The 256,138-nt window shown below is 41.5% G+C and overlaps 5 protein-coding genes and 2 long non-coding RNA genes across 15 annotated transcripts; 2 read left to right on the top strand and 5 right to left on the bottom strand.

Annotated features, from left to right (window-relative positions):
- The first annotated feature begins 30,883 nt into the window (after positions 1–30,883).
- Positions 30,884–31,861, top strand: LOC147207344 (uncharacterized). Its single transcript, XR_015100379.1, has 5 exons — positions 30,884–30,995; positions 31,077–31,260; positions 31,396–31,457; positions 31,611–31,670; positions 31,780–31,861. It is a non-coding gene; the product is annotated as an uncharacterized LOC147207344 (long non-coding RNA).
- Positions 31,862–38,484: 6,623 nt separating this feature from the next.
- Positions 38,485–39,813, top strand: LOC147207343 (uncharacterized). Its single transcript, XR_015100376.1, has 2 exons — positions 38,485–38,533; positions 39,023–39,813. It is a non-coding gene; the product is annotated as an uncharacterized LOC147207343 (long non-coding RNA).
- Positions 39,814–52,739: 12,926 nt separating this feature from the next.
- Positions 52,740–101,775, bottom strand: uacab (uveal autoantigen with coiled-coil domains and ankyrin repeats b). The gene is made up of 19 exons (XM_086106445.1): positions 101,569–101,775; positions 79,777–79,907; positions 75,613–75,701; positions 73,676–73,740; positions 67,909–67,966; positions 67,610–67,680; positions 65,354–65,460; positions 64,748–64,929; positions 64,005–64,042; positions 63,637–63,693; positions 63,166–63,273; positions 62,676–62,708; positions 60,869–60,958; positions 60,690–60,720; positions 60,531–60,580; positions 57,614–60,307; positions 57,291–57,443; positions 55,154–55,219; positions 52,740–54,866 (listed from the first exon to the last, which is right to left on the bottom strand). The coding sequence occupies exons 1-19, from the start codon at positions 101,614–101,616 to the stop codon at positions 54,795–54,797; spliced, it is 4,143 nt and encodes a 1,380-aa protein (XP_085962571.1). The 5' UTR covers positions 101,617–101,775; the 3' UTR covers positions 52,740–54,794.
- An 8,117-nt stretch (positions 101,776–109,892) lies between these two features.
- Positions 109,893–110,945, bottom strand: rxfp3.3a1 (relaxin family peptide receptor 3.3a1). The gene has a single exon (XM_086106778.1). The coding sequence runs from the start codon at positions 110,943–110,945 to the stop codon at positions 109,956–109,958; it is 990 nt and encodes a 329-aa protein (XP_085962904.1). The 3' UTR covers positions 109,893–109,955.
- A 2,810-nt stretch (positions 110,946–113,755) lies between these two features.
- Positions 113,756–179,945, bottom strand: LOC147207340 (E3 SUMO-protein ligase PIAS1-like). 3 transcript variants are annotated; one of them, XR_015100398.1, is made up of 14 exons: positions 179,886–179,915; positions 149,428–149,923; positions 132,065–132,149; positions 131,825–131,963; positions 131,576–131,710; positions 129,921–130,026; positions 128,979–129,052; positions 128,552–128,712; positions 127,923–128,059; positions 126,081–126,318; positions 125,310–125,449; positions 124,832–124,872; positions 122,157–122,625; positions 113,756–121,739 (listed from the first exon to the last, which is right to left on the bottom strand). XR_015100398.1 is itself a non-coding variant. In XM_086106439.1 (13 exons), exons 1-13 carry the CDS (start codon positions 179,907–179,909, stop codon positions 122,317–122,319), a joined length of 2,085 nt encoding a protein of 694 aa, XP_085962565.1. In that variant the 5' UTR covers positions 179,910–179,945; the 3' UTR covers positions 113,756–122,316. The 3 variants fall into 3 exon arrangements, 1 of the variants encoding a protein (XP_085962565.1); XR_015100399.1 differs by having other exon boundaries at positions 113,756–116,412; XM_086106439.1 differs by having other exon boundaries at positions 113,756–122,625; positions 179,886–179,945.
- A 3,670-nt stretch (positions 179,946–183,615) lies between these two features.
- LOC147207339 (SKI family transcriptional corepressor 1 homolog-B-like) lies at positions 183,616–189,523 on the bottom strand. Of its 4 annotated transcripts, XM_086107816.1 has the most exons (8): positions 189,470–189,515; positions 187,572–189,342; positions 187,149–187,227; positions 186,982–187,038; positions 186,789–186,851; positions 185,734–185,808; positions 185,514–185,588; positions 183,616–184,136 (listed from the first exon to the last, which is right to left on the bottom strand). In XM_086107816.1, exons 2-8 carry the CDS (start codon positions 189,300–189,302, stop codon positions 184,039–184,041), a joined length of 2,178 nt encoding a protein of 725 aa, XP_085963942.1. In that variant the 5' UTR covers positions 189,303–189,342; positions 189,470–189,515; the 3' UTR covers positions 183,616–184,038. The 4 variants fall into 4 exon arrangements, with proteins under 4 accessions (XP_085963942.1, XP_085963943.1, XP_085963944.1 ...); XM_086107817.1 differs by having other exon boundaries at positions 183,616–184,133; positions 187,572–189,523; XM_086107818.1 differs by lacking the exon at positions 185,514–185,588 and having other exon boundaries at positions 187,572–189,523.
- An 11,478-nt stretch (positions 189,524–201,001) lies between these two features.
- map2k5 (mitogen-activated protein kinase kinase 5) lies at positions 201,002–255,551 on the bottom strand. Of its 4 annotated transcripts, XR_015100397.1 has the most exons (23): positions 255,130–255,551; positions 254,983–255,031; positions 254,636–254,703; positions 249,057–249,126; positions 247,607–247,647; positions 245,020–245,087; positions 244,878–244,926; positions 244,052–244,116; positions 237,704–237,743; positions 236,579–236,647; positions 235,681–235,762; positions 233,958–234,019; positions 231,689–231,737; positions 231,507–231,580; positions 230,847–230,897; positions 230,673–230,744; positions 229,790–229,819; positions 225,362–225,388; positions 225,041–225,073; positions 217,938–217,999; positions 216,064–216,109; positions 204,270–204,384; positions 202,599–202,689 (listed from the first exon to the last, which is right to left on the bottom strand). XR_015100397.1 is itself a non-coding variant. In XM_086106428.1 (22 exons), the coding sequence occupies exons 1-22, from the start codon at positions 255,259–255,261 to the stop codon at positions 202,582–202,584; spliced, it is 1,347 nt and encodes a 448-aa protein (XP_085962554.1). In that variant the 5' UTR covers positions 255,262–255,551; the 3' UTR covers positions 201,002–202,581. The 4 variants fall into 4 exon arrangements, 3 of the variants coding, with proteins under 3 accessions (XP_085962554.1, XP_085962556.1, XP_085962555.1); XM_086106428.1 differs by lacking the exon at positions 204,270–204,384 and having other exon boundaries at positions 201,002–202,689; XM_086106429.1 differs by lacking the exons at positions 202,599–202,689; positions 204,270–204,384 and adding an exon at positions 215,191–215,321.
- Between the last annotated feature and the right edge of the window lie 587 nt (positions 255,552–256,138).

Below are 256,138 nucleotides of genomic sequence, written 5' to 3'. Positions count from 1 at the left end.
TACTGGATTGAGGGTTTTTCAGCCACAAGGAATCTATACTAACACATGACCACTTCCACATTTTGTTGTGTAAATATGTCGTGTGTGCTTATAAAATATTTCTTATCAAAATGTTCTCTCATAAGAACAACTGGAAAGAAAAAAGATCAGATGAAAGAAACGTGTAAAATAGGTTATCACCACACAACTGGGTAGCTTTGACCTTTAATATGCTCCAACCAAAAATGTGAAGGTAGGATGGAAACAGTTTGGTTGTGTATCTGTGCGGTTTTGGAAATGTGCACGGTGTGCAAGATGAGACATCAAAATGCTTTGTGTGACTGACAGCACACTTCTTGTTTTATGCTTCCCACACAGCCATGGCTAAGCCTCGATATGTACACGCAACTGTTTGAGGAACAAATACTATTTTGAAAAAATAAAATAAAACTGACACCACCCAAAGTAACATGTAATGTTCGAATCCAGTGGTTGTCAAACCTTTTACAGCAAGTTCCACCTCAAAGAAGACTTAGCTCTCCATATACCACCATAATTACCAATTTAGAAAAAACAAATGGCATAAAAAATAAAAAACAAACAAACATAGGTTTGATTCCTAAAATTATTATTGTAAGCCACTGGAACTTTAAAATGCATTGCACATATAATTAAAATGAAATTGGACTTGAGTACAATACAAATACGAATGGTTCTTTCACATTAAATCCGCAACATGAACTGTACTTAAAAAGGTCCTTAACTTAAAAATAAAAAAAGTACATAAAAAGTAAAATTTTTACTGTCAAAGTTTCAACAGGCTGTATGCAAGATAACAGGTTTCATGCTAATTCGATTGTATTTCTTGTTGTAGGTGTACATTTGATAGGTTTATTTCAGTGGTTCTTTCGCATACCACTAGATGGCGCCTGTGTGCTGCTAGTGGAAAGTGTACTACACTTGGAGAATCATGGAACACATCCCGCAATCCTTGGCACTACACGACAAAATATTAAATCTTATAGAGCGTCGAAAGAAGAAAAGATAAATGAATCTTCAGCCCCTTTTCCCATTGAGGTGCGAACAATTGAGACTCTTGGCGAAGGTAGAAAATGCCCAGTCATGTCAGAGTTGTCACGGTTTGTTCAAATTCACAAATGTTTCCAAAAATCTCACCTAACATTCAACAGACGTTCAGCAACAATTTTTGTGACTTGTCGCAGGGAAATTTCGAGCATGTTCAAAGGTCCCATGTGCGTCTGACTCGTTTGATTGAAAAGTCACGATGTGTTGGGTGATGGAGTTTCACACCAGACCTTGAAGTGGCGATTTTGCTTATTACAAAGTGGGTACCAAGTGTGCCACATAACACGCTTTTGATTTTACTGCAGCTTCATCTGCTGGATTGGGTAGAAGCGTGCCTGACTTGACTTCAATGCAAGCTGACCACAGCAACAAACGTTGAGCACCGTTTTAAATCTGCATGAAAAATGAATTTTATTTGAAACAAATATGTTATTTTGTGTCCCTGTACCACCATTTTGTGCAGAAATAATTAAAAAAACAGTTACAATAACCTTTTTTTTCCTTAAATGTAGTCTTTTTTTTTTTTTTACTCAGACAAAACAAAACTACTCTCACCCTGCCTGTTTGTGTGGTCATAAACAAAGCTGTCAGCAATGCAGACACTTTTATTATTATGTCATCAAAACGGATTACTTGCTGGCACGAGCTTGGAAATCACATTGCCTGAAATAGTAAGTATGAGTTTGAGATCTCAGTGGAGACATTTTTTTTCCACGTCGATTTCACTGTTTGGCTTACGTGTGAGTAAGACAGTTGATTTCAATGTAAATATGGCCCCTTAATGTTCAAAAAGACTGTCTGTCTTCACAATCTTGACATTTGCTTTCTGTGGATTTCCTTCACTTATGCTTTATTTGTGCAGATGGAGCCTACTGGTGTCAGTGTGAAGCGAGTGAGCAAATTGAGCATTAAATCTAAACATGTGACACCAGAAGACAAAATTGCAGTGCAGACGAGACCACCCATAAACATTTTGGCTTCCTTCTGACTCGAAGCGAACTGAATTAGATGCTGTCGCAAACGCTTAACCACAGCGCTCCGAGAAGCCACACGAGAAACAGATGCATCGCGTGGCGTTTTGACTCGATCAAAAACGTGTTGAATGAAGTTTTGGTACACGTCAGACAAACATTGTTCAAGTGAAAGGGCAACTGTGTGCATTTCAGCACGGAGTGCAGCGTACTGTAGGCCCGATTGCATGTGTGACGCACTGAATAGATTGTGGGTGGAACATAATGACTGGCGTTTACCACCGAGAGACAGTTGGGTGCTTGCACCTCTTCAACTGCCACACTGAGCCTGTTTCTTTATGAATAAGTGAGGAAAGTGATCTGGGGCACACATAGACGAATAACCATCCGCGCTCACACTCACACCAGGGACAATTTAGAGCGTTCAATCGGCCTGCCATGCATGTTTTTGGAATGTGGGAGGAAACCAGAGTACCCGTAGAAAACCCACGCAGGCTCTGGGAGAACCTGCAAACTCCACACAGGGAAGCCGGAGCTGGAATTGAACCCAGTACCTCTGCACTGTGAGGTTGACGCGCTAACCACTGGACCACCAGGCCGCCCCGCTCTCATTATTTGAACATTAAAAAGTCTCTTACCAATGTATCATTCGTCATTAAACATAACCAATAACAAAACACTTTTGACCTTGAATGATAGGAAAGTTTGATTCCATTTTGCAAGCTCAAAGGAAAATGATGCTGAAGAAAATTGTCTCAACCAACCATTCATTCATTCATTCATTTTCCAATCCGCTTATCCTCATGAGTGTTGCGGGGATCAACCAACCAGTGAACTTCAAATTATTACGTCAGGGAGGCGAATCTCTCTCTCTCTCGATACAGTATAGTGCATGTAAGCCTCAGCTTTCAACTGCTGTTTAAATCATTGGAGGGCCTGTGTGTTAGCTGTTACAGAGAAAGAAAGGTTTCTGGGCCTGTTGACTCACAGTATGTTTGCCACCACTTAAGTCTCATCGTATACAGGACACAAAGACAACGAAATCTGTTTTGAGAGCGATTAAAGGAAAGGAGGAGATGAAATATTCTTCAAAATGGCAACTTTCCGGCATTTGTCTTCATTTTTCAAAAACGAGCCTCTTGGTTATGCTGTGTATGATGGAGGACTTCAAACGCTTGAAGTTGGCTCAGTATTGATGACTCAATCAGCAAGGGTCAGGAGGTTTAGGAGGAGAGGGATGCCCGAGCAGAACTTAATCTCATTCGTCCTTTAAGTGAAGGATTTGGGATGAATAAGGAGGTGCAGAAAAGCTATTACCGACCACCTTCCAGAGTTTGTCATCCACCAAGGGCGGATGGGGCCTGGAGCATTGCCAACTGCACCCACTAACACGGACATTTACAGCTGAGACGCACGTTGATGCATGGCATTAGAGCGCCTTGGCTTCCCCTACGCCCACTTTGAGCTGTAAAACACAAACAAATCAAAGCAATGTGAGGTGCAGCTTTAACGTGTGCCCTCTCTCTCTTGGAGAGCTTATTGAAGTGTGGCATGTTTTTTTTTCTATTGGAGGGGCAGGGGGGCAAACGTATGTACTGACTCTACAGTAAAACAACAGATTCAAAATCATGTGGGTGGCCTGTAATAAGTCCAATATTGCAAAATGGCAGCAAATAATTCCAGCAAAACTGCTTTCTAAACTCAAATAAAAGGAAGACAGAAAAGGTAAAGACAGCAAATTTGATCTCGAAGAGTTCAACTATCTGGAGCATCCAAAAGCAACAAGCAGTTGCTTATGGGTTTGAGTTTTGAAGACCTATTTACTTTCCGAATCTGTCATTTACAGGATCTTTTTTTCCCCAAACAGTGGACAAAGCATCTTGAACTCCATCCAGACTATGTAATCTAGTGGGGATGATATTGCTGAACCAACCTGGTCACTGTTTACCGGCCATTAGCATCAACTCTCAGCAGTCTTCTGTTGAGAATTGATCGCAGTAAGACAATGGTCACTTGTCATGCCTTTGTTCTCATCATTCAAATTTTGAAGCTGTTGTGTGAGAATGTCAGCGAAAGCCTGTGTTGAGGGTCTGAACAAGTAACAGTTTTTGCACGCACACACACACACACACAAAAAATGGAGTTCATACTTTGTATGATTAAAACGTTAACAGATGGTGTCCAGGGCAAACAAAAAGGATGATGTATGGCTGCCTAAAGCATAATGTTACAGAGGAAATATGGATCACAGATTGTTTTTCATCCATCTTCAACACCGCTTATCCTGAACGGGGTCACGGGGAGTTACTGGGGCCTATCCCAGCTGACTTTGGGCGGAAGGCTGTCTACATCCTGAACTGGTCACCAGTCAGTCACAGGGCACATAGAGAGACAAACTACCATTCACACCGTCACTGAGTGGGAAGCGATCCCACGCTGCCCACACACAGGTCAGGCGAACGTACCACCACCCCGTCAGCGACCAGATTGTTTTTTTACACATTCAAATATTGAAGCTGGCATGTAACCATGATAGCTGGCCAAACGTTAATTAAAAAAACATGGCTTCAACTGTCTCTGAACTCTGGAAACATTGAAAAAATACTCTCCACATGTACATCTTCTAATCTGTCACAGATGTGCCTTTCCGCGGTCCATAATTAATCCCCAAAAGAACTACAATTAGGAATAAAGATATGTTTCATTCACCAAAGGATAGACAATAGTTGAAGGCTGGCATCAGTAAGAGAAGACAATCATGTTGGTAAATCAGAATTGTTTAATGTGTGTTTGAGTTTGTTTCAGTTGAACTGAATCGGAGACATTATTTGTGGTGGCACGGTGGACACGTGATTCACACGTGTGTCTCAAAGCTGAAAAGTTTTCGGTTTGACTTTGGCCTTTGTCCACATATGCGGCGCCTGTACTGTTCGCTTGTGTGGGTCGTCCAGCTTTCTCCCACTTCAGGTTCACTAAAGATTCTTAATTGTCCGCAAGTATGAATGTGAATGGTTGTTTGTCTTTTTTTTTGTTTGGCTGGTGACCAATCCAGGGAGTACGCCATTGATCACCAGCCCAGTCATTCCACATGCTCTGCATGTGCGCATCCAAATAAATGCTGCACGATTTGTACTGTTCATTTATTGCCGACTTACACAATGAAGAAGCAAACGTCTCCCTTTCACAGCGTCAAATTTGCACACATCTGTGTGCATCCCCTCAAGTCATAAGAAAAAATTTTGGCCTCCTACCATGAAACATCACACAACACACAGAACTCCTCCAGCAGCTTCTTATACAGAGCGCTTTATCAGATACGAGTGCAACATGCTACAATAATTAACACTGTTGTCAAAGCCATATCTTTAATTAGAACACACTTCCATGGAGAATAAATCCCGAGTTTGCCCCTTAGCGATTAAGATTGAGGCAGACAAACTCTGACAATGGGGCCAAATACATGGCTGATGATAATGTCGGTTGCTCAAAAACCCCGTGCTTTGTATTGCAGTGGCAGAATAGTTTTGCCAGCGTCTTTATTTCATACTACTGAGCACCGTTTAACAGAATCCATGATGACAAGTGATTGGGATTAAAAGGCATCAAAAGAGGGTACTAAAGGACATTGTGACATATTTTTCTTCAAAATTATTATATGATGTTGTGTTACTTGTGCACTAATCAAATTCTCATTAGTTGTTCAATAACTTTTTTTTAAATGCTTGAGTTCAATGGTTAATATGGACTGTGAATAACCCTTCCATCCATTTTCAACACTGTTTATCCTGAAGAGGGAGTTCAGGGGAGTGTTTGCAGCCTCTCCCAGCTGACTTCGGGTGAAAGGTGCGCTACACCCTGAACTGGTCAGCAGTCAGTCGCAGGGCACATTTCGAGACGAACACCAATCACACCTACACCGTCACTGAGTGGGAACCGATCCCACGCTGCCTGCACACAAATCAGGCAAGTGTACCACGACACCATCAGCGACCCAGACTGTGAATAATTATAACACAATCCACTTTTACTGGTTGACCTCCAGTTCCGGGACACAAATAGAAGAGTAAATGGTTGTGTTGGGGGTTTTGTTTAGCATTCAGCCATTCACCAAAGTAAAAATGAGCAATGCAATGTTGCGATGAGATAAACTAACAGTTAGCTGAGGTTGTTTTATGCATTCTTCTACTATGACTCTGTCTTCTTTGTATTGCCCGCCGGTCTGGATGCTGTACAGCACCACGCTGTCTCTCACAGGTCAGTCTTGTTATTACCTGTTGTAATACCAAGACTGACCCCATCTGGGTCAAGGGTTGTTCCTGGTCATGTACGGGGTCACATTTCTCAAAAAAAATTGCTTAAATGTTAAAAAAAAAAAATGTGCCTGTACCCCTTGACAATGCAATAGTGTACCACGTACAGAGACAACCAATACACTTGGACACAAAGAACGTGGTAGCCAGTACACACTGATCACACTGTAATCAAGGAACTAGTCCTTTGAAATATCCTTTTAATCATCTCTAATGTATGCAGATTTGTGATGTGCAACAGCAGGCCTACTTCCCATTAATGGTGCAATAAGGGAAAATGAATAAATAGTTACTTGACTCAATAGATGAAGAATTTACAAGTTAAAAAGCACACATACATTATTGACCTCAATAAAGCACGTAGAGTATAAGCATCTTCTTACTGAGCAGCGCTCTGCATTCCTGGCAGCAAGTATATTCTTTTAAAATATTGTAAGAAATTATCATAAAATAACAATTTTCTCTGAATAGTATAGTGTAAAAACACCAAGCATTGTGTTTGATCGGTCCTAGTATTTTTTTTTTCATAAATATACTCAATAATGAGTGAGATTTTACAGACTAGCCAAAGTGAGTCAATTTATCAGTTGAAATGCGGTTGCCCCAAGTAACACTTGTTGCTAGTGGACAACAACCGTTGCACATTCGGCCTGTACATTCTGTTCCATACCTACCTGAGGCAAAAATCTAAATCTATTATTCTGCTGTTTTCTTAATACCTGCTCTGTAACTGTTCAAACAATCAAGTTTTAGATCTTAAACACATAAATGCTAGTCTCCAGTCATTTCGCGACCTTGTAATTATAATATGGCTTTAAAAAAAATGCTTTGTTGCAATACAAGCTATTCAGTTTTGGGTATACAGTAATCTATTTAGATGTTGCACTCATGATTACAAGCTATCCTGGAGGTATACAGGAGTCAGATCTGTGGGATGGAGGAATGGAATAATTCTGGCAGGTGGGGGTGGGCGAGGGAATAGCAACTCTGGGAGCATAGAAAGCATAAACACAGGAAATTATTCATAGCCTCAAAGCTGTGTTCTTCACAGGCTTGGCACTAACACGGAACGAACGTGAACGGAAACACACACATACACACGCGCGCACACGCGCGAGCTCATACTCTTGCTGGTCTTTGTGCACGAAGCTTGAGAGCGACGTCTCGGGAGTGCAGCTCAGTCTTACGCTCTGCTCAATATTGCATGAGCCTGCGCTAAAGTTGAACCCGGCCTTTTGTTTTAGTTAAGCAGCAGAATAAATAGAGCATCGCTGCGGCATCATAGGAACAATTAAATAAACAGAAGAAAGAAGCTTTCACAGATATTGTTGAGCTCGTCACGCTTTGCAGCGTCTGACGAGCAATACAATTACTTCCAATCCGTTTATGAACTGTAAACAAAAAGCCTGCGAAAGGATAGAGACAATATATTATTTTCCGTTAATGAGTGTCAGGAGCTCTGCGTATGCTTGACTGTGATGAGATTGAGTGAGTGTTTTCTTTTGATTCCAAATGGAGCATGAGGGATATTTCAAATAAGAACTGATGTAAAACATCGGATTTGGAGGAGGATTTATTCTGTTCTGCATCACGACCAGTGGCTCTGCCTCCCGTTCTTAAAACACAGCTCATCTGCGCCAAAGACCAGATAGAGCTTATCGGAAAATCATAGCTAATCATCCACACATTGATCCAAGAGCGCCATTTGGGCATGTTTCTCTGAAGAGTTACAGATGCTACATGAGTCGAAAGGAATGGCTTCCAATGAACTTGGGTTACTACGAACCTCAAAAATCTTTTTCTTACAGGTAACAATTGGGCATTCTTATTTGTCATATGTTGAGAGAAGTAAACCACTGCTTAACTGCGCCACACTGTGAGAGAACAGAAAGGGGATCTCGGAGTGGCACTGAAGCCCTGTGGTATTGCTTGAAGTAACTGTCGGCAAGCAACGTCGAAGACAACTTTGGCTTTGTGGTTGCTTTGGCGGAACGTACTTTTGATGCTAGGTTTACATTACGGGGGCCACGGCAGCCCTGTTTGCCCAAAACAGCGTCAATGTACCATCAAGAAACAAATGGTTGTGAAACAGAAAGTCTGTATCCAGTATGTTTGTCGCACAATCCTGTAAGATTAGATTTACCGCAGTCGATAATGTCCATGGTTTGATGGACACTTTGGGCACCCGACTGAGAAACGGGTAGGAAATGCTTCCAATACACTTCATTGGTTGTTTGGAAAAACAGCACCGGGGACTACTTTACTGCGTGTGAACATCATTCATACGGGTCTGTAATAAAAATAAAAATAACAAATAAAAAAGGCCAAAAGGCATCATGGAAATCCTCTAACAGAGAAAATCCTTCAGAAATTGCGGCATCACAGAGGTCATTGTGAATCCAGCAAGAGAGATGGAATGACATGTATGCATTATGCCAGTCACCTAAGAAGTAGGCAGCAGTTGGAAAAAAAAAAATCACAAATTGATCCACAAAATGGTGTGTTCAGTGACACAATCGTCCAAAAGCATCCTTGATGAAATCGATGCTGATTACGAGTGACAGCATTCCACCACAGTTAGACGTCTATTAGCTGAGACATATATCATCTCCATCAATTAATTGTATTTGCACCAAAGCAGATGCAACAAGTGCATAATTATGACTGTAATTAAGCTGCAAAAAAAAAAAAAAATACAATCCCTGCCACATGAGCACCTTTGAAACCATGACTGCTTGCTTCATTAGCATCTGCTGTAAGCTTATTAATCATCGAACAGGCAATTAGCAAGCTGTTAACATTGGCAGCTGGTACGCAAATATATTCCTGGCTTAATATCCTCCTCGGATAATAAAGGAAACATTATGAAAATGAGATTTGCCACCATGTGAGTGATCTATGCCATTAATTGCGCTTCACTGTCGAAAGTGTTCGCATGGGCCAATGGCAGTGTGACGGGCTGGCACGGAGTTTATATGCCAGGCTGCCGGGGGGCTGAAAGTAGTAGGCAGCCTGCATGACAATTTATGGGGTGTTCAAATGCTCCCCCCCCTGCTTCCCTTCTGTCACATCTTGAGGGTAGCGGAGGTGAACTACGGGGGGGCTTGTCACGTGTGAGCAATACACGCTGACCATATTTACGAAAGACAAAAATAGCCGCACAATGAGATGTCCTTTTCAATACGCACATCGCCGTGCGCTACGGCGACACTATTGGAAAAACAAGCCGGGTTTGTTTTGGCAGTCTACAGCACAATCATCTGCAGAACATCGCTAATGACACTTGGGCTGGACATCCATCAAAGCAATGGCCAGAGCCAACGCTTAGCTTCCCTTTTGGTGTTAATCTATGCAGCGCAGGCGCGCAGAAGCCATTACATCTCTGAATACATGATGAGGCTCACAGCTAATTCTCCTCTCCACACCAAAGGGGATCTTGGAGCGCGAGAGTCACCGTAATTGAAGCCAGGAGGCAGATTGTGATCTATTGACATGCATTTGAGGCTTTTAATCGGACAGTTGTCCCCTCATTTGACAGACAGCTGTGTGGGCGGCCATACCCTCCTGCCATGGATGCATACACACAGACATGTTAGGATTCGTGTCGCTCCACACACTACCTTGTTACTGTTAACCACGACTCACCGAGACACAGACAGTTAGACGTTCTCAAATTCAATACTAATGCAAACGAATGTGCATTCAACTGGCTGAATTGGTGTGACCCCAGCCGATATTTGGCTATTCCAGAAACACGTTTCATTCTTCTCCTTTTCAACTTGGTCCACTTGGCATGCAAGTCTTTGTTCATTTACATCTATTGCATTTAACGAGGAACTTAATTTGGTCTTTTTTTTTTCTTCCACAGAGCATGCGGACCCTTTGCGTCTCACTTTCTATGCTAAACTTGCATGTTTGAATCTGTGTGCTAAAAGCAAATGGGGCTTAATTGGTGTATCATAATATATACAGTAGTAGGAGTCAAAACAGCAGCAGAAATGCCAAGCTGAAATACAATCCTCCTAGCAAAACGTAAACAAACAAACAAAAAAAAACAACAACTTTGAAATCACAATTTGCGACAAAATGAGTCGACAGAACAGCCACCATCCATCCAAATGTAGTCACGTCCCATCGCTTCAAAATGACAGGCAGGAAAACAAATGCGTGGCCAGAGGAATCAATCCAGGAACATCATTGTCACTCGATTCCTATAGGAGACCACCATTTGCAAGTGCAGTATTGAGTTTTCAGTCTGCAAAATCCTCCGTCACAGCACGGCTGAATATCATTCAGTGGGAGAAGTAGCGTCTACTATCGGTCTGAACCAATCCGGATGAAAACATCCCTGTGACTCAAAAAAAAAAAAAAAAAACAGGCTCTTTTGTAACAACTACATTCAACCACTCCTTTTAAAATCCACTACTGTGCAATCAATGTGGCGTTTGAGTAATGCCAGACCCATTAGAGCCAACCAAATTGCAGCGGAAGGCAGGGGAAGTGTATCATCCATTGTGGGAAATGACTGCTTAATATAGCAGCTGGGGCTTGAAAAAGTGCTTAGTGGAGCGCAATCCACTGAAATCAATAGCAACCGGGAGGCTATATTGTTTCAAACGAGGAAAAAAATTGTGGCTACTATTTTTAAAAACGCTCAACATCGATGTCTAGGCTGCCAAGACGTTGATTCATGAGTGAGGTTTAAATAATGCAGAGATGAAGAAACCGATGGCGAGATGTGTGAGAGGAAACAATGGTACGCTGTGGACAAACAACATCTAAATTTGGATTTCACCCCCCAAGCATGGAGTGATGACATTTCATGTCTATACTGGTCAAAAGATCTTGTTGTCATGACATCATGATGATCTCTTAATTCCTTTATTTAAACAGGAAAAGGATAAAACGCTACTTCCATCATTAGGTCATAAATATAATTTATTTTACACGAGTGAGTAACACTTACGGTAACTAACCATAGAGCTCGTCAATATCCAGTCGAGCTACATATTTCACTTGATTACGTGTACAAAATCGACATGATAAACAATTTCATCCCCTGCATGCGCCTCTCAAACTGTGGGCTGATTTGGATCCCTATTGGCAGATTTCTTTCACATCAAGAAGTTGATACGAAACACTTTTACCCTTTGTAACACTTCCTCCGATAGCCACGGGATGTTTTCCATTTTAGACATGGCGCAAACACAATCGAATGATTAAATGGCTCTCCTCAAGCTGTCAGCTGACACAGTTCGATAGCATGCCGTGTCGCCAGGCGAGGTCCTACTGGTGCTTCAACATCATTTCCAGTCCGCGGCAGAAAATGATTTCACCCACATGGCGCTGCCCTTACGAGAATGACTTTTTCCATTTCATTCTTATTCCACGAATGCAATATTAATCACTGTGTTTGTACTGGTGGTTTATTCCCCTTTAAAATGCAAGAGATGCAACACACGACAAGGACAAAATCAGCATGTCTGTGCTTCCTGCTCTGACAGTGTGTGATGTATTCAAGATGAAGTGCATCCAGACTGTCGGAAAATATATTGTCTAGTCATAAAGCAAGAGATAGAAGAAGCTACCGGTACTCTAACTTTTCTGGTAAGCCAATTGTGGCTGCAAACTCATTTTTATTGTGGCGACTGAATTCAGAGACACTTTGTACAGACAACATGAGCCGTTGCTGCACTAGTTGTGTCTGGCAACAATATGAGCATCAGGTCGCTTCCAAATTGGCGAGGGACTAATTTGAGAGTGTGCATGAGTAACAGCCCCAGATTTAACACACCAGCTCCCCATTCACACCTGAGACCCTGTAACAATAGTGATTCACATAACTCCATGGAGGGGAAAACATTTTCACTTGGGAATGTACTCAATTTTGTTAACACACAGTTATGAATGTCAAAATTGCTGGTGAGTTATTTTGTTCATTTACAGTTATACAAGCTCTACACTGACTGCAAAGTTTTTTTGCCTCATGAAAGGATAAAATGAAATATTTACACATATGTGAGGGCCATACTCACTTTTGTGAGCAACTCTATAGGCGGGTTCTGAAGCATTCCAGCTGCCAGCCACACATCGCGCATTCAGTCGGCCGACTTTGTGTGTCGCGACCGAAGGGGAAGAGCTCTCTCTGAACTCCAGCTTCCAGTCCAACTCTCCTCATCAGTATGGATGCGCCCTCTCATCCCCAACAACAACAGAGGCAGCGGGATGAAAAAGAGAAGGGGAATACCTTCATAAAACAGAACTGGGATGAAGCCACATTCTCACCATTGTGGACCTGATATTTGTTGAGCGCACATAGCAGACTCTTCAAAGGCGGGGAACATTCCCGCAGGCTTCCTCAGATCTTAGACTGGGCTGGCCTCACTGCACCCGCCATGCACACACACGCGCACACACACACGCACACACACAGCCTTGGAGCAATATTTTGAACTCATCACATCTGCTGTTTGTGGCGGGTTAGTTCTCACGAGAATGTGGTCACAGTCAGGTTTTCTGATCTCTTCGTCACATACTTTGTCCGGGTTTTTTTTTTTTTACAGTTTTTTCCCCTGTAAAATAACTTTTGTGGAACTACATGGCTTTGAAATTAAAACAAAGCATTGTATTCTTGTGTCATCCTTCTGGAGTGTTTTATCATGGAGCGCAACGGTGAGGGCTTACCGAGCTAGAATTTGCATCTCGAAAACTATCACGATGCAGAAAAAAAAGTCATGTTTGGTCAGCCGTAAAGAGTGCATCGTCATAGAGAGCAAGCCATTTACAACCGACCGGTCAATAATTTGTAAAATGAACAGACCGCATGGGGAATGACCAACGGTATTGATTTGAGGGAAAAACATCAAATCAAATATCACACGGACAATTACAACCGGTGTGGAAGGCAGTATCCAAGTGCTCATTTCACAGATCTGTCATCACCCTGGCCAACTTTACACCGTCCGCCCGTAGAGATCTGCTTGCAGTTCCTTATAAACGTATTTTGCGCACGGTGACCTCCTGCATGGACTCCAAAATCACTTTCTACATCAGCCACGTCACCGATTTTAAAGAAAATGAGAGGCGCCACTTCAATATGTCGGCTGTGTTCACACCTACTGCGATTGGCTGGCAACCGATTCAGGGTGTCCCCCGCCTACTGCCCGAAGACAGCTGGGATAGGCTCCAGCATCCCCCGCGACCCTAGTGAGGATTAAGCGGTTCGGAAAATGGATGGATGGATGTTCACACCTACAATGGCACGAACCAACTATTTCTAACTGCGTCAAGCTGTGCGCATGTGCAAAAATACCAGCCCAAGAAAAGTACAGGCGAACATCTGGAGACCGTTTGACAAATGTTTGCCACCTAGATCGAATATTTGCCACCTTTGCAACACTCACGATCGATCGATAAAAGATAAAGATAACTAAAAATACTATATGGTCATTAATGTAATAAAAAGCACATACAAATGCTAACAAATGAACTCAGCCATATCGTGAATAAGACAGGGGAATACAATTAACTCAAAGAAGTCCTAACTGGCTTCAAAGTGTGTCACGGGCAGCAGTGGATGTCCCAAATGAAGCCCCAATTTGGTGTGTGGATTGCTTCCAAGAAAATCATGTGACCGATGACACACGAGGGTTTGGTTTGTGCGGATGATGTCGTTAGTTCATTCAACGCACCGATAAAGATGATTCTGATTCTGAAGCAATACCCCAGTGGTTCAGGAGGCTTCATTTTGCCCATGACTAGCGATTTGTGGTTGAAAAAAAACAAGCACGGTATTGAACTAGGGACGTATGCTAAAAGTAACTCTAGTTGAGCGATTAGCTTCCATTTCTCCAGCACTTAAAGATCCAACTGCGTGACATGCCAACCGGGTGTGCGCTTGGTGGCTCCACCCGTCCGCCAGGCTTAGGGACTGGAAAAATACAACGCAATTGGCCACAGAACACAGGAGCATGACAGCAAAATCGTAATTATTTTTTTAACAATTGTCATCCTTGACCATCTTCTGAGCAGATCTAGGCGCAAATACAGTATTTAACACTTAACACTCCACAATATAATTGGTCAAGATAAGATCAAGAGGCTTCCGATAATCAGGCCTTTGCTCATTTCTTTTTTTTGAGATCCTAATCATCCCAATTATCTTTGTGTATGCGTGGACTGGGCTTCGGAATTACAAGAGCTGTTACAGAGACAGATGTGCACTTGACCTTATTAGACAAGAATTGGACCCGAGGGTGGGTGACAAACTCACTGGAAAGAGATGACAATGACATGTGCTCGTGCATGGAGATGATACTGACAATACACAGTGTTTGTCCTGTGGCTTAGTTTCCCCTCACCTTCAACTTTTCCAGGGGCAACTAAATTTGTATTAAGGCCCAACACAATTAAGACCAGTCTGCTACATGTCACAAGCAGGTTAACTCCTTGTAGTCCTGATAAATAGTTAAGCCTGTTGAGAGAGTGTGAGGTACCGGTAATCACTCACGATTGATACACACAGTCGGCCTCACCAGTGGGAGGTAGGCACACAAGCCTTTTGTTTAATAAAAAGAAAAATCATTTATCAATATTTTTTTCCCACACATTTGCCAAATACAGGAAGATGAAGTGATACGACCTTAAAATAAAATCCCTGAATCCCCTGATCCCCAAAATGTAATTTCCGATTTTAAAAGGGGTTTTCCCCTTTAAATCGAAGAAAAAAAGAAAAAACACTTGACAATGTTAATAATCGAGGATGAAATGTTTCTGTCTTAAAACTGGGCACATTTTATGTTCGCCTAATTTCTTTTCACAAAATCTGCCTTGAAAATGGATTTAGAATGTTGATGAGGACGTGAAAACACGACAGGATCAAAGCTTGAGGTCTCCCCAAGTTCCAGTTTAAATTTGACAAGTGTAAAATGTTGGGCACCATTCAAATCTCCAGAAACTCAGCTTTTAAAAGATGTATAACATGTTCACACATGTACTCAGCTGGCGACGTGCATCAGCGATTTGTTTTGACAGATGACGGAGGGCCCTTCGGCGGGCCCTCCTAACTTTAAGGCTTTAAAGAGTGGGGAGCTGTAAAGGGATTTACTTCCCGTTGTAGGTGTTGGTGTTTGAAAAGAGGTTTGTTGGGCCATTTCCAGTGTGCGTCCATGAGTGGCGAGTTGCCATTTAATGTGGAGTTTTCATTGATTGATTACATTAATTCCTACTGCTACTACCGACGGACGTGCGCTCACCTGTTTTCGAAAGCCGAGCCATGACTGGTTATGACCTGAGCAACTGTGACATTTTCAGTCGACAGAAACGCGAAACGAGCACACCCCGAGGTGGCTAAAAACGGGTGCATTTTGCTGCGTCACTCATCTTCCACAAACAAAAGAGACTGGAAGGGCTGCCTGGAGCGTATTAAAGAACATTTTGGGGTTGACATCCCCTTTAACCAAAGTACTTAACCACTATACTGAAAATAGGTGTGTTGAATTGACTCCATTTTAATTTGTCAAATGGTTGTGCAAAATAAAATGATCAGGATCCAGGTAAATTACTTAAAAGAAATGTATCTTAAGTCTGAGATGTGAGAATCAAAGGAAGGAATCAAACTTGTATCTCAAGGCACCACTGTAATAAATTTCATAAAAATAATCAAATTGCCTAACTCTCCATGTTAGTCGCGTGACGCAGAAGAAGCGTGTTTGTTCTCAACGCCGCAGGGGAAAATGTTAACCTTAAAAAAAATTTAACAAAAGGTTTGGTCTTAAAAGTGGCATGAAGCACTAAAGCGAATGAAGAATGATTTTATTCTTCCATTTCTTAGTGGTTTTCGTAACAAGCTGAGGAGCCAGCTCAGACAATGTGGCGACTCGGGGGAGGAAGTGTGTGCGTGCGTGCGTGTGCGCCTGCGTGCGTGTAAGTGGTCAAAGCCATGGATGTTAGCGGGATTGTTTTGCCAACAGCGTGTCGACAGTACACCGACATTGTGAATAGCTTTCAATCCTGTCTGCAGGCATAACAAAAAAAACTTCTGAGACATCCATGCCGGTGTTGAGGTAATGTGAGCGAAGCAGAAAAAAGGGGCTCTTGATAACCTCTCCCCTCCGCTGTTTATCCCACAATCCCCCGCTGTGACCAGGCAGCATATCCTCGGGGAGAGCACAGTGGCAACGGCGAAGCAGGTAATTCAAGCCAAGCAGTATCCCCCGTAGAACCGACCCCGATTCAAAGCCCACACTCCCACCTGGTTCCATCCTCTCAGGAAGACACGCTTGCTTATTAAAGTACACCGGCGGCGCGCCATGAAGCAGGAAATGCTGTGCCGGGCTAGACAGGAGATGACGGAGAATTTGCGTGTAGCCGAGGAATGGCTATTATTTACAAGTGCATTTTCTGTGGAGAAGCCACCCTTAATATGCCGCTTAATAATTGACTTCCACGAGCATGTCCGGAGATCCCCTGAGAGGCATTTGCGGTTTATTCGCAAGATGTCTCTGCTGCTTTGGACTGCAAATGAGACTTTCAGAAAGCCACCTCACAGTGCGGCCGGCCACATCTTGCAACGAGCATGCGTTGGATTTCTTTGCCCTCCTCTCACCCGATGTCTTCCTCCTTCTGCCTGCCAGTAACAACCTTCAACTAACCCTTAAAATGCGTGAATAATTGAAATCCCATTTTCGTATCAAGGGAGGAGCCAAGCCAGGCAATTATCTTTTATCTGTGTACTTTGCTGTCAGAGCAAATCATAAGAAAGTCCTCTCCCGAGGTAGAGATGAGGCGCATGTGGTGTGGAAAAGCCACGGGCGAGCGAGGAAGGCTCAAAGTGGGAAGAGAGACAACAACACGGGCGGTTTGGTTGTCTATGATGATTTCCAGAAGATTCTAATGAATAGAATGAATAATTCAGCCCTGGCGAGAAAGTTAGTTACAGTATGTGCTAGTTTCGAGGAAGATGGTGTGGGTGTTGTTTGCCAGTGTACTGGCAGATCACCCCAAATGGAGCGACACCTATTAGGTCCACGTTGTGCATTTGTCACGGTGTTGTACGAGCTTGAAAAGATGGCATGTAGCAGACACAGGTACATCTCCGGGAGGGAAAGTGTAAAAAGTGCAAGGTGGGAAAATGTGAGAAAGAAATTCCCTGCGGTCCTCATTAAAATTCAGCAGTGCGGCAGCACCCTGCTTCTCTGCACTCCTTTCCCTTCCCTCTCTCCTTTTCACAGTCTGCCTCTTCCGTAAACCATCACCGTCTTCGATCGCTGGACTGGTCATGATCATAAAGGTTGTCGCTCCCTTGATTGACGAGTCAAGAAGAGTTGATGCTATACGAGTAACCAGATGAAAATGATGAGAAGGAATGCATTTGGAGGTGAGGGGTGAGCATTTTTGAAAGAAAAAAAAATAGAGGAAGGAACTTCATGACGGCTTCAATGTAAGTGTGCAATTGTAATTAATCTAATGAAGAATATGTAAAATTGGTCCAATCTGAAGTGAGGCCTGGAGTTTCTTTACGTTATTAGAAAGAGAAGTAGCATCTTTTAACTGTGAACAAATGTTTGCCTTGCATCTACCTGCTGCGCCGCAAATCTTCTCGTGAGACGCACGGTAATAAGCAGAATGAGGTGATGTTAAAAATAAAGAACTGTCTGGATTAAAAGACTTGATTAAACTCAATCAACTTTTATTTGATTTGATCAAACACAGCCATGTGATGATCTCCGAAAAACACTGTCCATTTAATTGGCTTCTGTCGAGCCAAAACGCCAGCGTCGGAGCAGGGTGGAGAGAGAAGGCCGATGGGTGGGGCCAGGAACTTAAAGCTGGACAATATGTCACCTTATATATACACACCACAGAGCTACGTCACAGCTAGCCAGTGTTTAAAGTTGGGGGACAGTAATAATAATAATAGATTTTATTTATAAGCGCCTTTCAAGAAACCCAAGGACACTTTACAATAACAAAAAACACAAAACAATGTTAAAAACAGAATTGCGGTGTTGCGTTAACATCACTCGGTAATAAAATAGCCTGCCGGGTCACATTGTGAAAGGAACATGTGCAAGATGGTCAAGAAAATATCACGAGGTACTACAAGCAAGGTCAATAATCTGCCAAGAACTTGGGAGCATGGCAGTCCTTAAATACTTGAACAGGCTTGATTAAAATAAGGAACAGGTGTGCCTGCTGGAGGGAAACGCCCTTCACTCCAACTGGAGCCGAAACAAAAAAAAAAACCACACACACAGAACATGTCATAGCCAATAATGAAAATTCCATTTCATTTTGACATTGTGTTATATTTTGTGAACTTTTTTTGTAAAGCGCTTTGTTACAGCCGTAATATGTAACTGACTATTTATTTGCGGACCACTTAAAATGTTATAGTGGGTCGAATCTGGCTCTCGGGCCTTCATTTTGACACTTGTGCATAAGATGATAAGCTAGGAGGAATTCTCCACTTTGGCGGAGGTGGCGCGTTGGCGTGCAAATATACAAGCAGGGTAAAAAGAACAAACAACAAGACGACTCCCCTCTGGTTGTTTCTCAGCCTTTGAATTACACGCAGATGCTAATTGACCAACAGCTCGGTGCCGAGACACACAGCAGCTGGAGACAGAACCAGGCTGTTTAGGCATAATCATCACGGAAGCCGGGCCTAATCTTGCGAGCAAGACAGAAAATATACAGTCGAATAAGATGCAATGGTTTACCCTTACAAGCAAGTTGTCTTCTCAAACACACTGAATACATTTCATCACGTAAGCACAATTAGACAATCACACGAAAAAGTATAAATATCATTAAAACATATTCCCGGCTAATTAATTTGCTCATGCGGGGGAAGGAGTTGGAAAAGAAAGAAGCAGGGAACGTTGCATTCAATTTTCTCTTTTGTTAATTTGCACACTCCCCACTGGGAGAGGTAAAATAACCCCCAGTCAGACTTTTCTTTTATGCCGTTAATAATAATAGAGTTGCTTTTTCAGGCAAGGCAAACGCAGTGCGATTTGCATAGCTGAGTGTGGAATGGAAAGGGGCCAATGCTGTATGTCCTTAAAGCTGCAGGGAGCTCCTGTGCAGTTTTGTTTTGCTGTTACTTCTTTTTTCTATGAATATGATAATAAGTTGTCAGAAGGATGTTCACCCCCCCCCCCCCCAGCTCGCCTTTGACAACACGCACATTCTCCAGAGGGGGTGAGATGCCCGAGCATCTCCCCTGATAGATCTGTTCCTTCCCTGCACATCTTCAAGGTGACGCTCCGCTTCAGTCCTCTTTGCCCTAAAGCGCACCCCAGTGTCACAGCCTTCAACACAAGCACCCACCGCTCAGATATCAAGACACCGTCGGATTCCTAAATAGGCTTTCAAACAGCAGACAGCAACAAGAAGAAAGGAAACAACTTGACAAGCTCTGGGCTTTTTGTGTGTGTGTGTGCGCGTGTGCGTGCAAGTACGCATGTGCAATTCGTGAACTGGAGTTGTCTTTGTCAGGGTGGGCAGATGTTGAGCACAACAAGTTGTAATTTCACGAGCAATGTGTTTGGCTTAAAAGGAAAAAAAGAAAACAATAACACGTGAGGTTTGTTTTAAAGTTTGATGTCTGATTCTATCCACCCATTTTGGAAACGACTTTTCCTCGTTTGGGTCTCCGGTGAGCTGGTGCCGATTGCAGTTGACAATGGACGAGAGGCGAGGTACACCGTGGACTCATCGCAAGCCAAGGCACAGGCAAAACAAGTATTCACGCCGATCAACAATTGAGAGACAACAATCTTAAAACCGCAAGCCTAACCACCATTCCACTGAGCTGTGTTTGACTGAAAAAAAAAATTACGTTGGTCGGCGTTAATCTTCAACTCCGCTGCTCTGTCGATGGCAGCAATGCACATTACAAAAATGATGTCCAACAGCAGTCGGCACCAAATATTCTTGAATCGGTGAGGCCATCATCACTGAAGACACTTAAGGCCACAGAATGCCAAAAAGACAATTATGTCCATTTGGGAGTACACCCACTCACTGCTGCATCATAAGAGAAAAAGTCCCTTTCCTCAGGGAGACTTGCCTCCCTTTAGGTTTCATAGACATTTAACGCATCACATAGAAGTGACCAGGACATCTCAGCCTCCTGTCGTGCATCAAATCCAATAAAGGTGAGGCAGTCAGCTGGGAATTACCCCCCCCCCCCCCTCCCACCGCCTCATTCGCTATTCTCACCTGCAGCTAGTCAGAGCAAGTTCGTGTCTCAGCTGGATGTGTCCATAATTCATACGGCAAAGCTGTGCAAAGGCCCATGCATTATTCAGCACAATGGCCTCCTCCTGCAAACAGGCAAGTACAGCTCTATTAGGGCAGCGCTAAGGCTAACGGCAAACAATTAAAAGTGCATTGATTGCTTCATCAAGAGACAAAATAAACTGAACGCGCAAGGGGGTATGAAGTAGTCTGTCTTCACTGCATTGCAAATACAATCGAAAAGTTTAGAACTTTGTCTTTGCTTCATTAATTTGTCATAGGCTATACTGTGTATGATATCCTATACGAGCGCAGAAACCACACTGGCGAATGACAAGCAAAAAAAAATAATAATAATAAAATAAAAAAAAGAAGAGCAGAGCAGCCCACCAATTAAAGAGAGAGAGCGAGGTCTGGCCATGAAAGAAAAATCTGAGTGGGAATCAACATTACAGTGTACAGGAGCCGAGCTTTGCAATCAACAGCGAAATTCTGAGCATAATTAACCCCATCCTAAAAGGGTATATAATTGCTTCAAGATACCACCACAAGGTAATAGCAAAGCACTACTTTTCTATGAGACAGTGCGATGGCCTCTTTAAATAAAGCTCCTTCCCTGACACGGACATACTGTATTTACTTCCTTGGCACTAAGATGTCAGAAGATGGTGCCAAAGCTATACGTTTTTACAAGATAGGACTTTGTCGAGTCAAGTCAACTTTATTGTCCCATGTGCTACATGCAGCACGGATGAAATAGTCACCAACACAAAAACGGTAATGGCCAGGGGCAGAGCTAAATGGTGGCCAATGCTGGCTGTGGTTACTTAGCGGCTAGCTAGCGAATCAGTGCATGAGACAGACGTTGAGATAGTACACGGAAGCGGAGTAAAAGGAATTAGTTCTTAAATTGAGATCAACAATTTTTTTTTTTTTATTACTTAGACTATGAATGCATGTATGTGTGCATTCATGAAACCCTGACTGTGGATGGTGTGCTAAACTACAACTTGTCAGTCTTGTGCGCGATGCAGCCAAGGCAGAGTTGTGAGATTACAGGCGTGCGAATGGCCGTCCCCACTATCGAGTCGTCGTGTCACCTTGGCCTGCCCACTGACTGATTTTGGTCTCTACCCTGTGTACTTTGTCATTTGAGTTTTTCAGCATATAAAAAGGAGGATGGGTTACCTCGCATGAAAAGAAAAAAAGAAAAACGTCAATAGCTGAATTCTCACATCAACGAATCGTAATCCCGCAAGGGGCCGCAGTATAATAGAAAATGCACAAATGTGATTGAGCAGCAACCAGGCCAACGCCTACTTAGCTGCTATAGGATCCAGCTAAGCCATGACCCCAATGAGAAGTGGCATAAAAAGTAAGTGCATCCTTATTGTTGTGCCGGGGGAAGCTGACAGAATGTTCCAGCTGACAAGGCTTCTCCACCCACCTGGCAAAGCACTAATATGGGAGCAGTTGTTCCTTTGTTTCTCACAGGCGGACAGCCTCCAGGTGGCCACTCAGCCTTGTCTACTGATGTCATGTCACCTGAAAACACAACATCACCGCGCGTTAGAGCGTCTTCGCAAACACGCCGCTGCTTTTACTACGGCAGCTTGTGTGGCCGATACGCACGCGCGCACGCATGAGCACACACGGCCACGCCACAAATTGGAAGAGAAGCGGCAAAGACACTTGTTCTTAAAAGACATTGATTTATATTCCAAAGCACTGCTGTAAAAAGGATTTTATTACTAATAAATGAACGGATAATTTAAAAGTAAATAGTGAATCATTCATGCAAATGGAATTTTAAATGAGGGGGAGCCATCTACAGAGACCTTGTCTGTTTTTCCACAGCCTTCTATTAAAATTGATGCCACCACTGATTTATGTTATTAATAATGTGCTGCTGAGGAAAGGGAGCAAAAGTGATGAAACAGCTTTGCTCATATCTTCTCTACTCGAGTCCCTCCTTCCCATCGCTCGTCCTGTGGGTCCCTTGTCACCTTCTATCGCTGCTTTACACGTCTGCGGCGTCTCACGGTGACTTTATAATTGGCCCCGTGCTCATTGTTATTCAAAACCCCGGAGAAACAATTATTGGCAGACCTCGCGACCTTTACCCGCTCCGTAATGGTTGTAACTAAGGACTCTAAGTGAGGCGGCTGAGAGCAAAAGGTCCAAGTTGTCTTTATGCTGATTCGTAATTCCGTCGAGGTTTGCACATGCAGACCCAAAACGGTATTACTTGAATGCCACATTTTTCTCTTTTCTTTACATTGGCTCGGTATTCATCGTTAAAAGATCTCCGACATATTTCAGAGCTGTTCTCCTGCTAAATACGTCGCTGTTTTGATAAAGTATGAGACTATTAAAACCTAGCATCGGGCAGAAGAAACAGACTTTAGAAAAGGTCATTAGCTTCTTTTTTTTTTAAACATATATATATTTTTAAAAAAAGCTCTTTATGGACATTATTTAAATGCAGCAGTTCACTGGTCATTGATGAGAGGAATATTATTTGAACAAGTTATCTGTGGTCACAGACAACCAACATTGACTTGACCAGACTTGTTTTCGAATTTTCTCCTACATTGCGATAAGCACAAATAAAACACAATGTGACAGCAACATTTTTTTAAAATTCATGGCCAAGTTCGTAATATAGGTTTGGCAAATTGAGCTTTCAAGCACTGTTGTGAGCTTCTACACCTCAACCTACCTGCCGGTGCCTCAGGTCAGGTACGTTTACAAGAGGTAGCAAAGAACTAAGCGCAACCTCACAGAGGATCAAGCTTTTTTTCACTGATGGTCCTTCCTTTTGGAACAACCTTCCGTTCAACCAGGAGTGTTAAACTTGTTCTAGTTCAGGGGCTACATGTTGCCTAATTGAATGTCAAGCGGGCCCGCCCAATAATATCATATCATAATTACATATAAATAAGTACAAGTTTTCCCCCTTTGTTTTCATGCAAAGGACTACAAGTACATTGGTGAAATATAATGAAATGAAATATCCTTTGACAAAAACATGTCATGAACAACTTCAGAAGTCATTTTAGAAAATCCCACACGAAATATTTGTAAGTCACAAGTAATAGAAGAAAACACATTACTTGAAGCATGAAAAGAATCATTTCTATTCCATAAATTGGGCAAACATTCATTTCAAATTGATGTCACGTCCCCGCGTCATTAACTCCACAAATATGATCAAATGCAATAGAAATTGCGGAACATGATTTGACTGCGTTTCAACTGGCTGGTCAAATCTGCCGATCGATCCAAAATCCTCTCCGCCAAAGTATTCCTCATCAGACTGATCTTGGCAGAGGCTTTCTCGATTCTTGGCACACAAGAGTTCTGCGGCTTTCTGGATGAATGTTGTCACGCCGGCGCCGTCGAAATATATTGATGCTACTTCATTAGCAATCCGGTTGCTGGCTTTCCCTGCTGTGTCTCTAACCTCCAGGCTCCGGGTGAAAACAGACTGCTATTTCTTTAGACCCACCACCAATTCCTGTATCCACACTCTTTTCAGGTGTCCTGACAAGCAATCAAATTTTAGGGCATGTTGAGTTTCATAATGACGCTGCACATTATATTCTTTCCAGCACTTGTCGGATTACACCTCAAGCACACGGGCTTCCCTTTCACCTCTGTGAATAAGCAGGAAGCGGTTTCTCTTTTTTCTTGGAGAAAACTGCATCCGGCCTCCACTTTTGTTTCTTTTATGACAGAACCAATTTGGCAATAAGCGTCGACTCCACGGTACTTGGGAGAAGGCGCGCTGCTCTCTCTCCCCATCGTCTTAAAACAAATTTTTATTCTTTGACTTTCGACTCTGCATGAGACTCGTTGTTTTGGTCTTTTATTGGGTTTCTGTTTTTATGTTCATAATGGATTACTTTAACAGTCCTTGTTTTGATGTATCACAGTTTGTCTGCAGCTGTGGGTGCTTTAAAATGCTTCATTAATAAAGTCGGGTTGAGTTGGTTTTATACTTGAATCCCAGTGCAAAAGTAAATCCATCTTCCATGTTGAAGCTGAACTCATTTTCGACTCAACTATTTCATTTTGACTGTATAAATTCAACAGCGCAATGATTTTATGAGCCGACACTGAACCAAACTGGATGCTGACGTGTAGTCATGAAAAAGCAACTCTGTGTGAGCTTATAGAGAGAAGCTGAAGGTGATAAAAAGACTTACGGCAGTACAATTTCCAGCAGGAAGAATAAAAATGATCACGTATGTTAAACTCAAGTCCCAGGGGCCGGAAACGGCCCACCAAATCCTTTGAAGTGGACCGCGAAAGCAAACGTGTGTCAAATTCCATAAATCCTTGCTAAAATCTGGACCAAATTGTCATGTGTAGCAGATAACGTTTCGATTTTGCAAAATTTTTTGTTACTCTTGACAGTAACTTGAACAACACTTGGGGAAAAAAAAACAGCATCCATGACCTTTGATGGCAAAGCTAGTAATCCAGTGGTTGGTTGTGTCTATTGAATAATATGATGAGGTGACTAAACAATCTGGTTTCTTAGTCATAACCGCCAGTGACTACATTGTGGCCCGGCACAAAAATGAGTTCGACAGCCTTGCCGTACACACAGTACAGCGCAAAAGTCTGAGGCCACCATCTGTTTATTCACAAGCTCCCTTGTTCACGGAAAAAAAAAAAAAGATGATTCAAGGGGGTGATCTGATGGACATCCATTTTTTTTTGGCATTGTATGACTCAAAGTGTGAGACACCTTTAGTCAGAGCCTCAACAAAGCTACAGAACTTTCACATACACAGAGTGATGTCTACATTCGCCCTGTCCGGACAACAGGCTTGTGCTCCCAACAAATAGAAAGCATACTGTGCAGAGACCCTGTCAACAATGAGTTCCAACTGGAATCCTAGTTTATCTACACCAATGAATGCTGACAAATGTCACCATGCTGTCCTTGGTCACAACAAATAAACTCTGTCTTAGGCGGATGTCAACTGTGTAGCAACTGACAACACCCTCAACGCCGTTTGACATGCAGACACAAAGCATCAGGACGTCCTTATGAATATCCCAACACAGCCACATGGTGATGACTCACTGAGGCAACGACTTGGATGACAGCAAAAGTAGCAGAAAGCAGATCACTTGCCCCTTTTCTGGTTGGCTGACGTAAAGTAAGTGCCCGCACATCTCTAAAATGGGTTGTGGGGACACACGGAATGACAGCAGAATTATGTGATATTATCTGGCACGACATGGCGGAGGCGGGTGCAAAAATGGAGGCTTCCTCCATCAAAACCTAAGACCAGTGGATGACAGTCAGGTCCGTAAATATTGCTGCGCAGCAAAACAAAAGGATTTGAAAGGAGATGACCAAAATGTGCTTTTGACTTTCATTTGAAAGCATTTACATCCAAATCATATGAACGGTATAGAATTACAATAGTTTGTGTGCATACCTCCTACTTTTTAAGATACCAAAATTACAAATAGTATAAACCAGGGGTGGGCAATTATTTTTTGCATAGGGCCACATGACAACCAGAAAATATTATGGAGGGCCGGATCAAAAGGGTGAACTAAATTCGACAATATTAATTGGATTTCTTTATTTAAAAAGCAGTATTTTGCATTTTTTGGCACGTTTTTCAGACTTTAAGAGTACATTATTCCGTCGTATCGAACGGGATTTGCTTGACTTGGCGCTACTGCGGGCTTCCGTATCGTCTCCCCCTTCCTCCCTATGCTCTGCAACTTCAAGTAACTGTCCAAATGAAATGAATGCAGTTGTTGACATCGAACCTTAATTGTGTACCAACCTTCGGCGGGCCGGATTAAAAAGACCAACGGGCCGGATTTGGCCCGTGGGCCGTAGTTTGCCCACCTCTGGTATAAACAAACAATCAGAAAGCAAAGTTTCACATTTTAATACTTCTGGGATGCATAAACTTCTCCAGACGCTTGATTTCATCCCTTGTAACACTGCCAGGCAACTAGTGTAGCCGTCTCCCGTTCCCGCTTGGTCTTAGGTCATTTTTTTTTCCCTTCAAGCAAAAGGCGTGGTCACTCAGATTCAGGTCAGGTGACTGACTTGACAATTGAATTTCTTTTTCCTTAAAAAAAAAAAAAAAAAAAACACTGTTTGCTTTCGCTTTGTGCTTCGGATAATTGCCCATCTGCATTGAGAGTTCCAAAAGTGAGCTCATTGCCCAAAACACTTCAGAACTCCTCCGACTTCCTTTGTCAGCAGTCACATCGTCAATGTATACAAGGCAAAATGTTGCAGTGGCAGCTGTGGCATGGCTCCCTGTACATGGAACAGCCAAGCAGCCAAATGGCAAAGTCACCACTTTTGGTCCCTTAAAAAGTACAAAGACCATAAAAGTACAGAAATTTACGGAAGAGGAAAGATTACCCTCAGCAGCAGTTCACATCTTTACAGTGATACAGCAATGAAGTGTTGCTTTGTTTAAGACTATCAATGTATCATACAAAATAAAATGACAGTAAAACAAAGGGAGCACACTGAGCATAATGAAGCCTGCACATATCAACATATACTTGATGATACCTGGCGTTAGAGGAGCACAAAATATAAAAGCCTGGAAACAGTATCCAACTTAATGACTTTCACACTGCAAGTATGTCATGCATCTGCTACTCTTCATAGATCCCACATGAGCCAATGATGCTGTCCGAGGACCTTCCAAGGCATCAGCAACGTTCACGAGTCCTTCTGCGGTGCACCATAAAAAGTTATGGACAAACTCTAAAAACCTTTCCGCCCTTGAATATTTAGGGATGCCTGTGATTTTCTGGCGTGACATTTTCTGTCGAGAGTGCCACAACAACATCATTTCTCTTCCAGAGGGGCCATTGTTAGGGTTCAGTTGTGACTCCAAGCGCACGACAACAGATCGTGATGGCATTAGCCAAAACTTGGCGTAATTACAAGCTTTGCCAACTCAGGAGAATTCAAACTGAAACTTACTTCACATTCAAGGGGGAGCACAAAGAATCCTCGGAGAGGGGGAAACGTCCACAGAGGAAGCGAAAACTTCACGTGGTGTCTACACGTGCTTGCTGCAGGTTGTTATGACACAAACTTGCACTGAGTACTGGTTTGGGGGCCAACTTATACCAGCCCAAACTAGCTGATGAGCTACAGGTGGGTGATGAGCTGGCGAGCCTCAGGTGTGCGGGTACAGAGCACCCTGGTTGAGGAGGCTGCCTGGCTGGCCCCGCCCTTAACAGCTCTGCTCCATGACAGTTCGAATTAGCTTGAGCACAGTGACAAGAACTTAAGACATGAGAAATAACAAAATAAAAATGATTCAACATGAGTTTCTTTTTTTTTTTAATTCCCTGTTTCTTTTGAAAATATGCATGCACAAACAGGCATGAGCCCCTACGAGACTCATTAGGATGTGTATTAGGTGCATGTTGACTTGAGGAGATATAAACACCGCAGCTTTATTTGTTGTTTAAAGTGCTCTTTCAAGAGTTTCAGCATACTTTTTGTAAACTTTTGCATGACACTCCACTCTTTGTTCATTTCTGCAAAAATATTAACTACAAAAAAAACCACACAAGTGTAGTGAAAACCAAAATTCAAATGCTGAACCTCAAAATGAAAATAGGTACTGTACCTGTATATCCATCCATTTTCCGAACCGCTTGATCCTCACTAGGGTCGCGGGGGGTGCTGGAGCCTATCCCAGCCGTCTTCGGGCAGTAGGCGGGGGACACCCTGAATCAGTTGCCAGCCAATCGCAGGGCACACAGAGACGAACAACCATTCACGCCCACACTCACACCTAGGGACAATTTTAGAGCGTCCAATCAGCCTGCCATGCATGTTTTTGGAATGTGGGAGGAAACCGGAGCACCCGGAGAAAACCCACGCAGGCCCGGGGAGAACATGCAAACTCCACACAGGGAGGCCGGAGCTGGAATTGAACCCGGTACCTCTGCACTGTGAAGCCGACGTGCTAACCACTGGTCTACCGGGCTGCCCTATATATATATATATATATATACAGTATATATATATATATATATATATATATGTTACGATAGAACAAATCTGAATAAAATATGTAATCAATTGCATTTTTAATATGGTAAAGAGACTTTATGAACACCCTATATATATCCATCCATCCATTTTCCGAACCGCTTGATCCTCACTAGGGTCGCGGGGGGTGCTGGAGCATATCCCAGCTGTCTTCGGGCAGTAGGCGGGGGACACCCTGAATCGGTTGCCAGCCAATCGCAGGGCACACAGAGACAAACAACCATCCACACTCACAATCACACCTAGGGACAATTTCAGAGAGTTCAATCAGCCTGCCACGCATGTTTTTGGAACGTGGGAGGAAACCGGAGGACCCGGAGAAAACCCACGCAGGCCTGGAGAGAACATGCAAACTCCACCCAGGAAGGCCAGAGCTGGAATTGAACCCGGTACCTCTGCACCGTGAGGTTGACACGCTAACCACTGGACTACTGGGCCACCCGTGTATTCATTATAAAGTCATTAAATATTACATTAAAAATACATTCATAATATGTCACTAATTTCATCGATGTGATATTACTGTACACCCAATTTTGCACCCGTAAAATTGGATCGATAAACACTGTGTAGATACTTTCCAGCACAGGTACCAAAGGCAAGGCTCAGGGGCGAGATCTGGCCTGCCACATCATTTTATGTGGCCCACGAAAGCAAATCAAACATGGCAACATCGATGATGCTTGCAAAAATATGTACCAAAATTTAAAATTCTCATATGTAATAAATAAGAGACTCTGTAAGCATTTTGTTGTGTTTTTGTTTTTCTTGTTGAATGGCTTTCCCTTGTCTTTTTGTCACAAGATTCATTTGCAATTTCCCTTGGCGTTTGCAAGAACGTTTTGTTACCCTCATTCTTATCCTGGTAATTTTGTTACCAGCGTTTTATGTTGTACTTTATGATAAAGTACAACTTAAAATAATAAAGTCTTTATCGGTTGTGTGACCTTATATTGTAACTAAAGCATTTTTATGTTATAATTTATTTTGGTATACGTTTGTGGGATCCGCTCCTATTCCGGATTAGTCAAACACCAATCGGCTGGAAGTAGACGTCTCATACACAGCGAAATTATTTGGCGGGCCTCCTGCAGATATGAGCGGCAATTCAGCTGAATCTGCCACCGAAATTGGTGTCAGTGAAGTTCTTAATCGCGTCTGGAACGCTCTTGACTTTGCAAGACGAGAATTGTCGGTGCAGATGGACGACAGTAATCTATTGCGAGCCACAATAAGCACTTTTCGGAGACGAAGAAGAGCACGCCCGACGGCAGGTAGGCTAACTTTGACAAATCTTATTGGCTCTATAAATGTTGCTATTGCATGAGTTTCAATCAATGTTATGAATAATACGAAAAAAATTAAATAGTTTTGGCCATATGCCTTTTATTTGGTACTGTTTAACTGAGTGTATATAAGTATATAATAATGAGAGGGGAATCGAAGATTATTTGCCCGAACGTCTTTGGCTATTTTGAGATTAGAATACCTGTACCCAATTTGCTGAAGGTACGATTGACAGTTGCATATTCTGTTCCTGTATACAGAAACGCAAACACGTGTTCATGGGATACACGGAGTCTGGAGAGTAAGGCTATTCCTGTTGCCGAATTCCGATCATCTTGCACTCCCGCCTCATTCGGAATGCTGCAAACTGACCAGAATTGGTTTGGGTAATGCACAAATGACATCTTTTCACAGTGAGATTGTATTTTTACCCCCCACCCCCATTTGTTACTGTTATTGCTTCATTGGATGTGTAGTCCTGAACTGGTTGCCAGCCATATCACTAATGTTCAAAAGTTCGGGGTCACTCAGAAAATCCTTATGCTTTAAAGAAAAGCAATGCTTGTTTGTATTGTTAAAAAAAAAACACTAGCAATGTCAAGATTGGTATTTCCAATTAACTTAATGTTATTGTCATGGATAAAACGGTGGGTAAGGGTATAAGTGACCTCAAACGTAGGAACAGTACACACCCTTGTGCTTTTATTGTAAAAAATTATGCTCATATGTTTGATTTTTCTTTTTTTCTGGGGGATGGGTATTTATTTTCCAGGGATCCCAAATCATGATCTGCAAGGGACAAACTCCCCCGAGTGTTATGCACAACTTTCATGGAGTCTCGCAGAGTTTAATAATTACATCTGTCAAAGCTTCCCATCAGTTAGCCTAAATGTTATTGGATTTCATCTCGCAAGAGCTGATAAGTCGAGGCGTCTGACTAGAATTCAGGCAAACACTTTAAAGGACCTCAAAACAGCAGTTGGCAGAAGCAGAATATATATTCTTCCCCAGACCAATATTACACTGCCGTTAGAGGTTAGTCTTTGTATTGATCAAACATTCCTTTTGGATATTAGCACTCTGACTGATTAATAAGAGTTTGTCTTGTCAACATAGATCACTGAATTTGAAAATACTCACGCTGTACCAGAGACATCCCAGCCAACTGAACAAGAGAGCATTCCCCAGTATTTTCCTCCTCCACCATCCACAACATTGATGGCTTCACCTACTGCTACCTCAACAGCCACCAGACCTGAGGCCTCACGCAGTACCCAATCTCGACCCCCTGCACCATCAGGTATCGTATCTCTGCCCTCACCTGCAGTCGCTCAGGTCATGCCCTCTGCTCCTGGAGTACCAGTTCACTTGTCATTTGTCACATCTAACAACAATTCTGATGCAAGTTCTCAGTCTTTGCCCTTCAATGCCATAGATTTGTCCTCATGGATGAACAATGATGGAAGCTCAGCAAGCACAGGCTTGGACTCTTGTCAAGTAAGTATTTGTCCACAATATTGTAGTTTATATTTAATAATTCAGACTGGAGGCAATTGTGAGCTAAATGGTTACAATTGGAGATTAAAAGGCACCCTCTCGGTGTTCACGTCAAAAAAGACAGCTGGATGTAAGTCTAACTCTTTCCAACAGGAGCCAAGTTTAGAGTCAAGTTTGGATTCTGCACAGTGGCTCAATGCAGGGACCCCAGAGGTATATCCCCACATGGAGATTATAAATAATCTGTCATATGTTCTGAAAATATGACTGCAGACATGTTCATGTTTTCACATTATAACATGCACCATTTGTATTTTTGAAGGTATTTTACAGAGTGACACGCTTGGAATCAATGAACAGGTATTTTGTAGGTTTAGAAACATGTACCATATGTGACACGGAATTCTATTCAATTTCTGTTCTGTCCTCAACACTTGTGCTGTGCCCTGTATATTGACAGATAGTTCAACAGCCCTTTCTTATTAACACTCTGGAGAAAGTTTTGTACTTTATGAAGGTTTGAATATAAGAAGCTTTTTCTCCAGCAAAACTCTGTGGAAAATACAGAAAGCAAATAAATGATTTGTCACTTTTACTCTACGGACACCAATGTGAATGAATAAGAAATTAAGGAGATCCACATGCATGAATTAAATCACAATACATCTGTAGATAAATCAAAATGCAGTACATCTATGATGCAAATGGTTTGAGAGTCTGGAGTTCCAGTATGTAATTATGATTTGGGTAATCTGATTTTTAGGACTCGTGTGGATGACTTTTTTATTGATGATTCTGAAGAAGAGAGGTCAGATGATGACCTCATGGCAGTTGCTTATGAAAATGACAGTCCTCCATCAGTAAGTTAGAGCTCTTTTAAACATAACATAGGCCAACATGTTTTTTTTTTCAGGAGTTGTTTATGACACTGCATTTTAAATATTCATAAGTGGAAAGAATTTGTTGCCTCTCTCTGCCATTGTTTTGCCATTCAATTCTAATATACTGTTCTTTTAATGTACATTAGGAAGAAGTGGATCTTGCCACTATGTTGAGAAATTTTCACGAGGATCACATTTCTGGCAATCTGGTATCCACCATCTGTATCAGAAGGAGTAAGCTTCTGGAGAGTGCCATTAAAGCAATCTCCAGAGTGACTTTCTGTTGGATGCAGTCACCACACAGAGTTTGTAGGAGAAGATGCAGATGATATGGGGGGACCACAGCGGGAGTTTTTCAGGTATGAATGCCGGTTTTAATTTTCCATTTTCAACACATGGGTGCTGGAGCTTATCCCTGCTGTCTTCAGGCGGAATGCGCACAGCACCCTAAACTGGTTGCCAGCCAGTTGACTGCTCCAAATTGTAAGCAGGTGCGAATGGTTGTTCGTCTCAGTGTAGCTTGCGATTGGTTGACGACCAGTTCAGGGTGTACATCGCCTACCGCACAAAGACAGCTGGGATGAGCTCCAGCACGCCTGCAAAGCAATTCATAAGATGAATGAATGGCTGAAAGAAACCCTTTTCTTTTGATTTTTATCCTAGACTCCTGATGATAGAGGTACACACCTCCCTCGGAATTTTTGAAGGAAAGGCTGGCCAGGTCTTTCTTACTTATGACCAAACGGCTCTAGACCAGCAAAAATATTTGAAAGGTGGCAACCTTATCGCTTGGTCAATTGCTCATGGTGGTCCATGTATTAAGGCCCTGGATCCAACACTGGAGCAGTTTGACTGGCATGTGCTGCCTGACCCAGATGTGCAAAGCAAAGTCAAAAGGGTACATCACGATTGTCATTTAAAGATGTATTTGTTAAGAGTCAAACTGCTACCAGTTGCTCTTTATTTCTATGAAAAGAAAGTTCAGTCTGAGACTCGGCTGCATTGTTCCCACTCCTGTCTCTCAGATTCAACAGTGCAAGACAAATGAGGACCTGATAGCACTCCAACGTGACTTGGGGGACTGGATTTCTGAGTGTGGCATCCCAGGAATATTTAGTGCCAAAGTTGAAGACATGCCAAAAATCTATGCGTATGTTGTCAAGCATTACATCTATCTCAGGTAAAAACATGCAAAGGAAAGAAACATTTCAACTTTTAACTGATACGAAATAGTGTCACCGAGGTGATGTAAATATGTAGATTTCAATCAGACCCTGCCTTGACTAACTTATATTTTGAAATGTTAGTTTTGAATCGACAACAAATTGTGATGGACAAATGAATCTTCATGAAGTACTTATTTTTTTGACTCCTCTATATGGCACTCACGATCTAAATGTAGCCCCAGATTGGTTTGTGTGCGCCTATTAGGTAGTTCCGCCTACCAAATAGGCGCACACAAACCAATCGGGGACTACATAAAGATGCAGTGGAAATATATTAAATTTACACTGCACTAGTGTTTATCTTCAAATCAAGAGTACCATCTAGAAGAGTAAAAAATTATCACGAATGCTTACTTTTTCCAACATTTCCGGTTTTGCAGAATCGGCAATACTAGTGTTTCTAATTCTGAGGACAAAAATAATGTTGCTCTTACAAATGACAGAGGTCCCAGCTGAATATCAGTTGGAAATGTGTTTCTCATTGCTGAAACAAGAGACAGATGAAATTAAATCATGAAAAGGTGTGCGTATAGGGGTTTTCCCCTTTCTGACCTGGTCATGACTGCTAAAAATGGAAAGCTATTGTAAAAACATAATTATGACTACATACCCTACGGTCATATGAATTTGGGCCCAATTATGCATCTTATGAAAAACTCCAAATGTATATCAGGGATTCAAGACTGTTACAGACTAATATACTCTGCATATGTTCTCACTGTTGCATTATAGAACAGCCAAGATGATACACCAGTTCACAGAGGGAATGAATGCATACGGAAAGTTGTGGGACCTAGTCAAGAAAAACTGGATCGCTTTCTTGCCCCTGTTCACCAACATGCAGGAACCTCTGTCAAAGGCAGCCTTCAAAGCCATCCTCACTTATAACTACAGTGACAGAGGAACCAATAATCGTCAGACAGAGGAGGATACCATCTACAGCTGGGAAATGGTTTTGAATATGATTGAGGGTAACTTAATCAAGCCTTTGTTGCAGAAATTATTAAATACCTTGCACAAACAAAATGGCACACTTAAAATTTTCACTACTTTGACGGACTGATCAAAGTGCTATAGTCGGATGTTTTACCATTTGAAGACAATGTAATTGACACAAGAAAGGGTTGTTAGAAACTTTAATGAAATGCAAATCATTTTCCTTACATTATGTTCATATACCCTAAATTTGTTACACGAGAAGATGGTGAAATACTGTCCAGATGTTATGTTTGATTTACTTTTTTTGTGTCCAATGGCAGACAAAATGGTTGAAATCAGATTTGAAGACCTTCTCGTCTTCATCACTGGGGCGGATGAAGTTCCTGTCCTGGGTTTCCGCGACAACATCTGCATCGATTTTTATGACCAGGCTGAGGGGATGCGACGTTTGCCCTACGCGTCTACCTGCATGTTGTGTTTGTACCTGCCGAGAGGAGTTACAGAGGAGAACGACCTGCAGCAGATGCTCTCCCAGGCAATAGGCGACTCCTTGGGCTTTGGAAAGGTGTAGAGGTGCGTTTATCTCCCTTCAATAACATTTCGAATCGTTCTTGCACACACCAGGTATTTTTCCCTCAAGTCTGTTGTTTCATTGATTGCATTTTGAATATATTGCAGGTGCTCTGGGCTCAGGTTAAGTTGCTGTGATATAGTCACTGGTTGTTCAAGACCCTCACTGTTTGCTTGAAACTGGTTGAACTGTATGCCGTGTCTTGCCAAGCCAGCTTCGAGATTTTCTTGGCTGTAAGGGTCATCTCCAAAGACATTGTTGAGGGCTGTTGTTTCCTGCTCACTGTTGGCTAACATGCCGTCCATCCAAATTTGTGTTGGAATGCGGTTGTTTGCTGTTCTCATTCTGTGGTTGTTCCAACCACATTTGAATAAGCACAGTCGTTTTTCAATTTCTGGCTTGTATACAATCTGTAGTGCCATTTTGTGAATGATATCTTCAGGGTTCAGTATTTGTTCATCTTCAAACGAATAGAACAGCGTGTAAAAGTAGTGCACAACCTGATGAAAAACATCTCTCCAAAGGCGTTCGATACGTTGATTGTGCACAGACTGGCCTGTAATGTGCCTTGCGTGCTCTTGCCCTTGCAGTAGGTTCATTAAAAGAGCAACCAGAGTGTTTTCACCACCATGGTCGGATCTTACTCTGGAGGGTAACCCATACAGGCAGGTGGCTTGGACAAAATATTTCAACACTGTCAAAGCTGTGTTGTCTGTGCTGCAGTTGAGGTACGTTATTAGCCTGGAATTACCATCAATGCCAGCATGTGTCACAAACCCCCACCTGTAAAACAAACATAAAAAGAATAATGGATTAAATACAAGAAAACAATCAAGTTTCATATCTTGTTTGAAATATCATCTCAGTAGAGATGATATTGCTGTGCGCTTAAGACTACATGGAGGCAATTTGGAGTTTGTGTAACTTGGATATACAAATGATAAAATTCAATTCAATCTGTGCTGTCCATACAATATGGCTTTCTAATGCTCCCACGAGTACAAATATAAGATGATCCCTTATTACCGAATGAGACGCATATGCCCATCTATGTGCCATAAACTATTGGGAAATGGCACATAGTATGTTCTTCTAGCCACAGTCTGGCTCCATCTCTGAGCTGCAGCAGCTGGGTCAATACGGTTGAGGATTTCTCGAACTCTTTTTCTTTGTACTACAATACCATCAGGACGCAGGTATGCCCTCATCATCTGCAACAGGTTCATAAAACAACACAATAAAGAAAGTACACTTTCACACTGAATATAATGATATATACATGAAGGGACAAGAGTATGTAGCAGAACACTTACTTCCGAGCCTGATCTGGGAAATTGGCTGTGCAATCTTCTGACATGCTCCTCCAGGTCAACATCATGAATGGGAGTAAATCTATTTCTGGCTGAAATCTGAAAAGACTTCATTTTTTTATGCAGGTATGAAGAGGAACAACCCAACATCCCCGCGATGGCTCTCACTGTAAAGCCCTGAGTGAGGAGCAGTTCAATTTGATCCCTTGTAATGTCAAGTGCTGGTCTCCCTCGTCTACCTAAAGTATGGAAATAAAAGGTTAAGGAATTCAAGCAAATGAATCACTATGTGTTTTTATATACTGTATACAGTACAGGCATATAGACACAGATGTACATAAAAGTATATGCAGCTTCAAAACCACGAGCAGCTATTTTCTCTAACCATTTTACTCAAGAAAAAAATAATTCAAAATTATAATTGAATAACTAAAAGATCACTAGTTATTGCTTAAAAGTTTATAGCCATCGTGTTACTTAATAGTCTACTGATCTGCAGGAAAACTACTGGTATAAAACAACGTTTGACAGGGTGATAGAAGGTAAGTCACAGCAGGTCGTCAGTAAAACCCGTGTGTAGTTCGAAGAAAAATACATACAAAAAATCAATGACAAAAAATCGTAGCCATTTTACCTGTGTGCAAACGATGTGCCACATGGGAACAAACACGTCCACCATTAGGAGTGGGTCCCGCAATGATGACAGATCGGAGATCTGTTAGACTTTGAATCAAATTTTCAATAGTATCAGCGCTAAACTGGTCACTAACTCTTCTTAAATTAGCAATTGAAATGTTTATCGCGCGTGCTTCACTTTCACCGGCAGACCCTTGACGACAGGCACTCTCTATTGCCCTGCACCTTCGCCGAATACGTCTCAGGACGCTGTCCGCCATGGTTGTTCTAAAAAACTAAGTGGACACAGAATTTCCTAAATCATGAGCCCTGACTGGTGGGATGATACTATTTTGAAACGGACAGCCAATAGGATACCGTTACATGTTTTCGTAATCATCCTTATTTGCATGTAATGCAAGTACAGTGTAATGTCACTAGCACTACAAGTGGGCACATTTATGGCCTTACATGTTCACTAGTAAGCGTCAAAATGATCTTACTAGTGAACTAGTGGGCGTTTCGTGGCTTACATGTTCACTAGTAAGCGTCAAAATGATCTTACTAGTGAACTAGTGGGCGTTTTGTGGCTTACATGTCAACTAGTAAGCCTCAAAATGATCTTACTAGTGACCTAGTGGGCGTTTCGTGGCTTACATGTTCACTAGTAAGCGTCAAAATGATCTTACTAGTGAACTAGTGGGCACATTTATGGCCTTACATGTTCACTAGTAAGCGTCAAAATGATCTTACTAGTGAACTAGTGGGCGTTTTGTGGCTTACATGTCAACTAGTAAGCCTCAAAATGATCTTACTAGTGAACTAGTGGGCGTTTTGGAGCTTACATGTCAACTAGTAAGCCTCAAAATGATCTTACTAGTGAACTAGTGGGCGTTTTGTGGCTTACATGTCAACTAGTAAGCCTCAAAATGATCTTACTAGTGAACTCGTGGGCGTTTTGGGGCATACATGTCAACTAGTAAGCTTCAAAATGATCTTATTAGTGAACTAGTGGGCGTTTCGTGGCTTACATGTTCACTAGTAAGCGTCAAAATGATCTTACTAGTGAACTAGTGGGCACATTTATGGCCTTACATGTTCACTAGTAAGCTTCAAAATGATCTTACTAGTGAACTAGTGGGCGTTTCGTGGCTTACATGTGCCCACTAGTTCACTAGTAAGATCATTTTGACGCTTACTAGTGAACTAGTGGGCACATTTATGGCCTTACATGTTCACTAGTAAGCGTCAAAATGATCTTACTAGTGAACTAGTGGGCGTTTTGTGGCTTACATGTTCACTAGTAAGCGTCAAAATGATCTTACTAGTGAACTAGTGGGCAATATGGAAAAAATACTCAAAGGGCTTGCCTGGCAAGCCCTTTGAGTATTTATTCATCCGTGATTGTATTGTAGACCAATGAGAGCACGTCCGACAGACACGTGGACTTCGGGCAGCCAATCATGATGCATTTCGAGCCAAGCCCCAATAAAAACGGAGGAGAAAACTTTCAGACGGACTGAAAGCTTTTCGGGTAAATATTACTCTTGTTGTTACACAAAATGTTGTTTTACGATTATTTTAGGCGGTAAAGTTATGGTGTAAATGTCAAATATGTGGTCAATTTATCAAGATGAAGCCTGCTTAAAAATTTGCTCCAACGATTTCGGAGATGTGTCTGACTTGACAGCAATGGTGGCAGTTCAACGCTGACAGTCGCAGTCGGGTGCAGATTTATTTCGGCAGGACTTTCTCAAATCTGCCGTTTGCTCTGACAATTCTCTGTCTGACAGTCACATTTTGCCTTATTACTCACAAGCTAATTGACATTTAAAAAAGAGTTAAAGTTAATGTTTGGAACATGATTTTGCTCTTATTGTTCGCTGCCTTAGTTCGTTTGAATTATTCGCTGCCTGCATTACATGAAGTACATTTTTTAATATTCACAAGACTGTAACTGTGCATTATAAATAATGTAACATTTGCACTATGTTTTACTGGATCTACAACTAAACTAAACTAGGTCCTCGTTTCTGGGAGAGTCCACAGCACCTCCTGCATCACAACCATTCTGCCGGCACACCTTCAGCAGCACGATGTTTCTAACGGGAGCTGGAGGGTGATCAGCTTCATTGAAGAACAGGAGGAGGAGAGGCACAACGTTTGTCATCTGTGATATGTTTTTAGACTTTTCTCCTCATTAAAAAAAAAAACTGTGTATGTTTTGTTAATTTCTTGATATAGTTCTTGTATTTAAATATTTTAACAATCAAATATTTTTCAACTGTGTTTTGGATATGAATTGTATGAAATAAATCAGTGAAGCCCCAATCAAATTCTACTCCATCTAATCTGCTCGATCACACTGCTGTCAAAATGCTGTAAATAATGCCTTCATTCATGATTGTAGAAACCCCAGAACGGTAAACATGTGATTATTTTATTTTAAAATATAAGAAGCCTATGTTTTTCAATTGTGCTCATTTTCGTTGTATTGCACGACAAATATAATAGATGAGCCGGTTTGGGGACATCATCAACCAAGCTGCTGCTCCAATTGCAATGCGATATATTGTCCTGCTCTCCTAAATTCGCATCTACACCACAAATTATAGCATCCTAACTGATTTAGCAACAACTGAAAATTCACATCATTATTTAGGGAGAATATGTTGCAGAACTGTTGCATAATATGGTGCCGTATTAATTTTATTTAGTATAGCATACATATATAAAAGTGGAAAGATACTGTAGAGCTGTACCATTACTCTTTATCTCCGTGTACATAATAAATAAACATCACCTACAGATACATTGACTGGTAAAAATTGCTTGATTCCTTCTGTATACTGTAGATATTACGCAAATGGCGGTAAATAATTGTGAAAGCTCAGAATCAGGTTTTAAAGGGTTAATTTTTTGCTGGGTGGTGCTCTTATTATGGAGCCAATAGGAGGTGTTCACTTCTGGCACTGTCCTGCCTCCTGATTAGCATTTAGCGTAACTAGTGTGACCAGTGAGCCATTAGTGTTTCACATGTTGTACAAGTGAACATTTTGCCATCACTAGTTAACTAGTTAAATCAAACGACCATTTAACTAGTTGACTAGTGAGTAGGGTGACATCCAGTAGTTCCACTAGTGCGACATTTTGACTTCACTAGTCGAACTAGTGAAGACAAATTGTCGCACTAGTGGAACTAGTGGATATTTGGGGCATCACTGGTGAGCAAGTAACATTTTTGGACTCACTAGTTGGTTATCAAGGCTTTAACGGTCTTAAACTAGTGCACTATCAATGTTTTATCCTCCACTAGTTAACTAGTGGATATTTCAGCTCCCACTAGTTAACTAGTGCAGGAAATCATAGGCCACTAGTTAACATGTTAGAACAATCCACGTTTCACTAGTTAACACTTTTTAAACCTTACTAGTAAACTAGTAAGACTTTGAACCTCACTAGTTTGGTCTAGTGGGCCACTAGGGCATAAAAAAGCTGACTAGCTGGGAAGTTCCCTCTGCTTGTGTGCTTCCAGGTGTCACTAGTTAGAATTCTGTCAGCACTAGTTGGACAAAAGTGGCACTAGTTGCCAAAAATGAGTGGCTAGTGAGGATTTCTGTGCAACTAGTTCGACATTAGGTGTCACTAGTGTGGCCGAGTGTCGAACTAGTGCTGAAAGAGATCGAACTAGTGTAACACACTTATGTTTGATATCAGGGATTTGGAATAAATGCTCAAATGGCTTGCCATAGCCACACCTTCCACTTCCTATTATGATCAAGCCACTGTGAGGGCGCATGAGAGGCCATTACACTGTCATCTAGTGTGTAATTCATGTAAGAGCACATCGTTCTGTAGCGTGAGAGGGCCACTCGTATTGAGAGTTGAAATTCCTGTTCATGAAGAGCTGTCATAGAGCTTTTTTTTTTAATGAATTTGTGATTTGCAGTCTATATATTGAGGGTGAAAGACGTAAGTGGTTCATGAATATTTAGTAGGAAAGTGGATGAAAAGACAAAAACCGTATGTTGACAATACTTCAAACTTCACACTGCAAATATGCTATTTTTAATTATTATTATTTTTTTGCATTCCTTTCTTATTTCCCTTCAAGTACTGTAGCAATAGCAGACTGTAAAGGGTTTACCAGCAGGTGGTGCAACGGGCAATAATAATAACCCGCTCCACTAAGCGTGTGGTTTCCGCTGACAAATGTGCTTGCAGCCTGCAACGACCCGCTGTTTTGGAATTCTGGCCCATTTTGATATTAAACTTGTGAGATTAACATCAAATGCCCAAGATGGCCGCTTGTGCGCCAGTGTGTTCGGCGACGCTCCTGCCATTTCGGGTTTTTTTACTTTTCGCAATGCTTGTTACCTCCCTAACAGCGTCTCGGTTGGTTTATGATCGCCGATCGTTGTTATTGATTCAACAACACGTCGGAGATTCGGCCGCGTTTTGGCAAGACGGTGGTGAAAAGACGCTACCTCCGTTCTTGGCTAACCTGCCGGCTAATCTCTTCCGCGTTCGCTCGCCCCCTTCACAGAAGTGCCGCCGCCGCCGCGGCAAACGTAGCGGTCAGCTCGTGAAGCTAAAACAGGATCTGAGACACACTTCGATCGCTCCGGCGTGGTGTGCCCTCGACCCCGTCGCCTCGTGCTTGCTAACAGTCGTTGGCTCTCCCATCGCGCCACGGCATTTCTACCCTCCACGCCTTTCTCCGGGAGGAATCCAGCGAAAGCTTTTGAGGGAATTCCCCCGGGCTCGGCGATCGGAAGAGGCAATCCCTCCCGTTGCTACTCCCACAAGGATCGCGTTGTTAAACGCCCGGTCGCTGACGAACAAGACCCATATTCTGAGGGAGTATTTCCTTTCCAATGACTTGGATTTCCTGTGTCTGACGGGGACTTGGGCAGGTACTGGTGAGTACAACGCTTTGCTTGAATTGTTGCCACCTGACTGTGGTTTCCTCGATACCCCGAGGACATCAGGCCGTGGTGGAGGAACGGTGAGCATCTTTAAGAACAATTTCAAATGTAAACGGTGCACATTCACCACATCGGCCACCAGCTTTGAAGCAACCTTCTTTGAAGTCGGTCGTGTTTTCCCCATGCTCTGTGCTGTCATTTACCGTCCTCCTAAATACAACAAAGACTTTTTAAGCGACTTTTCAACCTTTCTTGCGGAAATCAGGCTGAGATATGATCATATCCTCCTAATGGGGGATTTTAATATCCATGTGTGCTGTCCGGAAAAAACGCTAGCAAAGGACTTCTTAAGACTTATCGACTCTTTTAATTTCGTGCAGTATGTGAGCAGCCCGACACATGAACAAGGTCATATTTCAGACCTTGTCCTTGCTTATGGTCTACCGGTGTCAAATCTGGAAGTCCTTGAAAATGGGATTTCTGATCACATGGCAGTTTTATTTGACGTAGTCTTATCGCATGCTGCTGTGAAATCTGCCACTCCTAGTTTTAAACGCCAAATTTTTAACCCTCGCACTGCTAGTCGTTTCTCTGATGCCTTTAATAACCTTTGCGTACCCTCGTCTAACACAGAGGAACTCACCTCTTGGTTCAACTCATCATGCCGTGCCATCCTGGATTTGGTGGCTCCTTCAAAAACTGTGCTCCCAAAACCTAAACCCGAGCCATGGTTTAACGACATTACCCGCGCAGCTAGACAGGGGTGTCGCAAAGCCGAACGCAAGTGGAAAAATGACAAATTGCATGTCTATTATCAAATTTGGAAAGACTGCTGGCGTAACTACCAGCTCACAGTAAAAGAGGCCAAAAGAGAATATCTGTCGGACCTTATTCAAGCTAACCGTCACAACCCACGCGCACTATTTAAAACGATAGATTCTGTACTCAAACCCCCTCTGCCTACTTGCTCGGATTCTTCACCCGAGATGTTCCATGTTCAGCTGTGCTAAATTCTTTTGAAACTGTGTCCTTGGCGCTTTTGGAGGATGTAGTTCGCCAGACGAAGCCATCTGGCTCCCCTTGCGACTCTCTTCCCCCGCACTTCTTTCAGGAGGTTCTCCCGAGTGTTGGCGCATCAGTCTTGGATGTCATCAACAGCAGCCTCTCTTCTGGTGTAGTTCCACAACAGTTTAAACATGCTGTGGTCCAACCCTTGATCAAGAAACCTGGTCTTGATCCAGATGTGCTGTCAAGTTTCAGGCCCATTTCCAAACTGCCTTTCATTTCCAAAATTCTGGAAAAAGTGGTGCACATGCAGTTGAAATTTTTCTTGGATGAACATAACATCTTGGAGGTCTTCCAGTCAGGTTTCAAGACAATGCATAGCACGGAGTCAGCCCTGTTACGCGTTTCTAATGACATCCTCCTGGCAAATGACTCTGGAGACCACGTGTGTCTAGTTTTATTGGACTTAACTGCAGCATTTGATACCGTGGATCACAGTATTCTGCTGACTCGTTTGTGCTCTTGAGTGGTTTAGGTCCTATTTAGCTGACAGAACCTTCTGTGTCAGCCTTGGCTGCTCTGAGTCACGCACTGCTCCCCTGTCATGTGGTGTTCCACAGGGCTCAATTCTGGGGCCTCTGCTGTTCTCGCTGTATCTGCTCCCATTGGGTTCCATCTTAAGGAAACATGGTATTCCCTTCCACTGCTATGCAGATGACTGCTAGATCTATGTCCCACTGAGCAAGAAAGACGCCTTCTCATTAAGGCCACTCCTATCCTGTCTGGAAGAAATCAAAACCTGGATGGCATAAAATTTCTTGAGATTCAATGAAAAGAAGACAGAGGTGATATTGTTTGGTCCCAGTGGCCCTTGTACATCCCATCCTGTAGACCTGGGCCCCCTGTCTCCTTATCTTAAGTCAACAGTCTCAAACTTGGGCCTTAAACTGGACAGTGATTTCAAACTCGATCGGCAAATTGGTGCCGTTGTTAAATCCAGCTTCTTTCACCTTAGACAGCTGGCCAAAATAAAACCTCTCCTCTCACATGAACACTTTGAGACAGTAATTCATGCCTTTGTCACATCCCGGCTTGATTACTGCAATGCCCTTTACTTTGGAGTCCGCCAGTCCTCCATTAAGCGCCTTCAGCTGGTCCAGAATGCCGCTGCTCGCCTCTTGACTGGTACTCGTAAGAGGGAGCACATAACTCCTACTCTGGCATCCCTTCACTGGCTCCCCATTCATTTTAGAGTTATTTTCAAGATCCTCTTATTTGTTTTCAAATCTCTGAATAATCTCGCGCCACCGTACCTCTCTGAGCTCATCCGCCCCTACACACCTGCCCGGCGCCTCAGGTCTGTGGACCAGACTTTATTAGAAGTACAAAGAACTAAACTGAGGCTCAGAGGGGATCGAGCCTTTTCTGTTGCTGGTCCCTCTCTCTGGAATGACCTCCCACTGAACATTCGGCAAGCCTCCTCGCTGCCCATCTTCAAAACCCTCCTCAAAACTCACTTGTATTCTTTGGCATTCGACTCAGCATGACTTAGATTTGTTCTTGGTTTTTCTGTTTGGTGATTTCGACCGCCTTTATTACCGATTTGTCTTACTGTTTATTGTGCATGTTAAATTGCTCCATGTACAGCACTTTGTATGCAGCGATGGCTGTTTGAAAGTGCTCTATAAATACTGTTGACTTGACTTGACTTGAGTTTTGCTACAGTATGAGAGTGTGATTATCCTTGGTGGCGTCGTGTGGCACAATTTCCCCGCTTTTGACTGTCAGTTGTGACGACTGAACATAAATCGTTCACTGCTTTTAAAACAATGAAACGCTCAGTCTTTAAACATGAATGACAAAGGCATGATGTGGCGAGTCGGGAAATAGCGTCTCGTTTTTTTTTTTTTTCAACATGCTAAATGAGTACGTAATTATCAATCAAACACTCTGCATTAAAGTAATAACATGTATGTTGTGGCTTTGTACGATCCAATATTGAGCCCCACCCTAAAGGGTTGCTCAAGCCCCATAATATTAGTTTTAAACTATAGTCTGTGTTCCTTAAATGGTCCCCAACATTTTTTGTGTCACGGACGGTTGAGACAAGTACAGGCTGTTCTTGGACCGGCAATCTTTTTTTTTTTTTTTCATTGCTTTTAAATTGCCAGTTTTCAAGCACTGCTACTGACAACAAAGATAATTGTAGACTAATTCAACATTTTATGAACTTTCATCCATTTCAAACAGTGTTATTCTACTCCACAACAAATGTAGAATAGAATAAAATAACAGTGGACTACTGACAAATGGGGCTAATTAGGAATAATAAATACTGTACGCATTTATTTTTGTGCATGCAAACACTTTTTTTTCTTCTTTCTGCCTCCCGATTTTGCTGCTGTAGACTGTAAATTTCCCCAGTGTGGGACAAATAAAGGATATCTTAAATCTTATTATGTAAACATAATAACACTGAAGTTATGATCCCACATATGGCATTAGCATCATTGCTACTTGTAAATGGCACACGATTGATTGCTGCTTTCATCCGGTAGCTGCCGGCTCATTATTAGCGACTAAACTGCTAATGTTTACATGGGCAGGCTGTGCAAACTCTGCTCACTTTTTTTCATGCTTTCCACTTGATCACTTGGGTGCTACTTGTTCAAATGGTTCAAAAGGTTTCTTGTATCGCCTTGTGTTTGACGACATACCATGCACAACAGGTTCCATTCGTCCACGTCGCACCGGAGATGGCGCCAGGGGAGGAACTTCTCTTGTCAAAATAGCTTCAACTTCGAGAGTCAAGGCTGTCCATCGGCTGCGCATTATGATTTTGGTCAGTTTATTACGACAGTATTACTTTCTGCTTCCTGCTTCTTCTTTCTTTTATTGGCGCTTTCTGTTCATTTCAACTTTCCAACCAAGGATAAAAGGAAGACTCCATCGCACACATTCCGCATGTCACGTCTGATGGAGTAAATTTGCTCAAAGCTCGCAAGTCTGTCACAAAGTTCCATATCTAATTACTGAAGTTTTTGTGAACCTAACTTCCCAATAAAACAATATGGCGAACACAAGTCACAGAACAACAAACACAAAATAAAAGGCGTTCCTGAGGAATCGAGCTCTGACTCTCCTATTTTCAGCACAAAGATACAGAAAAGATCAAACAGTGCAGAGTTTATTAGGACCCGAGTATCTCTGCTAACAACCACGCCATAAATAATGTAAAGCTTTTATCTGTCTGCAGCCTCACCAACATAGCAAAACAAGTTGGCTGGGATTTGTTTGTCTCTGAAACACAATGTTTTACATGCAACGTGAGAAACAAAAAAATTTGTTAAAGTATGAGGAAAATTTATATTGAAAGCAAAAAAAAGAGAATCCCTCTGTGCTCTTTAAGCTATGAACAGTTTTGAACGTGACGTACTTGTCATTCTGTCAGGACTTCATTAACTACTGATGCTTCAAGAACGCAGCGGATGATTAATCAGCTGAGGTTGCTCAGTGATCACAGCATTTGCAGATTTCTAACGCTGCACTCTAAACATGAAAAGCCAAGCGTTTGAGAGATATAGACTGGGGGTTGGGGGGAGGGGGGGGACTTGACGACAGAGGTGAAAAGAGAGCACTAATCTAATTAAGATCTTGAACACTCAATTAGCCTTGAGCAGGAGAAACAAATGGCAAATACATTATTTAATTACAAGAACCGGTTTAACAGCTGGAAGAGGGAGCAGTGTGTGTGTGTGTGTGGGGGGGTTTGAAAGAGTAACAGTGAGGGATCGGAGGGGCAGGAGTTCAGTGATGAATGTGCCCGCACTGAGCCTTGACTGTGTTTATGAGCGTGAAAGTGCACGAGTGCAATGGAGCAGCAGCCTGGTTTATCCATCCGCAAGGCCCCCACATGGTCGGGCCTGCATAATATTATGCAAGTAACTGGAATCAAATAATTTGTCTCTCATGAGAGCCATGTTCAGAATGAGGTCACAACTTTTTTCTTCTTTTTTTTTTTCCTGAGAAGCAAAAGAAGTGGTTTAGGATGTCTCACCAAAAGGCAGCCTGACTGAGGATTTCTCTGAAAGTTGGCAGGGTTGAGAGACAAAAAACGATTGTTCTCAAGACTTCAACTTACTTGAGAGGTTCTCATTTTTTCAACGAAAATGATAATGCAGACTAATGATGAGTGGTAGAGACGTGCATTCAATATAAGGTATGAATTTGCCCAAAGGTAGAAATTTGGACCCAATCATAGTAATTGATTATTGTCTTTGTATCTTCTTTCTGTGCGCACTGCTTCGTATGACAGAATGGCCTCAAGTGTATGCCCACATCACCTTGCTGTTATCCCCTCTTCTTATTGGAGAACGCTTGTTGCACAATATTTTGATGCCACCACACTCATGAGCGGCGCCTGGTGCTCCTCCAGGAATTGGACCAGGCAAATTTTTTCAGTATGCCTCTTTTTCTTTACCCCCTTGGAGACTGGGGATTTTATGGGATGAAATGTGTTTTTTTAAATTTTATTTATTATTACAAAATGATGCATTGCTGAGATGGACTGCAAGCTAACTAACTCTAACCTAAGGTATGTTCGGAAATGTCCGTGCACTACTTTGAGAGTGCGATCTGCTCTCTTAAATTTCTGAAAGGAGCCAGCACTGGCACACCATTTCCCCATTCAAAGCGCCTGGTGGTTCACGACTTTTTTGGTGCATTCAGTATCGACCAAATGACAAATTTGAGGAACACTCAGGTTTCTCAACGGGCACAATGAACTACGAACACACCGCTAATGCGCAAGTAACTGAGAAAGACTCAACCCGTGCCTCCCTGCTCTCACAAAAAGACACGGGGAATAGCTACAACACAAGCACGGTAACAAGCTTTGTATTTGGAACAGGAAGACCACTTGCTTGTGAACTTAAATGACTTTTTTAAAACGAATATAAATATATAAATGAATAAATTGCTTGGGCTGAAGGGAGGCCACACAGATTTCTGACCGGGCTATAGGCCCGCCTAGCCTTAGTGTAACGACGAGTGTGCACTGTTGTTCAACTAGTGCACTAAATTATCTTACATGTGAAGACAAAGACCATACTAGAATGGGTACATGGACCATGAGTTGGCTAACTTCTTTAAAGTGGGGCATAAACAACTCTTACTTTCAGTTCTCTTCCACCTAAAAACTCTTCACAATCTAGATTTTATGATTGTAATTTCAATTGTCTGCATTAAACCAACTAATTGATTGATCCATGTGATCAATTTCCACGTGAATAAGTGCAACACAGCACTATGAAGCTCCAGTCCATTCATGATTGCCGAACTCGTCCAAATCAAGACGAAATAGATGAGCACATGCTGCCCTCTGTTGGAAAAATAGTTGACACAGCTGATCAAGCCCAATAATAGTCATGGTTATACCACACACACACACACACGCGCGCGCACACACACATTATTATTATTAATTTTTTTTTCCCTCTCCCTACCCAGCGTTTTCCTTTCTGAATTCTTATTATAATTTCCCCATTGCGGGACAAATACAGGATATCTTATCTTATTGTTATTGTTATTATCATTAGTAGTAGTAGTCATAGTAGTATTTATTGTTGTCAGACAACACAACATACACATTGTTGGAGTGATTTATACTATGATACTGTATTGTCAACCAAATGGTGGTGCATTGACCTTGTTGTGAAAAGGTTTTGTTGAAGATCTTTTTTTTTTTCGATATGCTAGTCAACCATATAGAGATCATGTGGATACAACTGAGAGACTGTGCATATTTTATCAACACGTTGAACAAACATGCTATGTACGCTGCTCTACCCCCATGTAATTCCTCCCACATGTAATATGGCCAGCAGCGATGCTTAAACACACACACACATACATACACACACACACACGCACACAACCCTCTGAGGCATTTGCGTGTCTAATAATGTATGCAACAGCATAAAGATAGTTTTACAACGGACATTAACATGGAGAATTACTGCACACGGCTGCTATAATTAGCATCGGCAAAGTTAGTACAAATGCCTTTCAAGAGTTTTTATTGCAATGCATCCATTTTCAATAATAGATCCTGCTCAGGGTCAGGGGTGAGCCGGAATTAATCCCAGTTTACTTTTGGGCAAGAGGCAGGGTACACCCTGCAAGAAATGTCCCCACAGGCAGGCCATGGTTTTTTTTTTGGTGTTTTCTTTTGTGCTTGATGGCCAGTATTTTTCTTTAAAAGCTATTCACGGCTTTCCTGAAAGGAATGTGTGGTGTGCGGGCCTACATGTGACAATTATGTCAATGTTGGCAGTGTCACAAAATTGCAATCAATTGTCATCAAATGGGATGTAGACATCTCTACCTCTCCCCACAGCAACCTCTGAAAATATCAGGATGATCGCCCAAATATTTGGGATTTTACGGTGAAATGTTTTCCTCATGAAGCCATGTAAGTTTATGTCGTGAGTGCCTCTATGGAGAGGAATGGAACACAGATGTTTTACAGATGTGTGCATCTGAGATCCCAGTTTTGTGTCGAATGTATGTAATTAGTGGTTGGGACAACATAGCTTGTTTACACGTTACTGCTCTTAAGTGCCAGTGCCTCATGTTCATCATTGAAGTTCCAATCAGCCAACAAGACATGCAACAGAAACAACAGGGTTCCCACTCTTCCACTTGCTTTTTATTTATGGACCTTTTAAGGACTTTTGAGGGCTAATTTAGCCATTTTTATGGATTTTTTTCCTCCATTCAGCAGGGGATTCACAGTGGATTTAATGCCCGCTCAGCAATATGCGGGCTGAACAGAAAGCCACATATCACTGAGCTGGTGTTCAAATCATTGCTGACAAAGGAAGGGCACATCTTTATTTTTAGGGGCAATTAGCTAACCCTTTATTTGACATACTGTATGCTAAATTTTCATTTTCCTACCTGTTTTACAGGTAAGAAAATGAAAAAAACTTGAATTCATTCTCAAATAAAGTACACTAAGAAGAAATTCAATACAGAAAATAGAAAGGACTTTTATTGATTTTAGAAGCTTTCCCTGAAAATTAAGGACAATTCAGAACATAGTTTTACAACTTTTTATGGATTTTTATGAACTTTAAGGACCTTTGGTGGCATTATGACTTTAAAAAAATGGTTTGAGGGGTTAATTTTTATTCCCTTCTCGATTTCTCATGATCTAAAATAGATTGGTTGCATGAGTGCATGAGTTGAGTGCAATCATTTTGCTATTAATCATTTGGTGCATCCTGAGGGGTTTTATTGTTCTTTTTCTTCACCACCACCATCAGCACAAGCAAAGGCCTGAGAAAAGAGGGCTCTCCACCTCGCCCCCCTTGCTGCACCCGCTCCCACTGCAAATCCCAGGTCAAAGCAAGAGCAGCCCATAACAGCACCAGCGTGTTGGAAATGACAATAAATGACGGGAGATGAAGAGACAAAAGAAAAGGTGAGGAAGTGGAGGGAAAAAAAGGAACCAGATGAGCTCAGATGTCGAAGAGATGAAGGGAAGCCAAGGGAGCTGATTGTGGAAATGGGAACCATTTTGAAGACATTCACTTCAAATCAGCTCCATGTGTCCTCCTGAGCCTTATTATCCCATAAACGAACTTTATTGAAGCAACAAAGAACTTTTGGAACTGTGCAAAAACAATAAAGGGGCCTTGCTTGTCTCGGCCCCAATCCAGGATTGGTCTACAGTACTTCCTCTGGGGACTGATGAAAATAAGGGGATGAGTTTTGCCCCCACTCGTGCTGCCTGAGTAATCAACTATTAATGATGAAAAAAAAAGAACAACTTGCAATTACACAAGAAAAACAAATGAGGCACAGCAGTTTTCACTGAGCTGACCATCCAAATTCACTGGGATGGAGGGATGGTCTGCAAGGGCCAAATGTTTACTCAATTTTGCATCGTGATTCAACGTCAAAATTGTGCCTAAGCATACTTTTCCCATAAACCCCCCGATTCGGTTTTTGAAGCAATTTGTTGACTTTCTTGTTATGTTGGCTTTCGTGCTACTTCTTTTCACTAGTTTCACTCACTGTCCACTGGCCGCCACACGTGTCACATGACTAAGAATGGCCAAATGTTGTCATGAATCACACACAAATTTAGTTGTATGTGAAACTAACATTACCACTGGATGGAAAATGTAAATCTAAGTCCATGGGAAAATAAGAGCGGGTACTGTCGGTTTGCCTTCCCTTTGATTCAGGCTTTTCCTCATAGTGGTTCCCTGTACTTAAGTATACATGACAAGGTGGGAGTGAAAATGACTACTGAAGATTGTCAATGTGTTCTCGAGAGCCCAAAAAAGAGTGCTAACAATAGCGCAGCACATTTCTTCCATGGAGTCGCTCTAAAGAGGACAGACAAGCAGCCATAACTATTCGAGACCGCCATATGAGATGACACATGTACGTGACAGTTCTGACAGATGATAATTTTAAGGTGGGTGTGTCCTGTAATGTGTCACTAACCCCCTGCCTGCTTCCTCAGCCATTTTACCTCACAATACATGTGGTGAATTTGGGTCTTTGTGGCAGGCTTAGGAGGTACCAATTATAACCACAAAAAACAAATACAGAGACACATCACCTTACGCGCGTTATGATTCTACGGAGCTCCTCAAGGGACATGGAAGAACCCCCCCCCCCCCCCCCCAAAAAAAGAAAACTTGTGTTCCCTCACAAAGTTTTGCATTCCCTCGCAAAGATTACGAGATAACGCAAATTTTTTTTTTTTTACAAAACCTGGCTTAGTGTGTATGCATGATGGGAATTTGTTGAAATGGCTTTGACCTCCGTTGAGGAAGGAACGCGTAAGCATTCTGTAGGGGAGCACTTTGATGAAAATAAACCTTGAGATGAGATGAGAGCATGCAGGAGACAAATCAATAAAAACGCAGGCTGAAAGAGAAAAAGTAAGCGCTGCGCGCCAAAGGGCTATTGACTCTCATTCCTGGGCTGATTATATTTAAAGTGAAACCACATGAAACTATCTTCCTTGTGTGTGTCTGTGCCAGCATGTATCTGAAAGTATGGTAAAAGTAATTGAGACTTGAATTGAATCACTGGCCTTTCTCCACATCAAACTATTCATCCATGTATCCATTTTCAACACCGCTTATCCTGAACAGGGTCATGAAGAGTTGCTGGAGCCGGTTCCAGCTGACTTCCGACGGAAGGCAAACAACACCCTGAACTGGTCGCCAGTCAGTCGCAGGGCACATATAGAGACAAAAAATCATTGGCATCAACATCCACACCGTCACTGGGTGGGAACCGATCCCACGCTGCCCACTCACAAGTCAGGCGGGTGTACCACGACTCCATCAGCGACTACATCAAACTATTGTTAGCAGCAATATACATTGTATATATATATATATATATACAGTATATATATATATAAACAGCTTGAATGATGCATTCGCTCACGTTTAATTAAACAAACTGAGTTTTATCATGGCGGTTAAATCCCAACTGTGTCACAATCAGTTTTTTTGCTAAATGAATAGTGTAGCAAGCAAAATGGTACAAAAACAACTGATAAAAATACTGTAATAACTTGAGCTGCGACCAGCACTCAAGGGCCCTCGCAATCCTTGCCCTCGTAAGGATCAGCGGTTGGGATTAATGGATGGATGAAAATATTTGAACTCAACTGTATTGATAAGAGCGCTTTGAAACAACCCCCGCTGTATACAAAGTGCTGTCCATGGAGCACAAAAGAACTACAAAGGTAAAATAGACAAAACAAAGATATAGTTTCTATGTTAGGCACTTTATTGATTTTGTCTTATTGACTCACAAACACAAATATTTGTATGAACAGATTTAACAGTCTTGATGATTGAGGGACAAGTCCATCCTAAAAACCAGAAGAAATTAGACCAAAGTAAAAAACAAAACAAAAAAAACCTGAGAGTTTAAGGGTGTTAAGCTCACAGGAAAAGACAGGAGTGCTTCAAAGAACACATTTTTCGGAGGTTAACTACCAGCAATCGCATCTTTTAATGTATTTTGTTCGATGATTAGAATGTCATCCTATACAGTAAATATTGCTCAACATTTGTGTTGTGCCTTTCTACTTCCAGACCCGCTGAACGTTGCAACTGTCACACTTTCGTACAGTCATCAAAGTAGTACAAAGTATTGGAAAAGTCAGTGAAAAGGCACGAGAGACTGGCTCAACAATCAAAACACACAACACCCAGAGGGGGCACATGCAGCCGCTTCGGGGCGAGGAAGGCGCTGCAGCTGTTGTCCTGGGGAGCTGCAAGAGTTTTCATTTGTCATTTTATTGATACATTTTCGAGATTTCTCCAATCAGCAGCTTCCGAGGACAACAAGTGCCTCCTCCCACACACTGGCGTTAACATTCTATGAACTTGGCCTGCCAAGTCTGACCACTAGAAGACACTCAGGTTTCAACGAGGAGATGACCAGCCACCGCAATAACTACACAGCAAGAGAGCTCCTTTCTCTCACACGCTCACCTCCATGACTCAAATTCAACATTACCCACAACAACGCACCACTCTGATTGCTAAATGAGCCCAGTAGTTTATCTGAACGAATGCTAAGTCATTTTCAGGTTTGGAGTGACATCGTTGTGTGTTATTACGCATAAAAAGACCAGTTTCACTTGTTCTGTCTGTTCCAAGTTTTGTATTTGGCACATGCAAGACCACTGAAAATTGAAACTCGCCACACGTTTAAATTCAAAACCACAATTGTTTGTATACAACACTGTCACTGAGGCTTCTCTTTAAGCACGGATGGTCAGAGAGATAATACAATTTGATTATATCTGCATTTGCTGTAATCCTTCAAATGTCAGCTGAGATCACAAAGCAAACATCCTGCCTGAGGGCTGATTGTTCAGTAGGAATGTAGAAGTGATCGCCGTTTGAGAACAGTAATCATCTATCAAATTATGTCACTTTTAGCTCATTTTTATGGTCACCAGCTTAAACTAGCCCCGACCTACACACATAATGACAATCAAGCCTAATTTAAACTTTTTTTTCCCCTTTCTTCTGGGACAAAAAGTGGGCAAAGCTCCAATTGACCGATATCCAAACAATGGTCGAGACAGCAATGGTCAGGGCCAACAATCATAAACCTTAAAACGTGTTCAATATTTACAATCGCACTGATTCCAAGATTGTGACATTAGCAAGCAACTTGAATCTTACACAGTTGCCCAACACAAATATATAAGCGACTGTTTGTATTGGGTGTTTTTATAACATGTCATCCACCAAAACAAAGATGACTGAGAAGAGACTGCACACAACTATCTGATAAGTTAGCCTTGCTTCTTCTATTTCATCTTCTACTGTTCTTACACTTTGTCATTTCTGGCAGTCTAGATGCACTGTGGCACCATGCTGTATCTACAGGTCAGCCTTGGTACTACAACAGCATCAGGATTTAGCGCCGAAAACTTGCGATTGTCAGTCACGATGTTGTTGTGTGATGTGCTGGTCATCTTCAGTACACCATACATTATATAAGCAGTATATATTTTTATATATATCGCAGTCACATTTTTTAAAAATCCTTCAAGATGCTAACAATAAGTATGCGCATCGCTCTTAGCAGTCAGTAGAAGTATCTCCGATTAATATTTAGGTTTACTTGGGAGCTAATGTGCAGCAATGTTTCTGATGACAGAGGATTTAATAACAGTCCATTTGAAGAGCGATCATCTGGATGACATAATGCAGTGTGAAGCATGGCAGTGTTGTGGAAGTGTGAGAATGGTAAATTTGAGTCTGCAGGTAGCAGCATCACATGATGCTGAAGAAAGCTTTAACACACAAATTCTTGTCTCATGCGGATGATCTGTAGCAAGGCAGCTTGGACGTCCTCATCCATGTGGCCCTACAAATAAAGAAATAAAACACTTTGAGAAGGATTATGGACAGCTACTAACGTAGTCTTGTAAATTGCATAGTTATATAAGAATTTGAACCACTTGCTAAATGCACCACATTTGTACAAGACTGTTTAGCTTGACGCATACTGGCACTATCAAAAAGTTGCACTCTGTCAAAACACAAAGCTAAATTTATACCAAAACCATACATCTATTCCATATTATTACATATTGTTTTGGTTTGCCATCCTCAAATGTTTAATAAAGTACAGTTTACGTCAAGACAACCAACCTGCGCTGCACTGAGGAGGTGTGTTCGATAAATGGAAACTACTTCTCTGTGTTGCCTCTCAGCATCCTAAATGAACAGACAGAGAGAAAACGCAAGATTATTGCTTCACCATAGACAGGCAGTCACATCACCCAGTTTAAACTTTAGCCAAAACATGTTGCCTAATGCAGTGTTTTTCAAACCCTGTGCCGTGACACACCAGTGTGCCGCGAGACATTGTCAGGTGTGCCACGGGAAAATTTGTATGCTTGTGCGGTCTATCGCCCAGAAAGTAATCGTGCATTACCCTCCCATACCGCTAGGGAGCAGAACAGCTAGCCAATTGCCTTGTGTTTAGACGAGAGACAAACGAATTTGTGACGCATGAATGCAGGACGATGGTGAAACAATAAATATGAAAGATGATAAAATACTTTTTTCTTTGTGTTCATTTAATTCCAATTCAAGCTGTTATAACGTCATTCTTCAATGTTAAAAACGGTTATGGTAACAATATAACCCGTTAATTGGAATGTAAGCGGTGTTTTTTTTTTTTTTTCCCACATTTTCAGCAAGTGGTGTGCCGCGAGATTTTTTCAATGAAAGAAGTGTGCCTTGGCTCAAAAAAGTTTGAAAAACACTGGCCTAATGTATTAGATAATAAGTCGACAATGATGCACACAAGTTACTGTTGTCTTCCATTACTCGTCTCTCAAGGTAAAAGATGACCTTATTCAAATACCGTATTTTCCACACAAAAGGCGCACTGGATTATAAAGCGGACCTTCAATGAATGGCCTTTTCATATATTGGACGCACCGGTTTATAAGACGTAATCTACAATGCATCCACTAGATGGAGCTACGCTCAAGGAAATGCAAGCAGAAGGATCAGATGTCAGTAAAATGTAGGAGACTGGACTGTCTCAGAAGTGTTTGTTATTTATTCCTTTGTTGTGTATTCACAAATGAGGAAATCACAAAATAAATCCTGTAGGGGGGCTACAGAATTAATTTTGTTATTTCCTCACTTGATTTTCTGTTTTGATGCATTATTTTCAATTTTCGTAGTTACATTGAAGTAATCGTTAATTTACGTTTTTCAGAGGCGGTCATGAACGCCTTTCGAGTCGAACGGAAGAAGAGAAGGCACGGAGACGGACAAAGACGTACCTGTATTTGTTGAGACTGTGAAAACCATTAATAAAGTGTGCCTTTTTAAAAAAAACAATGCCACAGCTCTCCTTTTTCCGGAGCTGCAACAAAAACCTATTTAATAAAGCAGCGACACAGTTCACTGAACCAACAGCAAGTTATAACATTGACTCGTTAACGTTGAACTCTCTTGCCGCTATTCTATTTCCGTGTTCTATTGCATGTCTCCAGCAAGGAGCCATTTTGGGGTCAGCATACCGTATTGGCCCGAATATAAGACGGCCCTGATTATAAGACGACCCACTTTTTTTTTCAAGACTCAAGTTTTAAAAAAGACGTTTGGAACACCAAATTAATTTTTATACAGAAAATAATTACAGTACATCTGAAACAAATGATTATAACAATATATTTAGAAATATATAGAAAAAGCATGTGATTTTGCCTCATTCAAATCTAAAGTGCAATCACATTCGTAAATGAATGGCTTCTGGTTTTTGAAATGTAAATTACATCATAACTTCTCCTCAGCTGTCGGTTAACCTGGCCGATCTTCGACCCACTTTTCTCCAGATTGTCGCTACGTTTCTCCATTTTCTGTTATCTCTTCTATTATTTTCTTCTCTTTTCTTTCTTATCGCTATTTGTTTATTTTTCTTCTTCGTGCTACCGCTATTTTTATTCTTCGTGACAGGGGTTCACTTTAGCCTGGGGAGTCAAGTTCAGCATTCACTTTAATATCTGGCGCCATCTAGCGTCGTGAATGGGTATAATGTCTAGACCCCGAATATAAGACGACCCCCCCGTTTTCAGTCTTATTTCAATGCAAAAAAAACCGTCTTATATTCGGGCCAATACGGTTTTACCGTAATGACCAAACACAAGGCACACCGAATTTTAAGGCACGCTGTGAGCTTTTAAGAAAATGGAAGACTTTTAGGTGCGCCTTTTAGTGCGGAAAATACGGTATGTGTGTGTCTTGTGTGCGACATGAATCCACTCACAGCCAGCTGCTGCTGTAGGTTCTTGATCTGGGCTTGGAGGGTGTCGATGTGCAGCATCTGCCTTTTGTTCGGGGAGTTGCTGGTGTACGCCAGCTGGGACAAACCATTCAGTGCTTGCTTCAGCCGCTCCACGTCCGTTAGCAACTCCGTGATCTGACCCAAGCAGAAGCATGAGGAAAATGTATTGACCGCATGACCTCACAGCACACAACAACAAAAAAAAAGGACAACGCGTATGCGAGTCAGTGCAATGATTGTTTTAAAATGACGGCGTGCAAATGAGGAAGTCGAGGAAGGCTCCGTGATCACTGATTACTGATTACCTTCTTGTCTTTGGCTTCAGTCAGCTGAGATGATGTCTGAATCCTTCTCTGAAGATCACCAATGGTGCTGAGTGACTCATCATAGCGTTCTTTCAGCTCCCGAATTTCTCGTTCAATGGCCTGTCCCTTCTCATGAACAGCTTCCATCTCCCTCCTGGCCTTGCTCTCCCCCTCCCTCGCCTGAGTCGCCTCACGGTGTACCGCTTTGCATTCCTCTGTTAAACTCAACAGCTTGTTGGTCAAGTTGGTGGCTTCCTCCTCCAGATGCTGCTTCTCCTTCTTCATTTGGGCCATATGACCTTCCTTGAAGCGAAGCTCTTCGAGAGCTTGAGTGGCTTGAAGAAGTTCAGATTGGAGGGCCGAAACGTCCTCGGCCCTTTGGCCGCTATTCTCCTGCTCTTCTCTGAGCCCCATTCGAAGCTCAGCGACTTCCGTCTCAAGGGCTTCACTGGCCTTGGTGTGCTTCTGCAACAGAGTTGCCTGTTCTCTGTGGAGTTCCTGAACTTCCTTCTGCAGAGCACAAACCTTCTGGGCCTCCACCTGCTCAGTCTCTCGTGCTTTCTTGCAATCCGCCTGGGCTTGCTGCATGGCATCGTGAAGGGCCTTGAGCTCCGTGTCATAGGTTGCAATGCGCGTCAGCTCTGATTTTAGACGGTCCTGGAGATTCTGGATTTGAGTGTTGCACAGGGCATTCTGGTCTTCAAGCTCAGCTTTCCGAAGATTGGCCTCCTTGTACTTCTGCTCCACATCGGTTAACTTGAGAGCCATTGCCTCATATCGGCCCTTGAACTCTTCCTCATATCCCTTGCGCTTCTCACCGGTGACAAGAGCAGTGTCAAGTCTTTGTTGAACAGAATTGATCTCAACTTTCAGTTTCTCTTTCTCCAGTTTGTTATTCTCTCTTTCAGACTTCTCCCTGTTATACGTATCTTCCATTTCCAACAGTTTAACCTTCAACTCCTTGACTTGGGTATTGTAGGAGTTTTCTTTTTCCTCAACGGCTGTCAGTGGGACAAATTTGGACTGAATAGCCTCCATGATGGTATCGAGTTCTTTCTTTTGAGCTTGCAGTTCTTGTGTCAGCTTCACATTTTCCTCCTGGGCCAACGCATGCATCGCCGACAGTTGGTTTGCTCTATTCTCTGCCTGCACCACGGTGGCGCCCATCTTTTCTGTCATACATTTGTGATCCTTCACGCTCATATAGTCATTTTTCATCTCTAACAGAACCTTTTCCAACTTTTCACGTAACTCGGCGTTTCCTTCCTTCACGTTCTTTAATTCCTCTCGAACTTCCTTCTCCGTGGACTCCAAATTCAAATTCTCAGACTTGACACTCTCTAACGTGGAGGTTAAGTCTATCTTCAGTTGCTCATGCTCTTGTCTCGGCACATAGTCTCCCTCCAGGTTCAGTTTCAAAGTCTGACTCTGTGCTGTCAGCTGGGCACACCACTTTTCTCTGTCGTCACACTTACTCTGTAAAAGTTCAAATGTCTTCATCACGTCAGCATTCTGAGTTTTCAAGGCTTTCATTTCACTCTGCTGTTTCTCTGCGGCACCTTGCAGATTGTTAATATTCTCCTGAAGCGTCACTTTCTCTGTGTTAAGCAGTTGGACTTGTGCCTCTGCTTTGCCACAACGTTCGCTGGCTTCCACGAGTTTGTCCTCCAGATCCTCCACAGCCGATAGCATTCTCATTCGAGCTTCCTCATGTTCCTGGATTGGGATGAAGTCGACCTCAAGCCTGCTATTCAGCTCCTCCAGCTTCTCTTGCAGTATCTCCCGCTCTTCCTCATTCTCCTCCATCTCATGAATAAGTGCCTGGCTTTTTGCAGTGACATCATGTAGTTTTTTCTTCAACGAGATGTTTTGCTCTTCCAGGGCAGCAATCTTTTGTTGTTCCTCAGTGGGCACGGTCCCTGTTCCTGCTCCTCCCTGAGTCGGATTATCTAGCTTCCGATGGAGTTCCGCCACCTCTTCCAGGACACGATCGTAGTCGTCTCGGAGCTCAGTAAGCTGACGTTCCTTTTCATCTACTGCATTCGTCAGTAAGTTTTTCATGTTGTCAAATTTCTCGGCCGGTACCATGCTGCCCTGCTTAGATTGAGCTCCCTTCAGCTGTGTCTCCATTGCGAGGACAGTTTCCGAAAGTTCATCTCTCTCTGCAGTCACAGCTCCGAGCTTTTGATTTAACCGTTCAGCTTCAGTTGCCAGCTGGCTCTCACTGTTCTTGTACTCCTCCAATGCCTTCTCACTCTGTTTAAGACGATTGCGAACCCGACCCACTTCAGCTGAAGCCCCCTCATACTTGGCTTTGATATCCTGAAGCTGAGCACGAAGCTCTTCCGTGGCCTGGCCTCCCAAATGTTCCTTCACCGCAACCACATGGGCCTGCAGCTGTTTAACTTTGCATTCCGACTCAAGCATCCTCTTCTGCACGTCCCCCAAGGCATCCTCGAGTTCTTGAACTTGCTGGTCAGCCTGTTTCTGGATGAGATCTCTGTTCTGAACCAGTTCTTGGCACTCTCGATTTTTTCTGCTCAGAGCTGAGTGAAGCCGCACCCTCTCCTCCTCGGTTACTTGTTGTTTTCTTCTGAGCATCTCAAGCTCATGCCGAAGAATTTCAAGATCACCAGAGAGACCCTTCTCTAATGGTCTGGACAGTGAGCGAGACATTGCTGGATTCTGGAGTTTCTGACGGGAAAAGTGAGAATCACAGGACTGAGAGTAAGACAAAGTAACAAGGCACTTGCTGGTTTTAGGGCATGTTACGGAAATAACATATCAATTGCAAGTAACAGATTTAGATTTGTTTTCAGGCCGATTCATTTTTCAAAATGATCCTCTGACAATAAATTCTCATCACTACATGCTAATGGTGACCACATTGGCAGTTGTTTAAATCAGCTTAGCTTACCTGATCCGAATCCAGGCTATAAGCTTGCTTGACTAAAATGTTCTCTTTTCCTGTGAAACAGTGAAAATGTAATTAATACAACACAAAGCAAATGAAAATCAATTTGGTGATAATTTTTCGATTGTAATAATAGCTTATTTTCATGAAAGATCATTCAACCTTTGATCACTGACTGTCCGGAGTAGTCCCCCTGCAAATACAAAGAACAACACATTTTGAATATGTGACCAATATGTAAGAAAAAAGATGACACAACAATAGAACATCTATCTGAGATAAATACACTTCAACAATTTCCGACAAGGAGGGATCAAAATGATCTGTATACATCCACAGACCATCGTGCTTTTGAGCTGGACCTTGACAGTCTCCAAGCCTCGTGACCCTTCTCGTTCGTTGGCACTAAGTAACACCTTTAATTGCTCCTTCTGATACAATGAAAAGAACAAAAAAAAGAACAAACAAGTTTAACAAGCAACCATATTCAGATTACCACTGATTTTTGCATGGGTACATGCAAATTAAGTCATCAGCATCATTTAAAAATACTGAATCAGAAACTCGAATAACCCAAATAGTACTGGCTGCAGTTTTATCAGAAGTGCACAGGTCATAATTAAAGGAAGAGCAAAACACGGCACTTGATAGGAAGAATATTCGTATTCTTTCCCTTCCGGCTTGGACCATGAAACTGTCATGCTAGGCGTATGTTTTATGCCTGGTGGTTGATTTGCGGCACGGTGGACGACTGGTTAGCACGTCGGGCAATTTGTTAGCACGTCGGCCTCACAGTGCAGAGGTGGAGGGTTCGATTCTGGCTTCCTGTGTGGAGTTTGCATGTTTATGTCAGTGGCTGTGTGGGTTTTCTCCAGGGACTCCGGTTTCCTCCCACATTCCAAAAACATGCATGACAGGTTGATTGAGTACTCCAGATTGTCCCTAGATGTGATTGTGAGAGTGAATGGTTGTTCGTTTCTGTGTGCCCTGTGATTGGCTGGCAACCAGTTTAGGGTGTACCCTGCCTACTGCCCGAAGACAGCTGGGATAGGCTCTAGCACGCTCGCGACGCTTGTGAAGATAAAAGCGGATCGGAAAATGGATGGATGGTTGATTTGATTGGCCTGTGATGGATGAAATAGGCAGGATGTTTGTACTACTCCAATTCTTCATCTTTGTTTCGGCGCCCGTCCATTTCAAATACTTCTTTTAGGCTCTTAATCAAATGGACGCACGGAGGGGCATCAAAATTAGATCTACATCAATCTTTATTATGTACTGTAAGTACTGTAGCTGCTTTTATGGGTACCAATAAAATGTTCTGCATTGACTTTAAGGGGACACTGGCCAAATAACAACTTGATTGGTAGTAATTATTTTAGATTGGAAAAGCACAAAAAATGTGAAAAATACACCTCCATATTGATTTATTGCATTTTTAGAGCAAAATGTTTTATTGCATGAATTCATCCACATTGGGTACCCATCACTCACTATTTGTTGATTTATTCAACTTGGCAATTCCAGTCCAAAAGATGAAAGTCAAGCCAGCTATTACAGCAATTGGTCATTCTATGAATTACGTTAACATGCCTCAAATGCACTGCAGGGCCCACTTCAAAGTAAAAGCCTTACAAAGCGTCGATGTCCATGTCATTATTGGTGAAGCTATTATTTTTTACGTTGCCCCATATCATGTTGGCAAACAGTTTCCGTAATGCATAGAATGAAAATCGCTGTGGCTGCTGGCTTGTCTTCAATTTGTTTCATGCCTGGAAACAGGTCAAGTGGCATCGCATTTTTTTATCATCGGAAGGAAGATATCTCTCTGAAGGCCTATTTGATTGTGTTGGGTGGTTGTGCGTGTGTCACACATGTGACATCTCTATCTGGGTTATCCTGTCACATGTTTGATTAATATAGGAGCGCACGTGACATTTATTACTAAACGTGCATGCATATTCAACATTTTCAAGTTCATTACAAAAATATCAACTCCTGCAGTGAGGAATAATCATGAAAAAAGTACCCCATCCTTTTAGGAATCTTATCTTTTTTAAATGTCATTCTGGCATGACATGTTTCACCATGTTGAACATGTTGAACAGAATCTTTATTCCAAAATGGTTATTTTTGTTCACACTGTACCTCTTTGTGAGCGTCGTCTACTGTCTTCTTTTCCTGTAAATAAAAAACAAAAATGCCAGAGCCAATGAAAGATGATTGCTCTCTCAAAATGTCTAAAACTGATAGCTAGTATGCGAACTTAGAATTTAGATATAAGATAAAAGATATGATGAGTCCCCAGTTCCCACGCACTTAATGATTGTCATGAAAAGAAAAGGTGATGCAAAACAGTGGTAAACATGCCCCTGTCCCAGCTCTTTGGAACGTGTTGCAGGCATCAAATTCAAAACAAATCCAATTAAGTTTGCCAGTTTGAACTTTTAAATATCTTGTCTTCGTAGTGTATTCACTTGGAGGTTAAAAAGGATTTCGAATCATTGTATTCCATTTTTATGTTTTACTCAACATCCCAACTTCACTTGAACTGAGATTTGTACATTCATTCATTCACATAGTTTGGTTTTTACCAGTCCTACAAGCCCAACATGTACATGTTCTGACAAGCATTTACCTGTGTGAGCTGTTGTTGCAACAGGATGACTTTATCTAACAGGGCCCTCTGTTCCAATTGGTACTTCCTGAGACTTTCCTGCAAGGACTCGTTCTGCCTCTCTAGGTCCTGAAACACAAAGCCAGAAATAAAAAGCACTCACTACAACTTCAACCAAATACATTTTTTTTGGTCCTATGTGTTGTGTTGTGTTATTTTTGTTAATTTGACCTCAAAATGGCACCGCGAGAGTGGCTGCCTTTCCAGCAGCTCCTATATTTTGTTGTTGTACTTCTTCCTTTCATAACTTTGCTGCTTTGGGAATTTCTCCATTGCGAGACTAATAAAGGTTTTCTTATCTTATCTTAAATATCGGTCATTCAGAAAGGAAAGTCGAATTACTCATATTATCGACAAGACTAACATGAGATATATTCATTTGCTGCCCGATCTGGTAATGTAACAACATGAATGAGAAAAGACTGTATTTACATGTATCATATGATCCCTTCTGTTAACCTCCTTGGTGTCCGAGCGCTCCACCGACTGCTGAGGAAAGGACATTTTAAAAAATGTAAATTTCTGAAATGATTTGAAATGTGACACGATTGCAAAAGTGCAAAAACACATCAAAAACAAATGTTCCTGTTTTTAATGCAGAACTAGAGGCTCCTAAAATGAAGGGGGCTTAATATAGTAAAACGGTTTCACGCAGAATAATTTTGTGAGAAAACGTGTGCGAATATTGGGTGTGACCATAAAATGCATACAGCCTGAAAAATCTGAAAAAAAGCCTTGAACTATCAGTAGCATAAAACAATTGTGAGAGTAATGAGTTCGATTTTTGAAGACTACATTACCTGTCTCCTCCACTGTTCTATTTTTGTTGCCTCTTTTTCTGTAAGGATTAAAACACATTTCAGAATTATTTTTTGCAAAGCCGAGAAGAAAAATAAACTAACGGCTAAACATGAAAAAATATCAGTTTGAACACAATATCTCATCATTATTAAACAATGGTATAGCTGTGTCCAAGAAAGACACAAAAGATGGAAATCTTACTCACCATAACAAATTTTATGCTGCATTAATAGAAATGATTTCAACATTCATTCATAAACTTCTACCTTTTTACAGTTTATTTTCATACACAAGCATAATCCTGTTTTGGTTTGCTTGTCTATTTCTGTTCATTTAGCAATGGCTAAAGTTAAGGCCGTGTAACAAAAAATTGTTTAAATCAGAAAATTGATTTTGATTTAAAAGATGTGAGTGCACAGAATCAAACCGAATCGTTGCATTTTCAAATATATTTAGAAACGTAATGAATAATCTTTTATTGGAGAGATGCACATCCCTAATGTATTTGCACAGTACATAGAGAATAATAAAATTTTACGGATTTCTAGTCACAATGGAAAGTTTTTAAATGATGTACAGTATGTCGTTCTCTTTTTTTTTTAATTTTTCTTTTATCACAGTAAAAAAACAACCAAACCGAACATGGGTGTATTAACTTCTTATATTCATTATAAGTCTTGTTGGAATCCAATGCTCTGCTTCTACAAACTGCATACATTCAAGAAATCTGACCTATTCCCACCTTTGCTGGCTTTCTCGAGGTAGCCTTTGACCAAATTAACAAGCTCTGGATTCTTGCTGAGACGAGCATAGTGGAACGCATCATGACCCAAGCTGTCCACGTCCTTCACATCAGCACCGCGCTTTAACAACACCTCCACTGCATCTTTGCAGCTGTACTCGCAACCGAGAATGAGTGCTGTTCTAAAGGTGATGGGGGGGAGGAAAAAAAAAGAGCTTCAGCAATAACATTTTAGTGAGAAGTATGACATGTTACCCGCCCCCTCCCAACCAAACTCCAAAATGATATCTGCCTTGTTGTACTCCAGACTATCAGCAGTATCAGTAACCTGAATACTTGTCTTGATACATTTTTGCCTGAAACCACGAATCAAGACATTTTGCCTGGTGTCATTATTCTTGACAAGCATTATTTCACATGTCAGTATGAGCTCAGGCTTTCACAAAATGTCTATTCATCAGAATCAGAATCATCTTTATTGGCCAAGTATGTAGAACACACAAGGAATTTGTCTCCGGTATAACATGCTGCATTAGTATCATCGTAAACAAGGACATGACAAATAGGTATGGAAGGACATTTCATGCAGGCAACTCGGACTCCTACTTTTTTTGTTTGTCCCGCACAGAGATATCAGCCCCTCGCTCAACAAGTAGCTGGCAGATGCGTGGATGACACATTTGGGTTGCAAGCACCAGAGGAGTCCTGCCATCCTAAAGAATACAGACATGACACACATTCACACACATCCAACAAGTGTTACATAAATGCAGAGCGACAAAACAGGCTTTCACTTCAAAACACAAAAGCCCATCAATTTGAGTACCGGTATGCTTTTTCAAGAGTACATTTTTTCCAGTGCTTTGTGCTGGTGTCCGTGATAAACACGCAACGTGCATTTGAAGACAATGATTTGTTTGTTCTTATTGTTATGTTGTTATTTATATTTTATATGTTTGGTACAATTCCTATTTTTGAATAAGTTAGCTTTTCTTTGTATATTTGAGATGTTTTTTGTTTTTACAAATGCTCAAGTTGTATGTGTTTTGTGCTGGTTCTTGGGGTTATTCAGTGGTCTAGGTTAGGCAATATATGGCATTTTGTCAAAATGCATTCCTTTTATAAAAATATGTTCTTGAAGAAGATAAACATGAAATAATAAATATATTATATAATAAAAAAGATAATCATGGCATTTTTCTAACCCTTCATCTTAGTAGCCCTTGAAACAGAGGACTCATGGGGAGGGGTAAAACCAGGGAAGGGCTACGGTGCCGTGAAAAAGAATTTGCCCCCTTCCTGATTTCTGTGTTTAGATATTTATCACACAAAGATTTCAGTTCATAAACCCAATTTTTATATCATAAAGGGACACCCCAGGGAAACAGAAAATGAAATTTAATCTATTTAGACACAAAGAAAAACCCAAACCTACCTGTCCTTATGTGAAAAAATAATTGCTCCCTGAACCTAATAATGGGTTGTGCCGCCCTTGGCAGCAATAACTAAAATCAAGCATTTGTGATAATTGCTGGTGAGTCATTCACAACGCTGTGGAGGGTTTTTGGCCGACTCTTCTTCGTATTGGAGGGTTTTCAAGCATGAACTGCCCACTTAAGGTCACACCACGGCATCTCACTTGCATTCAATCCGGACTTTGACTTGGCCACTTCAAAACCTTAATTTGGGGGGGCGGAGGGTTGCCACCCAGAAGTGGACTGGCTGGTGTGTTTCGAATCGTTGTCCTGCTGCATGATCCAAGAGAGCTTGAGTTTAATGGTGTAACCTGATTGTCGGACGTTCTCCTGGTAGACAGCAGAATTAATTGGCCCATCAATCACAGCATGTTGTCCCTGTCCTGAGGTAGCAAAGCAGCCACAGACCATCACACTGCCACTGCCGCCCTTCAAATGTTGGCATAATGTTCTTTTTATCAAATGCTGTGCCATTTTTATCCCAGACGTAACGGGCTGCACATCTTCCAAAATGTTTTGACACATCAGTCCACAGAATGTTTTTCCAAAAGTCCTGAGGCTCGTTCAGATGTCTTGAGGCAAATGTGCTCTTTTTGGACAGCAGTGGTTTTCTCCTGGAAACGCTCATGGATGCCATATTTGGCGAGTGTCTTTCTTATGTTAGAGTCGTGAACGCTGGCCTGAACTAAGGCCAGCAAGTTCTGGAGTTCTTTGGGTGGTGTTCTAGGTTCTTTTGCAACCTCCTGGATGAGTCGTCATCGCACTCTTGGAGTAATTTTAGCTGGTCGGTCACTCCGGTTGCCACTGTTCCCAGTTTTATCCTTTTGTGGATAATGGCTGTGACAGTGGTTTGCTGAAACCTCAGAGTCTTGGAAATGGCTTTGTAACATTTTCCAGGCTTATAGATTTCAATAACTTTTTCTAATTTCTTTTCTAATTTAAAATTCTTCGGATCGTGGTATGATGGGTTTGTTTCTTGAGAGCTTGTAGGCTACTTCACTTTGTCTGACAGATTCAATATATGTGATTACCTGATTCAACAAATGTGGGGCTATACCTGTGAAAGTGAACTCATCTTTCCCACATTCTGTCGTCAGTCACAGTTTGTTTGTGATTTAAAAAGGGGGTGGGCAATTACTTTCTCACTTAGGGAGTTGGATTTTTTTTTTGTGCCTTAAATTAAATTCACATTTAGAAACTGAATTTTGTATTTCCTTGGTTAGTGTCTGTGTGATATTAAAATTGGTTTGATGAACTGAAACCTTTGTATGTGATAACGCAGAACACAGAAATCAGGAAGGGGGCAAATCCTATTTCACAGCACTGTATGGGGAAGAATTGTGATTGAGCCCACAGTGTATAGTGTCAAATGAAGTGGAATTCTTACAAAATCACTGGCATTAACAGAAGCGCCACTGTCGCACAGAAGTTTCACACTGGATGAGCAGCCTGCCATGACTGTGGAGAAAACAAAAGTCATCCAGTCAGTCAACTATATTAACTACTAAGAAACACACATTCTTGAGTAATAGCTAAAATGCTCAACAAAAATAATATCTTTATGCTTATCATTGTTAAGTTAGTCCTTTAATGAGATGTGTTTTGTTCTGAACAATTAGCATTGTCTGCTAGAAGTGAGTTAATGCAGTTTGCAGGGTATAAACAGACAATGACACAGAACCTTACCAGCATCATGTAGAGCTGTTCTTCCTTGAAGGTCCACATTTCCAACTGGACAGTTATGCTAAAAAAGGAGAACACAAGCTTACTAGAGCTAATAAAACACTACAACAACAATTCATCTCAACTTCATCTTGCACTTAAAAACAGTGGTGAACTGGCATTAATGACCATCTTGTACAACAGGGGTGTCAAACTCATTTTTTTGTCACGGGCCACTTTGGAGTTATGGCTTCGCAGGGCCAATGTAAAATATCAACATGATTTCTTGCCCATGATAATTTGACATTTCGGTTCAGATTTCAGCAACGATCATGAAAGTTGACACACATGATTTGCTCCCATGAGCCACATAAAATGACGTGGCGGGCCGGATGTGGCCCCCGGGCCTTGACTGAAGTCTGGGTCCTCACAGATTAACGACTGTCATCACAACAGCATTGGTCTCGACAGAACAGGCAAGTAACCTTGTGACTGTGAGCTACATATGATTAATGCAAACCCCTCCGTGAACCGTCACCTTACCGTGGTGGAGGGGTTTGTGTGTCCCAATGATCCTAGGGGTTAAGTTGTCTGGGGCTTCATGCCCCTGGCAGGGTAACCCATGGCAAACAGGTCCTAGGTGAGGGACCAGACAAAGCACGGCGCCAAAGACCCCTAATGATAAGAAAAATATATGGACCTGAGTTTCCATTGCCTGGACGCGGATCACCCGAGTCCCCTTCTGGAGCTAGGCCTGGAGGTGGGGCTCGTTGGCGAGCACCTGGTGGCCGGGCCTACACCCATGGCGCCCGGCCAGGCTCAGCCCGAAAAGGCAGGTCCCCCTTCCCATGGACTCACCTCCTATGGGAGGGGCCAAAGAGGTCGGGTGCAATGCGAGCTGGGCGGATGCCAAAGGCAAGGAACTTGGTGGTCCGATCCTCGGCTACAAAAGCTAGGTCTAGGGATGTGGACGTCACCTCTCTTGCAAGGAAGGAACCCGAGCTGGTGTGTGAAGCAGAGAAGTTCCGACTGGATATAGTCAGACTTGCCTCCACACACAGCCTGGGCTCTGGTACCAGCTCCCTCGAGATGGGATGGACTCTCTTCCACTCTGGAGGGGCTCAAAGTTGAGCTGCTTCTCCTCCACATCGAGAGGAGCCAGATGAGGTGGCTCGGGCATCTGATTAGCATGCCTCCTAGATGCCACCCTGGTGAGGTGTTCCGGGCATGTCCCACCGTCGGAAGGCCCCGGGGATGACCCAGGACGCTGGAGAGACTATGTCTCCCAGCTGGCCTGGGAACACCTTAGGATCCCCGGGAAGAGCTGGGGAGAGGGACATCTGGGCTTCCCTGCTAAAGCTGTTGCCCCCAAGACCCGACTCCGAAAAGATGGATGGATGGATGGGTTACCAATAAAGCTACAGTGGTCGAATAAAACAGACAAAACAAGAGCAAAATTACAGAGTGCGCCTCCCGAATAAAGTGAACATGACTAAAACCATGTCTTTCTACATTTATGTCTGCCGTCCCACTTTTGACACACAATCCCACAGCTCAATCTCAAATCAAATCAGGGTCATGTGACTTTTGACTTTCAAAATATATTCTCACATTCCAGTAAATATAATTGAAATATTACATGAACTCTAACCTATTTAGCAGGGCTCGACAACGCGCCCAATATGCTCACAAATGCTCCCATTTTTTTTCAATGTATGCCAGTTAAAATTTCATCCAGTCACATAGCACGAATGTGTGTTTAAATGCTCCTACCAGAACAAAAAGTGAAGGCGCTTCAACTCTGTGCCCTGTCAGTCTGCACACATAAGCGTCAGGTTAAATACTTCCTGGCTTCCTGTAGAAATTAAATAAATATCGAAGTCTGGATGAGTACCAGAGTACTTTGCCATCTTAACTGCCGTCTAATTGAAACAGCTCTATTTTGTTTATCAAGAACAGCTTTCGATTCAACTTGCTCCCAATCACTGAGGTGTTTACGGCCTGCTGCGCATTTTGGCAACGGGGATTGCAGGCTTATCTATTTTCAGTGGTACATGTGGAATTGTAAATGCTGTTAGGTACTATTACTGTTGTAAAACACATTATGCATATGGTTTGCTGGGTTTCCAAATATCAAGTGACCGCTCGTTTAAAACGCGGAAACGGATGTATTTGTTGCAGGCGGATCACTTGGATCAGTCTTTTCATAAAACAGGCAGATGCTTGTGATTGAATATTTGTATTATCGTTTATAATACACTCAACCTTTGTGGTTCAAAAGGATAGGGTCATAATGGGAACATGGCATTAAACATCGACACCTATTGCGTTCGGCGAGGTGGGGTGCATTCAAATCGAAAAATTTCAAACTCAAAGAGAAAAAGTCCCTCTAATGCAAAAGTTGGTGTAGAGTCCTGTTTCCTATCATTATATGTGAAACATAAATTGCATAAGCAATGAAATCTGTCACAGACTGGTACAACAAGTTTGACATACACTTTAGAAAGGAATGGCTCAAAATACCTGCAATTATGTTATTAAAATTAATTAATCCATTGATCGATCCATTTTCTATACATCTTATCCTCACTAGGGGTGCAGGTGTGCTGGAGCCTACCCCAGCCAACTGTGGTAGAGAGATGGGGTACACCCTACACTGGTCGTCAGCCAATCGAAGGGTACGTAAAGACAAGCAACCATTGACACTCACAGTCACACCTTGGGACAATTAAGAGTCTTCAATTAAACTGCCTTTGGTGTTTTTGTGGGAGGAAAGAAGAATATGCAGAGAAAACCCACATAGGCGCAGAGAGAACATGCAAACTCTGCACTCAAAGCCTGAGCACAGATTGGAATCTACAACCTCAGACCTGTAAGGCAGATGTGCAAAGCAATCATCCACCATGCGGTCGTTATTAATAATAATTAATTAATTGTAGTCATCTATGTGAAGACGCTGATCATGTTAGTGTTTTGACCATAATGATCAACAACGACTTAATGGGGTAGGAAACAAATATATTCATCCATCCATTCATTATCTGATCCGCTTATCCTCAAGAGGGCCGTGGGCGTGCTGGAGTCTACCTCAGCTGTCTTGGGGCAGTAGGTGGGGTACACCCTGAACTGGGTACCTGCCTTTGTTGGAAAACAGCACATATTTCAAAGTGACAGTGCAGAAATCACACAAATAATGATTCAGTTACCGGTTTGGTCGGTAACGTTTCAGAAAATAGTCAAGAAAAAAATGCCCATTACTGTCTTCCAATGTATAAGGTGATGTTAGCCAACATTTTATTTGGGTTGTTTTCAGAGAGGTGTACAAATATCTGAGCTTAAATTTACTGTTGAGAGGCTTTAAATTCCAAGCATTTGGACAACTGTAAATTAAACACGGTCCCTAAATGATGAATCAATTTTAAAAATAAGTCACTCAGTGACGGTGTGGATGTGGGTGTGAATGGTTATTTATCTCTATATGTGCCCTGCGATGACCAGTTCAGGGTGTAGTGTGCCTTACGCCCAAAGTCAGCTGGGACAGACTCCAGCAACTAACTCTCCATGACCCTGTTCAGGATAAGCGGTGTTGAAAATGGATGGATTGATGAATTCTAAAAACAATTATTGATTAATCATTGCACCCCTAAAATTCACAGGAAATTACAATGTCGACGAGCTCACACACTCACAGGACTTATTCTGTTGTATGAATGGCAATGGATGGACATACAGGTTTACTGTCCCATCTGCATTATAATGGAAGTGCATTTAATTGTTCTTTCTTTCACAATATGTTGCTGGCAAAATAATATCAAGATAATAAGCTCGTCATGCCATTAGCACTCTTCACTGTCTCTTGACCAAATGTACCATGCAAAAAAAATCAACATTCACAAACATGCAAGCGCTCACAAACTGCTGACATTGTAAATAGAAAGTGTATTCCAATTTTGTAGCTGTTACAGAAAACTTGCCAAAAGCATCTATTTTTGCTGGTTGGCAGTGAAATGTGAGGCACCTTGCATGTCAAGTTAGGTCAAGTGGGGCTATGATACTATGCATGCGCATTTCAGCCAGCAAATTTAGTCACCACAAGACATACTATTCCACTGTCGTGAAGAGGACCTGCTTATGACAGCCGTCAGGTCAGAAGGAGGCCTAATGTTGCTGGGTAGTTTGCTCGTGACCACAGACACCCTCCTATCCCATACGCACTATAAAAATCTTCTTCGCACTGGCAACAAGGGCCAAAATTGAGCATCATGATCAAATGACCATGGGGGAGGTGGGAATGGGTTTAGCAGGGGGAGATGATGTTCGAGCATCTCGGGGGGATATCCTACATGACAATGATGAAGTTAGACTGTGGTAGTTGAGACTGAGCACGCTGGCATCGTGCTGGTATGTCTGGGGCAATGACGGCACCCAGAATGGGCGGCAGAGCTGTAAGGCTTGTCAACACTTTCGAAATCAACAGGCATGACCTCTGTCAAATCACTGCCACGTGGGAAAGGGAGGTTTAGGAGGGGGCAGGGGGACATTTCTATGAGGGAACAATACTGCAGCTCTTTGTAAACACAAAGTAAATGCATTCAGCAAGCACTGGCCACACGTGACAGTTATTTTTTCAAGAATTATTCAAAGGAGTTGAAAGGCCTCACTGTCAATTATAAACTTTATAATAGGCACAAAATGATGTTAGCAGCCACATCAAATATGGCGCGTCCTACGATATATTTGCACAAAGTGATCAATCCAGTGCAAAAGTTGTATCACAAACTAAAAGGCATTATTTGGACACTTTTTTGAAAGGTATTCATTTATTATTGTGAGTTAACAATGCTATATATTTGCACTGCATTGCACACAATGATGTACATGTACTGTATGTAATTACCGGTATTTGCAATACCTTTAGGGCTCATATAGTGCCATTCAAAATATTCGAGGGGAAGTCAACCCCCAATTTTCTTTTCAATAATATGTTATATGCGCCTTCACTAGTCACAACACGGCATTATGATTAATATTGTATTCGTGAAATATGCTTCACCATCTCCGGGGCAGCTATGTTGCCAGTTTCTGTGGGCTGAAAATGACATCACAGTTGCTCAGGGCTCAGGTAACGACCAATCATGGCTCAACTGTTTTCTGATGCCAAACCATGATTGTTTGCAACTGTGATGTCATTTTCAGACGACAGAAAATGGCAAATTGGCCGCCCCCTGTGATGAACAAAAACGGCTGGACTTTTACTGCTTAACTCAGATTCCAGAGAAGCGCGATACTAATTACAATGCCTTGTATAGACTCGAGTCGCTGATGGTGTAGTGGTACACTCTTGTGAGTGGGCAGCATGGGATGGGTTCCCCTCTCAGTGACGGTGTGGATGTGGGTGTGAGTGGCAGTTTGTCTCTATATGAGGACTGTAACTGACTGGCAGTTCAGGGTGTAGTGTGCCTTCCAAAGTCAGCTGGGATAGGCTACACCCCCCCCCCCCCCCACCCCGTGACCCTGTTTAGGCTACGTGTTGATAATGGATGGATGGATGGCTGGATGGACTAGTCGGGCTGCATAAAACATCATATTTTCGAAGAATATTATTCTTAGAAATACATTTTTGGGTTGACTTCCTCTTTAAGACTCTTGTGTTGGATTGTATTGGATCGTGCATCTGTACCCAGTTAAGTGTCCAGGGAGTATACATCAAAAGGGAAAGGAATGGACTGACAAAAAACATTTGGCAACCCATCATACAAATGATAAAAAAATAACACCAACTTGACCATACCTGAAGGAGTTTTTGCACACACAGCGAATGGCCATTTCTTGAAGCGAGATGAAGAGCATTTTTACCTAAAGTGTTAAATCACAAATAGGAAAGAACCACCATTAGGAATTGTTTAGATATAGAAATACCCTTATTATAAAAATATTTTCACTCCGGGGCAGCAGACAACGCTTTGATTTGCAGTTATATTATGTTTAAAGGCAAACTAAGATTGAAAATAAGAGCAAACGATACCCTCATTAGTTCGAGGTTGCATGATGTGCAATATGGAGGAACCTGTGTGAGGGTATATTAACATATGTTTATTATATCGTTGACTGTCATAGCAGGTAACTATGGACAAGGTTGAGAGTGGAAAATAATTTTAGTATGCACTGGAGTCATAAAGGCCTATAAGGAGGCAGCACAAAATCAAGAGGCAAATAATATTTCCTCTGGAAAGCTGACATACTCAGCCAAAGATGCACAGACCCTTCCGGGTACACCCAGGTATAATTGCCCTCGTCAATTACAGTATACAGTAATACCTCGTTTTTCGTGGATAATTGGGTTCCGAACCCTCCGGCCCCGCCAACCCTCTCCTCCGCGAAAGGCGAAAAATCACGACGTAGGATTTGCCCCATCCCCCTCTCGGTGTTTTCGTGTATGTACTGTTTGCATACAGTTAAATGTAAACTGCGATTTCACGGCTGTTCCGCAGTATGTTAGCACGCTCTGTTGGTGGAGGTGTGTGACTACAGGCAGGTGACAACAGACCAGTTATGTCGTTGTCCGTCTGATGATTGATCTTATTGCAAGAAGGAAACATCACAGGTACCAGCATGTTTAAAATATGTATTTGTACTTTACATATTTGAGACCAAGATTACAAGCGTACACGTACTTACTTAAATCTTTGACAATAAAATTAAACAGTAATGCCTTCTTGCGTTGGTGGCGTAGAAGGCAACTCTCACTTGACTGGTAGGCTGGAAGCACTGGCAGTGTCGGTGAGATTTGTAATTTGGAGAAAATCATAGTGATGGGTAGCAGTATGATGTTCATCTTGTCTTATGATTTGATGAAATTGGTTTACGGTTTCTTTTTTTTTTTAATCAGACAGCGGTCTTTGTTTAGTGAAGAAGGGGAAAAAAACTCTTACCAAGTTGACAGTTTTGGCTGTTATCGCCTGAGCTGTCAGTGTAAAGGCTGCGAACTACCCCCTCCCTCCTACTGCCGCCAACGTCAAAGCAATGTGTCCCTATTGATGGTGCTATCTCTGACAAGCGGACTAACACATTCTCAAACGGCTAGGATGCCTGAATCCAGAGGGCGGCAAGAGGTTGGAGCAGAGTTTCACTAATTTAAAAAAAAGTTAGCGCTTGAACAAAAAAAAAGTTATCGAACGCAACTCTAAGATACAGTATGCGAGACGGTCAACAGACTGGCAATGAGCCACTTGTGCTTTCATTGGTTGATGTCGTGCCGGGAACCAATCATGCGCCTTGTTTGAGTGAGCATGTAAAAAATCCTCTGCGTCACGTCAGCTCTTTCTTCGGCATGTAGGGAAACTTCTCTCCCCGCATCAACATGAAACAAGTCTTTCCGTAAAATGGGTGCCGATTTGGTGGTTTGTTTTAACTCATTCAGTACCAGCCAATTCTGGACCAAGTCTGAAAAGACGTTTAAAAACGTCTTTGGGAGTGAATGAGTTAAATTGATTTTTTTGTTAATGTTGGGGAAAGAAAATAAAACAACAACACTTAGCCCGCAAAAATTGTGGCGCGAAGTAACAAGGTACCACTGTATATAGTATAATCAGATAGACCTTTGAACTTAATAGTGCAATACTGCACATCTCAAAGTTGCAGTCAAGTAAGATTCTTTAGCTGTTCATCAGGGTCGAAACACTGTACAGAAGTATGGTAGTATACTGGCGCCACTCAGCAGGGACTCACCAGTGGCATCAGTCGCAGTGACATCAGCACCGTGCGAAAGGATGAGATTGAGACAGTCCAAGTGTCCTCGTGTTGCAGCCAGATGAAACCTTGATACAAGATACAGAAAGATAGGATCCGCAATGAAGCCGTGGCAACAAGGAAAACATGTCAGATAGTCTTCCTTGTTCAGCTGTCACTTTCAATATGTGTACAAAGTGTATAGTCTCCTGCACTTTCTCAGGCCTTTGAACCCTTTTTTTGTGGTATGAAATTGCTTTGGAGGAAAACAGTGATCAGCATGCTAAAAATATAGTGCAATCAAATACACAACTGTCTTAAATGTCTTTCATCACCACTTTGCACAGTAAAGATTTGTGACTCTCAGCAAAGCATTATGTACTGTGTAAACTGACCTCAGTCCATAACACATCAAGTCACATGAATCTGTTTATACACTAACCCCAAGGATTCTGCCAAGGCGACAGCATGGCTGTCGCCTCAACACCCATATGAGTATTAAAAGCAGTGATAATGGCCCAGAGACGTTGATTTTTCCCCACCTCACTAAGTAAACACCTCAAAAGCAGAAACTAGTTTGGGGGAGCTATAAGTCATTTGACTCCACACAAAGAATGTTAAGACACCACAGTGTTGCCAAGAATGTTAATAACTGAACATAAAGATATCCATAAAAGCTGAAAAGAGATACATGCAGCTGCCCAACATATCTGCTTCATAAAAGGGCTAAACATAATTCTGGGCTTCAAGACCGCACATTCAGTGATGTCATGTTGTCATCCCACGGGTTATTTGGGCAGCTTCAAGGTAGGCAGTGCACAGGTGGCTATTTTTAGCTTGACAGAGACCAGTTAACCAGAGTTAAATACTGTGCCTGAACCTCTTGAGGATGAGGTGGCACCTTCAATAACAGAGTCGTACACCACATCACAGACTCGAAAATGTGTGTATTAAATTAGATTAGGTAACTCTCATAAATTAGATTTGGTAACTCCCATATTACTTTCACATGACCCTCGCAAAGCTGACATTTTTTCCCCTCTCAGAGACCAAAGCAAGACTAATAAGAGAAACAGATAAACAACCTGACTGAGATTTGTTGTTTGTGTGGGAATGTATTTTGAGTGGTGAAAAATAGCTGTTGGAGCCTCTTCTTCTTTGTGACATGCCAACACACCCATGTAGTTAAGAGACCTCTATACACTTAAAATACATCACTTTCAAAAACATTTGTTCCCAATAAACAGTAAGAATGTGAATGCAACACAATACCGTTTACTTGAGACCTACACTGTCCAAAATAATCCGTCATGTTTATTACATGTTGAGTCCACGGGTTGGCCCAGACGATTTACTCCAGTAATGTACTGGATATTTCCACTGGAACAACTTTAGTAACTTGAACTGGAAAAATCAGTGGCTTAGCTGTAAAATACAATGTTAAATATATATATTTTTTTAAAAAGACTTCTTTATTCTACGACAACCGAGTAAGCTATGTTGTCGAAGTGCCGTGCCTCGAATTGAAATATGCTCAATTCAGGAGCGGCCTCACTGTGACATCCAATAGGAGATGTGCTGGCGGAGTGGCTTCTGAGTGCTATAAGCAACAAATGAATAAAAGCATGAATGCTAATTCCTAGTCGGCCGTGAAGCAAGTAGTTACACAGGGTGGTGTCGGGCCATATGTGGGCAGGCAACTGAATCCAAATTTTTACTGTTCATTTAATGAAAGTCTGTTGACATTTTCTGCTGTCTGTTGGTTCAGTGGATTGTCTATCAAGGACAAGAAGATCCTGAAAAGCATTGTCCACGTTTGCTCTAAAAGCACTGGGGTCAAGCAGTCAAGAGATCTGTGTTCCCTCTGGGAGAACCAGGTGAAAAATAAGGTAAAGCGCATCCTCAGCCAACATGACCATGTGCTGTCCGCACAGTTATTATGCACCTCTAAAGAGAACTAAAAGATGCTCCCAATTTTTTATTCCTTTTGCTGTCAGGCTATTGAATTATTTTCAATTATATTTTGTAAAAAAATGTTCTTATCATTGCTTATTGACCATCAAGACCTTTTTGACTTTGTATTTTTTTTTTTTTAATACAGGTATGTGTCATGTCAGATAACATTTTGCATGTTGTTGTGTGATTGACTGTGTTCCGGTGGACTGCAAAGGATTTGCCCTTTTAGGGATCAGTTAAGTGTCTGAATCTGAATCAGAATGCGCGCAGCATGCGCGCGGGGCCAGATTTAGTAGGGAATGCTCACATTTTGGGGTTGCTCCACCCACAGTTCAAGTCTGGCATGAGAGTGCAAAAATAATAGATTTGAGTGGACGGGAGAATGCGCTCAGCCAGGAAAGGCGTGAATCTTTTCTGTTTTAGCAACACAACAGAATACAGTATGGCCGCAAGTCTTCAATTCAATCTTGACCTTGATGACTACACAGACATTTATTGTTGTCAAAATAAGAAATAACTATTAATCCTGAATAACAAAGGGGATCACAGTGACGTATGTATGAAGTTGAACCAGTGAACATCTGAAGTGCTACCAAAGTGATTTTAGCAGCTGACTCATTGTGAGCGTTCGATCACATCTGTTCTTTTGAAGCAGGTGTGGCGAATCAGGCAACTAAAGCCACGGCAGGCATTAGCTGTGTTTACTCAGCTGGACGCCTAAATTAATTACTTCAACAAAATGCTAATCCATCTTGCAGACAGCCCTATTATTAACTAGTACAGATTGACAAACTAATACAACAAATGTAATTAATGGTTTAGCAGTTTGTAATTGGCTTCCCCCACAGAGAAGTCTTTAATAACCACCGGTCACCATTTTACATTCTTTCCCGGCTTTGGCAGTAGCCAGAATGCCATAGACATGTGTTGGTCTGTGGGTGGCACACTGAACTAAGTGTAGACCTGCTGAGTAGCAGTTGTGGTTAATTTTGTTTTGGGCAGACCAAGCAAAGGGGTGATCTATTTTCTTAATTAATTGCACGACTGTCTGTGTCCTATTTGTTGTGTTGTGTTATTTTTTATATTTTGACTTCAAAATGGCGCCGCGAGAGTGGCTGCCTTTCCAGCAGCCCCTATATTTTGTTGTTCTACTTCTTCCTTTCATAACTTTGCTGCTGTGAATTGGGAATTTCTCCATTGCGAGACTAATAAAGGTTTTCGTATTAAATTTGAATCCAGAACTCAGGTTACTGCATTTAGTTCTGATGAATTCTAGTACATTATTACGACAAATTTGAGAACAGAATGCTGGATGTTTTGTTGTTTTGTGCAACAGTGCTGAAAAAACAACTTACACAGATGACTGGAAACGTTTGAAGGAGGAGAGATTCGACAGCGATAAGCTATTAAAATCTTTTTCACACTGACCCTGGAAGAGACCAGAGATCGCAATATATTGGGGATTAAACTGAATCCATTTCATGAAACAGGGAGTTCAGTGTTTCTAGCTTTCTTTGCAGAAAACTGGGAGGCTCCCTGACAAAAAATGCAACCATGTAAAATATGGGCTTAAACAATGTCAACTGATTCCAATAATAGATTCCTTCTGAGGCAAAACATCTGTCAGACTTGATGTTGTGAACGCCACAACTTTTCTAAGCTGAATTTTTGGGCTGTCATTTCCTGTGAGAACTATCCAAACAGCCTCATGGCCAGTGTGGTCAAGCCTCGAGAGGCCACAAAAATTCTCAAGACCGACTCCTACACTGACCTCCAGAGGCAGATGGCCATTTAAAGGGGCATGTTGGGGAGATGTATAGATTATATTTTATATATATCAAGCGCTGTACTAGTGTTCAACTGTGATAGAAACATTTTAGGCAGCTAGAAGAAGGTTTAAAGATGAAATGTGAAACCTTATCCATAGCTGTGAGGATTTTATTGCAATTTTTAGAGGGTTAGATAGGGAGATGAAGCCTTGTGATCATAAAGAAAGGTGTCAAACTATTTCTGAGTAAGCAGTTAAGAGCTGAGCTCACCATTGTTGAAAATCCTATCTTTGTAAGAGAAGGAACAAGAAAAAGTTACTCTTAGTGTGTTGGTATTGAACTTGAAGTGTTTTGTCAAGGGTCTATTTTCGTTTGTCAACAGACTGTGACTGGGCGTGAGCTTGTCTGAGTATGGAAATGTGGGTGTCTGTTTACTTACGCAGAGCGTCCCTCCACATCAAGCTTGGTTGGGATGATACCCTTCTTGCTCAGAACAGCAGCCGCCTTGTCCACTTCCCCTCGCTCGACTGCCTTCATCAACCGATCATCGTACTTGTTCCAGTCTGTGTTCTGAGAATAACAACACAATACCATCAGTGATCTAGTATTGGACAGAAATTGATGGCAGAGTAGTTTAACAGTGCAAATATATTTAGCGATTAAGAGCTACAGTTCCTTTGTTTTACGACATTGTTATTATGTAAGGGAACAGGGCTACATGAAGCACCAACACATACAAAGCCAGTTTACATCTGAAAATACTGGCATACTCTCTGTACATTCGCTGAATTACAGGAACGGAGAATGTTTGCTGGATTTGGCCACCAACAAACCACCAAAAGTAAACATACTATGAATCATTCAGTCTAGTTTAATCACAGCGTTATTTTTGAACAGGGACGAAATGAAACCGAGAACAGCATTTACGACTTGTTTTTAGAAAGGAATACCTACAAAGTGCATGGAGGTGCATTTCAGCCAGCGGCTCATCTTGGGTGAGTGGAACTGGTCCTTGCACCGTGCTACCGAAAAGGTTGCCAGCGTTCCGGTTTTGAAAAACAAAAATGGAGCAGAAAAAAAAGTATAAAATTCTCCAATATGCACTCAACCAGTGAGTGCAAAAAAAAAAAAGATCAAAACAGCAGCAGAGGTCCTCTTATGAAAAGGCTCATCCTCTGGAGTGGTCTTCGTTTGAGGAATATTCAAGCATTCCTGCGCTTCTTACAGGCTCTACCTGTAAATTCACCACTGCACAGCAGTCGATTCTTCAAGGGAGGATAAGGAAGAGTGGAAAAGGAGGAAAGAAACAGAGGTGGAGAAGCAGTAGGGCCAGCCCCTGCCAGCCTTGGGACCTGCCCTGGCCGGCAACTGCAACTCCTCCTCAGGGGGGAAAGTCAGCTCAGCTTGGCTACTTCTCAACTCCACCGAATGTCTTCCGCAACACTCGTCAAAATCTTCCACGAGTTGCCTTACTCTGTTTTCTTTCGGACAGTCTTCCTCCCTCTCTCTGGACTGCTTTCAGTCTGCCTGCAGACACTGGAAGCGGGTTGCTTATTAAGAGAGCCTCTCTCTTTCCCAGCTTCTTTTCACCGTCAGTGGTCTCATACGCCTTAACCCCCAACAAATGGCAAGGTCAGTCAAGCTTAATGGGGTAAATATGTGGGCTCCCTGGTTTAAAATATCACTCCCTCCCTGGTAAATAGCAGCGGTGCAGACAGCCTGCAGACTGGCTACCTCTTTTTTTGACTTGCAAACCTCTCTATAGTGACTGATTGGAAGACAGGAGCCAAGAATACATTGTGAGCATTACTGCACCATGAGTAATGGCTATAGAGTCTCCACTCCCAGCACGAAAGAAGGCCATCCAAAAGACACCGCTTATATGACCACCCCCCACTGTGCCCCTTACTTGTTTCCATCTGAATATATTAATGTCAGAGGGGGATTGTGGTTTGCACATTTGAAAGGGTCCTGGCATTGACACTCATAGCACATTAGTTGGGCAAATGTTGCTGTTGACCCGTCCATCTCGAGAGAGAGAGGTGCTTTCACAAAGCCCCGTGATCCGAGTTCCACGGTAGCAAGGTTAAAAGTCAGCCTTTTTACAACCAGCTGTCTGAGACTGCAGCCCAGTCGCATAATAATACCGCCACAGACGAAGAGTTCAAAGTTCACTTGATTAAGTGAAAAGTCACATGTAAAAATAAGAGTGAAAGGGATGAGGAGGGTATTTAACTGACACAATTTTCAGATCAGAGTGGGCTCGTGTTCCTGGCCTCTGCTCAGGCGTGGTGTCAACAGAGCAGCTCTGAGATCCACAAACATGCGCAATCCTCCTCCACGTGACATGTCATATGAAGGAAGGATTGGGTGTCAATTTACGAAAGCTGCTCACCCTAGCATGGAGACAAAGGTGCCAAAATGGCACCTAGCCACAACGGCATACAGTAGAACACTTTACGTAAATATCTCACATGGCTTGATTGTGTGCTTATTTGTTTGTCAGTCTGTTTATGTACTAGTCAAGAATAGGGCTGTTAGCAAGCAAAAAACAACTGAGTGAACTACTTTTGAGGAGAGCTGGTGCAACAGAGAAATACACACTTTTTCAGAGATCTTCTTCCATATCATATCCATTCATCACGGACACACGAACTAGTGATGTCAGAGCAGTTTGTCACGACCACATCCTATTTTGTAGTGGAAAGTCAACCACCGCAATAGAGGATGAGCAGAGCCAAGTGGAGTCATGGCAAGCGGAGAAGGTCCAGTGAAGTGGACAAGGGGGTTATGAGGCATTATCGGAAAACATAAGAGGTTGTAGTATGGACCAAAAATAAGATGTAACATATAAAAATTGAATTTGTTGAACATTACAAAATGCCAATGCACTTTTACTGGTGCATTAAAAAACAATATACAGTACACTACGGTACCTTGACCATCAAGAAGAATTTGTTGTATGAATGATCTTGTAAAATCACTCTATTCAGACCTTTAGGGGGAGCTCCCAAATAATTAAAAAAATGCAAACCTTTTTTGGGAGGGGACGAGTAATACTGTTGCACATGTTTACTACGTTGAAAAGACAGCTTTAAACTTGTCTTGTTTGCATGCATCTAAAGGTAGCATGCCATCATATCAAGTTATTTAAACGCAGTGACCTTGGCAACATCACCTGACACGTCCAAGGTGTTTAACTATTCACACATTCCTTTTGCCTGGAATTATTACAGCGTGTGGCTGCTATCAACCCCTCAGCACATGCTGTAACTCTTCACAACACCTCGGTTTCCTGCCTCTCGCCCAGCTGGACTTACGGGTCTCTAATGTCCTGATGGATGAAATCACTGGCAGCAAATAGAAAGTCAGTCATCTAATAACAGCCTACTGTCAGGACAGAAGCATAAAGCTGGAGGCTAATATGTCAACTGAAACTGCCAAACTACTGATGTTAAAGATGTGGTTTCACAAGGTTATGACGATGGTGGTGAAAACGTAGACGTCCACTGCATCTATCTATTTATGATCTATGACATACATTATTAAATGTCAAAGTTAGATGGGGAAGAGCTTGGCAGCTTCTTGAACGTGTTAGTAGTTTTAGTAATCATGCCTTTTCAAACTGATATAGGTTATATTTTATCAATCAATATCAACTATATCACATTTGTTTTGGTAGTAAGATTTGGGAATTTATCAAAACAGTTAAGAGTCAAAAATGGGTCAGTAAACAAGATTTGGCGATGCACAGTGCAAGCAACAGTTTTATTTTTTTGTTTGTTGATTCCATGAAAAAGACCAAAAATCTATCTTTCACTGAAGAAAATGCAATGTTAAAAGTCAATTTGAACTCCACTCTATATAGTAGTGCTACGGTATATAGGTCAAATGAAGGAAATAATGCAAAATGTGGGCACTAACATCCACCTCACAGTTCAGAGGGAGTGGGTTCAAATCCGGGCTCCGGCCTTCCTGTATGGTGTTTAGATCCTTTCCCCATGCCTGCATGGGTTTTCTGCGGGTACATTCCAAAATCATTCATGGTAGGTTAATTAAATACTCCAAATTGTCCATCGGTATGAATGCGAGTGTGAATGGTTGTTTGTGTATACATGCCCTGCAATAGGGTGGTGGGTGACCAGTTCAGGGTACATGTGTGTACCCTGCCTCTCACTATGGGACAGGCTCCAGAAACCCGCAAGCCTAATGAGGACATAGGCTCCAGAAAAATGGATGCATGGATAAGTAAACTCTTATCTGTAACCAGCAAGAGGCTGTTGTTTCACTCAGATTGATTTTGCAGTCAAAACAAATATTCGCTGACTGATCAATGATGTTATTGATCGTTTCCGTGAAATAATACTTTATAAGTGTAGTGTTTCTCCACATAGACATTTACCTGGAGCGGGCCTCCACCAAAAAAACTTTGGTCGCCACAAAAACAAGCCACTCTGCTGCTTGTGTGGTTCTTGTGTGAGTCTGATACTATTACTGTACTGCCTTCCTTTGTGATACAATACTGTTAATTCAGCGACTCAAATGACTGAAGTATGAAACATATCCGTGTGTAAAATTTGGGTGGTTTCAGCTCAAACAGTATTGATCCCTTTCACCACTCAACAGGCACAATGGCCTCTTGTGACTTTTGACGACAGACTCGGTCCTGTTTTTGTTGTCGTTGTGTGTGTTTTGGCTTGGAAACACCACTCCGTGTGAGGCAGAGCCTGCGTATATTCGTCAGTGTCTTCTGAGTTTTGGATTATGCTGCTAAAAGATGTCTACGAGGAGCAAAGAGACCATGGCTACAGCGAGCCCCGCCACCACTTACTGCATATTACTTAGAACATAACTCCGTTAACTGAATTGTCCACAATTCTACATTTTAAAGCTGTGCAAATTATCTTTGTGAAAAAAAGAATAATTTAACATCAGACGGCCACCCCACATTGAGCCTTGGGGTCAGCTTGAGGCTTCTTCCGAAGCAGGATTTTTTGCTTGCCTCAATCGCCTAGTACAGGGGTGGCCAGCCCGCGGCTCTTTGGCTGGTTCAATGCGCCTCTCGGGCTTTCACACAACAAGCGTCGAAAACGCCTCGGCAGTGGCGATGCCGTGCAAAAAAACGCGCTAACTACACAGAACATACGACGTCAGCCTATCATCGCACCGTTACTTGATTGACATAGATGGAAACCAATCAGATGACTGCATCACCGCTCACGCGCAAACAACGGCGCTAAGCGCTAAGCTAGTCAGCAAATTACCTCTTATTTTAAGGCAGGGGTGCCCAATACGTCGATCAGAATCGACCGGGATCCAGCGAACTGGTCCCAAGTTGACCGCAAGGGTGGGAGGAGGAAATGGATGGGGGGGTGTTTGTTTGTATCTTTAGCTTTCATTCATTTTCGGCCTGTTCCCACTGTTGCTCATCGTAGTGTGTGTGCATATGTGCACGAGTGCGCGCGTGTGTGTGTGTATGCTTGCACGTGCGCGATCGGGTCGTTCGTGAGAAGTTGGTCGCTACAAATGTCGATCTTTGGCCAAAAAAGTGTGTGTGTGTGTGTGTGTGTGTGTGCACACGCGAGGAAGGGTATTATGTGGCTCTTTGCAGTAACACAGTAAAAAAATTGGCTCTTCGTCTCCGACTGGTTGGCCACCCCTGGCCTAGTACTTGCTCATGTGGGATTCAGTTAGTCGTATAATAAATGAGGGGTGCTATTACTCGTGATATTAAAGTGGTGTTTATATTACTATTGCAACAATTCAGAACACTATTGGGACTAATTTGAAAAAAATGTATTTCTTCAATAAAATAATGGGCATTAGAGGCCAGTATGCAGATGACAATAAGGTTTCAAATTACTCGAAGCCAGTGTTTCTCAAATAGTGGGGCGCGCCCCCTAGGTGGGCGTGAGGCTCCATCAGGGGCGGGGGGCACGTTTGACCTCGGGGAACATGCTTTTTTATTTTTTTACTGTCCTAAAATAACTTGCAGTTGCACCTCCACTACGTTAGAGGGCAGTGGTTCTCTCATTGGCAGAGTTTGCGCAGGGAGCATTCTCAGGGAGGAAATATGACGGAGGCGTATGTAGAGCTTGGCTTCAATGTGCCTGCGGTGGCAGACAACGGAAGATCAAGGTGCTTACTTTGTCTAAAAATGTTGGTAGCGGACAGCATGAAGCCAAATAAATTAAGGCGTCACTTAAAGACATTACACCCCAATCACGCTGATAAGCTGCTTGAGTTTTTTTTCAGCGAAAAAGTGCCGAATATTGCCAACAATCATGCCGCTTTGTGACTGCTACTTCAGTAAACCAATACTGTAATACAGGTCCTGGCTACACATTGAGCCGGAGCCGAGAGTTGCTGTGTCCTGCTTCAAACCTCGCTTCGAAAAGCTGTGCATTGCAAAATGTGCTCATTGTAGCATTAATCCAGACATCATCTTTGATTTATAAAAAAAAAAGCACAGATTATTTTATATATTTTTGTTTTGCTGGTTAAAGTTTTTTTTAAATATTGTGCTCCTGAGATAATGTTGGTGATTAGTTTGAATGCATTATTGTTTGTTTGTTTGTTTGTTTATTGAACATAAAACATATATACAGTAATAATTTGACAGAAAATAAGGTAGATTAAAAAAAGTAAAAAGAAAGAAATCAATCTTCATTCAACACAGTTATGTTCAAGGGAGTAGGAAGAAGTAAAAAACTTATCTAGTCCTACCCCGTTATGTGATTGTATCTAATAAATCATTTTTATATCAATCAGAAAAGTAAGAAGAAAGAAGTCTCCATTAAGGCTCATACTTTACCCTTAACCGTGATATTTTTACAACTTTTGGTTTGTATCGGGATTATATACTTCCACACCCTGACACTCTTGTGTCAATTTTCTCTTAAATTCATAATGGATATTTATATACCTTTCTCTATTTATCAACTTAGTTCTGATTTATCATTATATTTAATGTTTTGAATTTATCATTTTAACTCTGATTGATGTAGGTTGTTTGTACTATTTTTTTGAATTTGTTTTTTAACTCAGCAAGCGATTTACTCATTTTCAGGTCCGTTTCGAGATTATTCCACAGATTAACACCTTTGATAGATACACTTCTTTGCTTGATGTTTGTTCTTGTTTTGAGTTTTTTGAATAAGTTGGTACCTCTTAAATCATAGCTGCTTTCTCGAATTTCGAAAAACTTCTGAATGTTTTGGCAGAGCAGGTTATTGTGTGCTTTGTACATTAATTGGGCGATTTTAAAGTCAACCAGGTCATAAAATTTCATCGTATTTAATTTGATAAATAGTGGATTTGTGGGTTCCGTATATTTTGATCTATTAATAATTCGAATTGCTTTTTTTTGTAGGTTGAGAATAGGGAGTGTGTTTGTTTTGCAGGCATTTCCCCATATTTCCACACAGTAGGTCATATATGGTAATAATAATGAAGTGTACAATGTGTACAAAGATCTCTTATTTAGCACTTCCTTGGTTTTGTAGAGGATCCCTACGGTTTTGGCTATTTTTCTTTTTACGTTATCGATATGTGGCTTCCAACATAGTTTTGAGTCTATTACTAATCCGAGAAACTTGGTTTCATACGCTCTTTCTATCTCAATTGAGTTTACCATAATTTTAGCTTGGTGTTTGATTGGTCTTGTGCCAAAAACAATTAACTTCGATTTTTTCAGGTTAAGTGACAATTTATTTCTGTCGAACCAGTTTTTTAATTTGTTTAATTCGTTTTCTACGGTTGTCAGGAGCTGTTTCAGATTTATTCCAGAACAGTAGAAAGTTGTATCATCAGCAAATAGGACACATTTAAATTGTTTTGAGACCTTGCAGATATCATTTATATATAAGATGAATAGTTTTGGACCAAGCACTGACCCCTGAGGAACTCCGTGAGTGATTTTTAGTTGATTAGTTTTTTTATTGTTGAGTTGCACGTACTGATATCTGTTTTCTAAATAACTTTTTATCCATTTATAAGCTACACCTCTAATGCCATATCGTTCTAGTTTTTTCAATAATATACTGTGATCTATTGTGTCAAAAGCTTTTTTTAGATCTAGGAAAACCCCAACAGTAAATTCTTTGTTGTCTATATTAGTGGCTATTGCTTCCACAAACTCCATAACTGCCATTGAGGTGGTCCGCTTTTCCCTGAAGCCATATTGATTCTCACTTAACAGCGCATGCTTTTGTATAAAGCTATCAAGTCTGCGAGAAAATAGTTTTTCTAATATTTTTGAAAATTGTGGTAGTAGTGATATTGGTCTATAATTTGTAAACCGATGTCTTTCTCCACTTTTATAGATTGGAATAACTTTAGCAATTTTCATTTTTGATGGAAAGATACCAGCTTTGAATGACAGGTTGCATATGTGCGTGAAAGGTCGCACTACATATTCTATAATCTGCTTTATTATTGTCATGTCAATATTAAAGCAATCAGTTGACTTTTTATTTTTAAAAGTTTTTATAATATTTGATACTTCTTCTTGTTTTACAGCAGTAAGGAACATCGTGGAGGAGTTTTTTTCTACATATCTATCTATTTCAAACAAGTTTGTTGGATCAGGAATTTGTTTTGCTAGGTTACTGCCGATGTTGACAAAATACTCATTAAATTCAGTTGCTATTTCTGCAGTTTTTTCCAAAATAGTATTTTTGCCTTTGATAAAATACTCTGGATAATCCATTTTTTTAGGACTATTTCTGATTACTTGGTTAAGTATCTTCCATATTTCTTGTGTGTTACTTTTATTCTGCTCTAATAGTGCATGATAATGATCTCTTTTACTGGTTCTTATAATATTTACTAGTTTATTTTTATAGGTCTTATATTTTTTTTCTGCTTCTTCAGTTCTCAATTTTAAAAACAATTTATATAAATTGTTTTTCTTTTTACATGCGTTTTCTATGCCTTTCGTTATCCATGGCTTACTTGGGTCTTTATACTTTTTGGAGACTTTAGTTAATGGAAAATGTTTATCATATAAGGAGATTATGGTAGACTGAAATACTTCAAACGCTGTATTTGGGTCTTCGTTTGAATAGACCTCGGTCCAGTTTTGTTTTTCTAGGTCTTGCTTAAAGGCGTCGGTGGAGCGTTGGGTTCTTAGTCTTATTTCTGTTATGCGAGTTGTTGACTTGGCTTTTCTATCAAAATAATTATGAAAAACTGCAAAAACAGGTAGGTGGTCACTTATGTCATTAATGAGAAGTCCACTTTCCATTTTATGGTCAATCTTATTTATAAATATGTTATCTATTAATGTGGCCGTGTCAACTGTTATTCTGCTAGGTTTCAGGATTACTGGGAAAAAGCTGTTGCTGTACATAGTATTTATGAAGTCGGTTGTTTTTTTGTGTCCATTTGGGTTTAATAAGTCAATGTTAAAGTCACCACATATTATTCGTGTTTTCTTATCGTTGTTGTAACTGAGCATATCTGTTAGTTTTTTATTGAATGTGTCAATACATGATCCTGGTGTCCTATAGATGCAACTTATGATGATATTTGATGCCTTTTTATTATGTATTTCAATGGTTAGACATTCCATTAGGTTTTCTATTGTGTTTGTCAATCTCTCGATTTTACTGCATTTAAGTGCTTTGTCTACATATATTGCAACCCCCCCTCCTTTTTTGTTTTCCCTATTAGTTGCAAACATTTCATAACCTTCTATTTCCATTTCAGTTGTTTTATCTTCATCAAGCCAAGTTTCTGATATGGCAATTATTTTGAATTTATTGAATTTAGTCAGGTATTCTTTGATTTTTGTGAAGTTTTTATAGAGACTTCTACTGTTTAAGTGTATTACTGAAAGTGCATTTTCCAATTTTATATTAGTGTTGAATTGTTCATCCAGGTAATAGTCAGAGTTTGTTACCCTTTGTTTGTTCTGGAAGAAGTTGTTGTCTGGGTCCAAATTGTTCTCGGGATCGAATGGCTTATAGTCAATATCTTCAAAGGGTTGGAAGTCCATGAAGATATTGACTATAAGCCATTCGATCCCGAGATTATTAGTTATTGAGTTTGTCATTTTATTTTTCAGTATCGTATGGTTTGACATGGTCAGTCAAAAAATATTTATTGTTAAATTAAGGATTCAATGTTATTTTTGAATTTCAGATGCACTTTAAATCTTTTCTGTTCGTTACTAAAGCTATTCTTTGGTCCATATATCTTTCTTTTTGATTCTCTTATACGTTAATAAGGATACAGTGTTATGCAAAGGTGTACTTATAACAATTTTATAGACAAATGATACTATTTATAGCCGTGCGGGGGGGGGCACGAGATGTTTTCCTCTTCCTTGGGGGGGCAGGACAGAAAATAATTGAGAACCACTGCTCTAAGCACATATCATGACATTTGGTTTGTGACGAGACCCAAATTAGACTGTAATCACCAGTTGGTACATTCTATCATCACTGAAACCAATGATGTATTGCATTAACATAGCTGCATGCTGTTGAAAATCACTGTGACATGCTGATTTATTGGTGCAATATATTTTGGCGGTGAGATCCCAATTCTTTGGCTGTATCGGAGACATGAAAATAACATTCAAAAACTGAAACGTTTTGGTTCCATGAAACATTTTCAGTAAGACAGTGAGAGCTGGTTTCTTTTCATGCAGTTGATTTTGGGTGGGGGGGGCTTTTCCTCAAGTATTGTGCTGGTCCTGCATCAGTATGTATGTACTTGTTCCTACAAGAACAAATCAATCAAACTGTTGAGAATAATGGTGACTGCTGGCTGGCTGAACTCCAATTCCCTAAGTCCTTAGTGGTTTAGTGCTAATGTGAAATGCATTTTCATTTCAGAGTTGCCATGCAAAGTATTTTAGGCAGACACTATTCAATCCATGAGCAGTGACATATACCTAGGCAGTTAGAACCATGCAGCTGTCTGGGCATGTAGAGTGCAAATGAAATGCATCAGGGCTGGAGAATGTGAGGCCCAACAGGGATGATTGTATGAGCTAAATGGACAATAAAACAAGCGCAATAACAAGGAATGTTCTACTCAGGGGTTTATGCTGCCAATTCGATCATCCATAAGCATAGCACGATCAAGTAGATTCGGTGTAAAATGTTCAATTTTAGAGCTACAACTACAGATTTTACTTAAATAATCAGTTAATCAGTGTTTTTATCATTTAATATATTCATCAGATTTTAAATTTTAAAAAATGCATTCAAAGAAAGGGCATTGCTTCAAAGCGACATTGAAGAAAATTCACAAATTATGATTCAGTTACTATGTTGGTCTGTGTCATACAATACAACATATATTTCTTTATATAGCGCTTACAGAATAGTTAACATAGAATAACGGAATAATATAACACAACACATAAATAACATAAGACACAGACAGTCATGCACTCTTAACCACTTTTCCTGCATACATAAAGCAGTTATAGATGAAAGAGGAGAATGTCAAAGTGTCCTTTCACCATGAATCAGAGACATCATGCTCAAACTGTGCACGCGCGTGCTACAAGCTAAGTTTGAAAGCAATCAAGAAGCTGTAGCGTCCATTGACGAAAAAGAGAGATTAGCTCACATCTAGTGTGAGCGCGGATGGTTGTTCATCTCTGTGTGCCCTGCGATTGGTTGGCAACCGGTTCAGGGTGTCCCCCGCCTACTGCCCGAAGACGGCTGGGATAGGCTCAAGCACCCCCAGCGACCCCTGTGATGATAAGCGGATCGGAAACCAAATGAATGAAAGAATGGCTCACATCTCCTGTCCCATGTAAATCCACTTCAATTCTAAGCGGCGACTCCCTGTTCCGAGTAGGGGTTAATGTTATTTTCCTCAAATAAATGCAGCTGTTTGCAAAAGTCCTGTTCGGATTAATCACAAAGATAATCACTACTCACAATTGCAAAGAGCCTTGTGTGTGTGTGTGTGTGTGTGTATACATATATATATATATATACCAGAGATGTGTTCCTCGAGCCGGTCCTTGGCCTCGAGGACCAAGGCCTCGGTCCTTGGTCCTTGGCCTTGGCCTCGTAGTCAAGTCCTTGGTCCTTGGCCTTGGCCTCGGGAGTCAAGTCCTTGGCCTTGGCCTTGGCCTCGGATTGCCGGTCCTCGGACACAATGAGGGATTAGAGCCTCGAATCCCTTGCATAAGGACTGCAAAAATCGCGAAGGAATCGAACAAATTCCATCGAAGGAAACCCATATTGATGGATTAACTCTGTCGCTTTAAAAGGGGCGGGTCTGCCACTGACAGGTGACAGTTAGCGGAACGTGTAAAGAGCGGCATCACAGTTAGTTTCAATCACGGTTTGTTGCGTTCGCGATCGGCAGTTTAAATAGCGTGTAAGCCTTTCTGTAACAGTGGTGTCTTTTATTTAGTTATTTTTGCACAGTCGTCACGTTTGTGCGGTCGCACTAGAATTTGTTTGAACCAAGTAATTTGCGTTACAGCTGGAGTCAATAATGTCGCACTTCACTTCCGGGTTTGGCCGTTGGGATTTGGAGTCCTTTTGCTCGATTCCAGTTATGTTTGCTGAATGCTTTCTCATGTTTGGAATAATGAATATTGATAATACATAGTTTAAAAATCATGGTTGATTTAATTATTTATTATTATTATTGTGAAGTTGAAGGTATTAAATTAATGTAGTATTAGTGGTAGTAGTAATAATAGTAGTACTCAGAGAATGGTTAGAGATTCAGCCATCTCGTTACCTCTGCGTCCCGCGTTCTAGACGCATAATTTTCCCACGGGACGCACAGTTCCAAACAATGTGCGTTTTTGGGACGCAAGGAAATTTTTCAGGCAAAACAAACAAACAAACAAAAAAACTACGGCAAGCCTGAGGATTTCACAGTAACAATCGTGACCGGTAGCATGTCGTTTCCGTCCTGTACGTGTGTTTGTGATGTGATGTGGTGTGTGAGTGTGTTTCTTCTAATTTACTTTCGTTTTGTTTTGTTTTCAGTGTTTGGGGGGGTGGGGGGGGACACAACAGATGACGTTATGTGCGCATGCGGGTTGTTATTTTAGTCCGCAAACTGAGGAATCGCGCGGATGAAAGTTTGAGATGGCGGCGAAAAAAACTCACCAAGGTCTACTAATTACGATATTTAAGAAATGGGAATGCTTGTCTAATTTTTCGTATGAATCGTCCAAAGGGCGTATCACTAAACTCACCTGTGACGTATGCACAGAACGCGAGAGCGAAATACGACGCGAGGCACGATTACGAGGCAAATTGGTCATTAGATTTGTAGGCTAATCGCTGTGAAAAATATTATGAAACAGTATTGGTTATTCTATAATTTGCTGGTTGTAGCATGGTAACTTTATGAATAAAACATTCGTCACAAGGTGTAGTAATGCTAATGTTAACTGTTGGTAGAACTCATGATGACGTGTGTTAAATTCTTTCATCAAATTGATCGTAGATTACACATGCATCGTCTTGGGAAGAGGATGTCAAGCCACATCAATACTTACCTGTATTAATGATTACCAGTCAATTAATCTTTGCAGTGTGAGATTGGAAAAAATACTCTGATGATGCCACATGAGTACACCAGTTTTTGATCCATTTATTTTTTGGAATAAACCTGGAGTACACAGCTGCTGATGGAATGTTCATTGTTAATGCATCGTTTTCAAACATTGACCCTTGAAACATTATACTTTTGAGTTTCGGAATTCTTGATTATCAATATCAGTCAAAATAGAAAAATGGGTTCCCATGATGAACGTTTACGGAACTTAACATTTGTAATCGTGGTTTCCCATTGGGTAATCCGACGGAACCAAAAAACGGTTACCATGAATTTCCGAAATCCTCAGGCCTGTTCCTGAATTATTTAAATTTTTGCAGCATTTGTTTATCATTGTATGTATATGTTGTTGTTTATGTTATTATCATATGCAATTGAATAAGTAGACCCTTTCAGAATTCGAAATTTGGGACTCTCTCAATCCATAATGGCACTCGTACTTTTCTGATCAGCGAGTCCCTGGGACTCGCTTCCGGTAAACTGTAAAATTATCACTGAGAGATTACCGCTTTTTCTGCAGTCAGTGATTGACTTCTATGCAAAGTCATTTCTCAACTTATGTTCCGTGCCACGTCATGCCTGTTGAGTGTTGATTTACTTCATATTAAGAAACTACTGCACTAAAACATTAATTCATAAATTTATACCATATGATTTTATTTTTTTTCTCAGTATAAATAACACGTACCCTGACTGTTCTACTCTTTGAATAAAAACACTTCATTCAAGCGTTAGGGAGTGCAAAGGGTTATGATGGAGGGGTGTTGCAAATCATGAAGACCTGCCAAGTGGTATGATAGCATTGTTTTATACATGTCCTCGGCTAGGCTTAGTTTCAAAATCAGTCCTTGGTCCTTGGCCTTGGCCTCGGAAAATTTCTCAAGTCCTTGGCCTTGGCCTTGCCCCGGAAAATTTTCCAAGTCCTTGGCCTTGGCCTTGGCCTTGGCCTCGGGTTGCCGGTCCTTGGACACAACACTGATATATACAGTAAATAGTCTCTAGTACGGACTCGTGTTTGCGCTGTCCAATTTGTCCTGATAACAGAAATTCCTCATTTGAGAAATGAGCATGGTACATGTCCTTTACGAACCTGCAAGTATGTTGACAAAAGGCACGTGTAACAACACAATCAATAAAATACAAAAATATACTGTCCAAAAACTGTTTATATAACAAAAACTGCAATACAGGTGTATCCAAAAAAAATCAAAACAGTAAAATACGTACAGTATTTTAATGTTTATTTTTTTCTGTCTTGGGGAAAAAAATGTGTATTTTGGATTGTTTTGTTGGATGCATTCTTTGGTTTATGACAATGTTTGCCTGCGTGTCATACAGTTTTCTTGCTAGTTGCAAGTAACTGTCCCGTTGATAACCGATGTCTGGTAATTCTTGTGCATACTGAAGGATTTTTGTTGTCATTTGCATTGCTTCCTTGCTGGATGGTTGCTTGTCATCAGGAGTTGAATCGATGCCTTGTTTTTTAAAGTTTCGTAGATTTGCGTCTTTCCGACTCCAAGTGTCTGCTGGATCTTTTTAACTTTGTGTCCAGCCTCGCTCAAACGGATGCATTTCACTCGCTCCGCTCCAGTCATTACAGTTCTTCTACGTTTCAATGCCATGATCTACACAACGTAAGTGAATAAAGTTAAAATCGTTCGCAATTACAGTAAAACGCACGCCAATAAAAAGTCACTTACACGTCTTCGTTTCGAATCTGATGAATGAAAACGGCGAAGCGAACATGTTTCTTCGGTCGTGTCGAGTGGATGCTGCTTTTAAGCTAGTGCCGCGTTCTACAGGACGTAAGTGAATAAAGTTAAAATCATTGAAAATTACAGTAAAACGCACGGCAATAAAAACTCACTTACACGTCGTCGTTTAGGATAAACTTCAAAATCTGTGATTCTCAGATTTGTTTTTCATTGTGTTTTGATGAGGCTCAAAATGTAAAGTGCTATGCTTGTGTAATTTGAAGCAGTGCCCAGCATGCCTTGAGGGGTTTTTTTTGTTTTTGTTTTTGTAAATAGTAATAAAAAGTGGTTACGATTGCATGACTGTCCGTGTCTTACATTACCATATTTTATTTTATGTTAATGCTCTGGAAAGTGCTTTGTTTCACCCGCAGCTGTTGTGAAAGTGCGATATACCGTAAATAGCAATGTATTGTATCGTAATAATTACTGGTTTGTTGTTTTTAGTTTCTTTTTCCGAAAGTAGTAGTATTCGATATGTGCATTCATCCATCTTGTTATTTATTGTCATTGACTATTTGATTTAATTTTGCACCATACGTTTGTAATTTAGGAAGACCATGTATATGATTCACTCTCCTATACTGTTGTTCAGTCTGCCACCTGGTGGCAGCTGTGTGGTGTAATATTGTGTGAAGTGACCGCTTTGGCCCACCAAATCAAGCTTCCTCTGACCTTATTGTTTGCTGCAAGTGAAAAATGACGATCAATATGATGGTCGAAAGTTGACACGATACGTCGTCATCGTGATATATACCATCATATAGTTCTAGTATCTAGTAATGCGTATTCAAAGCTTCAATGTGTGCAAAGCTGCAAGGCATCAAAGTGGGGAAGAAAATGCAAGAAGCTTGAATTTCACATATTTACAAGGTCATTTGGTACTTGACAAAAAGAACAGTGTTTAAGAATAAAGTGTTTAACGAGCAGGAATGTATATCGGCATGAGGTAGTTGTGCTTGGATTTACACGTTCTTACGCAAAAGCCCAAGTTGAAATACAGTCATACCTTGGTTTTCGACCATAATCCGTTCCAGAAGGCTGTTCGAAAACTGAAACCACGCTCTTTAAAAAAATAAAATAATAATCTTTATTGAACACGTCTGTGCACATTGGAACGCTACACTAGGAAGTGTCACTTCCTCGTCTACCCGAAGAAGCGTCACTTCCTCATGTAAGGAAGGCGAGAGGAGTCAAGTGACGCATCCAAGTGCGCTCAGTTTGTTCGAGAACCGAAATTCGGTCAACATCCGAGGCATAAAAAACTCGAAATTTCTGGTCGAAAACCGATTTGGTCGAGAACAGAGACGTTCGAAAACCGAGGTTTGACTGTATCTGCACACACATCACACGCCGTGTTTGAGTACTGTAGTTGACTTTAGCAGATGAATAAAGACCAAGTTTTCAAAATCAATGAATAATTGTTCACACAGCCGGGGGAATATCAGGTTTTCATTTGGCCGAGCCGTGTGAACTTTGCCCAGTGTCCAAAAAGAGACGCTAAAGATGCAATAAAGCCATAATAATGGTGTTGGGCAAAGGTGGATAGAACTGTTCAGTCTGTCAAGATGGCCATAAATCTTGCTCATGAACAGCTGCTGTGAGAAGAATAGAATACTATTGTTAAACCTGTACAAAAGCTACCGTAATACTAAAAGAATAGCTATTAGCTGCCTTTATCCCGAATGGATTATACAACTAACACCTTTTAGGCCTTAAAAGATTATGGAAAAATAGCAATGACCTAAAATCCACATAAATCTTCAATAGTGATAGACCAATAGGATTTTTTTTTTCAGGGCCAAACCACGACTGATTATTAGTCCCATATTTTTCTGACTATACCTTGCTCTGGGTATACAAATCGCACCAGTCAAAAATGGCATGTAAATTATCTCTGTGAAGCAAAGATATATATGCAACGGTTATGTCCCAAGTCCACCACCATTCATTCATAAGGCTATAAAATAGGGCCAGACAATTCATTGAAATTAGTAGATTAATAAAATGCTGGAAAACAAACGCTAATCCACTCCCTTTAGGAGGAGCATTTGGTCACTATGGTGGCGCTTAAACATGCAACAGACACCACAGAATAAGTATAAAGTGCATGGAAGATACACAAAACCTGGGGTATGTTGTGGATAACACAATATTTTTTGATGCAACTACAACTGTGACGTCCTCCTGTAATCTGGCAACATAATTCATCAGAAAATATATGAAGCGCGAAATCAAGAGCCACTCGTCGCATACTGGGCATGGTTAAATTAACATGTAATGACCTAGTCTCAGCCAAGCTTCTCAGGGAAACCATAATAATGATTCATCTTTAAATTTCAGGTAAAGAAAAGGCAATCACATTTGAGCTTTTCTTATTGGACAAAAAAAAAGAACATTTGAGTATGCCAAGAATAGATTTTTTTAAGAGACCCAAACATGAATCGATACCCAATTTATGAAGATGCTCATACAGGCGGAATAAGCATTTATCAAAAATAAACAGCATAGGAAGACATTGGCGATGAGGAGGGAGAGCCCTTAATTCTTATGTTACGACATTCCTGTGACACCAGATAAAAAGTCAGTTGAGAACAAGCATGTACAAACCCGTCTAACTCAAAACAAGGGACCTGTGACGAACAACTAACATTTAAGAGAAGTCTCCACACTGTTTTAAGAAACATAATAATATACCAACACTGCCAAGTTATTAGAGAAGCTATCTGGTAAAGTAAGTATTCCGGCAATAAAACTCAACTCCACAAGGAATACAAAGATCAGTGGTTCATTTTATTAGTGGGGGAAAAATGCACAATAGGGCCTGTAAATTGATTTGCTATTTATTTCCATTTTGAGACAGTGGTAGCAAAACGTTTTGGGGGTTTTTTTTCTGAAAAGAGAGAGGCTTAATGTTGCACATGGGATAGGATGCCATTACTTTGTTTTCTCCTAACATGCACAGTTTTATACATGTTACGTTTGCACAACACACTAGATCCCGATGCCAAATAACATGTTATAGACTACAATGGCAGAACACAATCGATGAGAAAGTATCGAAAATTGAACACCACTTTCTTTCTCATGCCTTCACGGAGCGCAACAAAGACTTGCCCGTGTCAAGTATGGGCAGGGCCCAAACCTGTCAAAAAGGTCGGGTGGAAATAAAGCGAACACCCTTTTCCTGTATATTTAATCCACCAAGACAGAAAAACAACACCCAGAGCACAGCTTGACAAGGCTTAGTCTGAGATAAGTCAAAACAGTTTGCTGCTCATCAGCAGAAAATGGGTGCACTGTTCCTGCTGCTGTTGCTGAGCATGCCTAATGCTCTACATACATACGGTATATGGGCATCAGTGTGTGCGTGCGTATTGGCAACGCTGATATTATCTGCCGTGGGTCAATAAGCTTAGGCCCTCTCACATACCGACAACCATGAGCAGTGGTGCACTCTCAAGTTTTCGTTAGTGCGTACAAGAATCCGCACATGACAAGATTCATGATTAGAATGTTAAAACGCACGTCTAAATGGCTGGTGTAAAAAAAAAAAAGCTCCAAACACGGCCTACACACCATGGGAAAACAAACGGGTAAACCCGGAGATGACCTCATGGTTGGCCCCCGTGGAGCCAGACAATAATCCTAAAAACACAGACTGTCACCCAACTACACATTTTATAGCCAACACAACATTCTTTACACCTCGGATGTTGCAAGAGAATTTATCATCGTGTCAAATGTAAGCAAAGCTCCAAATGAATTATCACTAGTGAACACTTATGTTACAGTCACTATTTAGTTAAAAAAAAAAAGACAAAGAAAAAAAAACAATCATCAATAAATGAAACCACTTGTTTCAAATTAAATACAGCCTAATGAAGTCATACATCTTGAATTTGGCTGGTGTTTATCAGCATTTGTTTTTCCGCTTTGGCATGAAAACAACCTGCACCTCACATTAAGGCCAAGATCTTCTAACATCCATTCATCCATCCATTCATTATCCGAACCGCTTATCCTCACAAGGCTCGCACTGTGAACATAAATGTTTGTCTAAACAAATTTTAATGCAATATTACGCAGTGCTTTAGAAATGCTATTTCAAGGCATTCCTGTATGTTAACCTTTTCCAAAAAACGTTGTAAGCTAAACATTCACCGTTTCAGACATTGTTTGAAAACATTATTGTAAATTAGATTGATGAATTTTTTAACCCTGATCCAAGAGGATGGCTGGTAGATTACTTACAAGGGGCCCATCGCTAAGGCAGGTTTATTTGCAGAGGTAGGCAATTTACAAAATGTTGCCAGTCCATCATTCATCAGTGGCCTGGGCAAAAGGTCGGATTTGGAAAAAAAAATGGAATTGTACTGTTCACACTGCATTAAAAAAGCTGCATAGCCGTTGTCACATTTGAAACACGTTTGCTCTGCTCGTATCAGAGTCATGTGACTGGATCCTGCCCGCTGATTCACAGAATAAAAGTTTATCACTTCCTCGTCTTTTGCAGTCTATGCACACTGATTGAGGATTTCAACACTTCCTCAAACTTTGCAGTCATCAATGGACTCATTCATCTTTCCTTTTCAATGCAGAATGAATACTCGATAATATAATTTTGCACATTGTGAAAGCAACAGTGATGACAATCATGATGAAGATATATATTGTCCACCCTTACTGCGGACAATAAAACAGTTGGCTGTTATGCAGTATGTATCATGTGAATTGAGAAATAAAAACTGTTGATTGTATTAAAAAGGGAACTAATAGGTTGCTCAGTTTTAAAGGGCAAGTCAAACAAAAATATATACTGTATTTTCAATAAATTCTATTTAGCCCCACTAGCCTAAACAGGGTATTCTGATTAGTACTGGATGTATGGAATAAGAATGAAGCAGAATGATCGGAGGTGATATTTGCAAACTCAACCTCGGAGCACTATGACCTCAATTTCAGTCAACACCATATAGCTGGCATCTGTCATAGTTGATTAACCAATGAAGTCTTCATACGCGTTTGTAACACCATTAAGTTTAGTCAAATCAATCTATTCATTTACCGATCCGCTTATCCTCACAAGAGTCGCGGTGGGTGCTGGAGCCTATCCCAGCTGTCTTCGGGCAGTAGGCGGGGGACACCCTGAACCGGTTGCCAGCCAATCGCAGGGCACACAGAAACAAACAACCATCCGCACTCACACTCACACCGAGGGACAATTTAGAGTGTTCAATCAGCCTGCCATGCATGTTTTTGGAATGTGAGAGGAAACCAGACTACCCGGAGAAAACCCACGCAGAACATGCAAACTCCACACACAGGAAGGCCTGGCCGCCATTTAGTAAAATCCACTCAACAAATTTAGTAACTCTTTATTCACTTCAAACTGTCAAGGGTTGTTGTGGAAAAAAAGAAAATCCCTGTTTGTGTATTTTTTTAGATCAAGGCTCTTGTGGCGACTTCGGTTGAACTCTTTCAAGGCTGATAACGTCTGTCCATCCATCCACCATCTGAACCGCTTTTCTTCACAAGGTCGTGAGCTGATAACGTCTCCAAGCAAATTTTGTAAACATATAATGTAAGGGCTACTGCCATTTGTCCAAACCTGCTCAAGCCACTCACCTAGTTTGGAAACGAAGGCAATGCAGCTTAGCTCCTAGCTAGCATATTTTATGGTTAGCGATATCATAATGGCATAACGTCAACTTGTAGTGACATTCAAACAGCCTCTTTCAGGTTTTCATATGGCGGCAAAGCAATCACAAATTCCATTATTAACTGCTGTTATTGTTTTTGACGCATATATCTCACCGATCAGATGGTTACTGTTGTATTGCTCTGTATCCTTTATTTACTAAAATGTAGGTATTCATGTCACACTTTCCGAAAAAAGAAATATATTTAGTCTGTTGATGTTTTATTTAAAATGTTAATGAATGTGTTCTTGTCTACACAAAACATAGCAGCTGGTTTTACATTTTCTGACTTTACTGTAATTAAAGTGAAGTGAAAAATGACTTAAAAGAAAAATATATACCAAAACGATTATACAAGTGCGGTTTCATTGTTATAAACAGTCCGCTGAGGCCTAAAATATTGACATCCCTGGTCTACAGTCTTGCTCATTGACGTGAAGTCTCACAGTATTCTTTTTTAATGTAACACAACCCATGTTTTGTTTTCTTTGATTTTTCTACCAACCACTTCTGGGGCAACTTTGACTTCTGTGTTGGAGGTTTCAATGTCGATCCCTCGTTTTTTTTTTAATAAATAAAAAACGCATTAAATACAAATGCAACATGGTTTTCTATCATGTGTAGAGCGTGGAAAATTTAATGAAAGGCTTTGATGCCTTTCAGTTTTGAACACTAAGATCAACAAATAATTGTATGATGTCATCTTGGCCACATTGTTCAACAACATTCTTGTCAGGTCAGGATTTATTCAACATATGATTTAGAATGCAAGTCATTTCTAATGTACTGTATTACTGTAGTATCGGACAGACGCACCCTCCTGTCGGAAAATACCTTGAATCTGGCCCGCACAGCAGGACATTGTGAGAATTAAAGCTTCAGAACGCGCATATAAATCGGGCTAGCGTGTTCCCGGTGAAAACAAAACAAAACAAAACAAAACAGGCACTTAGAAATAGAAAGCACCGGTCAGTCAAGTTTGGGTGTATATTTTGAGGTGGCAGTTGGAAACGTACACAGCGAGGCTCCAAACATCCACAGGTGCTCCACAGGTTTACTATAGTTTTCAACCGGAGAACAAAGTAGGAACAAGACGTGATGGCTGAGAAGAGGTCAAACTACACTTGTGATGAACGTCGTTCACGACCACACAGCTAAAGCTAAATCAGCTATCACAAACGCAGTCGCAGTCGTCAGAAACAACATAAATCCACTTACAGTGATGTTAACTTCGTGCTTTTTCAGCCGGTATTTCAGACTCTTCATTTCGAATTGATGGTTTGTCAATTTCCTTCTTTCTCTGATAAAACCATCAACAGGTCATGAGTAGAAGAAAAACAACTTCCCGTGGACTAATATGAAGTTTTAGTCCTGTTGTTCTACGGGGTGAGTTCCACCTGACTCCTAACCGCAAAGCCTGATCACAGAGGAGAAGGAGCCGCTGTAGCCAATCAGAAGCAAGTATTAGCGGGATGGTTTATCTTTTATCCAATCGACGGCGTTATAAGGCGGGACTTCCTTGTAGTATCGACGGGAGAAGTTGGAGACATCCTGGGACAAGGAGGGGTGACGTTTATCTTACCTGAAACCGAAACACCTGAAAAAAACACAAAACATTTCTAAATATATCAGTACGAATTTAATATAATGAATCAATTTGTTATTTTACGATTTGTATGGTGTCACAACAGACAACATGAGGTTGAGAGGAGGTGGGCAGAGTAGCCTCATTTTCCTCAAGATTTTTGTTCATTTCGAGTGACTCAGATGAAAAGAACAAAAAGGAGTCCTCTAAATAATTACTTTGGCAAGAGTAAATATTCGGCAACAAAACTACAAAATTATTTATTTCTTGGTGCATGAATGTCAAATACAAAAACATAAATAAAAATGTAACTTTAAATCAATATGTTTTATTAAATAACACGAACTAGAGCAATTTCAGCCATAATAAAAGAGTCTTGAATTAACTTGTTTACTCACATAAAATAGCAAAATAGGGGAACCACAGATTTTTACATACATTTTATTATATTTCAGATGGACAAGTGGATTCACCCACATCGGTCAACAATACTGTTAACTGGTTGATTACCAAAAAAACATTGAGTTCTGCAAACTTAGATCTTGATCTTCAGTGCTGTGCTCTTGATCTTCAGTGCTGTGCATACATATATTGCTGCTAGCTCTCTCACTGTGCTCCTTTTAAATGTGCATAAATCCCAGTTTGCATTCACGTGCTGTAGTTGATCTGCTGGTTTTAGTCCACAGAGCATTACATTTTGCAAATAGAGGCTGAGAATTCTTTATCATTTTCTATCCATTTTGCTGCCTTCTCCTCACTTGGGTCATGGTTGATCAGCAGATTATCTGTCATGTAGAAATACTGTAGTTTCCCGCCATGTTTCATTTTGCTTCTTTGTGTGTGCTCATGTGACTAGCTGGCTCCGTTTGATTGGTCAAATGCAGTCAAACATTCCTGGTAGTTGCATTGGATCGGTGAAACAGACTTGTGACAAACGTCTCTGATGAACCAAAATAACATTTGCAAGCAATAATAAATACCTGTAGATAAAAATACAAGTAACATGGAGAATTTAGTTCAATGTGCAGGAGAAAATGTAGCATGTCTTCTTCATAATAATGGTCAAGTAAAACTGTCAAAATCAATGAACCAAAGCAGCATATTTTAGTAAAATATGCTGCTTTGGTTCATTGAAAAATAATTAAATAATAATTAAAAATAAATAAACACTAAAATAATTTTAGTGATGTCGGAGGAAAATTCACACATGGACTGGAAGCACATATAAACTCCACTGCTGATTCAAATACAGATCACCTGATTTAGCAGACATAACGGATATTCTGTCTTGCTGCCTTTGTGATCAATATCCATGATTAGTTTATGCTGGTAACCAATTGTCGTATATCCAAGCACAGTCCTTAACAAAATCAAGCGTATCAAATGTAATGTGCAAGCAATGCGTGCATACTGACCTTAATCAGTCGTTGTGTCCAGACGGATTTTGATTTTTTTTTTGTCCCACCACATGCTGCCAGCTGTGAAATGTGTCAGTGAGCCCATGGCAACAGTGTTACCATGGAAATAAAGCTAGAAGCGAAGGATTTGTGTTGCAGAGTAACAATGACTTGGCCCTCGTTTTTGGACTGAGTAAATCACAGACTCAATAGCCCGACATTGTGATTCCGGCCAGAGCCCTGACACTCACGTTGCCTATATTGTGTTGTCCCTTGTCTCAAACGTTTACAGAATAACCACAATGTGCAGAAAAATCTGAAACTTTTGGTCAGTGCAGACTTGATGCCAATATAAGATTGATTTGTTTGTTTATTACATCAAACATCCTGTGGAAATGTTTATTTTTTTTCTTTTTTGCAATTTGAAAAAAAATGAGTGCTGGTGAATTGAACAACAGTCTATGATGATGATTAGAGTTTATTTTGCATTGATGATGGCTCACCTCTATCCTTCTAGGTGATAGGTGTCAAACTCAGGTCCTGGAGGGCCGCTGCCCTGCATGTTTTCCAAGTCTCCCTGTTGCAACACACCTGATTCAAATAAACAGGTTCAATGTCAGGCTTGCGCAGAGCTTGCTGATGATCTGATCATTTGAATCAGGTGTGTTGCAACAGGGAGACTTGGAAAACATGCAGGACAGCGGCCCTCCAGGACCTGAGTTTGACACCTATGTTCTAGGTTTTAACAATGCTTTGGACAAGCTGAACACTGAAGTAAAATGTTCCTAAACTCCAATCGTAGGGCACACATTTAACCAGGAATAACCACTCACACCCAGAGACAATTTAGCGTGTTCCATTAACCTGCCATGCAGGTTTTGGGAATGTGGGAGGAAACTGGGGTACCCGGAGAAAAGCCACACAGGCAGCAGGGGAGCATGCAAATTCCACACAGGAGGACAAGATCCGGAATCAAACTGCACTGTGAGAAGGAATGCGCTCACCACTCAACCCCCATGTCGCCCTCCCTAACCAGATGTATGACCAAAATGCCATTTAAAATAGTCAAAAATACTGCACGTGCATGTTTGCTTTTTATTGAGATGATGTATGTCATAGTCCTGTATTTGAACATATTTCATTTTTCATATGTTGCAATACCTGTATAAAAGAGCCAACCTTCAACGGCACAGCGTTTGAACAATCAAAATATAACCACATAATGTGATGTTCTTATTTCCACTGCAAAGCGCTTCCATGCATAAAAAATACCATTCAAGCACAGCACTGCTAAAAATGCTGAAAGGAAAACCAACATTATTTGAAAAAAAAAATTCATTTTATACATAAAAAAAAGGTCCTCACTCAAAACGCTTTGTATTACTCAAGAACTATGTTTGTCCTGCATATCATTCCAAATCCGCAAAAATGATTGAGGGAGACTATCAGCTAATCTGGTATGTCTTCCATTTTTGAATAATTGCTCCCACAGTTGATTTCTTCACACCAAGCTGCTAACCTATTTTTGCAGGTTCGGTCTTCCCAGCCTGGCGCAGGTCTATAATTTTTGATAGCTCTCTGGTTTTGGCCATAATGAAGTTTAGAGTGTGACTGTTTGAGGTTGTGGACAGGCATCTTTTATACTGATAAACAAGTTCAAACAAGTGTCATGAATACAGGTAACAAGAGGACAGAGGAGCCTATTCAAGAAGTTACAAGACTGTGAGAGCCTGAAATCTTGCTTGTAGGTAGGTGACCGAATACTTATCACCACCATCATTTGCAAATAAATTATTTAAAAATCAGACAATGTCATTTTCTAGATTCCCCCCCCCCCTCATTTTATCTCTCATAGTTGAGGTACACATCCGATGAAAAATCCACTTTGTCAGTGGGAAAACTGGCACAATTGACGGCTGACTACATACTTTTTCCCCCAGTTTAACAAGAAGGGTTTGGTTGCATCTTTTGTTTGCTTTAAGGTAAATAAAGACCACATGGTGCAGGCTCATGTCAACTGTATCCTTCAGCCAAAGACAGAGTCAGAAGTAACAATTGGACATGTCGTTATAAAAAATCAAGCAGAGCGCTGGGAAGCAGTGCGGATTCAGCAGCAAAGCCGAATTAACAATTAGTGGGTTTTCTCAGAGTACACCCCACCATTCCAAAAACATGCATGGCAGGTTAATGTGATGTTGTAAGGATAGTTGTTTGTCTATGTCAGGGGTGCCCAAACTTTTTGAACCGAAGATCGACTTTTCGATCAACCAACCTCCCGCGATCGACCCGTTACCATGTACACGCACGCACACGCACATACACACGCACGCCATGATGAGCAACAGCCTGACACGGAGGCATGCGACGCACTTTTGCAACCTGATAACTATCGTAGCTCACCCGTACCGTTTTAAAGTGCGTCCCTCGGCACTCTAGATTCCTATTCTTTGCCCGTGCCCTCGGTGAATCGTACACGAAACAAACTCTGAATAAGAATAATGGTTGAGTGAACGCTGGCGCGTTTTGGCTGCCGCTGCTCAACCCGTATTATTTTGTGTTTTTTGTTATTGTTAAGTGTCCTTGGGTGTCTTGAAAGGCGCTTATAAATAAAATCTATTATTATATTATTATTATTATAATGATAACAATAAAAGATATTGCGCAACAGCTCTGATCACAAGCTGCAATTGCAGACTGCTGAGCGCTAACAACTTCCGGTGACGCAGTTTACGCGTCACCGTAGGTTAAAGATTTACCTGCTTTATTTAATTTTTTTTTTTAAATACTTTTTGTGAAAATGAGATTAATAGTATGATTAGCTCAGGGCGTACCCCGCCAACTGCCCAAAGACTGCTGGGATAGGGTCAAGCACCCAATGCACCCCTTGTGAGGATAAGCTGATCAGAAAATGGATGGATTTTTTATTTCAAAAATGGCTCAAAACCTTTCCACTTTTGTGTGCAATAAACTTGCCAGCAAGAACGAGGTTAGACTGATTTTTTTTTTTTTTTTTTGTGTGTTCAGTGGTCCTCTTGGCCATTTACTATTATTGCTATTTATGCTCCACTATTATTGTGTTTTATCTCAACTGGAGTTTTACAGTTTAGTTATTTAGTTCTTTGCCTACTGCAGAGAGGAGCAGCTGAATGCGAAAGGACGATTACTTGCTTATAAATGTTGTCTTAATCTGGAACAATGTTTCCCTGCCACTTTGGAAGAAAATGGCTCAACCCCTGCTGCTTCCAAAAGTATCAATTTGAGGACATAAAAAAAAGGAAATTCTTTGCCAACACCTGTTGCCTGTCCAAACAATACTACTTCTTTGACCTACTTGGAAACATCCTTCCATTGACTCTCACTTTGAAGCAATATCAAGAAATATCTAAATATACAACCTGAAGAGAGCTGGAATTTATTTCACTAAAATTTGGCAAACATGCTGAATTGGTAACAATTTACCATAACAAGGCATAAACAATACACTTGCATACATGCATTTTTTTCCTGCAGTTTTATTTTAAAGCAAATGTATGATTTTTTTTTTCGTCAATGAACGCTACAGCTTCTTGTTTACTTTCAAACGTAGCTTGAAACAGACATGACGTCCTGATTGACTGGTGAAAGGACTCTTAGATTCTCTCCCCTTTCATCTAGAACTGCCTCAAACAACAAGCTGTATGCTGGTATATGGTTATGGTTGCATGACCATCCATGTCTTATGTGTTTTGTTATATTACCATCCATCCATCCATCCATTTTCCGAACCGCTTGATCCTCACTAGGGTCGCGGGGGGTGCTGGAGCCTATCCCAGCCGTCTTCGGGCAGTAGGCGGGGGACACCCTGAATCAGTTGCCAGCCAATCGCAGGGCACACAGAGACGAACAACCATCCACGCCCACACTCACACCTAGGGACAATTTAGAGTGTCCAATCAGCCTGCCATGCATGTTTTTTTGGAATGTGGGAGGAAACCGGAGTACCCGGAGAAAACCCACGCAGGCCCGGGGAGAACATGCAAACTCCACACAGGGAGGCCGGAGCTGGAATCGAACCCGGTACCTCTGCACTGTGAAGCCGACGTGCTAACCACTGGACTACCGGGCCGCCCTGTTATATTACCATATTTTGTTATTTTATGATTATGTTAACTGTTGTGTAAAGTGCTTTGTTACAGCTGCATACCTGTCAACTTTTCGGAGCGCCAACCAGTATAAACTACCAAAAAATTCCTTATAAAGAGAAAAAAATCCTTATAACATACCAAAGGATTTTATATGTCAAAATAACGGCAGAAAAAACCCCCACGAAATTTTCAATGATATTTATTGTAGATCTCCATAATACAATGTCTGGTTAATGTCTAATCATCATTCTACTTAGTGGCATTACTGTGTTCAGAGTTGTATTCCTGCGTTACTTTTTTCACCAAATTTTCAGAATCCGTATGATACGGCCATAGACGTAAGATTCACCACAAAATCCGTATGAACTATGGCTAAACCGTATGAGTTGACAGGTATGCAGCTGCAGCTGTTGTGAAACCGCTGTTTAAATAACAATTTGTCTGTCGGTACCTGCTGTGCGTTGTTTTTACCGCTGGGTGTCAGTAACGCTTAGAAATGGAATTTAGTGCTGCTTGGGCGTTATGGTTTGGGAAGAAAAAAACGGAAATCGAGACATACTGACGACGGAGCTTCCTTTTGATACATTGCCAAATATACACTGTCCTTTCCTAAATTTTAAAGGAGGCACCTCTTGATCCCTCGCTGGTCCGATGGCTTGGACCACAAAGATCACTTTCTTCCCTTCGGAGAGCTTGTATCACGCGCTGAAAAGGAAGATGCTGATTGGACAAAGAGGAGATCTTAGTTCTGCAATTATTTGCTCAGCCTTAAGTACGAACGGAATCGGTGTGGAAAAGATTTGAATTTGTATTTGTAAAACACAATGTGAAAAAATAAACAGAATGGAATTTTCAGTGAGGAATTCAAATTGTACAATTCCACTTCATTTTTTAAACGTAAAGACTCAAAATAAACAATGCAAATAAATCTCAGTCATTCCGAATCACTTTTTCAAGGCACTCAATGAAGTTTAGCAATTCCAATTCAAAAACATATTATTCAGATTCAGTTCGTCGTAAGCCCATAGAATTGAACTCCGCAACTTTCGTGCATGCATTCACCAAACCCTTTGAAATTGAAAACAAAATAAAATGTATCTTAAAATGAAATTGTCTCACTGTTGCACCCCAACTTGTTTTATTCAAGGAACAGCCAACAAAACATGAATTTCATACAAAAAAAAAAACTGTGGCATAGCTCATTGCACATTTACTGCAAATTAAGTGATTTCAAGTACCTCACATGAGCAAGCGGTTGGCAACGGAGGCAAGGGAAAATTCCCTCTCAGGAGCTTGAACAGAGCCTATGCTCTGTGGCGAAGGTTGGCCTCGTCCAATTGGATTGAGATGGCGACACAGTTGACGGACAGAGATACTGCAAGGGGAGTTAAAAGTTGAAAAGCTAACTTTGACAATCCCAAATAACTTTGTCGATATCAACAAAGTCTTTCTGACTAGTCACAATCACTGTACAATTTGAACGATTGGAACTTTCATTCCAGACATACAAATAGAATACACTGAGTAGGTACAGTCGTCGAAATGCCACACAGGGATGGATACCTATAATTCAATTTTACCGAGTTAATACTGTATTACAGATATCTTTCATCATTTCATGTAGGACAAATGGTGTTACTTTTGCCATTCACACATACACACACACACACACACACACACACACACACATATCCATCCATCCATTTTCTGATCTGCTTTATTCGGGTGGCGGTGGGTGCTGGAGCCTATCCCAGCCGTCTTCGGGCAGTACACAATACAATACAATACATGCTGATTTATATAGGCGGGGGACATCTCGAAACGGTTACCAGCCAATCGCAGGGCACACCGAGACGAACATCCATCCGCGCTCTCACACACACACACACCTAGGGACAATTTAGAGTGTTCAATCATCTGCCATGCATGTTTTTGGAACGTGGGAGAAAACCGGAGTACTCGGAGAAAACCCACACAAAACCGGGGAGAACATGCAAACTCCACACAGGGAGGCCGGAGCTGGAATTGAACCCTGCACCTCTGCACTGTGAGGTTGACGGGCGAACCCCCCCAAAACACACACACACATACATGGATGGATGGATGGATAGATGGATAGATGGATAGATGGAGAGAGAGAGAGAGAGAGAGAGAGAGAGAGAGAGAGAGAGAGAGAGAGAGAGCGCCAGCCCTGCGATTGGCTGGCAACCAGTTCAGGGTGTCCCCCCGCCTACTGCCCGAAGACAGCTGGGCTCACAAATAGACCTACAATCTACCCACAGCAAAAACTGCAAAAAGCCTGAGAAAGCAATGTGTTTTTCCTCACATTCGTGGTATTTGCAAGGCTTTTTTCCCACATCTAAAAACGCCACCGAGTCAGTCCATTAAAGCGGGAGCCAGTCACTCGCAACAGCTTGCTGAAACATTCATAGATGGGTGATAAACGCGCCGGAGCCGCGCGTAATATACGCACAGCCCCAAAGCTTTAAAAAAAAGAAGCTAAACGTCTGACGCGCGCCCCCTGCGGATAAGGAGCCTGAGTTTGGTCCTAAAATCGGGTCTCATGAGGCAATATAGGACGGGGTTGAGGCAGCTGTTGGCGTGGGCCAAACACACGGTGAGTGGGAACACGTACGTGTGCGCCACGTAATAGCTTCTGTCCCAGTTGGCCACGTTCAGTTTGACCAGAACGCTCCACAGAGTGACGGCGTGGTTGGGCATCCAGCAGAGGAAGAAGGAGAGCACGACTATGGTGACGGATTTGGTGACTCGCGATCTCCTTTCGGGGTAGCTGGTCTTCATGCTCCTGATGCGGATGACGCGCAGAAGCTTGACGTAGCTGACCGACACCACCGAAATGGGCACCACGAATCCGACGAGAATCTTGTGGATTTGGTACACCGCCAGCCAATCCTGTCCGCCGGGGAACTTGAGCAAACACAGGTTTTCTCCGCTCACGTTGCTCACGGTGGAGAAAATCGACGTGGGTAAAGTGGCCATGGTAGCGAGGACCCAAATGGCGGCGCAGGTCCATTTGTCGGTCCGGGGTTTTTGCGCGTCCGTGCGCTTGAGGGCCGACGTGAGCGACAAGTATCTGGTGACGCTCATGGCCGTGAGGAAGAAGACGCTGGCGTACATGTTGAGCACCGTGACGGACAGCACCACTTTGCACATGATGCCTCCAAAGGGCCAGCTGAAGTCCAGCACCGTGTCCACGGCCCAGAAGGGCAGCGTCAGCACGAACTGCAGGTCCGTCAGCGCCAAGTTGAGCACGAAAAAGTTCATCCGGGACGTTTTGCGCTCGTGCTTGCTCCCCAGGAGGAAGAAGACCAGAAGGTTGCCCACGAGACCCGCGGCGCACACCAGGGAATAAACCGAACAGATGAGGACTCTGAGAACGGGGCTTTCGTCCGCGGAGACGTCGATGTCGTCCAGGTTAATAAAACTGGAGCTGTTGGACCAAACGGTGTAGTTGTTGATCTCGCTCATGGCTCGATCGCGGCTCCAACGCGCGCACGGGCTGCTCTTTTAAGCCGTCCGCACTCCGCAGCCTTTATCCCCCCCACACCCCCAACCCCCAAACATCATCAGCATCATCATCATCATAGTTCACAGTATGGGTATACTGGAGAGCGGCACCTAAACACATTTCCAACTAAATGAACTGAAATGTCCAGCACTCAAAAACAAAAAAACACCACAATGTGTTAGTTTCATATTGTTAATAGAGTCAGATAGAAATAACAGCACATAGAATACAAAGCAAAAAAAAAAAAAAACCATCCTTCGCTGTAGGTATGGTGTTCTTTTGCAGATGAGTAGTGTTGTGTTCAAGCCGGATTACCTTTTAGAATTCGGACCCAGTAGTTCAACTTTTCCCGTATATGTTTGGGAAATTTCAAAAAGAAGCATTTTTTCCTTTGTAATATGAGGCTTCTTGCAATACTAACCAACAGCCCAGACATACAGACACAAGGAAGACAGGAGATTGTTGTTACATGTAATGAACAGCCAGTAAGTACTTGCCAGAGATTTCTGCAGCTTCTTCAATGTTGCCGTCACCTTCTTGGCAGCCTCCTTGACCTCTTTTTCCTCTCGTCTTTTGATCAATTTTGGCAGAACGTCCAGTTCTTGATAATTTCACCGTAGAGTCATATTTTCTCCATTTCATGATTGTCATCACCGTGTTCCATGGTGTATTTCATGCTCGGAAATACTTTTGTACTCTGCTCCTGACTGATACCTTTGAACAAGGAGATTGCAGTGATGCTGTGGAAGGGCTTTTTGCTGACAAATGTGACTACAAAAATATCAGGATAAGCCTGTTAGAACAGCTCGTCTTATTTGGCGTTAAACAGGGACGCTTAATATGGCGACAAATGTGCGCTGAATCGTATTTAATTCACATGAGTTTGAATGTGATTGGACAATTCTAACCACCCCAGCATCTCGGGTATGAGTTGTGCACACTTATGCAGCTGCATCTTGTCAATTCCTTCCCAGCTAGGAGTGTGTGGACTTTATATAATGAATCATGAACTGAGAGATTTTGGCCCAGCTCAAAAATAACCCAAAATGGGTAAAATATTAAATAACCCAGCACTTAGGTAGATGAAAAAATCTTTTTTGGTGTGTGTGTGTGTGTAGGTGCCTACCAGTATACAAAAATGCTGGTTTTGTTGCGTTGTCACTGCTGGTCTTTCAAAGATAAGAAAACCAGAATATGCTGGTGGAAACCTATGCTGGTCTTTCATTCATTCATTTACCGATCCACTTATCGTCACAAGGGTCGCGGGAGGTGTTGAAGCCTATCCCAGCTGTCTTTGGGCAGGAGGCGGGGACACCCTGAACCGGTTGCCAGCCAATCGCAGGGCACACAGAGACAAACAACAACATCTGCGCTCACACTCACATCTCGGGACAATTTAGAGTGTCAGACCAGCCTGCCATGCATGTTTTTGGAATGTGGGAGGAAACCGGAGTACCTGGAGAAAACGCACGCAGGCCCGGGCAGAACATGCAAACTCCACACATGGGAGCCAGAGGTGGAATTGAACCCGGTACCTCTGCATTGTGAGGTCGACGCGCTGACCACCGGGCCGCCACCCGATGTTGGTCTGTGTTTTCGTATTTTTTAGCAGGTAGCCCAGTCGACCTTTGTGGATTACTATGAACTGGATGATTGAGAATCTACAAAGACAAAGAAAACACATACACATGCGCGCACACGCAGGTACGCACGCACGCACGCACACACACAGTTTTTTTTTTAGCAAGCAAATTGTGCTGCACATATTTTTGTATTGATTGTGACAGTAAGTTAAAAATGGCTCAAGGAATTATGCTAAGCAGGCAACCGTTATTGAAATTGAGCCAAGCGACTGTCTGTTGTCACCCAGAGTTCAGTACAAGAGGAGGAATTTCGTGAAATATACTCAAGTCAACTTTATTCCGAGCAACTTTTGAGTCCAGAAGTAGTTTTTGGACAATTAGCTCACAATCAAACGCGATCGCCCGTCGAGGCTCCCCCAACATACTGGGAAATGTAGACATTTGATGTAGACTGACTCAATTTTTCTTGACCCTAAGTATTTAGATACTTGACTCGTAATATTTTAAAGATCACGTGTGGGCAAAATATGTGTCTCGAGTGCTACATATGGGTCTCAACAACACGTAGTTATGAAGTGGAAACTAAAGGTCATTGTCCTTTGTGGCGATAATATTATTGGAAGAACATAATCAGATTCTTTGCCGCATCCAAATTGCAAAATAGAAGTCAAGTAGCACAGACATGACCAAAAAGATTTTTTTTTTCCGGGGGAGAACGGACGACTGTATGTCGGATTATTGTGGGTTCAAGTGCAACTTTTTTTCAGGTGTACGACTGTACTTGATGACTACCGTACATAAAAGACCAGAGCTGAGTTTTGAACACAAAACTGTAAGGCGGATGTGTTAACAGTCATGACTGCATTAGTAACATTCGAAATGTCCGTTTGGACTTTGCCTAAACCAACTTGAATCAGAATTATGGAAACAAAAATGTATGGGAAAGGTAAGGAATAGTTGATGATCCAAAGCGTGAAACGTCATGCGGCAAGCATGGAAGCGCCATTCAGATCCAAGTTTTTATACATGGAAATCGTGGTTGTATTTATGTCAGGGCCAAATTCATCTGAGCCGTGAAAATGGAATGGCAACTAAAAAAGGGGGTGGAGGAGTGTTAGGAGGAAACACAAATGCATTTTTTTTTGCACTTTTAATACATCTAAACTTTTCTACATAAACAGTTAACATTCAAGAAGTAAACAATTTATTTCAATGCATGTAATAAATATTTTCTTCCACTTGGTACATTTGTACAAACTGACAAGGGTTTGCTGTAGTTTACACAGTCCTCTTTAAAAGCCTCGTGTGGTTTTGGAGTTGGAGCCATGAAGCCAAACCTGTGCATGTTTTAAGGCAGTGAGTGCGGGTGTTGACGATTACAACTGGACGACACCGTTTATTGGCCACGGTCCTGTCTTCGATAGTGAGCTACGGTGTCCATTCTCTTGAAAAATATATATAAATTACTTTCTTCGCGCAGCTCTGAATGGACACAAAAAGCATACAAACGGACATCAAACACGTTTGGATCGGGAGAGTCACGATTCCCATACAGGCAGAATATCCACGCTGTTGAATTTTCCCTTTTGATCACCGGGACACACCGCGACCGTTTTTTGAGGAGTGGCCTCGTTTCATCCATCGGCTTGAGAACGGGCTGGGCTCTGCACGCTCACACTGACCTCATACAGGAAGATGAACAAGACAAACCGCAGCATGCGCGTGTGCAGACACGCTGGCACGTGCCTCTCCATCCCTGCATGCTGTCTGCTGTCCTCTCACACAAGTCAGTCATTGGGAAGGAGAGAGAAATACAGTAGTTTCAGATCTGTAACAGTGAACCACAAGGCCGCCTCCCCCCTGTAGGCAAACCGGAGCATTTGAAAATGACTTCTTGTCCATCCATCCATTGAATGCAGCGCACTTGAGCAGAAACACAATCAACACAGCCCGCAACACGAGGGTGTGGCAGCCTTGACACCCACATATTGGCGTCTGATACACAGCCCAGATACATGTTCCAATACTTTGAATTCATTATAGTATTTAGGAGCGTCTTACGAAACGGTTCAACGTTTTATTACATTCACGCTCAAAAGTTTGGCGAAGGTCAAATCATTATTGAACGCTACAATGACTTGCCATTCAATGTTCTTTTTGCACATGACGTAATTGTGAATTGATCCATAGCGTTAGCTGATAATGACTTAAGGACGGGAAGGCATGCTACATCCATTAAGTCTTGATGACTTTTGCACGAGCGGGCTTGCATTCTTACTGCATTAAAGCTCTCAAGAATAGGAACGGACGTTTTGTTCATAACTTAACTGTACCTTTGTCGCTTGTTAGAGAGAACACTTTTGTCAAAGCAAGTCAAATACAAAATGAAACAAAACCGATCCGGAATGACGGTGATTCATACACATTCTCCCACAGAAATCACTTGGTAAATAATAAAAACAGAAATCAGAGCAAATAAATAAAATACTGCATAACACAGGAGAGACACAAGAGCTTACTTCATAAAATGAGGAGTATGTTTGATAGACTGGGCAGCTTCTTGTTAGAAGAGGAAATCAATTTGATGAATTTTTTTACATCGTCTCTCTCAACCCAACTTCACCAACAGAAGGGAGTCTGTCATTGTTGTTCATTCATCCATCCATTTTCCGAACCGCTAGATCCTCACTAGGGTCGCGGGGGGTGCTGGAGCCTATCCCAGCCGTCTTCGGGCAGTAGGCGGGGCACCCGCCTACAACCCTGAATCAGTTGCCAGCCAATCGCAGGGCACACAGAGACGAAAAACCATGCGCGCTCACACTCACACCTAGGGACAATTTAGAGTGTTCAATCAGCCTGCCATGCATGTTTTTGGAACGTGGGAGGAAACCGGAGCACCCGGAGAAAACCCACGCAAGCCCGGGGAGAACATGCAAACTCCACACAGGGAGGCCGGAGCTGGAATCGAACCTGGACTACCGGGCCGCCCCTGTTGTTCATTCATTTATTTAAATAAATAAATGACCCAGTTGTTCCTGTGACCCACATCAAATCTAATGGCGCGTCAGTTAGTGACTTTTGGGACGCCATGTACTCTGCACTTCCTGGGAAGTCCTGTTCAATGGGGAGAAGGTAAATTGAATCCTTTGTTTTAAAAGCTCTTCTATGAACTTGAAGCAAGCATAACTGGGAAACATCCTTCGAGGTCATCCTCGTTTGGTACATTTATATAAGTCAGGGGTGTCCAAACATTTTCCACCGAAATAGATGCAAGAGCCACTTTCAAATTTTTTGACTTTAACTTAATAAACACAGTTCAACAAAATCAATCCATCAAATATACATTCTTTATATAATTATTTTTAAAGAGTGCTGCATGAAGGCTTTCTGCTAAAGGTAAAATAGCAAATAGGCAAATAGCTGAGGATGTTTAGTTTTTGTTTTTGGCGTGGCCTGTGGCCCTATAATCCCTCTTGAATATATCCATCCACCCCTCCACGAGCAGCAGTGGAATCCCATCTCCACGTTCAGAAACAATACAAACGCAATCTTTACTAAGCGTATCTTTATTCTCCACAGTGCTATGAAGACAAGTTCCCTGTCAGAAGTTAATTTTAGTGCATGCCACGTGCCGCTAAAAAAAATGGATGGCGGGCTGCAAATGGCCCCCGGCCCATAGTTTGGACACCGCTGACATAAGTAGAAAAATCTGTCTGAATTCATTCGGACTTCCCAACCGAGTGAAATAAAAGTGGGTCACCTGTCCACAGGACCGCGCGCGCCAAAAGATGGCCTTTGTTGTCAGCAGTGATTGGAGAGCGAAAGACGCTTGGAACGCAGATGTCTGGGAGTCCAAGATAGAAGTTACAAGACATGCGGGTGAAAGGAAGAGGTTAGCTTGATGGCGGCAAAGGCGAATATGAGCAAAGGACTGCAATGTGTCCAACACCCAGAAATGTAACGTCACGTAATGCTCTACATTCATGAGGAAAACTGATATTTCAAGTGCAAGGGTCAGCAACCTAACACTCAATGTGTTAGGTTGCTGACCAGCTGCTTGCAGGTTTCCCAGTTCTCTCTGTGCAGTGGACCCTCTGAACACCTTCAGCCTAAAAACGTCCTGAAATATGGTCTTTAAGTCTCATATTTCTGCAAATGGTTTGCAACCAGTGCTCGGTGTAGGTCGCCTCTCGTCCAAAGACAGCCAGGAGGGGCTCCAGCTCACCTGGGCTCCTAATGCTGATAAGCCGTATTGAAAACAGATGGATGGAAGTCACACATTTCAAGTTTTAATTTAGGGATGGGCATTAAAACAAATTAGTGGATTAACTGATGGTTGACGAAATTGATAATTGTGTCGGATTAATTGCTGATGAACTACATTTTGGGGAAAAAAGGAGACAAAATGCAGTGTTATACTTGGCTGCAGACAGCTGAGAACCCATTGATTCAGTTACGACAATTGTCATGAAGACAAAAAAGCCAAACACAGGGATGGGTAACTGGCGGCCTTGTGATATTATTTATATAAACACACATGGCAGGTTAACGGAACACTCTAAAATTTAGAGTGTTCCGATTTAGAGTCTAAATCGTCCCTCGGTGTGATTTTGAGCGCGAATGGTTCTTCGTCTCTGTGTGCCCTTTGATCGGCTGGCAACCAGTTCACGGAAGAACCGGCACTCCGCATAAGCTTATCACTGCACGTAGGGCATTAAAAAAAAAAAAGTACTTATAATAATAACTGTATATATTTAAAATATGTAAAGCATGTTACTAAATATCAGTATGTAATACAAAAATAACAAGACTCTTCTGTGTGGCCCTCTCGTCGGTCTACCTTCCCTAGTACTTTGCTCCATTATGCTTCAATCAAGTTTTCAATCAAATTCAAGTTTGGCAGAAGTATATTCTTAGATATCTGGACATGTCATCGAAACGGCATCAAGAGTCGGGGCGGAAAAGACAAAAACCCGCGACATGATGTTCGCGTCTCACTTACAGGTAAGACAATGTTTTAAATAACACGTGTTTGTTTATTTTATAAGAGCTATGTTTACATGACCACAATAATCCAATAACTGGGAATAATCAGGTAATGGCAAGAATGTAATTTGACGCGTTTATATGCACTTAAATAATGTGATTGTCTGAAAAGAGGTAGAATATTAAAAATTTCAGGTATCTGTGTTTTAAAAATAGGCCGACATAATACCATAATTAAGTTTAGAAATGTTTCTGCCATGGTTCAAAACTATATTTCTCTGTAGAATCCCTGAACATTTTGTCTTTTCTGAATTCTGATTTCTGAATAGAGGATCGATCCCTCAATATGTTCAAGGAGGAACTCAAGGCCAAGTGAAAGTTTCAGATGATCAACCATCCACCACAAGTAGTTAAGATGAGTCATCCAGAAGCAGGTCTAGAGACTTTGCAGCAGCACCCAGCCCTGACCAACAACCATCTACCAGTTCAGCGCATCATGCAAACCACCACTTCTGAGGGCAAAGTGAGTCCTGTCACTGAGAGGCCTCATCATGTGACATTTTAGAGACATGCGTGCCCCCTCCAACTGATCCAGCTCTATGGCCAGCACACATTTTAAATGCGGAGCGTGTGGAAATCGTGCGCAGGAGTTCTTTCAAATTCAGCCCCGATGTTGATTTTCCAAAGGGGCCCGATGGAAGAGCATTTCAGACCAGACTCCAGTTCAAAATTCTTTCAAATGGAGAAAGGGAAGGTTAACAGAAGTTGTGGGAAGTGTACCCTGCACCTCCACAGAACAATGCTGTGTTGCATGTCAGCTTTTTAGCAGAAAGGATACAAAGCTGACTGCAGAAGGCAACGATGCTTGGTCTGACATCAGCAGCAATTTTGAGGGCTCATGAGTGTAGCCAAGACCATACACAGAGCCTGCTGAAATGGAGAGAACGTGACACACATCTTAAAAAAGGGCAAGCAATAGATCTACAGGAGTTAGCATTATTGGAGGCGGAAAGGAAAAGTTGGCAAACGCTTGCTCCCAATCACTCTCTCAATGAATTTGTCATTTAGGAGCTCTTTTGACCGTTTGTAAGAGCCAGACGATGGGAACTTCTTGAAGGAGGTACAATTTATGGCAACATACTTCATGACCCCGCTATGGAGAAGCACTTGGCCAAAATAAAACATGAAAGTCCACCACCGACACACCAAACTAATTCAGATAATCTCTTCAGAAACATTACGCACCATTGTGAGACATATCCAGGTAGAAAAGTACTTCTTGATCATTCTTGACTGTATTCCAGATGTGAGTCATAAGGAAGGGATGGATGTCAGTCGTAGTGCGCATTGTACGTTACCAGCTACAACCAGACGTTAAAGAATATGTTCTAGGATATACTGATGTGGAAGAAACTACTGGCTTTAAACCAGAGGTGGGCAAACTACGGACCGCGGGCCGGATCCGGCCCATTGGTCTTTTTAAATTCGGCCCGCCGAAGGTTGGTACACAATTAAGGTTCGATGTGAATGATTGCATTCATGTCATTTGGACTTGCAATGACAGGCATTTCAACGACAGGGGGCGCATTGGCTTGAAGTTGCAGAGCACGGGGGCGGGGCGGGGGAAGAGATCTTATCTACCACCTACGGACCTCTGTATCGCTCTACGTCTACTGGTCTGATCACAACCTATCTGCAGCAATGCACTGGCTAAAATAGGTGATCAACAACACTGTTCTCATTTAAAAAAGTATATTAATACAGTACTTTGAGGCTTTTGTTCTGTTGATGTTTGATATGTACTGTCAACAAATGCAGTTTTTTGTTTGTTTTTTTTAATGTACCATAGCTCGTGCTGACCCGGACTTCTGTCAAATTTTAAAAGTCAATGCGGCCCCCGAGCCAAAAAGTTTGCCCACCCCTGCCTTAAACTGTCTAATGCTGAAGGAGCTTGGTATTTGCATTTGACAGACATTGAGGACAGGCCTATGACAATGGGCCCAACATCAAGGGAAAGAGGCAAGGTGTTCAGGCAAGACTGCGACAGGTAAATCCAAGAGCTTCGTTTGTACCTCGTGAAGCTGACACAATGAATCTTGTCATAGCTGATGCGGCCAAGTCCTCTCAGGATGCCACTGGCTACTTTGGTATTTGCAGAAGCTATTTAATTTCTTCTCAGGTGCAACCCAGCAATGCGCCATTTTGACAAAACATGACAAACTGACACTGAAATCCTAGGAGGAATGTAAGATGGGAGAGCAGGCGCCAAAGTCTAACAGCTGCCCGGAATCAAACAAAAGAAGTGACAGATGCCCTCCTGGAGGCCAGAGAAGCTGTCAGTGATCCAGTGGCAAAAGTGGAGGCTCAAGCTCTTGCTGAGGAAGTAGCCTCAATCCGATTTTGATTTGCAAGCCAGGTGAATAAGCTATTTCACTCCAGTTCCATGCAACTTGATATTGCTGTCAGGCTTATTGACTACCAAAATCAACCTCCCCAAAGACAGACAATCTGGTTTTGACGAGGCTGTGTCAATTGCGAAGGAACTCTGACGCCCCGAATATAGAACCAGAGCTTAAGGAGAAGAGACGCAGGAGTTCAAAAAGGCAGTTTGCATACGAAGCTGTCGATGAGCCCTTTAATGACGACCTTAAAAAGCTTGAGGTCACATATATCAACTGTGTTGTGGACTCTGCTTTACTTTCACTGCAGGAGAGGTTTGAGGCCATGAATCAAGTCAAAGAAAGCTATGGAGTGCTGCTTGATTTCAGCAAAGTGAACAGAATGTCCAAGGTCGACTTCAAAAACCACTGCCGTGAAGTACACAAGACGCTTGATGATAATGGAGCTGAGAGGATGCAGGAGATCATCAACCTTCCTCAGCTACCACCACCAACAGCTTATCTGCCTTGGAAATACGGAGATTTCTTGATGAAAATCAGCTTCAAGAGGTATATCTTCATCTGTGGATTGCTTTTAGGATTGCACTGACTATCCCTGTCACAGTTTCCTCAGCTGAGCAAAGCTTCTCAAAACTGAAGCTCATTAAAACATTCCTGCGCTCATCAATTTGCCAGGAGCGTTGAAGTGGTCTGGCTGTCATCAGTCTCAATGAGGAAATTGCTCAGAAACTGTCACCTGATTTTGCAGCCTCTGCAGGGCCTCTAACAACTGGTGCTCGCACGTTCAATGTCAATTTTTTTTAGACTTAAACCAGTACACATAATCACTCTTGAGTACTCACCCTTACCAATTACCGAAACCACGAGTACTTATGATACATACTATATTTAATTGAAACAATGACGGATAATTCTGAGCATTGAATATTCTTTCTTTCTGACACACATGATGATTCACCGATGTGTAGCACCAACCACTGGCGAGGAAGACTTATTCCATGCCCATGATTTTATTTTATTTTTTTGCCTTAAGTATCAGTGGATGGTATCGACATTTTTCACAATAACCCAATATCAGCCCAACCGACACCTGGTATTGGTACTTGCCCATCCCTATTAAAAATAGTTGCAGAAAGTATTTACGGTCAAGTAAAATTGATACAGCAATATTTAATGGAGCGTGGTCATTTTCCTCAAAGTCCAATGCCCATCCCTAACTGAACAGCTTTCAAGCTCCAAGGGTCCACTGCACTCCTAAAGTTAAGCTAAAATTCCAAACATGTTTTTTTGTCCAACTCCTCCAAAATGCTTCAATTGAGAGACACTTGTTTTCAAAACCAGGAGACATATTAAAACATTGTTTTTCTGAATCAGGAGACACCTTCATCCCTAACATGCAGTGACATATTCGAGCAAACCGGCAGCAGCTGAAACTCAAGTCCGCCGTGGAACAACTGCTCAAGACAGGCTGCGGTTTGACTGCATTGTTCTTTTTTTGTCTGGATGGCCGGGCAAGAAAGTCTCAAAGAACGTGCTTTAAGTGTCCAAAGAAAGACACAAGACGACTCACCTTTTAAGTGCTCGAACTGCACTCTGATCATCGTCCAGGCCCCTTGTTATTTTTGGCATAAGCAAAAAAAAAAAAAAAAAAGATTCCTTCCATCTCACGATTTACATATATAAATAGTGTCTAACTTTAAAAACAGTCTAAATGCTGTGTTGTGATGAAGTCTTCACCAGGAGTGAAAATGATAATCCACATACGGCCGCTCCGCTTGCACACTCCCTATCACACAAACAGGGTGACCTGAACATGTAAAGGAATGCATATTGCGTAAAAAGCAGTATTTATAAGCTTCAGGGAGAACTGACTGGAGGAGATTTAAGGGGGATAGATGCAGTGAGGACTTTGAAACCAGGATACACAACACAAGGCAGGGGCCACCACACATGATGTATGGACTACAAACTATAACGTGGTCAAAAACAGCAGTTGAAGCAGCTCATTAGCTTGGATGTGTCCCCATTGACCATACAAAAGTAAAAGAAGAAAATAGATTTTGTTCTCTGTACACGGTGCCCCGACTTGTGGTCATATTTAGAAAAAAAACTGTCCTCCTTTGTATTTTTTGCTCTTTGTGCCAGGTTGGGAGCATTAAAACCATAATGCGAGATGCTGATAAAGTCCATATGATCAGCTGACCTTCACGACTGGTTGAGCCAACATTGTCGTCAAGTCCTCCTGATGCTCCTCTTACACTCCGACTCCACCGATGAAGTCGATTGATTCTTGTCAAGTTTATGAGTCACTTCTCTACCCTGCATTTCAGTTCATCGTCGGATCTGGCCCGGCTCTTTGTGAGTCAGTCCAATGATATAACGTCAGGAATTCCCCCGTAAATAGCCGCCACCGCCGCTTCTGCGGCCTCCCGGCCGGCCAGCACCCCGCCATGAGAGTGTGAGGATAAGGAGTGAGCGTCCCGGAGGCTTCCGGACGACACCAAGCTGCTGCTGCTACTGCTGCTGCCGGAGCCGCCGGCCCCGTTGGTCGGCGGCGTCAATAAAGATGCCGAGGAGCCAGAGGAGCTGTAGGGGAGGAAGCGGTTGAGCAGAAGCTCGTGGTCCTCCGAGGCGGAGGCGGCGGCGGCCGCCGCCATCACCATGTTGTAATGCTGACAGAGAAGATGTGATGCTCCGTCAGTTTGCACATTTACCACCACACAGTCAACAATACTTTGCTAACAACGTCAGTGATGGCAGTTTTTCAATTAAAAAAGGGAAACATACAATTTACAGACTAATTCAGTGGTTCTTAACCTTTTTAGGGGTAAAAATTCAAGATATCAGAATCAGAATTATAAATTCAAGATATTAAAAAAAACACATTTATTACAAACAGAAAAAAGTAAATCAAATTTCAAGAGATAAGTACACGTACTATCAAGACAGTCACACGTTGACTACAAAGCAAACTAAATTTCCCGCAGCACTGATTGGACAAGCAATGTCATGTGATCATCTGCAGCCAGTGATGGCCAAGCGTGTCATAACTAATTAACATGTTGAGTCGCGTGTGTCTTACCCTCCATGGCAGAGGCTCCGTCGAACCCCTGAGACCGACTCACCGAACCCCTGGGGTTCGATCAAACCCAGGTTAAGAACCACTGGACTGATTATACACGGTGCTAAAGGAGCCCTTTTTGTCATGTATTTTTTAAATTTGATCATGTTGATGATTATAGTTTACAGCTAATGAAAGCCCAAAGTTTTGCATCTCAAGAAACGTGAATCCTTCATGAAAACGTTTTTTATTTTTTGCTTTGACGTGAGCTCCCACTTGAGTAACCAACGCTGTACGGTGGCATCAACCTCTTTAGTGCCACTCCCAATCGAAGTTTAATGTCAAAATAAACATCAAACAAAAAGAATTACACGTTGTTGAGGCTGGCTGATAATTATTGCCGATCGCGACATGATCATAGCCGACACAAAATGTATTCTATAAATGGTTTGATTTAAAAAAAAAAAAAAAAAAAAAAAAAACCTCAAGAAGCAAACCCCGACCCCAGCACCGTGTTTGTTGTAGGCGGAGACTCTAGTGTGGCATTAAATTTGTGCCACCATTCATTCCAAAAAGCTGTAAGGAGATTTTGAGAACAAAAGCATGTTTTGATCTTGGCCGACACCGGACTCGAAGAAGAACCAGCTAAAACAACGAAAAAGATGTTCATGCAGGTGCGTGTAAGCATGTGGCTTAACTTTGTTCAAATAAGTGACTAGTCGACTCAGTACAACTCTCGAAATAAGATAATATTGTGTATCCTAAACGGATTAAACAGCTCCAGATGGAGACGGAGTGTACAAGTAAAAGAGTTCCCCGTCTTCGACACACTATAGGGCCAGTGTTAGCCATGTCAGACCCTCGGCATCGCACTCACAATCAGGCAAGTTAAACATCAATGGACTGTGGCAATAATGAACCGGCTAAAAAAATAAAGTAGTCCTAAGACAGTTGGTCATCGGTAATGCTTCACTACACTGCCATTGTATGACCAATGAATGAAGTCTAATGTAACGATCAACGAGACTGCTTTGGGGTAGCATCTTCCGCAAAAAAGCAATTGCAGTGAGTGCCCTGCAGGAGGAGCAACACAAACAAATGCGACTGAACTGTCCGCTCGTGTCGCGGAGTGTATGCCGACTGCCTGGGACTAGTTTGGCTGTGCTTCCAAATGTCAAAGGTTATAAGATAGCACAGATTTTTTAAAAACTATATTTATAACATCATACTGAATTCACGGTACCTGCGATTAAAAAGCCAAGCGTTATGGAGAGTTTTCTACCGCTGAAATTCATGCAGGAGTTTTCATGCAGGCTATGATTGTCGGTTGCCTATCAAAGATATTGCACACATCCTGGTGAAATTGACAAAAAATGCATAATCACCACTTAGAAAGCTGGCGGCAAGATAAAAATAGCCCTCTATCGTCATAACGGGGCTTTGTCCACAGCCTCTCTTTCCCTCCCTTTGCATTCTCTCTTTGCAATCGCGCCAGTTGCCAAGGCGATCAGTCAATCAAATTCAGTTTGTGGTTCAACATAATTCTAATTATATAGGTGGCGCTTCAAAACGTTGCTTTCTGAACCTCAGGGGTTGCATTTTTTTGTTGCGGTGCGAAGCGTATTGTCGCAATATTGTGCGAGGGTCAGTCGCAGACTGTAAATAGTTTGTTGAGCTCCAGCGCTCAGCGCGTGGTCAGCTAAAGAGTAAATCAAAGGAGTGAGTCTTCAAATTAGAACAGTGGGTGGGGTTTCACAAACTGATTCATAAACAAAACCTCCAAAACCGCTGCCAGTGTGATTTACTGTGACACATACCTGATGATTGTCACCTTGCAGGAAAGAGAAGAAGTTCAAATCTGTCAAATGAGTAGGAGAGAGTTTCGTAAGGCAGGGGACACACCGACCAAATATTGATGTCCCTGATTGATTATCCTGTGATCTGAGGTGGGTTAAGTAAGAGTGTTTTTTTTCTTCCCCATCAGAGAAGAATCTTTCTTCTTCTTTCCGGCAGTCCAAATGCCCCGCGGTATGCTGCCTCTCACACGTTTGTGTTTGGTGTGTCGTGTTGGTCATCTCGCGGTACAAAAGCAGTAAGCAGAAACAGTGATTTGTTTCTTCGTTATGTGTGAGTTCCCAATTTGAAAAAGATGTTCAAAACCGTGATACATGTTGCCCGGTTTGCACAAACATCGGGAATGCAGGCGACTGGTCGTGAGAAAATAGTTGTTGTTGTTTTTTGTTTTTTACCGCTGCATTCAACACTTTGAACCGTACTTGCTCTTGTTGTCATTACCTGGAAGGTCGTTGGTGGTGTGGTAGTAGGGTCTATAGTCCTGGATCAGCGGCGGGACAGGAGGCATGTAGCTACTGTCCACAGCTGGCATGCTGGGAGTGCGACTCACCGGGGAAGCCTGGTGGTGCAGGTTCAACACCCTGAAGGCAGATGTGGGGACAAGTATGTAGTCACATACTTGATCTTTCATTGTCAGTGAAGTCAAAGTGTTCTTGTACTTTCACCAGTCAAAAACACCAACCGGTGAAAAATGGCATACTCTCATGGAGATGAACCCATTTTGGGATCTGATACCATTATAGATTAGCTTTGATGCCGTTCTTTAAGAAAATAGTGTACTTTTATCCACTTTTGTGATGGCTACGAATATTTCGATTGCACTTTTGTGAGGATCCAGATGATGCGGTCAACATGAAGAAAAAAAAAAATCTCATTCCTACTACCAAAGCACGTTAGTTTCATCCAAATTTCATCGTGACTGTGCAGTACAGTAAACAACAAACGACTAAATGAAGTCTATTTCTTCAGGAAAAGTCTCTAGTAAGCATTCTACCTGTCACAAGGGATTTGAAGTACAAATGTTGCACACTCAACCTTTTACGTGGCTGTTCAAGCAAAATGGTAAAAACCTATTCATGCATTCAAGTGAACACCTCATGAATCATCGACTGTCGACATGCTTCACTTCCCATCTGAGCCTTTTCCACATTGGATGCTTTCTGAGCTATGCGAGCAGATAAAATCTCAACCGCTGCTCCGCGTCTGACTGACCCTTTGTTGAGGACAGGCGGAGACGTCGAGGACATGGAGGGACAGGATCGTTTGGCGGGAGGAGGCAACGGAGGCAGAGGCGGCGGTGGCAGCGGCGGCGGAGTGTCCTGCTCTTCATCCTCTGAGGAGCTGTCTAATGTCAAGTCGATCACCGCCATTTTCTTGGTGTTGCCGCTGTTATTGTGGTTGGCTGACAAGGGGCTCTGCTGATCTGACCCCGCAGTCGTCGCACAAAGACCTGGAGAGAGTTGAGGTGTCACAATGATTCGATTTATCGACAGTTAATCAATCAGAAAATTAATCAACAACTCGTTTCATCATCACTTACTTGTTTACTACTTATTTGTTTATCTTTAAAATTGTCCAAATCCTCCAGCATCAGCCCCTCAAAAGTTAGCATTCTCAGATTTATGCAGTTCTTCATGAAAGCAGACCGATTATCTTTTGCGCTTCATCCAAATAAAGACATTTGTAATTATCTCCTTTTACTTTGGAGAACATCCATCAACATTTTTCCCAATTTCTGACAAGTTACGGACCAGTAACTGAGTCATAATTAGTTTATGGGGGGGGGGGGTTTAATCGTACAAAAATCATTTTTTCAGGTAATAGTAGTAAAAACCTGGAAATGACATTTACCGGTAGTCGAACCCGAAGCCCAGAAGCATAGGCCTTGGTATTAATCAGTACTGAAGAAGTAGCTCACTGTTTCAAAAAGTCGGGCCTCTCTTGTGATTATTGCTTGCTTAGCTCTTGTTTGTTTTTTTGAAGCATTCAAAACTTACCAAACATGCAAAATAAGGTCTTTATCAGATTATTTGATGGAATCGACTAATCAATTCTAAAAGTAGTCGATAGCAATCGGCCAAAGTGACAGAGTTGTGTTGCGGCTTGTCTTTGTTTGATCACTTGTAAAACTACGACACACAAATACAAAGGCACAACCGAATACTCTGTCCTGTAGGGGCCAAACCTGGCCCTGAATAACGAATTCACACAAATGACAGATGCCCCTAAAAGTGAATATAAATGTCAATATTAACAGTTTAAACCAACAATACGCCACAAACGAAGGTGCAATAACACTTCACAGTTATTTCAAATGCATCCAAACATTTCTGTACCTTTACAAGCTGGCGTCGGTAGATAGGCTCGACGATGTACAGTCAGCTGCTGTAACATTGAGTTCATTGCGTTTGACGCTCTGTTAAGTCATAGTTTGATGAAACTATCATGAGCCACAGCAGCTGCCATCTTATCTCTCCGCTCCCACTTAATGACAATTCTGCTTTCGGAATTGCGATTAGGTGAGCGTGGCGGGGCGCGTGAGCGGAGCGAGTGGACGTGCTTGTAGGCAGAACGTCCGCCAACACACAAGTCTGGTTGAGCAAACAACTCGTTTGAAGTTCTGGCACGTTGATGGCTGACAGTAACTGATCATCTCAATTAAAATTACACGCTCCAATACAATCAATGACACAGCAGACCGCATTTTGTCATCAAAAGAAAAACATAATAATTCAGACCTTTCCCCACCACATTACAGAGAATCCCAATTGCCTGTGAATACCAGAGGAACACCCCCACCCCCCACACCCCCCAAAAAAACAGGGAATTTATGTATTTGTGAATGCTGTGCTGCAAATACGCGATGGTCCACTAAAAGCAAACATTCAATATGCTATCATATGTGCTTCCTTGGTTAGCTGGATCCTTCCTGATAATGACAGTGACATAAAGAGTGACTATTATGTTCTTCCTGTCACTTCCTGTAATTGATTACTTTATTACAGGCTCGTCTTACTGGCTGCTTACTCCCCACCGCCACCGTACATTTCTTACCATTCAGGTTGCTATTTAAAGCAGCACAGGAGACTTCCTGCAGCTCCTTTTTTGTCCTCATAGGGGCCCAGTTTCCATCTTCCTTGAATTGGATCTCATCACAATCCGTACAGCTGTTCAGGATCTCCACAAAAAGCCTGAGTGATTTAACAGTGAGAACCACATCAGGCAATAGAAAAATAGTAGATCCTGTAGTCAGAGTGAAGCGGTGACACAGCGCGCCAAATTTTGAACATTACAGCTAAACTGTAGAACACGGCTGGATTAAAACGGAGACCAATGCATTTGGACTCGAGGTAATCACACCCTGATTGGTCCGTGATTTAAATTATGACGGCGCTGTTTCAGACGGACAAGACAGCCACAAGTCGGTGCGAGTGTTCACTTTGCATGAAAGAGAAGGACAGAGCACTGCACAGGCTTTGATATTTATTAGCCATCTAACAAACAAACCAGACACGTCGGACAACCTCTGCTGAGATATAATACAGTCAGTTTTTTAAAAAATTCATAAAACGTGCTTGACATAAAGACTCATATCTGCAAACACGTATACAAATGAAAACCATTGAAATACACTTTGCATTGCTCCTCTAACCGGGTGAGAAAAGCCAAGGGGGGTCATTTACCCGTCAATGATGAGGAGTTCATAAGGCGCCTTCTTGTCACAAACAGGACAAACCCAGGTGGGCTTCTTCTCGTTCATTTGAATATACAGTGTGGCGTCAAAGCACTGCAGGTGGGAGCATGTCAGCGCCCGGCATGGAATCATCAGCCGCATCTTTCCGAGCTGCAAGGGGTGCATGAATATGTCTTCAGGCAAAAAAGAGGTCACTCGCACAGCAGGGGCATTAGGTACTGTACAGTGTGTGTATGGGTGCCATAAATGTAAAAAAAAAAAGAAAATCACATCAAGCAGAGGGAAAAGGTGCACGCTAGGGGGTGAAATGTAGAATAACAATGGAAGGTCATGCAATGAACGCACACGGCACTTTGGTTTTGGTATAATGCGTCTTAATGCTGTTAACTGCCTTTAAATGAAAGAAACTTGCTTACCGGGCAGAGCAAAGACACACGAAGGCTAGTTGTGGCTATTTCACTGTCTGGGTCTGCTGTTAGCTTCTCTTTGACTGGAGGCAAATGGGAAAAAATGATTTAAAACAAACAATGTCAAAATGGCAAAGTCAATTCAATGCGTCAATATAGGAAAGACTTTCTTCTTTCATGCATTTGGCAGACGGCAGTCCTCTTATCGTACCCTCTTCTTATCTTACCTGCCACGTTGCCAAAATAAATACAAATACATAACCCGTCATAGAAAGAAGACCCCACAAGAAATGTGGAAATTATTTGAAACTGACTCAGAAACAAGTACTGTAACAATAAATGTATCTTTTTCTTTGTGGGCCACCAATATTACTTTGAAAAACAAACTAAAGAAGCTGGCCTGGACGAGAAGGATGGAATGCATTAAATAATATTTTTTACACAACCCTTTGAGGAGGTCACAACAACCTCGATGAGCCGTGTGCACCTGTCCACAGGTATTTAGGACTCCCCATGAGCAAACCGCTGCAGCTGGATCAGGTTCAGATGCTTTCGCAAATATTAAACAGGATTTAGAATAGCTCGATGTTTCGTTCTTACCCATTCTTGGGTATTTTTAGCCATCTGTTTGGTGTCTTTAGCCTTTTGGGGGACCCGTGACCTCATAGAAATCAAGCTTCCTCACTCTGGGCAGCATACTTCTCTGCAGAATGCCAATTACATTGATTCAAGACACTTTGTGTTGGCTGAAGATAAGCATCCACTAAACGGAACCACCACCATGTTCCACAGTAGCTATTTATGAACAAAGCTGTGAGCCTCAAAGAGATTTTTTTTTTAAAATTATTGTTGTTAATGTGTAAACTCAAAGTTCAAACTTTCTATCTCCAAATTGTTACACCATAAATGGACCTGTGCATTCCTCAACAAAGAGGTTCGGAGGGTTCTTACTGAGTGCTCTGGAGTGGTCTGGATTCCTTATGCCTTTAGCCCGAAGCCTCTGTAAAAGCACTGTGGATGACTGCTGCTTCACTAAGTATACTGCCAGAGAGTAATTCTGTGGTGAAAAAACATGGAATTATGTTCAGTTTTTCTCTTCAATGGACCAAAAAACTGGAGAGAAAAAGGACTATCACACAAACACCTGCTTGTCAAAGACACTTTGAGCCTTATGAGAGGCATGATACTGCCATCTATTGTATTTCTGGGGAATTATAACCAACTCCAACCGTTGTGTATAAAGGCAGGTTCTTAGTTTGGGCCTAATTTAGGTTTGCGTGTGCAAAAACGGGCACAAACTTGATTGTGCGCGCCAACCTGTGTAGAAGCACCCACGCAGCACCCGAGATCGCATCTGCCTAACGTGCTAAATTGCTGCACTGGTAATTTGGGCCATTCTGAGCAGTACCAGCACATGCAACTACATGAATTTAGCACATTGATCAAACGGAAGAGGAATTCCAATGGTTGATTTTGCATCTTGAAAGAGCACATCTGAAAGGCAGCTGCAAACGGCACCGCTGTGCGGAACCATGACGGGCAGGCCAAGGCAAACTGAGAGACAAAGGGGAGGACAGCTCTTTCCTGCTCGCATTAACATTTGAAAATCCATAAACAAAAATTAACGTGCAAAATCGTCTCTTTGGGATTGCTCTTTTTGGAGCTTCTGATTGATATAGGGCAACAGGTGTGAAACTTCAGGCCCAGAGGTCGGCTCTGACTCATGATATCATTTCATGTGGACCGCTGCAATTAATAATTTACCTAAAATTGCTTTTTTAAACCTCGATCAAAATTACACACGTCTTCGGGTCACTTAAATACTACAAACCAATTCAATGTAATTTATAAAGCACATTTAAAAAAAACACACAGAGTTGACTTAAAGTGGTATTTTGCAATAAAACCACAACAGCACATTTTTCATTTTGTTAAAACAGTCATCAAGACACAACAGATGACTATAGTAAACACTGTATGATCTGTGAAAATCAGCCATCTTGTGCCTCTAATTTGAGTTTAAAAAAAAACAGAGACAGACAGACTACCTTACAAGGTGTCAATCTTTTTTTGCACAATCATCGTGGGCACAGCCTCAAAGCCTTGCTCTGACCTCTTACCTTACCACAGAAAAGCACCTTATTCAATTCATAATGAAATGTTATTAAATGTTATTTATCCATTTGAAAGTGTTTTTTTTTTTAATGGAGGGTGGCACTGTAAGGCTGGAGTGACACCTGGGACAAGGTGAAACAAACAATAGACGACTTTTACGCAGTTGCTGCTCTCCCCCAAATGATTGGAGCAGTAAATATCTTTGATGTAATTCAGTCATATGTTGCTTTGTCTTCCACTCTTGCCATTTTGTCATTTCAAGTTCAAATTTGATTTTGCCCTTTGTAGTGCGCTCCCAAAACTTCCCATGATGAAAATCATCAGAGCTACCAAAAACTCAAACCCCTCTTTTTCAACGTTTCAGTCTCCAGCACTCTTTTGAAAAGATCGCAATCTTGGCCCCCAACAGCGCAAACAAGTCTGTTCGAGGCAGCATGCATTTTCATGCCCACTCTTGGGGATCTTAGTAAATCCGGCCCTTTGCCTCTCACCCTCCCAATCTCAGCAGTCCAGGACACCACAATGGTATTAGGGACTGTCGTGGACAATCTGACCAACGAGGTAATATTGATGGGTCGGCTGGGCCGCTTCGGCTCGACACCGTTTTTGGTTGGAGGAAGATAACCCTGTGAGATAGGATGGCAAAAAAATGGTGAGATTACAAGTACTGCTTTAAAATACAAAGAAAAACACAGGATTTGGCTACTTGGGTACTGCATGTGTATGTCAGTGTTTCTCACCGGCAGGTTACATGGCTTGCCGTTGACTTTCACACACAAACTGGGTGGAAAATGATCTTCCTGAGGACAGCTTGTCTCTGACAGGCAAAACCGCAATTGGACTTGAACTGAGAAATCACATTTGGTCCCCGAGATGTCCCTTAAAGCACAAAAAAAATGTTTTCACCGGACAGATGTTGATGAATAATTGAGGAATAATTAATTCACTGTCTGGCCAGACAAAATTTTCATTCATCTTACATTGAACTGCTGATCTGCTGGACCTGCTGTGGCGTTAATGCAAAGGCAAAGCATGTCTCTTGGAATCTCTGGCTGTTGTCCGAAGCTGCAGAAAACAAGATAACATGACAGAAAAGGATTCACAACTCCCACCAATTGACACTACAAGCACATTTTTTGTAAAACTAATAACGCTTCTCAAGAGCAGGATGGGCCTTTCAAATCAAGAATCACCGTGCAACTGAGGGACTGACTTGATGAGAACTTACGCAGCAGGTGGTCAGATTGCTCCCCTGTTGTGGCAACCGTGCCAACGTTTAAAACCGAAAACCGTCTGGCCAACTTCTTCACTAATGGTTTGAACATCACCTGGAGCTCCAGTATTTTGGGTAACAGTTGGACACTTTTCAGATCGTCTTCCGTTAATCATGCTGTTGTTCAAAATCTCCTTTAGTACATTTTGTTCTGTTCGCCTAAAATATATTCAGTAGACTGTAATAAAAAAAGCTAAACCTCAGCTGTTGAAAAAATATTTTGTATGATTTTTTTTTTTTTCCCTGGAGTTCCTATCTTCAAAATTAGTGTGCAATGGTTTCCTAATCAACATTTCACCACACTGGTGGGACTGTGCTGGTTCACTTCCACTATACAGATAATCTATCGGTATTTATAAAAGGAAAAAAAAAGTTTGATTTGCCAGTGAAACAATCCTACTGAAGAGAGATGTCGCAATTGTTCCATTTTAAATTGGCTATCCACTATCATGATAAGATTGAGTAATTATTCTGACAGCAGTCTTTCATCCTGTGGGTTGTGAATGTGGCATGAAGGAAGAGGAATACAAGAAATGATTCAAAGGAACTTTGCTGTGCCTCAAAATAAAAGCAAAGACATTAAACTATGCACGTGACTCACAGTTGCATATCGACTCAAGATAATTACATGGCCATTAATATTCAGAATATTTCTTTTGCTTGGTAATTACCAACCACACTATGGATGACCTCAATGACATTTAATAAATTCAATGGAACGTGTCTTTTCTTGATGCACTTTGGTGCCTGTCTGTGCCACAGAACAAAATTACATGTGATGTGCTTTCAGACTTCTCCTCTTCGGGGCTACTGAAGCTAAAAATAGATCTCGATCACTCTCGCACTCTCTCTCGCACGCTCTCTCTCTCTTACAATCACTCTCTCTCTCTCTCTCTCTCTCTCTCCCTTTCTCTCTCTGCCCTTGCTTGCTTTTTCTCACTCTCGCCCCCACCCCACTCTTCCATTGCACTCGAAGTCACTCTCACCACAAAACTGGATTTGTTCTCATGTTGCAGAGTGGTGGCTAAAAGAGACATGAAAAAGGTGACAACCCCGTTCACTTTCAATTTCCAGCCGTGCAACTGCCTCTTTTTTAAAGGTGCATGTTCACTACATAAGCGGGACGGAAAATCATGCAAACAGACACTGATCAAAGTCGGAATCCTCCCATACGCTTCAACAGTATTTTTTGGTATGCTCGTACTTATCTTCGCCCATCCATCCATCCATAGTCTACCACTTATCCGGGGTCAAGCCACGGGGGCAACAGCTTTAGCAGGGAAGCTCAGACCTCCCTCTCCCCAGCCACTTCTCCCAGCTCGTCTCGGGGGATCCTAAGGTGTTGCCAGGCCAGCCAGAGACAGCGTGTCCTGGGTCGTCCCCGGGGCCTCATGCCGGTGGGACATGCCCTGAACATCTCACCAGGGAAGCGTCAAGGAGGCATCCTAATCAGATGCCCAAGCTACCTCATGTGGCTCCCCTCGACATGGAGAAGGAGGAGCTCAATTCAAAGTCGGCTTCTATGGCCTCACTCTTTTCATTTTTGCCTTGGCGACCACTGAAGCTGCGTTCCACTTTGCCATCTTATATCCATCAGCTGCCTCAAGAATCGCACGAGCCATAAAGGCCTTATAGGACTCCTTCAGCTCAACGGCATCCCTTACTGCTGGTGTCCACCAGCAGGTTCGGGAGTTGCCGCCATAACAGGCACCAACAACCATACGGCAACAACTCCGATACCACCGATACCGCCTCAACAATTTATTTTTTTAATCGGAGTTGTTTTATTAAAGCCTAAACCCTTATGTGATACATTCCAAAAGCATCCAATACAGGCGGTTTACATGATTGTATTTTGATGAGACAATCGAAAGATAAGGCTTGTGACATACATCGGAATTCTTGTGGTAATATCAGATTAGGCTTTGTTTATTGATCAAATGCTCAGATTATCTTTGGGCAAATGTTTCATCTGCAAATATGTCATCGACAAAGATAAACCAACACGCATGAATGCAGTGAGACTAGAACACCAGGTTATTCTGCATCACACATCGTATTCTATTGACATACAAGAGGTCTACTGTATGAATTTTGCTGGAAGAAACATAAGAAGCTCATGTAGCTCATGAAGAACACAATGTTCCAGTTACTCAATTTGATCAGATTCTTGCGTGGTGGTGGTTATGATACCATGGAACTGAAAGAAAAACTGTGCGTGAATAAAATTGACAAACTAAGACAGAAATTATGGCAATCATCCAATCACCCATCAGGTCAAAGTCGACCATCAATGACGTTTGAGTGAATGACTTTCATTGAAACCGACTTCAAGTTTGATGGTTAAAAAGAGACCGCGCACGATCTAATAAGTCTATTAACCCCAGACCTCAACTCAAGTTTTATCATTCGATGTATTTTTTTTTCATGTTACTGTCATCTGTTTGTCTGCATGCCAGGCAGACTCCTGCTTTGCGAAAGGACTCGGTTGCTAGCTCCAATCAGTGGTGGAGATAAATGACTTATTATGATTAGAATTATTATTATTGTGTTTCAGCTGTGTAAACCAAGTAATAGCTTCATTTTCAGCGCCCCAAAAATCCGATTTAGAGAATCACACAATATATTCACTGAATCTGCAAGCAAACGAAACCAGAACACATTATTCTTCTTTCGCCCACAAATGGATTGTCAAATTATTCTTGCTATTTTGAGTAAAGTATTCAGTAGTTTTGGATTATGAAACTGATAACATCTAATAACATCATCACTGCCTATGGTTGGATTCATTACTCCATTGTCTACAATCGTTTTTATCTAACTGTCTGCGCACCTTGAATGTATCATATTGAGACATTTAATGGTGAGTATACGCTAGGCCCTCAGTAGGTGCCCAGCGGTTGTACAGTATTTGCAAACCGTCAGTTTCTTGAAAGTGTTTTGGCTGGCTTAGCATGTGTCCCCATGTATTCGATTCACAGACAGCATGCAGTAAAGGTAAAGTGAAAACCGTTCATTGTGAGGGAAAATCTGTTCTGGTCTATAACTTGGGCGATGCATAACTGACTTTTGCGACTTGCGAGTGAAAAGCTTCTGCTTTGTGTCACTAAAACCAGCCTGTATAGATCCACATGCCATACGATATGTAGTCCAACTGTTCAAGTCAAGTAAACTTTATTGTCAAATATGCTTAATGTGCAACATACAGCACAGATGAAATTTCTTTTCCTGTCAGCTACCATAAACCGTGGGTGTCCCCCAAAAATAAATGATAAATTAAAAAAAAAATTAAAAAATGTAACGATTGGGAGAGCAGATTGAAGGACAAAGGTAGGTAGACCAAATGTGTTGACTTGTCTATTTGTAACCACCTAAAGTGAATACCAAATACACGTGTATGGTTATTCAGAGGGTGGAGAGCTATTCACCACAATTTAAGGTAATATATTTCAATGTTATCCCAATCGTTGGATTGTTTTTAAAGATAACAGGAGGTATTGCTTTCTTTTGAAATAACCTGGCAGATCATGCATAAAATAAGGGGGTGATTCTAAAAAGGTGAAATACGCTAATAGAGCTGATTTTGGCAAAAAAATAAAAAATTTAAAAAAAGAAAAGAAAAAAACCCTAACCCCCCCAAAAAACCTTTTGCTTCAGGTCTGGTCTGAGGTATGAGCTAAGCTCAAGAGAATTTACTTTCCTCAATCTGCTTAATAAGCACAACAAAGCCCAGCTGGAGTTCGTTAGCTCGGTCAGGCCTTTGCTACTTTTTCATTAATTTAGTACGCCACATGCAAGCAGACCCATATGCACACAAACACAAAAGACAGCTCCATTCTCAGAAAAACAAAAGAAAAAAGACAAAATGGTTCGAACAATTTGTGATAAAAAGTGAGGTCTAGAATTTACAAGGCAAACCTGTGTTACTTCCTCCTGACTGAGAACAGGGATTGTTTGAGCGCTGAATGGGGTTGCACTGCAGCTATATGGTCCTCGAGCTCATTAAGGCATTCCAGTGTGCACATACAGAAATGCTTAGATGGCTGTGTTCGCAGTCTGGCAGCTGGTCCCACTATTCTCTTCAATGCAAATAATACACATTTTCCAGGCTGAGTCTGTGCTAGGCGGGCCAGGCCCAAGACAACGCAGCTGCAAATAACATGCATAGGAACACTGAACATTATCATAAGAATAAGAAAACCTTTAATCGTCTCACAATGGAAACATTCCCAATTTACAGCAGCAAAGTTATGAAAGGAAGAAAGTAGAAGAACAAAAAGTATAGGAGCTGCTGTAAAGGCAGCCACTCTCGCATTGAAGGAGATTTTTAGTGGTCAGGAGGCACTCTGTTTTGGTCAGCACAGCTTGGAGTTCTGGTCATTTGTTTTATCGAGGCTGGGTCGTTTTTACTTTGTTTTATTAGTTTAGCAGAAAGAAAAAAAACCGGATAAATGCATTTAAAAAACTGAAGTCTCTATCACTTGGTAATAGGGCTGGGTTTGAAAATTGATTTTCGATTAATCGAAGCAAGTAGATTTTCCTTTTCATAGCCCGATGTTGATTCATAAAACCATCAATCCATCTTTTTAATATCCTTTTCCCATAAATTCACGTGGCTTCATGCATCACGTGAAATCTTGTCACTGCACGAGAATAGCGTATCAGAACAATGTGTTTAATTAAAACAAACACAAAGACAGTACTGTGCTGACACTTTGTGAGACAAACACAGGAATGTGAATGTCATGAGTTTGTAGTGTCTTTTGCCACTTTATTTACACAGACTGCACTGTGGTTAGAATAGCTTTAAATTATTATTTTTTTAATTTGATCAGGTCGCCCAAACATACATGATTCATGTAATTATTTTAAGTCAATATTCATATATTTACGAATGCACCAAATTAAAACAAGAAGTTTGTACTATTTGCAGTATTGCGTCTTTGGAGAATGTCTTCCACAATAAAGTCAAATTAGCACTGCCTGAAATCCTTCGCTAACCGAATCGAAAACCAATCAAAGGGAATCGAATCAAATTGATTTTGCAAATCAGAATCGATATTAAGATATCCTATATTTGTCCCGCAATGGGGAAATTACAGTCAGAATTCAGAAAGGAAAACACTGGGTAGGGAGAGGGAAAAAAAACCCACGCTCGAACTATCCTCTTCTGAGGATAATTTAAGTCCAGGATAAAAAAAAGACCCGAGCACAGCCTTCCTCAACTGCTGGACCCTGATCCACGACCGGACCGCCGACCTCCTCTGTCCGGACCCTCGGCAAATTGTATAAAATAATAAATTATAATGTGATTTTTACGTTATACATTTTATATTTTTGGACTATAATCTGCGCATTACCCCGATCGCTTGTTAGAATTATCCGTTGTATTCTTTGCGTGCACTAACAGATGTAATGCAGAGGACCGCAGCAGCGCGACTGTGTGTGTATAATAATAATGTTTGACTAACTGGAGACCCTGGCTGATCAGGGCATGTCGGCGATAACGATACGCTGATTGGCTCCTCTGAATTTAAGGTGTGCCCATACATAAGCGTCAGCATATACAGTACGATGCGCTGATTGGCTCCTCTGAACTTAAAGTGTGCCCATACATAAGCGTCAGCACGCGTCTACCCCAATACACACGCATTCAAAATGGATGATTGTGTCAGGAAACAGACGCATGCGCGACGCCAGTGTGCTCACAGCTTCAGCCCAGGAGAGCCGCACACAGACAATTAGACAAGACGAATCGCGGGAGGTTTCGATTGTGTGCAGTTTTGCTCCCGTCTACCCGGGGATCTTTGCAGCTGTTTAACAGCAGAACACCGCAACATGGTAAATGAACATCTCAATGGCGTCCTCAAATAATATTTGCATGCCTCAGACATTGCATTCACCTTTAGTGGAAGAACAGCACTGCACATTCCTTTGCTCCCTTGTGTCAGTATTTAAAATGGTTCTTAACTCCTCTTCTGATATATTTTTCAGTGATTTCAGAGGGGATGTGAAAAGGGGAATTGTACAAATGAAAAGGATATTTTTGTTCTCAGGAGATGTGAGCCAATCTCTTTTTCGTCAATGGACGCTACAGCTTCGTGTTTGCTTTCAAAACTTAGCTTGTAGCAGACGTGTGCACATTTTCAGCATGACGTCTCTGATCCACTGGTGAAAGGACACTTTGATCCTCTCCTCTTTCATCTATAACTGCTTCAGAGAACAAAGTGTATGCAGAAAAGTGGTGAAGATTGCACGACTGTCTGTGTCCTATGTGTTGTGTTGTGTTATGTTTGTTATTTTGACTTCAAAATGGCGCCGCGTGAGTGGCTGCCTTTCCAGCAGCTCCCATATTTTGTTGTTCTACTTCTTCCTTTCATAACTTTGCTGCTGTGAATCGGGAATTTCTCCATTGCGAGACTAATAAAGGTTTTCTTATCTTATGTTTAGTATTTATTTTGGTAAAATGAGTATTTTGTTTTGTTTTTGTTAAATTAAGGGAAAAAAGACAACTACTGCTTAACAAAGTTAAAGTAAAAATGTCTTAATTCCCTAAAAGGGCTATTTCTATTACTAAGCAGGCACAACTTAACAAAATAAAAGAGTTCCTGTGCCTCAACACAATACCTCTCATTATTTGCTGTGTACTGGCAAAGTGAGTAATTGTTATTTTCATGCACCCCATTATTGGTTGGTTGTGAGGAGTGTTGATTTGTATAAGCTTGGCATGACCATACTAAATGGGCATATAGCCCTGCTCCCCATGACCGCCGTGCATGGGACCGGACCTTGGTCTTATTAAAAAAAAAAAGAAAAAGTGGACCTACAGCATTTCTAGTTGAGGACCACTGCCCTAGCACATAAATAAGCATATGCCAGTTACAACAAGTCACAAGACATAACATGTAATAAGGGGGAGGATGAATGGGAAGGGGGGATGGGGAGGGGGGGGGGGCGCGACGTGGCCCGTCCGACCAGCTGCACGGACCACCTTGCGCTCCGCAGATCGTTCCACGTCACGGGGGAAAAGAATCGGAGCGATGAAGACGGTGATGATAAGGATGTGTATGCGCGTGTGATTGTCTAGTTGTGTATGTGTATGCGTGTACAGGCCACAGCTGCTTCGTCAAGGTCTGCTCATGAAGACAGTCCCGGCTTATCAGTCCATGGCCGAGAAGGATGGGGGTGATGGTGGGGGGCACTAGCTTCCATGCATACTTCCATCCAGGGGAAAGGGTCCAGATAGCGTTGTTTGTTTTGGAGGGACGGCCGGCAACAATTTCAGACAGCCTTGAGTCCGTGGCCTGTATCTCTTCACTGGCACCGATCAGCCAAATCCGCAATCTCTTTCCGCAGCGCGGATTCCAACTTCTCCATGTTGTTGTCGATCGTACGGAGTCGCTCCAAAACCGCATCTATATTGCGGTTGAGCTCAGTCACCGCTTGAGTCTGAGTGTTGGACATTCGCGCCAAACCATCCAGAATGACTGGCAGCTTCTTCACTTCCAATAAAGCCACTCCCGTCGGTTGAATTTTGCGATAGAACAGGAAGCTGCTAACACCAAACAGCAGCATACCTGCTATCAGAAGGCCGATAATGTAGATGTCTTCCACATCCTCAACGGACAGTATTGACAGGCACACCATTCTCCACTTTCTCCATGGATCAAGGGCGTATCCGGCAGCAAATGTCCCCGAGGGGCAAGTAGGCTCCCCACTGCCTGCTCTTTTCGTCGAAAAAATTTTGTCGATTGCATGGAGAGACCAGCCAACTAATTCCATGGTTAGTTCTTCGGATGAAAATACGGTAGGAGGCTAGGAAAAGTTAGACAAAGACAGCACAAAGACTAAGTGGCGAGCAAGGAGAGCGTGGGGGGGAGGACAGTAGCTCAGCAAAAAGCGTCCGCCTTCGTCGAGAGCCAAGCAGGAAGGCTACTTGGAAATACAGTATGCCATTTTCCGTTTTTTTTTCTTTCAATATGGAAGGTTAATTCAAATTCGACACTTTAAAAAATATATAACGACAAATATTATCTACCCCTTCGGTAAGTGATTCAAAGTAAAGCCAAACTATAAGCCTATAATAAAACTCAAGCATACATGCAACAATTAACAACATTAGGCATTGTAACACTAATAGACAAAAATAGGTCAAATCACCACAAAAGAGGAATTACAGGCAGTTTTTATGCGCTTTTGGATAGTTCTATTTTTCCTTTTAAAAGAGAACATGCGCCACACTGAGTAAAACTATCTGCTTTCGGCTTAACCCTATGCAAGAGTCGCCACAGTGAATCAAATCTTCTCTGTAAACGTAACAGGATAATTCCCCTTATATGCTAAGTGAATTGTAGACCTTAGCAATCACATGAGGACCAAGATCTGACCACTTGTGTTGTGGTCTCCAGTTCTTTTTTCAAAGTCTTTGTTGATGAGCAGAATACATTTTGAAATCGACAAACCATTTTATCTGATAATTTACAGAAAAACGCAACCAAACTAATCAGGAGAAGCGACATCGTGCAACAAGAAAATGACCACAAAAATAAAGACAACACAACAAAGGACTTCATCAGGTTGAAAAGTGGAAGGTCTTAGACTGGCCAAGTCAATCACTGGACCGTAACCAAATAGAGGCTGCATTTGACCTCCTGAAGAGGAGACTGAAGGGACAAACCCCAAGAAACGGCTGCAGCAAAGGAATGGAAAAGAATGCAACAGTTTGGTGAAGTCGCAAATTGGTCGCAGGCTTGATGCAGTTACTGCAAGGAAAGGGTTATGCCACCAAATATTAAATGTTATTCACTTTAATGTGATTTAATATTGCTCATTACAATAATTTTGCTCACTTTAAAAGGCGGTGGCTTCAAAAGGTGCTCCTTTCTTAGCTGTGAAACACACCTTGATGTGAATACCATTCATTAAAAGCTGGAATTCTGCACTGATATCGTCAAAACCCCAAATGTTTTCAGTATACAACAAAAGCAAAGGAGTTGACCTTGATGTTCCAACACTTGTGGAGGTGACTGGATTCAACAACAGCCAGAAATGCTGCAAGCTTCTCCCGGCCTGAGCTCATCTGACATGGACTGACGCTAAGATGAAAAGTGAGCTGTGGTCTGTTAAGTCCAAATATTTTTTTGAAATCATGGATTTCGTACACCCTGAGCCCCGAGAGGAAAAGAACATCTGGATTGTGATCAGTGCAGATTTCGAAAGCCAGCATCCGTGACGGCACCATTAATGCGGAAAGGTGCATGCAGGTTTTGGAGAAACAAGGCCCCTGCTTATTTGATCAAGACAATGCCAAACCACATTCTGCACGTGTCACAACAGCGTGGCTTTGTGGTGAAAGAGTGCAGGTACTAGACTGGCCTGCCTGCAGTCCAAACCTGTCTCCCATTGAAAATGTGTGGCGCATTATGAAGCGTAAAATATGACAATGGATACTCTATATGTGCCCTGTGACTAGAGGGCGACCAGTTCAGGGTATAGTCTGTCTCCTGCCCGAAGTCAACAGGGATAAGATCCCACAACTCCCTGCAACCCTCTTCAGGCGCACCCCTGTTGAAGATGAATGGATGGATGGAGACTGTTCAACAGCTGAAGCTGACCATCAAGCAAGAATGGGAAAGAATTCCACCATCAAAGCTTCAACAAATATTGTCCTTTTTTCCCAAACGTAGATTGGGTATTAGTATATCATTTTGATCACTGAACATCTTGCCTTTTAAGTGTACACGATTGAATAAAGGTCGAACAGAATTTGCAAATCTGTTTTTATTTTTGTCGTACACATTTCAATTTCATTGGAGTTGGAAATGAATCAGACTCACTGTCGTAATACTTCTTGAGGTGAGGTGAGTGCTCCTGGAACCTAATGTATTTGCCATATAATCCAAGACTGTTAACATTAATGCACTGTTGTCATAATTTCAACCTTTTCAGATATGATAATTTGGAATTAAGAAAAGTATCATTTTAGCATTTTATGACACACATGGCAATAGGCTGTAAGGGAATGAACAAATGCAGCAGAAGAAGTGTGTGTGTGGGGGGGGGGGGGGGGGGGGGGGGTTGGGGGGATTGTTGTAAATGATACTGTGGATGAAGCAAAAGGGGATGCAGACACAATTGTGGGAGTACTATGAATACCAATCAGTGGATCTGAGGGAGGCATATGTGCATGATTACAAGGTAACAGAGCTCTCTTCCTCATAATTAGGTTAAATATGGTGATCACACGAGCCTGAGCAGTCTTTTACAACCATTCAAATATTCAGCTTGGTGAAATTATTTGCACCATATTCCTCGTTCTTTTTTTCTTATTCGCCCTTTCTCTCACTAATGAGAGAACACGTATACATTCTTAACATGGAAATATGTCTGTGTTTGGAAGGAACCATATGTGCAGTACGGTATCAGGGTGTGAGTGACTACAACGTCTATATGCAATTCAGAATCAAATTGAAGGCACAGTGGTGGGTCTGTGCAATTTTCTCACTTTGAATGCAAATGTTCGCAAGCAAAGCGGATGATGACAGACAGATTGGTAAGAGAAAACAGAAGAGGAACGGGTAGAACACATTTAGTACAACTTTACAATAGAAGGAGGAAACGTTGCAATGACAGAGTTGCAGCCACTGTGCTTGTACACACATTGGCAGGAAAATAAATGACATGATCGTTTATGTCTCGATTAAAATGCTAATGAAAAACGTTACCAGCATATTTCCATGATTTATATATATATATATATATATACACACACACACACACAAGCTCAGTTGGTAAGGCATCGGTTTGGCGTACGGGAGACGGTGGTTCGATTCCCACTTGGGGCAAAAATGAGCACATAACACCATCCAGTGTGGGTCCTTGGGCAAGATCCTTCACGCTAATGCCTACCTCATACAATGATGAGAGACAATAAAATGAATGACATGCCGGCTCAGACGTCGCCCGGCCAAACAAGGTCTGCGTCAGGTGCTGGGGAACCAGAGCACCTCGATGAAAAATGGGCTACTGGAACAAAGCGGAGATGGGTGAGATGCGATAACATGGCTCTGTTGGAATGCTACTACTCAAGCAACCCTAGTCAGAGGGGTTACATGCAGAGAATGTGGGCTGAATGGTTACTTCGAAACCCACAGTCACGGTTGACCACGAAACAACTAGTAACTCAGTGTTCCAACATCCACAAACGGCAACTGCTGTCACAACTTGAGATTGATGAGGTACAACGCAGGTTCCATGGTGGTCATACCAGAGATTGGGAGGCAAGCCCCAATGAATGCAGATGATGAGATTGGGAAGCCAGCCCCAATGAATGAAATGCTGAGCGAGGCAGCAAGTGACCTGAAAGCTAAGATCATGGCGAGAATGAAAGCTGGGCAACCTAGAAACCGATTACAACGGCTATGTGAAGTACCACCTGAAAGTCTCATGGAAAGTGTGAATGCAGCACTGAGGGCGATCCCTACCGTAACGATCACGGAAAAAAATGAGCTGATATACGCTTCAGCATCAGTGATCCTTGAGATGCTTGGCTATAAGAGCAACCATGGAAGCCATGAGATACGTTACCCACCATGGAAAAGACGGTTGGAGGCTAAGATCAAGGTGGCTCGGAAAGATGTGAGTCAATTGACGGAGGCCCAGAGAGGTGTGATGAAAAGGCCGATACCCGAGAGGTACATCCAGATGACCATACCTGAAGCACTCGAAACTGCCAAACAAAGGCTCCAAGCCTTGTCCAGCCGCCTAAAGCGGTACACGAAAGAGAATGAGGCCAGACGAATAAACGGGCTGTTCGCAACACAACCTGCGAAAGTGTACGCTCAGTGGCAGGGTCCTAACAACAGAGCTGACCCACCAAGACTGGAAACTGAAAGGTACTGGAAAGGCATATGGGAGAGGTTGCACATAACAGCAGTGCACAATGGCTGGTGACCCTGAGAGAGGAGCACAGCAACCTCCCTGAACAGAACCCAGTTACCATAACAGTGGCAGACATACAGGAAAGAGTCTCAGATATGAAGAACTGGACAGCACCAGGCCCGGACATGGTCCACACCTACTGGCTAAAGAAACTCACAGCACTCCATGAGCGCCTAGCAGCACAAATGAACCAGCTGCTGAGGGATGGGACTCACCCAGGATGGCTAACCGAAGGGCGAACGATCCTGATCATGAAGGATCCCTCAAAGGGTGCAGTCCCATCCAACTATCGGCCAATAACCTGTCTCTCCACAACATGGAAGCTCATGTCAGGCATCATTGCGGCTAAGATAAGTAGAGATACCAGAGGAGCCAAACATCAGCTCCTGGTTGACAGAACAGTCGCACAAGACTGCAGGTCCCGACGTACCAACCTGTGCACAGCCTGGATTGATTACAAGAAAGCCTATGACTCGATGCCACACACATGGCACACTGAATGCTTGGAGTTGTATAAGGTGAACAGGACCCTAAGAGCCTTCGTTGCGAACTCGATGAGGATGTGGAAAACCACACTTGAAGCCAATGGCAAGCCACTTACCCAAGTGTCCATCAAATGTAGCATATACCAAGGTGATGCACTCTCCCCACTGCTGTTCTGCATAGGACTGAACCCCCTAAGCCAAGTAATCACCAAGACAGGCTATGGATACCGCCTCAGAAATGGAGCTACAATCAGTCACCTCCTCTACATGGATGACATAAAGCTGTATGCTAAGAGCGAAAGGGACATAGACTCCCTGATCCACATAACCAAGATCTACAGCAGCGACATCGGGATGTCTTTCGGGCTTGAGAAATGTAGTCGGATGGTGACTAAGAGAGGAAAGGTAGTCCGCACTGAAGGGGTCTCACTCCCTGAAGGAACAATAGCAGACATTGAGGACAGCTACAAGTACCTCGGTATACCACAGGCCAATGGCAACCTCGAACTGGCAACAAGGAAAGCGGCTACGGCCAAATACCTCCATCGAGGCAAGTCCTAAGAAGCCAGCTCAATGGCAAGAATAAGACCCGGGCAAAATAAACAGCTATGCCCTGCCAATGATCAGATACGCTGCAGGAATAATAAGGTGGCCAAAGGAAGAGATTCAGACCACGGACGTTAAGACCCGAAAGCTCCTAACCATGTATGGAGGGTTCCATCCCAAATCCAGCACCCTGAGACTGTACGCAAGCCGAAAGGAAGGAGGCCGTGGACTAGTGAGTGTGTGAGCCACTGTCCAGGATGAAACATCCAAGCTCCATGAATACATCAAGGAGAAGGCTCCAACGGATGACGTACTCAGAGAATGTCTCAGACAATGGGGAACAGAAGATGAGGCGCTGGAAGAGGGACCATCATGGGAGGACAAGCCCCTACACGGGATGTACCACCGGACCATAACTGAAGTGGCCGATCTCAAGAAGTCCTATCAGTGGCTAGAGAGGGCTGGCCTGAAGGACAGCACAGAGGCACTCATCCTGGCTGCTCAGGAGCAGGCCCTGAGCACCAGAGCCATCGAGGCCCAGATATACCACACCAGACAAGACCCAAGGTGTAGGTTGTGCAAAGAGGCACCTGAGACGATCCAACACATAACTGCAGGGTGTAAGATGCTGGCAGGGAAAGCCTACATGGAACGCCATAACCAGGTGGCTGGCATAGTCTACCGAAACATCTGTGCGGAGTATGGACTGGAAACCCCAAGGTCAAAATGGGAAACACCTCCGAAGGTGGTGGAGAATGACAGAGCGAAGATCCTGTGGGACTTCCAGATCCAGACTGACAAGATGGTAATGGCGAACCAACCAGATATCGTGATCATAGATAAAGGGCAGAGGAAAGCCGTTGTAGTGGATGTAGCGGTCCCAAGTGATGGAAACATCAGAAAGAAGGAACACGAGAAACTCGAGAAATACCAAGGGCTCAGAGAGGACCTGGAGAGAGCCTGGAAGGTAAAGGTGACAGTCGTGCCTCTGGTGGTCAGAGCACTCGGGGCAGTGACCCCCAAACTAGATGAGTGGTTGCAACAGATCCCGGGAACAACATCGGACATCTCAGTCCAGAAATGTGCAGTGCTGGGAACAGCAAGGATACTGCGCAGAACCCTCAAGCTTCCTGGCCTCTGGTAGAGGACTCGAGCTGAATGAGGGACGGACACCACTCGAGGGGGGGTGAGACGAGGAATTATTATACTGTATATATATATATATATATGTGTATACGTATGTATATATATATATATATATATATATATATTTTTTTTTTAATGATTTTTATAATTACAAAGCCAGAGCATTTAAATGCTATACTAAATGACTGGTAGATACTAGATGGGCACTCCAGACAACAGAGGTGGGCATTCCGTCCCTGGGACAGAACGGTCCGTCCGTCCGTCCCGGAAGGACATCCATTTTTGGGAGGGAAGACAAGAAGTTTTTTAAAAAGGACGGACGAAGCAAGGAGGAACGTGGATTTTCGTCCGTCCCTTTAATCGTCCTAACCGGGTTAAGTTTGTGGTGTCTCGAGGCAAAATAACAATGCCAGGGTGCAGCCTAACAGTGTATTTTCTTAATAGGCGATGAACATCACAACCTTTTTCATATCAATGGTATTTTTATAGCAACACTGCTACCTAGTGTACAATCAAAGAGCATAAAGTACCTACGGAGACCCATTTCACTAACGATCAATCCAGCCAGTTAAGAAAGCTGGCTGTGTTGTATGTCTTTCTGTCACGCCAAAAGTCAAAAGCGAGTCAAGTCATTACTTTGTTCAAGCAAGTCAAAAGTCAAGTCATAGAATCTTAATCAGCACAACATACTCTATTGGAGTGAGGAAAAAATATTTTTCACTGATCAAGACAGAAATGTACAGTACATTTATAGCTATCAAGATTTAATGAACACACAAATAACATAAATCTCTGAAAATACATGCATGAATATATTTTGAAGGATGCATGTTTTTTTTATTCACATTTGCATGAATGTTTACAGCAGCTAATGTGCCTAAAACAGCTGCTGCAATGATAAAAATGGACATGTTATACAGTATAATCATTACTCCCCTCAATAAAAGTCTAATTCGACTTTTATGATGCATGCCTGACATTTTTGTATTACCATAGCGATTTCCAACCAATTTGTAACCTCTCCAATGCAAGATTTCTGATGCATAAAACGGATGAATAGGTAGTGTGTTTTATGCATATGCCGGTCTCGCTGTTTTCTGGTGTGTTAGGTGTAAAATGAAAGGCACTTAAAACAGGTACCTGGTGCTGTTCGCCAGCCTCTTTGAGGTCCAGGCGGGCATAATAAATGTTTGCAAGAGTGACTGAAGGATGAACTGAAAATCTCGAGCTAATTTTTTGGTTACATGATGTTTGGTCACCTCAATCACTGCCCAAAAACCACATACATAACAAACAGAACTCAGAGATGAAACTGGACTTTTCTGAAAATCCCGGAAAAATTAATAAATAAATGTACGCACGCGCGCACACACGCACGCACGCACGCACGCGCGCACACACACACACACACACACACGCACACACACACACACACACACACACACACACACACACACACCTGGCCGATCACGCATGAATCAGTTTACACAAAACGCTATTCAAATACTCGACATTCAATGACTAATCTTCCTTTTGTGTGCACACGTACACCCTTTGTGGCTTCCGTTCTCGACGAAATTTCGAAATCTCCGAGAAATGGCGAGGCCATGACAATGCGAGGCAAGGGTATTTCTGTAGTGGCGACGCCACTCAAGCTCAGCGAGCCTCAGCAGTAGATAGTCTGCTGCTCCCTGTTGTGCGTGCTTCAGCGCGAACATGTACGCAAGCGCGTCTTTTGATTTCAACCAATCAGCGCCGACGCAACGACGACACACACCCGACGTCACACACGACAACAGCTAAGCTAAACTAGCCGAGACGACACTCGAAGTCGGACGGTGTGTTTTCTGGTGTGTTAGGTGTAAAATGAAAGGCACTTAAAACAGGTACCTGGTGCTGTTCGCCAGCCTCTTTGAGGTCCAGGCGGGCATAATAAATGTTTGCAAGAGTGACTGAAGGATGAACTGAAAATCTCGAGCTAATTTTTTGGTTACATGATGTTTGGTCACCTCAATCACTGCCCAAAAACCACATACATAACAAACAGAACTCAGAGATGAAACTGGACTTTTCTGAAAATCCCGGAAAAATAAATAAATAAATGTACGCACGCGCGCACACACACGCACGCACGCACGCACGCACACACACACACACACACACACACACACACACACACACACACCTGGCCGATCACGCATGAATCAGTTTACATAAAACGCTATTCAAATACTCGACATTCAATGACTAATCTTCCTTTTGTGTGCACACGTACACCCTTTGTGGCTTCCGTTCTCGACGAAATTTCGAAATCTCCGAGAAATGGCGAGGCCATGAGAATGCGAGGCAAGGGTATTTCTGTAGTGGCGACGCCACTCAAGCTCAGCGAGACTCAGCAGTAGATAGTCTGCTACTCCCTGTTGTGCGTGCTTCAGCGCGAACATGTACGCAAGCGCGTCTTTTGATTTCAACCAATCAGCGCCGACGCAACGACGACACACACCCGACGTCACACACGACAACAGCTAAGCTAAACTAGCCGAGACGACACTCGAAGTCGGACGGACACGTTTTTCTGCCAATCTGTGTGTTTCCCTTTTTGTCCAAATATTTTTTTTACGACAACTGTCTTGTCCACGGTGTCTTTTATTTGTTCCACTGGGGTTTAGCAAGTGTGTTTATAAAGAGACGAAAATCTCTTTACTGTTACTAGTGTTAGTGTCTCAACATGGCTCGTTTGGCTACGCTCGTGAAAGCAAAACAACGAACTCAAACGCGTCTTCGTTCAATGTTGTCAACTCATATCCGAATTAATTTTAGGCAAATTTTCCTCAATTCTCCAGAGAGATTTTCATAAAAATTTGAAAACCTGGAATTCCGGGAAAATCCGGAGGACTTTCATCTGAGAACTAAACCATTTCACAAAGGAAAAACGATGAAATGCTGCTCTCACCTAGACTGGTTGGCTTGATGAGCTCATCAAGCATGTCATAAAATGGCAACCTCTGAAGCGTCACATCTGGGTGGACGGGGTGTAGTGGGACCGCAGCGGACAGGTGGTGCGTCAACCCGGTGAACTCGTGCTTCCCAGGGCCGAGTAGCGAAAGGGGTAGTAAGGCAGCAGGTGACGGGGTTCCACTGTGACCCGCGTGGCCCTCGTATGCCAGCTGTGTCAGTCCAGCAGGCAAAGCAGCTCCACCTCCTCCGACCAGCCCCGCTGTGGCTGGGTGATGTGGTCCGGGCAAGGAGAGCTCGGAGTGAGACACCATTTTTGCAGGGAAGCGTCGGCGGTACAGCTCTTTGATCTTCATATGCACGGCGGGGCTCGAGCCTGCCTTTACCAGATGCAATGCTTTTGTTACAAGCTCGTGCTTACGTCCGTGTTTGTTACGCCCAGCGTAGCCCAGCAGCACCTGGAGCTCCGAAACCCGCAGGCTCATCACCATTTGCTGCAGCAGACACAAATAGATAGAAGGGGAAGAATGAAAATTGTGCAAACATGTAGAACTTGCATTCCCACTCATATCAGAGTAAATGGCTATGATCTAAGAGGGAAATTTCAATCCACAGACAAAAAAACAAGTAAACATCAAATTGATTAGAATTTTTTTCAGATGCTTCATAGACTCGGACCGCTTTTTAATGTTGAATGTTAATCACTGTTTTTGATTACATCAATGTGTGGATTATTTCTTTTGTGATCCGTTTGGGCATTTGCAGGTGTGTTTGTGCATGACTCTGTCAAAAGGGAAAAAATATGGTACATTACAGATAGACCACACCACAGTACTGAGAATGCACTTATTAAAGTCTTAAATTATATAAACCTGAATAATGATGCCTTCAAATCTACCGTCTTGGTACTGCTCAAACTCAATACTGCATTTGTCACAGTGAATCAGAACATCCTGCTCAACAGACTAAAACAGTGGGTGGGACTTGCTGGCACTGAGTTGACTTGATTCAAATCTTACCTGCAAGTTAGGGACTACTTTGTCTCCATTTGTACTCAGTTGATGGCCGTGAGCCTGAGTGAACAAAGATAATATGCGGGGTTCCACAAGGGTCCATTCTAGGAGCATTTCGATTTCATATCTACATGTTGTCCCATGTTAAGATTGTGAAGCACTACCACATACTTTAAATTTAAATCCATGCTGAAAACATCATTTACTGAAGCGTTCTTGTTAATCTAGCCTTTATTTCGTGTTTTTTCAATCAATTTTTTGAATGCTACCTTTTAATTTATGTCGATTAATGCTTAGTTTTGTTCGTTTTAATGTAATGCAATTTGAATTGTCTTGTACATGAAATGTGCTACACAAATAAATTTGCCCTGCCTTTCATATAAAACCATTCTTTCTTTCATTCAATAGCTCTCCAATGTGTTGGTTTCGTTTTTTAGACAAATATATTTGTTACTGTGAGTTGGAAACCTTCTGCATGTTTTTTTAATGTGGCGCATCCACTTGCATCATTTCCTGTTTCCTGCAGATACATCTATTTGCCACCTGCTCGCAATGGACACGCCCCTCCGCTCATTGTGTGTTTCATTGTCTGGGCCTCACAACCGATAGACAGCTGATATTTGGTTATATCAACGACACAACTCCAAAATGGACGTAAATTCCCATTGATAGAAATCAATTATGTTGCCCATATAATTCAATTAATAAGAAGTCAGACCAACCCATGCCTCTTTTCCTGAATTGACATTCAAAATTACACAGATGACAGCCTCAGGCTTTCTAGTGACCTCACATTAACAACAGATATTCATACTTGAAAACAAAATGACTCTTGTGCAAAATCCCTTTTTTAAAAAAAATAAAAGTCTTTCCATCCATTTTTGCCTGTAATTCCACAAAACACATACACAGTTAAGTGATCAAACTTCAAACGGTGAATAAAAACTGTTTCAATAATTCTCACTCCTAGAGCTGTATGATATTTGAACAATGTACAGTATATTAGGGCTGGACGATTAATCGAAATTGAATCATGACTTTGATTTTGGCTTCTCTCGATCATTAAAATGTTATAATTAAAACGATTAATGTGCAGAACGGCACACTGCGTTTACAAGTTGCATCATGTTGCTTGCACAGCGTAGTGTATGTGATTGTGTCCTCTTTTTTTTTTGGATTCCAGAATATGGTCACTCTATATTAATCGAGTTGAATTGCAACTTCTTCTTTCCTCATTCTAAGTCTTGGTTAACACTGCAGGTAAATCTGACCCAATTTGGATTTTTTTTTTTTTTTTTTGCCCATATGCGACCTGCATCCGACAGTCTGAAAGCCTCAATTCTGATTTTTGCAAATCCGACATGGGCCACATTCATATGTGATCCTAGATGTGATACGTGTCGGATTTTTTGCAATGCGACCGCAGTCTGAACGGCGAGGTCGCATATATCCGACCAACACGTCATCAAGATACACTACGCAGGCAGAGGGAGAGAACAATTGCGAGTGAGACTGACACAGTGAATCAGTGAAGTTGTTCTGAGCAACAGTATTGACATGAAGCATAAAATGGACACTTGGGGTGCTAGTAGTAATTCAGCAACGTGGAGGCTTCATTTAATATATGCAGCATTGACGTAATGTAATCTTTCGAGACAATTCCATGACATAAGATCGAAAAGGTTCGCCTCATTACCCCCAAATATTTATACCTCCTCATGCATCGCTCCTTGGTATATATGAGATAATAAAAATACCATATTGGCCCGAATATAAGACAGCTCTGATTATAAGACGACCCCCTCTTTTTCAAGACTCAAGTTTCAAAAAAGACTTTTTGAACACCGAATTAATTTTTATACAGAAAATAATTACAATACATCTAAAACAAATGATTATAACAATGTATTTGAGAGAAAAAGCATGTTATTTTGCCTCATTCAAATCTAAAGTGCAATCACATTCGTAAATGAATGGCTTCTGGTTTTTGAAATGTAAATTACATCATAACTTCTCCTCAGCTGCCGGTTAATCTGGCCGATCTTCAACCCACTTTTCTCCAGATTGTCGCTACGTTTCTCCATTTTCTGTTATCTCTTCCATTATTTTCTTCTCTTTTCCTTCTTACCGCTATTTTTTATTTTTCTTCTTCGTGCTACCGCTATTTTTAGTTTTATTCTTCGTGGCGGAGGTTCACTTCGGCCTGGGGAGTCAAGTTCAGCATTCGCTTCATTGATATCTGGCGCCATCTAGCGTCGTGAATGGGTATAATGTCTTGACACCGAATATAAGATAACCCCCACTTTTTCAGTCTCATTTCAATGCAAAAAACACCGTCCTGTATTCAGGCCAATACGGTATGAGCCCTTGCCACTTCCGTGGTCTCTCCACACTGGACTAGATTTACTTGCGCAAAGACTTTGTTGTGAGTGACGTCGTCTCTTCTTCAGCGCATGTTCTCACACCAGACCGACTGAAGTCACATTTAATATGCAATGTGAATGGTGATAAACACACCAAAAAAACCAAAAACAAATCAGATTTCACCCAAAAATTTGAAATGAACATTAAAACCTGTCGTGTGAACCGAGCCTAAGTGTAAACTTCATCCATACGCCGGACTACACTGCCCTTGAGAGGCCAAAATGCGCAGGAAGATCTGGTATTTATTATTGTTTTTTCCAATTGTTATTATTGTAGTATAATTTCATTTACCTTGAAACTAATTTATCATGTTGGCCTTTCAAGTAATATTTTCACTTTTCAAAAGATTTTACTTTACTCAAAACTCAAAGATACAAAGATCTCGGGACTTTTCTGTCATCCAAATACACAATTCCACATGACCTGGCACGAAAGACACTTCCTCGACGTCCCAGTGTAGCCCAGTAAGTCCCAAGACTTGTGAAAATCATACAATAAAAGAATTATGATAATGAGACAAGGGTAATGCTTATTCACAAGGCCTCAATGTGCAATGCAACAAATGTGTAGTTAGCAGAATGAAAATGTGGGGCTTGAATTTCATATACTGTATTTGACAAGGCCATGCCTTGCTTGAAGTTGACAAATGTTTTTTTTCGAGGGGGTAGGGTGGGCAGGGTTGGACATTTCCGACTGTTACAAGCACACCTCTTGAAAGAACACTTAAGTTCGATAAAGTTGATGGATATTATCAACACTATATGCACTTCAACTGAAACATTTTCCTCTTAATTCTCATATAAGCCAAGGTCTGGCATTGCGTTCTCTTTCTGTCACGAGTGGCTCTCGCAACCGTTAATGACTGCTAATAAGGCCCGTTGGCAGTGAACGTGAAGAGGACGTAAGAAAAAAAAAAAGATCCACCTGCGACTGTCACGCTTGCCCGCTCTTTATTTTTCAAACACATTTCGCACAATAATCACGTCACTTTCCACCCATTGCTTCGAAAAGAGTTGATAAGAGACGCATGCAGTAAGCTAGGGTTAGCTGGAGAAGCTTCAACCGCCGAACGCGAGATGCACTTTGTGAAAGGCATGAAACAGGCACTGAAACGCCATTTGCAAAATGAATACACAACAGTGTGTGCTCTACAAACTGATAATAGGATATAGTACATGAGTTAATTAGTGAAGAAAATACACTGTTCCAACACTTTTAGTTGTATTTGCCAGCAAGCTTGTATTCATGCATACAGGTTGTGTGCTCCCGTCTCCAAGCTCCAGCTCCGGTTTGCCGTCATTCCATAAAACTTCATTTTTGTCTTTTTTTTCTCCTTGGATTAAATCGACCCCAAACCTTGTGCATCTTTTTTTTTCTTTTTTTTGTGAATGCTATTGACTTGGTGTGCTTGTCACAAATGTCCGTGTGGCACACACGGCCAAGATGTTTGTCGGCCAGTTGAGCCGATTTTACACTAGCCCTAAAAATGACACATCGAGAGAAAAAAAAGTCATTTCATCGTTACCATTATACTTATGCTGAGTATAATGGTTTGTGCAGTGTGTAACCTCTTCAAAAGGCTAGCAAGAGAGCGCAATGGCAGACTATGGGAAGCACAATCCTCCATGCAGCCACCCATTTTCTACAACCGGTTGTTTCGTTCAGAGGGATGGAAAGCTTGAGCTTATCACAAAAAAAGCATAAAGCATATGAGCAGCCGTCTCGTTACCTCTGCGTCCCGCGTCCGAGACGCACAATTTTCCCGCGGGACGCACAGTACCAAATAATGTACGTTTTTGGGACGCAAGGAAATTTCTCAGTCAAAACAAACAAACAAAAAAAAACTACGGCAGGCCTGAGGATTTCACGGTAACGATTGTTACCGGTAGCGTGTCGTTTCCGTGGCGTCATTTTGACGGTACCGAAAAATCGTTTAAGCATAAAAGTCACCGCACACGAGTTAACTGTACGCGATCAAGTCCTGTGTGATCAACGCGATTTCACTGTGTCTGTATGGGTGTTTGTGGTATGGTGTGTGAGTGGGTTTCTTCAAATTTACTTTCGTTTTGTTTGCAGTGGAAGGGGGGACGGAACAGATAACGTTATGTGCGCATGCGGGTTGTCTGAAAACTGAGGAATCGCATGGATGAAAGTTTGAGATGGCGGCGAAAAAAATTCACAAAGGTCTAATTACGACATTTAAGAAATGGGAATGCCAGTCTGATTTTTCGTATGAATCGTCCGACGGGCGTATCACGAAACTCACCTGTGACGTATGTACAGAACGCGAGAGCGAAATACGACGCGAGGCACGATTACGAGGCAAATTGGTCATTAGATCTATAGGCTAATCGCTATGAAAAATTATAGGAAACAGCCTTGGTTATTCTATAATTTACTGGTTGTAGCATGATAACTTCAGGAATAAAACATTCGTCACAAGGTGCAGTAATGCTAACGTTAACTGTTTGTAGAACTAATGATGATGTGTGTTAAGGGGTGTTCACACGGCAAGATTTGGTCCGGTGCTACGCCGGGGCTGCCCCAGTAGAGCGTTCACACGTGCAAATTAGCTCCGGCGTAGCCCCGGAAAACAGCTTACACCGGACCAAATTTGATCCACCTCAGGGAGGTGGTTTAAAAATTTGCTCCAGAGCAAATGCTTGTTAGCGAAGCAGCACCGATGTAAATTTGCACGTGTGAACGCAACTGGGTTAAATTTGCTCCAGAGCAAATGCTTGTGAAGAGTTTACGTACGGCGAGAATGCGTTGCTTTCGCGCTCTGTCGGACTTCCGTCATGTGTTTGTTTAATAACGACACAAGACTTGGCTGGTAACATCTTTCCTTTTGTAGGAGACTGGACTGTCTAGGAGTTGTTTGTGTAGTTTGTTTCTTTGTTGTGTGTCCACAACCCCCCGCCCCCCATATAATTTATTTTGTGATTTCCTCTCTTGATTTTCTGTTTGGCGCATTACGTATTTGCTTTACTGAGTGTCATTGAAGTCATCGTTGATTTACGTTTTCGGGGGCGGTCACTCTCGAGCAGAAGGCACGGAGACCGAGAAGGAGAAGGACGTGCCTGTCCAGTAGTCGCTTGAGTTGTGTATACGTTTTAAAAAGAACCAACACGACAGCTCATTTGTTTTCTGTCGTTTTGCTCCGCTGCAGAAACTGCCGTGTGAACGCAAGTGGGGCTGCACCGACGCTGTGCCGGTGCAGACACGCTCAGCGGCTTTGTACGTGTGAACGCTCCACACAATTTGCTGCGGTGGAAAATATATCGCAACAAAATACATCGGTGCAGCGCCGGAGCAAATGTGTGCCGTGTGAACACCCCTATAGATTCTTTCGTCAAATTGATAGTAGATTACACATGCATCGTTTTGGGAAGATGTCAAGCCATAAATTAGTCTTTGTCGTGTGAGATTAAAAAAAACCCTCTGATTTTGTGGTATGCTGTATTCATGATGCCATATGACTACACCATATTTTGATCCATTTATTTTTTTTGGAATAAACCTGGAGTACACAGCTGCTGATGTAATGTTCATTGTTCATGGATAGTTTTCAAACATTTACCCTTGAAACATTATACTTTTGAGTTTCAGAATTCTTGATTATGAATATCAGTCAAAATAGAAAAATGGGTTCCCATGATGAATGTTTACGGAACCCAAAATTAGTTACCGTGGTTTCCCCTTGGGTAATCCGACGGAACCGAACACGGTTACTGTGAATTTCCGAAATCCTCAGGCCTGCTCCTGAATTATTTAAATATTTGCAGCATTTGTTTATTATTGTATGTATATGTTGTTGTTTGTGTTGTTATCATATGCAATTGAATAAGTAGACCATTTCAGAATTCGAAATTTGGGACCCTCTAAATGCATAATGGGACTCATACTTTTGTGATCAGCGAGTCCCTGGGACTCGCTGGGGGTAAACTGTAAAATTATCACTGTATGAGCATCCTTAGATTAGCATTTTCCATGTACAGACACCTGCACCTGCATGAAATCTCGACACAACTAGCAGTTATGGCTTAACTCTCTCCTTTGTATCAACAGATGCACACTACATGGACCTCACTGGAAGCGCACATTATGCAAATGTAATTCTGAGGGTCTGGATGTGACTAACAGAGCAGTTATAAAAACACATCATTCAAACACAGATGGCTCTGACAGCAAGACGAGGAGCTTCAATCACAGCAGCAGCGCGCAAGTAGCAACTGTCCATCTGTGGATTTTACTCGAATGACTTGCAAACTGAGTGTTAGTCTGTTTCATATCTCCTTTCCACATACACACGCACTGCCAAGGAACTGCCCTGTTGGTGACACAAATGACCAGTTCCATGAAATATGCATGTGGTGGAATGGGACAGATGAGGATGGCGAGGGTGGTTTGGCCAAATGATGTCACAGGCTGGCCACCATTTCAAACACACGTTTCTATATCTCAACACAAACACATACGAAGCAAGCCAACCCACTCTCACTCCAAAGCAAACACACACAAAAATAATAATAAAATGCACAGAAAACCCGACACAAAAATGCACACACTTTCACCAGCCACCATGCTGTGGATGTGTAACATTCCTCTGCCAGAGCGACAACAAAAAAAAAGAAAGAAAAAAAAAGGGAAACCAATCCAGGGGAGAAACTGTGGAGGGATGGAGGTAGAAGAGCGACAGAATCGACAATACATCAGCAGAAGCTTTCCTGTTGTTTGATTTTTGTCAGCTCTTGCATCTCGACCGTGCTTAGTATGTTTTCCAGCCAGAGAACGTTTTTACGGGCTGAGCCTTTTCTATAATATTTTTCAACTGGAATATAACATTACACAAGTATGTGGTTAAAGCAGACAAGCAGATGTCTTCTTTTCTACAACTAAGAATGATACCGTCCACTGCCGTTATATATGGCACAGTAATAGTAACGTTAATGGCAGAAACATTCCCTCAAAGGCAATGCTCGTGCGCTTTTATTTTATTTTATTTTCAAACAAACCGTGACTTTAGGTTGTGTGTAAAACAGTTCCTATAAAGCATAAATATAAATCACATGAATACACACATACTTGGCCACAAGAGGGCGGGCTGCTGTCGTGATATCTTGAAAAAAGGCCAGATATCTTACTCGCCCATGCCAAATAAGAACAAATATAAACAAACATTTATGTACATGTAGGTACAGTATATGTCGATTATGCATGTTTCTATATGAATTTGAGACGATTGGGATGTGCGCTATTTTTTTCTTAATGTATTGCCGAGGTAACCGATCATGATCTTTATCGGCAGACACTTAAAACCAAAGACTCGGACTCGGGGTGACAAAAAAGTGTGATCGGGACATCCCTATACAATAGTGATATTTACATTCATCTCCAGCTGTGAGTTTGTGTGGCTGCCAAATTCAAATTCATCTTTTGTCTGAAATTCAATCCATGCAGGCTCTTTGAAATCAAAAACAGGACAAAGTTGGAAAACTTGGCTCCAAATTGTAAATGTGTGGTTAAAAAAAAAACAACACTCTAATCTTTATACTTCCAGAAAGTGCTGATAACTTGCTTTGACCGAAGCCAATTTTAAGCAGGAAGTGCACCACCCCAGAAACATTGCAGCATTGCAGAACTGGTGCAGACCACAAAAACTGGGAATGGTTTCAAGAGTATCACGTGTTCTACTTCCTATTTCAGCAAGGCACTTCAAATATTGATGTGAAATTGTGTTTTCACGGAACACATTTAAAACAAAAGAAAGACCACTTTTCCTTGCTAATTGCACTGACACAGTCAAAGCTGCACAACACAAATCCTCCAAATACTCATGTTGCTTACAACTCAAGTGGTCATCTTGAAATCTTCAAAAATGTCCTAACTACATTCAAATCAAAGAAAGAAAACAATTTTACCTCACACTGATATCACAAGTACCAATACACAGCGTTGACAATCTAAATATGGAAAGCGTAACCAACATTTTGCACATGAAAAATCTCTGTGGATGCTGACTTGTCGACAAAAAAATTGATAGTGTCCAGAGATGGCAAGTCTCTCGAATTCCCAGAATATCCACAAGGCAGAAATCTGTATACAATTCCTGACATAATGGATGCCTAATAGAGCCTTCCGGGTTAAAATAAATACATAAAAATGTACCTTCCATTATATCTGTACATTACCGTGCTACTAGAAATTGTGAATTAAGAGCGCGCCGTCACAGAGGATGATATTAATTAATGAGATAGGGTCTCTATCTCTCCTCGTTATATTGAAATGAAAATGATGTATTAGAAGTCCATCATGTCGGGAGTCGTACAGATTTCCGGGAAGAGCATATCAGGAGTAGCTTAGAAATTTCCGCTGGCAGCGCACCATTAATTCATAGCTCCAACCAATAATCAAAATTAGCCGATTGCTGGTGGACAGACAGAGCGGTGTGTAGGATGATAATTGCAAGTGAAAATAATGAACGGGAGGATGAAGCAATGGGGGATGGGGAGAGTGCGACAGAGCAGCTGAGCCTACAGACCAAATGGAATTCTCCACACTTTCAGTGGAAAACAAGAGGGAGGGGAAAGATAAGGAAGGAGAAAAAGAAGGTGCCGCTAAGATGGACACATCATGTGAGAAAGGCGAAAATACAGCCAAAACGGGCCGCAATTTTGAGGCAAGTTTACCACGTGTCTCTGTTTGCTAGATACACTTGCAGCTCCACATTGTCTGGAACATTTCTGCAAGCTACCAAGCTCCATCATTTTTCGCCGGAATCTTGACACTGTGGTGACATTATCAGTGTGCCGATCTAATTGGATAACCAAAAAATTATTTTTCAAGAACTTCAGTCTAAGCCTCGACACGACAGCTCACAAAACAAGTCAGAAGTGGAAGACACAGTTACAAAATAGTTGTTCTCGTGTTTGTTTTAACGATAGCTCCGGTGGCTTGTCAGAACGCTATTTCATGGCAAGCCTGAATTTATACCGATAGTGCCACAAAGTACTGACGTGCAGTATCAGATCAGATATGAGCAGACAAAACATTTTAATGTCTGAGCCCATGATAAAATAGCACAGCTGAGTGGTTTCTGGAAATTTTTTTGTTGCGATTTTAATTCACAATCGCCCCCTCAATTAAGCTTCGGGGCAATATTCACTTTGTACGGTGACATTTAAATAAAACAGAAACAACACAATCCAACGCTCAAAATAACTTTTCTAGCAGTGTTGCTGATCAATAACTTGGAGTTGTCATTTTCAAATTTTAAGAAGTATTTTTTCCCCACTTAATCCGTGGGACCTGACGCAACGATAAAAATAGGGCAATGGGGGATTTGAATGTAAAGCTGCTGCTAAGAAATATTTTAGTCTTCAAGTATCTGACTGAAAATTCTATTGAATAGTCGAGTATTCGGATAAAATATATATTTTTGCTTGGTTGAAGCACTAGTATGAACTTAAGAGTGAAAATAAGACACTTCATAACAAATGACCAGTTGCAGAGCAACATTAATGTAAAACGAATAAATAATAAATGATTGGAACAAATCACTATAAAAGTGTTCAATTCAAAATCATATAAATGATTGTGAACAATGCCCTGAGAGCCCGGACGGTGAATGTCACTCAACTTGCCGGGCACGTTTACATCAGCGTGGCCTGCAAAGGCATCACCGTCTTGCATGGGCCAGGGAGCATTTACGCTGGACAAGGGAGCAGTGGGTCTCAGTGCTGTTCTCTGGTGAAAGTCGATTCGCATTGAGCAAAAATGAGACCCCCCCCCATGATGTTGGAGACGTCATGGAGAGCCAATGTGGGGATTGGTTGAGATAACAGTGAGCTATGGAAGCCAAGTGAGGCCGGCAGAGCAGTAGAATAAAGGATTCAAATATCCAACAAAGAATCTTTATTTAATGTAACGCAGAACATTTCATTTTTTACGGCAGTAGCAGCGGACGATGGCCAGCTTTTTTTTGTAATCCGCCGGATGTTGCTGCGCCACGGTCGTCCTTGCCCAGATGGATATATGACGCCGTTTGACCAAAACCAAAGCATGAGTTGACCTTGATTGCTCTCAAGGTCCTCTGGAACCGATATCTTGTAGTTAAAACTGTGCTTTGTAAGCATGTCTCTTCATAGGTGCCATTTTCGGGATGTTGTTTTGCGCAATGCACATACTATGGGGGCCTGACTTGAGCGTCCTCTTCCCACCCTAACGTCAGTTACATCCACCTTTCCTCTACATAGGCAGCATGTTGGCAAAACATCAGAAAGTCAAACGGACCCCTCATCAAAGTCACTCAACGGCATTCCCAGATTTTGGAACTCGGTGCATACACAAGGTGACCTGCATTATTAGGTGCCCCCTCCATTTTGGAGTAAATTTAAGACTTTACAGTGTGCCTTATGGTCGTGAAAATGTTGTAGAAAATTTAGTATTTATTAAGCTTACACCTGTAATTGTAGTAAATCAACTTTATTTGACATTAATTAATGCTTCCTTTGCTTATAATGCATAATAATCTGATATTGTTTGTTGTAATAAAGATTAATTGTTGAAAATTACATTAGAAAAGGACCTTGGAAAAAAAATGCCAATCAAATCACAATCACAGTTTTGAGGAGGGAAAAAAAGGCAATTCTGTTTTCCATAATCATTCAGCGCTAGTTAACATTAGCATATATTAGGGTTGAGCGATAATTCAATGTAAATTTCTATCGCGATGGACATGTGATCAATATCAATATAAAATGTGTTCAATAAAATGTTCTATGAAAAAAAAAATCAGCCCGAAAACCCCAACACCTGCATTCTGCATCCTGAAGACGGAGGCTACAGTGTGCCGTTAGATTTGTGCCACAATTACAAGCCCCTCGGAGGAAATTTTGAGCACCAAGCTTCTGCAATAAGATTATGCTGTGCAAACTCACACCTCTGGAAGGATACACGGAGATCGAAGTGAAGGAGTTCCCTGTCTTCGATGTTCTGGCTCCGGTGTTTTTTCAGCTGGCTCAGACGCTCACCATTGCCATGAAGTTACAATCAGGTAAAAACACAAGCAGTCACTATGGCTATCATGAGCGTGTTCAAAAGTTGAAGTGGAACTAAGGCGGTTGGTCAACTGTAATTTATGCACTCCAAGAGCGTATTAGACATTGTGTGAACAACAAATGTAACTTGATCAACCGGTATGGAAAACGTACATCTTGATACACTCTTCAGCCGTATCGCCCAGCCCTAGCTTATGTGTTTTATTTTGGAAATTGTAACCCTGACCTCATTTGCTCTGAGACAACAGTGATAAGTACTCGAAAACTGGAATGTGAACGACTAATTGTTGAAAAAAGATCTCATGAAAGTAGTAGCCACTGGCGTTTGCTCGAAGCACTGTCAGTGAAATGGACTCATTACAATTAGAAGTCATCATGGTAAAGACACATTAACACAGAAGATACCACAAACTGGAAAATCAAGAAACCACACACACCAGCATGCACAAGCACATGTACACAATATTAAGCAATGTTATCGTGCGAGGCTTCAGCTGAACTACCGGTAAGTACACACGCAGAGGGCAGTCACAAAGACAGAGTGCATGCGTGCCGCAAATCTGGCACATCAAAGGTTGGCATGCGAGGGACACCCGCAAAGCATTCGAATCCACCCAGAGCTTATCGGCCTTGCACTTATTGTCACATAGCTGGTGCGCACGGCCTCAAGGCATCCATCTGTCTCGTGACCACACTTAAGGCATATTCGATATGAATAATTCTGTTGAAAATGCAAACCACCTAAAATTCTTAATAGAGAATATAGGATGAACAATATACGCTTACAGGGAAAAATGCACCCTTCTATTAAAGCCGTGCTTCTCAATTAATTTTCTTTTACGCCCCCCCCCCAATAAGAAGAAAACACTTTGCGTCCCCCCCCTCCACTCTTTGCCGCCACTAAAAATATCACATTGTATCCTAATCAACATTAAGGATCTCTATTTTGTTTTATTTTATCTTATTTTATTTGATGTTGTTTTTAACATTGTATTTGTGTTTTTAACTGCTTGTTGTAAGGTGTCATTGAGTGCTTAGAAAGGTGCCCACAAATAAAATGTATTATTATTATTATTATTATTATTATTATTAAAGAATAGAAAAATAGTTCAATTTACAGCAAAGAAAAACTTTATTAACATTGTTTTTAGTCTGAAACAGAAAAGATTTTAAGTGCATCAATTTGCCATGTTTAAACTGTTTACACTTTTGACCAACTTACTGCACCATTTCATTCTGAAAATTAAAATTAAATAAAATCAAGAAATAATAAATTCAAATTCAGCTCAGCAACATTAACTCAGTAGCAGAATATATAAAGCACGTTAGTCTAAAAAACAAAAACAAAACAATTTGACCTGATTTATGATTATTTTTATTTTATTTTATATCAAAATGGGGAAGTCAGGATTGATGGCTACGATGAGCACGTTTTGCAGTGCACAACTTTTCCAGCGTGTTTGACGTGTAATGTCTTTAAATGCCGCCTTGATGTATTTGGCTTCCTGCTGTCCGCGGCCAGCATTTTTCGACACAGTCAACACACCGGTCTATCCTCGTCCGTCTCCCACTGTAGTCACAGTGAAGCCAAGTGCTACATACGATTCGTCATATCTCCTTGACTTGAGCTTTCGGGTCACTTTCTTTTGTCTCATCATCTTTGTCTCTCTCCGCCTTTCTTTTCATTGCTGTTAAAAAAATAAATCCCTCTCCTAGCCTATTAGAGACAACCATTGAGACCTGTAGCTGGAGTTTATTTTTTTTTAACACGGTACAGTACTGAGAGACAATTATCGGGGCTGATATTTGGCGATAATCTGCATTGTTCTTTTTTTTTTCCATTTGACAGCTGATGAATTAAAAACGGGTTAATGTTGGCTCTCATGCAGGAGCATGCTTCTCTCTCTGCTCTGAATCAGTGCAGCAGCATCTGACGGGCTCCTCGTGCAGTGGCTATAACAACCAATCAGCAGTGAAAGCTGCATGTTTGCCCTGTTCTCGAGTGTCACACGCACAAGGAGAGGTGCAATGAGCAGACAAAAAAGTATGGCTTGAGACTTCAATGCAATTGCCTTCTCAAACTCACAACTACTTGTAACATTACGATGAGCCCATTCATGTCATCCAAACACAAGCGGCCGCTCTGCTCAATGCAGTAAGCTGCATTTCCTTGAGGCTAACGGCCTTGTCAAACTACACGACTTCTTTGTCGTCCACGACGGTAGCGCTGTCAGATTACCAGATAAATATCGTTGTTTTGGATTGGAGGAGATTTCACACTAGACCCTGGCCAATCGCTGTACGGTCGGAGGAGTTCAGTCGCGGAGGCGGGACAAGCAGCTGTCGACGAGGGCATTATGTGCATGTGCATTGTTCCTATGTTCAGAAAATAAAATGAATAAACAAACAAATAAACACGAAAAACATTTTAATCAAAAGTAAATAGAGTAAATAAATAGCTTAAAAAAGAAAGTATGGACCATTCCTAGATGGTGGGGAGAGGGCGGTATGGACTGTCTATTTATTGTGTGTAAATCATAGATAAACTGGTGCAAAAATTGACGGTCAGGCACGGCAGGTAAAAGTTGTTGTTTTTTTGGAGTTATAAATTTCACTTTTTCTGCTGTCACAGAAAGGCAGTATTGCGGAGAAAGCAGCTGCATGTGGGAGACAAGAATGACGGAACACCCACAAAAAAACAATGGAGACGGTCGAACTAGCAAAGCCTTCATTTCTCCGACCAGTAGCTGAGTGGAGGATGCGCTTATTGGTTTTTGAACTTTAAAACAAAGACAAGTAAAAATGATCATTTCAGTTGTATAGATTTTTTTTCAAAACTATTTACTGTAGTAAACTTGAAAAAGATATTGTTTGTTTTAATTGCTGAGCTTGGGAGATCCCTGCATTTTTTTTGTTCGAATTTTAAAACTATTTTGTTTTACTTTTTTATTTTATCTGTTTTACAAGATCTAAAAAAATATATTAACATGTTGCGGATCACAAAAGCTGTTAAATAAACACGTGCTTGGACAGGCATTTAAACAAAGTCATATGGTGCTTTTATTTTTTAAAATGTTATTTTATTTTTAAGAGCTACACAGCATGAGCTCAAATCTCTGACAGAGACATAAGCCTCTGTCTTTGGCGAGAGAGAAATTATTGATCTGCATTGATTTTTTTTTTAATGGACTGCAGTATCATATAAATAATGGCAGCCAAAATGGTATCAAAGTGTATCCATCCCCTTTGTCATTATATTTATGTGGGTTTAGAATTTGACCTTTTGTAGGTCTCCACTGGTAACAACACCGGTGCAGTAAATGTATACACTGTGTGGAGAATCATTATCAAATTCATTACCTTGAGCAGCAAAACATGAAAACAGCCCAGCGCTTCTTTGTCGATTTGGGTTTAGTGCATGTCTTCACACATGCGGATGTCTCATTTTCTCAGATAACACTTTTCCACAAAAAGAATAACGGTGTCATTTTGAAAAAAATTGCACTTGACAGCTCCCCCCTCCCCCCCTTTTTAATTAAAAAAAAAATAAGTTTACATCCTGGAGCTACAAACATGCATTTCAAATGAAAACAATGTCTTGTAAACAAGACATTGTGGCGACAGAAATTTCTGTGAGTTAAGTGTTAAGCTCTCAACATCGTTTCCCTGACTGCGCTCCACAATGTTTTCGCACAGTCATGAAACTTTGCTGCACATGGTTCAGAAAAGCTGCACAATAATGCAGTTCTTACAAGTCCCATCAGACTGGAAGATGGTGGGGGTAATAATGTTGTGTCAAGCAGGTTTTGTCGAGTGTGTGTTTGTGCAGACTGTATGCGGGTGTTTAACGGTGGTGTAGGCATGACCGCACACTACCTGGCCATTATATAAAGCTCCCACTCTCAGCTTAAGGCCTCTGCACTGAGTGTCAGATCCCTCCCTGTCTTCCTCTCCTCTGTGCTTCCATCCCCCCACCTCGTAGCCTTCCAGTGTCCCTGAAATGCCTCAGCCTGTTGTTTTATCTTCCTCCGGCCTCCGAAGTATCCAAAATCACAGTTCATATCACAGCTCAACAGAGACTGGAATTGAGAGGATATAACGCAAACACATTGAAGACATGCTTCCACCAAGCTGTACGGTTTACTTGAGTTCACCACAGTAGTTTGGAATGATAAACCTCAATCTGGATTGGATTTACACCGCAGGGTGTGTACGTTGGATTGTGTGAAACCAGTAAATTATTTCAGAAGTGACAAAGAGGAATGCAACACAGTATAGTGCCATGAGCCAACTCTTCATTTTTAGCCCCTTTCCGGCAAAGCATAACAGTAGAGCCAGCATTTATTTGTCATTTCAGGCAGAACTCAGGAAAACGGGACAATCCTGTGTCGGCAGGGAGCATTCGCACGTAGGGTCAGATCATTTCACATCAGCAACAACAACTACAAGAGAGGCAATTACTCACTCCACATTAAGGGCATGGGAAGGAAATCTCAAACATTAAACTTTACATTTTGATCACGGCTTCCTGTTATTCCTTACACACAGCCAGCCAGGCATTCAACCTCTGATATTAAACTGTATATATTATCATCTATAATTCAGGTTGACTTCAACTCCTCCGTCTGTATTGGTTAATGTGGCACTGTGTGTATTTGTGCTTTAAAGGGGGAGTCAAATCAAGATTTTCTTGGCGATAAAATACAATGCAGCCCCACTAGTCTAAACACGGTATTCTGATTAATATTGTGTTTGTGGAATATGAATTAGGCAGCAAAATGCAATGTGTTTTTTGATCCATCTCGGGGTGGACATATTTCCACTCACTGTCGACGAAAATGACATCACAGCGCCTCAGGGATCAGTGTGCAAACATCACTTGAGCAAATCCAGAAAACAGCTAAGCCGTGATTGGTCATTAAATTGCCACCCTTTTCAAGTTTCAATGAATAGAAACACAAAACAGTCACATACCAAAACAAACACAACTGAACTACAAAGTACAAATGTAATGCTCGGTGGGAATATCGCCACCAAACCTGAGGCAAGTCTCACATTGTGACAGGAAGGTCGCCAAGATAAAACCCGTCCTCAAAAATGCATGGTAACACTAAGCTGCAATGTCACAGTTCGACTTGGAATGAAGTAGCAGGCCAAGAGGCAAAGAGACAATATAATCACACTGCATTTTTTTTCACAATGAAGGGAAAAATGCAACAGGGGGATGCTGGGATAGCGATTACTCTATGGAATAATCGAGAGGATAATCGATTCTAAAGACTCATTTGTGACATCCCTGCATCAGTCAGATGTAACAAACTGCTACGTTACAACGTGCTCCCGGATGAGTCAAGTCATCGACTTCAGCAACCATACCCACCAAAATGTCATGCTAACCCCAGTTTGACACAGTTAACGTAAGGCTGTCTTGTAATTCTTGAGCCCAACTCAATAAACATTGCAATGGAAACATCAGGTTACATATTTGAAATCACGCCACTTAGAAATGTATTGTACTGATTTGACCTCAACTACACATCTTGTATTGAAAATCCTTCTCTCAAGAAAAATATTACCCGAAAGATGAATTATCTTAAAGTGTGGCTTGTGTAATCATTATTGAAACTTGGCCTGGAAGGGTGCTTTACATACTGTTTTGGGACCTTGTGTTGTTTTTGGCTATGATGCAAATGTATTTGTATTCAAAGAAAATAAATGCAAATCAGGCATTTTTTTAAAGCATCATCGTCATCATCATCCTCAAAAGGTTTGAAAATTATTGCCAGATTTTTGCTCCGTCACATTTAATTTTACAAGAGAGATTCTTCAAGATGGGGTTGTCCCCGTCCGATCAAGAGAGTCGACTGGATTTTTTTCCCTTAATTTTTAAAGGTCAAAAGGTAACTTTTACTACACAATGTAATGTGTAGTAAAAGTGGTGGAGTGAAGAAGAAAAGCACAAACACATGATTCTTGTTTCTTCAAGTTGCAACTTATTAAGCCTGGTTGTGCAACACCTTTGTTCATTTATAACCAAGAGATGGAAAAAAATTTAACTTGTCAGCCCACCCTCATGTTGAAAGCATTTTGCATTTACAACACAGTTACAGTATTTACTAAATTTCACATACTTCATTTTGTCATCACAACATACAATTAGAGGTTTAGAATTTTTTTTTTTACTTTTCAAGAGTCAAAATAAACGGTCTCAAAATTGCAGTTTGCAAGGCAAACTTTGCATTTTGCACCTCATCAAAACACACTTAATGTTAAAATTTAGAATCAAGTGTCGAAACGTCCCAGAATGCTTCATCGCACTTGACACACAAGCCTTGCTCACATCACCTCCGGGCAGTCGGAGGTCAAGGCAAGCTTGATGCTACTTAAGCCGCACCAGCTAGCGAGCAACAAGCTTCTGCTGGCTACTAGTGCAGCCAAACACACAGTGAAGTCATAACTAAGAGAAATCATTGCCCCCGGGGCAGCATATTAGCCACATTCCTGACAAGTATAGTTTTCACGAAGGGATGACGTGGAAAGATGGAGAAGCTATGCTAATTGTTAAAATAGCTGCAACTACTTTTAAGCGGAGAACATCCAACTTTGAACAGCAGGCAAATTAAAAAGCGTCTGGATTCATACTCGCTGAACAGAACTGGAAACTGGAAATAAGTTCAATTGCGTTATGACATACGTCAGCCAGGAATAGTGGCTGAAAAAGCTAAAAAAGATTAATTTAGCATACAGTATGTGTATCAGCTATGTTATTTGACAATAAAGTCCCGGGTTTTGATTTTGACTTTTCACGTCTGCACAATAATTGTTCTCAAAATTATCTTTATTTTGATTGTTGCTTTTTAGGACAATGCTTGTCATGATCAATCGCGACCTAAATGAGAAGAGCACGTTTTCAGCTGTCAGCAAACCCAACAGGAGAGTGGCCAGTGAAATGGCTCTCTCTTCCAGTTGGAAGTACACAATTACATCCAAACTGTTATCTAGCCATGTCTGTCTCAAATGTGACAGGTTTCCATGGCAACAGAATGGCTTAACAAAATCACCACAGAAGTCAACAAGAGCTCCCCCTTGCTAAATCGTTCCAGACATCAATGGCTGCTGACAAATTTGAGGCACAGTGAAAGCCAGTGCCTGAGCCTGAGTTAGGCTGACTGGAACATAATATTGTTATGCAAAATGTGAGCATTATTTATAACTTATGGCAGAAAAAGTAAATAAATATATACATATATATATATGTATACATATTTTATATATATTCAATTACTCAGATTGTTAAGAAATGTACCTAACCCTCTTCCGTAGAAATGCATCCAACAATGGGAAATGCATTTTTTATAATCAACTGACGACTTTCACACAGCACTTACACCAAATTGGTGCAACTTTTATGATTGATTATTCATTGCTACGTCTGTTAAATGTTCACGCAGTAACTTGCCGCTAACAAATACTTCGCTGCATCTTGCAGTCTATGCCAGTATTTGGTGTGACGTACACTATACTGGAGCGACAGCGACAATTGCGTCCAAAAACTGGGCAGATGAAGCATGTTTCCTTACATATGCCCAAACAAGCTAAATTTTTTAAATAATATTTATCGCGAGTTTGATTTGTCTGTGTCACTGAGGAAGGAGACAACATCACACATCAGTGACATCACAGAGCAAGAGCATCAGCTTTAGGTGACATGAATGCGGACGCAGTAGACTGAGTGTGTTTTTGAAGTAGGAGATGTGTAAAGTAGTTTGTGGGCAATAAGACAGTTATCCAGTTGAACGTAAATATCAACATTCTAACCTTCGTCACTAACACTATTGTGAGGATTCTTGACAGTAATTTGACTGCAGACAATTGAAACATCACTGGTGGATTTCTGAAATGATGACGAAACGTGTGTTGGCAAATATGATGATATTCCAATGACTCTGCCTTCCTTTTGTTTGAATAAAAACTAATGGACATGAGTGGGTCTAATTTATTTTAATCATGAAAATATGTGTCGACACGAATATGGATTGAAAAGGAAGGAAAAGGAAATCAATCCATTACAGGAAAAAATATATCTATTTATGTATCTATATCTCAATAGATAGATAGATAGATAGATAGATAGATAGATAGATAGATAGATAGATAGATAGATAGATAGATAGATAGATAGATAGATAGATAGATAGATAGATAGATAGATAGATAGATAGATAGATAGATAGATAGATAGATAGATATTGATTGAACATCCCTCCATAATCTGTAAACGCATCGTAATTAAATTTAATAGTGAGGTGCCAAGAGTGTGAATGCTTTGCATGCACACAAAGGCAGAGGCAAGAGAACAGGTAGGAGAGCAGAGCAGAGGGCCTGTATCATTGGGGATTAACCTAGCCACAGGCTCTACAAATAGACTGTCTCCTCCTATAAGCTGCCAAAGCACAGATGCTTATTTGTATTGCCATGTTGCTGCTGCAGAGAAGAGAGAAGACAGTTCAAAGGAAGCTGTGGCAGGCCGGGACTCCTTTGAAACTCAATTAAACGCAACAGGACAGATTTGAGGGCCTGGTAGACCAATGTACTTTGTGTTATTATGAATTCATACAATAATTCAAAAAGGTTCAACACTGGCAAATGGTTCATTTCACCTGTTATAACAATACTCGTCCAGTAAGCACTCTGATCATCTCAAATTGGGTATAATTGGCCAAATTCATGACAGTTTCCCTGATTAAAATATTTTTAGAGAGAGGCGGATGTCCTCTTACAGCTAATTGGGTGAAACATTATATTAAACGGACGAATAGGCCACGGGAATTACAGGGGAAAACGCAAATGAAAGCAGTTACAAACTACAGGACACAATCCCCCGCAAGTAATGAACAATAAGACAATCTAAATGTTTTTTCTGCAGATTCGAAAAGGACATCTCCACTTCCCACACCTGTCCACCCCCATCAGAAAATACCTTAGTCACACAGCAAACCCCATTCCCTGCCCTGGTGATCCACGAACAGGACGCAAGACGGCTCTTCAAGCAGAAGAAGACAAAGAAGGCTGCGGGGACGGATAAAGTGTCCCCCTGCTGCCTGAAAGTCTGCGCTGACCAGCTTGCTCCGGTTTTCACACAGATCTTCAACAGATCCCTGGAGCTGTGTGAGGCCCCATCCTGCTTCAAACAGTCCACCATATTCCCAGTACCCAGGAAATCTGCAACATCGGAACTGACCGACTATAGGCCCGTCTCTCTGACATCTGTGGTCATGAAGTCCATCGAACGCCTTGTGCTGGACAACCTAAAGAACATCACCAGCCCCTTGCTGTACCCCCTGCAGTTTGTCTACCGGGCAAACAGGTCAGTGGATGACAAAGTCAACATGGGTTGCACTACATCCTGGGGCACCTCCACGGCACAGGGACCTACGCAAGGATCCTGTTTGTGGACTTCAGCTCTATGTTCAACACCATCGTCCCGGAACTCCTCGCGTCCAAGCTTGTCCAGCTCAGTGTGTCCCCTATGATCCGCCAGTGGATCCTCAGCTTCCTAACAGGCAGGACACCACAGGCGAGGTTGGGAAGGGCATCATCAACATGCCCCATCAGCACTGGGGCCCCCCCAAGGATGCATCCTCTCTCCACTGCTCTTCTCCCTCGACACGAGTGACTGAACCTCAACGCACCCAGCTATCAAACTCATACAGTTCACAGACGACACTGCAGTCATCTGCCTCATCAAAGACAGCGGCGAGTCTGCGTGCCGACAAGAAGTGGAGCACCTGGCGTTATGTACCCACTCGGTGCCTTTTGTAATGAGCGCTTAACCATTCATTCGATTATAAATACTATTGTATGCGGTTATAAAACAGAAATCGGCTGGTTGGGTCTCCATCAAGCTATGGCTAGAGTTGAAGGAAAAAACGTATTTATTGTGCTTATAAAAGCGAGTGGATCACTCGGATGTCTTGTTCCATTTGACTTGTATTTAAATACCGTAAATTCCGGGCTACAGACCGCACCTGATTAATCCGCATGCTCAGATTTATGAATAAAAATCAATTTTGTAATTATATGCGCCGCACCATACTATAAACCGCTGGCCAATGAGTAGGCGGGGGTTTGGTTCTGCGTCCCTGCCGCCATGGAGCGCCTCCGGGGGCGGTCCCCCACGAAACCCCCGCAGAAAAAACGAAAGATATCTTAAGGTTAAAATAATCTCCATATGTTTATGAGCATGATAAATGCATTTGCACAACGAAATTACGCTGAAACACATAATAAGAGGCCAGACAAAGAGAGATCTTGATGTGCATTTGCGTAATTACGAGGAGAAATACTGCAGCCCACTAGGCTTTAAATATCCATCCATCCATCCATTTTCCGAACCGCTTGATCCTCACTAGGGTCGCGGGGGGTGCTGGAGCCTATCCCAGCCGTCTTCGGGCAGTAGGCGGGGGACACCCTGAATCAGTTGCCAGCCAATCGCCGGGCACACAGAGACGAACAACCATCCACGCCCACACTCACACCTAGGGACAATTTAGAGCGTCCAATCAACCTGCCATGCACGTTTTTGGAATGTGGGAGGAAACCGGAGCACCCGGAGAAAACCCACGCAGGCCCGGGGAGAACATGCAAACTCCACACAGGGAGGCCGGAGCTGGAATCGAACCCGGTACCTCTGCACTGTGAAGCCGACGTGCTAACCACTGGACTACCGGGCCGCCCCAGGCTTTAAATAGAATAATGCAAATCATATAAATGGGAAAAGATATATGAAATTATTTTGATAGTCAGCCGCTTAAAAATGATCATCGTTGGCAGCTTTAGGCCCGATGCTGCGCGGCTCAAAACACAGGTAAAATGTGTTCTCTTGTGGCCGCTTGTTTTCAGTATGACGGGGGAGTCACCTTTTTTAATTACACTCCGAGTGAGAGGCAAATCAAATGTCAGAGGGTCTTGGGAGTTTGAGACTGTTGACTTAAGATAAGGAGACAGGGGGCCCAAGTCTACAGGATGTACAAGGGCCACTGGGACCAAACAATATCACCTCTGTCTTCTTTTCATTGAATTTCAAGAAATTTTGTGCCATCCAGGTTTTGATTTCAAGAATCGTACCTCCTGCCTGGCAGTGAAAGACAATCTGTTCCTGGTCGAGTCTCTGTTCAACTGTCCAAGTGAGAATCTCTGACAAGTATCAAAGTCAAAATTTGTGATTCATGACAAAACTACAACATAGTGTGGGTGAAATCATTTTGCCGTTGTTTGCCATATATCAAGAAAGGATCCCCGTGAAAGGCAATCACCGAATCACAAAGCATTCACTCCAAACATTGCCAAGAGCAACGTTTCAAAGCTTGGATGGTATCAGGGAAAAAAAGAAAAACTAATCCAAGAAGATAAAAAAGACCAAACTAAAAATGTGATTTGTCTTTGTAAAGCAAACAGCGATAAATACCGGGAGGTAACTTCCTCTTTCCCTAATTCGAGATTGAATTATTTTGTATCATGTTATGGCAAAGCATTCTAAAATGAGCAGGTTTCAATTTCAACAAGGGACAATTTTCCCGATTCATATTCCTTGGTATGACTTGATTTTCGATCTTAGGTACATTATATTGATAAACAGAATCTATACACACCAGCAATCCAAATTATAGTTGGGCAATAGTAACACACAGTAAGCACATTTCATTTCGTGCATAAAAATGGGTAGATAAAGAAAGCACTTTTCTGAGAGGAAATTCTCCGAACTTGCAACATGAACGAGAGTGCCCCGTCCTCACCGTAGCCTCCAAAGAATAAATCAAGCTCTTCTCTGGTTGACAACAGCTCTTTTGTTTACGTGTCATGTGAAAAAAAACTGGTTCAATTTTCACTGCATTTACGGTTTCTCTCAAGGGAAAAGGTCAAAACATTTTTGATTTTAAGAAGGAAAAATCACACTTATCTCTTTGTCTGTCATAACAGAAGAGAAAGAGGAAGGAGGACATGATCACACAGACTAGTGTTGGCAAGATATTGGAATTTCCAACTTCCAAACAAATGCTCGACGGGGACCCTGCCCACTGGGGGAGGTTAATTCAAAGCCAACATGGAAAGTGGTAAGTGTTGTATTGTAACGTACAAACCATAAGTCAAGTGAACGTAAACAGAGGACACACACAAGCACCTCTTTGGCAGCTTGAACAACTTTAAGCGGACTGTTCATCTTGTGGCACAAACTGGTTGTAGGAGCGTCAACTCTGATTTGAACCACCACCAAGTGGCTTCAAGAACCTGTGAAGTGATCATGACACCAGGCTTGTTGGCTTGGTAACCACTAACCACAACATGCAAAGAACTGTGGTGGTGACTATACTCACTATTAGCAAACGAGAGTAAAGAGTGGTTTTCACCTTTCATAGCCATGTGATGACACTGGTCAACAGCAAATTTTATGTGCCCTAAACTTATTATTGACGCTGATTCGAGAAATTTCTTTTTTTTTTTTTTTTGTCCCTAGCACATCAGGTTTTTGACATACAGTCATACCTCGGTTTTCGACCATAGTCTGTTCCAGAAGGCTGTTCGAAAACCGATTTGTTAGAAAACCGAAACCACACTCTTTAAAAAAAAAATAAAAAAATCTTTCTTGAACACGTCTGCTCAAAATGGAACGCTACACTAGGAAGCGTCACTTCCTCGTGTAAAGAAGGTGAGAGGAGTCAAGTGGAGCATTCAAGTGCACGCAGTTTGGTCGAGAACCGACTTTTGGTCGTAATCCGAGGCATAAAAAAACTCGAAATTTTTGGTCGAAAACTGATTTGGTCGAGAACAGAGTTGAGAACTGAAGTTTGTACTTTGTGTTCTTATTAAGTACAATATTATAGAGTGACACTACTAAGGCTATCGTTCCAAAATCTTGAGACAATATAATCTTATGACTTACTCAGCCAGAAGAGCTGCTGTTTGACCTTGGAGGTTTCCTGTACTGAATGTGTTTCAATTTCCGAATGTTGGATGTTCAGCGACTGTATGAGGGCCAAATGTAGACAAGGTTTCTATCTTGAAAATACCGCAAAACGTTTGACAACTACTATCCCAGCTATAAATAAAGACTTTTAAAAAAAATTATCCGATTAACACTGGAAGAAAGAAGAGTGACATGTTGATAGTCGCAGTACATTTCAATGTGCTTACGTCCGTGGTCTATCTGTTATTTTAATCCCAAAGAAGCCACGACATATTCTAGGACTGGGCCAGAGATCATCATTATCAGCATGCTACAAAACAAAATCTTCTTTTGACTTTCATAGATTAATTTAGATGCAAGAACCCCATTATTTAGAGAGAGTTAAAAAAGCTACCTGTGTAGATCAAAGCTGTTTCATCTAAACTTTCTTTTTACTCAATCAAACTATGAAGCACTGAGATACACACCACACAACCTCAAAGCCTCCGAATATAATACATAAAACAAGCATGGCCTCGAGCAGGGTGGAAACCAGTAACTAACTTATCAGGGCTTCAATCAAAACATTAAACTTTCAGTGAGATTTTTGTAAACATTCAAGTTCCGGCTTGTCACTCATCTTTGACTAGATTTACGCTGCTGGCTCAAGTTCTCATTTTATGAGATGTAGATATCTTTTTTATACAGCCAAGTCCATATTGTCCATATCTTTTCGGCCTTCCTCTTCAATGAAACCATAATGGGGGTAGAATGCCAAAAAGCAACAACCACAGCATGGGTGGAGAACTTGTGACTTTTTTTCACCATGCAAAAATCAAACCTGAGGAACTGTGAAAACATTTAATCCGCAAAGGCTCATAATATAAAATAACAGGCGTTTGTTTGAGCCATCCATTTTCTGTCGAGCTGGTCCCCAAAGTAGCATGTGAGCTTCGGCTGACTTTGGGCGAGAGGCTGGGCACCCCCTGGACCGGCAACCGGCCAATCACAAAGCAGAGAAATAAAAGAAAACTAACAGTCACAACTTTGGGCTATTTAGGATATTCTGTTCAGCTAACATGCAAATCTTTGGAATGTGGGAGAAGTCAGAGTACCTGGAGAAATCGCCTACAGCCAAAGGGGAGAACATGCAAACTCCACACAGGAAGGCAGCTGAGATCGAAACCCAGAATCTCAGCTGCCTGTGAGGCGGATCCAGAGGCTGCCGCGTTTGTTTGATTATTGAACATTAGTATGGCAATCAAAGTAAATGAAAAAGTTCTCTGCTTCTGTCCTGTACTGTAGATATACCATCAGGGTAATGTCTATAGACAAAATCTCAGATCAATACCTGCTACAAAGGTGCGATCTCTGCCATAGAAAGTATAGTACTATTTAAAACTGCAGACTCTGAAGTGTAAAAAAGCAATTTTTGAACTGCCAATTATATAGATCACCCATTTTCATAACTTCACTCAATGGGGGAGAAAAAATGTCTTTGTGCACAAAACACTTGCTTTTTTTTAATTAACTGAGAGTGCAAGGGTGAAAAAAAAATTCATGTTACAAGACGCATGTCATTGTTCAACAGCTGGCAAGTGTTGGCCCCAACTTTCATGCTCCCAAAACAATGCATTCCACCAGCTGTGACAACAAGCCCAACCAGAAGTGCTAAAAATGACTAAATAAACGTTATCAGTATTTGTTCTAACAGATTAGACAGACAATTGTATGAGACCCAAAACTGATTATGTTTTTTAGGCTGCGCCCTTCAAAGGACGAATTTAAAAGCCAAATGACGTACCATCAGTGCGCCCCAATCTCATTCTGGTGTCCAAATACAAGCGGCCTTCAAATCTAGCCTTCGTTTCCCTGGAGACGGCCCTTAGCGAAAGCTGCTTAGGAGCACATTTTCGTGGCGTACATGCCAACTCCCTTCTTCGATGCGGTTCTTCTTCTACACTTCATCAGTTTGAACAGGCAAACATATTGCCACTATCTTGCGCCGGTACAGAACAGACAAGTGAGAATCGCTAAGCCTGTCCAAATTCACCACTATTTTTGTGGTCCACGGAGGCTTCATGAGGAAGAGACTTCTAAGGGCCCAGCCTGCGAAGGGTCCTTTGGAGGACGCAGATTATGAATTTGTACCCGACAACTGTATTTGCATTGAAAGATTAAAAAAACAACGGCATAATGCACAGCAAATATCAGCAAGGGGTCATCCAGAAACAGCAAACAAGATGCACACTGGCCTGTTATTCCACATTTTTCCGAACAATTTAGTTACGCAAGTTCTGTCCAACCCCCATGAATCATGAATGCAAGAATGGACGGGCACGCGTACATATGCAGTGAACATTTCCGAGAGTGATTTACAGTTAGAGAGGAGACATGCCATGCAGGTGGCATTAAAAACAAATGCTGTGCCGAGTATTGTTCAATGAGCAAGAAGTGTGATGTGATCTAAACGGACTCAGGGAGGATCGCAATTCCCAGCAGGCATAGGCAGCGGTGTTTTGGGCATTATGTTCATCATGACAACAAAGTCTGCGCTCGTAAATGAAGCTCTTCAGACACCGGACCAAAGCAGCACTCTCTCCATCGTAAATTAAGGAGTACATACTGTATTAACTGCAGGATTGTCCATGCGTGTGGAACTGTCAAATGAACACCACGTCTGTTCCACTTCCTGGTCCACCCCATTCTCCAAAGCGTATTTTGTGCCGAAACACTAGTGATAGATCCAGCAACACCGATGCATCGAGCTCACAGAGCAATCCACGTGTCTGTGCGTGTGCTGCTTTGCGACGATCACGTGACCAACACATGAACTGCATCGACACAGTCCAGGCTGCGTCGACGCTGCAAAAGCCCGCCAAACTGTGTTTATAAGGAGTGCGTCAAGCGACGCGATGCCGCCTGCCGAAACAAGCCAGACCTCACCCTTGCTCGAATAAAAATATATATTTGGGTAAAAAGGAAAACACACAGAATATCAGAAAAACGTGTCCGTCTGACTTTGAGCTTCGTGTCGGCCAGGCTATCTTAGCTGTTGTCGTAGTTCAAAGCTTCTTTGATATGTGACGTGGGTTGTGTCGGCACCGTGAGTACGTGCTTGCGCTCGCGCGCGCACAGCAGAGAGCAGCGGACTATCGAGTGCTGAGGCGCACTTCACTCGAGTGACGTTGCTACAGTACATGCATATTATGGAGCAGCTCCCGGAGAAACGCAAATTGTCCGCCGTGTAGAGCCATTTTAATCTCCTTTTGGAGAATAAGGTATTTATTCAAATCTAAATCTCCTTGTCTCACCAAGTGCCTCTCGGATCTTTGACATGTCTTTTTCCATTTTAATTCAAATTCATTTCATGGTAACTCATGTTTACTATTCACATATTTTATTGCAGTCGAAATGTCGAATTTGCCATACAGAAATATCATATACTAACAAAAGCACCTCTGCAACTCCATCTGGCTCATTATAAGTTAGGTTTTTTTTGAAACTGTTCTAAATGCCAAATTTGTTAGGTTTGTTTGTTTTTTTTTAGATGACCTGTGGCAACATTTGGATGATGAGGTAGGGAGACTGGGAAGAAGTGCAACAGCAGATGCTATACCTGAGGTCCAGCCATACCTGCCATAAATTTATGCAAATTATTTTTCTGAATAAAAATTTTTGTTTGTTTGGTTTTTTTTTGGGGTTTTTTTTCTGAATAAAAATTTGTGAAGACAAAGCCCACAAGCATCCTCAGTTACATAATTTTCACCTTATTCAAACACATTGAATAATACAATATGAGTGCATAGATGTGAATGGTATTGTATGCGCTTCATCATCAAATCAGTCAGTTCAGTCTATCAAGTGGGTTGTCTGCAGGGATTTTGAAAGTCCAGCAGGTGTCAGTGGTCAGCGACATGGTATCAATGCAGTATCAACACAGTGTGTCACTGTGTCAACATGCTTCATGAGGCCTCATGGACCCATCACTACGAAACACCATCCGGCATTGCATCTTTCACATAAAAAGTGGAATCTCACTTGGTAGACTTATTTCATAGTTTTGGCTGATAATTATACGGCTTCATTCTTTCAGGATTAATGCTGCAGTATATGGTAGATGTGGCTTAGCTGTGTGTATAGATCAATGTGCAGTCAAGTCCAATATTTATACACATGTGACCGTTACCAAGTGATGAGTTCAATGAACATGGTGTCCAGCTAAGTTATTTTTTAAATTGTAAAGTTATGAAACCTACATGAAAAATATTGAATTTATCAAAATAATTATAGACAAAATATTCACTTTTCACAGCTGCAAATGACATACTGATGCCAAGTATCCAATGTTAAATACGTGCACAAGGTTCACGAAAAGTGCGATGTCGTGCCTAACGGTTCACGAAAGCATTTCTCTTTTCATCAACAGGTAAAGTGAGCGTCACATATGAACGGGACAGGTAATCAACTTCGGCTTCAAGAGCTTGGACTCGTCGCTTGAGCTGTGTAAATAAGTGTGCAATAAACAGTGAGTGTGAGGTAATTATTCAACGTGAAGAGCGCGCACACCGACACTCACTCTCACTCACACACGAACCGCTGTCATGTTCGTGCCCCGTTTGACAGTCTTGACAGTCAGTCGGCGAGACAAATCGCTCGCTCGCCGACATCTGCAAGCCTGCTTCTTGCAAAAAGCACATTAGAACGGCAGTGATGGGAGCTTCCAACGTGCTGTTTAAACGTGAAACATTGATGCCCGCCCATTCAGCAGCTGCTCAATTGGGAAAGGGGTGGGGGGCGAAAGGGTCTGTCCAGTTCAACCAAACCCGCGAGTCTCCATATCAACATAAACACGCTTCCGCGTGCACCCAAAAGTTGCCTGACTGTTTGGGCCGTCAACGTCATATCGGATTCAATCCCAGCAAACGGACGCTTAAGCCGGCAGAGACACGAGTGACTTGACAAGTGAGCACTCGGCAAGCGCTGAAAACGAGCCCGATTTCAGGCTGCGCCTTACCTTCAGTTCCGCACTCTCCGCCATCTTGTATTTCTCTGCGCAGGCGTGGTTAGGAAGCCCGGCCACGGGGACGCGCACGGCGCTTCGCGAACGCGCACCCAGCCAATAGGTTTTGCTCACCATCACAACGCGATAATCGACAAAAAGAGCAGGTGAAAAGTTTTATTTCCAAATACATTTTCGTCGAAGTCATTATATATTCAGTTCGTTGTGATTCTGGTGTTATTAATCTTCTTTTAATTCAATTCATTTCAATCCACGAGTCTTGTTTTTTTGGGGGGGGGTTTTGTTTGTTTGTTTTTTTGCTTTATTTATTTGCAGTGAGATCCCAACCATCAAAGAGGCAAGTATTCCAGTGGTAATAATTAAACACCGGAAGGAACATCTGTTTTTTTTTTATTCTTTCTGCGATCATAGAATAAATTCTTTCATTAATTCAGACACGACAGGGACATCAAAACATCATCAAATGTCTTTGGGAATGCAATTGTCTTGTCGTTTTTATTATCACAATAATTATTACTTGGGTTTACACATACAAATCCAGAATTATGCATAGAACAGAATAAATTACAGGTACTGCACTTTGCTGTACATAATTACTGTACTTAGCAGTAAATGCGATCAATAAATGCGTTTCCTTTACGAGCCAGTAGGGAGCGTCTAAGTCCGTCAAATGAAGAGCCCCCAAAAAATGGTAGCTAGGACAACATCCTTTGCTCTTTTTCTCCAATTACCTCTTTCCATTGTAATTGTTATTATTTGTCACGTCTGCCCTGCAACGTAATGCTTGTACATCACAGATAATTTGCTTTGGGGCATTCATCTATTTTCACACAAAGATTGAGCCACAAAAGACTCTTGAGTGAAACAAGTCTTTCAATTGAGTAGAACGAGGTTTTATTTTAACAGTATGTACAGTATGTCTGTCATCTGTCACATTGTTAATAGTCATTGTTAGGACAGGTTTATGTGACCACATATGTTTATACGGGTTTATAAATAACCCCAGCACATACAGTCTAACAATGTCACCGGTGGTTAACACATGAGTGCTGAGACTGATGAGGTTTTAATATTGGCTGTGCAAGTGCATTAAGCGTTCGGAAAAAAGTGACACAAGTATAAAAGTATGTCAACCACGTACTGTGACCACCCCTATCTTATGTAACATACAAAGGAAGCGTTGCTGAAGCCATGCCAAGTTCACACAACACACTATAAAATGTTTAATTGTCACACAAGTTATAGTTAGTAATAGTTAAAAAACAAATCTATTCCTTCCTAAGTGTGGTCACGAGGGAGCTGGAGTCTATCCAAACTCACCTTTGTCAAGGTCGGGTTCATCCCGACAATTTCTAGTCTTCAATGAATCGAGCATGCATGTTTTGGGAGGAAGCCACAGTAACTCGAGAAAATCCACACAATTTGAGAACATGCAAATTCCAAGCAGGGAAGGTCTGAGTCAAGATTTAAATCCAGGACCTCCGGAGTGTGAGGCACACATCCAAACCACTAATTCACTGTGCTGCCCATTCAAAATATATGATACAACATGGCCACAAAAATGATGATCATTTTAAACTAGCTCGAGATGCATGATTTCATACAATTTCATGTGGTGCGTTTGCAGGAAGTCGGGGGATGCGTGTACTTTGATCAACAGAAAGAAGTCATGAACAATTATATCAAGTGTTATTGCATGCCACTTGCAGAACACATGATCCGGCATGGCCCATCCATCAATCTGTTTGGCACGAGCTCATTAAGCAATTTCTTGACAGCGAAATGACAGTGTGGCAGTGCACCATCTTGCTAGAAAAGGTAATCACCAGCATCAGCAGCTAAGGGTCATGGAAGCATCCTACTGATTAGAATTTCCCAATATCATTGACCAGAAACCGTTTAGCCCTCAAAGAAAATGAAGCCCATAAGTTATTAAGGCCAAACAACTGAAAATACAATATTGTAAAATAAAACATTGTTGATGGGGATCTACGGTCTATATACTCACTGTCTCTGACCTGCCCCCTCACAGTGACCATGAAGTTAAGATAAAACCTAAAATATGCGATGCTTTTATTTTGAAAGTTTTGCTTCTGTTGTATGTACCCGTGTGGATGTTGGTATACAAGACTTGTGTCTGCAGTGTTGCTAACTTAGCAAGTCTTTTTCTATATTGAGTGGCCTTTCCAACCTCTCTCGCAACTCTTTTCACCCAAAAGAGTTGGGCAAAAATAGCAACAGTTATCCTCATGTTGGCAACATTCGTATTTGCTGCACCTCGGAGGAAATAGAGCCAAAAAGGTTTGCCCTGCTCATACTGTACGCAAATCTACAGTTTTATTGACGTGTGAATTGGATGTATTATGTCATCATGGTATCCCCTATACTGTATAGCAGTGTCAATACTATAATACTTCCTGCTTATCTGTATATTTGGGAGTCCTGATTAGGAACGGCTAATATGAGTTGTAGTTGGTGCACAGAGTCTATGTTCGAGTATAAAGATGTTCAGTGAAAGGATGTCCTTTTAATGACCGCTTATAATTTTGTTTTAAATTTGTATTTCCTAATCGTAACAATATATGCCATATCGACACACATAGCGTTTTCATGAAACAGTGTACAATGCGCTTTTCCTAAACACATAAATAAATAAAATAGAACAAAGATGGGATGAGCATATTGGCTTGGCCCTCAGCATACATTCCACTTTCTCATGTGGCCATTTTACAAAAAGAAGTGCCCACCCCTGATATATACTATATTTGAAATTGGTTGACAAATAAAGTCATGAAATCGGGAAGTGTATACAGTATAAACGTGTAATCTTAAGGGTTTGAAACCAGTCCAGGGTGTACCGTGCTTCTCACCAGAAGTCAGCGGGCTGGGAATAGGCTCAACCATGCATGTTTAAACTAAAAAAAAAAAAGTGTGCACTCAGTCATGTTGTATGGTCATCACGCTTTTCGTCTTTGTAATCACGGACAGCCTTCTCTGGTGTTATCAAAAAAAAAAAAAGCTTTCAGTGCAAAGTTTATTACGATAAAATGATCAGTCAATAAATGATCCTAAGTGGTTATCATAGGCTTTCTTTGAATGACCACCAAATGACCTTGAGGAACTTATGTGATGAAAAACAACGCAATAAAATGACCAATTCATCAGTTGTGGACATTTTAGCATGCATAAAGAAAAGGCTTTGCGAAGGTAGGCATTCGCAATCCACAATCACAGAACATTGACATTCATTGTGTGTCACTTTAGTGACATTATGTCTCAGCATGAAGCATCCAGGGACTTGCAGCGGCACAATCAATATCTATTAGGACTCCCTTCAGAAGAATTAGATTTCACTATTAGATCACCCTGCTCCCCTGACACCGTGTCAAACATTATAAATTGACTTGCTGATGTTGGTGCCTAATGAAAGAGATCATGTTGAAGTCAAATTTACTGAGAGGCAAGAGGATCTTATTCTCTCCGGCTCCAGTAGGTGTCAGACTAAGACTATTGACAAAAACGGGCAGCACGCCTAAAATGTACGAAAGCGTCATGACACTGTGAGAGAAAATCTTTTATTGCATGATCTCAAACATACATTATGATCATCTCAGCAACTGTTGAAGTAAGTGCTTCCTTTTCAACATAAACATCCTTCGGTTTTTTTTGTTTTTTTTTTATGATATGACTATTTGGTATATAAAGGACGACAAAAGCAGAGATGTTGCCCATTTAAAGTGCTTTACGACACATACGGTGGTACAAATAATCTGGAAAAGAAAAGAAGATGAATATACAACTGAAGTTATTTAAACAAGCAACAAAAAGCTAAAGTATGCCAGGTTTGAAATTTTTTTTCTCAATTATACATGCAATTGCACATTGTCACATGGTTTATAGTGTATTTAGTGCTTCCCCCCTACCCCACTCCCTCCATTTTCAGACGATTTAAATAAGAGCAGGTGGATTCTTGACACGAGCGTTCCTATCCGATCACTGGAGTTTCAACAAAAAAAAACAAACAGTGTTGAAATAAATGCTGCTTTCTCTGAGTGTCAGTGTGTTCACTCGTGTGCTTGAATCACCGGTGTATCTCTAGTGTTAGTTCGTGTGTGTGTGCGTAAGGGTAAAGTGGTGGTCCTGGAATTTAGGGTGGCAGCAGAGGGGGTTTGAAGGTGCAGGCTCCAGTACACTGGCGTGGGGTCAACATCTTGCAGGAGAAATGATGAAGGGCGTCGTGAGCTTCTAGGAAGGAACGGGTCCATCAGTAAGAAACATGTCCGCTCTCATTCAAATTACTCGCTCGATTTTCACTCAAAATATTGACATTGACCCCGCCCCCTTTTGAAAGCTGTTTTCCGTCTAGTGACAAAAAAAAAGTAGCACATCAAATTAACATACCTGTCAACTTTTCGGAGCGCCAACCTGTATAAACTACCAAAAAATCCTTATAAAGAGCAAAAAATCATTATAACATACCAAAGGATGTCAAAATAACGGCAGAAAACCCCCCCACGAAATTTTCAATTATATTTATTGTAGATCTCCATAATACAATGTCTGGTTAATGTCTAATCATCATTCTACTTAGTGGCATTACTGTGTTCAGAGTTGTATTCCTGCGTTACTTTTTAAACCAAATCTTCAGAATCCGTATGATTTGTGCGATACGGCCATATACGTAAGATTCACCACAAAATCCGTATGAACTATGGCTAAACCGTATGAGTTGACAGGTATGAATTAAATAAACAGCAATTTAAATGGCCTTTTATCTTGTGTCGTGTTGCAAGAGTCTTTCCCTATTGGTCCAACTCGTCGCACAAAAGCGTCTATTAATAATAAAACGAATGAAAAACTAAATAAGGGATCGAGTACAAACATGCTGTTTGCCCTCGTGATATTTACAGTGACCCGCCTGTGTGTACTTAAACAAGTGTAACACGAATCCAATCCTTTATCGGGTGGCTTTAGTTGCTGTCTCGTGCGTGTAACCGATCCAGCAGCACATAATGGGCTGTCTATTCAATTTTCCAGGGTATGATTTAGGAGAGAATGACCTCGGCAAACAAAACAATGTGGTTTCGGTTTCACTTTTTGTTTTGGATCTATCTATTCATTGAATCAAACGCCAGCAGAAAGATATGCTTGCAGTTGGAAAGACAAATAAGGGGCACGTGCGCTTAGGTCCAAAATTATTGGGACACTGACAGAGGAGCCATGAGTTTTGCTTTTCTATTGTATGCAGACAATTGATACAATATGGAACTATAACCAGAACTTTTAATACTTGGGTGACATTGCTTTTGGGGTATTTACTCGTCAGTAGGATTCCTAAATAAATTGCATATTTAGGTGAAAACGCTTAAATTACAGTTTGCACTTTCTGTCACATTGTTTCAATTAAAATACTGCATCGTGTCGTCGATAAAAGTTTTTTTTTTTTAAACGGCGTCACGATGTCCAAATACTCCGGGATGCAAGTGTCCATTTTACCCTTTTATTTGTGTTATAGCGGTTTGAAAATTTGGCTCCGAGTCGTTTCCATTAAATTAAAGAGCACTCATCTACTTCTGCTCCAAAAGTTGTGTCGTATGACGCGTAAAGCGGGGCGACACCAACCTCGAACAATCTGCAGCTGCTGGACCATTTCCTCTCTGTAGGACAGCTCACGCTTCATTTGATCCTGAAAATTATCTGAGGAACACCAGATATCGTGGAACTTTACGTCTAATTCCTGTTTTAAGTGCCTCGAAGACACAAGACGATGATTGAAACATCTAATTGAGTGTGGAAATGTCGAGCTATATCAAGGTGTTCCTCTGCGCTCAGCGTTTTTTACCTTTCAAATGTTGAAATTCTCTCTCCAGCTTTTTCCTCAACTCCATCTGCTCCACTAGCTGCTTCTGCAACTCCTCTGTCAAGCCAAACAATACACCAATCTCAGCTAAAAATACACTCTGCGCTTTTGACACCTCTTTGGAAAACACTCGCACACCCGACCGCGGGATTCATAACGCCTGATTTTCATTGACGCGGAATTAATTTCGCAGCATATTTGATGCACTGCATCCGTGTCAGATTTTCGGACTGTCCCGTGTAGCAAAATAAAGTAAGATAAGTAACGCGGTGCCACCACAAACACAGTATTGTTTCTTATATTTCTGACTAGGCCGATCGAAATTATTAGGCAGACTACGCACGAGTACCTCTCGAATACGTGCATAATGAGGTAATCTTTTCAATTTTCCCATGACTGATTTACAATATGTACTGAATATATGCACGTGAATAGAAGGCAAAGCAAACCGCGACATGGGATGAATTCACAACAAGCGTCGCCTCCCGGTCTCTTGAATGTGTGTGCGTGCGTGCGTGTGTGTGTGCGTCACAATTATTGTCGCACAGCGGCCGCAGGCTACACGAGGCCATGATATTTGGGTCTTGGGGTTTTTCCAAGCGTTCAAAAATAATTAGCTGCCACGCCTCGGGGTTATGGCTCTGTTCGTTAAAATATTAATAGCCTCTAAACGATTTCCTCTTACAATAATAAGTCCAAACGACCATGTCTTGTGATTTAGTGCGCAACACCTATGGGAACGGTTTAGCCTGAGAAGATGCAAATTCGCATAATGTGCCACATGATATTTAGCAGGGCAGATGCGTGCATTTTAAGTGTGGGGAGGGATTCATTAATCAGGAGTCAGCAACGAAATGATCGTTTTGTGTATAAATTAATACAATGAACGCATTGAATATAGCATTTTAATACGGATATGAAATAAATATGCACATAAATATGAAACTGCAGTGTTAAGCGGAGCCTCTGTTGTTGTTGTTGTTGTTGTGCTGCCACCATTATTCACTTCAAAATTAGGTGTTTTCGAAATATTTTACCTTTTGCCATGTTCTCCAGATTTCTTTCATGCACGCTAATGTCAATGCGTAGAGCTCCTTCAGCTGGGGGAAAAGTGAGGAAGAGTAAAATGTAAAAAGAACAGACGATATAGAAATTGTAAACCAGCTTGTGCAGGTAAACATTTCAGAGCACACGTTCTATATATGAACATTCTTAGAAATGTAATAATACCTTGGCTGTCGTTTTGGCCCTGATTGGATGTTAGGTTTTGTTGATAGTGATGAACTCCTGGAAATTAAAAAAAATGTATATATTAAAACACCGAATCGAGTTTTGAAAAGGAAGCCGTAAAAGCTTCATATGCGCACACACGTCAGGTAAATGACCCAAATAATCACCGTTTGATCTGCCGGGGCTGCTCGGCGACTCGAACGTCTCGTCCACTTGCACTTCGCAGTTCTTTTCGTGCGCATGCACCTGCAAAATGATGCAAACGCGCACAGTGAATGATATGATTTCAACGTTTAACTCAATGAAGGCCTTGTGTCCGCAAATGTTCAAACTGAACATCGCCGTGATCAAATCAACTATAATTAAACGGTAGCATGAAGGTGTGTTTATCTGGATAAATTGAAAATATTTTTAAGGCGCATTTTTTGCCACAGGGATTTATTTAAAATATAGTTAAAAAGTCACAAGTCATTTTAGTGTACCTGCATGCAAGCAATGCCGTTTGATTTTGAACAATCGATTCGAGCGTTTGACCAGCCTATCAGTGCAAATACGAATTCGCGTCATGTACGAGTTGAATGCCATCTTACATGATGAATCGGCGATGCGTCCCGGGTGAGCCTGCCCTCGTCAGACGATCCGGTGTGCGCCGAGTCCTCGGGTGATGCTATGGCGGGGCTGCGAGGTGTCATCTTCTCCTGGCTCTCTTCGAGCGTCTCGGGCGCGGGAGACTCACGGCGGCTCCCTCTCGGCGATGTCCGGATCGGCTCTTCATCCTCTCCTCCCCTGTTGGATTCCACGTCCACGTCGGGGTCGTCGTCGTCGTCGTCGTCTTCGTCTTCCACGGTATCTCTGTCCGGGGACATGGACCTATAGCTGGACGTCTCGCTGACAAAGTCCGGTGAGAGGTAGCCGGGCCTCACGCCGAAGCCCTCTCGGGTCCCGTACAACTTGGCGATGGTCTCCGCGTCTTTGACGACGGGTCTGAAGGCGGAGATGTAGCTGATTTTCCGGTGTGAGGTGGTCTCGTCCTCGGACCTGTCGTCGTTGTTCCTGCAGTTGCTGGACGAACCGGGAGATCGCTCGTCCGCAAGCTGCCGCTGGTGCCGACGGCCGTCTTTGGGGGTGGTCGCAGTCCTTTCGCTTTGGTCTGATAAGTCGAGGTCGGCCTGGCGGACCCCGGGCAGCTCTGGTGGTTTGGCCGGGTAGGGCGGCATGTGGAGGCGGCTCGCCGTGGGCCAAAACACGGGGAAAGCCGGGTAAAGGGCGTCCTTGGTAGCGGGCCAAAACACACCGGGGACGTTGCTCTTCGTCACATCTGGCACGCCGTCACTTTTTTTCGGGCACAAGCCGTAGCTGGCGAAACTATACGGGTGGGGTGGGAAGAGGGGTGGGGGGATTTTTTGCAGCATGCCAAAGTTTTTGCTGGGGACCGGGATGAGCGGGTAGCTCCTCGCGCTGCTCGTCAAAGTGACGTTCTTATTCCCCTGCTCCTCGTCGCAGCGTAAACCTTTGCGCGGGACTTCCGGGGACGCGGTGCGGCCGAGCGCGGAGGAAGTTTGCGCTTTCATGGGCGACTGCTCCCTCGAGCTCCCCATCGGAAGCGTCCTCTTTCTGCTGCCCCCGTTGAACATGGCTTTGACATCCTCCCACGCGTGGTTGATGTCGTCCGAGGGCTTCTTCTCCGTCAGCTTCAGGTGGCGCCTCCACGAGTTGAAGTTGGCCGCGTCCGGCTGCAGGTACTTGGACTCTGGGGTGCGATGCGAGTGGAAAATGAATTTATTCGGAGAGAAATACATGTTGCAAAAGGTGCATTTGATGCACTTGGCCCGGGAGCTGTTGTATCGGGCCGGGATGAAGCTGCCACGACAGCCCCACGCACACTCGTGGGACACGTCGAAGGCGAAATTCTCGGGCAGCTTTGGGGGGCTGTGCGCCCCCAGAAAGGACTTGCACAGCCGCTCGGCCTCCCGCTTGGTGATCATGCCGCAGCGTCTGGACGAGATGGGCATGGCGCCGGCGCGTCGCAGGAGCTCCAGCTGCACGGGGGTGCACTGCACACAGGTGATGCCCAGCGCCACTCTGCGGTTGTGGATTTCATTGTAGCTGTAGTTCTTCAGCAGGGTGTTGGAGATCTGGGCCAGGCATAGTCTTTCCCTCCCGTCGATGACGAGCGAGACGATGGGCACCCCGTACAAGGAGGTCTCGCTCACTTGATTCGGTTTGAGTGGGCCGGAGAGGCCCGGCGCATCCCGTTTGGGACTCGGGGTGGAGCTGGCTTCTCTTGCGGGCTCTCGAAGCGGTCTGGTTATTGGCTCCATACCTGGAAGCCTGTCATTCACGTGGAAAACTTGAGTGACGCTGCACACAAAACAATATACATCATAAATAAAACGCGAGAACGAAAAACATAATCGCCCCGGGGTGTCGATGAAAAAAGAACTCGATATTATGCCTTTACATAAATTGCTGTAAAGAGAACTTATACATTTGTCCTCACTCCCCCACGCAACGTCCTTCGTGTGCTGAGGAGTGGATGCGCTGCTCATCTTATCTTCAAATCGGCTCAGCACTTAGGAGCCAACTACTTAAAAGAGCCACATAAGACCTTTAGAGGCAGATAAGGACAGCAGGAAGATGCCGCCTGAGCTGCACCAATGCGCTTAGCAATGAGGAAAAGAACAAGTGTAAGCTCCTTTGTTGGTAATTACACAGATCCAACCGTGCCTCTTGGCATTGTTAATAAAAGACCAACCCGATATATAATTAAAGCATCAGCACGGATTAGCCTTAAACTGGCAGGAAGCGGGTCCACCTCGCCTTCATCCACACATATTTACTCTTTTGCGCGCTTTTACGCGGGCCTACGGGGCTCTTGGAAATCAACGCATGGCATTCAAAGTGTGATAAAAAAATAAGAAATCATACTCCAAAAATACGGATTGGGCATGCAACAAGAAACAAATAATAATTACATGAATAAATAATATAATTCTTACCTCTTGTTCCAAAAGATGACCCCCCCCCCCCAAAAACGGTGGTAAAAAAAAATCAATAAATAAAAATGCACAGCAAAAGAGCAGCTAGGTCTAAGACAGTATAAAAGATGCTGCGTGCGTTATTTGACTTTATACGCACACATGCTGCAGCAGGCAAGGTGCCTCCATCCTGTTGGCCAGCAGGGAGGTGAATGGCGGGTAGACAGCGAACACATGGCACCCCTCTCTATCTCCCTCTCTCTTTCGCTCACTCTCCTGCCCTCTCTCTCGCTCTCAAAATAAGGCTGCCCTTCTCTCTTGCAGTCGCGATGAGCAACAAAAGCCCGATTGGGATAATTGTGCGGCAATGACGCACTACACGACCAAGCGTGTCACGTACATTTTAGGCCACAGCTGCCCGAACACTTTTATTAGGGCCCGTTAGAAGAAGTATGGGTGAAATTTAGGGTTGCTGAGGCATCCGTCACAATATTAAGCACATTGCAACCATCTAGTAAGCAAAAGAATGGAGCGAGAATGCTGGGGGAAAAAAATCCAATCAATCAATGTTTATTGTATTTATCCTCACTGAATTTGGTGCATTCTTTCCCATCTGATATCGTTGGTAAAATAAAAAGTGGAACTTTTCAAATGAACCTGTAAGGAGTCAGAGCGGTCTCTTGAAGTTTCTACAAAAATAATTGAGAATCGCCGCATAATCATGTAGTGGTCTGGTCCCTTCCTGAAATTTGCAGTGAACATTAAACACGTCATTCACAAGTTGATGCACGTGACAGTTAATGTGAGTCATTAACCGAGACCTCACTAATTCACGTCATGTTCAATTTGAAGCTAAATGCATTGCCAAACACATTTGGTTACAGGGAGGGCACCATACTCTGCCTGATATTATATTTGTCAAATACGCACCATTGCAAACTCATAATGGGAAGCGAAATAGCTTGTGTTTTTTAATGGAGACAATTTAGAGAAGTAAATCACTGATTTGATTTGTGTCATAAAACTGCGGTTTAAACCAGAACAGCTATTGTAGTGCGTTCTGGGGCAGTGTCAATACTTGAAAGCCCCCCCCCCCCCCACACACACACACAAATAGAAAATGCCCCATCTAGATCCCGTAAGGGTGCCCTCGGACCCCATATTGACAGCCACAAGAGCTACAGTGTCACTTTAGATTGGTCTACAGCTAGTTTTTTCTACAGAAAAAAAGAAAAAAAAAACCAGATTGCGCTTGATGCGCACTGAGGGGTGCACCCGGAAAGACAATTGGCCCAGATCGTTTATCAAGTTACACCACCATCTGGTTGGCTTCCACGGCCACGCAAATCAAAATGAGACCTCACCAGTGAAGGGAAACGTGGCAGAGGGAGGGAGGGGCTAAGAGATGACGTTTCAAAAATGTTTTCATATGTATAAATATTAGCCCGGGGGGTGTTGGGGGGGGGGGGTGATTTGAGACAGTGTAAACATTGTGGACACCTGCAGCAGGTGCACAGAGTCAAAAGATCGTATACATAATGATGGCAAGGAAAGGCTTGAAGCAGATACGGTTGCATTTAATCCGCAAAATTGACTGTATGAACAATAATCCCGCGATATTGCTCATGCTCACGAGTCAGTATGAAACCATTCAGCTATAGGTCGGTAGTTAAATAACATTATTATTATTATTAAAAAATAATAACTGATTACATTAACGCCAACATTTAATTGTTTTGCAGTCAGTGAATCTTTTTTTTCTTCATAAATCATGATGTTTAAAATCAGACCTGATTTTAAGAGGGTCAATTGAAGGATGAAAATGCACATTCCAAAATGTATCCCTTTTTGGGTGATTGGGGTGTGGGGTGCACTTATTTTTGCTCAACGCAGCAGCTGCATGCAGGCTTCTACATTAAAAAAAAAGGGGCTTGCCTGCAGGCCATGCAGCCTTGAGGCGGTCGTGGTCTGAAGCATGGGGGAGGATACGGCAGTAATTGACATTAGTGGGTACAGAGGGCATGAATTTAAAAAAAACATGCCGTTTGTCATCAGGACAGTTGGCTTCTCATAAACCTATTCAATTTTTTTTAAAGAAAAAGAAATAAACACAAAGTAAAATATAAAGGTTGAGTGACAGTCACTTATTCACAAAAAATAAAATCAAACAAAACTTCAATTTATGAGTCAATGGACATAACTCACCAGCCACAACATTAGGTACTCATATACGCAATTCAATGACATGCAAAATACACGATACAAGTTTTGACTGACAACATCAGAGACTCAGCTTGAACAGTGTGTGTATTTTTGCATTCACAAAGGAGGACCCGTTGCTAAAAAAATGCCACCTCTCTGACGGTGTCAATGCAGTGTCCATTATTATCTTTGTAAAATCGGATATGTGGATTTCATTAGCTGGTGCAAGTGAGTATGTCTCTCTCTGAATATGTGCAAAAACCAGTGGACAGTTTTAAACTGGAAATCATGGCGTCATTGGTGCTTTGATGGCGACTGGCAGCACATTTTGGACATATCTGCTGACATGTTTGGGTGACTGTACACGAGGAAGACTGATCAATTTTACACAGTTGACGCAAGCTAGCGAAGCTGCGTCCTCATCCCCTCTTAGAATATTGATGTCTAAAACATGATCCTTGATCTCGTCTTTCACCATCAAGAGGTTTCTCTGCCACCCCCAGCAATAATTACAATTTTACACTGTAATTATTCCTCTCCTCTTAATTATTTACACGGCCCGGCTCAGTGCAGCCGTTGTGGCTGCTTATTCCGCTGGAAACATGAGCTGACGCGGCCGCCGCGCCGCGTGCAGCCGGCAGGTTTTAATGAGACTCTCAAGCGGTCGTTTTCGGCGAGCCCCTTATTATTTCTGTTGGATACAAATGGGACTCACGGACAGACGTACGATTGTCCAAACAAACCGGTGGCCTGAAATTTTCATACGTGCATGCGTGTTTGAACGACTCAAGGCGGGCCGATCCATGTTGGTTGACGGATTACTTTACGCATGGCGGATGACGTCAACGCATTTTACTCACCTGTTGGATTTGTGTGCTCCCTAACATTTTCTTTTAGATGACTTGAAGGACTATCCCATTATTATATATATTTTTAATATTCATCATTAAGTGGTACACGAATCTTAAACTACTTTGAATATTTGCCTTGATCACGGATTAGTGCGTTTGATTACTTTGGTCATATGAGGGTGTGTGACTTTCAATCCCTAAACTTTTCAAAATAAGCAGCAGAATAGGTCATATTGCATCTCTTTGCGATCAACGAGCCCGATTTCTCCAAATGCAACGTGTAGATTTCCGTTATTCTGAGAGCCTCTATCAGATTGCATGCTGGCCATCTTGGTGCGATTTCTTTTTTAGCTTTAACTGATGACGTAGACTCAATACTATAGTTGACTTCTCTAAGTAAGCATAGTAGAGTAAACAGACAAGTCAGATGGGGCAGCTTTAATAAGAGTAGCAACTGAAGTCAAATGTTTTATAATTAACAGTTGTATCAGCACCCTATAAAACCGTGATCCTATAAATCCCATTTTAGAGAGCAATCAATTCTCTTGGACTAAAGGGCCTATTGATCCCTCTGTGTGCGCTCAGCCTTTTTTTTTTGTTTCCAGTGAATAGAGCATTTCGATTGCAGTTTTTTTTTTAAATCGGAGCAAAGATTCCGCCGAGAGCAAAGCGATGGCTCGAAAATTAAACGGTGACACTTTAATTACAGGGCATTGATAAAGGGATGTGGCTAATGGCAGGACGCGGGACACCCACTCATTGTCCCGCTTGACGTACTAATCAAGTCGGACTGACGCGCGGTTAGAAGGGAGGGGTGGAAAAGGTCACCACCCCATTCAAAGGAGATCGCTGGGAATTCGGGAATATGAAGCCAAATGAAGACGCATCTTCAAACAATGCGCGCTCAATATCACCAGATGAGATCATGCGGCGCATCCACAATCTCAATGGGAAACGTTTAGCACTATAGGTCACTTCAAGCAGACCCATAGATCATCTGTTGAGGGAAATTATGGAGTTGTCACATACGCGCGCGCATGCACACGTTTGCAGTCAATTTAAATCACACCACGTGATTGACACTTCCACCCCAAGACCACTTGTAAGAGGGAAGCGCACCGTGCAACATTTGAACTGAACTTTACACAGTACTTAACATTGCGGACTATCAAGCACAGTGTTGATATCATCTTGCATTTGCAAATCAGACTACATTAGTCAGACAAATACATACTTTTTATGTTTAAGAAAAGAGGTGACACACATATGGCTGGTGGGCCAGTAATAGTCCACAAAAGCATTTGATCCGGCCCACCATGCAATTAAAAAACAAATCAAAGCTCAGGAACAGTTATGAACTTTTAACATTGCTAGGTTGACTGTTGCATCACCATTGTTTTGTAAATTTAGTGAAACCCTTTCATTATTATGATATAATATAAACAAACAAACAAACAAAAAAACGGCCTGTGAAAGAAAAAAGGTTGCCAACCCCTTGTAAAGTGTCATGTACAAGTGAGAGCTCACTTCATCCAAGAGGACCTCATAGTTGGGTGCTGCCTATCTTAAAACAACTAAATGGTAATTTGTTGTATTACTGATTATGTTACTCCATCAAAGTTGACTGCAGTGAAAAGTAATCAAAATAATGTGATATGTAGTAGTTTATTAAAAAATGTGTCCTCCCTTTTTATGTGTATTTTATTCTCATCAAAGTGCACAATTTTGTGCAAATTCTAACTGCATGTGTGTGATTATGCAGGGTTTTCTTACACATTTAAATTTATTCGCAACTTTAGTCAAGAAGACTTTTTTTTATGCAGCACATACCAATCTACCACAGCTCAGTGCCTCCTTATCACTCCGAGTTACAAAAGGTCTCTACATACAAACCAACTTGAAAAATGACATTTTCTTCAGAATAGTCCAAACACTTTTTTTCATCAGTTCTCGAGGCTAACCTTATGTTTGTTATGGAACCACCTAATGAAGGTTTTAAAAAAAAGAGAGAGCAAGAGAGAGAAAATGATGTTAGTTAAGTGGTGCAAGGTCCCACCCAACGGCTCACAAAAGCTCTACTCTGTGTTTCAAGTTTTCGTGGACCATAAGACCATTCAAAAAGACACATTCAAAATGTTTAATGTGTACAAGTACTTTTTTGGACTGTTTTTGCATGTTCCTCGGTGTACATCATGTACCTCCCAAACTGTGTAATTTGTTGTATTATATATACAGTATATTTATATGTGTGTGTGCGTGAGGGAGAGACGGAGAGGGATTTATAAGTCAGGAGAATAACTGTTTTAAAGAACTTGTTCTTGCAAGTTTTGACTGACAACGTCTTTTTTTTCCCAACACAAGAAGGGGCTGGTGAGTGAAAAGAAACATTATGAGAGTAGGTTAAAAAAATGAGGAAACTAAATCAGATAAAATTATGAAAATAATACAAATAATATACATATTTCCACCAGAGCGGACAGTGCTAAAGTGGCTTACTTTGGTGGCTTACGTGGTAAATGTTCTTCGTCGATCGCTTCAGAGTTTGAGCAGATCTATTTTCGTGTTCAAGAGATGGGGGGGGGGGTCCATCAGAAGTGGTCCAACAGTGCATGTCTGGAGCCAGACCCCACCCAATTTTTCATGGGCACTGCCCACATATTCTGCTCTGTTGTTGATTCCATAATTGCATGCTCCTTATACATGTGGCTCAATTTAAAAGAGAAAAGAATTGCATTTCCAAAAGTGTCACACTTATTTCTAAGAAGCACCGTTACAACAAATATCTACCATATACAAATGTAATTACGTTTTGCGCAACATTTTTAAGAGAATTTGGAGATATTCTATGATTGATAGACACATTCAAAACAAGGAATTTGTCTTTCTTGAAGCTGAGGAACTTGATGAAAAGCCCAAAATACATGTAATACAAGTCAATGAGCAACGATTGACTCCTTGCAGGTGGTCAGGGTCTTCGAAAACGGCCGCGGTACACAACTTGAGCGTGTCTGAACAAAGATTCAGAGATGTATTCAGATGTCTACTTGAATAAATAACGTAGTGTAAGGTCAGTGGTGACAAGGCAACGTTTTGCTAGCAGTAAGTAAAAGAAAGATGAAGTTTAAAAGTCCATACGTATGGGAGTCAAAGTAAGACAACAATGACATTTGTTAATTGAATGTTATAGCAGTGACTAAATTAATTAGTGAACTTGACACGCTCCAAAAAGAGACCCAAAAAGAAATTTTGAAGGTATTTCAAAGAAAAGCAGTCAGCATCGACACAAACCATTTGTCTCTTATGATTAAGCTTCTAAAAGGTCACGGTGATAAAGCTACATCTGAATAACTGCTTCAATCCAAGCCTTTCATTTGCGGCTTACAAAAGGCATTTACAGCCGCCTCCAAAAGTGTTGGCAGAGTAAGGCCAGTTTCTTTAATTTTGCTGGATAGTCAGAAGATTAATATGAGACGAGCTCAACATTTTTATATCTCCAGGTATTCAAATATGGATGTGACATCCATTTTACAGTCAAAGTTAATGTTATGAAAAATCAAATACTTAGGTGAACAAAAGCCTTGGTACAGAAAGACTTAAAATCGAGCAGTGTGATTGAGACTTCATGTTCTCGGTAGAAAAGCTTCGATTGAATCAACAGCATCAAACAAAGACATTTTATGTTGCTTTTCCTATTTCTTTTGGATTGATTTCTTGTGTCACTGAACTGTTTCTTTATTCCCGTCACTCTCTTCTTTAGCAGGTAAAACACACGCTATATAGGGTTCGAGTCTGGTAATAGGCTTAATTGCTCTAAAATCCTGTTTGTCCGAGATACTGCTGTGGAAAAGTGTTAAAGAAGGATTCGGATGTACAAAGATTTCACAAGCTTTAAACATCTCACGGAGCACTGCTCAGGCAATCATATTAAAATGGCAATGCAAACCAACCAAGGTACCAAGGCCTTCCCTTGAAACTTTTGGCCAAAACAAGAACATGCAGGCCAGATGGATGAACTGCAGAGATCCACAGCTGATGTGGGTAAATCTGTCCATAGGACAACTATTAGTCACACACTGCACAAATCTGGCCTGAATCTGGAAGAGTGGCAAGAAGAAAGCATTTCTCAACTCAACTCTAATTATAGATCGCCATAAAACAACTGCTGTATTCATGGGCACTTTTTGCAAAATGCAAAACGTTATGTTTGCCGTGAATGTAACACTGCATTTCACCTTGAAAACACAATCCCCACTGCGGCAGCATCCTGGTCTGTGGCTGCTTTTCTTCAGTAGGGACAGGAAAGATAGTTACAGTTGACGGGAAGAGAGATGGAGCCAAATACAGGGACATTTTGGAAGAAATCCTGTTGGGAGGCTGCAAAAGATTTTGCATGCCCCACTTTTCAGTTTATTAAATAAAAAAAAAACAAGTTTAAAATATCATGTACATTGCGTTACACTTCAAGAAATTTGACTTGAAAATGTTTTTTAAAAAACAATCATAGGTAAAGGACAAAATGGAAATTTATTTTAACCTGGATATATAAAGTATTTACACTTGGGGCTCTAATTAGTCCGAGTCTGCAGACTCCACAAGTTATATTCAATTAGCATTTCCTTAACGTATTCCGGACGTGAACCATTCAGTAATAAATAGACCCGTAGTAGAATTTTAAGGTCAATGCGTATGTTGAGGATGCATCCAAAAAGAAAAAAAAAGTTATTCTTCCCAGAAATTTAGGAAACCATATGTTCATATTTTACACTTAGAAACATTTTCTCATGTGCTGTGGCTCATCATTCAAATAACTTTGATCAGATTTGGTTTACTCGCAGACATCCTGCATGTTTTGTTTTTTTGGAGTGGTAAGTGCGCCTACACCCTGCCACCCACCGGTCGATGCACAGCGGGGCATGAATGTTTTATGGACAGATGAGACAAAACTGGAAAGCATACCAAGAAAAGAACACTGTCCCTCGGCTCTGTTAGGTTCTGGGGTTGCTTTGCTTAATCTGGCACGGGTGTCTTCAATCTGTGCAGTGTACAACGAAATCTCAAAAGTAATCCAGGATAGTAATCTAGAAAGAAATGTGCTGCTCAATGTCAGAAAGATTGGTCTCAGTCGCAGGTCATGCAACAGTAAAATGATCAAGAACACACACCCAAGAATGGCTCAGAGCAAAACATTGGACTACTCTGAAGAGGCCTATGAGCCCTGATCTCAATCCAATTGAACCTCAGCGGAAGGAGCTGACACATGCCGTCTGGAGTATTGCCCAAACGTGAGAGAACTGGAGTAGTTTGTGCATGAAGAGGAGCCTAAACGACCAGAGGTGAGCATTCCGTCAATAGTGAAGGAAGGTCCGTCAATCAGTGATTGATGGACGCCTGTTGTGCTGACGAATGACAAATTTGGGGACATTTTTAAAAACTGCCAGATTAAGCAATGACAAAAATGGGTGGAATTGTTTCCCATTACTCCAAGATGGGACCGGCTCATTAAACAACAAGCACAGGACTTCAACTAATAACAACTACATTTAGAGTACTGGTGAGTTGTCCAACATTCTCTGAATTCTGCTTATCCTCTTAAGAGTTTCAGACAGGTGGAGCCTATTCGAGCTGACTTCACGCAAAAGGCAGACTACACCCTGGACTGGTCGTCAATGACACATTCACGCTGTTACTGAATGAGAAGAGAACCTACACTGCCTGCACCAAAGTCCGGCGAGTGTACCACTACATTGTCAGTGATCCAATGTGCGTTGTAGTTTTAATATTTAGTTTTTGTTTCAGCACTGGTGCATCAAAAACATTGCTTTAAAAAGGAAACCGGCCTATGGCGGGAAAAAAACAGGTTGGGACTGTTAAGTGTTTCAGGCTGGAGTGTGACTTGTTCTTTTTGCCAGTACATTTTTCGTCATTAGCTTGCTGCATAATGAAGGACCTCAAGATCAATTATTTTTCATCTTTCTTGACAAAAACTTGACAATATTATAATCTCATAAACTATGAACTCCACTGCATGTGTTTGGGTGACTTTTATAAGGTATATGCATTGCTGAATATGATTTGAGCTGGACTGTAATGTGGGTATTCCAAATTTTCACTTACTGTATATCTTTCAGATCGTGCTGACGTGAATTTGTTGCTTTTGTGATTTGTTTTAGACAAAATATGCGGCTGGGTTGATTTACACTTTGCAGATTATAATAATACAAAGCCAAAAAAAAAATCTGAACTCATCTACTCTTTCATGACCTCTGCAGTTTCACCACCTGTTCTCAGGTTAATGAACAAGTTAATAACCAACAAATCTGCTTTTAACTAAAGGTTGACTCAGATTAATTACAAAATGCAAATTAAAGGTGAATTTCAGACAGCAAGGTGCTTACAGGTTTGAGTGAGTCTTTGCCACGACATCCAAAATGTCATCTTATGAATGAAAATATGAAGCCGCCACTGTAGTGGTTCTCCTATTTTTTTTAAATTAGGAGCAGAGCGGAAACCTTTCCCCCACCTATTTATTACAATCCATAGAACACTTCATTTCTTTAACAAGGATTGAACATCATCTTTTTCCCCCCCATGGTAAATATGAAGTATATTGACTATAAAAATGCCCACGGCCTCTTCAGAACTCACTGTCTGCTGGTAGACTCTGTGGAAGAAGCACCCACCCCCCCCACTGTCCCATTCACATCAACAAATAGCACCTTAAAACAAAAAAATATATACTTTTTGTCTACATTTGTGAAGTATAAATCATTTTACATTATATACATTTTTACGTATGTCATAATTTTATGTGAATATTATGTTTCAATTAAAGCATGTAAGTACATCTTTATTTATATAGCGCTGCAGCTGGAACAAAGCGTTTTACAGAACAGTTAACATAAACTAACAAAAATAATAGAACAACACAGTATGAAACACGGACATTCATACAATCGTAACCACTATTCCTGCATACGCCTTGTTGTTTGAAGCAGTTCTAAATGAAAGAGGCAAGATTCAAAGTGTCCTTTTACAGTAGATCAGAGACGTCATGCTCAAAACGTGCATGACGTCCCACATGTCTGCCACAAGCTAAGTTTGAAAGTAAACAAGAAGCTCTAGTGCCCATTGATTAAAAAAAGAGATTGGTTCACCTCTCCTGTCCCATGTAAATCCGCTTCAATTCCAAGCACCAACTCTCGGTTCCAGATACAAATCCACGCTCCACGCCGAAGCTCCTCTCCTCAGCTTCAGCAGCCATCCATCCGGTGCTGTCCAACAGCGCCGACATCTCCGCTGAACAAAACGGTGCTGTGAAAAATGCTGCCCATTACAGGCGCAAAAAACACCAGCATCCCGGGGGTTGTTGAGCGGCGACAATCAAATGGCGCTGACATTCCCCTGCATCAAAATCAGCGGTCGTACATGCGTGCTGCCGAGAAGGCGCAACCATCAAGAACAGGATCTTCTCCTTCCAAGAGTGTCGTGGCTGAAAACGGTCCACAACAGGTCCACAAGGAGGAGAACAAACACCGTATGACAAAACACAAGATAAATATCAAAGACAAAAACAATAAAAAAAACAGAGCAGACGGTAACTACCACTGGGAAGAGGAGGAACACACATGCCAACCAATAATGTTAAAAAACTATGAATACCCAATAAAAATCACAAAACTGATATTTCTGTGATGCCCCACTACCGTTTTATAGGTCAGAATGTGCTTATGCTGAATTATTTGTCTTAACACCCTGTCTTTACCTCCATTGCATTCATGCCGCATTGTTAAGGAACAATGAAATGCAATCATCGGTTTCAGCCCAACTCTAATTCTCTCACAAACAGTACCTACGTTGACTTTGATTTTTGTTTGGAAAATTATAAACATTATTAAATGAGGTTTGGGATTATGATACAAATCAATGACAAAATATGTCTCGGAGTGGAGAGCAAAACAATCATTAAATCATGAGACATTTGAAAACAAATCGAACCACTTTTTCATTTCGCTAAAACAGCATCAATCTGACCAAGCAGCCGATACTGTACCAAATGTCATTTCTCTAGGATTACAGAAAAAAAAAAAAGATGTTGACATACTGCATTTCAGACACCGTTCCAACTCTTTTCCTTTAGTTATGGAGTACAAGCATTGCAGTCGACTTTAGTCTGAACTCAAAGGCATTACAAAATTTTTAACATTGAAAACAAACTTCAGTAAATGGAAAAGACCAACTACGTGCTACTGTTCCACATCTCTTACCTTGTCTTCAGAACAGTGAAAGAATCTTGAACACATTCGTTCAAAGCATTTTTTTTCCTGATGGAAAATCCATATTGCTGTTCCTTGAAGGGAAGTACAGTATACTACATGAATGTCCTCCAGGAACATAACGTTTGATCACATTACAACTTTATTTTTAGACAGTGGATGATGCATCACAGCACAAAGCAGTGTCTTGAATGTAACAATATTTGATTCCTCAGGGACAGGAATGTGTTTTTCTTTTTTTTTTACTTCAAGCCTGCATGTGTTTCGCAAAAACAAAAAGCAAATAAAGAGCCGCAGTGCTTAGTCTTTCCTTTCCAAGATTTCTTTCAAGGGCTTTGTATAATTTAAGATGGCCAAATTGAGTGAAACCCTGTTTTTAAAGTTGAGTATGCATATCCTTTAAAAAAAAAAAACGCTTGGTGTAGGCTATTCCAAAATCCTTTGAGATCAGCCACTCTGAAAATGAGGATCGAGATCAAGACCAAAGCGGTAGAGGACTGGACATTCGATTGGGTCAACGATTGTCAGAATAAAAAGCTTTTCATTGATTGTCAAGCAAGTGCACATATTCTTGGCAAAGGGTATTTTGATTTGTGCTGCTGCGATAAATTAATGTCCGATGAGTTGTTTACCATTAGTTGATTTGATACAAATAGGTAGGTCAATACTGTTGGCGCTAAATGTTTCTCCCGAGGAGGAGCCAAATTTCCTTTTTGGGTGCCAAGCTGAAATAGTTGCGCACACCCCGATTCCTGTCACTAACAAGGAGCTGGGACACCAGTGGGCGGATCCTCTTCTAAAGGTATTATAAATGGCTATATTTTGCCAGAAAAGATTGCTATCCTGGAGACAAGCTATGGTTGCTGAAGCGTGAAATGATACCACTGGGAAGAGGAGGAACACACATGGCTGGTAGTCTCAGGCAAACACCTTAACATTTACAAGCAGGGTGCCCAAACCACCATCACTCTCAGAATATTGCAATCTTAAACGTTGAAGTTCCGATCACCAATCACCTTTTCAATCTTCGTTCATCCGGCTGGACGGCAGAAGACGACCAGCGCTGGGGGGGGGGAGTTTCTTCATAATGAATGCAAAAAGCTTAAGAGTGAGTTGAAAGAATGTGAGCTCCTGTCACTGCACAAAAGTGATGCAAAAAGGCTCAAACATCGAGTGACAGGCAACCTTGTCGACTGAGTCATTTGCAGAGTGCAGATGGACATACAGTACATGACCTTGAAACCTTGCAGTGGTCAAGGCACTGGCTGTAAATGTCCTGGTCCATCAAGGCGCAAGTTACGCCCTTGAGCCTGCTGTGTTTCGCCTTGCTTCCAAGCAGCGACAGACCCACATGGACACCACCTCTGCATTTCCATCATTGTATTGCACGATGAAGGAATGATCCTAAAAACAGGAGAAAGCAAAAAGAATCATGAATACCGTCAGCATGGTGATATAGTGTACTATTTATTTACCGTGCATTCAAAAAGTACTCCACCCCCTTTTTTTTTCCTGATGCAACCATATAATCACAAAACGGAAAATGTTCACAAATTTATCAAAGAGAGAAAAAAAGAACTAAACAATCAGCTTGAATCTTCAACCATTGAATTGTTAATATGACTGCACTTCAAATGTAAAGGAAATAAGGGCCAAAATTTTAAAATTCAGACTTGGAATTAAAACTAGGCCACTAAGAAGCTCAGCATCAACTGATTTCCCCCCCTGAACTTCTCTTAAAGGTGTATTGGTGATGACAAATTAAAAAAGTGAGCTGAGTGAGAACTGCTGTTGCTTTTAAGTTTGACTTATTCAACTGCAACATACTGGGGCAACTTATTTCTGCTTTGACATACCCAACTATTAGCAAAAGCTCGAAACCTGAAATGTATTTATTTTCAGCTCTTAGAACTTTTTCATCCATTCATTTTCAACACCGCTTATCCTGAACAGGGTCGCAGGGAGGTGTGTGTGTGTGTGTGTGTGTGTGTGTGTGGGGGGGGGGGGGGTTGCTGGAGCCTATCCCAGCTGACTGTGGCCGGAAGGCAGACTCCATCCTGAACTGGTCGGCAATCAGTCACAAGGCACATTTAGTGACGAACTACCATTAACACACACATCCCATGTCACTGAGTGGGATCTGATTTAAAAAACAAACAAACAAACAAAAAAACCTATTTCAAGGTTGAAGGACCTTCAACTGATTGTGCATGATTTTGGAGGGTCCACTGTGCCCAGAAGCTTAGACTGGGTTGATGGTTAAAGTATATACAACGATTGCTTTTGAGCATCTTCATTAATGGCATGGTGTGGTTTCGCACATCCCTACGTAAACAGGGTGAAGAATGGATAGAAAATAAATACACACATAAATGATCATTTGGGGGCTCGACAGTTGCTACTGTTCATTTGCAAATGACTTGGGCAAGGAAAGACAAAGCAGCTTTATGAATAGAGTGCATTTTAGGGACAGACCATTTAACCATCGGACAGATAACAATGAAACCTATATTGGGAGAAAATGACATGACAATAGCCGCCTCCAACACACTAACAATGGTCTGGTTACTTTCACTTTACCGGCGGCAAGCAGGTAAAGATGGCTCGGCTGAGCGCAACTTCCGACGTAGCAGTGAGCCATTTGTTTCGACGGTTTGTGTTGCCTTTTACAAACATCACAAGACGTCATCGCATTTAAAAATGTTGGGATATTGGAAATAGGTGGGCAACTTGTTACACTGTTGGCGGTTGTACTAACAACTAGAAGAAGTTGACCCCGTGGCAACAAAGAGCAATGGTTTGAACACTATCTGGCTTAAAATCTGAAATAAAATAATGAGGAATGACCTATTATTTAAATATACTTTGTAATTACGCTTAGTCTGTGAAATGGTGGAAAATTATTCACTACGCAAAGCTGCTTGAATGATATAAGAGTAAAAGCCAGCAAGTAACAATTTGACAGACACTTGAGACTCACTTACACTTCAGTGACTCCTTTACATACATTCCTTCATTGAAACGCTGGTGGTGGCTAATATTTCCATTAATAGGCCTAACAATACTTCTTCCCGTTGACGTCAGAATAATTTATCGATCCTTAGAAAAGGAAGAGCAATAAAAATAAACATGTTATTTTCGATCTGATGTAGTTTCACTCCCAAAGTGCAATATCTTTTATGATCGTTTTTACTATTAACAGCTTGGAAGCGCGCATAATAATAACAATAAACCCAAATAAATCAAAGTTGAAGATGACTCAATGCTCCTAAATAGTTAAGACTAACAGATAACACTTTATCATCAAAATGTCTTGTCAGGCCATTTGTGATTATTGGCTTTATTGATCTGCTTGTCAGGCTGTGAAAGTTGAGCAACAAAACGCAATCGAAAAGTGTCTATATCTTGGGTACATGTGCGTCACTCCAGTGTTGATTTCCACAATTGCAGACTGGGTTTGTTTACCTGGTAACATGTCTTGTATCCTGTGGCGCGATGCATTTCATTAATGAAGTTGTAAGCATGTTAATCCCTGTCCTGTGTGATTGTTAGCAGTAATTGAATGCGTCTCATATTTCACACATTTATGTTTGAGTTATGTTTATCTTTTTATTTATCCATCCATCCATGATCTGATCCGCTTATCCTTACGAGGCTCGCGGGCGTGTTGGAACTTTTCCCAGCTGTCTTCGGGCAGCAGGCAGGGTACACCCTGAACTGGTTGCCAGCCAATCACTGGGCACGCATAGATAAACAAGCATCATACTCATAGTCACACCTGAGGACAATTTAGAGCAGGGGTAGGGAACATTTGTTCCTCGAGAACCATATAATGCCGTTTTAGATCTCTCTCTACGTCAATACACCTGATTCAAATGATCAGCTCATCAGCAAGCTCTGTGGAGGCCTGAAACGATCATGAACAATTGAATCCGGTGTGTTCGAGTAGGGAGGGATTTAAAACAGGCAGTGTTGGGCTCTCGACGAACCGGAGTTTCCTTCCCCTGATTTAGAGTGTTCAATTAACCTACCATCCATGTTTTTGGAATGTGAGTTAGGTGAGGTTTAGAATTCCACCATAAACCGGTTCGGAAGGCAATGCGACACGCTTTCTAGTACTACTGAATAATAAACTGTATTAAAAACTTTGATTGGCAGTGTACATTTATACGTATAGATGCCTACGTACACCGTAGTGTTTTCATACAAATATTTATGGTAATTATACTATAACTTTACAAGTGTTGGTTACACTTGACTACAGTGTCTTCTAACTAATGTTGAATAATGGGTTAATTCTGTGTCATATAAAGCTCAAAGAAAACCGCTGGCTTCAAACAACTATGGAGAAAATTTGACAGGATGAGACTTGAATGCCGCTCCAATGGCGTGACTGACAATGCATCAGTGCCATCTTGCAGCACGCCAGCATGTGTGAATGGGATATTTGTCAACAAAAACCCATGGGTCGAACATGAAAGCCTTTTGGAGTCAAGGTGCTGACAGGAAAGTTCAGGGTAGACTGAAGAGATCCCACAACACACATGAGGAACCCAAATGAGGTGCAATGATATGCTGACCTTGTGAGTGAGCCGAATTTGTCACAGGGACATCATCTTACAAACTGAAAGCTGTTGCCGGTCACAAAAAGACCAGACCATTTAAAGAGCTCTAGGCACATCTTAGGTGTGCCCAAAACAAAAGCTAAGCAAGGTTGTGAAAATTGCAGACTCCCCAGCAACCACTGCTGTAAGAACCATTCAGATGAAACTGAACTGGTGAGTTCTAAAATAAAGTGAAAATTTATTCCCCCACATGAAGCTATCCTTCGACACTAAATCCTTAGCAAGGGGAAGTGGAAACTCATTGTCAGAATTTGGGTTTTGGAACCGCAGGGTTACACTTTGAGTCCAGCATACAGAAACAAAAAGCGAACTTGATGCTGGCTAGATGCTCGTCTGCTTCCCAACAACTGTTGAGGTGTCCAGAAGAAAGGCATCGACCCCATTCCCAATATGAATACAAAAATCTGAAAATTTACAGATGGTTGTCTTAGGTTAAAAAAGATCCACATCATGTATCAAAATGTGTTCATACTTTAACTCCTAGCTATCTTGTTTACAGGTAGACAAATGAGTGGAAAAAAATCACCTTGAAAGTAAGAAACGCCACATCAAAAAAAGAGAACAGGAATTGCACATTAAAATACAATATGTTATTGTGAGGTTTTTAGTTTTTTGTGGTCGAGAGGAGATATGGCATGACAAACAAACTGCACATTTTGCGTTAAAAAAAAAAAGATCATTAACTGAAAATAGACTGAAATAGATGAAAACATGTTTTATGGCAGACAGATACGGGAAAATTAGAGTTTATTTGATTAAAAAAGATTGAGGAGTAAATTAAGATATATTGAACTGAACTGTATTTTAAAACAGCATTTATGTGTTAATGTGGAAACAGGCAGACGTGGGAGGGATTCTTTTGTGAAAAATAGAGGGGCTCATCTGGTGTCTCTGGGGTTGAATGTGTTTCTGTGCACGCCTTTGAATAGAGAAGCAGAATGGGTGGGGGGGGCTTCATTGACAAGGGTGCTAAAAGGCTGCGTGAAGGCTGCTGGCTAGGGAACGAGGCATGATGAGGGTGAGCGGGAGGGAGAGATGACATGTCAATCAAATCCCAATCAAATAATGTAATTGTGTTGAATGCTTGCGCTTGTTTTTCTGGCCTTCATCGACAAAAATAAGCACATGGACAAAATAAGGTTGACCAGTAAAGTCTGCTAAATGCGAAAATAAGGGAATTTTACAGGAAGTGTAATTTTTTTTTTGGGGGGAGGGAAGCCTTGAAGTTCAAAAGACAGCAACAAATAGCAAAACACAACATCAAAGCTCAAGAAAAAACAAAAATAACAAAAAACTGAACGCAATGGCAAATAGAAAAAACCCCAACAAAACAAAACAACAAACAAACAAAACAGCAAATTAAGATTATTGTTGCTTTTTAGTTATTTGATTTTTCTTTTTTTTTTCCATTTGCTGTTGCATTTAGTTTTTGTTCAGTTTTGTTGTTGTTGTTGTTGTTTTTTAAGTTATTTCTTGATATGTCTTGCGCTTCTGGCCCACTGTAGGATGGTCTGTTTGGAAGCAAAAGCAAGAAACCTCATACAGGAATGGTGATCATCAGATCCTAGCAGCTAACCTCCTGGAGACAGGCCAATGGAAAGTTCCCTCAACTGAGCAATTCCATTAACTTAAGACGACAGAATAGAGTGTCCACAAGTATAAGGAGAGAAAAGCACACTCACCTTCCTCCCCTCTTCGAAGGTTCATCATATGTTCATTGCAAAAGCTTAAGACGTGGACAAATGGGTTGAATCAAGTTATCTTTCAAACCAGAAAAATGACGGGTGATTCAATTTGAGACAGCTGACTTTATAGATTTCTTCAAAACTATGGCCGACAAAATGACATCCGGATGCGTTTTCAATGTCCAACATCAGTCCATAGGTTACAACAAGCTCCCTTACATCAATATTTGGGAACACAAAAGTAGGTCGGTTCTAATAGGACCCCCAAGCCCAAGCCCCATGAAACCTGGTCCTCATAAAATCAAGATGCGATAACTCCTACAGTACACGGTATTTTGATTTGTCCAGCATATGTACTGTACTATTATTTGAGAAGTTTGCCTTCCAGTAGAAAGGAGTAGCTAAGATAAAAACTAAAGGCAAATGGTTGCACAAGCAAAACAGGCCGATGCCGTTTGGCACATTAACATACAGATAGAATAGGTAAAAGAGTTTTAATGGACTCAGGAGGCTGGCGGAATGGGGAGGCAGAGTAAGAAGTGTGGAGGAAAGAAGGAATGAGGCAGAGGAGAGAGAAAGAGAGACAATCAGCAGACTGGCATTACAAAAGGCAGGCATCCATGACCTTCCATCTCTGGGCTCATAGCAGCAAGAATGAAATAAAATGCCTACAGGAGGGCAAAACTACAGGTAAGGGGAAAAGTAGATCGCGGAGAGACACTTTGGTAGGACAAAAGTGAACAATACAAGAACTTTGTATATTGCTAAACATGGAAGGCATGTTTCAAGATGCCATCCACCCATCCATTTACTTCCGCTTATCCCAGACTATTGACCACAGACTAAACTCTTTTTAATTCTGGTGTTTAAAAAAAACCCCTCAATGTATAGACGATAAGTAGCATCCATCCATTCTCTGTAATACTTTTCCTCACCAGGGTACACCGGCACTGTTGGCCAGCCAGTTGCTGAGCATAAACAACCATTCACACTCACATTCACGGCTACAGACAATTCAGGGTCATCAATTACTCCACCATGATTTTTATAAGGAATGTGAGGGGAAACCAGAATTTCCGCAGAAAACCCACATGCAAATTCCAAACAGGGAGGCCAAATTTGACCCCACCACCTCTGAATTGTGAGCCGGATGTGCTATCATAAGTAGCATTTCCAATCAAATGATCTATTAGACAAACAGATCTGCAATATATACAAACAAAAACAATCATCTAAATGAGAAGAATGCATTTTGGATGAAGACATACAGGTATCATTTGTCCCGAGGATGAACCAGCCATGAAAATTAAATTCCAACGAACTTCTGCCTAAAAAAAATACTGCTAAAAGAAAAACTCTTCATCACGAGACATTCACTTCCAATGAGTGTCAGACCATGGTTTCCATTTAGCCCTCTATGGTGTCAGACTGCAAACTTGCAATCTGTTAGCAGCTCCACATTTACACCCTTCAATGCTCTGTCCCCACAACGTAAAACTTCACCCCATAGCTCTCTGAGGACCTAACTGTCACTTGTCCTTGGCCTTAAAACAGACAGTAAAATGTCTCTCCGCTTTAAAGGTGCTTCGTACAAATGACGGCCTTGTGGCGCAGAGGACACATGCACAGTTTGGAAGTTGTGTTGTACAGTGCACAATAGAGGTTACAGATTTCGGATGTAAAACACCTTTGGGAAGTAATAATAATAATAATAATACATTTTATTTGAAAGCGCTTTTCATCACACTCAAAGACACTTTACAAGAGCTTAAAACACAGGATAAAAATGTGCACTTAAAACAAGCATACATAATTTACAAAAGCACATTTAGATGAACAAAAAGCAAAATGGGTAAAAGAGATTAAAAGGTATTAAAAGCATTGTGGAACAGATGAGTTTTAAGGGATGATTTGAAGGATTGGATGTCAGTACAGTTGCGGATGTGTTGTGGTAGAGCGTTCCAGAGGGTGGGAGTGGCGACAGAGAAGGCTCGGTCCCCCCAGGTTTTGAGCTTGGTCACGGGGATGGTGAGGAGGTTTGTGTTTGAGGAGCGGAGATTGCGGGAAGGAGTGTATTGGTAAAGAAGGTCGGAAAGATAGGAGGGGGCCCGATTGTGAAGGGCTTTATAGGTGAGTAGGACCAGTTTAAATTGAATACGCTGGGGAATGGGGAGCCAGTGGAGGTTTTTAAGGACGGGGGTGATGTGATCACGAGTGCGGGTGTGGGTGAGTAGGCGGGCGGTGGCATTCTGGATGTACTGTAGTTTATTGAGGGAGTTTGGAGGTTGTACCGTAGAGAATGCTATTGCAGTAGTCAAGGCGGGAGGTGATGAAGGCGTGGATGAGGGTTTGAGCAGCGTTGAAAGAAAGTGATGGGCGGAGACGAGAAATGTTTTTGAGGTGGAAGAAAGCAGTTGGGTGATGTGTTGGTCGAAAGAGAGGTTATTATCAAAAAGGACACAGAGGTTGTGACAGTGAGAGGAGGGGGACAGGGTGAAGTTGTCAATAGTGAGGGTAAAGTTGGAGGTTGTTTGGGTGAGGGACCGAGGACCGATTATAAGCAGTTGAGATTTAGTACAGTTAAGAGTGAGAAAGTTTGTTTGCATCCAGGATTTGACATCTGAAAGACAGTTAGACAGGGTGGTGTGGGTTGTTGGGGTAAATGATTTGGTGGATATGTACAATTGGACATCATCAGCGTAGCAGTGGAACTGGAGACCATGATGACGAATGATTTGGCCGAGGGGTAAAAGGTAGAGAATGAAGAGAAGAGGACCAAGCACAGAACCCTGGGGGACACCTTGGGACAGTGGGGCAGTGTAGGAAGAGCAGTTGTTTATGTGTATGAATTGTTTCCTGTCTGTGAGATATGAGTGAAGCCAGGTGAGGACTTTGTCGGTGATGTTTAGGGATTGTAGGCGAGAGAGTAGGATGGAATGGTTGATGGTGTCGAAGGCAGGTGTAAGGTCAAGAAGGATGAGGATGGAGAGTAGGCCGGAGTCAGAGGCGAGGAGGAGGTCATTGGTGATTTTAAGGAGGGCTGTTTCAGTGCTGTGTTGTGTGCAGAATCCAGATTGAAATTGTTCAAAAAGTTGGTTGTTGTCTAGGTAGGTTTTAATTTGAGATGCGACGGCACGTTCTATGACTTTGGACAGGAAGGGGAGGTTGGAGACGGGTCGAAAGTTGCTCATGATGTCAGGGTTGAGTCCGGGTTTTTTGATGATGGGGGTTACGGCAGCCAGTTTGAGTGAGGAGGGGACATAGGCAAAGTTGAGGGAGGAGTTGACAATGTTCATGACGAGGTGGGAGATGGTGGGAAAGCAGTGCTTGACGAAGGAAGATGGGATGGGATCCAGTAAGGGGAAAGATGAACGCAGGGCCTACTATAATGTGATGGCTTATTCCTTTTGTGTATCTAAATAAATATAATCACATCTACCTACATTCAAGTCAAGTCAAGTCAACTGTATTTATTGAGCACTTTCAAACAGCCATCGCTGCATACAAAGTTTAACATTTTAACAATTTAACATGCACAATAAACAGTAAGACAAATCGGTAATAAAGGCGGTAGAAAGCACCAAACAGTAAAACCAAGAACAAATATAAGTCATGCTGAGTCGAATGCCAAAGAATACAAGTGAGTTTTGAGGAGGGTTTTGAAGATGGGCAGCAAGGAGGCTTGCCGAATGTTCAGTGGGAGGTCATTCCAGAGAGAGGGACCAGCAACAGAAAAGGCTCGATCCCCTCTGAGCCTGAGTTTAGTTCTTGGTACTTCTAGTAATGTCTGGTCCACAGACCTGAGGCGCCGGGCAGGTGTGTAGGGGCGGATGAGCTCAGAGAGGTAAGGCGGCGCGAGATTATTCAGAGATTTGAAAACAAATAAGAGGATCTTGAAAATAACTCTAAAATGTATGGGGAGCCAGTAAAGGGATGCCAGAGTAGGAGTTATGTGCTCCCTTTTATGAGTACCAGTCAAGAGGCGAGCAGCGGCATTCTGGACCAGCTGAAGGCGCTTAATGGAGGACTGGCGGACTCCAAAGTAAAGGGTATTGCAGGAATCGAGCCGGGATGTGACAAAGGCATGAATTACTGTCTGAAAGTGTTCATGTGAGAGGAGAGGTTTTATTTTGGCCAGCTGTCTAAGGTGAAAGAAGCTGGATTTGACAACGGCAACAATTTGCCGATCAAGTTTGAAATCACTGTCCAGTTTAAGGCCCAAGTTTGAGACTGTTGACTTAAGATAGGGAGACAGGGGGCCCAGGTCTACAGGATGGGATGTACAAGGGCCACTGGGACCAAACAATATCACCTCTGTCTTCTTTTCATTGAATTTCAAGAAATTTTGTGCCATCCAGGTTTTGATTTCTTCCAGACAGGATAGGAGTGGCCTTAATGAGAAGGCGTCTTTCTTGCTCAGTGGGACATAAATCTGGCAGTCATCTGCATAGCAGTGGAAGGGAATACCATGTTTCCTTAAGATGGAACCCAATGGGAGCAGATACAGCGAGAACAGCAGAGGCCCCAGAATTGAGCCCTGTGGAACACCACATGACAGGGGAGCAGTGCGTGACTCAGAGCAACCAAGGCTGACACAAAAGGTTCTGTCAGCTAAATAGGACCTAAACCACTCAAGAGCACTGCCGCCAATGCCCACCAAGTGCTGCAAACGAGTCAGCAGAATACTGTGATCCACTGTATCAAACGCTGCAGTTAGGTCCAATAAAACTCGACACACGTGGTCTCCAGCGTCGTTTGCCAGGAGGATGTCATTAGAAACGTGTAACAGGGCTGACTCTGTGCTATGCATCGTCTTGAAACCTGACTGGAAGATCTCCAAGATGTTATGTTCATCCAAGAAAATTTTCAACTGCATGTGCACCACTTTTTCCAGAATTTTGGAAATGAAAGGCAGTTTGGAAATGGGCCTGAAACTTGACAGCACATCTGGATCAAGACCAGGTTTCTTGATCAAGGGTTGGACCACAGCATGTTTAAACTGTTGGGGAACTATACCAGAAGAGAGGCTGCTGTTGATGATATCCAAGACCGATGCGCCAACACTCGGGAGAACCTCCTGAAAGAAGTGCGGGGGAAGAGAGTCGCAAGGGGAGCCAGATGGCTTCGTCTGGCGAACTACATCTTCCAAAAGCGTCAAGGACACAGTTTCAAAAGAATTTAGCACAGCTGAACATGGAACATGGACAGAGGGGTCAGATGCGGTATTTGAGACCGGAGTCCTAGCTGTAGAGACCTTATCAATGAAAAACTGAAGGAATCTGTTGCACATCTCGGGTGAAGAATCCGAGCAAGTAGGCAGAGGGGGTTTGAGTACAGAATCTATCGTTTTAAATAGTGCGCGTGGGTTGTGACAGTTAGCTTGAATAAGGTCCGACAGATATTCTCTTTTGGCCTCTTTTACTGTGAGCTGGTAGTTACGCCAGCAGTCTTTCCAAATTTGATAAGAGACATGCAATTTGTCTTTTTTCCACTTGCGTTCGGCTTTGCGACACCCCTGCCTAGCTGCGCGGGTAATGCCGTTAAACGATGGCTCGGGTTTAGGTTTTGGGAGCACGGTTTTTGAAGGAGCCACCAAATCCAGGATGGCACGGCATGATGAGTTGAACCAAGAGGTGAGTTCCTCTGTGTTAGACGAGGGTACGCAAAGCTTATTAAAGGCATCAGAGAAACGACTAGCAGTGAGAGGGTTAAAAATTCGGCGTTTACAACTAGGAGCGGCAGATTTCACAGCAGCATGCGATAAGACTACGTCAAATAAAACTGCCATGTGATCAGAAATCCCATTTTCAAGGACTTCCAGATTTGACACCGGTAGACCATAAGCAAGGACAAGGTCTAAAATATGTCCTTGTTCATGTGTCGGGCTGGTCACATACTGCACGAAATTAAAAGAGTCGATAAGTCTTAAGAAGTCCTTTGCTAGTGTTTTTTACGGACAGCACACATGGATATTAAAATCCCCCATTAGGAGGATATGATCATATCTCAGCCTGATTTCCGCAAGAAAGGTTGAAAAGTCGCTTAAAAAGTCTTTGTTGTATTTAGGAGGACGGTAAATGACAGCACAGAGCATGGGGAAAACACGACCGACTTCAAAGAAGGTTGCTTCAAAGCTGGTGGCCGATGTGGTGAATCTGCACCGTTTACATTAGAAATTGTTCTTAAAGATACTCACCGTTCCTCCACCACGGCCTGATGTCCTCGGGGTATCGAGGAAACCACAGTCAGGTGGCAACAATTCAAGCAAAGCGTTGTACTCACCAGTACCTGCCCAAGTCTCCGTCAGACACAGGAAATCCAAGTCATTGGAAAGGAAATACTCCCTCAGAATATGGGTCTTGTTCGTCAGCGACCGGGCGTTTAACAACGCGATCCTTGTGGGAGTAGCAATGGGAGGGATTGCCTCTTCCGATCGCCGAGCCCGGGGGAATTCCCTCAAAAGCTTTCGCTGGATTCCTCCCCGAGAAAGGCGTGGAGGGTAGAAATGCCGTGGCGCGATGGGAGAGCCAACGACTGTTAGCAAGCACGAGGCGACGGGGTCGAGGGCACACCATGCCGCAGCAATCGAAGTGTGTCTCAGATCCCGTTTTAGCTTCACGAGCTGACCGCTACGTTTGCCGCGGCGGCGCTTCTGTGAAGGGGGCGAGCGAACGCGGAAGAGATTAGCTGGCAGGTTAGCCAAGAACGGAGGTAGCGTCTTTTCACCACCGTCTTGCCAAAACGCGGCCGAATCTCCGACGTGTTGTTGAATCAATAACAACGATCGGCGATCATAAACCAACCGAGACGCTGTTAGGGAGGTAACAAGCATTGCGAAAAGTAAAAAAACCCGAAATGGCAGGAGCGTCGCCGAACACACTGGCGCACAGGCGGCCATCTTGGGCTTATTCGTACCAATTTCGGAAGAAAATGTCTGATAAATGTATTCATTTAGAAGACAATATTGTTACACTGAATTCATTTATCGACGCAACAGAGGTGATGATGTGAACCCCTATCTGTGTTAATGATATTAATGCTGAGGCTGCTGCCCACGTTTTAGTGTTAGCATGAGTCAGGATTCGTGTATTTTGTACACATTAGAGTTGCATATTACAATTTTTTCTACATGTCTTTGTGAGGGCTGGTTACCACGTCCGCCTCACAGTGCAGAGGTGCAGGATTCGAATCCCATACTGGCCTTCCCGTGTGGAGATTGCATGTTCTCCCCGGGCCTGCCTGGCTTTTCTCCGGTTTCCTCCCACATTCCAAAAACATGCGTGGCAGGCTGATTGAACACTCTAAATTGTCCGTCGGTGTGACTGTGATTGTGAATGGTTGTTTCTCTATGTGTGACCTGCAATTGGCTGGCAACTAGTTCAGGGTGTCCCCCGCCTACTGCCCGAAGACAGCTGAGATAGGCTCCAGCACACCCTTAATTAACTGTACTTTGACCATTATTAGCATACACAAACAAATCTGTCAGCAGCATCTTTGCCTGTGTGTATTTGTGGATTATTATGCAAAATAATTTTTCAAGAGTCGACGTCACAATTTTAGTGTGGTTCTTAAATGATTACCAAGGATTGTTGTTTGGTTCTCATCTTTTCCCAATGCCATGACCTCATGTGTGAACCTAAAACCTAAGACCTAAAACACAGCTCAGCAAAGTAGGGTTCACAAACCACATCCAGGCCTTCTCCAGCTTCTGACCGGCCCTTGCAGTCTTTAAGAAGTAAAAAAAAAAAAAAATAATGAAGTGTATGCCCTTTTTATTTTGTTGTGCATGCATATTGGTAGTGAAAGCAAGCAAGATCAGCACTTTGTCTTCAGTGTTGCCAACTTACTGTAGAAAGATAATATCGTTGTTTTGAGTGACTTTTCTGACCATTCGAGCAACTATTTAAAAAAATCCTTACTTGTTGATCTGCTTCACCAATCATTATGTGCAATCAATTACTCTGTGACGGTTTTGATCTTAACAGTACGTTTGGATTTTGCATCTTCTTTCCTAGTCATCTGCGCAGATTCCTGCACTTAAAACCTGAATGTTAGGCTCATTCATGCATCCATCCATTCATTATTCATGTCGCTTATCCTCATAAGGGTTAACTCTTGAACAGTACTTTGGGCGGAATCATCAACACAGTCCCAATTTAATAAATTACTGCTGAAGTGCACCGTAAATCCATCTCAAGGTTTTTTGCAGACCTCTGTGACATTTTTCATTCCAAGCAAAAAGTTCATTCATGTTATTATAACACAGCAGTACGGATTTTAAAGGTCCTTGACTGCGAACCCTGCAACTTCAAAAAGTAAAGTTGTAGACAAAAATGAAAGCGACGATAAACTTCGTTTAATTGACTTGAACCGGGGCGCAGGAATATGATAACACCTTATATATAGACTCTCAATGTGATTATTTTGAAGGTTGCAACCGTTTAATAGAGGGAATTGGTTTAACTTACCATCAAGTTATTAGGTGCAGGTCTCTCTTTGGGTTGTCTTCTCATGCTGAAAGAGCAGGCAGTCAAAATCTACTCAATACAAGATATGTACTGTACTGTTAATGTTCTAATCCTTAAAATAATCCACTCAAGCACCCATTTTCGATACTATGTATCGCATGGAGGTGAGAGGTGGGGGTACTTACTGCTGGACAGATCACCAGTCAGTTGCAGGGTTTTATATGGTAATATTTAGTCATTTAGATCAGGGGTCCCCAACCTTTTTTGCCCCACGGACCGGTTTATGTCAGACAATATTTTCAGGGACCGGCATTTAAGATATGGCGGATTAATACAACAAAATAATATGGTATGAGCTGCATGAAAACTGTGGTGTTTTCGAAATATAATAATAAACACAAGGAGCGTCTAATCTGGCCGCAACACTGATCGCTATGGTAATGTTTAATGCCTTCAAAATACGATACAACGCAAATTCAAAGTGCATGAAAATGACGACTCACCACAGCCCCGAGCTTGAGTTTCTGCAAGAGGGGTGGGCAATTAATTTCCCGGGGGGGCCAAATGAGAAGCAGAAAATATTGTGGAGGGCCGGGCCAAAAGTTAGAAATAGAAATAGAAAATAAAGAAGATAGCACAATGTCTTTGTATGCCAGTAATAATGTAACATTCTCCTCCACCATCACACTCAGCACCGGTTCTCCTCAAGGATGTGTACTGAGCCCCCTGTTGTTCACGCTCTACACATTTGACTGCTCTCCGACTCTTATTAGCGGTCCAGTTTGCGGAAAGTTTTTAACATAACAATCAAACCATTCTAGGAAATGTTCATTTACTCGAGCCACGAGCAATTCACTCTGAGCATGGAAATTGCCAGAATGAGTAAGAATCGCTTCCTTGTTTTTCAAAGTCTTGTAGATTTGAGTCTTTCCGACTCCAGGCGTCTCCTGAATGTTTCGTACTTTGTTACCCGCTTCGTTTAATCAGATACATATCACTTTCCCTTCCATGGTCATTACTCTCTCCCTCTTTCTTCGTCTTCCCCTCCCTCCCTGTGCTCTGCAACTTGAAGTAACTGTGCCACCTGGTGTTGAAATACCTGTCATTACAAGTCCAAACAAAATGAATGCAATCAAACCTTAATTGTGCACCAATCTTCGGCGGGCCGGATTAAAAAGACAAACGGATCCGGCCCGCGGGCCGTAGTTTGCCCACCCCTGAACTAGACGGCCCCATCTCAGGGTAATAGGAGACAATGACACCTCAAGTGTGTGGTTTATGTCCAGTCTACTTCGTAATTTTGTTTTAGTCGCCGTTGCTGCAGAAACCCCCCACCTCACACAGGTAGGATGTCGGAAATAGCAACAGTGCTATTGTGGCGATCTCAGAGTATTCAGCCATAACTTTAATCCAGTTGTCTCGAACGTACTTTTAAGGCCACCGTCATTTGCTATCTCCAGCAGTTTTTTTAACTCATTTTGCGACCTCCAACGTTTTGTTTTTAGCGTAATCGGTCACATGAGGGAGAAGCGTGGTTTGACGTGAGTCAAGCGTGACACAGACGGATGTAATGGAGAATCTGGTAATTTTTCAAAAAACATCTTTCGTATTCCAAAATAAATAAAACGGAATTAAGGCAAGTTCTTTCTGTGCGGCCCGGTACCAAATGGCCTGCGGACCGGTACCGGTCCGTGGACCGGCGGTTGGGGACCCCTGATTTAGATTACAAAGCTAATTAATATTCTTAAAAACAAAACAATTAAAATTCCCACAGAGCAACATTGAGTGGACAATGAAAATGTGTACGAGACTGACGAAGTGGTGAATGCATTCAGATGACAACAATGACATCTCTGTAGAAACATTTGACTTACCACTGAGTGATGAAGTGAACAAACATCTCGCTGAACTGTCCTGCAGGGAGCACTGGCGGATCCTTTGAAGATAATTAAAAATGAAATAATAAATACAGACGTATGAAGTTTATGGGTGATGTTTGTACATTTTTATTATTGGTGGTTATCTTATCTAATTTATCTTATCTCGTTTTTATTGGCATTAATTTAAATGAATTTTAATGGGATACATTTTTTTCTCGCGAGATTAACGCGGCACACGTCACAAGCGGATGTTATGTTGCTCTATAAATACACCAGAAACAAAACAACAAGCTCGCTGCAGAAGTCCACGCCCGTGTCTGTTTTGCCAGCCACGGCAGCGCAAGACACCGAAAACGGATACTTAAAGAGTTTATGAATGGAAAGTTTACTTTTAAAAAGTTGCCAGATTGCTCCACTGACAAGACCAAAGTTACCTGTATCATACAGGTATACGATGTATGCCACTGACGCGATTGTTACTTGTTTGGAACTATTTTGTGTGGAAGGTTACAGTGTCAATATAAATAGAGCGGGTGGAGCTTCTCTGTGTTCGTCTGACAGTGACGGTGAAGTTCAGCGGTGCAGTCGTAGCGACCTAGCGAAAATAAAACGTCTCCAGTGTTGTCATCGAACCAAGTGTAGTCATCCGAAATGATGTCTACACAAAACCGTAGAGAGACTTGCGCGCAAGAAGGACCAAGAGAATCAACATAGCCTGACTGCTGTGTTCAAAGCAAACTTGAGAAAAACGAAGTATGCAACCATGGCTTAAATCCACTATAGGCTGAGTACTAGTTTACCTTAGATGCGCACTTTATAATTTTATATTGCTCTGTTTTGATTCAATAAAAAGAGCTGTTAAAGCAGCTGTTGTGTGACAAAATATTTTTTTTCACTGTTGTTGATGGACAGTAATATTGTGTGAGAGATTATGTGTGAATAACTGCTCCAAGTGAAAAATATTCATGTAAAATTGAAAATCGAAATTGTTATTTCAGTAAATATTTGCATTTTGCACATAGAAAACTGATTCATGATTCCATGTTGATGAAAGCATTAAAATGGGGAAAAATAGGACAAAAAATATAAAAGGAAATTCAGAAACAATAAAAAATGCGTGAGTAATCACGATTAATTTTTAGCGAATTTGAGTTAATTATGACAGTTGCATTTTTAATTAGATTAAATATTTTAATCGTTTGACAGCTCTAATATATATACACTCTATATATATATATATATATATGCACGCTAACATCGTCGCTTCAGATGTCAAACAGTGGATGCGGCTTCAGGCGTTGTCTTTTCCATGGAAACCGAAACGGCTCTTTGAGTGTCAAAGGTTGCCGACCCCTGAGCTAGTGAACTCAATTTTCTGTGGGCTTTCAAAAATTTGTCAAAATGGTCAAAAATGGCTTGAACAGCCGGCACTGAATGAGCTAGGATGTTGCTCCAGTGACCCAACATGGATAAGCAAAGAAGATGGATGGATGGATGGATGTTTTGTGCACAGTGCTTTCAAAGCTTTGTAAAATAGAGATTAGATTTGGTGATATGGAAACCAGCGACTGGGGCACACAAAATAACTGAATAAATACATCAATAAATAAATCTAGGGTCAGAGAGGAGAGGTGTATTCAAATACTGATGTCTCAAACCTATTGACATTTGAACCCCTGCTGAACCACAAAGACCACCTCTCTGGGCAGCGTTCTCGATTTCATATGCTCTGATCGACAACCTCGCACAAACCACAATGTGTGAAACTGATTAAATGAACAAAGAAATGGGTCCCATCGAATCTCGCTACACTTTACAGCGCTACTGTCACAGGGATGGATGATATATCATGGATGTAAACTTACATCACGTGGGTATCAAAGCAAGGACAAGCGCACCCTTGAACACTGCACCCTATAAATCTCCTGGGAGTACGCTTTTAAAATGAGTGTACCAAATATATAGACGATATGACATGGAAAATAAATAAAATGTGTCGTTTAAATAGGACGAATCATCTAAGTCCACCTGTAGTATTTATTGGCACGTTTAACCTTTGCGGTATCAAATAAACACATATTCATGCATGTATTCATGTTTCCAGCAAGAGGAAGACTGCTGCAGCTTTGATGTTGCAACAAGCAAAAAGCACAAAAGACACGAAGGCTGATGAAAGTAGCTCATCTATGTGAATTAGTCCTCCGGTTCCACCATGACAAAAAGGGTACGAGTAAATATACATGTCATTGCCATGAAGCAATTATGAGGCAAAATTAGATCAGTAATTACAGGCTCGAAAATAAAGGGCGAGTTCTTTATCAGTTGAACTGCTTGCTTTTACCCAAACCGAAAAGAGGAGCATAAATGAGAGCAAACAGTGGGCAGATGGTCGGACCAACTACAGAGAAGCCCTACTTCAAGGAATCAACTGAAAACACTTTCAATCGTTCATAGAACATGAAGGAGAAAACAATTTCTTTTGCTGAGTTGTTTCATCCAAAATGTAAAAATTACATGAACAGTCAGCGGTTTTCAAGGACTAGAGCCAGTGATGGAGGGAATTTGCTCCAAAAATAAGAACATACAGTCATCTTTTGCATTTATAAGTCACATCATGAGATATTCATTATATTGTTGTTTATTATAGTTACTGAGTCCAGTCACTCTTTATATCGGGGCCACAAGACAAAATTAGACAAAGCCCATTAAACCACATTTACAATGTTGATTTTTAAGTCAACTAATCACCACGAGCCAGAATTTCCTTACTTGCCAAAGGTAGCCAGGCATCATAGTTTTCCTTTCGTCAGCACACAAGATTGCTGAGAAGTCATTGTTGGACCAAACCAAGTCCAAACATGGCATTCTGATTACTATTGCTTGTGCGAAATATGAAAAGCAGCAAAATACTGCATCCCTTATTAACAAATCTGGCATCCCTTCACTGGCTCCCTATACATTTTAGAGTTATTTTCAAGATCCTATTATTTGTTTTCAAATATCTAAATGACCTCGCGCCAGTTTACCTCTCTGAGCTCATCCGCCCCTACACACTTGCCCTGCGCCTCAGGTCTGCGGACCAAACATTATTAGAAGTACCAAGAACTAAACTGAGGCTCAGAGGGGATCGAGTCTTTTCCGTTGCTGGTCCCTCTCTCTGGAATGACCTCCCACTGAACATTCGGCAAGCCTCCTCGCTGCCCATCTTTAAAACCCGCCTCAAAACTCACTTGTATTCTTTAGCATTTGACTCAGCATGACTCAGATTTGATCTTAGTTTTACTGTTTGGTGCTATCTACCATCTTTGTGACTGATTTATTGCTTTACTGTTTTATATGTGAGTTGCTCCATGTACAGATAGCTGTTTGAAAGTGCTCTATAAATACATTTGAGTTGAGTTGAGTTGAGAAAATAAGGTTTTATCCATCTCAGGGTGCGGCCACTTTGCCATTTGCGACGACATCCCAGTTACTTAGGGCTCAGGTAATGACCAATCATTTCAAAGATTATGATAACAAATTAACTTAGCTATGTTTTCAAATTTTGCATTTTCATTTTAAAATGTTTCAAAGAATTCATAAAACAATTCATCACGATTTAAAAAACATGTAATTTTTAAATACTAAGTAAGCTATTACTCTCCACAGACGGATGGAAAATATTATTTAAAATCACAACTAGTAATATGAAATATAAACATGTATTTATTTTTGTTAGCTTTTATCTCAAGCAATGGCATTTTACAAAGTGAAAATCACAGACCTTATTTCATCTTGTAATTGACAAGGAAGTGTTTCACATACAAAAGGGATAAAGACTAATAGCGGAAAAGGAATGCGAAGAGGAAATTCGTATTCAGTTTCTCTTTTCTTCCCAATATTGTTCCAACAAGCTTCTATGGTGTTTGTTGCTTGAAGGATCTGGTTGCAAATTGTGGATAATTTGGAGGCTATGACGTTCCTAAGATCTTACATTTTAGATGCAGCTTTCCCAGCACTGCTTCGAGCAGGGGTGTGCAACTGGCAGCCTATATATCTTTTTTTTTTCTTGGGGGAAAAAAAAACTAAACACATTTCCTCCATTACAGTGGGGCCAGCCATACAGTTCAACACCCGTGGATTCAAATATTTGCGGATTTATATTCCTCAACCAGAATAGTGTCACGTTGCAAGGTGGTGGTGGACCCCAAAAAGCCGGCAGGAGAGAGGAGCAGGGTGTATTTGAAGAAGTGTATTGATAAAACACAGAAAACTAAATCCAAAACAAAGTCATGAAAACAGAATGAATCCAAAGTAACAAACAAAAACCATGGCAGAAACTAAAAACTCTCAATATCAAAAACGTGACTGAAACAAACATGACAGTAGCATACCAACAGCCACAAACAAACATGACAGCAGCAAAAAGCAACAATGACCCGACAATGAGTGGTCGGGCTGGGAGTCCTTTTGAAGCACTAATTACCTAATGACCAACAGGTTTGCAGCTGCATGGGGAGCCCTACAGTGCCACCTGTTGGTTCCAAACCGAATCATGACACATAGCCATATTGAGTTGGAGGACTCAATTCACAGAAATGTCATATCGGGAATGGCGTTCACGATCAATTAAATGTAAACAGTATCATATCAGTATGTTTGTAACTATGTGCATTGTGAATATATATCATCTGTTATTCTGAACGATAAATGTTGGTTTTGCATCATTAAGTTAAATTCATTACAGTCACCTTACTCGTTTTCGGTTAAAAACTTCTAAATCTTAAAAAATTCACATGAGGAAAGTGCTTCGAGTTCCTGTCTCAAAATATTTTTTAATCTGCTTTGGTGCTGCTGACTTTGTAAAATATACAACAGCAGTGTTGTGCATAAGATGTAGTGAATGAAGGGTCCGTCATTCAAATGTGCAAGTATATATTGTGTTGTATTGCCTAGGGCAGTTGCTTTGGGTGGAAGGCTGAGTGAGCGGGGAGCTCAGCGGCCCGAAAGGTTTGCTTCATTAGGAAACAAAATATAAGCTTTCTGGTCCATTAGTTGTTTGTTTGTTTGTTTGTTTGTTTATTGAACATAAAACATATATACAGTAATAATTTGACAGAAAATAAGGTAGATAAAAAAAGTAAAAAGAAAGAAATCAATCTTCATTCAACACAGTTATTATGTTCAAGGGAGTAGGAAGAAGTAAAAAACTTATCTAGTCCTACCCCGTTATGTGATTGTATCTAATAAATCATTTTTATATCAATCAGAAAAGTAAGAAGAAAGAAGTCTCCATTAAGGCTCATACTTTACCCTTAACCGTGATATTTTTACAACTTTTGGTTTGTATCGGGATTATATACTTACACACCCTGACACTCTTGTGTCAATTTTCTCTTAAATTCATAATGGATATTTATATACCTTTCTCTATTTATCAACTTAGTTCTGATTTATCATTATATTTAATGTTTTGAATTTATCATTTTAACTCTGATTGATGTAGGTTGTTTGTACTATTTTTTTGAATTTGTTTTTTAACTCAGCAAGCGATTTACTCATTTTCAGGTCCGTTTCGAGATTATTCCACAGATTAACACCTTTGATAGATACACTTCTTTGCTTGATGTTTGTTCTTGTTTTGAGTTTTTTGAATAAGTTGGTACCTCTTAAATCATAGCTGCTTTCTCGAATTTCGAAAAACTTCTGAATGTTTTGGCAGAGCAGGTTATTGTGTGCTTTGTACATTAATTGGGCGATTTTAAAGTCAACCAGGTCATAAAATTTCATCGTATTTAATTTGATAAATAGTGGATTTGTGGGTTCCGTATATTTTGATCTATTAATAATTCGAATTGCTTTTTTTTGTAGGTTGAGAATAGGGAGTGTGTTTGTTTTGCAGGCATTTCCCCATATTTCCACACAGTAGGTCATATATGGTAATAATAATGAGGTGTACAATGTGTACAAAGATCTCTTATTTAGCACTTCCTTGGTTTTGTAGAGGATCCCTACGGTTTTGGCTATTTTTCTTTTTACGTTATCGATATGTGGCTTCCAACATAGTTTTGAGTCTATTACTAATCCGAGAAACTTGGTTTCATACGCTCTTTCTATCTCAATTGAGTTTACCATAATTTTAGCTTGGTGTTTGATTGGTCTTGTGCCAAAAACAATTAACTTCGATTTTTTCAGGTTAAGTGACAATTTATTTCTGTCGAACCAGTTTTTTAATTTGTTTAATTCGTTTTCTACGGTTGTCAGGAGCTGTTTCAGATTTATTCCAGAACAGTAGAAAGTTGTATCATCAGCAAATAGGACACATTTAAATTGTTTTGAGACCTTGCAGATATCATTTATATATAAGATGAATAGTTTTGGACCAAGCACTGACCCCTGAGGAACTCCGTGAGTGATTTTTAGTTGATTAGTTTTTTTATTGTTGAGTTGCACGTACTGATATCTGTTTTCTAAATAACTTTTTATCCATTTATAAGCTACACCTCTAATGCCATATCTTTCTAGTTTTTTCAATAATATACTGTGATCTATTGTGTCAAAAGCTTTTTTTAGATCTAGGAAAACCCCAACAGTAAATTCTTTGTTGTCTATATTAGTGGCTATTGCTTCCACAAACTCCATAACTGCCATTGAGGTGGTCCGCTTTTCCCTGAAGCCATATTGATTCTCACTTAACAGCGCATGCTTTTGTATAAAGCTATCAAGTCTGCGAGAAAATAGTTTTTCTAATATTTTTGAAAATTGTGGTAGTAGTGATATTGGTCTATAATTTGTAAACCGATGTCTTTCTCCACTTTTATAGATTGGAATAACTTTAGCAATTTTCATTTTTGATGGAAAGATACCAGCTTTGAATGACAGGTTGCATATGTGCGTGAAAGGTCGCACTACATATTCTATAATCTGCTTTATTATTGTCATGTCAATATTAAAGCAATCAGTTGACTTTTTATTTTTAAAAGTTTTTATAATATTTGATACTTCTTCTTGTTTTACAGCAGTAAGGAACATCGTGGAGGAGTTTTTTTCTACATATCTATCTATTTCAAACATTAGGACTGACTTTAGATGCAAAAGCACATAAGACGACGACTCACCTCATCGAGGATGCATTGCAGGAACTGAAGAGGCTGAAAGAGGAGATGAAACACGTTAGCTGATAGGGATTTTCTTGGCAATCTGGAAAATCAGTGTTGTGATTCAGCTGCGTAGATAAATGAAATGCAGGGCAGTCAGACAAAGTCGTCGTTAGCTCCCGCTTTTTTTTTTCTTGAATATTATCGTTCCATACGAGCAGCGACTACAACACGAGCAGTTTAAAGCATTAGCAAAAATGTTCATGCTAATCCAGTGAAATGTGAGAACGCGAGCCCATTCAAAGAGTTTGCAAGGAAACAACAAATAAAAATAAAACTTACCATTAGAGATCCTTGGTTTTTCTGGATCTGTAACGCAAAGCGGAGAAGGGAGATATGGCAGTGTGTAATTAGCATATCATAATCAAGACGATCCACTTGGAGACATTATGATCACTAGGAGAAAATTATTGCTTTCCTGGTGGCAATTTGTGGGTATGCGTAACCCCATTTACATAATGAAAACACACAATTGTTAATGGCCTTGCTTTCATTTGGGAGAATGGGCATAAAAAGATCCACTAATGTGAATCCTCAGAGTAGCACTTTATTCTTGCCCTGCAGGTTATCTCGAGGTACTGAGATGTACAATAATTGCTACAATCGGCATGACCAGATGTCAAAGTGAGCATGTTCAAAGTGCCATTCTATAACACAGTGCAACGTGAAGTCGATTCAAGATGCTGGTCTCCAATTTGTTTGGAGTCAATGAAAAAGAAAAATTAAAATCATGTAATAAGTAACATTTTTAAGTACACAATGAAATTAACCATTTTAAAAATGACAAATATATAAGAAGAGATGCATTCAAATTTTACCCATGCACAAACACTTTTGGAAGAAATGAGGGAGACCAACAATTTAGAAGATAACTTGCATTCATGCAACTCATATTCTACTCTACAATCATTTCATCCTCTTTTATTTCCACTTTGAAGATAAGCACGTAAAGTTGACAATTAGTAGCTGCCTCTGGAGAAAAGCAAAACCAATCATTCACTTTCATTTTCATCTTTGCACAAAGTGCGGTCAAGGACCACCAACAAAATTGGACATCTCAAACAGACGACACCATCAATGAATTAAAACTTACACCACCTAGATTGCACACGACAGCTTCGAAGTAATGCTTTTATTGATTTGGCCTGAGCGCAGGACAGCGAATAGACAGGTTTTACAGCAAATAGCTATGGATCAGTTCCACGACAAAAAGAAAGAAAGAAAAATCTGCAAGTGTTGAACGGTGGTATATGCGGGCTTCGCTGTATATAAAATGTTGTCAACAGGGGCAATGCCTTCCCTTGCATGTTTCACTGTGCGATAACATGAAAAACCCTTTATAAAAATTCCATTTGCACCTCAGTAAAACTAAACTTTGAGAAACAAGTTCATATTTTGTCTAATTGACTGAGTGATGGCTGTTCCAAGATGGAGGCTCTCCTAATGTCTGTCTAATGTAATAATGTTTCCTATCAAACTGTTCATTATGCAACTCTTTTGACAGTATATTTCTGCACTTATTGATTCACTCAATTAAATACAGCTTCCCACAGACTGTAAGTATCAAGAGACTCTTAAACTGCCTCCATATCCACTTTTGCCTGATTCAGACACATTAAAGGCAACAATGTAAAAGTAATTTGCCCTGAAATAATTACTTGGACCAAATTGCATACTGCTTCAGAGGTTGAAATTGTATTGTAGAACACAAACCAATTCAAGTATAACCAAACACTTATTTTTATATGGGGAAGTTTAACCACGTATCAAAGTGATCTCCCCCATATCTTTTTTTTCCTGAACGCTGAGCTTGATTATCACTTAGGAATATAAACATTGTTAAGTCCATCTGCACGGAACAGGACATCTCTGCAAGGTCTATTGCATTTTTGTCGCACTTCAATGTTTAAATTTTTGTTTTCGTTCCATTTGTACACTGCCTTGCCTTCTCCTCTCTATGACCTTTCATAGCCTTAATATTGTACTACGAAGAATTAAGACCTTGGTAGGGATACCTACAACAAGTGAAAACATTCACAAACAATGCGTTACGTTAAGATTCCTTGAAAAACAACACAATGAGAAACGAAAATACCATTTAGCAAACAAAAGTCAGTCAGGACCAAATGTGCTGTTCAGATCTTGTGTCGTCAAAGACTTTTAGGCTGGAGCAGCAAGGCCTCAATTAACTCCTTACAAAGAGCTTTGATCAAGTATCAACTCATGCTACCATTTACTGTCAGCACGCACACACGTATCGTCATTTTTTTTTTTTTTTTTTAAAGACTGCCGCTACAGTACAGTCTAAAAAAACAGTACAGTCTATATTAGAATAGAATGCTTTCTGGGAAAATGGAGTGGGGAGGGGGGTTGTACCAACAGCTGTGCCAACGTCAGTAAAAGCGACAGCCTAGGCCTAAGGACTTTGGCTCTAGCTGCGCCTCACTTGCTAAATCCAGACCCTCTTGCCAGGCCACTCGGCAACAGCCTGCCGGTGATCGGTCAGCAGTACCATATGGAGGCTGAGAAAAATTAAGAGATTACAAAGCTGCATGACACTAAGACACTCACTAAGACTTTTTGGGCTTTTACGTATTTGCTTAACTTCAACAACATGACCAAGAACTGCACCATGTCTTTAGAGCTAGGAATAATATCGATATAATCCATTACATAGCACCTTAAAAAGACGTTTACAAATGGCGTTGACAGAAAACTGTGAACTTGCAGTATAAATGGACAAAGACAGATCAGCTGTCATTCCATCTATAATATAAAACTGAAGAATGAAGGAATTGTAGAAGAAACCAACAAGACACTGAGACCAAGAGGGTTGATGGCGTTTTTTTTTTTTTTTTTTTAAAAGGTTGGAGAAGAGGACATAACTAAAGTCAGTCTGTAAAAAAGTATTAAGAGTTTAATTACAGGATGTCACCAGTTTTGCATCTTTTTTTCTCATCAAGCAGGATGTTCCATCATTAATTCAATTCAATTGTATTTATAGAGCACTTTCGAACAGCCATCGCTGCATACAAAGTGCTGTACATGGAGCAATTTAACATATACAATAAACAGTAAAACAAATCGGTAACAAACACGGTAGAAAGCACCAAACAGTAAAACCAAGAACCAATCTAAGTCATGCTGAGTCGAATGCCAAAGAATACAAGTGAGTTTCGAGGAGGGATTTGAAGATGGGCAGCGAGGAGGCTTGCCGAATGTTCAGTGGGAGGTCATTCCAGAGAGAGGGACCAGCAACGGAAAAGGCTCGATCCCCTCTGAGCCTCAATTTAGTTCTTTGTACTTCTAATAATGTCTGGTCCGCAGACCTGAGGCGGCGGGCAGGTGTGTAGGGGCGGATGAGCTCAGAGAGGTAAGGTGGCGCGAGGTCATTTAGAGATTTGAAAACAAATAAGAGGATCTTGAAAATAACTCTAAAATGTATGGGGAGCCAGTGAAGGGATGCCAGAGTAGGAGTTATGTGCTCCCACTTACAAGTACCAGTCAAGAGGCGGGCAGCGGCATTCTGGACCAGCTGAATTAAGGTGGCACTATGGAGAAGGCTCTATCAATTTTTAGTTTTAAGCCTTCTTCACCCAAGGACCTGAGGCTGTGGACTGCCGCATAAAAGGTGAAAGGTTTGCTTCAGTAGCTCAGAGCCAGAATAATACATACTTTAAGGGACAGCGGTTACTACAGTGGGCAGCTTATCATGTTATCAGGTTACAAAGGGTTAAAAGTCATCGTACAATTTTTAAATCAATTCTATAACTAGCTGGAAGCCAAGGTACTAATGCTAGAATTGTGGTGATGTGCAGTATGGTTGTCTGCTTGACTCAGTTGAGAAGCGTCGATGCTGCATTCTAAACCAACTGGAGACAAATGAGTGATTTTTGGTAGACACTGGAGACAAATCAGTTACAATCGGGAGAAAATAAGCACATGGATTTTTTTGTTTTTGTGGTTAGCAGCAAAAAAAAAAAAAAAATAAGCAGAAACACTCGACACAAAAAACCTTTGTCTTATTAATAACTTTAAGTGACAATGTGTCCCTTGAAATGCCCTGTAAGTTATTATTATTTAAAAACAAAGCATAGCTGAAAGACTAAACCCTTGAGATTGAAACCACAGGCTATCATTTCGTGCACAGGCCCAAGATGGAATCTGAGGTAACCAGATTCGGAATGCTCAACTAGAGATTAGTGAGATAAACCCATTTGAAGGGCTAATTAAGACTTGATGAGATTGGGAAGTCACTTCTGTGGTCGGCAATTACATCTGAGCGGGACTTAAGGTAATGTAATGAGAGAAAATGCTGCACTCAAATCAAAGATAACGTGTATGGACCCCCCTCCCCTCCCAAAAAAAACCCCCAAACAAAACAAAACAAAACAAAAAAACCCCAACTAAAGAACAATCTAGTTGATCCAAACCTCTTCATCCTTGGCTTTTGAGAGGACATCTAATGACATTTTAGAATCCTTCATCATTCCCCTGAACGGTGACCAACAAAGTCACTTTTCTGCTACAAATGCTCAGTTCTATTTAACATTAGTTTGACTGTGTTGATGAAATTTTGAAAAGACGTACATCTCGAGAAGACCACTGTTTGTTGTTTAGTTTTTCCTCTATCGAAGGATTTCAAACACCAGAATTATTTTATTTGTATTTTTGTGGATTCAACTCGTGTGTGTTTGTGTGTAAACTCACCTGTGGATAGGGAAACATTCCGAGGGCCAGCTGTATGACAAAGAGCACAAAATGAAAGTGAATATTATCCAGTAGTCTTGAGAAAACAGCAACAAAAAATATTTGGCACAGTCCCTCCATAATGTGTTGTGAATGCTGTTAAATCAAATTCAGCTAGGATAGGTTTCTACTCCCCAGTGACTGTGAACATAATAAATTGGGAGGGCATGGATGGATGGCTGGATGGATGAATACACCCTAAATGTGAGGATGTATGCTTCTTGTAGAGGGAGCGGGGGGGGGGGGGGGGGTGTCGAGATGGGGTAAGTGACAGGTGACTTGACATTTGTCACGTCACTTGTTCATTGGAGGTTTTATTGATTGAAACGTGCTGATGGTGAATCTCAATCTAAATTGATTAGGAGGCGCAAGTCATTTCATGTAGCTCAAGGCATAGATAGCCAAGATGAATTGAATAAAAGGGGACAGGTAAACGGGTTAAACAATCGCAGAGAGTTCATGCCAATAATTTTGACTTGGCTCATTTTCTGTAAGCTCATCTTTATTGTTCCCCTTTTAATAGTATTAAACATTATTGACACAAAAAGCAGAGGCAGAAGTGCAAATCATTTGTTCTACTGTGGCCAGAAACAGATTGAGAATCAATAGCCTGAGTGGGCAGACAAGTGACAAGAGTGGGATACTGAAATTTAAATGATATTTGAAAACACATTGTCAATCAGGCACTTTAGTAAGACCCTGGGGAGCAATGAAAACTGCTTCACTGCATCATCATCAGCTCTCACTCGACTCCACACACACATGCACACGCCCTCACATGCAGACTGACACTGACACACAGGCACCTATGAATCTCAGAAAATCTGACAATTTATTGTCATACCTCCATGAAAGAGATTCCAACACTCCAGACATCTGCATGGATACCATACTGTTCCCCTGATATGCGTTCTGGCTGTGTAAAAACAATATGGGGGAAGGAAAAAAAAGCCCTTAGGTTATAACTGGTTAGAGGATCACAGTCAGAGAAAAGGCATGGTAGTTAAAGTTCACTTACCGCCATGTATGCATTTGTTCCCACATATGTTTTGGCAATTGAATTCACCAACTGTAAATATTGATAGTGATAATGAATGAAATCCCTGAGAGCTGTTATTATTTTAGAGCAGAGAGGAGTTAACTGTGTTATGTTAGACAGTAAGCACAGTCTATCTATCACCTTGGAACAAACAAGACATTTGAGGTTAAAAATTAAACACAGTTTCAACAGTTCTGTGTCTGTATGAGGAGGTCAAAAGATATTCAGATTTGTTATTTAGATAAATGTCCCAAATGCTTGCATACATATTGCAACATTTTCCATAGAGACACAGATCGAGAGACTGAGAAAAAAAACCCACACCGACACAACAAGGGGTATTGTCTGTCGCCCACGCTTTCCTCCACCTCTCCTGAATGCATACCAATGAGGCTTTGCAGTTGCGAATGTGGTCATAATTATAACGAGATTTTTTTTTTTTTTGGAAGGGTGCAGAACAATGGGATGGAGCAATGTGAATGGACGAGACAGACCCTTGGGAAAGCACTGGGCCGAAAATGAATGCAGTGATTGACAGCTTGACCACAGGCACAAAGGACTGCACAATCGTAGAAAAGTAACTCTTCCCTCACTCCCAACTACCAACCTCTCTCGCATTCAACAAACGAATGAGTGTACCTGAGTGCTGACACCAAAGTCGCATAGCTTGACTTGTCCTCGGGTGTTCACCAGCATATTGGAGGGCTTGACATCTGCGGAGAGAAACTGCGTGATACAACTGCTACATCAGCAATCCGGCACTGATCTTTATCAACTCGGCTCCCTTTTGCAACACAAAGCCCAAACCCAATTTCACTTACCTCGGTGAAGTATTTTTAAGCTCCACAGGTATGTTAGGCCTTTCACAACCTGTCCACCGGAAAGAAAAATAAATAAATAAATAAATACATAATATTTACTTTTCAATGTCATTCAACCTTTCAGATAATAAGACTAATAAATTGGGATGGTCTATTAATTTTTGTCAGGTATCCTATGGAATGATTGTGAGAACAGGCTCATAACTGCAATTGTCTTGAACCTAACTCAACAAAAGCGAGTCCCTTTTGTTGACTGTGAATGTCTCATTAACTGCCAATGATGATGAGAGGATTGGTTAGTCTGACAGCGGACAAAAACAAGTAATGGTTGTTGGTTCAAGACAAGGTGTCATAAAAAATAAAGTTTCCATTTGTGTGTACCTTATGATTGCCACTCTTTCATTAGTCAAACTTTTGGCTCTGTAAACCTTGAATTAGTCACTAAGTGCAGACACTGAGAGTTAATTGAGCTGAAGAGAGTCTCTCCTGAACGACATTAAAAAGTGCAGTTAGTACAACATTTCAACAGCACAAAGTGGAAAAAGTACACCACTTGTAAAAAGTAACGCAACGACCGGCAGCAGGAGCTTTCTCTGAAGCTGTTTGACCATCCAAAAAGCAAAAGGAATTGTCTGAGGTCAAGCAGCCGAAAAAGTGGTGAGAATGATGTGTAGATCTTTACTCAGATCCTCTTGAGTGCCTCTCACGTGATAATTAAAAGTTGTGATGGCTTTAAGATGGCAAAGTTGTAAATTACCGAATTAACACAGAAATAACAGCTGTCATTGATGACAAGGTTTGAAATGGGAGATAGAATAGAGGAACAGCGACAGGAGAATGGTAATGATTGTTCTAAGGGGACATTCACATAACATCAGGGCCATTACTATAAAAAGGACACGGTACTCTAAAACGGGGGATTAAAAAAAAAGGCGGTCATTCAGGCAAATAACTGTTGTCAGGACAGTAAATAGAGACTAATTAATCTTTTGACACTTGGGTTTCCTTTCTTATACTTTAATTGGAAAATACAGCTTTTGGTAAACCTATTTTATAGATGAAATCACCATTTATTTTGTGGGGTTGGTTAAAAATGTTGACTCAATCACTCCTTCCTCTTCAATAGGTCTTAACTCATTAAATGCCAAGAGCGACTTAAGAAGTCCATTACAAACAAAACATTCAGTGCCAAGGTCGACTTATGTCGTTTGATGTATTTTTTCATCGGGAGGGATGCACTGTCCCTTTAAATTGCAAGCATTTTGAGGAGTGGTATGGCCTACATCTCCAGCATTGTGTCGCGTATAATATGGTCGTATGTACCAACTCCAATAGAAAACATGAAATTGAGTGAACCCACCACGCCTTTGAACAATTGTTACATAATCCTGCCGCTTTGTAAAAGGAATGGTTTAATTATATGATAAAACACCCCAAAATAATGACATTCATGCCCACGATGAGTGTATGTAGGTCTGGCCGACGATTCAATATCAATATGTATCGCAATAGAAATGGAAAATCGTAAAGACCCCGACTACGACATTGTGCATGCTGTAGGCAGCGCGCAGCTGCCTACACACATGCAGATGAAGCAGTTATGCCAAAACGGGGAAGAGGCTGCCAAAGCAATCCAGAAACATCCAAACCAACAGAGCAGCATACTCATGCGGAACGAGACAGTGGTGTAACTTTGTTCAAATAAATGAGCTGTCAATGCAGTACAACTCTTGCACACCAACCCGATTCAATATCTAAGGATGGATACATACGTTGTATAAGTAAAGGAGTTCCCCGTCTTTGACGTGCCCGTGTAACTATCAATGATGCTGCTTTGTGGTAGCATCTAATGCAAATTACCACTTACAACCTTAGTTAGCACATTACACTAGATTTCAATGTAAACAAAAACAGCTCATTGTTTTTTCTTATTTTGCAAAGAAATACTTATCAATCTTGACTGATAGGAAATACTGTACTTATATTGTAGAAATTGTTCAGCCATATTGCCCAGCCCCACGAAGCACATTATGCTTAAAGAGGAGTTCATTTAATCTTTTTATTGATCTTTTCGTTTCACTTTTTCATCTTTGGATTGTCCTCTTATTTAAGGTTAAATGAAATTACATAAATTCTGCCTTTTTTTCTCGAGTCATTATTTTCAATAGTTTAAAAAATAAAATCATTATATATATGTATCTGAAATACTTATCGCCCAGTCCTAAGCGTATGTAAACTTCCAAATACAGCTAGATATATTCAAACTTACTGCCACAGCAATCCTTCCCAGGACATGCTCCGGGATCCTTTTATACACGTCAAGTGAACCACCTGTATTGGAAAAAGAGCTCTTTCATTTATCCCAAAACAATTACTCCATTATATTTCAGTGATATCTTAAAGGGGACATATTATGGAAAATTGACTTTTTATTGTTTCTATGCAAATACTTGGGTCTCTGGGCTAAGACTGCTTGCCCAGCCATCAAGTGTGAAATTAAACAACCAAGGACATACTCTGTAATCTGCCGGTTTATGAAAATTCTGTCTGTGCGGGAGACCTTTTGCACTTGCGTCCCCCACAACAGTGGGGCTAATTAACATCATAACCACCGCCACCCAAAGCAATGTATCTCCACCGATGACTCGACAGAGAACCATTCTGATGTGGCGGGCGAGATGCAGTTAAGAGTCCTATCGGCATGAGTGTCTGAAAACGTTCTAAAATTATGTTCGACTAGGTTTATGATGTATTGGGTGGATCGTATTTGTGTTTGTCTATGGCATGTGCTACACGGCTACATCAATTGACAAGTGTGTTTCGGTGTCTTGGTGATCAAAAGGTGCCTTCACAAGTGACATTGCAATGGTGTGTGAAAACGCCTGCGAGTTGGAAGCCACTGGTTGCCATACCAAAGCCGTGCTGGCACAGCAGTATGAGGAGCGAGATGGAGACTGATCAGCCCCTAAAGCGAACTGATTGCACAGAGGCAAAAAGTATGCTAAAATATATCTGTGAATTCTTAATCTCTGGGGTATTTTGACAAACGCATGCTGCACACGTTATCAAGATATCTGGGGACTGATTACAAGTTTTGAGAAAAAAAAAAAGCATAGTATGCGCTTTTGTTTATGCCTTGTTTTTCCTGGCTCCTTGTGACCAGCGATTTCTGTTTGTACTTTGTCGGTGCATTTTTCTGTAAATAATTTGTTATCGCAGTTTGTCTGAGCCTGCATTTGTGGGATCCTAAAAATATTCGGTTCGTCTCGAACGTGACAGAACTGGCTTTTGACCACCCTTGGTTGGCAATGAACACCTCATTTAACTAATATGACATACTTTACAATGCAACAAAAGGTCATTTACAGTTTCATTAAAAAGAAAAAGAAAAACAAAAAACCCCCCCCAAAAATGGATGGGAATTATTTCAATGTCTGAATGGGTCACAAATTCACCCCAAAATCTTTTCATTAAGTATGCACATAAATATGCACTCACAATTTTGTATTCCAAAAAAAATGTTAAAAATCCATTTTTTTAAATCTGAAAAATATGATGACTATTTTTTTTTTTTTTTAGATAGAAACCAAAAACTCATAGAATCCACATTTTGAAAAGCGAAAAATACATAAACTGTCAAGGTTTAAAATAAGTGCCAAACTATTGGACATACTTTGTTGACAGTTTGGCAAAAGTGTGAAACAGGGGATTCAATGCATTAACACAGTGAACACACACAGATACACAACTACAGACATCTCACACTGATTGACACTTGGGTGCGCGCGCGCACACACGCGCACACACGCGCACACACACACACACACACACACACACATAAAAGCCCCTCGAATTCCACTCAAGTTTGGATTTATTACACCCTTGTAGCTTTTAGCACACCGGCATGCTAAGCAGCTCACAACACCATGACATTCTTTTGATCAGCAGATGTGTAAATGGATACATGGGAGAGACATGAAGGGCAAACTCACCATCCATGAATTCTGTACATATGGATATTCTGTTCTCCACAAAAAAAGCACTGAAGAAGGTGATGATGTAGGGTGAGTCACACTGCAATGAGGATAAAATAATTAACAATTGCAGAATAAATAAACAGTATTCCAAATTTCTAACGTAAGTCATGTTACAAAAATAATTTTGTTTTCTGTTTTTCGAGGCACATTTTTTGCAAAGGCCGTTTTTGCTGATAAAAAGCAGAATAGTCCAATGCCTCGTGAAAGGAATGAAAACACTGGACAAGAAAACCTTCACACTGTTAAATAATTTGTGCATGACTCGCAGAGAAAATAAGTTCTTTCTAAGAGAGATCTAGGTGGGAGAGTTTCTTTGACTCTATTGCATGGTATAACGAGAGTAGTTGTTTCAATGCCACTGATTGTAGTGCAAGTATTTGAGTTGTTGTTGTTTTTTTTTTTAACCTCTGGAGTCCCAAGAAACTCGTGAGATTTGCAGTCTAGCACAAAATTATATCTTGGCCACACTGAATCAATTTCACAAATAGAAATGTTTGTCTTCATACAGTATATTTAAGAACACACTCTCTATATACACACATGGATAAAGTTGTTGGTATTCCTCTGTTAATGAAAGAAAAACCCATCAAGTACACTGCAATCACGTTTAAAATGGGGACAGTGCATATTCATGTAAAATCTGCCAGATAATACACACTACATTGTAGTCCCATGGAAGGTTGATGTAACATTTCAAGTACATTAAGGTATCCAAAACTCAAACAGAACAAAAACATGAAAACAAACCCTCCCTTCCAAAAAAACAAAACAAAACAAAACAAAATAAAATCTGCACGGTTAATCTGGTTTTGACATCAAATTATTCAATATAATGAAGTTCACAGAAACTGACCTTGTAGAGAATTTCTAACTCTGACATTATCTGCTTCTGGAGCTCCACAGTGATGTCGAGAGGAATTACCTGTTAGAACAATACAAAATTGAAGATACTGCAATTACAGGAGTCAATTTATGCTTTTTCTTGCCACATTTTTAAAGCTGTTTCCAGGCATCTTATTTAGTAAAGTATCATATTAGTTTTTGTTCTAAGTTCTGTGCGCATCAGACATAACCAAGAATGTATGAGGTAGAACATCTTACACGATAGACATTGGGTGACAGAGGTAAGTTGGCGCCTTCGATATGGATTATAGGCGTGCATTCAGAAATCCACTCTGACACCCGTGAAATACTCTTAAAATGTGTGTTCAGATGCAAGAGTGCGTTCCCCTCCCATTAATTTCCGAACGTTGACAAGAAAATACAAGGTTTGTCTCTTACTTTTATTTTTATGCCTTTGATGAAGCATCAATTTAATTGAGTAAGGTACTAAATTGTACAATGTGAACACATCTTCAGAACAATTTAAGATATTGCTTGAAGCCATTTCGATCAATGAGGGAGTAATTAATAGTAAAAGTAATAAATCCTTCAATTGCAACCGCCAGTGTGATCGATGGATCAGGAAGAAAATGAGCACCAAGCGACAACCTTTGGTGCTCCTTTGAGAACCACAAAAACATTCTTCTGTGAACCCCTGTTGATAGCAAACTTTACAGATCCTATTTTGTCTTCTTCAAGTTGGCCTGTTTTAAGGAGACAACGGTTTCGCATACAGGTGAGCATCTGGTCATCCCACCCCATGTATAATATTGCGAGGTAAGGAGTCCGTTACCATGAAGACTACAAATCAATATATATATTTTTTTCGTCATGGGTCCAGTTATGATTCAATTTGTTGACCTTTTTGTCTTATCTGTGGTCATCATTGAAATTAAGGTAAACTGACACTGTTCATTTCGTATTTTTATTTACGAAAATGAACTCTTCAATGTTAAGGTACTTGACATACTGTAACTAATCGAAAAATTGTTTCAAATATGAGAAAAACACACACACACACACATATATATATATATATATATATATATATACTGTATATATATTTAGTAGTTGTCTGAATGTTATTCAGTCTCACCTTGACAGCTAAGACACGCTTGCCGAGTAGATGATACGCTCTAAAAGGACAATAAATAAATAAATAATAAAAACGGCATGTCACATACAGTAAGGCAAGGCAAAGCATGGCAAAATTATTTGTATAGCACAAATCAACAGTAAAGTGACTCAAAGTACTTCACAAAAAGACATCAGGTAAAAAAATAAAGGCATTTCAGCAAGGGGAAAAAGAAACGACAAAAATATTGCAAAAACATTGATTTCTGCTTCAGCACTGATTCATTGGTTCAACAATCATTGAAGATCATCTAATTAAAACAGTGAACAAATGGGTTTTTAACCTTGATTTCAAGAAACTCAGTGTCTCGGCTGATCTACAGTTTTCTGGGAGTTGTTCCAGATATGCGGGTCATAGAAGCTGAATGTTGCTTATCCGTGTTTAGTTCTGACTCGAGGGACAGAGAGGAGAACAGTCTCAAATGATCTCAAGAGTTCTAGGTGGTTTATATTCAATGAGGAGGTCTCTGATATATTTTGGCCCTAGAGCATTTAGAGTTTTACATACTAAAAGGTGGATTTTAAAATCTGTCCTCTGACAGATGGGAAACCAGTGTAATGATCTCAAGAACGGAGGTGATGTGATGCATTTTCCTGGTTTTGGTTAGGACTTGAGCAGCAGCATTTTAATTAATTGCAGGTGTCTGATCAATTTTTTTTTTTCAGACCAGTAACGATACTGTTCCAATAATCAAGGCTACCTCTGACAAATGCATGGACAGGTTTTGTCAGGTCCTGCTGAGACATCAACTTTTTTACCCGTAACATATTCTTCAGATGATCGTAGGCAGGCTTTGTAACCATCTTGAAGTGCTCCTCAAAAGTGAGATCTGAGTCCATGACTATGTTTTTCACCTACTCTGTGTTTTAAGATGTAATGAGTGACGCCGTTTACAGACTTCCAATCTTCTTTCTTTGGATCCAAAACCAATAACCTCTGTTTTGCTCTTGTTCAGCTGCAGAAAATTTGGGCACATCTATTCGTTTAACTGCTCAATGCATTTAGTCAGGGAACGTAGAGGGCCATAGTCTTGTGATGAGACTGTGATGTATAATTGGGTGTCATCTGCATAGTTGTTGTAACCTATTTTATTAATCTCTATTATCTGAGCCAATGGGAGCATATAAATGTTAAATAGCAGTGGCGCGAGAATGGAGCCTTGTGGAACTCCACATGTGATTGCTGACTGCTTAGACTTAAAGTTACCTATTGATACAAAATACTTCCTGTTTTCTAAATGGGATTTAAACCACTTAGGTACGGTGTTAGAAAGCATAAGTTTTGTGCTCTTCTTGTAAAGGACACTTATAATCAGGAAGCCAACAGTGACGTTATGATGCATAGAAACTTCATAAGACAGAAGGTTGGTCGAGTTGGCTACACTGCAGCAATCGCAGACAGTCCTGCTTTTATCGTGGCAAGAGAAGCAAAGAAGCACAGCCCTATTATGATTTAATGGCTGAAGTCCTGAATGCCGCCCTAGAGGATTAGTTACACTTACAGTATACTGCATGCATAGTTTACCAGTCACAATACTGAATGACCTCACCACGTCAAAAATGAACATGTATCTAAAAACAGCAATGATTTGGATCCGAATTGAGCATATTAGGTTGCATTGTGTATGCAATGCGCTATAAAACTATATTTCATGAATACACAGTGTAATTTATTTTAGTCCCAAGAGTGTTTTGACCATTAAGATCATGTTCTCCAGGAAAGAGTAATTTTCACAAAAGGCTGATGTCCTTGTTTTCCTGTTGATGTCTCGGTGTTGTTCTAAACAACAATCAATATCAGCTAAGCATGACTGCTGCCTCGTAATTAAAACGAGGATGTTAATTGAGGCTACATCGCAGGGGTAGAAAAGTTAATGCTGAATGAGCAGGTTGTGGAAGCTATCAAACAAACTACCTGGAGTCCTCCCATTATTCTAGCCTGAGTTACCAAGCATGTGGCTGAACCTCTGTGTTGAAATTTTGCTACAATTTTGCTTGTATGTGTTTGGATTAATGATTGGTCTCTGAACAGACCAAACCCATTATGGCCGCTTGCACAATATACTGCAATGATATCACGACAAGAGCTGTGTAAAATATTCAGCATTTAAAACAATCATGTTCAGTTCTGATTTACAGTTCACCCCATCAGAAGGGTATACAATTAATAATACTTATTTTTGAGGTTGCTGTTTGCAGCGGTGTAAAACTGTAATGCTTCATACCGAGATTAGATTTGTGACAAAAGCAATTGAAGGAACCAAAATATTATACACATCAGCTCTCATTTTATGGGTCAACAACAACTTTAATGAGAGATTGCTTAAATGTGCCCCCAAACATATTTTTGTTGATCCAAAAAATATATATATATATTTACTATTTTCTTAGCATATCAGGTTTTTGAAATATTTTCATTTTTAATGTTTTTAATTGTTTTTGATGTATTATAAAAAAAATTGTGCAATACCGATTTTACTATGGGTTGTAATTGATAACTATGATCTCTCATAAAGAAAAAAAAACAATCTTTTGCTGAACCTAAACTTTAATTGGTAAATATTAGGAAATATATTACCAGTAGTACATATTATTATTGTTATTATATTATTATTATGATTAGGAAAACCTGATGTGCCAGCCAAAAATTAGGGCAGATATGCACCCAGCACAAAAAAAAAAATCTAGAAAAGTTTACTTGCCTCTTTGATTAAAAAAAAAAGTGAAAAATTGTTGACCTGTGTTATATTATACAGTAGGTGATTAATTAATGCTTGACAGAGTCAATCTCAAAACTGATGCTTTATTAAATTAACCATAAAGGAAGAATATTTGAGACAGCCCCGGTATTGGATGTCACTATGTGCAAGTTGTCGGAACATTCAGTGGTTGGTGCCATTTTATTAACAAAAAAAACATTCAGTTTTATTATACTTTTAGAAGCACATTGTTGGGGCTGCTACAGTGAAATGTTGTCCAATGTCGGGGCGGTTATATTTGTAGATTGGGAGCACTGTTTCATATCACTCGGGCAGCACTTCAGAATGTACTACATCTCAATGAATTGAGACTCAAAGCCATCTCAATAATAAGTTAACTGCAAATGAACTCTGAAAGACAGAATCCTAATCATAAGAATGGCAAAAGAGACACATTGGATTTTTGAGAGTGCTATGCAAGGATGTTATAAAGATAAATATGTGGTATGGCTTGGTTAAAGAAGACTGTCCTTGACCACCTCAGGGCAACATTGTTGTATGAGTTACAATGACAGGCCTGTGACAGCGGAAGAGATGGGGACAAGGTTACGAAGCAACCCCCCCCATCACTCCTCCCTGATCTGCCCCCAGTAAATGTGCCTCATTGCCTGGATCTTATTTACACTCTAGCTCCTCTGTAATAAAAGCTCCATCATGCAGTATTCATAGGCCCTCTCGCAATGTGTCTCAAGTTGGGGCGATATGTTAGAAAGACTGGCCTTCTGGATCAGGGCTAATGCAGTACTTTTAAACTGCCACGTGGTTGACCGCTCACCATTCTCTCTAGCTGACAGCTATTATGGCTTCATTTATGACACAGAGGCCAAATCCTAAACACAAACAGGGATGTGAGTACAATATGCATCCTTCAGAAAACTTTGTGAAAAGCCCTAGCAATACACAACAAGTTAGAATATGTGTGTAGACTTTTGAGACAATGTATTTTGTTAATTTATATGATCAGACATTTCAGAACGGGCGCCATGGTGTGAAAGTGGTTAGCACGTCCGCCTCACAGTGCAGAGGTGCAGGGTTCAATTCCGGCTCCGAGCTTCCTGTGTGGGGTTTGCATGTTCTCCGACGTGCCTATGTGGATTTACTCTGGTACTCCGGTTTCCTCCCACATTCCAAACACATGCAACGCAGGTTAATGGAACACTCTAAATGGTCTCTCGGTGTTCTTGTGAGCGCTGTGATGGTTGTTTATCTATGTGTGCCCTGTGCTTAGGTGGCAAAGAGTTCAGGGTGTAACCTACCTACTGCCCGAAGACAGCTGGGATAGGCTCCATTACGCCCGCGACCCTCGTGAGGATAAGCAGATTAGAAGATGAATGAACTATTTCAAAAGTAGCTTGTCTCTCTAGAACAGGGGTGGGCAAACTTTTTGGCTCGGGGGCCGCATTGACTTTTAAAATTTGACAGAAGGGCCAGGTCAGCACGAGCTATGGTACATTAAAAAAAAAAAAACAGCATTTGTTGACAGTCCATATCAAACATCAACAGAACAAAAGCATGAAAGTACTGTATTAATATACTTTTTTTAAATGACAAAAGTGTTGTTGATGACCTATTTTAGCCTGTGCATCACTGCAGATGGGTTGTGATCAGACCAGTAGAAGTAGAGCAATACAGAGGTACTAGGTGGTCGAAAAGATTGCCCCGCCCCCCCGTGTTCTGCAACTTCAAGTCAATGCGCCACCTGGCGGTGAAATGCCTGTCATTACAAGTCCAATTGAAATGAATGCAATCGTTCACATCAAACCTTAATTGTGGACCAACCTTCGGCGGGCCGGATTAAAAAGACCAACGCGCCGGATTCGGCCCGCGGGCCGTAGTTTGCCCACCACTGCTCTAGAATGTGTTTGTTCTCATACACTAATGTGAAGTCAAAGAGATGCCCTTGAGGTACATCTTCAACAAAAGTATCTAGGCTAAAATTAAATCACTTAGGTGAACAAGAAACTAACCAAACAATTTGGAGTCTTGACCATAAAATGTAATCAATATGGTGACAAGATTAAACCAAGAGAGAAAATGTAGAGGCTTGAAGAAAAGTGCCTCAGTAGATGTCGCCACTGTCACAGCCATGCTAATGTGCTGGTTTTAATTGCACTTCTGTATTCAAGAGTGGAATCGACAACCTGTACGTCCTTGTAATCACACTCATAAGCCATGGAATGAGTTAAATTGGTGGATGAGATGGACCCCTGAGAGAGTGTCTAATAATAAAAAAAAAAGAAAAAAGCCAGGCACTGATGGATGGCCAGGTCAGGTTGTGTGGCTTTAGAGAGTTGAGGTGTTGGTAACATCCAATTGAGTCGAAATGGCTCTGGGTCATAAATGGGTTAAAGGTTTAAAAGGTGGGGAGCCTTTAGTGATGCCTTTACACTTGATAAGCACACCAAAAACTAGACATGAACTAGTTGAAGGGCATAGATAGAGAATAGTAATAGTTTTTTTAAAGTCTAGATTTAATTAGAATTCTATCCTATACTTTCAAGTTCTTCAATTGAACTATATTGGGACCATTTTAAAAACATTTTCAAATTATTCCCATTTTACCATGTATTCATTTCCCTGTTATTTAAATCTTGACTTTTTGTTTTTTGGGAATGAAATGTGCTTTTACAGTATTAAAAAATATGCTTTACTTTTATTAATTAAGTACGTTTCAACAAAACAATGCACAACAGCAAAACAAGTTAGATTTGTATTCCTCCCCCTCTTCTCCTCCCAACCATAACATTTTCGGCACCAAATAATATGGATTTTCTGCAGAGCTAAATTGACTGAGAAGTTGTTGGATTTGCAATATTGGCCTTCGCAAGTGTACTGTAACCATTTGTATCACTAAACATCAACATTCTGTTTGTCCTACAACTATGAGAGGTTGGACTTTAATGAAACAATCTCAAAGCGATAAAAGAGTCAAACTTGTTTGGACTGAGACAAGAGAAAATAAATAGACAGCACTCTGGACTTGCTCGATTGGAAATTTACTGGGTTTGCTGTGGATGTGAGAGAACACTTGGCTGAGTCAAGGTTAGTAGGAGCAGTAATCAATACTTCAATCTCAATAAAACAGCTCAATGTAGGTGAATTGATGGAAAGACTAAACAAGGAAGGAGGGGAAAAGAAGGAAAGAAGCAGCGTTCCTGTCATATCTTTTGCTGCAAAAAAAAAAAATAGATCCGTCTTGCCAGTGAGGACAGAGCTGCTCTACTGTATGACAGATAATGGTTAGTAAATATGGGCCAATTAAGTCAATCAACTGTCAACCACATAGCCTCAGTCGACTGCATATTTGTAAGTTGTAAGTTTGTAACTCCACAACATAATAAATGACATCGTTTTGCTTGATAGATGCCCCCCCCCCTCCCAAAAAAACAGGGGTGGTGGGGTTCCAAAAAGTCAGCTTCTTCAGTATGGACAGACGGACACGAGGTGTAAACAACCTCCAGCATGTTATCTTCAGAGTCAATACTGTACCTAGCATTGTGGTTTAACTCTGTAGGATCTGTACCTCATTGTGTTAGCCAGGTAACACTTACTTGTAGACCGTGCCTCCATTTCCTTGTCCAAGCTGTTCTTGGTATTGGATATCCTGGGCATTTATCTGAAAAGTAATAAGAACAAGCTATGCCATAGTAATAGAGTAGGGACTGATGCAAAACAAGAGGCAAAAATCACTTTTTTTAATCCACATTCAGTGTCAGTCAAGGATCACATAGAAAAGAGGACAAGCTGATAATAAAGAGGAAAGTATGGATATATTGAAAGCTCACTCCCATTCACTTGAATGGACTGGCAAGGTGTGCTCCGCTCCATTGCATTTTTCGAAACAAATTTCACTATTCAACCTATAGGTACAAATGATAAATATGGTCATGTATCATTGTAAAACTAAATATACTGTATGTGGACTGTGTATACTGTATGGCACACTGCCATGTCTTGCTCACTCTAAACCAGCAAATGGAAGTTAGCGTTTGTGTGTCTGTCCCTCCTTCCTTCAGATTATTGTCATTGGCTACTTTTAGCTGTCGATCAACAGCAAACTTCAAAGGATGTATGTGGTTGGTTGGGCTGAGCAGGTTAATTTTCAGCAAAAAACAAAGTCACGTGAAACGTGACACAAATGACATGAACGATGTTTATGCTGTGAGAAAAAGTGTTACGGATCCTGTTAGTGAAGCAATGTTTGTTTGAAGATTTTGTTTGTAAAGCAATTTGTGACCTGGGTTGTTTCTGAGCCGAGGTTGCACTGTGTCAAATAAGGGGAAGATAAGGCAAAAACCTTACAAGTAGCTCATTTGGTCTCTGTGTGGGACACAAAAAGCAAAGAGAATGAATTAACTTAAATCAAAACAAACGAACCTGCCCAGTTGTCAAGATCCTCTTTAACTCAGCAGATGATTTCTTTAAGCTGAATCACATAAAGGACAGTTGTATTGACACAAATACTCCATCTTTTAGCTTTAATCGGTCTCTCAAATGAACTTTTTTCCCTGAGGGTTACCTGTTGTTTGCCATAGCGTCTGTCACGCCATGTGTACAGTCATTGACTGGGTTAGGTCTTGTATTCACCTAAGAATTGACAAAGCAACAGAAGGAATTGGAGCGGCATGCGTTCATACACACAAGATAAAATGTCATTGAGGGTGCGCCTTATACTCCGGAGCGCCTTATAGTGCAGAAAATACGGTAGTCAGAGAACAGATAGAGTTTTTCCTGCGTTCAAAATTGCGTGTCAACCGATTGATATCACTCCACACAGCGTAAAACTCCCGCTGTGCTGATTGAGGGATTTATGTGCCTCTGCAGCAGCTTTGTATTTTAACTGCAGCTGCAGCTTTTAGGAGGCGCGGCATCAACAGCAGTGCACAGGAAAGACCTGAAGCAACTACCGAAGAAGAAACAGATCACACTCGTAGACTCGTCAGTGCTATCGGCGTCCTGATTTTCCTTAGCGGATTTCACAAACAGGTCATTTAATATTGCCTTTTTTTTTGCATCCACGCATGCAATCTTTATTAAAATAAAAGCCGCACCACAAAGCCAATGCCTGCGTGATTGAAACATTATTTATTATTTCTCTTTCCATATGGTCTTCTTGGGGACAGTGTTATTTTCGTCAATGATGATGAAATTATTTCATTAACGCTTCTTTTTTTCATGACGATAATGAGACAATGACGAGCTAAACGTGGCTTTTTGATGATTAAAATATGTCGTGAAGTATGTGAGTTTTCATTGACGAAACGAGACTGGACGAAATTGTTAGCGTGTGGTACTGTCAGACGTTTAAAATTCACAAAATCTCTTCCTTTTGCGCATGTAATCTGTAAAAAAAATATCCGCAATGCTGCAGCAACCTATCCTAATTTGATCACGCCCACCATCTGGCCGGTACGCAGGGCACACGCACACACCGTCTGCGGTCAATAGTCCCACACACACGGACACGCTTTTCATTGATGGACCATGGCGGCGGTGTCAATAAATGGGTTTGGTGGTCTGAAACGAATAAAAGATATATGGATATAGTTTCTGCAACACTGATTGGGGCGTCATGGCTCAGTGGTAGAGTGGCCGTTTTCCAACCCAGAGGTTGGTGGTTTGATCCGCGCCCATGTTGAAGTATCCTTGAGCAAGAAGTTCAACACCCAGTTGCTCCTGATGCTGCGTCATCAATAGGTGAATGAGGTAACAGTGGAGAGTACTTTGAGTACCCGGGGTAGAAAAGCCCTATATAAGTGACAGCACATTTACCATTTACATCTTCAAAACACACAAGCCAGTGGCTTTGACAAGCAGTGGCTAAATAAATTTAAAATGTTCTCCAGGTATTCCGGTTTCCCCCCACATTCCACGGATGGATGGATGGATTAAACAGAGGACACTGCAGCGTGCTATTGCAGTACAGGTGGACATGGACAGAGCGCTTGAATGCTGCTTCAAAATAATCTGTGGCCCCACCACACAAGCAATGAGTCCATCATTCACCTATGAGGGTAACTAACTTAAAGCATGTTTCCTGTAAAAGCAAGTGAGTCCGCATGGTCAGGATGGTACCAGCTCTTCTTCAATTTGAGCCAGGAAAACCCCTAGATAACAGTAATTTTTATTAAATTCTCGACTTCAACCAACCCAATGAGGACAAGGAGAATAGATAATTGAGGGATGGATCTGTAACACTAATTGTTCCAGTCTTTTATCACTGCTTACATTATTTTCAAGAAGCAAATTTCCTTTCACCCAAAGCTCAGTCAATGTTTGAATAATTGTGCATTCACGTACATACAGTAAAAATCTTCTTAACACATTAATAACTAAGACAAAGGACAGCAGAACAATAACACCGGGACAATCAAAATGTTATGCTTCACTAGGGACATTGTTGTTCACATCTTTTCAGGCATATGCATGTTTACTCCAAAGACATGAAAGAATAGACAAGTGACTACTGGGGGAATACTGAAAACGACACTTTTAATTGAGGTCAAAAGGCAGGTGTTTTTGGTCCACTAAAGCGAAGGAATTTTCTCTTTAATTAGTGCCCAGGAAGACCTAATTTAAACTGCACACACGACTCCACTCAGTCAATTACTTTTATATTAACATGAGAGAAAGGAGGTGAAAGTTTACCAAAGGTTTTGGGGAAAACACCATCTTGGCGTAACCGACCCTTGATCTCCGTAGTTCAGTAGTTGGGAGTCAAAGTGTCACAGAGAATACAACAAATAAAGAGAGCCTGTTGTAGCCCATGTATGTGAGGATGGGGTGGCTATTCAAATGAAGAAGTCCATTCTATCGGTTTGAGGATGTGCTATCAACCAACCAGTTGCATTCACAGTGAAAAGCAACATGAAATTTTCTGAGGAGGTAGTGAATGTCTTCTGCAGCAAAGTCCGATGACAACCATATCAGGGCCGACACCATACATAAAATAAATAAATAAATAAATATACATGAGTGAGACAGGAGGAGTGCCTTGACTGCAATTGACATTTCAATAAGTGGAACACAGCGTTACCAATGCATTCACTTCAAGACCTCCTTCTCATTCTGCGTAAGGCAGCTGAAACAATTATTGAGATAGGTACCTTCAGGCCATGTATGTTCCGGATCCCCGGAGTCTTGCCGGCTGAAACAGTAATTGACTAGATTGAAGAACACATCACTGGGCCATTTACAAATGCATCAGTTCAGTTTTATAATAAAAAAAAAAATAGAAATGAAATGAGGGTTACTTTGAAATTAGCTCATGAAAAGAAAGTGATAGAGCTGCTGGCCTCTTGAGACTGCTGTTGGCTTGTAGGAAGGAAAACAGTTACAGGCCTTGAAATGAACAAGAAGCGAGTGAGAAAAATATGTATATCAGAGCGCTAAGAGACAGAATACAATTCTTTGTCACTAAGCCCTTGGGGCTTGCTTAGATGTGTGAGCAAACGACACGTAGATCATCTGAAAAGGCATTCATACTGCAAACATGATGGATAATATGGGGAGGCACTGAACCTTGTCACCAATCGCGGACCAGCTACTTTGCAGTATTATCTGTTAAACAGATCTAATTTATATATGAGAAATATTTACTCAATCGAGAAAATATGCAGTTTATTGCATCCATCTTTTCATGAGAATGATGCATTCCCCAGCTCAATGGAGGAGTCTTTGTACCTGCACGCAGCATCGTATAGGCTGTAGCAGTGTGTTTCAAGTACATTTACAATCTGTTTAAAAGGATGCTTTAAAACGTTTCAATATGTTTAAACATCTGGGGAGGGCATTTCAAGGCTATAAGGTAGAGTGTGTAGAATTTAGTGCCATCTATCGGCGAACTAATAGAATGCTTGAAGCGCTTGCTTTTTGTATGGTGCCTCAGACAGACCGCACTTCGCAAGCCTACCACCACCGATTTCTTCAGCAGATTAACAAGCAAAATGTCATCCCGAACGACTTCGGCATTTGTCACACTGCTGTAGTCGTGGTGTTGAAAAGTCAGTCAGCTAAATTTGTCCCCTTTGAGTTCCTGTAGCAGAAAGATGGCGGCGGAACATGACAACCGTCTATCGGTAAGGCACGCTCTATGCAATATAATTAGATTTACTTTACCTTTGATTGTGTAAAAAAATAAAAATAAAAACTGATATTGATTTGACAAAACATTTTTTAACATATAATAAACAATAATGAACAATAAAAACTATTTTTTTTGCACACTATCCCTTTATATTATGAAAACTAAGTTCCTAACATAGTCTATGCAGTGAATGTATACCTCTCGTGAGTAGATGTAGAGGGTAGCTCCCAAGATGAAAAGAAATCACAGTTCTTGAGTTTTTCTAAAATAGGCACCTGAATTTCACTACTGTCCAGTGGCGCCATTGATAATTCCAGCCACTTTCATTATTTCCTTAGTTTTGATCACTGTTCAAGAGATTTGCCTAATTTTTAAGTACAGTCCAACAGGCAGTCAGAGCTACAGCTTTAGAAGTCCTACAGGGAAGAAAAGCAAATTTGCATTCATGATTAATTGCAAGCACTCCATACCTCGTGGAAATATCTGAAGAGGTTCTGGAAGCTGTCCATTCAAGCGTTCTTCATTCACTGTAGCGCAGTACTAAAGTTGAAAAGAAAGTGACTGTTACAAGCTTCATAGTTCACAAACACTATCTAGAAGTTTGCGACAATGGCATAAAACCCCATCATAACAACACAATGTGGGTAAAGTAATATTCGCTTTTGTGCATTCAAAATGTGTAAAAATGCTCAACTGATGTCCAATGACTTTCCAAAATGTGTGCATGCTGTGTTGAAATCTGTTGCCGATGAGAATTAATGCCTGGTGGGCTTGTTGTGAACGAGTGTAGTATTACCCTTTTCTCCTCCAGGTCAACAGCTCACCAAACACTCATATCCTACAGGACTAACACGTGTAGACACACTCGGGAGCCTCTCAGACACTTGCCAAGCCAATGCAATAATTGATGTTTCAGTTAACCAAACCATCTGTTAAAGTGAGGGTGTAGGTTTTTGTGAGTCTGTCTGTATGTGTGCGTCTCCTTTCTGGAGAAGGCTTCAAATCAACCACAATTAACACTGTGACCTTGCTTGCAGTTAACAGTTGCAAAAAAAAAAAAAAAAAGCACAAATTGGTGTAGGTTTTATGTACATGTGTTAATTGTATCTTTTCATTTACACTCCGGCATGAACCCTCAAGTCATTAAACAGATATGTAAATGCATTCCCTCATCGCGGGGGAGGGACAGAGGGATGGAGGACGATGGGCCCGGCTCGGATAGAAACGGATCAGAATGGCTGCCCAAGTGGCACAGCTGTTATTAAAAGGCCTATTTATCACTGTCACATCCCTCCTCACTTCTAGCTCTCTGCTGCTGCCCTCCAGCATTCTCAGTCGTCCACGTCTGAACAATAGGCCTAATACCAAAAACATGTTGTACGTGTTGCGAGGGCGGTCTTCACGTACCTTTAATTTTCCGCTCAGCTAGTTTATTGATTAAGGCGGCAATTACCGCCAAATCTGTGGAAAGTATGTTATTAAAAGACATTCTCCATTGTTGGCCAATAACTAAACTGTGTCCAATCCCAAATACAATCGCTCAGCCTAAAGGGACAAGCGGAGGGAGAGGGTCTCATCATCATTAGCGGGCTGAGGGGCGATGGGAGCAAGAATGGTGGAATTAGAGCCATTACCTCCAGGGGGAGCTGATTGAAGAACAGATGAGGTCACATGTTTTTTTAGCACGTGACAGAGGCCAGTCTTTAACTTTGAACAGGGGCATCTGTCTTTCAAGGTGTCCAATAATGATTAGGGATGCCTGCAAGACTAGTGGGTCTCACAGGAGCATGTAGCAATCAGTGTTTTCACTGATGGGGATAGTTTTCACAATAAATGTCCTCTGCAGACTGATGTTAATTAACTACTGAATTTGAGCATTAATTTTATTCAGTGATGAGGGGAAGGCAATTTTTTAAAGGAAAAGTAAAGAAAAAAAGATGAAGTGCCAACAAAGATAAAAGACTTTTGTTATGCATACAAGCAAATGAATTATTGAACTTTCTGTTGAGGCAGTTGTTTGCCCAGAATAAGATCAAATCCCTAAACACACAGCAAACGACAACGCCATGGCAAATCTCCCAAAATTCAAAGGCAAATTATTGCAGAAAAAAACATGACGTTTGAATTAGATATGATGGGAATTCATGTCGCCCACATTGGACTTTCCAGGTGGTCAGCAGCTTTTCACAAACAGGGTTGTCCCAAAAGGATAAAGAAAACCATTACAAAGCTGCTGTATTTATTTGCTAAATATTTATTCTGCAAATGACTTGAATGTTGTGGACAAAGTGATGCTGAGAGGGAGACTGTTCACAGTGAGTATAGCATTGTCCAGTTGGAATTTGATATTCTAATCTAGTAACTTTAGTCAGCAGTAGAGTGGTACCTCTACTTACGAAATTACCGTACATTATTTGGTTGGTTCTGGAAGAAATTTCTTCATTAGAAAATTTTGAAAGTAGAGACGCGTTTTCCATGTAAATGCCTTAATCCGTTCCAAGACCCCCCAAAATTCAGACAAATGTTTTCTGAAGCATAAAAATGCATCCAAATATGTAACAAATACATGTTACAATTAGATTATTGCACAATAAATGAGAGTTGTGCAGAATGTAAAAAACTAAAAAAAAAGAACATGATGGTTATTTAACTTTTAACTGCGTACTCATCATGTTTTGCCCTCTTTAGTTCATGTTCTCTCTCGGAAGTGGTTTTCGCCTAGCGTTTTGTAAAGAACTGATCCAAGGACGTTTGCTTTTAACAAACCTTCAAAAATGTCCAAGGCAAACATCAGCATCGTAAGCGATCGTCCGACTGGTGAACTCTTTTTCTGGGTGATTCACATTTACGCAAAACTATTGCAACACCTCATAGCCCGAGGGGCGAATGACGAGGACGCTGCATAACACAGATCTATCTATCTACACACATACAGTAGACACGTACGATAGAGGCCCCTCTTAGCCAATGGGATGCCAGGAAGATCCCAGGTAATAGCCAATGGCAGAGCAGCTATAAGTATGTTGCATTCAGGAAACTCGAGCTGCGAGTAGCAGCCCACACTATTTTTACCTTTCGTATCTTGAAATTTATTTCATAACAAGAGGCAATATTTTTCTGTTGAGGTGTTTCGTAACCTGATAATTTCGTATGGAGACGTTCGTAAGTAGAGGTACAGTGAAACTCCTCTAGAACGAAGCCTACATGGGCGAAAATATCCCCTTATGTGAAAAAATCTTCATGCATTAACACAATTCCCATTCTCCTGCCCCACATACGATGAAACCCCCCCTGTTGCATTATACGAAATCATTTTCTCTGCTCCAGCCTGTGAAGACATTCACTACAATGAAGTCTTATCCAACAGCGACCTCTACTGCTCCGTTCGAAAAAAGGCAACAGCAACCACCACATTGGTTTACATAGTGAATGATGTTTATTTCGGTCACAGCTGCGAGTTTCCTAGACTCAACATACTCATAGCTGCTCTGCCATTGGCTTACCAAGCATCATCCTGGCCTCCGATTGGCCAAAAGGGACCTCACTGTCTACGTGTGTAGATACTGAAGCTAGATCCTTAGCATCCGATGAGCTGCTCAGAGTAAATTGCTTATGGCTCAATGGACATTCAAATAAACGAACGTTTCCTCGAATGCTTTACTTGTTATAATGCTAAAAACAGCCACGGGACGCTTCGTAGTCCTCGATGGCCATAGTTAGCTCTCGAAGGCTAAAAACCTTACGCTAACTGGAGCGCTAATGAGAGAGAAGTGCTCCAGTTAGCGTAAGGTTTTTAGCCTTCAAGAGCTAACTATGGCCATCGAGGACAAGAAGCGTCCCGTGGCTGGCTTAAAAGTTCATTGCATGCCAGGAAGTGTTTGTTATTGTTAGATTCAGACGAGGATGGACGTTGCATTGCTAAAATGGCTACAAAACGGACCTTTGGATGTAAAACAGCTAAGACAAGAAGAGCTCTGATGCCGGAAGAGAGGGTAAAAGTGATCAAAATGAAAGACGGAGCAAGCAAAATAAAACACATTATCCAAGAAATTGATGTAAGTGAAAGTGAATGCTGATCGTAAATTTCGCAATTTCTTTCCCTTTTTTTCTTTCTACACTGACAATATGAAGTGTCAAATAAGTGTGTGCTCATACTTATGCACTATTGGAATAAAAATAGAGTACACATACATAAACATTCGTTTGTGTGTGCGTGTACACATACGTTTGTGTGTGTGGGTGTGTGTGTGCTTACATCTGAGATCAAATTTGCTACAGTGAAAAAACCCCTGTTGTGAAAAAATTCTTGCTGCAAACAGGATTTCGTTGTAGAGGAGTTTCACTGTACCACTGTATTGTCAATAAACACCCGTGCACCTGTTCAGTTGAAGTGGTCGCCATCACGCATTATACTGCAGATAAAACTAAATAAATGCATAAAACACTAAAGCAAGGTCTCATCCTTAGTTGAAAGACAAGGAATAAATTTGGGTTTTAAATCAAGGTTTGAAACTGGTGGCAATGTCATTCCATTGTTAGATGCACATTCTGACAAGATTTTAGCATGCAAAATATGCACTATATTTGACTTATTTTACTTAATCAGCCTGCAACTACACCACAGTATGTTGAAAAAGTTCCCGGAGGACGTTGCTGGATAGACATGGACCAGAAAGCCAGAAATTTGGCCTGTGGGTCCTGCAGAATTGTGAGCTGATGGGGGGTAAAAGACATCTACAGATGAACACAGATTTGGAGCAGCCTGGGGGCATGTTTCTTAATGAGGCAAATCTTTAAGTACTCACTAATAAATAATCAAAAATCGACAGCTATTTATCTGTCAGTATGTCGCCCTTGTCGAGAGATCCATCACACATCATTACACTTCCTGTCCGTGTCATGAACACTAAATAGAGTGCCTGTGTTGTTGGATCAGAGCATACAGTAGTGGGGAAGACATTATATACAGTATTACCAAAGAAATGTCTGGCACTGACATTCAAGTCGAATAATATAGATTGTGTATTCATTACACACGTCTAGGCCACTATACAGAATTGGAGCTGATGTGTTCCTAGGCTTTGTGTGTGTGTGTGTGTGTGTATAAATTTGCAGGCAAATAATGCTGATTTATTTAGAGGGCCCGGTTTGGCTGCAACAATCCAGGTCAGATGACAAAAGTTAATTTCACTCTTTAGTGGTGACAATTTTGAACCAAAACTTTTCAAGGAAAACACTGAAACATACGATCAGGGTGGAGGTGGTCTCAAAATGCCCACTTTCACAGCTATAGTATAGCCCCAAAATGGCACAAAATGCTCTTTTTTAAAACATGCCCCGTTGCACCAGCTTGCACAGAGCTTTGAAAATACTTAGCGAGGACGCACTTTTAAGCAGAAAGAAGTTGCTTTTTGAAATACCCACACCCTCGCCAAAAAATCGATCTAAGCAAGACACAAACCGATAAAGTATATGTCTCAGCCCAAGATATATTGAAACAAAGAAACAAGTATCAAGGCCCAATATGCTCACACTCTCACAATTGCATGTGTAGACACATTCCATTACATGGTAATTGGTGTACAATGTCAAGTGGCAGCGACCAACCATGTCACAAACTTATCTTTTTTCAAGCAAGTTACCGGATGTGAGAGCTACATCTGTAACACTAAAACGACATAATTCCCAGTGCTGCACAACTGTGTCCGATATGCTTGTGATTCTGTTGAACTAAATCATCTTTCGTATGGTTTTCAAAACAGCAACAATGCACATTTTGATTCACTTATGAGACATCAGTACCGGCGCATAGTGCAGTGTAACCTAGTTATGCGACACGACCGCATGTTTTACTTCTTGTAATCTGTGCAAACAATCTGTGAGAATGCAGTTCTATTTTTAGTACCCAGATATAAGAATCCACATTAAACTATTGTAGAAGTACTCATGTTTTTGCATAATTAAAAACAAATCTGAATCCAGCCGATAACTCGTTTTTTTTGTGCCACAATAAGAAACAAATGGACATTTTTTAAATTCTTGTACTTACATATGACAACATGGCTTTGAGCTCTTCGTCGCTTCTCACTGTGATTCTGTCACCAACCTCATCTTCATCTAAATGACAGATACAGAAGTAGTTTTAAATTTTGAAAAAAAGAAAAACAGTTGTAAGCATCACATCCAACAGGCTGAATGCAATGCAAAATAGACAGCTGAACAGATGTCTAATCAACTAAATTAGTATATGTTGTTAACCACATAAAGCACCCAATTCAAGAAAAGTGATCCCACATAACAAAAGCAGAATTTGTCAAACAAGAGAAAGCTCTGTGGTCTGAATATTAAAACTTCTGTACTCACAAACAACACTGGTAAAATTTCAAAAATACTTGCATTCAAAGGCAGTGACGGTGGCTTCAGGCATAACATCCCTGATGGCGCCCTATTTATAGAAATTACGACAACTATGACAAATCAAATCACTGACATTGATGGGGGAAAACAGAGAGAGAGTTTTGGCAACAGAGTAGCATTACTTACCAGCAAGTCACTGAAGTTTAGCAGTGATGGACAGTCGACGGAAGAATCCATGTCTCCTAACGGAGTTTTTATTCGGATTACAATTCTCCCGGCGTCCATAATGAAGATGCCACTAGGACTAAAGTAGATCATGAATAGGACGCCGAGAAAAGAAGCTTCATAACAACACTCAGCTCACCTGTCCAAGCTAACGAGCTAATTTCCTGTCGTGATATGCTAACACACGCTATCATCCTGTTCAGTCCACATACTTGCATTAAGTCATGCGCAGACATAAAGGACAGTAACAGTCGCTGTGTGAAAGTCGGAATCACGTCATAATTGTATTACAAGCAAAGCGAACGATGAAAAGTGTACTGGTAAAGTTTTGTCGTGTTTTGTTTGGTTATTTAGCCATGAATGTTTGTGAAAGGAAATCATAAGTTTACGAATAGCAGCACATAGTCGACATCCGTTCCAATTGTTTCAAATTAAAAGATAGAAACCTGAAGCAGATGAAATGTGCTTCTCCATCGTCAATGTGGAACATTACTCTGCGTCGGATCAGAAAAATCATTGTTCTATTTCATTCAGATGACTCATTATGACTCCTCACAGTTAACAGGTTTTGTGTTTTGCATTCCTGTGTGGAATGTGCGTTTTCTCTCCGTGCTCTCTGGATACGTTGGCTTCCTTCCACATTTCCAAAACATGCATGTTAGAGTAATAAAATGGTCTTTGAGACGTCTTAAAAAGGGAATAGAATCCATTCAGGTAAAAACAAGAACTTAATTGGCATTCAAATGTCTTCAATCAATCTTCCAAAAGTTTCAAAAATTTTGCTACATCAATATATTTACCGTGATTACAGTAGGTTGGCCATGATTAGGGGTATTTTTTTTTTTTCAGCATGATGTGTAGGCTGCCATGTTTTGGTTACACCCACATGTTCACTGGCTCCCAATTCCAGTTGTTAAGGCAATGTCAGTCCAGTAACTTTGTGTTTCCTAATCATAACCTTACCTTAACT

This window comes from Hippocampus guttulatus, chromosome 3 (genome assembly GCF_054856545.1).
Source record: "Hippocampus guttulatus isolate MCC_2025c chromosome 3, RoL_Hgut_1.0, whole genome shotgun sequence".
Taxonomy (NCBI): domain Eukaryota; kingdom Metazoa; phylum Chordata; class Actinopteri; order Syngnathiformes; family Syngnathidae; genus Hippocampus; species Hippocampus guttulatus.
Note: the sequence above shows the minus strand (reverse complement) of the source record. Positions and strands in the feature narration are given on the sequence as shown.

Excerpts from the sequence above, each read along its gene's own strand:
- uacab (XM_086106445.1), bottom strand. The coding sequence starts at position 101,616 with ATGAAGAGTCTGAAATACCGGCTGAAAAAGCACGAAGTTAACATCACT. Across the intron at positions 67,681-67,908 it reads AACAGCTCTACATGATGCTG|TCATGGCAGGCTGCTCATCC; the intron begins GTAAGGTTCTGT and ends TTTTCTCCACAG. Across the intron at positions 60,581-60,689 it reads CGGACAGTCAGTGATCAAAG|GAAAAGAGAACATTTTAGTC; the intron begins GTTGAATGATCT and ends ACTGTTTCACAG.
- rxfp3.3a1 (XM_086106778.1), bottom strand. The coding sequence starts at position 110,945 with ATGAGCGAGATCAACAACTACACCGTTTGGTCCAACAGCTCCAGTTTT.
- LOC147207340 (XM_086106439.1), bottom strand. The coding sequence starts at position 179,909 with ATGGCGGAGAGTGCGGAACTGAAG. Across the intron at positions 131,711-131,824 it reads GCAAGCCATGTAACCTGCCG|GGTTATCTTCCTCCAACCAA; the intron begins GTGAGAAACACT and ends CCTATCTCACAG. Across the intron at positions 124,873-125,309 it reads CACCACCAACGACCTTCCAG|ATTTGAACTTCTTCTCTTTC; the intron begins GTAATGACAACA and ends CTCATTTGACAG.
- LOC147207339 (XM_086107816.1), bottom strand. The coding sequence starts at position 189,302 with ATGGAGCCAATAACCAGACCGCTTCGAGAGCCCGCAAGAGAAGCCAGC. Across the intron at positions 186,852-186,981 it reads GGGCCAAAACGACAGCCAAG|CTGAAGGAGCTCTACGCATT; the intron begins GTATTATTACAT and ends CTTTTCCCCCAG. Across the intron at positions 185,589-185,733 it reads AGAATTTCAACATTTGAAAG|ATAATTTTCAGGATCAAATG; the intron begins GTAAAAAACGCT and ends GGTGTTCCTCAG.
- map2k5 (XM_086106428.1), bottom strand. The coding sequence starts at position 255,261 with ATGATCTACTTTAGTCCTAGTGGCATCTTCATTATGGACGCCGGGAGA. Across the intron at positions 255,032-255,129 it reads TAAACTTCAGTGACTTGCTG|GGCGCCATCAGGGATGTTAT; the intron begins GTAAGTAATGCT and ends TTCTATAAATAG. Across the intron at positions 254,704-254,982 it reads CACCGTCACTGCCTTTGAAT|ATGAAGATGAGGTTGGTGAC; the intron begins GCAAGTATTTTT and ends TCTGTCATTTAG.